The 288358-nt window shown below is 37.8% G+C and overlaps 11 protein-coding genes and 2 long non-coding RNA genes across 28 annotated transcripts; 6 read left to right on the forward strand and 7 right to left on the reverse strand.

Annotated features, from left to right (window-relative positions):
- Positions 1-8591: 8591 nt before the first annotated feature.
- LOC139140947 (uncharacterized) lies at positions 8592-13435 on the reverse strand. Its single transcript, XM_070710453.1, has 3 exons — positions 13289-13435; positions 10335-10497; positions 8592-9927 (listed from the first exon to the last, which is right to left on the reverse strand). The coding sequence occupies exons 2-3, from the start codon at positions 10489-10491 to the stop codon at positions 9698-9700; spliced, it is 387 nt and encodes a 128-aa protein (XP_070566554.1). The 5' UTR covers positions 10492-10497; positions 13289-13435; the 3' UTR covers positions 8592-9697.
- A 2397-nt stretch (positions 13436-15832) lies between these two features.
- LOC139140946 (uncharacterized) lies at positions 15833-20074 on the reverse strand. The gene is made up of 3 exons (XM_070710452.1): positions 19926-20074; positions 17383-17545; positions 15833-16658 (listed from the first exon to the last, which is right to left on the reverse strand). The coding sequence occupies exons 2-3, from the start codon at positions 17537-17539 to the stop codon at positions 16429-16431; spliced, it is 387 nt and encodes a 128-aa protein (XP_070566553.1). The 5' UTR covers positions 17540-17545; positions 19926-20074; the 3' UTR covers positions 15833-16428.
- An 8296-nt stretch (positions 20075-28370) lies between these two features.
- Positions 28371-36263, forward strand: LOC139139682 (galactosylceramide sulfotransferase-like). Of its 2 annotated transcripts, XM_070708545.1 has the most exons (4): positions 28371-28469; positions 28890-28965; positions 33802-33946; positions 34746-36263. In XM_070708545.1, the coding sequence occupies exons 3-4, from the start codon at positions 33807-33809 to the stop codon at positions 35758-35760; spliced, it is 1155 nt and encodes a 384-aa protein (XP_070564646.1). In that variant the 5' UTR covers positions 28371-28469; positions 28890-28965; positions 33802-33806; the 3' UTR covers positions 35761-36263. The 2 variants fall into 2 exon arrangements, with proteins under 2 accessions (XP_070564646.1, XP_070564645.1); XM_070708544.1 differs by lacking the exon at positions 28371-28469 and having other exon boundaries at positions 28786-28965.
- Positions 36264-40170: 3907 nt separating this feature from the next.
- On the reverse strand, positions 40171-197097 carry LOC139140954 (uncharacterized). Of its 3 annotated transcripts, XR_011554106.1 has the most exons (5): positions 196773-197097; positions 51151-53006; positions 47811-47999; positions 47570-47678; positions 40171-42772 (listed from the first exon to the last, which is right to left on the reverse strand). It is a non-coding gene; the product is annotated as an uncharacterized lncRNA (long non-coding RNA). The 3 variants fall into 3 exon arrangements; XR_011554107.1 differs by lacking the exon at positions 196773-197097 and having other exon boundaries at positions 41423-42772; positions 51051-51156; XR_011554108.1 differs by lacking the exons at positions 51151-53006; positions 196773-197097 and adding an exon at positions 49891-49919 and having other exon boundaries at positions 41423-42772.
- LOC139140948 (transcription factor TFIIIB component B'' homolog) lies at positions 53939-75795 on the reverse strand. Of its 2 annotated transcripts, XM_070710455.1 has the most exons (12): positions 75610-75791; positions 71814-71932; positions 68946-69091; positions 68503-68768; positions 64994-65210; positions 64515-64621; positions 63961-64044; positions 59532-59678; positions 59268-59398; positions 58645-58794; positions 57346-57477; positions 53939-56240 (listed from the first exon to the last, which is right to left on the reverse strand). In XM_070710455.1, exons 3-12 carry the CDS (start codon positions 69075-69077, stop codon positions 55180-55182), a joined length of 2427 nt encoding a protein of 808 aa, XP_070566556.1. In that variant the 5' UTR covers positions 69078-69091; positions 71814-71932; positions 75610-75791; the 3' UTR covers positions 53939-55179. The 2 variants fall into 2 exon arrangements, with proteins under 2 accessions (XP_070566556.1, XP_070566555.1); XM_070710454.1 differs by lacking the exon at positions 71814-71932 and having other exon boundaries at positions 75610-75795.
- On the forward strand, positions 75045-104435 carry LOC139140952 (uncharacterized). Of its 2 annotated transcripts, none has more exons than XM_070710468.1 (3): positions 75045-75189; positions 103008-103199; positions 104050-104435. In XM_070710468.1, exons 2-3 carry the CDS (start codon positions 103043-103045, stop codon positions 104262-104264), a joined length of 372 nt encoding a protein of 123 aa, XP_070566569.1. In that variant the 5' UTR covers positions 75045-75189; positions 103008-103042; the 3' UTR covers positions 104265-104435. The 2 variants fall into 2 exon arrangements, with proteins under 2 accessions (XP_070566569.1, XP_070566568.1); XM_070710467.1 differs by lacking the exon at positions 75045-75189 and adding an exon at positions 84724-85028.
- Positions 115204-121723, forward strand: LOC139140955 (uncharacterized). 2 transcript variants are annotated; one of them, XR_011554110.1, is made up of 5 exons: positions 115878-116218; positions 117071-117255; positions 117653-118677; positions 119063-119589; positions 121456-121723. It is a non-coding gene; the product is annotated as an uncharacterized lncRNA (long non-coding RNA). The 2 variants fall into 2 exon arrangements; XR_011554109.1 differs by lacking the exons at positions 119063-119589; positions 121456-121723 and adding an exon at positions 115204-115462 and having other exon boundaries at positions 116179-116218; positions 117653-118303.
- On the forward strand, positions 123885-139888 carry LOC139140951 (2-amino-3-ketobutyrate coenzyme A ligase, mitochondrial-like). The gene is made up of 10 exons (XM_070710466.1): positions 123885-124024; positions 125267-125508; positions 126870-126959; positions 127596-127815; positions 128573-128666; positions 128990-129159; positions 132645-132754; positions 134471-134572; positions 135737-135860; positions 136966-139888. The coding sequence occupies exons 1-10, from the start codon at positions 123961-123963 to the stop codon at positions 137073-137075; spliced, it is 1326 nt and encodes a 441-aa protein (XP_070566567.1). The 5' UTR covers positions 123885-123960; the 3' UTR covers positions 137076-139888.
- Positions 139400-219444, reverse strand: LOC139140950 (EF-hand calcium-binding domain-containing protein 4B-like). Of its 9 annotated transcripts, XM_070710457.1 has the most exons (23): positions 209328-209425; positions 208682-208837; positions 194617-194839; positions 192932-193067; positions 182449-182931; positions 180962-181115; positions 179852-179890; positions 168682-168828; positions 163490-163580; positions 161900-161995; positions 159260-159331; positions 157961-158076; positions 157462-157533; positions 156444-156498; positions 155626-155643; positions 153361-153393; positions 151771-151865; positions 149248-149565; positions 148257-148380; positions 146599-146737; positions 145590-145786; positions 144969-145070; positions 139400-144120 (listed from the first exon to the last, which is right to left on the reverse strand). In XM_070710457.1, the coding sequence occupies exons 5-23, from the start codon at positions 182696-182698 to the stop codon at positions 143947-143949; spliced, it is 2292 nt and encodes a 763-aa protein (XP_070566558.1). In that variant the 5' UTR covers positions 182699-182931; positions 192932-193067; positions 194617-194839; positions 208682-208837; positions 209328-209425; the 3' UTR covers positions 139400-143946. The 9 variants fall into 9 exon arrangements, with proteins under 9 accessions (XP_070566558.1, XP_070566561.1, XP_070566563.1 ...); XM_070710460.1 differs by lacking the exons at positions 208682-208837; positions 209328-209425 and adding an exon at positions 219335-219444; XM_070710462.1 differs by lacking the exon at positions 209328-209425 and having other exon boundaries at positions 148290-148380; positions 208682-208981.
- Positions 219445-219655: 211 nt separating this feature from the next.
- Positions 219656-224385, forward strand: LOC139140956 (protein EOLA1-like). 2 transcript variants are annotated; one of them, XM_070710469.1, is made up of 3 exons: positions 219656-219806; positions 221150-221562; positions 222068-224385. In XM_070710469.1, the coding sequence occupies exons 2-3, from the start codon at positions 221214-221216 to the stop codon at positions 222280-222282; spliced, it is 564 nt and encodes a 187-aa protein (XP_070566570.1). In that variant the 5' UTR covers positions 219656-219806; positions 221150-221213; the 3' UTR covers positions 222283-224385. The 2 variants fall into 2 exon arrangements, with proteins under 2 accessions (XP_070566570.1, XP_070566573.1); XM_070710472.1 differs by lacking the exon at positions 219656-219806 and adding an exon at positions 220638-220680.
- Positions 224386-230292: 5907 nt separating this feature from the next.
- Positions 230293-244186, forward strand: LOC139140957 (zinc transporter ZIP12-like). Its single transcript, XM_070710473.1, has 12 exons — positions 230293-231092; positions 231473-231763; positions 232774-232987; positions 234075-234286; positions 236987-237146; positions 237450-237619; positions 237885-238043; positions 238267-238386; positions 239350-239401; positions 239702-239854; positions 241567-241754; positions 242291-244186. The coding sequence occupies exons 1-12, from the start codon at positions 230814-230816 to the stop codon at positions 242429-242431; spliced, it is 2139 nt and encodes a 712-aa protein (XP_070566574.1). The 5' UTR covers positions 230293-230813; the 3' UTR covers positions 242432-244186.
- Positions 244187-246023: 1837 nt separating this feature from the next.
- On the reverse strand, positions 246024-249544 carry LOC139140958 (progestin and adipoQ receptor family member 4-like). The gene is made up of 3 exons (XM_070710474.1): positions 249260-249544; positions 247480-247704; positions 246024-246599 (listed from the first exon to the last, which is right to left on the reverse strand). The coding sequence occupies exons 1-3, from the start codon at positions 249417-249419 to the stop codon at positions 246175-246177; spliced, it is 810 nt and encodes a 269-aa protein (XP_070566575.1). The 5' UTR covers positions 249420-249544; the 3' UTR covers positions 246024-246174.
- Positions 249545-262808: 13264 nt separating this feature from the next.
- Positions 262809-266987, reverse strand: LOC139140959 (5-hydroxytryptamine receptor 1A-like). Its single transcript, XM_070710475.1, has one exon. It carries the CDS (start codon positions 265091-265093, stop codon positions 263972-263974), a length of 1122 nt encoding a protein of 373 aa, XP_070566576.1. The 5' UTR covers positions 265094-266987; the 3' UTR covers positions 262809-263971.
- Positions 266988-288358: the final 21371 nt, after the last annotated feature.

Here is a 288358-nt window from a genome sequence, read left to right on the forward strand (position 1 = left end):
CGGCCGATTTTGGAAACTTTTGACCGCTCCAGCGGACCGTTCGTTTGGGGGTCGGGGTGCCTCAAAACGCCCTCACACGGCCGTGTACTCGACTCTGCTTCCTTGAGGGGACAGCATTTTCTGAAGCTTACATATCCCTTTGAGTAAAAAATCTGTTTTAATCACGTGACGTATCTTTCACATCTTAATGTAAAGTTCAACGGCTGCATGTAGGAAATATTTAATTCGGGGACTACTTTCCTTACGGACTATCTTCGCGGCTAACCAAGTTATTCAGCCTTACAGTGAACTAATCTTCTAATTTTAAAGCTCTTGGTGTATGAAAACTTTCTACAGTCTTTTGTGTTCCAAAATAAAAAAATAATATATTTTTCTTCATAGAGTTCAGACAGAGTTGGCGGCTAGTTTGAATTAAAACAATCGGTAAACTTACAGTGGTCAGAAATTCAGTCTTTTCTGGTTTTTGAATTTAGAGAGAATCGGATGGTGGCCTAGTTTGAAGAGTTGAACGTATGGGAAACATTGTTTATCTGAACCCAGTAATAGGGATTCTACTACAGCAACTGCGACCACACAGTACAGCCTGCACCACAGCATTAATTTCTCCACTTGTATTATTGGACTCCAAATTCTTGTAGGAGATTGTTCCTTAATTAATCTACAGACCCTTGGGCATCTGATCAAATCTATCCGTCATATGTACGTCACCACGACATGAACTGATGGTACAATTTTGAGGTGTGACTCCAGTACGTAGAAGTCAAAAGTGACCCGGTGTGACAGTGAGGTAAGTCCGCATGATGTGACTCAGAAAGGCGCTAAATGACAGGAGATAGTCTTGAAAAAACTATATATTTTCTGCCGTTAAGATTGGTTTTGATGTGATTTGCATCTTAGCAATTTTGCAATACATTGAGGAACAGTAAGTGAATGGAAAGCCCGAGGTCACGTGACCACTGCAATTTATCCCTGTTCTTCATAACTTAGTTTAGGAATTTGCCGCACGTAGATGCTGTCTTCCACTTTGGCTTAGAATGTTCAAATTGGAGCATTCACGTTCGCTAAAACACACACATGGATTGCTCTATTTAGAAAAGACGTTCGGTATTATCATTTTGCATTCTCAATTTTAGGGTATTAAATCCTTCCAAAGCTATGCTTCTAACTACTTATTCACTCGCATTTTACTATAACGGTGCTACTATCATGGTCGACAGTCGCAGCTGAAGTTCTCCATTTACACGCGTCTGGATGTAACGGATGGATATTGGCACTTTTTGCAGGTGTTCGATTATTAAAATTGGGGTCGATATAGGCAAGGGTTATCTGGTTGAACTCTGTGACGTAACACGGTCTGCTGCCCTCAAATACAAAGCTCTGAGTAAACCATGAATTCGATACAAATATAACGGTAATAGAAATCATTATGACATCTTTTATTGATTCGCATACTACTTTCAACTTTACTTGCCTCTGGAGCTGCACTTTGAAGTAAAAATATCGGCAAATCTTGGGCCATTTGTAATTTCTCTAGCATAAAAATTTGCACGGTGACCCCAAATTTTATCCTTGATTTTCAAAGAGTATGGTTGAAATATTGCTCGAGAAAAGCTTGAACGAAAGTCTAAGCCTTTCATTGAGGCGCATACAACCTCAAAATTTACCTGTCTCTAGAGCTGTACTTTGAATTGAAAATAAAGCATTACGTAGTATTTGTAATATTTACAGTAAAATAAATTGCACGGTGACTCCCAATCTTTATTCTTGATTTTCAAAGAGTATGGTTGAAATATTACTGACGTAAAGTTGGATCAACATTTTAAGCCTTTCATTGAGGCACATGCTACCTTAAAGTTTACCTGCCTCTGGTAACGGATGGTTGCTCTCATATTTCTCAACTGGGCGATCACTAAATTTATGGTCGTCATGGCAATGGTAAGCTCGTAAACTCCATGACGGAACACTGTCTACGGCCATCAAACGCCAACCCTCACCCTCTCAGGATGCCATGAACTCATTAAAAAATTAATCGTAAAAAAATTGTCATTTCTTTTTGATCAGGCGGACCGTTGATTGTTGTTTTCCTTCCAAAGACAACAAAGTTGCAGTCGTCAAACTAATAAATTGACATGTGACAAGTAACGTCCGCAATTTACTGCCATCAATCTCATCAGGTTAGTGTTCTATGACTAAGGAGATTTGAGATTGGCTGGTGACTTAGTTTGAACAGATGAAAGTTTTCATATCCGATAACTCAGTTTGAAGAGTTGAAAGCGTCGGAAAACTTTGTGACCTCAACAAAGAATCACGGACGCTTCCCTCGAATACGGCCACACTACCTTGGGTCACCCCGGGTCATTAAACCTAGACTGTGCCAAACGTATATTGCTTGGCATAGCGAAAGGCGGACCCCACATAATTTGAATTATTTCAAATGTTAGTAGACAAGACGATCATCTTTTCATTTACTTAAATGTTGATACTAATCGAATGCCTCCATAAATTATAGCAAGGGTCACCTTAAATGTTTTGTATATCGTCTACCGTATGCTTATGACTATCTTCGTGGGCAACCAAAGCACTCCGTTTTACAGTGAAATTATCAGCATAAAGGTTCCAAGGATATTGGGAGAATATCAGACAAGCTACACAAACAAAACAACAAAACAAACCACTGTTGCCATTTTGGATTGACCTTGGGTCACTCAGGGTCATCAACCTCTCAACTTCACAGGCGTAAAAAGTTTTACGCATGCCGTGCTTTACTGTTTCTGGTTCCGATTAATTCGGGAATACATTGAGCCGATGACCACCCATAGTGTTTTGATTGGATTACAGTTTGCCTCCGTGTGGAGGCTTTTGATCCCAAAATTGATCTATTAGACGGCTGTATGAATCTATTAGAAGGCGGTAAGACGAAATTAATTAATTAAATATAAGCTAAATCTGTAATTTATGGTTATTCATTTGAATTTTTAGAGAAAAAATCGCACATTTTGGCTAATTCGGGCACTTTGTGCGCTCCAGCGGAGATCTTTTTCGTTAGACGTGTCCAGAAACGCCCTCTCACGGCCCAGTACTCGACTGAGCTTCTTTAATATGTACGACATCACTTTTCTGGCCGCAACTCCTCAGCTATCCATAGACGAAAATCTCTAAGGCGGCAGAGTTGGCCTCTGTTCTCAGACGCAATATCGATGGAAGGAGACCGGGATTTTTTTCCTGTTGGAAATGTTTAAATTTGGGCTTAAACTACGCAAGCAGTGCGGCTGTTGGTCTCTGGTAGCGCTACATTTCTTTAGCATTTTCTTTGTCAATATCAAGTTATTTTCAGCTTTCAAAGGTTGCTACTAGTGATACAAATGTGACTAAAGCCGCTGCCTTAAATTCCGAATATTATGGTGATATTGCCTTACGTCGGCGGGAGGGGGTGTGGGCTGGAAACCAGGAGGTTTCCCCAGACTTGAGGTCCCACCGTAACACTGTAAAATCAAAGTTTATAAGGAGCATGAGAGAGGGGGATACCAATGGGATTTTAAATTCAAAATAGCCGCCGACTCTATATTAACTCTATGGAGAAAAAAGAAATTTTCGATTTTCGAAAAACAAATTGGGTGAAAATTTTTTATCCACCAAAAGCTTTAGATTGAACCCCCTCAAATGGTAGATCAGAAAAGAATTGAAAAAGTTTGGCAGTCCGAATTACTATCCCAGAGGCGCATTCTACCTTAATCCTATAAAAAACTAAGAGTGTTACATGCTTTCTCGAAGATATTTAGTTGCGAAAGTGTCGGGCATCGGCACAGTATTAGAGAGATTAAGATTCCTTACGAGAACGGAACGTATACGGATACGTCATCACATTCTGCGCGCCGTTTCATGTTTAGATGACGTCATCCGTTAGCCTGTCGTCTGCCAGTCGTTTGTGTACGTGAAACAGGTAAGTTTCTCGTAATCGATTTCCGAGAACAATTTGCGAGTTTGTTTTTACACCAATGACAATTAGAATGTTTATGCGTGAACCCTTTTATATCACTGCACGCGTCTATTTATATCCAGACGATTTTGTTACATTTTAGGGGTAAAAATAGACTAAAAAGTTGGGGCTGGCGGGGTCAACGCCCGGGGGGTTAACTCCCATAGATGGCTATACGGGGAGGGTCCGCGCGAAAGGGGTCGTTTTTTTGCACTGTTTGGTATCAGAAAGGGTATACTTTTCACGAGGTGTTGGTATGAGAAAGGGTCCGGTTTTAAACACAAACTGACATTTGTTAAAAAATCATGCTATCAACACTGGAAACCCATGTATCTACATCCCAGATCTACCATCAAAATTTCCGATCTGTCGGTTTGACTGTTGGTACATGTACCCCTGGTACGCAAGGCGAGTGAGTCACGTATGGTATTGTATGGTATCAGATAGCTGTGGAAACGCAGCTATCTGTTGGCGGGGCGGGTAGCGTGAGTTGTTATGCGGGTCAAAGGTCAACCCGGCAACGGATATCCGTGGCGGGGTTGACCTTTGACCCGCATCGCAACTCACGCTACCCTGCCAACAGATAGCTGCGTTTCCACAACTAGGTATCACAAAGGGTAGGGTTTTTTGCTCAAAACTGGTATCACAACAGTTTGGGTTTCCATGTTCGTGAGGAGCCCCCCCGTACTATTATCCATGGAGTTACCCCCGGGGTCAACGATCCGAGTGTATTGCAATGTGCATACAATGTAGCAACAGCAGACGACCTTTCGGCGCTACCTTCTGTTAGTTGGCGCTGCGACCGGTTTTATAAAAACATAAGACACAGGACAGATAATGTTATAAATTCAGAGTGAAAACGTGTTGAATTGCAGCTGTATCCGCCGATTTAGTCAAATTTAGGTTCACCTTTCGAATTTCTTTTGGACCCGCGGCCCCGTGTGCTTGAATATGATTTTGCTTACTTTCAAGCAATCTCTACACTTTCCACACCAGTGAGCTTACTGGTACAAAAATAAACGAAAATAACTTAGCTCTTATGTGTGTGTTTTTTGGTGAAGCTAATGTTGTTATAATTATGAAGTCAAGTAAATGTTTTTCAAAACTGTGTGGCATGTGCTATATGTGTGCATATAAATTTTGTTTTTGATCCGTCATGAATTTTACCACCGTCCGTGACCGTGATTATACAATGCTCACCCAAGTTTATCATTTGTGTCCATTTATACACTGATCATGAAATGAAGCCTGATTCTATTGTTCATTTCCAGATAATCTATCTCAAGATGAATGGAAAAAGGACAGTGTTCCGCTGGACAGTTCAGCAGGGTGTCGATTTGCTAAGGGAGGTCGTAGCTAACAGGCCAGAGACAGCAGCTGAGTGGTTGGCAATCGCCAACCACTTGATGGCTCACTGGGAGTTGACCAGTGAAAAACATATAGGGCCTAACAGCCAGAGCGGTTAGAGAACACACAGAACTTGTGCTACAGAAATACAAAGAAAATGAAAGAAAAGCATAAAAGAGGTAAGTGAATCAGTGGAATGAAAAAAATGTTTGACAATTGTATTAGTGGTGGACCATTTTATACCCTTGGAGGGGGCCTGGTACATTTGTGGAAAAAAAATTCCAGTAGACATCAATTTTAAAAAATCAGCTGCATATGGCTTGACGTAAAGGCAATGACAAGTTGGAAAAAAACATTGGAGCTCATGTGGAAAAATTATGCCACCTCCTCCATCTTCAAGAACCCTCCACCCCCGTCCTAAAATATCAAATGGTCCAAGCCTTACTGGTATACTTTCATTGAAACCAAAATTTGTCACACTCTGTCTTTAGGTTCTGTCTAACCTGTGTGGTGGAGGTCAACAATGTTAAAGCAAACAGGGCAAATAAAATTGTCTGTTTTTTTATTTTTCATTGGCAGTTTATTTTTTATGTTGACAGTTAGTATGGTTTTTATTGAAATTTAATGATTCAATTCAAAACTCATTTGCCAATAGCCTAATAAAAATTGGCATTACATATGTTGAGAAATAAAATGCTGGTTGCTTATAGATGTTGTATATGTAGTTGGAATTAGATCAGTAAACTGTCTTTAATAAAGAAAAGAATACTGGAAATAATCAGAAGTTATGAGTGTCCTTTAACCTAACACTGATATGATAGATGCAGCCATGTTTAGAATGTTGTGTGCATATTTCTCCATGTATTCATAGGTCTGGTACAGAAGAACAGTATGATGAAATTCATCAGTTGTGTCAGGAGGTGACATCATACATAGAAAGTAATTCTGCTCTAAAAACTAATGATGCCGTGGCTTCAAAGAAGAAGTTTGAGCAGAGAAAACAGGCCACAGCTGTGAGAGAAGCTGCCATGAAAAGGATGACACTAGACAATGATGATGAAAATGAAGGTACATGTACTAATAACCACATGCACTGTTGCATTTTTGTACATCAAAGACTGAGCAGCAATTAACATTGCAAATAGACAAATGCAAATCTGATGAGTCTTTGAATTTTCAGTTTACACTGTTTATTACTGTTTCATAATAAATGGTGTCAAATTTTTTGAAAATTTCAGAAATTTTGAAACTTTCATTTATTTTGGTTAATTGAAAAGTTAGGCCAAAGTAAGTTAGCTCTTTGTTTTGTGTAAACATACATGTAGGATTTGGATGATTTCATAAAAAAAAATTAAAATAAAATGGTGCTCCCCTTACATCAACATTCTAATATGAATATCTAAAAAACATATTTTTTGTCGATTACTTGCAGGGTCAACATCTCATGCTGACAAGAAGCGTCGTCAATCACGTACATCAAAGGTAGATTTGATCAGTTACCTGAAGACAAAACATGAGACAGAACTGAAATATAAGCAGGACGCCTTGGAGGTCGAGAAACGTCGACTTGCACTACAAGAAAAAACAACTGGAACTTCAAATGAAAATGCTTGAAAGTTGGCTAAAGGAAATTAGCCCTTTGAGTGTTGTATTTTTTCCCACCAAAATTTTAGTGCAACTTTTTACAAAGTTTGATGAACTTCTCTGTAATTTTCATGATAATTTTGGAGCAAATGAACTCAACATTACGTTGGCAACAGTTTTTTATCAAAATTTTGACAAAAAATGTAACAAATATTGACGTAGGTATATTTTATAAGGGTGACAAAAATTGACTTTGGCGCTCAAAGGGTTAAATTTTTATGTGATTTGAAATTTTACTACAAATCCTGATAATTATATTGAAATTAAAAGATACCGTACCTATTTAATATTAATAATTATTGGAATATCCATGCTTTGTGTTTGCTTTCAATTAAAAACAAAATTTTAAAGTTATTGGATGCACATCTGTCTTTTAAGTGATTTGTTCTTGTTTAACTAGTTTAAGGCCTAGTAACTGATTTTCTATTATTTTTTTTGTATTTTTATCAAACTGTCCCATCCCCAAAAGCATAATGAAATGCCCAGTCTTTAGAATCTCAACACAGCCCATATACTAGTATCAAGCATATGTGAATTTACATGCAAATATCAGTAAGGTCATATAAAGGTCATGATCTGGCCATTCAAAGCTACTGTAACTCTTAATTTTGGCCAATTTCTCAGTGCTTTTGTTTTGGGTCTCAACTGTGATTGTGTTGAGAAACTAAGTGGAATATGAGTTTTATCACAGATGTGTTTTATGATTACACCTAGCTATCTACCTTCCCTACATCTTCACCTTCGTTCCCTTAGCCAATCAGCTCTTCTACCCATGACTGTTATCAATCCTCCTTCCCAGCCAATCAGCAAAGTCTGCACACGACACTACATCATCAAGCCTTTGTCTCATCGCTCCCATTCATTCATTCTTTCATTCATTCATTCATTCAGCCGCTGGGTTCATGTCTGGGCTCACACAGTTTACCTGTCCCCCAGGACCACCTCCCCCCAAGCCGTATCACCACCGCGGTGATCTCTTGGGCACGAGACACCCCGTCTTCGTTCCATTCATGTTTCCATCCGGGCTCGCACAGTTTACCTGTCCCTTAGAACACCCCCCCCCAAACTGTATCACCACCGCGGTGATCCCTTGGGTGCAAGAACCCCTCTGCGAACATCATTTTAAATTCCTTCCTTCCTTTTGGGGGTCACTTCAGTCATGCATCCTTCGTTCGGGCTTTGGATTCCATCCTGACCTCCATTTCTCGGCAATTCCTCTCCTTTCCCACATTTTGGCCTCTCAGGATGGATTCATCATCAAGGTCATTCAGACCTTGACCCCATAACCAAAACACATATTTAGGGAGTGGTCAGTTTTTTTTGTTGTGGGTGGGTGTTGGGTGGGGGATATTTGTTGGGTTCATGGGGTCACAGTGTTTCCAATACTGGTGGTGGTGGTGGTGGTGGTGGTGGAGGGGGGTCACTGTGTGTTGGAAATGCTCGGGGGGGGGGGGGGGGGGTTGTCAGTGTGTTTTTGATTGCTAGGAATCGGGGTAGGTCAATTTTTAATAAATACCCCCACCCATCAACCCCAGTCAAAAACTGAGCTTTCCCTTAGACAGACAGACAGAAAGACAGACAAACTTACCAGCAGTCTTCACGAAAAAAGATCACAAATTAATAATTTGTTTTAAATTCAATTTTATTACAATGTATCAACTATGGTCGATCTAAACCATCACAATTTTCTATAAAGTATAAATTCTGACAAACTTTCTAAAAATTCTTAAGACCAAAATGAATTTACTTGTTCTTTATTAATTTATTTAATAGACAGAAAATTTTCCCCCCGATTAACACTGCAGTGAACTTGTCAGGTCAACGACCCCGAGTGACCGAATGTCAAAACCAAGTGCAGACAATTGTTTGTTTGTTGGTTGTTTTGACTTGTTTAGTATTTTCTGATTTTTTTTGCGATGCCTAAACTTGTTTGTCAGTGAAACTTTGTGGAGATTAGTTCACTTTCAGTCGGAATGCTTTGGTTAACCACGAAGACAGTCTGTAAGGAAAGTAGCAAACGAGTTTGATTTTTCGTACATGTAGCCATGCTTGTTGAGCTTTAGATTATAAAAACAGTTCCTTTACTCCTAGGGATGTGTAAACCGAGGTGAGGAGTTCGCTCCAGAAAATGCTGCCCCCCTAGAGGAAGTAAGGAAGTGGAGCCGAGTAGTCGGCCGTGTGGGGGCGTTTTCGGGCACCATCGACCAAAAAATAGGCCAGCCGGAGAGCCCAGAGTTTCCAAAATTGGCCAAATTTTCTTGAAATTCAAATAAATTTACTTGGACTGGATTTGTTTCAGTTTGTTTCATAACTCCTTATTTGGGGTTTACTGCTAAAATGGGGCGTAACCACAAACAAATAATTGAATGAGAAAAATGTATTTTTATTAGAGACAAATTGCAAAAGGTTTTTGTTCTTCTCACGAGTACATTCATATACTGTGTCATTCACGTTCCATTGATGTTATTTTGTACACACATGTACATAAATGTCCAAGTTTAGTTCGTTTGAGGAAGTGTTATACTTTTTCTTGTGATTATTGTTATCGATTGAATGTTTCCTGCCCTTAGGCTAGAACAATGGACTATTTGTCCTCAATTTGAATCGTTTTTCTCTCCTAAAATCATCAGCCTTTGATTTGAAAGATGTTGCGCTTTAACAACTGCGAACTCTGACCGACCACTCTCGAAGTGTGTTACAGGGACAATGGAACTGGTGTATGCTGAAAGATCATTCATCCATATTCGAAATGTCGACGTGTGCCAGATACACGCCATCCATGAATTTCCACACAACGACATTTTTGCCCGTGATCGTCTTCGCTCCATCTTTGCTCACTAACTTAAAGGATGCTCTAGAGGTTACAAACTCGTCTCCATGCTTCCCAAACACATCTTCAAGAGTAAATTCCATGCTATCGTCATCTGCCGATAAATCGTCTTCAAATGCCTTAGCAATCTCTGAAATCAACCATGTTTTCAGATAGATTAACGTCCAATACATTGAAAACAGGATTTCTTTCTATGGGCCAACGATAGAAAGTGTCCACTTTTCATTGCACAGGTTTATGCTGGCATGTGAATCACGTCTCCATAGATAACCTAAGTTCTTTGTTTCTCAAAGAGAAATTGAGGACACTACACAGCAATTGAACATCGGTATGATTTGTGAATACAATTATATATATCTATATATATGTGGGGGTATGTGTGTGTGTCTAATTTTATCGTAAGGGGATTGGCTTTTTACTCCATCGTAGTTCTTCAAGTAAAGTGTTTCTCATTGGTGTCAACCATACATATCGATCCTTACATTACATGACATCCCCTTTGAAAATCGAGTCTAGTTCTTTTATAAGCTTACTCACCCTCTTTGCCGTTCAGCGTTTTTTGTCCCGGATTTAAAACTTTTGCATCAGTGGTATACATCTGCGCCAGACCTTTCTTGTCTCCTGCATTCACCAAGTCTACGTACTTCTGCCCTCTCTCTTTCATGATTGCCCACAAATCCGGAGTTGTCGCCATTGTCGTCTGTATGATTAACGGATAGCAAAGAATGAAATGCTTGATTCACACCCAAATACTGATATATCCATTACGTTGTACATCTGTCCATTCTGTAACAAGTTTCGCCTTGTACTATGTTTGATCTAACTCTATACGATTGTACACAATTGATGAAATAACCCGTTAGAAGCTCATTTAACTTCTGAATTGCTATTGCGACGAGCCTCCAGTGTTGGTTATCTGTAGAACATATTAATGACGGGAATTAGGGAGGGCAGTTACCAGATATCGACTATTTTCTTTGGAATATTATACAGAGATGGCGAGGATATAGAAATAAGCACACGCGACACTGATATGGCTTTTATAAAACAAGAATATTTAATACATGACATCTAATGATCATATCATTGATCATATTGCTTGCAATCTGTGCTAAGTCTTGTCTATTGTTTGCTGAGGAAAAAATCAACAACACACACCCAACGTGATCAAAGTGCCATTAATTTTCTCCAATTTGTCGGTGGTGTAATCTCGTTTAGTAGTTTCAGTTCAGAGAAGAAATCCATAGATATCATAGTTTGTGATAAGCAGTAAAAATTTGAGGAAGGGGGATACGTCAGGGGTTTTTAACTGTGTATTATGGGGACACTTGTCTTTTGCCCGTTTTTTCGGTTTCGTGTATAGCCTCTACACGTGGATACTAAAATCTATAGCTTGGTGCTGACTATGCCGAGCTGGTAGCCATATTTTCAATACATTGTCTCTGATTTCCGCTGAACGTGTTAAAACTAGACGTAAAACTCTGAACAGTAAACAAAGACCGTAATTTATTCCGGATATTTTTGTAGTCAGTATCAATTATTAAACAATGGCGGGTAGCAAAGTTGTTGAGCCATAGTGTTGAATGCTCGTTTGCTTTTGATTGCCATTACACTTAAAACTCCAAACCTTTTTGAGCAAAAGCTAGAAATGGAAATTTTATCAGAAGGTATGTATAAACCGAAACGTTGCATAAGGCGGAATAACACGGAATACTCAAAATGAAAACGGTTCTGCTTCAGAATCTATAGCTTGGTGCTAACTATGCCAAGCTGGTAGCCATATCTTCAAAACCTTGTCTCTGATTTCCGCTGAACAAGTTCAAACTGGACGAAATGGTCTCAATAGTAAAAAAAACCCTATTTTATTCCTGAAATTTTTTTAATCGTCAGTTTCAAAGCCCAATTCATGAAAACAAAGGCGGATAACAAAGTTCCCGGCCAATTGTTGAGGTATTGTATTGAACGCTGGTTTGTTGTTAGCAACTTTTGATCGCTAGTTTACTTTAAAACTTCAAATATTTTTGAGCAAAAGCTGGAAATTTATTAGAAGGGATGTATAAAGATATGAGGGGAACTTCGACCGTCACTAACCAAGAGTGTAAATTTTGTTTTGCCGATGAAAGTTTAAACATAGTCTGATATAAGTATCGCGCCTCTGTGAAAACCAGCAAACTAAGTCGAGAAAATCAGTATGAAACCCCATCCAAATAGCATTGCTGGAGTAAATTGTGAGAACTTTGTTCATATTTTCGGTTTTTTTTGTTACATACTGTTATGGCATGGAAGTCTGCACATATAGTTAAAAACAATTTGTCTGGAATTAAATTTATTTAATTGATAAAAATGACAGTAATATTGACAAGATTATCAGCAGAAAGAGTGTTTTTACTAAAACCTTGCTCTTCTTCCAGATGTAACGTGCACAGTGCACTGTATCATGTAAGGTTCAAAATAAATATTTGTTACTTGTGCCGCTTTCGATTGCGTTGATTACGGTATCGTCATCACTGTCATTGTCTGTACATCTTCAAATAATTTAACGTCACAAGTATTTGCTTGTTCCCTTTCTAAGCAGATTCTCACCACATTCACTCAGTTGAATGTACCGGATTTCTATTGCGATTCACATTCCCACAGAAGTTTAGATTTTCACATGGATACAGTTTCCTGCAGAAAAACTGCATTGTTGAATATACAGTCCTTCCCGCCAAAATAAAAGCCAGAATGTACATAATACGATTAGAACTAAGCCGGAGAATTGGATCTACATATTGTTCAACTTTCTCATATTAAGTGTTCGGTGCCCTATTGCTGAATGTTGCAATATTACACAGGACTCATAGAAAGTGTATAACTTAAAAGGAAAAGCAGATCAGCTTATATTGCAGACTAAACACACACTACTTTACTGTATCCGATTGTGCCTAATTAGTTCCAATTGTGTTCTATGAAGAAGAGGTTATTATGAAAACGGCCGATGACCCGTGCCTAGGTTCCCGCTGCTCGTTGCTAAGGCAAAGGGAGAAGCATAGAGAACTACAAATGCCGTGCGCCAGGACACAATATTGCAGCTAAGTCCAGTATTAAGCTCCGTGATAGTGAGGAGGTGGCCTAGCTTTGTGATAGTATAAAGGAGGTAACAACTAGGCAGTGTCACCGTCTGAGTACATTGTCCAATATATTTGTATATTTGATGTATTTTTCGATCTATCAACAGTATTGCTATCGAACAGAACAAAGTTACCTTTAAAAAAATACCTAGTTTTTACATCACATGCAGAAGCTTGCCTCGCCCAGGCCAACGTGTCACAGGAACTAGTTTTGTCCACTCCGCTGGCACAAGTTATGAGTAAAATCCCTGACGGATATGCCAACGCAAAGTGCGGATAAACCAGATTGCTCTTGCATTCATACAGGAGTGAAATGACTTAAAAGAACAAGGACATGCGCAGAATCCTCTCTGCTATTTCCCGGGATCATAATGTACTCACCGTGTGTATTCAGCAATTGCCCTGAGCAGACTGACAGACAAGTTTCATTCACAGTCCCATGCACCGCAATCGATTGAGTGAAGGGCGCCATCGTAGTCAGCTATAACAATTACAATGCTTCAAACTCTGTCCATTCTTACAGGAACAATCGGAGTAAGCTACAGGGACAATGGAACTAATTGTATGCCAAAGGACAACGTTACAGTTGTACTAAGGGATTATTTATCTCAATTTCAATTGTTGACTTCCGGTAGATATTCGGCATCCAAATATTTTAAGAAAACAACATCTTTGCTTTGTATCATCGCATCATATTTGATTTGCCACTTTGAAGGAGGTCGAGTGGTTACGAACGCGTTTCCATTCGTCGCAAACACCTCTTCGATATCAGTTCCACTAGTAGGATTATCTACCAATAAAACGTTTTCAAGGGCATCAATTATCTCTGCAAGAAACCACGTTTTCGATTAGATAAACGTTCAATATTTTATCCAAAAAAAAAACACAAAAAAACCAAACCAAACAAAACATGCATGTTTTCATACACAAACTTTATAGAAAGTGCCAACTATTCATTTCAAGGGTCTTGGCTTGCATCCGAAAAATGTCTTAAAAGTGTACAAATACCTTACATTCATACTTTGTCTGGATTTTGTCTGGATTTGCTGAAATCGTGTCTACACAGAACAGTTTTCAACCGACCTGGCAGTTTTATGTTATCCTTTGCTTGAGGGTACTTATTACAGACAGACACAAGCTGCTGGGTTTCCCCAATCACCTAACACAAACATGCAAAAGGTTATCCTCTGTGTATAAACGTCTCGGTTGATGACTTAAGATAGAACGCACCTCGGGGACGGACATTCGGACTCTCAAACTTTTACAATTCTCTTCTGATATACCACTTGTGGGGGTTCATTTTAAAGCTCTTGGTGAAAGAAAACTTTTCACCGGATTAGTTTTTCGAATTTCGAAAATTTTTATTTTTCTCCATAGAGTTAACACAGGGATGGCGGCCATTTTGAATTTCGAATATCGGTAAATCTTGGGTAATTTGTTTCTCTAGTACCAAAATTTGCACGATGACCCCCCTATTTTTATTCTTGATTTTGAAAGCGATTGAAAGATTCCTTGAGGAAAAGTTGAGCAAAAGTTTAAGTCTTTCACTTTCGAGGTGCATATTACCTTAAGCAAATACCATTAGGGTGTAAATCTTCCACTGCCAAGTAAAGAAGACTAATATACTCATGATGGGAAAAAAACAAGAAAAGCAAGATCATTGAAGATACTGAAACTACAAAATACAACGATAGAATCGTAAATTCTGCTCATGGTATGGTAATGCTGCCTCTGAAAACGTACCTGATACATTTTATGGAAAGGCACAGTCAAATAAGTAAATGTTTGATTTACTTTTTCATATTACATGTGTAAACCAGGTAGATTTCTTTTCATTGATTTAACTGTGTGTCTTGGTCTTGTGTGTGTGTGGATTTGTTCATTAGTTTTCTGGCTATTCAAAATATCTCTTTTATAAATCTATGACTTTCGGGTAATGGGTTTTTATAACTGATAATAATTCTTTCGCATTAATAGAGAGTCACGGTAAGGTGGTAAAGATCTAGACAAGAAGACGCTGCAGTGATTCTGGACTTCGAGTTTTTATAGCCAATGTGCTGCTAACTTTCGATGGTTTTTTCAAATTTTTTATTGTATAAATCAATTGCAACTTCTTATTCTACTTCCCAAAGAATGTTGAAACACCCACTATTTAGCTTGTCAACTTAGCGCCTATATGTGTAAAATGCATGAATATTGTTTACATTTGAATTCTAGTCCGGACCAGAAGTCAGTTTTCAACAATAACAATGCACTTTACAACCATAGGGGCTGAGTTGACAAGCTGGATATTGTGTATATCAACATTATTTGGGGAGAACAAGGAATTATGGTTCACATTCAAAATAAAAATGGTGAAATTATCATCAAAAGTTAGCAGCACTGGGGCTTTAATTATTATACTCTATGTGAGCAAGAATTTGTAGGAAAAGTAAATGAATCAATCTAATGCATTTTATCTCCAAGGATTCAGTTAAAGCCCCAATAGCTGCGAATTATATGAATTTGTTTTCATGAATTTATTTTCAAACCAACGTGGATTCGTGTTAATGTGCTGACTGAAGGACGTGTATATACGTATCACTGCTGCCCGTTTGGACCACGACTACATTTTAACACGCCCGTTAAATGGCGCCCTCATCGAAAAGTACAAAAAATGCAGTATTTCGTGCACATACACATTGTTATCATCAAAGAGACAAGCATGATGCCATTTGCTTGAATGCATCCACACAATGGCCGACAGTATGTTGTCGTAATCTTTATTTTCTCTGTCCCATGATTGGCTTTTAAAAATGGCGGGCAATCTGAAATGATGGTAAAACGTTTGAATTTACATGCCACTTTCGACACTTATGGCAGTTTTATACACCTTTTTAGTCTTTAACTGGTCTTATTCAAAGAAAACTCTCGGAAAACTGAGGATATTTTGAGATCGGTTTATTACACATTCGCAGCTATTGGGGCCGCTTTTTAAGAGGTATGGATGAGCTACTCCCCGAAATGTTGTACAGTGCTAACTATGGAGGTTGCTTAATGAGGATAATACTTGGCTTGAATTGGTTTCAGTTTGTTCAATAACTCCTTATTTTGGGTCAACTGCCAAAATTGGGATTCACCACAAACAGACAAGTTGAATAAGAAAAATGTGTTTTTTATTCGAGACAAATTGAAAAAAGAAGTTTTTACTCTTCTTACGAGTACATTCATTAATATGTCATTCACTTTCCCGATAATGTTTTCTTGTACACACATGTACATAAATGTTCAAATTTCCAAGTTTAGTTTCTTTTAGGAAGTGTAATACTTTTCTCTTGGGTATTGTTATCGACTGAAAGTTTCGTGTCCTATTACAGATCTACAACAATGGACTATTTGTCTTCAATTTGAATCGTTTTTCTCTTCCAATTATCAACCTATGAATGAAAGATGTTGCCGGTGAACAACTGCGAACTCTGGCCGACCAATTTTGTAGTGTTTTACAGGGACAGTGAAACTGGTCACAGGTGTATGCTGAAAGATCATTCATCCATATTCGAAATGTCGACGTGTATCAGATACTCGCCATCCACGTTTTTCCACACGACGACATCTTTGCCCGTGACCGTAATCGATCCATCTTTGCTCACCGACTTAATGGTTGCCCAAATGGTTACGAACTCATCTCCAGGCTTTCCAAACACATCTTGAAGAGTAGAGTCCGAAGTATAGTCCTCTGGCAATAAACCTTCTTCAAATGCCTTAGCAATCTCTGAAATCAACCATGTTTTCAGTTAGATTAACGTCCAATACATTGAAAATAGAAGATTTTTTTCCATAGGTCAACGATAGAAAGTGTTCACTTTTTATTGCTAAGGTTTAGCATGGAGTCTCTACTACCTCCATGGGTTTAGGCTGGCTGGAATGTGAATCACACACACAGACACACAGACACACACACACACACACACACACACACACACACATATATATATATATATATATATATATATATATATATATATATATATAACGTAACGAATATATATACTAACGAATATATTATATATATATATATATATATATATATATATATATATATATACAGTGATCTCCCGGGGATTTACTGATAGAGTGGCGGCTAATTTGCATAACAATAAATGTAATTGTTATGTAATGAGTTTCTATTGTTTACCAAAAATTATAGAGGGGCGGCCACCACTCTATAATAGCTCTGGGGAGAACACTAAATATATATATATATATATATATATATATATATATATATATATATATATATATATATATATATATATATATATATATATATATATATATATATATATTCGTTATGTTTGCCTTAGTATATTGTGTCGAGATTGGGTTTTTACTCCATTGTGTTTCTTCAAGTATAATGTTTCTCATAGGTGTCAAACGTGTTGATCCTTACAATTAATCACTCTTTCAAAAATCGAGTCTAGTTGTTTTTTACTGACCTTCTCTACCGATCAGCGGTTTTTGTCCCGGATTCAACATTTTCGCATCAGTGGTATACATCTGCGCCAGACCTTTTTTGTCTCCTGCATTCATCAAGTCGACGTATTTCTGCCCTCTCTCTTTCATGATTGCCCGCAAATCAGGAGTTGTCGCCATAGTTACCTGTATGATTAACGGATAGCAAAGAATGAAATGCTTGATTCACACCCAAATATTTATATATCCGCTATATTAAGCATTTGTCCATTCTGTAGCAAGTTTCGCCTTAAAGTCTGACCTTACTGTACGACTGTACCCAATTGAATAAATAACTCGTGAGAAGCTCATTATAAGTTATGAGCTGCTAATGAGGTATTTTGTCAGGGTGATAAGCCTCTGTCGTTGGTGATTGGTAGAGCATATTAATGAAAGGGGATTGGGGAGGGTACTTAACAGATATGGACTGTTTCCTTTGGAATACTATACAGAAGAGATAGTGAGGGTAAAGAAAGAGACACTCACACGACACAGGTAAGGCTTGTATAAGACAAAAATATTAAAAGAGGACATTTCATTTATTGATTATATCATTGATCATACTGCTTTCAAAACCCTGTGCTAAATCCATGTCTATTGTTTTCTGAGGAAACGATAAGCAACACACAAGCAACGTGATCCAGATGTCTCCAATTTGTCGATGGCGTAATCTTCCTTTGTATTTTCAGTTCAGAGAAGAAATCCATATAGATGTTATAGTTTATAATAAGTGATAAAAATTGGAGGGTGGGGGATGTGTCAGGAGTGGTTTATGGGTACCCGTGTCTTTTGGTTTTTTCGGCTTCATGACAGTCTCTACACGGAACACTCAAAATGTATGAAACGGTTCTGCTTCAGAATCTACACAGCTTGGTGCTAACTATGCCACGCCGATTCTGTTATGAATATTCATAGGTACAAAACATTGTCTCCGATTTCCGTTGAACAAGTTCAAACTGGACGAAATACTCTTACTAGTTAACAAAGACCTTAATATATTCCGGAAATTTTTTTAGTTGTATGAAAACAATGGCGGATAGTAAAGTTCCCGGTCTATTGTTGAGCCATTGTATCGAACGCTTGTTTGCTGTTAACAAACTTTTGATTGCCATTTTACTGTTAAACTTCAAACAATTTTGAGCAAAAGTAACAAATGAACATTTCAGTTTAAGCGATGTATAAACCGAAACTTTGATTAAGACGAAATTACAGATGACTGGAACTTCGACCATCACTAACCGAGTGAATGAGTTTGATTTTGCTGATGAACGTTTAAACAAGGGTCGGACCTAATTCTTGCACTCCTGTCAAAACCGGTAAACAAAGTCAAGAGATTCAGTGTTGGAAACATTGATGACCCCCGTAGCATGATGATGAAACCCCATCCAAATGACATTGCTGGTGTAAATTGTGAGCACTGTTTTCATATTTTCTTTCTTTTTTGTTACTCACTGTTATGGCATGGTAGTTTTGTCCGGAATTAAATGTATTAAATGTATTTAAATGATAAAAATGACAGAAATATTGACAAGATTATTTGAGTGGGTTTTTTTACTGACACGCCGCTCTTCTTCCAGATGTAACGTGCACAGTGCACTGTATCTTGTAAGGTTCAAAATAAATATTTGTTACTTGTGCCGCTTTCGATTGCGTTGATTACGGTATCGTCATCACTGTCATTGTCTGTACATTTTCAAATAATGTATCGCCACACGTATTTGGTTGTTCCTTTCGTAAACAGATATTCACTCCATGTATTGGATTTGTATCGCGACTCAAATTCACACAGAAGTTTAGATTTTCACATGGATGCAGTTTCCTGCAGAAATACTGCATTTTTGGAAGTACTGTCCTTCTCGCCAAAATAAAATTAGAATGTACCTAACACGATTAGAACTAAGCCGGGAAAATTTGATCTTCATATAGTTCAACTTTCTCAAAAGTGTTAGGTGCCCTATAGCTGAATGTTGCAATATTGCAAAGGACCCATTAAAATAAGTGTATAACTTAAAAAGAAAAACAGATGAGATTACATTTGCAGATTAAACAGACATTACTTCACTATCCAATCATCCCAATTAGTTCCAATCGTGTTCAATGCAGAAGAGGTTATGAAAATGGCCGATGACACGGGCCTAGGTTCCCCCTGCTCGTAGCTAAGGCAATGAGGGGAGAAGTAAATTAACAAGAACTAATAATGCCGTGCTCCAGGACACAATATCACAGCTAAGTCCAGTATCAAGCTCCGTGATAGTGGGCAGGTTGGCTAGCTCTGTGATTGTAAGGAGGTACTCTAACAACTACGCAGTGACACCGTCTGAAAAACAGTGTTCAATATATTCGTATATTTGATCGTAATGTACACTTAAAGGGCTTTTTACAGATGGATATGAAAATCAGGTAACCCACAAAGTCTGTCTTGTGTGAAAAAATCAGGCCCCTTTGCAACTTTTACTGGCCCACCCAAGTCATTATAACTAATAGTTCCATAACTTTCAAATATATGAGATGTTGACGCTGTACTCACCGTGTGTATTCAGCAATTGCCCTGAGTAGACTGACAGACAAGTCTCATTCACAGTCCTATGCACCGCAATCGATTGAGTGAAGGGCGCCATCGTAGTCAGCTATAACAATTACAATACTGCAAACTCTGTCTATTCTTACAGGAACAATCGAATTGTTGCATGCTACAGGGACAATGGAACTATTGTATCCTAAAGAACAACGTTACAGCTGAACTAAAAGATTATTTATCTCAATTTCAATTGTCGACTTCCGGTAGATATTCACCATCCCAATATTTCTAAACAACACCTTCGCTTATAGAACACGATTGGAACTAATTTTGCATAATTGGATGGCGAAGTAATGTCGATTTCATCTGCAAATGTAAGCTCATCTGCTTTTCTTTTTGAGTTACTCACTTGTTTTTATGAGTCATTTGTAAAACTGCAACATTAAACTATAGGACACCTAACAATTTGAGAAATTTTAAAGATATGAAGACCCAATTATCCCAAATTAATTCCAATCGTGTTTTAGTATCATCGCGTCATCTTTGATTGTCACTAACAAGGATCTCTAGTGGTGACCAACTCGTTTCCATTCGTCCCAAACACCTCTTCGATATCAGTTCCACTAGAACTGTCAATAAACAGTTTTCAAAGGCATCAATTATCTCGGCAACACACCATGTTTTCGATTAGTGCAATATTTTATCAAAATACAAAAAAAACCAAACAAAACATGTATGTTTTCATACACAAGTAGAAAGTGCCAACTATTCATTTCAAGGGTCTTGGTTTGCATCCGAATCATGTCTTAAAAGTTTACATATACCTTACATTCATACAAGTTACAGAGAGGATTAATGGAGTACAATGACTTGTGTATACATTGCATCTATTTTGTTATTATTTGTGGAGATTTGATACCCCGGGATTTTTACTGATCCTCATTTTAGGAAAACGTTTACTCCTTCCGGAAATAAAACATGTACAGTCCCGTCGAAATAGAGAACCCCTCTATTGTAAGTCCCTCATTTATGTAAGCTGTAGATTCTTTCAATCAACATTTTTTTTCAACCGATAACTCTTTTAAAAAATCAAGTTTCTTTGTTTGATATTGACTCTGACTGCCGTTCAGTCTATTTTCTTTAAAGAACCACTTTCCATTGGGGTGAACAGCAGAGCGAGACTTTAAGAGTCTCCTGCATTGGCGAAATTTCTTAAATTCCGCACACTCTCGGTGAAGACTGTCAGAATATTCTCAGTTGTTGCTATGGCAATTTGGTAAATATTTGGTCATTTGCTTCACTAGCACAAAATTTGCACTTAAATTGACACCATTCTGAAGCAATGACGGTCGCGTGATCAACTACTTTAATTACATTCGTAAATAACTTACTGGGAACAGCCTACCTTAATCTAACCCATCTTCAGATTGACTACATCATTAGGGTTTGGTCAATAGCCTAACTGTATTATTTCTTCAAGTATACTGAACAAGAAAAAAACTTTTGAATACTTATATGCGGGGCTATAGCACACTAAAGCTTCGTTCGAGTGAATCAAGGAGTTCATTGGTTATGTTGTGTACCTGGCGCGATAGTAGCCAAATTTCGCGACAAACGGCTCCTTTCCAGGTTTATATTTAAGAGTGATAGTAATTGGAAGATTTTCCAAAGTTCTGCAAGGTATCGAAATTTTGTTGAAAAACCTTTGGAAATGGTAAAGTTATAGGATATTTTCCAATGGAAACATTACAAAATTACACCCATGTCGCCGATGCAAGAAAGAGTATGGGTTTAGGTTCAAGTTCATATTTTCTAAATTTTGCGTTTTTATATGTTCAAATTCAAGAAACAATACTGACACCTATTTATTTCAGTTATTGGTCATTAATATTAGTCTTACAGGCTAGTATTATTTATTGAATTTGAACAGATACAAACGCGAAATCTAAAAAATATGTACCTGAAACTTAACCCATACTCCTTCTTGCGTCGGCGACATAGGTTTACTTGGCGATGTTCCGAGTGGAAAATATCCTATACCTTTAACCATTTCCAAAGATTTTCCTACAAAATTTCATTACATTGCAGAACTTTTGAAAATGTTCCAATCATTCCAATCAAGAAATGCAAGAATTTCGGACTCTCAAACTTTTTCAATTCTTTTCTGATCTACCACTTTTGGGGGTTCGTTTGAAAGCTCTTGGCGTAAGAAAACTTTTCACCGGCTTAGTTTTTTGAAAATTGAAAATTTTATTTTTTCTTTATAGAGTTAACACAGGGATGGCGGCCATTTTTAATTTCAAATATCGGTAATCTCGAGGAATTTGTTTCTCTAGTTCAAAAATTTGCATGGTGACCCCCGATTTTTATTCTTGACTTGGAAAGAGAATGGTTGAAATATTCTTTGAGCAAAGTTTGAGCAAAAGTTTAAGTCTTTCACTTTCGAGGTGCATACTACCTTAAGCTATTCAAAAGTTTCGGTTCTCAGGGAAGGAGGGCAGTGCGCCCCCTACCGTGGATAGATAGATAGAAGGCCGTCTGTTACTTGAAAATCCATCTATGCCTTTTACATGTTAAAACTTTGCTAAAACATGATTAAAAGAAAACATGTTTGATCGAAATAAAAGGATATGTAATCAGCGTCTGCTCACTGACTAGTACCACCATTCAAATTAGAGATTGTTCAGCAAAAACACCTAATTACAATTTACTCCAAATTTTATTACAAATCACTGCAGTGATTGTTATTACAAATTACTCCAAATTTTATTACAAATTGCGCTAGTTCAATTATTACAAATTACTCCAAAGTTTATTACAATTTACTGCAGTATTACAAATTACGACAGTATTACAAATTACTGCTCTAAAGGGCGTTTACAGGTACCCCAGCCAAAAAGTAAGGCTCCGCCGGAGCGGCTAAACAGTCCCAAAATGGCCGAATTTTCCCGTTTTTATCTCTCGAAGTTCAAAAAAGTAAACTTTCTTTGCATGCGAAGCTTATATTCAAGCATATATTTGACCTTTTTTCCGACATAAATCCTAGCCGAGTAGACCTCCAGAGTGTTGCATTGCTTTCAAAAGACACTTAGCTACAAAACCATCAGGCATCTCACTTAATTAATTGGGACAAAAAGGGCAAAGAATTGCAGGCCGAAAACCCCTTTATTCCAAAGCACTTGTAGGGTCAATGACCCTGAGTGACCCCATGTCAATCCAAAGTGCAGAGAATTCTCTGCTTTGTTGCTTGTTTTTGTGCCCTGTCTTAACTGTTTCCAGTATGGGTGGAACCTGTGTATAGATGAGTGAGTTCACTGGCATGCTGAGTGCTTTGGTTAGCCACGAAGATAGTCCGTAAAAAGTAGTGCCTGATTTTAAGTTGTCTTTAAATACTCTTGCCTAACTTAACCAACTTGGGCTTCAAATTTGAAAGGTTGGTGATAAATAAGTTTGAGCTCCCAATATCATATTCAATGTCGGTGGAAACTTTGTGAAGATAAGTTATTTCACTGTCAAGCGGAGTTCTTTAGTTATCTATAGTCTGCAGGGTAAGTTGTATCTGAGTTCTAGTTTTCGACATGCAGAAATTCTCAAAGTTTTCGATTTATGAAAAACAGAGACGGTGAAAAGTTTTCATACACCAACAGCTTTAAAACGTATGCTCAGAAGTGGTAGATTTTAAAAAATTGAAAAGGTTTGAGAGTCTCAAAAACTGTCGACGGCGCATTCTACCTTAATCCTATAAACAGAAACTAAGAGTGTTACATGCTTTCTAGAAGACATTGAGCTGCGAAACCGTCGGGTATCGGCTTAATATCTCCCCCCACCCCCCGCGATTAATGGAGACCAATAACAAAATTTTGGCCCGCGTTGAACTTTCACTTCAATGAACGTTTCTACTCAATGACACTAAGTGATCCCGTGTCAATCCAATTGTAAACAATTGTTTGTTTGTTTGTTGGTTGTTTGGATTTGTTTTGTTCTTGCCATGTCTAAACTTGTTTTTAATGTCAGTTGAAACTTTGTGGTAATTATGAGTTCACTGTCAGGCAGAATGCTTTGTTTACCCACGAAGATAAGTCCGTAAGGAAAGTATTACCCGAATTTGATTTTTTTCCTACATGGAGCCGTGCTTTTTAAACTTAATAAGATGTGAAAGATACTATTTATTTTTTTTATTATTAATTCTTTATTTCGGACAATGAGCATGTCCATATATATAAATGGTTACAGGATTGGCAAAAAGAATGATACAAAAAAGGTTACATCAAGAAATATTCATTTATGGGTTAGACCATGAAGACATGTTTCTGAACATAGATTAGAAGACTAAATTTATCCATCTTTTCCTAAAGTCAGAAGTGAAGTAGGTTCTCACTCATAGAAACCCTTTTCATCAAACTATTGATTTGCTTTCTAAGCAAAGCATCAAAAGTGTCAATCCTATTATATACAAACATAGCACTGCTGCGTCTGTCATATCGTAGAAGTATGCGACCAGCATTGTTGTAAGCAACTTTCAATTGTTTCAGGGCGCTTTTATTATAGCTGACCCATAAGTTACCACCATACAATTGATAGCAATATGCTTTAAATAGTTTACATTTAACACTCTGAGAACACATAGAAAATTTTCTCAAAAGCATGTTAGCAGAGATATAAAAAGATCTCCTCTGACGCTCGATATCAGAATTGTCACTGAAGGTATTTGTCAACATATAGCCGAGGTGTTTTTTCTTTTCAACAAATCGCAGTTTAACTCCATTGAGATAAACAGCCGGAATATGTTCAATCATACATCGCTTGAGAGTTATACACATGTATACAGTTTTTTCTGTATTGATTACAATTTCATGAATATTGCCATAATTGCTACGAATATTTAAAAATTTCTGAGTTCCTTTCACTGACGGGCTTACCTGACATATATCATCTACATACATCAGATGGTTAACAAAAATACCACCGATGTTGCAACCAACTTAGAATTAATCAATCTATGGCTAAGATGATCCATATACACATTGAAAAATTTTGGGGACAATACACCACCTTGCTTCACACCGTTTTTAACAGTAAAATGTGTTGAAATACAGGAGCCCCATCGAACAGAGATTTCCTGCGTTCTGTACCAGGTTAAAAGGTATCTCACATAGCAAATAGGAACATTGCGGTTGATCAGCTTCTTGAATAATGACCAGTGATTCACACGATCGAAAGCTTTAGAAGCATCCATAAAAGTAACGATAACATTGCTACCATGACTTCTATAATAGCTAATGACCTCTTTCAGGACAAACATACACATATCAGTAGAATGACAAGTTTTAAAACCAAATTGGTAAGGTGAAGATCCAAGAAACGACTCAATCTTATTCAAAATAACTAATTCAAAAACTTTCGAGGTAATAGTAGACAGAGCAATCGGGCGATAGTTGTTCTTATCGCTTACATTTTTGTTCTTATCCTTAACAATGGGCACTAACAAAACTTCAGATAATCTAGGAGGACATACATTATGAATAAGCATTGAAGTGAGACACATGCTCAAAAGTACAATTAACTTATTACTAGCATATAAAAAATGCTCAGATGAGAGAGAATCTGGACCAGCAGATTTCCCTTGTTGTAACTTGTCAATGGCTTTACGAACATCACTAGGTGATACAAAACTCATTTGATCAAGGTTGCAATCGTCAACCTTATTCAACACGAATTCTTTGTCTCTAACCGACGTGATAAAACCAGTTTTTTTAACTCATTGAATATGATTCAAATACTAGTATTTATTTTTACTCCTCGGGATGTGTAAAGTCAGGTGAGCAGATAGCTTCAGAAAATGCTGTCCCTTCAAGGAAGTAGAATCGAGTACTCGGCCGTGTGGGGGCGTATTGGGCACCCCGAAACCTCCCCCCCACAACACACACAAAAGGTTCCGCCGGAGAGGACAAAGTCTACAAAGACGGTCAAATCTTCCAGTTTTTTCACTTGAAATTCAAATAAATAAACTGGATTCGAAGTTCAAGCTTTAATTCAAGCACGTAATTGAGCTTTTCTAAACATACGGCCGCCCAGTAAGTCAATTATTGAGTAAAATCCTCCATAGGCAGGTAAGCTTTAAGGTAGTATGCGCCTCTTGCTCAATTTTTCCTCAAGGTATATTTCATCCACTTTCTTCCAAAATCATGAATAAAAATTCGGGGTCACCGTGCAAATTTGGTTCTAAATAAACAAATTACCCAAGATTTACAGATATTTTAAATTCAAACTGGCCACCAACTCTGGGTTAACTCTATGAAGAAAAATAAATTTCGGTTTTCCAAAAACAAAGACGGTGAAAAGTTTTTTTTTTATACACCAAGAGCTTTGATATGAACCCCCACAAGTGGTAGATCAGAAAAGAATTGAAAAGGTTTGAGAATCCGAATATCTGTCGCCGCCGAGGCGCATTCTACTGTATCATATAAAAAGAAACTAAGAGTGTTTCATGCTTTATAGACGACATTTAGTTGCGAAAGTGTTGTGCATCGGCACAATATTTCCTCCGATTAATGAGGACCAATTGAAGAACAGCAAAGGTTGGCCTGCGTTGAACTCTGTCACTCCGATGAACTTGTCAGGTCAATGACCCTAAGTGGCTGATTTCAATTCCAAGTGCAGGCAATTGTTTGTATGTTGGTTGTTTTGATTTGTTTTGTTCTTGTGACGTCTAAACTTGCTTTTAATGTGGTGATTATGAGTTCACTGTCAGGCAGAATGCTTTTGGTTACCCACGAAGATAGTCCGCAAGGAAAGTATTACCCGAGTTTGATTTTTCCTACATGCAGCCATTTTTGTTCAACTTTAGATTAAGATCTGAAAGATATTTGAAAGAAACTTTTTTTGCTCCTAGGGATGTGTAAAATCAGATGAGCAAATAGTTTCAGAAAATGCTGTCCCCTGGCTCAAGAAAGCAGAGTGAGGGCGTTTTGTTCACCCGGACAACGGTTCCACCGGAGCGGACAAAGTCTGCCAAAACGGTCGAATTTTCCCTTTTTTTTCTCTTTAAATTCAAATAAAGAAATTGGATTTGAAGTTCAAGCTTTAATTCAAGCATGTAACTGACCTTTTCTCAACAAGCAGCCGCCAAACAGGTCAAGGCAGGTAGTACTTCACCAATATTTTCCTTCGTTGAACGAAGAAAAATGTGAGGGAATAATATGTCAATATTCGCAACAATCCAAAAATCGAATATTGTGTCAAGGTTCTTGTAAGGAGGACAAAGACGTCAAATCACAAATTCGACTAAGTTTCAAGTTTAACTTATATTGAATGTTTAGAGCCACCTTAAAAAGAAGAGATATACTTTTTCGTCTTCAGATTTTAAAATTTGTGGTTCAAAAATTATTATTTTGTCTATAAGTAAAGCACAAAAATCCTCGATACTCAATATTGTGTCCTACGTCCATAAGGCCAAGAAAATTAAAAGTTTATTATTTCATCCTCGCGTGCGTCAATCAAACCCGCTGCGTCAACCTTTTTCCTGCTCATGAGGAAAGAAAATGAAAAAAAAAAAACAAATGCAAAAAGACGCGACGATATTGTATAACACAGTGCTGTATAAAACAGAGCTGTAAACTAAATAACTAACACCGCCATTCATTCAGAACTGTACACATATGTCACTGTTATGTTAAAGCTGTCAAAAATGTGCAACTCACCGAACTGTCGTCATACAAAAACACAAAATCTACCCTGCTGTGCATTTATCTCTGCTTACATTCGATATTCTATGTTGTTTTCATGTTTTTGCGCGTTCTTGTTGGTTGAAGAATAAAAAAATCGAGAAGTAAAAAACTCGCGTCACCGCATCATTTTTGCAATATGTCTGGGATGAGAAACAAACTTTTTATTTCTCTTGGCCTAACAAGGATTTCTTTACGGCAATCGGTAACTCAACAAGTATGTAAAGTCTGGTTGCCATGGCTCTCTATATATGTTAGGCAATACAGCTTGCGAATATGTGACTGTACATGTAGTTTTAAGCTTAGTAATAAAAAGAGACGCTCCACACATCTCTCATGCATGGTGATGATGTGTGCATAATTGTTTAATACAATTTCTAGTTTGCAAGTAAAAGTGCTGGTGCGATATCACAAAGATAGGCCACTTCCTCTAGAGCTGGTACTGCTATTGTCATACCTTTAAACTAAAGTTTTTTTTCTGACATTCATATATGGTATATTAATCATTCTTTGTGCTAGTTCCTAAGTAATATCGAGATAGGTATCCAGCTTAAAGTCATATGATAAAAATGTACTGAGCTATTTTTTTGCAAATCAGATGTCATAAACCTGTTTGAAAAAAAAATCGGTAACAGCCGTTCATATGACTGACAGCCGATCACATGAAACTTTAAGCTGGATTAAATTGTTTTCTGGTGACGCTGGAGCAATAATTTTATAGTAAAGAGTTATACAATCATCTAAAAAGTATTTGAAGACTGACATTCGTTTGTTAATCCTCAAAAGTTTCCCTATAGCCCGTGGCTGAAGGCAACTCTGCTCGTTAACGGTAAGTGGTAATCACAGGAAAAGAAACCATTTATCGTCGACTCAAAATGTATAAGTTGTGACGAAATATGAATACAATCTATAAAAATATGTTTGGATCAGGCTTGAGCTTGAATACTCACTGAACGGATTCATTAGGGTAAACTTTCCTTTCGGATCTGCACTACACTGAAAAGTCATTGAACGAACGCCTATGAATCTCACTGTACACAGCTGTTTATGGCAGATCCAATATACTGAGTATATATGTATATCGAGAAGCAGCAGTGAAGAGAAAACGTGAGTTACTTACACGCCAGTGGACTGCTGCGACGCTGACAGTTGGCCCCCTTCCTATATCATTTACTGTTCAGAAAGACCGAGGCAGTCGTGTGACAGTGCATTACTGTTCAATGCTACAACTATAGACCCTATTTTCCAGGTTCTGTACTACAACCGAGTGAATTTCGCATAAAATCTGAACGTCATTGAGGATTCCAACTCATTTTGGTACTTATGTAAGTATACAATAATAAGAGAAATATTATATCTTTCATAATCATGAATTTATTAATAACATAAACATTTTTTTACAGATTTGTTATGACTAATAATGCCCTTTGGCCCTGTGGTTATGTCTGCATTTGTGTGTCAAAGTTGGAGAGAGCAATCCTCACCATCAGACTTGCTAGACAAAAATTTACACTTGTAAATGCTAAAGGACACTGCAAGAGGTTCACTGAATGGCTTATGGGCTTTCTAATCGGGAACATATATCAAGAAATACTACCGTAACCCAAAATCAAATGTTTTCTCTACTTTTCTTGATGCTCTGTTCAGTGTAGTTACCCTACGAAGTTCATTAAATTTTGAAATGTTGTTAGGCAGTGTTAATTTGGCTTTTTTTTTTGTACACACTGATTTGATAATTTGGAAAGTAGCCATGAATCTGTAAAACCACTGACAAGGACAGGTAAGACGTTTGGTTTTAATTGGGATATCAGCGTTTGATTGATCGAATTGCGATCATTAGGCATGTGTAATCTTAAAACTAATGCAATGTTATAATTATAAGTGAAATGTAACCATTGTAAAGATTGTGATTTTGGTACGTCATCAGAATTGAACTTCTTTTTCACACTGATTGAAGATATCAGAAAAACACTTGAGCGAGACAAACTTGTCTTCAAATTGTCGTCTACAGCGTGTCCAACATGGCAAACACATTTATAAAGACCCTTAAAAATTCACAAACTATCGGACACGCTGTTGATTACTGCGTTCAGCCTAGTCTGACTAATTCAGTGATTTTTTTCTTTCATTACTTGAGTGCAGAAATAAATCTAAGCCTAATGATATACTGAAATGATGTTAATAAAAGTAGTCGTATAAATTTAACACCTTCTGGTCAAATTCATTTTGTTGCCATTTCCTTGTACTTAGAGACAAATGATCAAAATTTTAATCATGTCTGTGAGTTCAGTTTTAGCATTTAAAAAAAGGTGATTCCGTCAAACGTATTTTCCAAACACAAAACAATTTTGTTAATTTGCACGGACGTATATTCTTTTACTATTTTAGGACACTGATAATGAACAATGCAGATATGAAGCAGATACTTTACAGTACTATATTATAAATTACCTTTTCATTCAATCTACCTCTTCTATTTATCATTATTTTGGTGTAGGAAAAATCGTTTAGGTAAGATGGTAAAAACTGCGCTCTTGCAGCATAGCATTTCTTACTTTCATGTTTTCATAATAATGTTATTGAAATAATTTTCTCATTATTATTCATGCCTAATGAATCTGTGGGAAATACTGGAGGAAAACGAATGCTGAGGGTTAGCTTTGAATGTCAGTTTTTAGATATTAAATACTTTTCTTCGTTCAGCTCGGAAAATAGTCTTGACGTAATAACCGTGAGTCGGAAGACGAGTCTATGATATTTCTACCGCATTAAAGTACATTGTGCGTCGAAAGTGCGGGCGGCGAATGGGTCTATACGAATTTAAAACCCCTATGTTGGCGACAAAACTAAAACACATGCAGGGACACAAAATTTGCCATTACGATATTTTCATGTCAGACACATTTTGATCGCGGGAGAAATACCGGCCGTCATGTTGTTTGTTTACATTGACGTGCACACCGAAGATCGACGCAAAAACAAAGGTGCGACGCAGCAAAATTGATGACACAAACGCGGGTTAAAGGTATACTGTCACCTGCTCCAATTTTGCCACAGTTACCATGGAAAAAGAAAATCTAACCAATCACAGATTTTACGCGGGTGGCCGCTTTTTAAAAAATAGCGCTCTCACATGGGCATTTTGAATACCAAGGAACGCCGCTTTGACCATATATGGCCATATTTAGATTACAGGTGACTGTATACCTTTAACGTGACGTAGAACGACCAGAGAATAAATTCCGTATTTTAGTTCAAAGACGACAAACTTGCTTTGTGCATGTGATAACTTCTGTTATCGTTGTTTATTTTTACTCACTGGCCTTACCGATGACGAATTCAATTATTACAGCCCCGTCCCCTGATGATGGATTATTACGAGATAATGCAGTCTAAAGGAAATTTGAACTTTCAGACAGTTCATGTAAATACAGTCACAGTAAGCGTGGCCTCTTCATACTGTGACACGATAAGACAGACACAGTTACTGACGTTTTCATCAGTAAAGACACAAGACACACGAGGAAAATCCCAGTAAAACGCATACTGTATTTAATCACTTCGCTCAAAGCGAACAACAGTTTCAGTTTCAGCCAATTTTGTGACGAAAGTGACTGAGACACAGATTTTTTCGCAACATGGAACGATGATTTTCACAATATTATGCTGAAAACATTCAAAATCTCAGCAATGTACGAGATGCCAAAATAAACAGTCGAAAAAGTAATGAAATATTGTTTGTTCCAGCAAAACAGAATTTACAAAAAACTAAATTCCTATTGTTTTTGCGATTTTACTTATCGTTTTCGATACGTAGGGTCTATAGGAATAATTTATGAAAGGATCGATCAGGATTCAGTTATCCAAGAGTTTATAACAGCATATACATTTTAGCTATCAGTACAGCCTGATTCGAAATACAGTGGTTCACTAAACGACCAAATTATTATTTACTCTCAGACTGCATATTAGGGCACAGCGGGATTTAACAGACCCTGTTGCTGATGGCTGGGAACATTGTTGTTATCGACAATAGCCTAATCAAACACTAGACTAGAGGACGTCAGCTGTCAGCAAAATTCTGCGACCATGTTGGAATCACGTACGTCTAGAACACCATGATGGCAATCACCTGATTTCGAAGCAGCTTGGAAAGTTTTTGGAAGGATTACTTTTACATCAGGAAAAAATATGCAATTATATGATCTGTAATGGAAATTACCTCCAATTGATTGTCACGCTATTTTTCCTGCGGTAGCGGTATCATATGCATCTGACAACAGTTGTTTAACTGATACAAAATGTAGTTTCGTTAAAAAAACACATACAGCTAACTTAAAAATCACGGATAATGAAAAATTATATGACACAAGGCCAGGAAATAAGCCTGTGAGTTTAATACTACCTTAAAGGTATACTGTCACCTGCTCAAATTTTTACCACAGTTACCATGGAAAAAGAAAATCTAACCAATCACAGATTTTATGCGGATGGCCGCTTTTTAAAAACAGCGCCCCCACATGGGCATTTTGAATACCAAGGAACGCCCCTTTGACTTTATATGGGCATATTTAGATTACAGGTGACTGTATACTTTTATATGACATACGAAACTATGTAAAGATGCACGGTAATATGGCACCATCCTGTAAACTGTAATATGAAAACAAGTGCACTTTTCTGTTATGTTCCTTGCTCCGTTGTCAACCTATAGATTTCATTATTACCATTATTGCCCCTGTTTTCAAACTTTTTAAGGTAGTATGCACCTCGAAAGTGAAAGACTTAAAGTTTTGTTCAAACTTTCCTCAATAAAACTTTCTCTCTTACCAAATCAACAAAAAAATTCAGGGGTCACCGTGGAAAGTTTGGTACTAGAGCAACAAATTACCTGGCATTTACTGATATTTGAAATTCAAAATGGCCTCCATCCTTGTGCTAACTCTATTGCGAAAAAAAAAATTTCGATTTCGCAAAACTTTGACGGCGGAAATATTTCTTATTTAAAGAGCTTTAAAATGAGCCCCCACAACTGGTAGATCAGAAAAGAACTGTAAATATTTCAGAGACCAAATATCTGTGCCGGAGGCACGTTCTACCATAATGACGTATTTACATCTACTCCTTTATACTATAAAATCTCAATTAATTGTATCACAACTTCATCGCGCGTATTTATCATCTGAGGCAGAGTGGGCTAATCATTGATTTCTCTAGTAATTTCATAGATTGACGGCTTTTAATCATTCCAGTCTCTTTGACCTTTGTGGCTCCCTTGAAGAAACGTAATTAAATATTATAGACACAGTTATGCTTCCTCTAATTTTGTTGAGGAACTAACTGAGGAAATACAAAATAGGTGATCATTGCAGAACAATTTAGTGAGCTAAGATATGCGAAGACAAGCGATCTGAATTACACCTGGTAATAATATGCATTCTGTTTCTGTAGAAACAACACTCAAATCAGCAATGTATCAGCTCACTTACGACGCCGATGCTCCATTATTGCTCATATTGAATATTGGATATAAAATCGTCTCTGCGACATGAAGTTTTTATCCGCAACCTCCTTCTAATAGTGGCACCTTCACTCACCATGACCATGCAAAATTCTCTCGAAACCTGCTTCAACTCTTAAATACTCGGCATTTTAATTAAAAAACTCGAAGACACTATTCTGTCAATCATGTATTGTTAAATAGGCAGAGCATCTGTCAGCAAAGTTTGAGTGATTGAAACAGAGTCAAGTTTAGTTTCTATGGCGATATCGCACAGTTATGCCATTTTAGATTGTGCATTCCACACTGCAAACGAGATAGTCAGTGGTGGTTGTTGACGAAGGTCGCACCGAAGACTCTACCCAAACGATACAATGCACGGCTAGCATGATGCATTTGTTGCAGTTTTGATTTGGATGATATGAAAGCTATGCTTTCTTACAATTAAAAACCGCACTGAACCCCTCCCCCCCCAAATATCAAAAAAGCTTTTCAAAAAAGGTAACCCTGGTCCAATCTACCGACCCTAGGTCAGTAAACACTGGTCATTCCCTTCGTCCTCTTGTTTTTCAATATTTGGTGCACTGCACCACATAACTAAAACTATGCGATGACGTATCATGTGACATTTTCTCAGTTTGCATCTGTTAAACAATTACAGGAAAGATGATGCTTCGGAAAATTAAAACACATTCCACTGTGACTGTACTGTGCGCTCTGACTGTCTGCCTCTCTGTTTGGTGGTTTGCATTGCCTCATGATAAACAAGAGCAGTCAATCGGTGAAGACGACAAAATAACCTTATCGTGAGTATAAATTAATCGCTATTGCTTTATCATCAAGTCAGGTTCGCATTAAAATAGTCTTCAGTTATAAAACTTTAGGATGTTTTCGTTGGATCAATGTGATAGATAGATAGATAGATAGATAGATAGATAGATAGATAGATAGATAGATAGATAGATAGATCATACATACATACATACATACATACATACATACATACATACATACATACACACATACACATACATACATACACACACACACATACATACATACATACATACATACATACATACATACATACATACATACATACATACATACATACATACATACATACATACATACATACATACATACATACATACATACATACATACATACATACATACATACATACATACATACATACAGGTGACGATAAATGATAACGCCGTTGGAATTAGTTGAGACAATTATTAGAATTATTTAAATGACTCTGTGAGATGTCATTTCATTTTTAAGTCATAGCGATAAAAGCGATAGGAGTAAATATAACAAAACAATGATTACAGCAATGATGATACTCTAATGGTGGTGACAGTGTTTTTGACCTTAGTTTTGGATAATTTGGAATAAAGTTAATTTCAAAAGTCATGGTAATCTTTCTGTAATTAAGTTTTCTGCACTGATTTTCCTCTAGGATTTGCAAGGGAAAAAGGGGAGGGTATTTATCAACATATTTCGCGAAAGGGGGGGGGGTGAATTTACGCATATTATAGTCATTTTTGGCATATTACAATACTCCACCATTAATCTCTTGATCTAATCATATTTCAGAGAGGAGCGTCAAATCGCACGTAAAGCAAGTCCGAAAGTGAACGTTTATCACAGCGACCAACAAGAAAAGGAGATTAGAGGTTCGTCGTCGAGGGAAAGATGTCAGCCGATCAATAGGTTCATTTTCATTAAAACCGAAAAGACAGGAAGTAGCACGATGACAAGTCTCCTATTCAGATATGGACTGAAAAATGACCTCGTCGCGGCGTTGGTACCAGATGAAACTTATCTGATACGGTATGATAAACTAGCTGAAAACTACGAAATCTTGCGCTATAACTGTACTGATTTTCCCGGTTACGATTTCATTGCTAATCACATTAATTACAAACGTGAGGCGATGGAAAACATCATTCAAGGTGCAAAGTACATTACGATAATCAGGTCGCCATACACACACGTCCGATCAAGATTTTTCTTTTTTGGCCCCCACAAATCTTTTAGCAACGCATCCACAGACTCGGAGGCTTTCTTGGCCTACCTAAAATGGAAGAATGACAGTTATGAGCAACTTGGTCGAGCTACCTGGGGCGAAAATTCGCTGTCGATGAGATTCGGTATATACAGTCAGAATCCGAAAGTACTGAGTGAAAACTTTCAAAAGCTTGATGAGGAGTTAGATCTCGTCATGTTGACCGAGTACTTCGACGAGTCCCTGATTTTGTTGAGAAAACTTATGTGTTGGAGTTTTGAGGATATTGTTTACTACCCTCAAAAGGTTGATAGAACTCCACATCCGCCAATAACCAGCGAGATGAGGGACTTCATTGACAAATTATCGATGGCTGACATTCAGATGTACGATTATTTCAACAAGACGTTCTGGGAGAAAGTGAAGAGTTACGGTGATGGATTCGATGAAGACCTCCTAAAATTTCGCAGCATCAAGCGAGATGTTACCGAAAACTGCGAAATGGAACCTGAGTCCGACTATTGCAGATTGTTGCACATGGATGATCTCCCCATCACTAAAGTGGCGTACCGGAGACAAATGCGATGGATGTGCACTGACTAATATACAATATGTTAACTAATTCAGCATGACTTTTCCTGTCGTGGCATAGGTTTTCTGGAACTCTCCACTTCAATTTCTTTACGATTAATTTCTTAGGGCACTCAATGTATCAACCATCCAACAACTGAAGAACATCAGTGAAAGTTTAAAAGATAACAGATCTTCATGCTGTAAAAATTGCATCGTTCTAAATTTGTGACTATATTCCTTAAGTTAATCACAATGGAGCCTTGAAAATTTGATGACAAAGTTGTTGAAAAAATAAAAACAAATTGGCACCTGAGGTGAACTGAATATAATTCCGTTACATTTTATTAGATATTTAGCAAGCGCCCTCCTCGACGAGTATAACTGCTACTTGGTCCACTGCATTTTGTAATCATGACAGATATCTGGAACTTATTTTGAAGGGATGGTTTTTTTATCATCTTTATCTCGGAGCAATTGACTAACTGTCCACAACTTTCAAAGGAGAACAAAGGACTAAAATCGCATTAACAGTCAATGTCAACAACCACTAGGCCTAATGCGAGTACCAGGGATTGAGGACTGCCCCTCTAAGATTTGCGTTGAATGCCTTCAAGATGAATTAGCACTTGTTGACAACAACTACTTGTACAACTCTAGGTCTTAGATGACGGGAGGAATCAATTTATGCAAAGATAACCACATTAGAATATTTTTTCCATATCTGTTGTTGTTGTGCGCATGTCTTCATGTAGCTTGCTCCCGGCTGTCAGGCTGTACGTGCGTGGTTTTCTGACCTGCGACTAAGCGTGTGTGTTACATTCCGACGCTATCACAAAACCTAAGCCTGGTCTGACATTTGGATAAAATCCAATATTATTAGAACACAGTAGTATGACCATAGACCCTCCAGGTTTTCTCCGAAGGTCTGCGGTATGACTGAGCATGGAGGTAGTGTCTCTTCCTACCTCCATGGACTGAGGTAACGACGTTCGCCAGTGGCGACTTCATGAACTATCAGGACATATTATACACATAAGCAAAATGCAAAATTAACATAAAAATTCCTGGTGAAGATGAAACGAAATGGTGACGGTGTTTTACGAGGCCTGGAATTGATGTCACCGTAATAGTCGCGCCAGCGGCTTACTGACTACGCATGCGCATATTCACTATGCGAGTAACCGGAAGTGTACCCTTCTCTCATGAACGCCGCCATGTTTTCTTTATGAGTACTCGTAAATAAACAAACACGAAACAAATTATTAATTTACAACATGCCATTTATAAAATATACCTCTTTTATTAGCCAGTAAATGTTAATATGTAACAGGTCTGACCTGAGAGTGAGCGCAGCGTAGGGTATATCGTCATTGATGTTTTCAGGCAATAGCATGCTAATTTCTGTGTTTGATGCATGATGCATATCTTGGCCATTGAGGTTGAATTGTTGTCAACTGTTTTCTAGAATAACATTTATAGTAATTTAACTCGGAAATCCAAGTTCACTTGCGAAAATTATTTAAAACTGGTAAATTATATGATTCCGAGCATGTTTATTATATTAAACAGGGGCGGGAACATCTAACAGAGGCAGTCTAATGTAAAATACGTACTTGATATTCTCGTCGGCAACTCTCAGCACACGATTTCGCGTGAGTTGACCGTTCGTTCTCGCGAGAGTAGGCTTGTTTCAAAATGGCGGCGCCTAGTGATGACCGAACCGGGCCTTCAAAAGTGATCGAAAATATTCATTTTGAACCAAATTTCACACTTTCTTTGAAACAGAGAGATTCTTTTGTCGGAAATACACATTGTCGAGTAGGATTTGTGGTAGATGATATCTTTAATTTCGCGCAATCCGTGTAAAAGTATTCAAAATGGCCGCCGCCATGGAAGTGCTCTCTTTTCAAACTCGTAGGTATATAGAGATTCCATTCTAATTTTCTTGTACACGCGTTAGTCTTAATGCTCGCTTCGCGAGCGGCCTTAGGCCGCTCTCGCTGCGCTCGCTATTATGCACCTTGTCGCTGATACAAAATATCGTTAATATCACGCATAAAAAGTAGAAAATGGGAGAAAACTGTCGTGCATATGAACCGGAGCATACACAAAGAATGCTAGGATTGAATTTTTGAAAAGCGCCCCCTGTGTCAATAACTAGATTCAAGAATTGCCAGTTTTTAGATGGAACGCTCTAGTTTTCAGCTTGCAAGTGGAAGGTGGGCAGTGCAGTTACCATTGCAATGGTAACCATGGCATAATACGTCTTTTGTTTAACACAATAGGCTGTTATCATGGTAAAAATTGCCAGTTTTTGTTCAACATTTTTACACATCACAGAAAATCTATTCCTGCACTGCTGCAGGGTTTGACGTCGTGTACGTCAGCGTACGTACGTGAACTGTTTTCATCTGAGGGAAAGTGGGCATAGTCGTCATATAAACGTATATGAAGTAACAATAAATTATATTTTATCATGAATCAACATTGCCAATCTTAACCCCTGGCGCGACACCAAGGGCTGAGCCCTATATAACTTTATTCAATATTTAATATCAACAGAATTCGTGCCCAGTGACCAGTCTGTTGTATTTACGCACACAGCCGATTACGCGCTTACATCGAATTAAATATCACAGCTGTACGATACGTTTCTTACGTTCTACTATTCAATTGACATATTCTTAAAAACATATGCATTTAATTTTACAGCGTGGACCTGGCTCAAGTCGATGTGGCGTGTTACACTAATACATATTTCAATAACAAAACAAAACAAACAAAACAAAATGTGGCACATGTCGCATGGATGGTTACCACGATGCTAAGTAAACACCTATTACCGGGTCATGAGGGCTATAGCGCCCATTTATTTACTATAGGCTACAGAAGAGAACGTCGGAACGCAGCATAAACTACACTTATAGAAACTACCCAGAAAACATCACGCCTGTGATGGTGACCCCTGGCCAGCTGTCAATATCTTTTGGGGCTTTTGTCTTTTAGCCTGCTTTGCATATGCGTCGTTGGACACGACCTGCCAATCACCCAGGTAGTCAATTAAACTATTAATTGACAGTTTACTGACCCAATTAACACTATCCAGCAGTATCAGTCATATTTTAATCGCGTGGCCCGGGTGGGCACAACGTAGGAACGCGTGTACTATATGTGTACGTTTCACTTGCGGTGTTGTTTGTACCATCGTGCGTTTGAAGTCCTTGTTTCACCTACAGCATTGCCTTTAAGGTGATAGGCTCACTATTAATGTTCAGTATCATTGCACCGAGTTCTACCCACGGTGAAAACCACCTGTTTTGCCTACTAATTACTGCCCGTAGCTGCCCGTCCTGAATGTAGCCCATCATAGCTACAGTAATCAGTCAATATATAATACCCTGCGCCTTATACTTTTTATATAAACCTGTAAAATCATAGTCCGAGCCGTAAAATTGTTGACTTTCGATCCGATATACAGGTTGATCGTTGAATCGCACAGTCGCATCCATGTTTACTTGCCCCATAAGCTTACTACTCTGCAAAGGGTGGGTAGATGGAATTCCAGGGCCAAAAATGAACACCGGGGCGAAACTTTTTGTGAATCCATGTGAAAACATAAATCATTTATCAGTTTTGATATATACTCCTCGATTGTAAGTTTGATCAAAACCGAGACCACATTCAAGGGCTATGCAGACTGTCCATGTACACACACACAGGCAACCACCGGTGAATATCAGCGTCAGCGGCATAACTATCGGGTCGTAAATTGATCGGCGGTTTGGGGGCCCCTGGACTATGATTTTATAAGTTTAAGATATCGACCTATTACTGTATTGAAAATGCCAATTCGTGACGGGCAGTGCTAAAAGAATGACGGGCAGGGACGGCAGTAATTAGTAGAACCCGGACCGTTTCTTTGAATACTGTTCGATATTAAGTGACAGTCAAACTTTTGGGTGGTGCGCGTGACCGGCGGCACTGACACAAACTGGGTTGACAAGCAGATAATTTAGGTTTTTGTTCAGTGTTGTTACCATTTGTCCATCATGGTGGAAAACATTGACGGAAAACAAGAGAAAACGGTCCCGCTCCGAGAACAGCCCCGAGACGGGGACGATGTCTTTTGGCACGCGTATATGCCAGTCACCTAGGCGACGGTAATCCGTTCCACCTATCACAATCGGGAAGGTACTCCTCCCCCTATACCACTGGCGATCCCGCCCTCAAGGCACTACGTCATTCGACCAAGCATTGTTATTGTAATTTCCTGCATAAAATTAACAGCGAGGTCAACCGGTCAAATCCTCTTGGCATTTCCTGGCATGGCTCTATCGAGCAATCGCTTACGAGAAATAGAAATCAATAGCAACACTGTTACAAATCGGAGGACAAACAACAAACAAACAAACAGTATGGAATAATAAGACACAGCTATGCTTGTTTGTCGAAAGGTGTTATATTTTTGATTGAAATTAAAATACAGGGCACTGTTATTGCGTATAAGACGGTATTTATGTTTTACTCGTCATCGGCGTCTGTGATCACAAAGTATCTGCCTATCTTCCACGCCTTTCATCAGTGTTTACAGAACATCTCCAGACAACAAGTTATAACCTTAAATACAGGTTTTAAGGTGATATGACGAAGCGCGTTTCACTCGAAAAGGGCTTTTATTATGGAGTTTGTGGGAAATAATTTGTTACGAAATTCAAGAAGGGAATACAAGCATACGAAACCGTCGAAAGAAAAGAACCACAAAATTTGCTGACACTAGAAATATTTCAATAAATTGACTGACAACACTAGACAACACACGAAGAAACCTCTGCTAAAACTTTGTCAGTTGCAACGTTTGGTGTACATGGTGTCGTTTTTTGTTATTTACATAAAATACAGTGTCCCATCCTACATCCTATAATCATGTCGAGATGACGTGATCGACTTGTCGACGCGAGACAGCCTATACTCGTGTACTGGCCCGATGTCATTATCGACGACTGGATTGTAGTCAACACTGGGATTCATTTGTCCGCTGTTACACTGTGATTGAGCACGATGCTGTGTCTTTGGAAGGCGGACACTTTGTGTATTTCAAGAGACCTTACGGAGACGAATAATAAGCTTTTGTTCAACAAAAACGATGTAAATATTATGAAAACTTGTATGTTGTCCCTGTACAGGACCTGTAGATGTAACTTTTGATGATTTTTTTTCGTTATTTTTTGTTTTGTATGTCACTGCAAGTTCTTATTTTACTATAGGTGAGTGGACGAGTAGGAGGCGGTTTACAGAATTTAACGTTACAGTTTGCAAGTAAAACTCCGAGGCCCGCAGAACTGTCCGATTTACCAGTAAATCGGACACTTTTAAACAAAAGAACTTGTAAATCGGACACTTTTTAAACAAAAGAAAGCCAGGTGGTAATTATAAAATATTCGGTTATGGAAATTAGAAAGCATGGTTAGAACAATGGGCACGAGGCGGAGAGTGGTATAACTTCCCAAAGCATGTTGAAAACCTGACTATTTAGCCTGTCAACACAGGGTCTATGCGTGTAAAATGCACTTTTATTGTTTGCATTTGCATTCTAGTCCGGACCATAGTTCATTTATAAACAATAACAGTTTAGTTTACTCATGTACAGGTTTAGACGACAAGCTGAATGCTAGTATAGGTCATACTTTGGAGCTTACAACAAGAAAATAGTTTACTTTAATGACAAAAAGTGAAAAAAAACTATGAAAAGTTACAGCCACTGGCCCACCAAGGTAATATTTCGCTTTCCTTCGTGAGCTAGTAATACAAAGTGGGTCAACAGTATGTAATATTTGCAAGTCTGCAATACACTAGACATTATATTGTATATGTTGTCGAATTCATGCCCTGTAAGTGCACAGCAGGTTAGGTCACGTGTCTTACAAATCTAGCGATAGACCAATGAAATCAGTCGCTTGCATTGGTTAGTATAAGTGTATTTTCATACATTCTATCTATCTAACAAATATCCGGGTCACACGTAACATAAAGTTAAATCTACGGTAAGTTGTTGCTTGTTAATGTAATTTTAGAATCGCCTTTATTGCTCAGAAAAATGATAAAATATAGTTTCTGTTTCGCGTTGGAAAAATCGAAAGGATTCAAAGTCTTGTACAATTGTCTTCAACGGTCATAAATAAGTTTGCACAGTTATCAGAGATCCCCTAACAGACCAGATGACGTCGACCCTTGGATCCTAATTCATAAAGTTCTGTACATTTTAGTGACTTAAAAGTCAATTTATGATTTCGGGGACATTGTAACTTTTAACAAAAAGTTATACTATTTACACAAATATATATATATATATATATATATATATATATATATATATATATATATATATATATATATATATATATATATATATATATATATATATATATATATATATATATATATATATATATATATATATATATATTAAATCATTGTGTCCGTTTGACAATTATAACTCCAGAATGATTAAGATGGAACTTGTTCAGCCTTTACAACATTAAAACGCGCCAATTTTTGTTTCATTTTAACCATCGACGCGGATGTATACCTGTTTACCTATATCAATATAATTCCGAACAAGTATTATCAATCAGCTAGTGGTCAAAATAAACTCAGGACTGGTTGAAATAAATGTACAGATAATTGAATGCACCAAGAGTTTTCTGGTTGAAAATGTTCAGATTTCAGAATAAGGCGCTACATCTGTCGACTGCTTCGTCGTTGGAGAGATAAGCGATTGAGCCCCTCAACAGCAGTCGCATCCTTCGCCCTTCACCATTTTCTCGGCCGTCCACTCGGGGAACTGCACCGCCTTGAGCAGGAGCTCGCACAGCTGTTTGCAGAAGTCTATACAGACGCCGAAGGGGAGGCAGATGATGTAGAACCAGGCAACGAAGAAAGCGACGGGCCAGGAGACGAAGACAAGACAAAGAAACCAGAGGATGGTGAAGCAGACCTCCTTGGCGCCCATGGTGAGTTCAAAAGGTGAGGTATCCGGTCAGACCTTCGTGAAATAAGAAAAGAAAGAACTCGTATCAAGTTGTGCTTTTTTAAAGCTAGAACGCACCTAGGGGACAGACACTCGGAGTCTCAAACTTTTACAATTCCTTTCTGATATAGCACTTGTGGGGGTTCATTTTAAAGCTCTTGGTGAAAGAAAACTTAATTTTTCGAAATTCGAAAATTTTATTTTTTTCCATGGAGTTAACATAGGAATGGCGGCCATTTTGAATGAATGTCTGTAAATCTTGGGTTATTTATTTCTCTAGTACTACAATTTGCACGGTGATCCCAAATTTTTATTCTTGATTTTGAAAGCGAAAGGTTGAAAGATTGAGGAAAGTTTGAGTAAAAGTTTAAGTCTTTCACTTTCGAGGCGCATACTACCTTAAAATGGTCGTTGCAACTTTATGACAGTGACCGCTAAACGTAAAATCGTGCATGTCCGATGTTGTCAATGACACATAGGAGTATCTGGGGCATAATTAAACTTAATCAATATTTTAACCTTGCGTCAACGTTGACGAGTTAATGCACGTTAGTACCCATTAAATGCTATATGATATCCATAATTAAACCGCAGTGAATAGTGATATCGTTTACCAAAACTTTACTAAAATTTGCAGACCTGACGGATAGGAAGGCCATGTGTCATCATGTCAGACAATGACTATTTCCTGGCTCCTGAGGCTATGCTGGTGTCGAAACGTTTTCTTATTATCCCAACGAATGATATTTAATATATTCATAACCATTACAGTAGTTCCCGGTCGATCTATGGTGTCACGTTATTCATTTGAGGTATAGGGTTCATTCGACAACCAGGACAGCCGCAGTACAGCACGAACAGAGCAAGGACAGACTGTATCGATTTCCTGTTATCGGAGCTTTGATTGGCATGACTGACAAATCAAACGCCCTAATGTCAAAATCCATTGACCTCACTTCAGTGCTGGCTGTTAAAGTAATGAGTATTACCCAAATTGTTATGGTCCAAAATTTATTGATGTGGGAAAACTTTTCTTGTCTTTGATGTGTCGATCTTCGATCCTATTCGACTGTTATATGTTTCACTTACTCATCACCCGAGACAGCTATTTGTACTGCTAATCAATAAAAAACAAGGCCTTCCGATTGTATCAAGGAACGCGCCCTCACTCGCGTCTGCGCTACACCACGGTCCCTCCACAAATTTGTGGAGGGACAGTGGCTACACTGGTCAGTTCTATGACGAAATAAGGCATGCAATGATGCATGTAGTGTTCTTTTAATTTTAATTTTTGTGAACATGTAGTTTGCAACCACTTTAGCAGAAAGGAATATCTAACATCATCACTAATATTTCAATATGCTATGTTGCCCGTAGACTGAAAGATCCGTCGCTCGAGGCGTAAGACGGGAGCGAAGAGAGCGCCCTCGAGCGACGGATCTTTCAATCTATGTTGCCCGGTGTGCTTTGGAATTTTCAATCCAAAAGAGCAGTGTCTGGTACAGAACAACGTCCGTTAGGTTTCCTTCTGGAACAAAAAATAACTTTCGGCAAGGAAACATTTTTAAAAAATTGTCCAACGCTTTTCACCCTTTAAATTTAGTGATGTAAAAACATTTCATTGCGTTTTATCATTCCTTGTTGGTAATTTCCCGCCATCCTGAATTGACGGCACGTTTTACTCCATAAAAACGGACATCGTCCAAACGCAGCACAAACACGTCTATATGCTACAATACATAGACTGAAAGGCTGGATTTAATCGCATTTAGTCCGTTCATTGTGAACACAAGTTTGAAGTCGTAAAATAAAAGAGAGACCATAACCAAAATAACCACATATACGGGAAATCTTTGTAAGGGATCTGCTGCTCAATATTGTGGGGTAAATTTGGACATGGTTTGGATAGGCATATTTGTCTTCCTGTCATTTTTCTTAGTCCCTTTCTGACTGTAGAATGCACCTCGGGGACAGATACACGGAATATCTTTTTGCCCCAATTCTTTTATGATCTACCACTTGTGAGGGCTCATTTTAAAGGTCCTGAAGTAAGAAAAAAAATTCACCGTCTTAGTTTTTCCAAAATCGAAAATTTTATTTTTCCTCGTAGAGTTAACACAGGGATGGCGGCCATTATGAATTCCAAATATCGGTAGTGTCATATTAATACCAAACTTTGTACGGTGACCCCGAGTTTTATTCTTGATTTGGTGATAGTATGGTTGACAGTTTCATTGAGGAAAGTTTGCAAGGGTAAAATTTTAAGTCTCTTACTTTCAAGACGCGCACTACTTTAAGGAACAGCTGGCCCATCCCAAATAAAACTATAAATCTCATTTTGATATTTATATAGAAGTCAATTGCTAAGCTAACGAGTAGATTTATGTAGTTCCCCTGGAAGGCTCTCACAGAATCGCAATTTCTACATAATAAATCAGATTACCCTTTTTTAAATGGATAAAAATTCTGAATAAAATTAACTAATCGAAAAACATACGATCCGATTGTCACAGTGATGGATTTCTTATGTGCATACACAATACAAACGTCTTCAAAATATCGAATGCTTAATTCGAATTCAATCGAAAACCACTTGTTGTACGAGGTAATGTTTCATTGTTTATTAAAAAATAATGTCGTGTTTCTTTTCCAGGATGATATCAACATAGTACATGTAATAACACTATAAGGTGGTTGCAATTATGATATAATGACAAAAAATGAAACACAAGGCCCATTCAAATTAACATAAAATGTTTATGAAAAGAGTGTTTCTTCAAAGTGAGGAGGACCGCCTTGTTCAAAGATGTGAGTATATACGGCTGACAGTGACTTTGCCTCTTGTAGTTGGCTAAGGTAGTCTGTCTTTGAGGTCTACCTTTATCATTACAGAGAGAAAGACATCATCATTGACTTTAGGAGAACAGGATGCAGTCGCAAGGAAACAATTATTAACAATCAAGGTGTGAAAATTGATTCAACCTATTAATACCTTAGTATTCAAACACTGACGTCGTGAAAGAGGGCCATCAAAGTTGTATACATTTTGGCAAGATCCATCGAGTATTGATGGTACGATCCTATTTACTCTACTGAACTTTCATGTATAACTTTTTATGTGGTTTTTATACAACGCCTGTATCATGAAAACATGAATTCTGCAGATAAAGTTGTTTCAACAAGGCCCAAAGTAATGGGTACACCACAGAGAAGCTTTTATTGCATTTTATTACCAACAGTTGCCTATAAATGTTCGTGAAATTTTATGGTGTAATAATCACGCGGTATTCTCTGCAGGGTTTCATTTGTTTCCGTCTAATCGGCGCGTTAAGTCTCCGGCTTGCGGGTAAAACAGACGCAAAATATCGTTACTCAAGCCACATTTCGGCTTTCGTGCCGCTCGGGTATTAAATATGCTGTTTTGTGTTATGTTGAATTTTAGGTGTAAAGGTTAACGTTGTGTGTTTTTTTTTCCAAGTCGCCACTCTAATTACGCAGTTTTGGGATCAAGGTAACATTGAAATGGATTGGACTGAATCGAATTTTGGGTGATTTATGATTTGATCTGATAACACAGCGTACGAAGTTTAAGGTTGCTCGCACCTAGAAACTGAAAGAGTTACAATTTTTGCTTGAAGTTTTCGTACAGAAATAAAGAAATAAAAATCAGGAGTCACCGTGCAAAATCTGGTACTAAAAAAAACAACCAAATATTCACGACCACTTGAAATTTAAAATGGCTACCAACCCTGTGCTAACTTTATGGAGAAAACTTAACTTTTCGATTTTCACAAAACGATAAAATCTTTGTTTATTACATGAACTTCAAAATGAACCCTAATAAGTGGTAGACCAAAAATACTGTCCAAGTTTAAGACTCCATTGTCTGTTGTTGGTACGTGCATCCGTACCTTAACGCCGGTCAACCGGGGACGGAATACTGGTGTTAGTTCTTGGAACAATGGTCGAAATTCAACATGTTAGAACGTTGCAGTTAATCGTGATGCTTTTACAAAAACATTCTTCTAATCAATCGAAATGGAATTTTGGAGAAAATATACATGTTGCTCTGAGTCCCCCTACTACTAAAATGCCAACACTGGGAATGCGAAAAAGAATTACATGCCCTCGCAGTGATCACCTCTCCTTCCATGTAATGAATGGTCTGTCTCTGTCTCTAAGGGAGTGGCGCTTAAGCAAACAATAATGATACAGAGTCCTCCATAAGAGTCCATCATCTCTCATTTGTTATCCTGTTACCACGGCGATTGCTGTCATAACACTGAAGACGCTACGGTTGTCAAGGTTTATATCCGTTGTAGCACGCCCGTGTTTGAGTGACCTTTTTCTTAGTATTTATGAAATATTAAGATGCTGTATTTTGTCATTATAACTGACATATTGATATTTATATTTAAATCATTATTTTGAGCTTGATACCGTCGACATATCAAATCGCCAGATTGCAGTCACAATAAGTCGGAATGGAGCCCACAAGCATCTAAAACGCATGTCTGAAGGAGCACTTCAAGTTCCATGGCAACATCCTTGCATTTTTTTTTCAAAATGAGTTAACTGTAGTTAAAATTCTCGAGATATCACAGTCATATTACGGAAGATAAAAATACGAATACGTTCCATAGAGGTCGGTTATCAGAATGGCCTTGGCACGAGAAAAGGTTATCAGATATATACAGGCAAATATATGCATGTAACGTAAGAAAGCAATGTAAAATGGATTGGGGATTTTTTTGAAAACTACATGGGTGAAGACTAACTTACGAGCTCCTACATGTATAATTGTTATCTTACCTTTTCTTTGTAAGTACTGGAAGCAGACAGGGTGACAGTTTAGCCTCTTGGAGTTGACCCGCTGTTTTGGAGTCCTCTCTACATATGTAGCTTAACCCAAACTTATTTTCTAACGGGTTAAACATAAATCATAAAGAACAAGATCAAATGATGTAAATGTACATTTACACAAAATATGATATATCAAAATGTCAGAAACAGGGCTATGGAAAGAAACCCAATATTATTTTTGAATAAATACCTTTACCGCATGCACAGTTAAACCGTCTCACGGTGGGTCGTCTCGTAGTTGACTCTGTGACTCGGGACTCTTAAAGTGGCGGTTCGACAACAACACCGGGGCTAATATAGTGACCGGGGCATAAAACCTAACACTGCATTGGTTGGCCTGACAACAAATTACCCATGGCGGCTGGCAACAAACTTTGATCTGGGAGTTAAATAATAACAGCGTAAAGGATAACGTCGTTAATATTCGATCGATGCAATGCTACAGAATTGTTAGGAGCTCGGTCAACGAGGACTAACACGTCTGCTTAAAATTCCACACAATTTTGGCGGTGAGAATTTTGTTTATTGCAGCACCAAACAGGCATACCTACAAGCAACTGTCCTTGTGGTAGCACAACATGGCACCACGTTAACCTTTTGGTATTGCGAATGCTTTCTCTGGGCATTGTTTTTAATGTAAATATTGTAAATGTTGTTATACTCGACTCTGTGTGAGAAGAGCCTCAGGCTCAACAGTTTATCGAGTTTAAATAAAGTCTAATAATAATAATAATAACAAGGCAGTATTGCTGAAGGCAATGAGTACTTGGGCCGTGATAGAGTAATTTTGAGGACAATATATACAACTATTCAAATATGGTCTTGAATTTCCTCCTGTCAATTAGGCATTTGATTAACTGGTTATTAAACGAAGCAATGACATGACAACGGCAAAATATGTCTAGCAACTTTTGTGGAGTTTGAGGCAGGGGTTCTTTATTTATAGTGGAAATTGCTTAAACTCCTTAAATATTCAAATTACAGCAAATTTCTTTTGTTCTCGATGGTAGATGTCTAATATTTAGATGGGCATATTTAGATTTTTACCCTATAGTTATCCCTATATACCAAAAGTCGGACATCCAGCTCAGAATTAGATATGTGCATAATTGATGAGGTACAATATGTGGTGTCATAAGGTGTCCCATCATACCATATATGAAGGGTGTAGCACTTGTGGTTACTGAGTTGTGGACAAATATATATATATATTTGAGGTCAAAGGTCATTGAGGTCACGTGACATTTTGTCAAAATAATTGTATTGCTAAGTTATTCCTATATACCAAAAATCAGACCTCTAGCTCTATTGGCTCGCTCAAAATTAGATATGCGCATAATTAATGAGGTACAATATGTGGTGTCATAAGGTGTCTTATCATACCAAATATGAAGAATGTAGCACTTGTGGTTACTGAGTTGTGGACAAATATATGTATTTGAGGTCAAAGGTCATTGAGGTCACGTCACATTTTGTCATAATTGTATTGCTAAGTTATTCCTATATACCAAAAATCAGACCTCTAGCTCTATTTTGTCGATCAATTTCAGTAAATTTACCTTACCTAGATGAAATTTTGTCTATAGGCTGAAATTTCGCCGAAGTTTGACAAAATTGCATCGATTTTTCAGGTTCATATGCGACATTTTTGAGTTTTGAGTGCAGACAGAAATAAGTTTTGAGGCAACATGGCTGCGACCCATGTTGACCCCTACCTGCGTACGATGCTATGTGCTACAGCTAACACACAGCATCGCACGCAGGGCTAGCGATAGCCCTGCGTACGATGCTGTGTGTTCCGCTACAGCTAATAGCCCCGCTCACCACAGCCCTGCAAAGACCCGTACGTAGAGTTGGTGACTTCAAATCCATTTTGGACTTGACGTAAAAAGCCAAATTACTGCCGAAATTCAGCGTTCTTGGGCCCAAGTCGTATCCCTGCCTACCTCAGCTACTCGATCGCTTCCAAAAATGCCAGTCTTTTATTCTTTTTTCGTAAATAACCGTCGATGTCGGCAACTCTCTCGCTAGCCCTGCGTACGTACGCAGTGTACGCTGTGCATTCCCTGTGTGCGTTCCTAACACACAGCGTACACTGCGTACGTACGCAGGGCTAGCGAGAGAGTTGCCGACATCGACGGTTTATTTACGAAAAAAGAATAAAAGACTGGAACGTAGAGTTCAGCTCGCTTAGAGTATCATAACATTCTTCGGCCTTCATTTAGATCGACCCTAATCTCTCCCATTTAGGAAATAAATACACAAGCTACCTTGACAAAACTTCGTGCACCATCGATCCAGGACCAAACGCACTACAAATCTGTCACGGTCTTGACGTCATCATTTCCTTACATGGTAATCGGCATGCCGTATTTTTAGCAAAGGAGACACAGAATACGTCGGAGTATTCAGTTTCAAAACGTATTACATTGTGTGATGTTGTCAAAAAAGGTAATGTTACTGCAGTAGTATAAATTACAAAACACAAAAGTTCAAATCAGTTTATTTTGGACTGGCTTTACCCAACATTTCATATTGTTTCTTATGCCAGATTTGACCACGTGCTTACTGGCGACCCCTTTACATGCAAATTTTGTGTCAAATGGTGTGCTCTCCTGGAAAAACAAACGTACGATTTCTATATGAAGGAGGCGAAATTTGCCCTCAAAACTCGAAACCACCCCTTTATGGGGTGTACCTAGCTATTTTGAACGAGCTTCTCGAATCTGCAGCTCTATTTCGAAATGACGGTCTGGTTTTCTCAGCTCAAGGATAAGTGTTCTCCATCGCTGTGGGCATTACTATTCTCAACTGGGGGTGCAGTTTCCAGTCGTAATGTTTTCATTGTATCCGGGATATAAAACCTTTCGTTTTCACAATTTTAGTTTGATTAAAACTAGTCCACATCTTGTCAGTGATTAAACATGTTTCAAGTTTAAATGTTAAATTCTGGTCTCGAGCCCTCTTGTTCGACCAAACTGAAATTACCCCTCCCACTTTGGCTCGTCCAGTGGGTGTAGCAAGGGTCGTGCCATCGCCTAGGAAACGGAGGGTGCATTAATTGTTGCATTTCGATGCACATTTGATTATATTCAGAAGATTTTGTGGCAAATACTCAGATAGAGAAGCATTAATATTCACATCTCATTTATTCAAGACTGGCTGAGAGCAGCACTTCCATTCAGTTAACATCATTACGCCATTTATTATGCCAAGAAAGATGAAGCCAAGGCATTTTGCCCTCCTGGTCTCAGCCAGAAATGGTTATACCTTACAGAGTTTTTTCCCACGGAATGAAAACAAATGTACTTGGGCTGAGGCCCAAGTACAATAACGTTAGACCGGACAACCGCCTTCTACGTGTCGCTACAGAACCACAAAAGTGATCAGTGTACAAATCCAGGGCTTTTTCAGGCATTTTGCTATGTACCTTAGAATTAGCTGAGGGTAACCGCACACCACCTTCTGTTGCACAGACTTAGAGAATTCATCCATCGAAACTTCCTCGCTAAACAAGATATTTCACACACCTGATGCCGCCGTACTTCTCTAGCATTGATCACAAGCGAGTACCGAGACACAGCGCTGAGTCGCTTTGGTTTGCTGTTTCACCTGAGCTTTTTTCACAGCGTACGTGTTGAACACACACAATAAGAAATCATAAAAGTGGCTCTTTACATTTGATTTATCAATTTTGGAATTCTTCCAAGTTATTTTGGGTGAAAGCAACAATCGAAAATGAAATATGGGAGGTGAAGAGTGCGGGTCACATTTCAGAGTAATTTTCACTGTGTAAGAGTGCCGAGGATTAGAGATAAAGCCGAGAAAATCTACAAGGGTCTGGGCTAAGAATAAACAAAATTATCACGTACATCCATATCACATAGCTGTAATACCAAACACCGTTCGGTACAAATATCCGTATAAGCCTATTATACTTCTAATAAACAAACAAAAAAAGGCAGCAGCTAGGCGGGATCAATGTAGTATGTATGCACTGAGCAATATTCAAACCGTAACTATGGTTAAATTTTGGATAATTTCGTTTTTCTGAAATAATTTAAATATTTCTTTTTATTTTTCTCCTAAAGGAAGTCTGGCTGCAAATTATTACTCTTCAAAGACAACGCGTCGTGTACAATATGACATCCGACTCGAGGCCAAAATTCAGTTGTCAACGGTGAAAAACGCATATCACACATGTACAGGCTGTATTGGCCAGTTGAACATCAGCCACATGGACATAATTTGCGAGTGAGACCGTGCACAAGAAACTGAACCGTATAAACAGAACAAAGAAATACTGGAATCCAGATCAAAAGTTCTAGCTTATGGAGCTTTTCAGTTCAATACTGTCCAGAACTTGCAGGAAATAAAGAAATAGATGAATGAAGATAGGAAAAACAGTTCAACAAACTTGTCTAACGACATAAATCTTATTGATAGAAATCTTGTATTGACGGCAAAATGAATCCTCCCGATGGTTGAAAGGATGACCTGTTACCATGACAGAAGGGTGCGTCCAAAATAAAGATATTTTTTTATACAAACATTTCGGGAATAAAGGTTATCTCTATCCTACATTTCCAAACAAAGAACTACACAATACATTTGATTAGTAATGGTTGTCAATCTTTATGAGAATAGGCGCCATGACAGATGTGTGACTTTGGCACTTGAATCTTAAAACAAAAGGGCAGAAATATTGTTGATCTCTCGAATATCACAGAACTGTGGGGAAATAAAAACATCGGGCCAAAGTCCCTGAAGCTACTATAGATATGGATACAAAATTAAGTATTTTCTGACTGTATGAAATTATCTCACTAAGGTCATCCTAGGGACCTGTAAACCAAATATTAAAGCTGTCTGACCAGCGGTTTTGAAAAAACAAGTGACCCAACAGTCTACAGAGCTCTGCTGTGTTATGTAGAGATTAACTTTTTGTGACACATGTATTGATGAAGAAGGTGGATATCTTTGATAGCTCATTTCAGGATGGCCTGACCAAAAATGGCACAATTAGCTGCAAATAAACAAAATTGATGATTTCATCATAATTTCAATATATTACATTGAGATAAAGCCTAGGAACCTGTATACCAAATATCAAAGGCATCAGACAAGCAGTTTTGAGAAACACATTTTTTGACCAAAAATGGCAAAAATTGCACCAAAAATACAAAATTGTAGATTTCATCATATATTCAATATATTATATGAAGTTCATCTGTAGGAACCTGTATACCAAATATCAAAGCTGTCAGACGAGTGGTTTTGATAAAATAAATTTTTGACCAAAAATGACAAAAAAATTCCTTAAAAATACAGATTTGCATATTTCATCACAATTTGAACAAATCTAAGTTGGGTTATCCCTAGGGACCTAGTACCTGTATACCAAATAACAAAGCTGTCTGACCAGTGGTTATGAAGAAGAGGATTTTTTACCAAAAACGCCTTTTTTGTGCTAATTTGCATATTTTCGACAATATCAAAAAATTAAAAAAAGCTGTTTCTCAAAATCATATTTTTCATCTACACAACAAATATCAAATCAGTAAGTACTGCGGTTCGCAGCTCCTATGTCATGATTAAAATTAGAACAAAACAAAAAAACAAACAAAACTAAACATAATATTACAGATTGCAAGAGACCAAAACGAGTAACAAGGGTGTGATTTTTAATGGAAGAAAAGGTTCAGGAGAAAAGTATTACAAACTCAGATGTGTGGTTTGAAGGCCAGGGCAGTATTGTTGTCCATGTTAATCATGGTGGCTTGCTCTGTTGCAAATGAACAGTAGTATGGCACACTGATTTATTGGGTGGTGTTGTTTTGAACAGAAGTCCTTTAATTGTATCACATTACCCACAGTGGCATGACACTGTACCTCCATCAGTGTTAAAGGTATACAATAACCTTTAATCTAAATATGCCCATATATGGTCAAAGGGGCATTCCTTGGTATTCAAAATGCCCACATGATGGCGCTGATGTTAAAAAGCGGCCATCCGCTTAAAATCTGTGATTGGTTAGATTTTCTCTTTCCGTGGTAACTGTGGCAAAATTGGAACAGGTGACAGTCAACTGGTATGTGTCGTAAGTTACATGGGTTCTTGAGTGTTTTTTTTAATTCAAGATTTTCTTCCTATATCAGAGCGGCAATAGGACTGAAAGAGGTGTTACTTTTGTTCAGAGATCCATTCAACAGTTATTGCCAACCACTGCAAAACCACTGCTCATGCATTACAAAGGTTTGCTCATTTAAACATTTGATATTTTCTCCTTCCCAAGATGTAGAAGACAAAGAGAAATGTTAGAAATTGACATGAGGGATTTAATTCACATTGTCTTCACGAGAACCCAAATGTTCCAAACTTTTCTACGAATTGAAATACAGAGTGAAAGCTTCATCAGTGTGTAAAATGAAAAAAATAAACTATTCTTTTTTTTTCTTTCAAATAACTCTGCATAAACTTTCATGATGAAAAAGAATATTAAGGATTTGAGGTTCTTAATTTTTCTAAGTTTGACAATCTGTCCCTTAAGGTAGTGTGCGCCTCGAAAGTTAAAGACTTAAGCTTTTGCTTAAACTTTCGGTAAGGAATCTTTCAACTATTCTCTTTCAAAATCAAGAATAGAAATCCAGGGTCACCATGCAAATTTTGGTACTAGAGACAAATAAACCAAGATTTACCGATATTTGAAATTCAAAATGGCTGCCATCCCTGTGTTGACTCCAAGGAGAAAAATAAAATTTTCAAATTTCAAAAAAACTAAGCCAGTGAAATGGTTTTTTTTAACACCAAGAGCTTTAAAATTAAGGGCCCTGTCACACCTTGACGATTTAACCAGCATATGTCGATGTATCAAAATTTCTCTAAAATGCTGGCTAAAGATGAATTTTTCAATTTTGAGCATATACATACTGTATTCATAATGTACTTATAGGTTAAAAATATGCTACACAATTATCTTGATGCCTGATGTTAACCAAAGATAGCCTGTGATAACCAAAGATAGCCTGATGATAACCATTGATAGCCTGATGATAACAAGTGATAACCTGATGATAACCAGATATAACCTATTGATTGATGACATCAGCAATGGCCTCAAATTGAAAATAGAAAAAAGGATTCATAAACTCTTTCAGATCATTACTCCTATGAAAATAATCTGTGTAGGAAAAAGAAAGCCTTTTGGTATTTCCAGCAATTTTGACTGGCGGACTGTCATGGAGATAAATAGTACCCAATATCTGGATCAAGGTGACACTGATGATGAGGTTGATGCTCAAGATTGAAGTTTAAGATTCTAATTCTGATGTCTGGATTTTTGCTCTATGAAAACAGAAGAAATATTATAGATTGTGAACCCTGTATGTCTGACAGATATTCCAAATCCTTGAAGACATCATACTGTGTGTATTACCAGCAAACTTATGCGTGATCTACTGGCTATAGAAAGCTATCCAGTATTTCATAAGAAAATATAACAGTTGGTCACAGCAAGTAGGTGTAAATGTGTGTGAAATTATTCAAACGTGTTGTTGCACTAGTCACTGTCCGAGTCTGCCCTGGCCACATTGATCACATTGGTGACAGCAGATCCCACTGTTTGTTTGAAGTGACTTGGTGGTATGAACACGCTGCCATTGTCAGGGTAGGTTTCTGCCTGTATGTGGTATTCTGGGCTTGTAATTACTGTCTCTGCTAAGAGACAGTGGGGTTTTTCCTGCTCGGATTCAAACTCACAGCTGGCAGGAATCTCATCTGATGTGATTATCTGACATTCAATTTGTTCTGAGTCCGATATCATTTTACCATCCATTGCTTCTTCTTCTTCTTCATTTTCATTTCCACAGACAGAGGTGTTAAGTTTACCGGCCGGAATGATGTATGTGATTGTTGTCCCCGGACACGAATTTTCAGCTGATGGGACACTTACAAATGTCACTTTGCCTTCCTGTATGTAGCTTTGAAGAGTGACTGAACGCGGTTCTGTTGCTGCCACAGTTAAATCTTTCTCAGCTTCCTGATCCGTCACAGTCTTTCCAACTTTTGAAGTTGTCTCAGCTGAGTGCTTTTCAACAGACTGCTCTCTATTGCTTGTCTCAGCATGTTGATTGACAGACGCAGTTGAACCTGCTGTCTGTGCAGTCTGTTGGTTACCCTGCCCTCTTGTGGCAGCTCTCGGTGAGTAGCCACTGAAATCACTGCTCTCTTTCCTTACTGTCCCCAATAGATTTCCTTTTTTGCCAGAACCTTTTTTCTCTTCCGCAAGTTTCTCCCTCACCTGCCGCTTTTTCCGTGGTGGGGGCTCCTTAATTGTGAAAGACTTCACAAGTTTCGGCTGTCTGCCAGATCTTGTAGGCTTACGGAGGATGTCCATAATTTGAATTTCATCATCACTACCCTCATCTGAGTGACCTCCCCTTGTGGGGGAACCGACCACCTTTTCAATGTCACTTTCATCCACATTCTTTGTTTCACCGTTTTCCACAACATCACTCTTTTCCTCTGCTAAATTTTCTGAGACATCAGCCCGACTTTGTTCACATTTCTCGCCAACATCAGCATCAGAGACCTCCGGCTGGGATCCATCATCCGTTTTGCCTGAAATGGACAAATATGTCTAGTTACTGTAGGTGGACTTCTATAAAGACACCACACATCAAAGTCTGGAAAATTCAAACAGCAAACTACATTTAAATGATAGTTTTAACCCTTTTCCTGCCAGACAGTATCACTTCTCCATCAGCCAAGTCAGTAAAAAGGGGTATTGAGCCAAAACATGACGTATTTTCACCCACTTGGCTTTGTATGTTATAGCATTTTTAGTCCAGAAAAATCAACTTTACAGCATTTATGTTTCCAACAGCCTTCAAATGTACAGTATTATGTTAAAATACATCATATGGAATATGTTGTGTTTCATTGATTTTAACCACCTTGACCTGATGTTGAAATATGGAAATGGCAGGAAAAGGGTTAAAGATCTTTCCAGTATTCCCACATTTTTTGAAAATGAATGTATATGTTGTGACAAGAAGAAATTGCCATTACTTTCGGCAGGGCCCTAAGTTCAACAATTTGTCAAAATCATAATGATTTCATGCAATGTGTTTTCTAAAACCCATTCTCAAAACCAAATAATTCTTTTTGCCGAGCAATGATGTTGACTAGAAATTGTGGCTGAGTGTGAGCAAAGCATCACATCATAAAAATGATTTAGTGATAAACACATTTGGGTTGGATGGTCTTACACTTGGAATTATAAATGTTCTTGAGAAAAATAAATGACTTCAGACTAATTACAGGCTGACAGCATTCAAGCCAATGTTTGCCATTGAACAGGCTCTATATTGAGGGTGTTTGAACTGGCACCAGTGACAAGTCGGGTTTTGGTTAAATTGTTATGCGAAGAACTGACATTCTGGACAAAATGGCTCGGCACAAGTTGCTTTTGGATGAGATACTTTTTGACAAGATGGCTTGGGATGAATTAAGAAGTTGTTCAGGAATGTGCCTGGGTATAACTGTGCCTTGAGAAATAGAGGTTTGACATTAAGGTGCCCTGCACTTCAATATTATCCTTTGGGTTATGTTTTTCCCTTTACATAATTCATAGTGCCTAAAGACTGAAGTACTTGGCTTTACTATTCAGGTGTAACCCTATGATTTGTCTCCTATGTAGAACTACTGTACTGTAATGACTCACTCTTTGTGGCTTTCCTCCTCTGCGTGGTTTTCTTCACCTCCTTGGATTTCTTTTTCCTTTCTTTTTCCTTCTCAGCCTCAATGTCAGACTCGGACTGTTCAAAGACAGACATATCAAAGTGCTGCCTTTCCCCTGAAAAGATGTACAGAAACATCACATTGATCTGGAATCTGTGTGCTTAAAATGTTGCATGCCGTTGTCACAATGTACTGAACTATTTTGGAGTTGCGCACAGAGGTTGAATGGGTAATGCACAATGTCTTGAACCCGTTCAGTCTGACTCCCTGTAAACAGGTCACCATTGGTATCACCAGGTTTAGGTGAACCCATGATGGTGAAAGGGTTAAACTGTTTTCTTTTCTTTTCTTTTGTTTTTTGAAAAATAGTAAAAGCTCAGTAGAATGCACCTTGGAGACAGATATTTGGACTAAAATTTTTATAACTCTTTTCTGATCTACCACTTATGAGGCCAATTATAAAGATCTTGGAGTAATAAAAATTTTCATCATCTCAGTTTTTCCAAATCAAAATGAAAATTACAATTTTCCAAAATCAAAATTTGTAATTTTCATTTCAAATTTAAAATACTGGTAAATGTTAGGTAATGTTTCTATAGTGCTTTTTATTTTCTATATAGTGCCAAACTTTGCATGGTGACCCCATGGTTTTTATTCTTGATTTGGAAAGAGAATGATCGAAAGTTTCATTAAGGAAAGTTTGGGCAAAAGTTTAGGTCTTTCACTTTTGAGGTGCAGACTACCTTCAGCTTCAAATCACCATGTTACATACAGTAGACCTGACCCTTTTCATCCCTATGTCACTGTGTATTGGTCCACCATTCACAATATTGAAAGCAATGGAAATGTACCAAAAGTCTGATGGGTCAAAGTTCACCAACAATATGGTTGAAAGTATTGATTTGTGGCTAGGGCAATGAAGTGTCTCTCACAAAGGAGAACTGTTAGTGCGTGAACCAACATTCCATGTTGGAAAATGGCCAAAAAGACCAGAGCATGCTAAATACCAAGGGAAAATTTACCTTGATGAAAGTAATAATCTCTATTGACTACTGCTGCATGTATCTACATGTATAATTTGTAAACAAATATTTGTACCATACATGTGCATGTAGTTTTATACTTCAATAAGTTGCAAAAGTATAGATAGCAAGAAAACGCTTCATTTCGTACTGGTGTACATACAGAGTGCCTATTGTGTGACTAGATAAAGTTTTGAATCTAAATGCATCTGACAACAGAGATAAATTTCTGATAGGTAACCACCATGACGCAAACTTACTAATGGCCTTGTCTACAAGGACTCTGTTGATCTTCTCCTCACGCTTGAACTTGTTTTTGATTTCAGTCCGTGTCCTGGTTGGGAACATGGCATTAATCAGGGTGAAATCAGTGCCAACTGTGCTCAGTGCTCTGTAGAACTTGGCAGTCTCTGGAAGAAACATTTAAATCATACACGTAAATTATGGTTGCAGTTTTGGGTACTGTCACACTTTGATATTATCTCCTCATTTTTTCTTAGTCTGTGTATGCACCTCCTACCACAGCATTGAAAACAATGACTCAGTAAGCAGAATGACAGTATGGTGCTTTGTAAGAAAATATTGATTCGGAATGGATCTGAAGTCTTGGAGATTACAGTTGCAGTAACATAAGAAAGAGGAAATGATGTTAATGTTGATCATCTTGACTGGAATGTTGACAGACAGGATAAAATCTGTCCTGCAATGCAATTAATTACTTTTTTGTTTCTTGCTGTCATCTGCAATTTTTTTATAAAATTGACTGTACTGATAAGATATCCATGTGCACATTGACGACTGAAAATAGTGCAAAATTTTTAAGACAAATGTTTGTTGAATTACAACAGTCTGGCAAGAAGAGCAGATAACATGTCCCACAGACCTCTCTCAGTCCATGTGGCAGTGTGGGTCCTTTTCTTAAAGCTGGCAGATGTTGTGTAGGATGATCTCTCATAGATAATCTCAGAGTCTGAAGGTTTTGCAGTCTTCTTGGGTGATGCATCAACCAACAAACTGGAAATAAACACAAAAAATATTGGCTCTACAATTGACATTGAAGAGTCAGTCTCACAGAAAGTTTGACATAGTCTCGGAGTTTTTCCTATGTGTTTCTTTTGTTAACTATGCAACCAATACCTTTTCCTACCTGGCTTCATTGATGACGATGGTTCCATCCTCACCAATTCTGACCTGTGGGACCGGCATTTCTGTGTCACCATCCTCATCTTCCTCCTGGTCCTCATCTATGGCATCTGCAGAGTTTTTGCTTTGATTGGGCTCGGAGTCTTCACGCCTGAAATGAAACTCATTGGCAATAACTGGTACACTTAACACAAATAACTACAACACACAGAATATAGACATAACAGAGTTGTGCGGCGACCTAGTATGTAGACATTCACAACATACACATACACATACATGTTAACTTTTCTAAGGCCAAAAAAAATAAATTGTGCTGTTCCGATAACATGCTTTTCAAAAATAGGGTAGGTAGGTCGGCAGGGATTTTTTTTTCCAAAATATTTTTATTTTTAAATATGCACTTTTCAGGGGTTCAGGGCAATCAAACACTGGCCACAACATTTTCAGAAAAACGTATCATACATATAAGAGGAATAAAAACATAAAAGACGTCCCTGTTCAAGCAAAAATCAAATGCTAGGTAACGAACACGTGATTTTATGGGTTCCGTGTTTACGTAGCTCTAAAAAGTTCAGGGTCGGCAGGCAAAATATAGGGTAGGTTGGGTTATCGGAACAGCACAATTTTTTTTCTTTGGCCTAATGACTGAGTCTAGACTCAAAATACAGTTGAATACATGCACCATAGTTCAATGACACAGTCCTGAGATTCAACAAATGCTCTGTGTCATGATTCAATGGCCCAGTGAAAACAACACAAAGTGTAATGTTAAGTGATCAAATGAAGAGGTTCAAAGCCCCATTGTTGTTCAATGACATGACCAGATATGAACTGAAAATGCTCACGTGTTTCATTATATATTGCATTTATGTGCAAGTTTGAACCTTTGCTACATGCTTTGCTACATTTAAAGTGTTATGATCAACACAATGAATTTCACCACATCAATTCTAAAGGTCATTAAGTATTCAAATATGTAATTAGCTGAAATAAAAATAATTAATTTCTTTGAGTACTGTCATTGTATCACAATATAGCATGTGTAATTACCTTTGGTCAAGTCCTTCAAGCTCTATATGCCAAACCGTGAAAGCTTGTTAGCTATTTATGCAAATTATGAATTAGCTGACATGAAAATGCAAAATGACTTTCAATACTGTTATAACCTGGTATAATGATCAATGTACACAGCATGTTTCGCCAAATTTTATCAAGTAAATGCCAGTATATATCCCTAATTTGGAAGGTTCATTAAATATGCATATTGGGAATTGGCTGAAAAAAATGTCAAATGACTTTCAATAATCTTGTATCATAGTATCTTTAATGTACATAGCAAGTTTTGCCAACTTTGGTCAAGTCAAAACAGATAAATATCGCTAATAAATGCGGGATATCGGACCGCAGGCGGGCGAAGATTGCATTATAAGCGCGCCAACCCAAACTCACTGCATGGACATCACATTTACGAAATCGAAGTCCAAAGTCAACTACGTCATTGTTAGAATAAGAGAGGTTTTCCATAACACGGGAGCATACCACCACAAATTTTGCACAGATGGCGTTGCACTTGCATTGAAAAAGGGTGCATGGGAGCATGGGAACGCGGGCAGTTTCCCTCGCTATGGGTAGGAAATGCATTGAGCAAGACACACTTCCGGGTTCGCAAAAAAAACGAGGATCCCATTTACGGGGCGCTCAAATATAACTATTTGCTGTGATACATAGCAGAGGCGTATATGTTTGTGATGCTGAGAATAACATCAGTAAATAAATGACGGGTTTTAAAAGTTGACGTTTTTTGCGATGAAACAGACTTCTGAAGGTAGCTCGCTTGGGGAACACGTCATCCGGCCGCTGTCCGCTTTGACCCCAGTAATTCACACTGGTTTTGGTCGGCCCCAGGTACCCTAGTCACTTCGACCCCGTCACACTTTTGCCTACATGTCCACGGAGACGATTCAACATGTTCCACAACAAAGCCAAGACAAAAATTGAAAATATCAATAAATGGTTTCACAAAGGCTGAAATACACGATACTCGATGAAGTATGAAGTTTATGAAATGAAATCAAAATTGACAACACAAGTGTTTGTCTCGGGTAATACCACTTGAACTATTCTACAGACTGTTTTTTCCATACAGTGCAGTATTTGTCAGTGACAAATTAATCTTTGCAATACATTTTTTTGCGATGAGCTGGAAATTTGATTAATATCGAGTTAATGTACATAAATATTCCGTTATTTACTGGGACACGTTTATTTTCTCGATCCGCTATCTGCGGACTACGTGCTGAAGTACATTGACTGTTCATGTCAACGATCGTTTCTCCCTCTGCAGAGTTTCTGTATCCCGTTCAACAACGCTGTACCTCGATCACACGATAGTGACGCTATGTAGCTGTGCAGTATTGAAACTTATCATAAAATGGCCACCTCGTCTAACAGTAACACGTATTGTCGGGATTATCGTACGGAAAAAAGACTGCAAAAGTAAGACATGAATCTTCATCAGAATTGAACACATCATGATTGTACACGAGTATCAACCGTGAATGCACGTTGAGCTCGGCAGTTACACAAGCATGGTACGCTACATGCATAGCCCTACGAGTATGGCGACAGTGTCCGGTTTGGCTACGCCGGGGGCTACGCCGCCTACCGGAGGTGGGAGGCGGCGTAGCCAAAGCCGGACACTCTCGCCATACTCGTAGGGCTAGCTACATGCACTGCCGCGATGCCGATCGTATGCATTCCAAGGCCTATCCCGGAATTTGTTTCACAAACAACCTCAAAGGAGAGCAAACATACTTCTATGGACAATGACGAATACGTTTCATGGCGAAGCAAAATCAAAACAGTGCAGAAGTACATGAAGTAGGTCATGGCCTTGGACTCTGTGCACGAACCTGATTGGACACTTCAATACCTTTGACCCAAAGTTATTATTCATCAGCACTTCCATGCCATGAGGCTAGGTAGAGAACGTATTAGCCCTGCGTACGATGCTGTGTGTTCCGCTACAGCTAATAGCCCCGCTCACCACAGCCCTGCAAAGACCCGTACGTAGAGTTGGTGACTTCAAATCCATTTTTGGACTTGACATAAAAAGCCAAATTACTGCCGAAATTCAGCGTTCTTGGGCCCAAGTCGTATCCCTGCCTACCTCAGCTACTCGATCGCTTCCAAAAATGCCAGTCTTTTATTCTTTTTTCGTAAATAACCGTCGATGTCGGCAACTCTCTTGCTAGCCCTGCGTACGTACGCAGTGTACGCTGTGTGTTAGGAACGCACACAGGGAATGCACAGCGTACACTGCGTACGTACGCAGGGCTAGCGAGAACGTATGTACTCATTTCTGGCGATCGAGCAGCGAGGGAAACAATCAATTACCAAGGATAAAGCTAATTTGCTAAACGATATTTTATCTTGAATAGTGAGTTGAATGAGTAATAAAATATCATATTTTTAATGTTCAATACGAGGTTGAAACACGGAGGGACCGTGGTTGAAACCAGAGCTATCCAGCTGTAGCCAACCTGGACAAGCACTTTTCACAGCGCCCTCAAACAGTCGATTGTTTTCACTTGTCATACGCGGCGTAACAGAAAAATTAAAACTTTCATAACTTCATTAATATCCAAGCCACGCCCACCAAAACCTTTTCAGTTCTAGCCATTTGAATTCTGAAGATGTCTACCAAATTTGACTGAAATACGTTCAGCCGTTTTGAGAAAATGGACCCACAGACAGACAGACAGACACACAGACAGACAGACAGACAGACAGACAGACATCGCTGCGACATATGCTCACGTGTTCACACGTGAGCAAATAAAAGGACTGAAAACATACATTAACCAGTGTTCTTCAATGACCAAATGAAGAAACTAAAACATGTGATGTGTTATTTAATGACCAAATGACTAATGATCAACAATACCCAGGGGTTCAATGACCAAATGAAGTGATTCAAACATACATGAGCCCCTTGTTATTCAATTACCAAATGAAAGGATTCAAACATGTGCTGTGTTATTCAATGACCAAATGACTGATGATCAGCCATACCCAGAGGTCCAAATGATGAGATTCAAACCTGTGTTGTTCACTGACCAAAATGAAGATATTTAAGCACACCCCATGTTGTTCAATGATTAAATGAAGAGATTCAAGCATACCCTGTGTTGTTCAATGACCAAATGAAGAGATTCAAACATACTCCATGTTGTTCAATGATTAAATGAAGATATTCAAATGTACCCCATGTTATTCAATGATTAAATGAAGAGATTCAAGCATACCCTGTGTTGTTCAATGACCAAATGAAGAGATTCAAACATACTCCATGTTGTTCAATGATTAAATGAAGATATTCAAATGTACCCCATGTTGTTCAATGATTAAATGAAGAGATTCAAGCATACCCTGTGTTGTTCAATGATCCAATGACATGTTCATCTTCACTGCCACTTTGACCTTTCCTCTTCTCTCTGCTGTCAAGACTTGACCTGATGTGAGAGAGAGAGGAAGAAACACGTTGCTATTATTTGGTGTTTTAACTGTCTTAAGTACATTCACATGTCACCTTTTATCATGTCACTTTCAATGGAAGAAAAATGTTGAACTGAGCACTGAAACTTCAGCTTGGAAATGAGCCCAAGCCAAATCTCTTAAAACAACTATAACAGTGTACAAAAATCTTGTGTATTGTTTAGAGTATGGATCAGGAAAAACTAATTCAAGTAAAACAATCATTCTGACAATGATTCGTTTGGGGATTATTTTGTTGAAAATATATTAACATCGAGAATATGACAAATAATGTTCATGTTGAAAAGTAACATAAACCTTCACCTTTCAAACTTGCTATGAACTTTTGACACAGGGATTTGGAAGCAAAAACAGTTTGTGTCAGAGGTTCAACTTGATCTTTCTAGACTTAGAATATCCTTTTCAAAATAAAACAAAGCCATCTTACTTCATGGGATTGTTCTTAGGATTGTAATAAATCAGGTCAGACATTGTCATCTTGCTTCTGTCTGGTGGCTGGGTTTTGATGTAACGTTTTCGCCTCTTTGCAGGTGTCTGTGAAAAAGATGACAAAAACGCTAAATATACCTGTACGGTGTACACGTTGGACTCAACCAAGACACTCATGAACTTCAACTCCTTGAACCCAGTAAAAGACAATAGGTTGAGCAACACTATCAAGGAACAATGAGACAAAAACAACTTGAAGAGGCTGGATAGTCAATACTAGAAATTTCACTGATGCCTACGTGAGACAAAGTGCATTATGGGCCTACTATATGACATTTAGCAACTTGATTCAAATGTATTTTCCCATAGACTCTCCCATTTAAGTGCAGCAAACTTCCTACCATAATAGTTCCCCCCCTATTGAAGTGGAGAAAGTTTTAGAATGTCTTAAAATACAGTCTTTTAAACATAACCTGCCTCCTGGTCCCTTTCAATGTCTTTCAGATCTCGCCTTCTGTCATGAATGATAGGTGTTACAATTCTCTTCTCTGTAAATCTGTCCCTCAGTGGTGTCGACGGTGGCCTGCCGACAGCCGCTGTGGTGCTGGCAGTACTGGTACTCGGTATGGTAAGTTTCTCAAGTGACTTGGGCTGAGCTTTTTCACTTGGAGATTTCCCGGTGGACTTGCCAGGCCTAATGAACAAAAGGGTTAACATACATGTATGAAACAGCCATGGTACGGAGAGAAATGTTCAATATTCTGTGGAAAGTGGATGCATGCTGACGATGTATACAATTCAAACGCCAAAATTTTTACTATAGTGAACAATGACATTAGAAAAAACATTAAAACATATCTGCTTATTTTATTTATGTAATATTCTGTGGCAATAGGTGTAGATTTATCTAGGTTCATACATGTACATGTACAAGTACAGGTGTACATGTAGGGCAGTCTTGTGATTACAATGTAACTCCATAATTTTACGAAAGCCAGATGCAGTAAAATAGTAAATTGAGTAAAAAATCACCTGGTGATCTGCAAACTTGCTAATGTGAAAAAAAAGGTTGCAGTTTCTCTAGAACTAAATGGAACAATAGACACACTGATCACCCCACTAAGAAAATGAAAGCTGTTACAACAGGACCCAACCACTGTCATCAATATTTCATCAATGAATCTAAAATCTGTGCAACTGAAGATACGGTCAAAGGGTCTGGGCTTCTGTCCTAAACCAAAAAAGGTCAGCAAGCTAGAACTAAAAACAGATATACAAGAATTCAAGCGAAGATGCCGACTTCAATATAAATTCAGAGTGAAGAACAGTGATCCTGCTAACAACTCGGACTATAACGTTGAACGGGACCATTTCCAATAGAAAAATCCCACTACAATCCGCCACCTAATGAAAATCTCATCCTCAAAGCTTTCCTCTCTGCTGTTGAGCAAGACATCATAAATGAAGACAGCTGGCGCCAAACGTTTGATAACATCGATCATGACGAACGTTTAGCTATCAAACAACTGAGGAATAACAATGCAATAACTATAAAAGAGCGGACAGAGCTAACAGTATTGTTGTCATGGACATGCAGGACTTGAAAAAAAATAAATGCTTAGAACATCTTAATGACATTGACTACTATCAAACCCTGGACAAAGACCCCAATGAGGTATACATAAAAGAACTAGAATCCAAGCTAAGAAGATGGCAACAAAAACTGGATCACCAAACCAACAATGATGTGGCTAAGAAACTGTTTCCCAAAGAACCATCACGGGGACATTTTTATGGGCTCTCTAAAGTTCACAAAGAAAACATTCCTCTCAGACCTATCATCCCACAATGCAACTCGATCACTACTCTAATGACCAGCTTTGTCGACTTTCACCTACAACCCATAGTAAGATCGCTACCGTCCTTCATTAAAGACACCATCCACCACCTAGGAGATCTGCAACAGATATCACCACCAGAGGGCGCCATTCTAGTTCCCATGGATGTGTGTCACCAATATCTGGGACCAATATCCCACACAGCTACAGCTTTCAAGCAGTCAAAGAAATGATTGAAGAACACAACACCGTAACAGTCAACCCAAACTTATTTGTGAGATGTTGCAATTCATTCTCAAAAAAAACTACTTCGAATTCAATGGTCAGTATTTTTTCCAGATATGGGATACTGCTATGAGTAGTAAAGTCGCCCTGTCGTATGCTAATACAGCAACATACTAATGTGGCAACATGGTCTAGATCAACTTAAACAATCCCATCAATATTGAAATGCTTTCCATCCCACTCTACAGTTTACCCTCGAATACAGCGACAAAGAGATCTCATTCCTGGACACACTGATGATACTCACCGAGGACACTATTGAAACAACAGTATACAACAAAACCACAGACAAACATTCATACTTATGGACAACCCCATGTCATCCAGCCACACATTCCAAGCCATTCCATGGAGCCAGTCCCTCCGATACAGATGCATCTGTTCGAATGATGATTTATTTCGGACAGAGGCTACTAAACTCAAGAACCACCTCATCAAACAAAGTTACAAAGCCTGTACCATTTCCGACGCCATACATGTAGATAAAAGTCGAAAATACCAACCGGAATAATCTCATCCAGCCCACTTCTTCAATCAAACCCACAACCAACAAAAGAATACCATTCGTCATTGAATATAACCCCATTCTACAACATATATCATCAATTATGCATAAACACTGGAACAAACTTCAGTCAGACCAGGCCACCAGCAGAGTCTTCAAAGGTAAACCAGATGCAGCATATCGACAGTCAGCTTATCTCACGAAACTCTTAGTCAAAGCCAAAGTCAATTGTACTAAAGTTTCCACACAGAATACCACCGGACAATGCAAACCCTACAATCAATGCAACCAGTGTACAGTCATGAAATCCTAAGATAACCGCCATATTCACAACATAGTTACCAATACATCAATCTCAATCAGCGGCAACATGAATTGTTCAACCAGGAATCTCATCTATGTAATCACCTGCAAGAAATGTAATCTACTGTACATCAGAGAAATCATATGTGAGCTTCATAAACGTGTCTACGAGCATCCTTATAACATAAGAACAAAAACGCTCCTGTAGCAGAACTTTTTAGTAGCCCTGGTCATAATATTAACCATCTCCTTTTCACCGCACTTTGTAAAATATTCTCGAAAAAAGACACTATCAGGAAACAAAGAGAACCAAAAATTTTTAATGAAATCGACACTCTTTGTCCCAATGTGATTAATAGAAAGGATTGGTAGATCACACTAGATTTGCAGGCCATCATTTCTTTTCACTCACCTAGGGAGCTCTCTTATTTGTCAAACCATTTACCTTACTCTGAGGAGTACGTTAAGTTTTTGTCATTCGCCTCTGTTCACCATCATAGTGCAATCGGTTTTCAAAGCTCTCAATTATTGTAAGTTCATCTCTTTGTTTACGCTGCTTTCCATGCACCAGTTTTCTGTCAAAATCTTATTTTGTCTTTATTCTTTTGAACGTATATGTATCCCGTTTCTGATTTCATCAATATTTTACGCATGTTTCACTATTTTTGTACATTTTGGCATCGTCCTTCTTTTCATTTTATAGTGATGTATCAAGTTTGGCTTATATTTTTAAAATCTTTTTATCCGCTCATGTTATTTTTTAGACCCTGAAGAAGACCTCCTGTTTGTGGTCGAAACGTTGGTATTTTAATAAAGGCTTAACCGTAGACTACCGGATTTTTCTCTTTTACCATACCCAAGATATTTTATTTCAAGTCCATGTCTCCAAACTGGTGCATCCCTTTTGTGGTAGGAGTGATTGCAGTTTTCTTCCTGACAAACTAATGTGAATGTTCACATAAACAGGCAGAGTTTTGTACACCAGTTGTGTCTAATGTGGTGGAAGAATTTGATGAACACTGCCACAAGACAGGATGAGTTGGAAATATTATTACCTGACAAAGTTATCTGCCAACCTTGTCACAGGTGGCGGATCACTCAAACCAGGGCCGTCCACAACAACTACATCATTTTGTTTGGCTGTTTCGGCTTCATTGCTGGTCTGGGGCTTGGGTGTCGACTTGGCTCTTGGTCTCCCAAGATTAGGTATGGCTGCAGATCTCCTCCTCCTTGCAGATGTGGCCACTGGCTTTGACTCTGGCTTCGGTGTTTCATTGTTGACAGGGGCAGGGGGTTCAGCATCCGCAGACTTCTTAGGTGACTAAAGAGTACGGATAAATGTTTAATTACCATATTATATCAGCATCAATTGCTGATATAATATGGTAATTATATCTGGTATAATTATCCAAAAACCTCCAATCAAGTTTCAAACCAATCAGATGAGACATAACAGTAGTATCATGGATGAGACATAACAATAGGACTGTAAACAAACCTCTTGTTGTTGTTGTTGTTTATTTATTGGAGTAGCTTCAGGTGTAGGCTTTGTCTCGGTCTTAGCGGCTGACACACTTGTTCTCCTTGCAGCACTAGCGTTAACACTTGGACGAAACTTTGCTCTTCTCATACTTTAAAAGGAGGCTGCAGGGAGTACACACATAGTAAGAAGATCACAGTACTGTCAAAACGGTGTTTGGTAGAATGGTGCACAGTGTATGTAATATTGCAATATTGCAATGCATGTTTTGTAAATGAGCAAAGTTTGTACATTTCAGACAGAGCAGAGTTAGCTTGCAAGATAATGCATAGAGATACAGGCGACCTTGTGGCCATAAAACTCTGCTGTGATATTTAAGATAACTTAGATAATACATGTAGGAGTAGGCTGGTTTGTCAAGTAAGGGAATACTAATGAACATGGAACATACTTGAATATCAGCAGCAAAGTTCTTAATATGCTGTAGAGTATTTTTTTACGATGGGAATGAGTTCAACCGGTGATCATTTGTACACATCAGTGTTGGCTGCGACTGCTTTCAGCGTACATAGTTGGTGGTGCACTTTGCCTGATTACTTATATTTAAATATAGCTTAATTGTCTGGACATCTGATTTGTTTGACCAAAACTGGTAAAAATTGCCTAAAAAATATAAGTATGCAAGTTTTATCATAATCAACAAATCTGAGTCAGGTCACCTTAGGAACCTGCATACAAAAGCAATATGAATATGGGATTCTTAGAAGATTGTTGGAATTTTTTACTAAAACAGCAAAAGTTGCTCCAAAAGTGCAGTATTTCAGGTTTCATCATAATTTGTGCACAACTTGTACAGATCATCAAGAGGGATCTTCACATCAAATTTCAAAGCAACCTCATTAGCAGTTGCAGAGAAGATTGTTTTCACAAAAAATGGAAAACTTCCCCCAAAATACAAATATGCATATTCCACCACAAGTTGAATAAACCTGACTGAGGTCAATCCAAAAAACCTCCAACCAAGTTTCAAACCAATCAGACAAACTGTTGAACAGAATTTTTACCAAAAATGGGAAAGATTGCCCTAAAATACAAATATACAACTCATTGCATAATTTGAATAATCTAAGATAACACTAACTAACGTGCATGCCAAATTTCAAGGCAATCAGACATGTGGTTTTAGAGAAGAAAATACTTTGACCAACTCTCAGAAACATGCCTATTTCTTTCAAATCAATCAGCCCAGCTGTTTTTGGAGAAGAAGCTTGGAATGTGAAAAGTTCACCGAAGCTTGTCGCCGCCAGACGATAGCAGATAATCACCTATATGATAAGCTCTGTGTTGCAGACAGTAGAGCTAATAAAAAGATAAATAATGATCGGCAGGGAAATACAGTTCAAAATGGTTCACAGTGGCAAGACAAGTTTTCTTGAGAGCTCTAAGGTTAATATGGCAACTCATCAGAACTCCTCTGCCAAATACAAAACAACAGTCTTCAAGGGTAAATGTGATTCCTTATTTCCGGGAGTTAACAGTAACCTTGCATTGGCAGATGGGGGTGCATAGAAAAGCCTGAGAGTTATTTGAACTTTATGACTGCAGCATGACCTAGTGATGCTATACTCAACATATCACAGTGTTTTTTGTTAAGGGCAGTAAGCAGGTAAATGTTACAGGAGTTCCCCAGTCATTTTACCAGACTTCCCCTTGGTATATCAATGCAATCATATAGAGGGACAGCAGAAATGTTACCAAATGATTTACCGATATTCCCCAACCTTAGCAAAAATACTGTATCACATTTGAAAGAAGCAGTGCTGTGATTTGCTATGTACACTGTCAGTCTGCAATGAATTGAAACATTTAAATTGAAGTATGTAGGTACAGGTTGATTTATTCAACAAATAACCTATTTCATTATTTTGTGAGCTAAATCAGCGACACTGATCTGTGTTGTAGTAAACTACCAAAAAGTCTATGGGGTGGCTTGCAGCAGTTCTGTGGCAATGACCCTTGACCCAAGCTCGATCAATACGGCACAGCAACGTTGCAATATCACAGCTAAGACAATGAGTACATGGCACAGTTGTGAGAAAGAGGTGGTTTAATGTTCAGAGTGTGGGTTCCCTCAGAAATTGCACCCTAAAAATGCACAGAAGAATCTATTATGACCAAAAGAGGATGAATTTAGAGATGTTTTGTATGTAAACCATCGATGCTGCTTTATTGAATAAATTGTGCCTTTTTATGAGGGAAATCAGAAAGCTGCTAAAACATCACCAACAAATCATGTCCTGTACTTTGACAATCTTTACAACTCAATCTAAAATGTGCAAAAATAATGACTTGGCAACTTGACAGCTACCTCACCTGTCAAAAAGTAATATCATTGTAATGGTCTGGTACTGAAGCCAAGCATTTAAGGTAGAACGTGCCAAGAAGGACTCTAAAACTTTTACAATTCTATTCTGATCTTCCACTTGTGGTGGTTCATTTTAAAAGCTCTTGGTGCAAGAAAACTTTTCACCAGCTTAGCTTTTTGAAATTCGAAAATTTTATTTTTCTAATATAAAGTTAAAGGCATCATCCAAGAACCCAGGGTCACGGAGTGGTAATGATTAAAGAATGCAAATCAAAATTGACATCATGTTGATGCCAGTATCAGCTAAGATAAGAACCCACTTTTGCAGGAAATCCTAATCCAGACAGTTTTATTTGAATACAAATATATAAATCATAAGCTAACATAACAGACGATACTACAAAAAGATAAGGTAGTTTTTACTGCCATGTTTGTTACGCTCAGAATTTGGTGTGTACAGTACCGAGCTGTCCAAGGCCAACTGGGTACACCTCTGGTGTCCCTTGATGATGTCAACTCACCAATGGCATGTGTTTCGGTTTCAGTCCCAGCAGTACTTCAAATTTCGTTAGCCGCAAATGGACTCGAAAGTAATGTTGTAAGACACTGTTAGAGCCTGTGGATCACAGTCATGACAATGCTGTGGACGAGATGAACAGTGCGGTCAGTTTCGTTCCGCCAGTCACTATCGATCATGCCGTGGTTCATGTATGTATTATATTAAAGGCGATTACAGGTGGGAATCGTTCATCGGGCCTGAAATAAGCCATCATAGCATTAACCATAAAGAGCCACATTACTTGGGTCAAAAAGAATTAGTATACCGTCAAAGTTAGCATTCCTCTCTTTTTTTTTTGGACGTCAGTGTTTCACAGATGTAATGGGCGATATTGTTGAGTTCCAGTGATCGTACACTACCGGGTTGAAGCAAGCTCATGGTGTAGGTATGCAGGTGAAACTTACGCATAGGCTAGTACCTTCATGGGTAAGGTTACGGCAGAATGTAAAATGGTGATATGGTCTAATTAAACATGATGTTATAATAAATAAGAGCGTTCTAGGAAACCCGGATAGATTATGTTCGGGCCATCGATAAAACATGAAATATATTGGTTCACAGAAATTTGAACCTGGTATACGCTGTGACAGCGGCAAGACAAGGCAGCAATATTCAAGAGATAGTCACAGTTGACTCAAGTAGGGCTCCCCTTGCAAGGATTTGACTAATTTATTAGTGATCAAATATTGGAGATGTTGTGTTGCCAATTTTCGCGAAAAATAGAAGATGGAGGTAGAATTTGCACAAAGTGTGTTCAGCATGTGGCAAAGTTCTGTCACAGCAATGACTGTAGTCGCTTGTGACTGTTTTACCTCAGGAAGGCTACTGGGTTGTATCAACCAGGATTCCTGGGGTCAGAGTGACCAGGGTCAGCAAAGATGCTTGGATAAACCTCTAGGGACAGTACATTCATTCTCCACAGCTTGGAAAATAAAAGGTTTGGTCAATTTACAAAACAATGTATACTTTGCATATTCTTTTGTAGAATTATTAACATATGAATAGATTGCTCAAAAAAGGGGAGGCCAACCACAAATGCTGGACAACAGTCGAAAGTGTCAGGAGTCGAAACAACCAGTTAGCTACCACTACCAGTTGTACCGATCTGTTTGTGCATTTAAGCAAAGACCCACGTTTTTTGGAGGGTCTATGATTAAAGACGATAATCAAACAGAACAAACGAAGACACGATGCATGCTTAGGTGGTTCATCTTCTTTTACATCCATGGGTGGTTGCTGCAGATCCATAGCCCTGCCACTCCCTGACTGTTTGTATTGGGGAGTCAGGGAGTGGCATAGCTGCAAATTTGTAGCTCTACAGTGAGGTGGTCGGAAAGTTTTGGTTTTTGCGACCTCACTCACCGGTAGAGCTACAATGCCGAAGGCCCTGTAGGAGTTCAAAATAAGCGCAACACACATGTTGCGGCATTTGGGTGTGATATCCAACATATTTACTGCATTTGGTTGTACTGACTGACGACTAAACACTACACTACACAAACCTTGTCATTTATGGGGTTTGGTATTTGTTCAGACACGTTGATCGCATTCCAAAAACACTGATCCAAATATACTGAGCCTAATTCTGGGAGCCACCATTACTGGAAGTCAGTAATGGCTGCTCCAAGAAATGTTTTTGGAACACGATCGACGTGTTTGAACAAACACCAAACCCCATAAATTAATTTACAATCCCAGACAGAGCTAGTTTTGCCTTTGTACAAGCAGAATTTCTGTCTGTATCAAGTGGCCTTGATCAACACTAAAGTGGCCACAGGTGTAGTATTTCACTCAAATGACAAACTTGACAAACTTGTGGGACGTACAAAAAAGTAAACGTAATGTATATGAGACTGTCCAACCATCTAGCTGCAAAATTGTAGCGCTACGGTGAGGCGGTCGGTGATTTTTGGTTTTTGCGACTTCGCTCACCAGTAGCGCTACAAGGCCGATGGCCCTGGGGAGTATCATATAAGTGCACCCCACTCGACCAGGCGTGTTGATGTGGAATGCAACATATTTACTGCATTTGGTCGTACCGATTTATCACTACTGAAGACTAAACAGTATACTGCACTAACTTTGTCGTTTATGGGGTTTGAAATTTGTTCAAACACGACGATCGCGTTCCGAAACATTTCTGGGAGCCGTCATTACCAACTTCCGGTAATGGCGGCTCCCACAAACACCGACGCCCCACGCTCAATGTTTTCAGAACGCGATCGTCGTGTTTGAACAAATTCCAAACCCCATAAACGACAAAGTTAGTGCAGTATACTGTTTAGTCTTCAGTAGTGATAAATCGGTACGACCAAATGCAGTAAATATGTTGCATTCCACATCAACACGCCTGGTCGAGTGGGGTGCGCTTATATGATACTCCCCAGGGCCATCGGCCTTGTAGCGCTACTGGTGAGCGAAGTCGCAAAAACCAAAAATCACCGACCGCCTCACCGTAGCGCTACAATTTTGCAGCTATCCAACCATCCTGTTTTTTGTAGTATGTCAGATTTCACACCCAAATGCCGCAACATTAGGCTGTAGCTCTGCTGGTGAGCGAGATCACAAAAACCAAAACTCACGGACCGCCTCACTGTAGGGGTCCTACTAATTACTGCCCGTGACTGCCCGTAGCTGCCCGAGAACTGCCCGAGGACTGCCCGAGGAGCAAGTAGGCCAAATTTCGCCAATTTTAACACTAAGCCAATAGCTTGAACTTATATTATGCCTGGCTAACCAAAAATATCATTGATTTAGTGTTTTCTTTAGCGGCTTTAGAACCCGAAAGACGCCGGGCTTTCGACGAGAAAGACCTCCCCGGCTTGATTGTGAGATCATACCATTAAGTGCAAGGGGTGGTAGGCTATCAAGCTGTACGCACTCGGCGAGGTTATTTTACCACCTCTCGGACTAAATGGTATGATCTTACTATCAAGCTGGCGGATTTCCTTCGAGCGGGGCCGTCTTCAGAGTTCCAAAACCGCCGGAGAAAACATCAGGTTAACGCCAAATCAATGATATTTTTGGTTGGCTGGGCATGATATAAACTGAACCTATTGGCCTAGTGTTTAAAATTGGCGAAATTTGGCTCACTTTTTCCTCGGGCAGTGCTCGGGCAGTTCTCGGGCAGTCCTCAGGCAGCTATGGGCAGTCACGGGCAGTAATTAGTAGGACCGCACTGTAGAGCGACTATTTCGCAGCTAGGAGTGGCATTGCTGAGGATCCGTAGCCCTTTGCTGGTTGTGTTGGGGGAGTGCCAACACAACCAGAAAAGGGAGTGGTAGGGCTACGGATCCGCAGCAAGGAGTGGCAGTGCTACAGATCCGCAGCAAGCTCAGGTGAAGGATTTATAATATCCATATTTTTTAGCAGTACACGAACATGCATGAGAATTTAGCGATAGCCATTATGGCTGCTGATGATAAGAATCCTTTGTTACTTTGACACAACATGGAGGTACTTTGGTACCTCAATTGACACAGGTTCATTAAAAGACTCAATAAAAGTCACATGACGCGCTGTGCGATGTTTAAGCCAGGTGCTCGACTCACTTTATTGTTGGCCCTTTGAGCCATGCCATGCACATGGTGAGCCGAGCGCCTGCGATGTTTTCCGTCTTTCAATCATGGCAAACGGCATATGATTGTTCCGAACGACAACTAAAATCCTTGTTGTCATTTCACCAAACCTGTGTGAGTCGTCACGTCGCGTCGTTTATTCAGACAATCGATTTGGTGAATCTGTCAATAAACACTTACTTGAAAAACAGACGGTGGACTCCACTTATTACATCATTAATATCACGTTGACAACACTTACAACGCGAAAGAGTTCGTAGAGTTCTTTCTGTCTCGTTTGTTTTGCCGACTCGAAAGTACGCTTATGTTCGACATGGCATTTGTGGAGGATATCCGTTCGACGTTCGTTTCGCAAAAGCGATTGTGTTTGCTATTTGGAATCGAATCTGAATCCAAAATTGATGAAGCTCCCATTCTTGGTTAGTTCGCATTTCTTTCCTCTAAAACAATATGCTTCGCATAACCATCCCTACAGAACCACAGGCGTGATAGTCCTTGGGCTGGAGGGGCCCAGCGTGTACCCCCATAAACCTACTACATGGGTATTTTTTTGTTCTTTGGGATCTGCTGAACTAGAAAAAAGATGTTAACATTGGATATTTTGGGATGCACTACCTGTCTGCACTGGTTTTTGATTTGTATGTACCGCAAAAAATGGGTAGGGGTAGGGGGTACTATATCCTCCCCTAAATTGAATAAACCAGCATGAAATAGCACAAACCTTACATTTTTGGAAAGCTCAGATACTGCTCTTTCTGAGAAATACCAACTTTAGCAAAATTGATTTGTGTACATAGAATAGGACGACTTTAGGCCTAAAGGTGAATTTTTTTGACAATTTTGAAATTTTTACCCAAAATACCATGTAACAATTGTGATTTACTTTTTATTAAGCAAAATTTTACAAACTTTTGTGTTTAAATTATTTATTCAAACATATTAAACAAGAAAAAAAGTGTTAACATCAGATATTTAACTCTACACTACTTCTCTGGAGTCAATTTTGAATTGCGTGTATCTGTATGGGATGTACAAAAGCTAGGGTAGGAGTACAACATTCTTTCCTTGATGAAGTAAACTGGCTTGAAATGCCATATACCTTATAGTTTTAGAAAGCTGAGATACTGGTCTTTCAAAAATGCATAAGTTTTTAGTAAAAAAATATGACGTCATAGGATTGGATTACTTTAAATCGATTTTTTCTGGTAATTCAGTAGGCCTAATTTTAACCGGGAGAACATACGATAACGATTGTTTCCTCCCAATGAAGCAAATCAAACAGATTTATTGATGTTATAAATAAAATAATTTTGATAAGACGTATTTGGAAAATTGTCTGTGCCTCCTTGTCTTACTTATACAGCAAGCATTACTAACAATCTATTAGGCTGTGGGCTAGAGGGGGCGTCTACGTGCACCTCCCCCCCCCCCCACAGGATAACAAACCTGTATTTTTCAGAAGCCTTGGGATCCCTAGAATAAGAAATAGGATTTTAACAGACAACATATACCGGTAGGGACTGAATAGCTGTCACGGTCATGTTTTGAAGGGTTCCACAAAATCACGATTTTGTGACCCACATGGATTTTTGTCAAACCTGTCTTCATGTACGTCATCTGCTGAGCTTACTGTTTAACATGACCTGGCTTATAGGGTATCTTCAGAAAGGTGATTTATTGTTCTTGAAAATGGTATATAGTAATATGCAATATCTTACCTATACATAATAGAAAGGGCAATACTGTGTATTAACTTTGTTTTATTTGCTACATGTACATGTTAGAAACCTGAAATGAACTTTTCACAGAAAAAATATTGTGATCCTGTAGCTGTAACAGTCATATTTTGAAGGGTCCCGCAAAATCACAGTATTACTGAATCACATTCGTTTTTGTTAAACCTGTCTTCTTGTAAGTCTTCTGCTGAGCTTATTTTGAACATAACGAGGCATATGCGGTATCATTAGAAAGTTAATTTACTTTTCTTTAAAATGATATATTGCAATATGCAATATCTTCTATAGTTTTCATGAAATGAGACCAAAACTTACCCCATACCCCAAAGTTTTATGTCGCAAGTTACAGTCAAAACTAATCTCAAATTCTACCAATTATTTTCCTAGACACTTTACAAAAGGGATGCTTTGTATAAAATATATTTGATTTGGTACAGGGACATGTCAAAAATATGAGTTAGACTTTTAACAGACAAAATATTGGGATTGAATGACTGTTACTTGCATGTTTTGAAGGGTACCGTGTAGTCAGAGTATTACCGACCCACATATGTTTTTGTTAAATGAGTCATCTTGTAAGTCATCTGCTGACCTTACTTTTTACCATAGCCTAGCTTATGGGCTGTCATTGGAAAGACAATTAATTTGGCTTTAAAATGACATATTGTAATATACAATATCTTCTATAGTTTTGATGAAAGGGGACCAAACCTTACCCCATACCCCAAAGTTTTATGTTTCGTAAATTACTGTCAAAACTAATCTTAAATTATACAAATTATTTACCTAGACATTATACAAAAGGCAATGCTTTGTATCAAATTTATTTCATTTGACACAGGTACATGTTAGAATCTTGAAATAAACTTTTAACACAAAAATATCCGGATGCTGTAGCTGTAACAGTCATATTTTGAATAGTACTGCAAAATCACAGTATTGCCAACTCGCATACATTTTCGTTAGAGCTGTCTTCTTGTAAGTCGCCTACTGAGCTTACTTTTTAACATAACGTGGCAAGTTGGGCATCATTATAAAGTTAATTTACTCTTCTTGAAAATGGTATATTGCAATATGCAATATCTTCTATAGTTTTCATGAAATAGGACCAAAACTTACCCCATACCCAAAGTTTTTCTTTAATATAAGGGACTGGTCAGTTTCTTCGGCCTGGGGGGGGGGCGGTGGATTATTTTTTGCCGACGTCAAAAAGTGGCTGACCCCCCCCCTATTCCAAATTTTGAAAACAGGGTGACCCCCCCTATTCCAAATTTCTAAAACAGGGTGACCCCCCCCCCCGGGCGCGACAAAGGTAAAACAAAAGATGGACATAAATTATATATATATATATATATATATATATATATATATATATATATATATATATATATATATATATATATATTATATTTTACATTTTACATATATTTATATTTTAAATAGTCATTCTATGTTTTAGTGAAATTGTTGACATGTCAGTTGTAAGATAGGAATTTCAAAGTGTCAATCTTAAAGTTTAAATACAGTACATTTTGAATGAGCTGTATTTTGAATGAGCTGTGAATGTATTTCACACTTTCTCTGCTTAACCAGATGTCCTGAACTGTTGTACAGAAATGGATGTCAATCATTAATATCAAAGAGGAAAAAGCAGTGAATCAAAAACTTTGATGGGTGTTAAGACTTGCCAACCATCCAATTAAATCTACTGAGGAGCCATAGAGATTTTTTTTAGCCAAATCTGATGTGTACAGTGTCTGAGAGGACCTTTTCTTGTGTAACATTGAAACCATAAAAGCACAGCTAATAATGACAAAAACTGCCTTTTTTAACTGTTATTTTGTTCATAAAAAAGCATCTTTCTACAGAAAACCTATGAAACAAAGGAAAATAATTGCATCAATGAGAAGGAAAGATATCTTGTCATTTTTCTATCTCTAAAATAAGTCACTGTATCAAATATATATTGTGAAATATTTGTGCATGTTGCTTTCTCATACTGAATTCTCACAGAGAGAACAGAAAAGTATCAGGAATTTGTCATTCTTTTCATATGAAATGCAGATTTCATAATGGTACACTTTCACTTAGCAAACATCAAGATATCTCTGAAAGTATGGCGCCCGAAGGGCGCGCCAAAAAATATGAAACATCCTGATATCTCTGATATATATGCCTTGTATATTAAAGTCATGCACCTGAAGGGCATGCTGAAAGATGTATGATATATTAAAGTAATGAGCTTGAAGAGCATGCTGAAAACTATTGAACATACAGATATCTCTGATGTATGTATGCTTGATATATTAAAGTTGGGCGTGCTGAAAAATATGACTGATTATTAAAGTTACGCGCCCGAAGGGCGCGCCGAAAAATACAACTGAATGATGAATTTTGTGGCTGACACTAGCATTTTAGGCAATGATGAGCCTGTGTCAAAATTCAAAAACACACTGACCCCCCCATTGGGCATTTCAAAAACATGGTGACCCCCCCTATCACCAAAGTCAAAAACAGGGTGACCCCCCCATGAATCCACCGGCCCCCCAGGCTGAAGAAACTGACCAGTCCCTAACGTATTGTAATATACAAGATCTTCTTTAGTGTTCAGGAAATAAGACCAAAACTTACCCAATACCCCTGAGTTTATATTGCAAATTACTGTCACTACTGATTTCAAATTCTACCAAACTTTTACCTAGACATATAACAAAAGACAATGATTTGTATGAATTCTGTATTATTTGCTACAGAGACATGTCACAAATATGAGATAGACTTTTAACAGACAAAATATTGGGATTGAATGGTTGTTGCTGTCATGTTTTGAAGGGTACCGTAAAGTCACAGTCTTGCCCACTCGTATATATGTGTTTTTGTTAAATGTGTCATCTTGTAAGTCATCTGCTGAGCTTACTGTTTACTCTAACCTATCTTATGGGCTATCATTGGAAAGACAATTCTGCCTAAAAGCGACCGACATATTGTAATATGCAATATCTTCAATAGTTTACATGAAATAGGACCAAAACTTACCCCATATCCCAAATTCGCAAACTGCAAAGTTTTAGAACAGATGTAGTTTGCAAATCAAACTAAGGGCTGGGGTGATGAGTTTTTTGCTATTTCATGACAACTTAGCACTTTATGATATGCTAAAAATAAGAGTGATAAAATCTTTGTAATGATACCCTACAATCTGGGTTACGGATAAAATAAAGGTTGGCAGATAAATTTCATGGAAACCTAACATTTCACAGGTTTCAGCAACATATCCTGCTATCCTTCAAACCATGATGCTAACAGCTATTAAATCCCAATAATTATCCTGTTAATGGTATCTTTCATAGTTGGAAATGTCTCTGTAACAAATAAAATAGGTTTCATACAAAGTTTGTCTTTTTTATAGAATTTATCGAAATTAAATGCTAGTTTTGACAGTAATTTACGACATAAAACTTTGGGGTATGGGGTAAGGTTTGGTCCCATTTCATGAAAACTATAGAAGATATTGTATATTACAATATGTCATTTTAAAGCCAAATAAATTGTCTTTCCAATGGCAGCCCATAAGCTAGGCTATGGTAAAAAGTAAGGTCAGCAGATGACTTACAAGATGACACATTTAACAAAAACATATGCGAGTCGGTAATACTCTGACTTCACGGTACCCTTCAAACATGCAAGTAACAGTAATTCAATCCCAATATTTTGTCTGTTAAAAGTCTAACTCATATTTTGACACGTCCCTGTACCCAAATCAAATATATTTTATACAAAGCATCCCTTTTGTAAAGTGTCTAGGAAAATAATTGGTGGTAGAATTTGAGATTAGTTTTGACTGTAACTTGCGACATAAAACTTAGGGGTATGGGGTAAGTTTTGGTCTCATTTCATGAAAACTATAGAAGATATTGCATATTGCAATACATCATTTTAAAGAAAAGTAAATTAACTTTGTAATGATACCGCATATGCCTCGTTATGTTCAAAATAAGCTCAGCAGAAGACTTACAAGAAGACAGGTTTAACAAAAACGAATGTGATTCAGTAATACTGTGATTTTGCGGGACCCTTCAAAATATGACTGTTACAGCTACAGGATCCCAATATTTGTCTGTCAAAAGATTATTTCTGGTTTCTAACATGTACCTGTAGCAAATAAAACAAAGTTAATACACAGCATTGCCCTTTGTATTATGTATAGGTAAATAATTGGTAGAATTTAGATTAGTTTTGACAGTAATTTGCGACATAAACTTTGGGGTATGGGGTAAATTATGGCCCTATTTCATGAAAACTGTAGAAGATATTGCATATTACTATATACCATTTTCAAGAAGAATAAATCACCTTTCTAATGATACCCCATAAGCCAGGTCATGTTAAACAGTAAGCTCAGCAGATGACGTACATGAAGACAGGTTGGACAAAAATCCATGTGGGTCACAAAATCGTGATTTTGTGGAACCCTTCAAAACATGACCGTGACAGCTATTCAGTCCCTACCGGTATATGTTGTCTGTTAAAATCCTATTTCTTATTCTAGGGATCCCAAGGCTTCTGAAAAATACAGGTTTGTTATCCTGTGGGGTAGGGGGGGGGGGGATGGGGAAGGTGCACGTAGACGCCCCTCTAGCCCACTGCCTAATAGATTGTTAGTAATGCTTGCTGTATAAGTAAGACAAGGAGGCACAGACAATTTTCCAAATACGTCTTATCAAAATTATTTTATAAAAAAAACATTTAAAAAGTAAATTATAAAAATAGACAGTCATCAACAATCTATTTACTTTAAGGAGAAAATGGCATAATGACTAAGTGTGCGCGTTTTAAAGTCTTCTTTTTAAGGCTGTGCATTAGTTCATTGCATAACAATAAAATGCCCATTCACGATATACCAATGTAGCAAAATTGCAATTTCAGTGAGAAGAGACAATTATGTATTGTAAATACCCAATTTTGACATTTATTTTCTTCTTCAGCACATTGTAATTAGTAAATAACATCCATAAATCTGTTTGATTTGCTTCATTGGGAGAAAACAATTGTTATCGTATTTTCTTCCGGTTAAAATTACTGAATTACCAGAACAAATCGATTGAAAGTTATCCAATTCTATGACGTCATATTTTTTTACTAAAAACTTATGCATTTTTGAAAGACCAGTATCTCAGCTTTCTAAAACTATAAGGTATATGGCATTTCAAGCCAGTTTACTTCATCAAGGAAAGAATGTTGTACCCCTACCCCTAGCTTTTGTACATCCCATACAGATACACGCAATTCAAAATTGACTCCAGAGAAGTAGTGTAGAGTTAAATATCTGATGTTAACACTTTTTTTCTTGTTTAATATGTTGGAATAAATAATTTAAACACAAAAAGTTTGTAAAATTTTGCTTAATAAAAAGTAAATCACAATTGTTACATGGTATTTTGGGTAAATAATTTCAAAATTGTCAAAAAAAATCATTTTAAAGTCGTCCCATTCTATGTACACAAATCAATTTTGCTAAAGTTGGTATTCCTCAGAAAGAGCAGTATCTGAGCTTTCCAAAAATGTAAGGTTTGTGCTATTTCATGCTGGTTTATTCAATTTAGGGGAGGATATAGTACCCCCTACCCCTACCCGTTTTTCGCTATTTTTTGCGGTACATACAAATCAAAAACCATCGAGACAGGTAGTGCATCCCAAAATATCCAATGTTAACATCTTTTTTCTAGTTCAGCAGATCCCAAAGAACAAAAAAATACCCATGTAGTAGGTTTATGGGGGGGGGGGGTGCACGGTGGGCCCCTCCAGCCCACGGACTATGATGTTTTCTGGGTAGTTTCTAAAAGTGTAGTTTATGCTACGTTCCGACGTTCTCTTCCGTAGCCTACGATTAGGCTGCGGAAGAGAACGTCGGAACGTAGCATAAACTACACTTATAGAAACTACCCGGAAAACATCACGCCTGTGTGCAGAACCCTCATGCCTCAACCTGTGCTGAATAAAAGAAGCTTAGTTCCCGATTATATTGTGTTAGAGATTTTGCGCTTTTTTTCCGCAACCAAAATGATTGAGAAACGTCAGATACTGCCGTCGCATATTGAATATGTTGCATAAGCTGTTCAGTCGGGGTCCAGACACTTCGCACCAAAACCAGTTCGCCCCACACAACTTCGTCCCAAAACCATTTCGCACCAAAACCACCTCGTCCCAAGTACTACCTCGTCCAACGCCACTTCGCCCCAAGAACCACCTCGTACAAAAACCACGTCACTAAAGTATACTTCCGTCAACTCGTCCTAAAGCAGGCTAAAACGTCGATGCCACGAATCATAACGTTGTTTTTACCTACAACTTGGCTACCACGAACCATTTATTCTTCCATGAAACCATACGGTATATTAGAAAAAAAAGAAACACGCAAACTACTAAATGGTACATTTCAGCACAGGCGCTCCTTAGCTGGGTAGTCTGCTAAGTAGATCGATTTTAAGATCGATCCCGTAGTCGATATGCCCGCCACTGCAACCTAAATACTCACAACCAGAGTATTTAGGTTGCAGTGGCGGGCATATCGACTACGGGATCAATAGATCGATCTTAAAATCGATCTACTTAGCAGACTACCCAGCTAAGGAGCGCCTGTGCATTTCAGGTACCGTGCGCGGTATTGCACGATGCGATGTCATTTTCTCGAAATGTGTGCAATTTCAAGATTTCAGTCCTGGGATGATAGAAAGGTGATTATAACTTCACTGGCAGTGGTTGGTTATTTTCAGCTTTTAACGGTTAGCGATAAATTGGGGAGTGAAGTGGCATTGTTTTTTGGGCGCAATGGTTTTGGGCGACGTGATTTTTGGGGCGAAGAGGTTTTAGTACGAGGTTGTTTTGGTGCGAAGTGGTTTTGGTGCGAAATGGTATGGGACGAGATGGTATGGTGCGAAGTGGTTTTGGTGCGAAGTGTCTGGGAACCGTTCAGTCAATCATTTCAATCTTTTTTCAATATAACCGTACTCTCTGTGCCCGAGTTTAGAGATTGCCATAAAGCCATTATGGTGATAACCGGGAGGACACATTGTATACATTTTGTGTGTATATATATATATATATATATATATATATATATATATATATATATATATATATATATATATATATATATATATATATATATATATACATTTGTTTTTTTATTTATTTGTTTTTATTCAATGTTCTATATTGTGTGTTTGTTTATCTATTTGTTTATGTTTGTCTGTGTGTTTATTATTTATTTATGTATTAAATTTGCATGCTTGTTTGTATGTTTATTTTGTTTGTTGTTTATTTGTTTGTTTGTATTTTCCTGGCCCCCTGTGATTTTTATCCGCAAGATTTCTCACAAAAATGGTTATCCCGCCTGAAAGTTCCCGATTATAAAGATTTTTACGCTACCAAAATCATTGAGAAGCGTCAGTTTCAAAATTACTGAAGTGCCTTGACATGATGGGTTCCGGGCGTGCGCATGCGCGTGCGTGAATCCTTCGTAGTATTTTCGTAATAACCTCATATAATTTTTTTAAACTCTTACTATGATCACTATTGCCTTATGACCCCATTGCGACACCGAGGCAAGGTGTATGGAGGCGGATTTGAAGGAAAACCTTGCTGAGAATCGTTTACAAGTCTGCGTAGTACATTCACCATTGATAACAATGGGATTTGGGTCAAACGGTTCTGGCCGTTGCGACCCCCGACCCAAGTTGGGCCAAGTCACTGTGGCGAAAGGGTTAATGTTATTTAAATATGCCATAAGAGGTCAAGAGGTCTGATAAATAACATCAACACGCTCATAGGCAATTTACAAAGCAAGGACAATATTCGACACTGGTGAGTTTTTATCATTTCTACTAGCTGTAATATGGAAATCCGGTCACGACATGCGACATGCGACCTGCGACTTCAAAACTGCGACCTGCGTCCTGCGAGTTTGAAACATGCGACCTGCGACTTCAGCATTTAGACCTTGGTGTAACCTGCGACTTCACAACAGCGACCTGCGTCCTGCGTGTATGGTGTCCAATCCATGCCAAAATTACTACTTTGATTTTACAACACAACATGCCATTCCGAATTCTATTTTACAATTCAACATGCTATTTCACAACTCAACATGCTATTTGACAACACATCATGGACTTCCAAATCCTATTTTACAACTCAACATGCTCTTCCCAATTTCATTTGACAATTCAACATGCTATTTCACAACTCAACATGCTATTTGACAACACATCATGGACTTCCAAATCCTATTTTACAACTCAACATGCTCTTCCCAATTTCATTTGACAACACATCATGGACTTCCAAATCCTATTTTACAACTCAACATGCTCTTCATTTGACAATTCAACATGCTATTTCACAACTCAACATGCTATTTGACAACACATCATGGACTTCCAAATCCTATTTTACAACTCAACATGCTCTTCCCAATTTCATTTGACAACACATCATGGACTTCCAAATCCTATTTTACAACTCAACATGCTCTTCATTTGACAATTCAACATGCTATTTCACAACTCAACATGCTATTTGACAACACATCATGGACTTCCAAATCCTATTTTACAACTCAACATGCTCTTCCCAATTTCATTTGACAACACATCATGGACTTCCAAATCCTATTTTACAACTCAACATGCTCTTCATTTGACAATTCAACATGCTATTTCACAACTCAACATGCTATTTGACAACACATCATGGACTTCCAAATCCTATTTTACAACTCAACATCCCATTCTAAAGCTAGCTCTGCGGAGCAGGGCAGTGTTACTGGCTATCGAACAAGATTCAAATGGCGGACGCGAAATGGTCCCCTCGCACAGAGAGAGAAATGCGAACTTTGCACAAGTCTAAAAACGCAGCTTAGTACATTGTGTATCTAAACAAAATGAGCGTGCTCGAAAACTAGGATCGATCACGATTATAAATTAAAAATTGCCTGTTTTTGGAAAAGAAACTGCGCGCTGCAATCAGCAGTTTTGTCTATTGTGCACCGTGCGTGGGAGGCTTATCGTGAAAGACCGAGATTTACTATATGGCGCATCTGATATGGTCCATCGCATAGAGAGATGAAAATAGGCTTTGTCTAAGTTCAAAAGCACAGCTTAGCTCATCGTGCATCTAGACAAGTTGAGCGTGCTCAAAATAGGAGATCGATCACGATTTTGGGTGAAAAAAACCGATTGTTTTCGGTGGAGAAACTGCGTGTTGCAACCAGTGGTTGGTTTTGCCTATGGCGGTCAGCAGGGCTGTGGTGGGAGGCCTTTAGCCGGCAAGGGGTGGACCATTGGGGAGTGGAAAATTTTCGAAAAAAAAATTCCCCACAAATTTCAATAAAAATAATCAGCCAAAGAAACTTAAGAAAAACAGATGACGCACTTAGGTAAAAGGAAAAAAAAATCCGTCAAATTCTGAAACATTTTTATTTAGTCTGCATCAGATATACTATGATTCTTTGGCCAAGAAAGGGGGGGGGGGAGGGGAGATCTGAAGGGTATAATCGTGGCCAGTAAATGAAGTAACTTTTTTATTTTATAACTTTTTGTTTTGTTCATCATATGTTTTTCTTTCACTGAAGTTTGGCATCGTAAAGTAATTCGAGATATAAGATAATATAAAAATCATATCTGTGATATCGATTGTTAACAACTGTATTGTGGGTCTTTACACTATGATTAATTAACAAGAATTCAACAATTCAGGCAGCTTGCATCGGTACATAAAATGGGAAATATTCACCAACCATATGACAAACAATCACTTTCTTTGTATTTCACTATTCAACGAAACTGATTTCCATTGTAATGTTTAAACTTTATTTTACAATTACAGTTAAGGCCATTATTCTTCGGTGGGGCAAGTTGGTAATTACCTACCAATTTAGCTTGTCATTTTAGTGTGGAGTTTCAGGGTTTGGCACACACGGGTTTCTTGACTGTAACGTATAAGTTGTTGTACTCCGACACACAACATCAAAGGATATGTCGATTGCCGCACTTTCTCTTATCATGCAGAATGTTACGGAGCTATAACACTGTAGCAGAACTTTTACCTAAGAGTGACATGACAGTAATCTTTCCCGATACAGGCGTATGATTGGTTCAAAGCTTAGCAGTCTCGGTCAAACACACCGGAAGACTATTCCATTAACATCAAGGGATGTGATTTGCACTAAAGGGCGTGATTTTTTACCGGGATTATTAAAATAAATGCAAAAATTGAAGCTATTGGTTATGAAAATGACTAAACATTTATTTGTATGGTACCCTGAAGGGTAGCTTCAAGATAATGAGAAATAAATGAACACTCACCCAGTGTAGCCCGTTTGACTTCCATTACGGAAACCACCTGTGTATTCAGTGTTCATCAAAACTTGAACATGTAAACTTGTTCCCGCCAACTTTGCTCTCTGAGAGCAGCGGCGCAGATAGGCAGGCACAGATTTAACTCATTGCCATAAACAAGCATGAGTCTTTTATACCAAGTCCAAGTCCAATACAGGGGAAAACGCAGACAATTTTACACAACCCTTTTGGACTCGTACCACGACCTCGACAGCCAAGTTCGGTCAAATATTCCGTCACTCAGTTCGTGTGAGTATCAAATTCAGTATGAGAACGAAGAGGGTGTTGCAATCACTCTGTCAAAAACAAGTGAGATGGACATAGTTGATCTAAAACGCTGTGCCAGTTTCATCGCAGATGTAGAGTATCGTAGGATCAAGATAACAGTGGTCGAGGGTTATTCGCCGGCAAGTGGTGCAATCGAGATCATTGGTCAACCTCAGACGGACAAATCTTTGTCTGACTTTAATACACCCCAGCGTACGTTGCGATCTAACAATGCAAAACGCTTGAAGTTTGGCGAGTCTTCAGACTCAGTCACGGACCGTGAAGATGAGTATATGTATGCAGATAATTTACGATTCACCGACTATGAATTCAAAACACCTTTGCAGAGTGAAATAGACGAAATGAAGGAGGAGGTTTTGGATCTGGAAGAAGAAATGAAATTGATAGATACAAGTCTTCTTCGCATGAATAAAAAGTACGCGCCAGCCACCGACTTCGGAAGCGGAAACAAGTGCAGCAAGTGTCATCTAAGGGAAGGCCATATCCGGAGTAATTGCCCAAATGGTCAGTGTATATCAGCTGCAGTTTGTGGAGATCTATCGAAACATAAGGATGAAAAGGATACGGTTGCTGAGATCAGTAGAAAACGCGATATTACAAAGAAAGAATTACAAAAGAAGCAGAATGAACTAAAGATAAAATTCAACTGCAGGATAAACTTCATATACATTTGAGCGTCGAGTTGAGGCAGCTCTCATCAACAGCAACAAAGAAAAATACCTGTGTGAGACATCCATCGGCCCCCGACCAAGAAAACAAGTTCTCAACTGTGATATCTGCATCCTGAAGAATCACTATCGCGGGAAAGTGCCGGAAAATTTATCTGAGGAAGCCGAGCACTTCCAGCGCATTTTGAGTCGCTTTGACAGAAGCACTGGGCGAGCCCAGAGAAAAGATACTGTGAAGGAAACACTAAAAAGCAAGGGCATAAGATTTCCCAATACTACAACCGACAGGGATGACTGTCAAACCGTAGCACTAGAACCCAAAGGCCATGAGGCAGTCACAGCAACAGATGAGTTGTCACCAAACATGCCGACAGTTGTAACAAGTGCCTCGGCCAGTGTTTGTGTGACCGATTCGCAAACATGGAATCAAGCCGCTGATCGACTAATAACTTATAGTAGTATGACACCTTACCAATATACACCGTCATATTCCTTCCCCACGGCTACATCAGTTCCATGTACCAGTCAGTCACAACTGCAGTACTTACCCCAAGATTCATTTTATTATCCTTATGTGCCCCACCAATTTCCATATATTTTCAGCCAACCAAATAACATATACAACCAACCTTTACTGCAAGAGATACCGTGGACGATCAACCCGTTACGACCACTTCATAACTTCAAATACGAAAACTTGCAGTTTCCCATGCATCACATAAGTTTATACATGAGAAACACATTTTGTAAACAGTTGCGATATAAGTGAACGTTTTTTACTGTTATCATATGGCTCAATTTTATGTTGCGGAATTCGCGTGAGCTGCAAGTGCAAGTATATTTTCGACGTATTTTGAAGTGTTATTATTACTAGTCAATCCTCGCTTTTCCACGTTTCACACAGTGTCAGAGGATATAGCAGTATGTTCCTTTATTCGTGAAGACTGAAACAGGGCCCATCAGCTTAGTTGCCCTACAGTCAGTAAAAGGAAAAATTGTATGATGAATGTTATTCAGAATGTTTTAGTATTCCCTTGCTTCAACTAAGGTTCATGCCGAGTTGTTTTCTTTCTCAAATTTGCAGAAGTTTGGTCTCATTACGTATAAACTTCGGATGCAGTGACAGTATGTTACATAAAAGTTTTCATTGTTAAGAGTTTGCTTTTGAAGTTTAAATAAATCTGGCAGTTATCTGTGATAGATGTGTGTACTTTTCGTTAACAGAGAATAATACGCAATTTTCGCCATCGAATGTGTCATTTTATTTGTCCCAACAAAACATCTTGAACATGTGGCACAATAATCACATATATCTCTTCGGAAAGAGAAATTGAAAGTTTCATGTTTGGGGTAGTAGAGACGTTATCACGGATAGAAAACTGGTAAAATATAAAGTAGAGTACTGCTACTGAATCAGATGTTTTTGTTCAAAATATCCGTGTTACGGTTGGCTATACGTAACGGTAAAGGCGAAAGTTTTACGCTGATTTCTACATTGTCGAAAACAGGAAATCACAAAAAAAGCTGTATTCCATAAAAGGATATTCCTGTAGGAAAATAATTAGAAGTTGAATGCATCGAATCAGAAAAAACCACGCAACAAATTCAGAAAATGTACAGTGGCGACTTGCTCACTGTCCGGTTTTTGCCGCTAAAAGTGTCAGCCCTCGAGTCTATTCCATGTTTAGATAACCGAGTTGTCTGAAATATCCACGAGTATCACCCCCTGTTATCTCGGCTACAGCATCGTGAATAGCAACATGTAGGTTTCGGTGGATCAAGTTTGTGTAGTATGGCTGAGGTAAAAGTTTTTTAATTTTACTGAAACAGTTCTCAGCGGGGTTCATATCAGGTGAATACTTCGGTGTAAAGACGCAATCGATGTCCTGAGCAGCTAGCCATCGAGCTAAAAATTGGGCGTCTTGACTGTGGTGGATCGGTGCATTGTCGATTACCAGTATGTCACCAGCTTGGAGGGCGGACTCGCCGTGACGGGTTACTGTGTCAACACATTCACCAATGAACTCAAGGAAAGTGGTCGAGTTTGATGCGCCGTCTATAGTAGACGCGTGCATAACACCGTTGATACCCATCAGTAAATTCAACGTAACATTTGGCGTCTGATGATACCTAATAATTTCCACACATCGCTCTCCAATGAGAGCATGGCCACGGGTGCGATTTGCTACGTCTCTTGACTTAAACCCAGACTCATCCATAAATTTTAGGCGATGGGGGTCACACTGATGCAGCATATCGATGAACGTCTGGGTGTAAACCATGTTTTCGGGGGAAAATCTCTCTACGGCTAGACGATTCATTACTTTCAATGTCCAGCTACCACCGGTGAGTCGCTTTCGCACTGTACGGTTGATCGTTGACAAACTTACTCTGGATAATGAGTGCTGCTCAAGGCGTGCTTTCAATTCCTTCGTTGTAACCGAGGGCTTCTCAGATTTGATGGCTTCTATGAACTCAACTTCAACGTCCAGTAACACTCTTTGTCGACCACGGCGATAGTTTCTAGGGGGAATTACTGAACTGGTCTTGCAAAAAGTTACCCAAATCTTCTTTACGGTCGTTGCTGCCAAACGAAATTTCTTCGCTGTTTGTACATATGATCCACGAGGTACAAAGCCAGTCGCCTTATCACCACCTATCTCCTCTATTTCGTGAACTACCAATTGCCGGAGATCACTGCTGGTTGCCTTTCCACGGGTGTAGGTTCTTCCCCGTGTATTTTGCATTATTTCGATAGATTACTCCAAGGCGATAGCTATACGAAGATACAACGATCAAACGTGGGTCTTTTTCTGTTCAGACCGACAGTTGTGACCGTTAATACAGCTCGCTTAAATTTGCATGCAACAACACTGCACTGTGCGGCATTCTCTGAAAAGACAGAAACGAAAACATGTCGTCTGTCTTGGATAAAATGTTGCATTTCCGTCTGGTATTTCTTTGTGTCGAACTGTAAACCTTGGCTGTGCAAACAAAAAATCCGTGTGTGCCAAACCCTGAAACTCCACACTAAAATGACAAGCGCTGTACCTACCAATTTAGCTAGGGATATTGCAATATACCAAGGGAACTTCCTAAGCCAAACTCTGTTTTCCTCTCTGGAGCGGCACCATGAAATCTAAACAAAAACAGCGGGTAACAAATTTTACAGCCACCAATGGTGATCTGATACTAGGATGAACCATTAATGTACTCCACTGTCCGCTTTATGTTTCAGTAATTTAGCTGGTCAGAGGGAACTTTGGTAGTGATTTTGTATGTGTGGCTCAGTTCATCGTGTAGTATGTTGAACACTGTTCTGGTTTCCGGCTGGTTTTTTACAGTACAAGTATTCTAAAAAAAGTATTTTGTCAATATTTTACTGGCTGCTATCAAAGGTTTTTTCACCCACAAAAAATTAAGCAACTAGTTGTGCAGGTCATGTCAAACATTTTGATTGTGGCCTTCCAGAATGTTTTGGGCAATGGTACTGAGAATGAGATGGGCGATGACATGCTGAAGTGCCGTCTGTGGTGCATTTATTCTCTGAGCGATATTTACCGTAGTTTCAGCTTCATGTAGCTTTGTACAATTTTGTCATCTTGTCGCGAATTTCGATGGAGCTTTCAAAACAGACAGACTGTAAAGTTGACTTTTTATGAGTCGCTGATTGCTTTTTGAATTAGAATCCTGTGAACCACACAGTAAAGACCGGCTTTTGAAAGATCAATGTACATGGGGTGATCTCAAACTTTTGTACAAAATACCATGTTTTGTAATGATGTTACTTCATGCAGCTTTTTTAAACCTAGTTATGTGTAATATTTATCAAAAAGAAGACAAGGCACGATACGATCTCTTAAGATCGTGTTTTATTCCTTTTAGTTTTCATTCCCCTTTGAACGAACCTTCATGAAAATGGTTCATCCCAGTCATCAGATCACCATTGCTGGCTGTAAAATCTCATTACCCGCTGTGTTTGTTTAGATCTCATCTTGCCGCTCCAGATAGGAAAACAGAGTTTGGCTTAGGAAGTTCCCTTGGTATATTGCAATATCCCTAGCTAAATTGGTAGGTAATTACCAACTTGCCCCACCGAAGAATAATGGCACTGACTGTAAACATTACAAATCCGTATTTTTCTTTTCAAAATTTCATTTGTACACTTGTCTTGACGGTTGAATACCGTGCGTGTGAAATGCAATAGTGCAGAAGAATACGGATAGCGACATTACAGCGACCTCTATCGGTTGTTATCCACACAGTCTTTCTCGCGAAGTCCGTTCCAACAGAGCTTTGACCCTTGTCTGGCCCCATATCAGGTGCAGCCAACAAACAATACACTTTAAAAGGGGTCTTTACTATGATAAGATATATTGTACATGACAAGTAATGTGAACTGACTAATTTTAAGTCAAGAGGGTGATTAATTAGCTGTTCATAATTTGCCCTCCCACTGAAAATTTTTCGACTTACCCTCCCGCACTCAAACTTCATTTTTTACCCTCCCGCACTCAAACTTCATTTTTACCCACTCCCCACTTATTTTTGCCTATTTCCCCTCCCCACTGTGAATTTTTGAAGCTCCCCTGCCCTGTGGCAAAAAAAACTTGCCGATTTCCCCTGCCCTGGAAAAAATTCCCCTCAAAATTTTGTTATTCCATTTCCCCTGCAGACAACATGAGAAGTTATAAGTACTTGCCCTGTGTCCCAATTCCCGGAAACACCATGGCTCAACTTCCCCTGTCCCCGTTTTGAAACTAGCTTTCCCTCTCCTCGTTTTTTGCCAAGCCCTGTCCCGAGGACAATCAACCGATATCTGCCCTGCCCTACAAAAAAAACCCTAAAATTTGCTCCCCTGCCACTTAAAAACATGTCCCCTGCCCTAGCAAAATTAAAATTTCCCCTGCCCTCAAAAATTGCTCCTGGAACAGCTTTTTCGATGAATAGCTCCGTTGGCTGCACCTGCCATATTCGTATTTTACATCTCCGCTTGCTGAGGCTTAGTTGTCAGTTGTCATGGCTGCTCGCTACTTATGATAATCATTGAAATGAATCGTTCACGTAACACAGCCTTCATCAGGCAGACCATCACAGAGAAAATACAGCTATTGGAAAGAGAGTTAGAAAGTACCGATCATGAGTATGATGGGCTACACCGAAGAATGGTAACACTGCTCCGGCTTGTTGTTGTTCTGAACGGCACTGGTCATGGTATCATAAATGATGATGTAGTGACCAATCTCCAGCAAACTGAGTATGAAATATCTCAATTGCAAGCCTGTGTATATGACGAGGGATATTATGTGGAATTAGAAAGAAAAGCGAAACCGTCAAGACAAGTGTACAAATGAAATTTGAAAAGAAAAATACGGATTTGTAATGTTTAATTGTAAAATAAAGTTTAAACATTACAATGGAAATCAGTTTCGTTGAATAGTGAAATACAAAGAAAGTGATTGTTTGTCATATGGTTGGTGAATATTTCCCATTTTATGTACCGATGCAAGCTGCCTGAATTGTTGAATTCTTGTTAATTAATCATAGTGTAAAGACCCACAATACAGTTGTTAACAATCGATATCACAGATATGATTTTTATATTATCTTATATCTCGAATTACTTTACGATGCCAAACTTCAGTGAAAGAAAAACATATGATGAACAAAACAAAAAGTTATAAAATAAAAAAGTTACTTCATTTACTGGCCACGATTATACCCTTCAGATCTCCCCTTCCCCCCCTTTCTTGGCCAAAGAATCATAGTATATCTGATGCAGACTAAAATAAAATGTTTCAGAATTTTGACGGATTTTTTTTTCCTTTTACCTAAGTGCGTCATCTGTTTTTCTCAAGTTTCTTTGGCTGATTATTTTTATTGAAATTGTGGGGAATTTTTTTTCGAAAATTTTCCACTCCCAATGGTCCACCCTTTGCCGGCTAAAGGCCTCCCACCACAGCCCTGCTGACCGCCATAGGCAAAACCAACCACTGGTTGCAACACGCAGTTTCTCCACCGAAAACAATCGGTTTTTTTCACCCAAAATCGTGATCGATCTCCTATTTTGAGCACGCTCAACTTGTCTAGATGCACGATGAGCTAAGCTGTGCTTTTGAACTTAGACAAAGCCTATTTTCATCTCTCTATGCGATGGGACCATATCAGATGCGCCATATAGTAAATCTCGGTCTTTCACGATAAGCCTCCCACGCACGGTGCACAATAGACAAAACTGCTGATTGCAGCGCGCAGTTTCTTTTCCAAAAACAGGCAATTTTTAATTTATAATCGTGATCGATCCTAGTTTTCGAGCACGCTCATTTTGTTTAGATACACAATGTACTAAGCTGCGTTTTTAGACTTGTGCAAAGTTCGCATTTCTCTCTCTGTGCGAGGGGACCATTTCGCGTCCGCCATTTTGAATCTTGTTCGATAGCCAGTAACACTGCCCTGCTCCGCAGAGCTAGCTTTAGAATGGGATGTTGAGTTGTAAAATAGGATTTGGAAGTCCATGATGTGTTGTCAAATAGCATGTTGAGTTGTGAAATAGCATGTTGAATTGTCAAATGAAGAGCATGTTGAGTTGTAAAATAGGATTTGGAAGTCCATGATGTGTTGTCAAATAGCATGTTGAGTTGTGAAATAGCATGTTGAATTGTCAAATGAAGAGCATGTTGAGTTGTAAAATAGGATTTGGAAGTCCATGATGTGTTGTCAAATGAAATTGGGAAGAGCATGTTGAGTTGTAAAATAGGATTTGGAAGTCCATGATGTGTTGTCAAATAGCATGTTGAGTTGTGAAATAGCATGTTGAATTGTCAAATGAAGAGCATGTTGAGTTGTAAAATAGGATTTGGAAGTCCATGATGTGTTGTCAAATGAAATTGGGAAGAGCATGTTGAGTTGTAAAATAGGATTTGGAAGTCCATGATGTGTTGTCAAATAGCATGTTGAGTTGTGAAATAGCATGTTGAATTGTAAAATAGAATTCGGAATGGCATGTTGTGTTGCAAAATCAAAGTAGTATTTTGGCATGGATTGGACACCATACTGCGTGTTTGTCAAACTGCGACTTCACAACTGCGATGTAGGCCTAAATAGTAATGAAGGGAAAGTGCTTCACACATCAGCCATCTCGTCTTGTATGTGCTTTAGTGTCTGATTTGTGTTTTGGCTGTTAGTGTGTTGATCTCTTGTTTTTCTAGCAAGGAAACTAGAATGTTATGTTTGGATCGTTTGTATATATTTGTTTCTTGCCTTGTTCTTGCTGCGAAAACGAGCCCTGCCACTCCTTGACGTGTTCAAGCTACCAGAGTGGCAGAGGCTACGGATTCGCAGCAAGCCTTGTTCCAAATGCCGTGGAATTTGGCCAGTATCAGTATATCGCTAATGTTTGGATTTCTTTTGTATGCGATGATCGGTTGTTGTGGAAATATTTCATTCAGGCTATAGTGTTTCGTCCTTGTCTATGTGTTCCTAGCTCTGCATGGCAGGGCTGTGTGTTACCGGCGTTATAACGCCGGTAACACACAGCCCTGCCATGCAGAGCTGATGTGTTCCCAGTTTTCGTACATTGCTGCTTTTTATAGCTTGTGTTCTTATATATATTGTTGCTATAGTTTTCGTTGTGAAGACTAGTGTTTTCTTTGTTTCTTCGTTTGTTCGCTTGTGTTCTAGTTGCGTAATTCGTGCGGCGAATTGTGCTTGCGATGTGACTGGACATTTCCTGTTGTTTTAGCCACGTTCGATTAATCTTGCATTAAGGCTGGGTGGGGTGCATGGTCACCGAATCGAAGTACAACAACCACAGAATACTTCTTTAGGCCTAAACTAGGTCATTTCGATCTGTGAAATAGCCACCACTTTAGGTTAGGAAACAACATATATTAAACGACATGCTTGTTGAAGTAGGCCTATCAAAACAAATTTTATTCATGAAAATCGGTGATCAGTTGAGCATTGTCCATATGAACCCTACGGTGGCCCCTACACGCCACGGAACTCTACTACTTTTGAATATAAACTCTAATTTTTCTTGACAATATCTTTAATATTTGTAAGAGATTTTATTTATCCACCGCAAACTTTTAATTTGTACGGGCAACTTTATCTTAACATTATCTTAACTTTAACTTCTCGAAAGTAGTTTTAGTTTTAATAATAAAGAAATTATGTTTCTCAAAAGTATTTTTTATTTTGTAAAACAAACGTAAAATTTTTTCAAGATAACAGACTCCCCTACACGTCATGGAAAGGTATTACTTTTGAACATAAATTCATATTTCTGGGCAATATATTTAATATTTGTAAGAAATTTTATTTCTCCACAGCAAACTTTTATTTCTGAACGTGGAAACTTTATTTTTGGGGTAAACTGTTTTTACAAACTTTTAACGAAAACACTTTAACTTTTAAAAAATAACTTAAACTTTGAACAAAATATTTGTTTCTCAAAAATGTTTTTTATTTCGAAAAGAAGTAAAAATTGTTCACAGCAAGAGTTGAAGATTTTTGCTGAGCGCGAACTGAGTAACTTAAATGACATAACCTTATATTTTAGAGCAGAAAACTTAAATTCTTAAAGAAAAGTTTTATTTTTCAAGAGTAAAATTAATTTCTTTATGGAAAAAAGATTTTCTCAGAGCAGCAAATTGAAATATAGTGAATAAAACTTTTTTCTCAATGGAGAGAAATTATTTTCTGAAGACAACAAAACTAATTCCTTCAAGATATATTTTCTACATATGAGTGTGGTTTAAGAATTTGGTAAAACTGAACTGAGAAAGAACGAAAAAGGGATGAAAAAGTCAAACTTACTTTTCTTCAGAGCGAAATTTATTTCTGAGAGGAGAAATAGTTCATGTGAGGGCGCAATTACCTATAATGCATAGCAAACTCTTTCTAGCGAGAGTAAACATATTTTTGGGAAGAGTAAAACATTTTTCCGACGAGCAAAACTATTTTAACGGCGGCGGAAGTTAAAGTATCCCACCCTGCAACACCCAAGTTTAATTTGATGACCCAGAGTCTCCGAGTTGGTAGCCGGTATCAGACAGTTCGTGTTCGTGTCGGCTACATGGACGATCTGCTCTCCGAGACAACCATGACTGACTTCATCGGCGATAGGGGCACGCCAGCCCGGCCCTACCCTGCCTGCGTACGATGCTGTGTGTTGGGGCCGTATAACGCCGGGAGCTCACAACATCGTACACAGGGCTACGGGCACGCGGGTCAGTTGCCACTTGTCTGAGTTCCCGAAGAACGGTTTTATGTTTGAGAGATTCGTCCCGACGGCAGACGGTGTGCGACGGGACCGCATTGGGGTTCTTCATTAGCTCTGCATGGCATAGCCCTGCGTACAGGTCTGTGTGTTCCCGGCGTTATACGCCGGGAACACACAGACCTGTACGCATGGCTATGCATGGCAGGGCTGTGTGTTACCGGCGTTATACAGTCTCCCACCACATAACACTGGTAACACACAGCCAATGTGTGTGATATTCATCTTTTCTAAGAGGAGAAGCCAGATTCGTAATTTATAGAAACTGAAACTGAACCGAGCCCGCCAGATTTGACCACAGTCGCGGACTGGTTTTGACTTTCACGTGTTTTGGTTTTTGACTTTCAGGTGTGTTTGCGGGTCAAAAACGTGAAAGTCAACCAGCCCGTAAAAGGCATGATATCCCGTTCGAAAACACCACAGCTGTGGACCCACAACTACTGTATTGAACCACGCTCGACTGTGGTCAAATCTGGCGAGCCAGGTTCAGTTTCAGTCGAAGACTCTATCAATTACGAATCTGGCTTATAGAAAGGATGACTATCACACAACATAACATTAACAACACAGCAACTGATGAAGGAATAGCTCTGCATGGCAGGGCTGTGTGTTACCGGCGTTATGTGGTGGGAGGCCGTATAACGCCGGTAACACACAGCCCATGCAGAGCTAATGAAGGAACCCAATGCGGTCCATCCCGTCGCACAACGTCTGCAGTCAGGACGAATCACTCAAACACAAAACCATTCTTCGGGGACTCAGACAAGTGGCAACTGTTGAACTGACTCGTTTGCGTGCCCGTGCCCATAGCCCTGCGTACGATGCTGTGTGTTCCCGGCGTTATACGTCCCCAACACACAGCATCGTACGCAGGCAGGGTAGGGCCGGGCTAGCTGCAGTACAGTACGGCAAACCGTCCGACCCAATACCCAGGTAAAACCTCGAGGTACTGTACTGCAGCTAGGGCCGGGCTAGCGTGCCTGTATCGCCGATGAAGTCAGTCATGGTTGTCTCGGAGACTCTGGGTCATCAAACTTGGGTGTTGCATGGTGGGATACTTTAACTTCCGCCGCCGTTAAAATAAAGTTTTGCTCGTCGGAAAAATGTTTTACTCTTCCCCAAAATATGTTTACTCTCGCTAGAAAGAGTTTGCTATGCATTATAGGTAATTGCGCCCTCACATGAAATATTTCTCCTCTCAGAAATAAATTTCGCTCTGAAGAAAAGTAAGTTTGACTTTTTCATCCTTCCTTTTTCGTTCTTTCTCAGTTCAGTTTTACCAAATTCTTAAACCACACTCATATGTAGAAAATATATATTGAAAGAATTAGTTTTGTTGTCTTCAGAAAATAATTTCTCGCCATTGAAAAAAAAGTTTTATTCTCTGTATTTCAATTTGCTGCTCTGAGAAAATCTTTTTTCCATAAAGAAATTAATTTTACTCTTGGAAAAATAAAACTTTTCTTTAAGAATTTAAGTTTTCTGCTCTAAAGACATAAGGTTATGTCATTTAAGTAACTCAGTTCACGCTTAGCAAAAATCTTCAACTCTTGCTGTGAACATTTTTACTTCTTTTCGAATAAAAAACGCTTTTGAGAAACAAATATTTTGTTCAAAGTTTAAGTTATTTTTTAAAAGTTAAAGTGTTTTCGTTAAAAGTTTGTAAAAACAGTTTACCCCAAAAATAAAGTTTCCACGTTCAGAAATAAAAGTTTGCTGTGGAGAAATAAAATTTCTTACAAATATTAAATATATTGTCAAGAAATATGAGTTTATGTTCAAAAGTAATAAAGTTCCATGACGTGTAGGGGAGTTTGTTATCTTGAATAATTTTTACTTTTGTTTTACAAAATAAAAAATACTTTTGAGAAACATATTTCCTTTATGGTTAAAACTAAAAATACTTTCGAGAAGTTAAAGTTAAGATAATGTTAAGATAAAGTTGCCCGTACAAAATTAAAAGTTTGCGGTGGAGAAATAAAATCTCTCACAAATATTAAAGATATTGTCAAGAAAAATTAGAGTTTATATTCAAAAGTAATAGAGTTCCGTGGCGTGTAGGGGCCACCGTAGAAACCGGACTTTGAAAGCAACCGAACAACTCGGTACGTAGGCCAACCACGGTCCCTCCACCCTGTGGGCCAACACAGCTGTGTCATCGAAGCTCATCTCTTTCCTAAATGACACCACCTATCACTGATATTACTTGTGACTGCTTTTCATACTTTCAATAAACACCAAATACCTAAAATCATGGATCAGGTCGTGATCTTGAAGGTCGCAGTTTCAAACTCGCAGGTGGCAGCTAGGCCAGATCACCCGGAAGTCGCAGGTTGCAGTTTGACAAACACGCAGGACGCAGGTCGCAATTTTGAAGTCGCAGGCCGCATGTCGCATGTCGTGACCGGATTTCCATAGTGATATCGCAGCGGTACTTTTGGCACCAACGTAAAGTTGGCGTCATCCTCATCCTCATCCTCAGCCTCAGGGGTCACGCGAAAATGAGGATGAGGATGACGCTACAGCGTCAGCTGCACCGGCGTCAGATCCGATTATTCCCGAATGCGTCTGATGGAATGATAAGTGTAAAAACGACTTTAAAAATGTGCTCCAAGTTTTATATCACTGTAAATATTAATCAAAACACAGTGTGGTATGTATTTCATAATATTTAGTAACCTCTCCTCTTAATATCCGTTTCTCACGATGTAGTTATAACGCAACATTCTTAGCCCTTAATTTCCTTAAAGTTCAAAGGTTGTATGTTTAATACTTTGACTTTTCAGGCCTCAAGTCATAGTTATACCAGTTAATTGTTTTATATGTCCTCTTAATAATTAGGGCTTTCATATTGCCTCTCATGGTGGCGATTTTTACACATTTCGGGCCACGTATACTTTTTTGCACCAATTTTTGGAAAATTTTAACGCAAGAGTTGAGAGGATACCAACCAACACACCCACGGATCCATGGACTGAAAATTACGAACATTTCCACTGAAACTAGTCTGTATGAGATATTCTAACGATAAAATGTAACCTGCGAACCAGTTTTACGATTCAAAAGAAAGTTGAGAAAGAATGGAGTGGTTATTTTCTTAAGTTTTGGGCGAATTTTATCATTTATCCGTCATCAGGTAGCGCAACTTCGGCAATCTTCGGATACGACGCTGAAGCTGACGCTGAGTAGCGTCATTTTCAGCGTCAGCTAGAAAGGTCACCTGAGGCTGAGGATGAGAATGAGGATGACGCCAACTTTACGTTGGTACTTTAGGCGTATATCGAACGCGCTCGATCGGGTCATTGGGGTCATCGCCACAGTCACTGTGGCGATGACCCCAATGACCCGAGCGCGTTCGATATACGCCACAAGTACCGCTGCGATATCACAGCTACATATCTACATGATGAAAAAATAGCACAGACAATGGCACCAGCAAAGCGCCACACTGGACTGCGTGCACCATTTCTTTGAATTTTTTAGATGTCAGTGCTACTGTACTGGGTTCCTACAATGCTGTCTTCTCAACAAGCCATTAATGAGGAACTCTCCTCTCAGGTTAGGGATTAAGATAGAAAAACTAATACATGCGAGTATTGAATCTTGAAAGTGAACGTTATAGAAATCAGAAAACTCCGTGGAAAAGGAAGATAGGTATGAAAATGTGAACCAAAGTTTCGAAGTGACAAACCCTGCTGATGCCATTTCATGAGAGTAAATGGTTAACTCTGAGTCACAGCAGGTCATATTAAAGTACACTGTGATATCTGACACACTGTGCAGAGAGTGGACTTAAGGAGTGATAAGGTACAAGATGGATTGCTCTAATATTGTCAATCACCTTGATATCACCAGAAAATTAAATATTTCTTATCTCCAGAAACGGCAACACTATAAACTTTGAGTGGTATAAATACTTATCATCTAGACAGGAGGGAATATTTTTCATATATCCTAAAAAGTTAGGAAGTCATCTGACAAACTGTAACAAACATATCATATCTTCTCGATCTCTCAAGGGGTACACTTTTCTAGTGTCCAAAGCTTAAGTAACCTTGTGGTTGTCAGATGTCATGGCTGACGAAATGCATAGTTAAATATGGTCGTGTCTGACAACGTGTGTGGATGTGATTTTATTGTCCATTGTCCACTGACCTCAAAAGAATAATGTGCATGATTACAAGAGGGGTTAGACTTGATATGTTAGGTAGTTTGTAAAATTTACTATATCATGCTTCGCGAACTGGACGTGTGGAGGGGTCGCAGTCAGAAAAATTGTAACAACTTAGCTCGGTTGTTGAACCAATCTCTTTTGAGATTGGGGATTTGGCCGAGCGGTTTTGTCTGTGGCTTCTACGCTAGGTGACTGGTAACGCTTCGAATCCAATTGAAACCGCCGTATATTCACAGATAAACCATCATCCGAAGAAACATGGCTGTCAACATTTTCTTTTCCACTTGCCTCAAACACTAGATTCCGAGGCACATATTCTTTAGATGTTTCAGATACACCATGGGTTTTTTTATCAATTTCTGGTTTTGGAATCTCGTTGTCCATCAAAACATAAGGACAAGACATTATTTGAGTAACCATATTTTGAGAGCACCATAACCCCATGTAGCAAACCTAAGGACATACATCGAACGAATTTGGAACTTTACATGTTTTCACTCATTTTTGCTGGTCCTAAGAGGACACCTGTTTCTTTAAGAATACTTGTTATTTTCCATTATATTTTTTTGTTATTTATGTTATGAAAACAAGTACACAATTCTTATTCGTCTCCCAAAATTATGTTAAAACAAAGCATTAACAGCCAACATAACTCATTGTGCGCAATGCCAATGTACACTAGAAGAGAACGCTATATGTAATATAGGGCTATCATCAATGGGACAGTTTAGTTGCAACTGTCGTCCCTTTACGCATGATCAGCCTTAAATTTGCCGCAGTATGTTTAAGTTTACAGATATTACAGCTCAAATGTGACTGACACAAAGCCTGTCAGATTTCAGTCGTGTTTGGGTCTCCGCCAACTCCAAAGCCTTGGTGGAGTTGACGGAGACGTAGACCCATACATAATTGAGTCTTTAAGTCTAGACAGATGTCATACTCATCGGAAATGTCACTCATCCACACGAGAAGAAACTAAATCAAATAAGAAATAATCACGTTTTAGTCTCACAAATCAATCTTTTTACACAGAATCCTTCAGGGTTTTGGAAGTCAACCCTTTGACCATGGCAAAGAATAAAGATTTGAGGGAAATTTTGGAAATGAAAGTACAAGAATGGAGATCCTTGCTTAAGAAGCAAGACTTTAGTGGTCTTGAAAAGATGTACACCACCGACGCAAAAATAATGGGTCCTGGACAGAGAACAATCATGGGACATAAAGGTAATTGTCTAATAGGCTGAGAGTTAATATTTATAAACAGTTAATGTCAATTTTTTGCATTCTTGAATATCGCGCCATCACTCAGTAAAGAGTAGTTTATTTTTCTTTTATAGAGTGATAAAATGAGTATCCACGTACAAGGGTGCGTTTTGGTCATGTCGTTGTCGTTGACGGGTTGTGGCATATGGTCAGTGAGCGTGTTCAATTTTTTTCTTGATTTGAAATGTACCCTGTGATTTGAAATGTACCCTACACAATATGTACACAGGATGATGTCATAATATGCCAGGTGTAGATATATTAGTTGTGATATTTCAATAGTAGCCTGCATGTTGACTTCAAAGAGTTTTCAAGATATTCATGATGAGATAAATTCAAGTTTATGTCATTCATCTCATCTATTGTGAGATTTGAGTCATGCTTATTGTCAACATACTGAAGATCCAAGCACTGATGCCGGCCTGGCATTGATAATAGTAAAACAGCAGACTCAACGCCAAGATTCACACGGAGGCAATGGCGAGCCTTTGATGTGGTACCTAATGGCTTCATATAATTGAAAAAATCTGTGTAGTCAAAATGGACTGGAATTCATGAACTTCAACTTTGTGAGATCATAAGGGTACCAAACATCACAGCAAAGCCAATTTTCCAGTGACAGAGACCAGATCAATTTTTTAATGTAACAGCCCTCAGTCAGGAAAAAGTCTATTTTCATCTAGAGCCTATCAAATGAAATTCTGCAGACAAATAAATACATCCCGACACGATTTGGCTTCAGATGCTTAAAAAGTTATTGTTTTCAAGTTGCCACATTGGCTGCACGCTTTATTTTGCTTCACAATTTCAGAGATAGTTAAGTTACTGGAAGGTGGTTCAAGAGAGGAAGAATATCCCAGTGAGTATACTGTAGAAGACACATTCGGAAAGTATGGTGATCAGTACGTAACCAGCTTAGGATGTTTCAGCATGCCAAAGGGAGGCTCCGGCAAAGATATTATGGTATGGAAATATGTGGATGGTGATTATCTGATCCAAGCTGATGCCTGGAATAAAGACCAGTGAATTTCCCGTCATGCATGCAGCCAATTCAAGGTCGTCTTCACGCAACCCTGTGATTGATTTTTCTGTGTCTCTGGAATCGCCTGAAAGGCAAATCTGTATTTATTTAAATCATGCTTGTATCGACAATACTGATTTTAAAAATTGTCAATAAAGAGAAATTATTAAGAATGATCTTGATGACGTACCATACCTGGGGCATTGGGTAACAACTAGGTTTTCACAGTGTCTGTAAAAATGATTTCATGCACATTATATATCACTTTTTCAGCGCCTGTATTATAAGGCAATGTTGTTCTCAGTTACTGTACCGCCTTGAAGGGTCAGTGGCTGTAACTTCTGATGATTTTTAACAATTTTTGTGTCATAAATCAACTGCCGTGCGATTGCAAGTTCTTGTTCACTCCCCAAGTATTTGAAACACTTACTATTTAGCATGTTAACTTATCGTCTAAAGCTGTAGAATGTTTTCTTACTATTTTTGTTTGAATTCTCAGTGACCTAAATACGCCTAATGACGCCTAAGTGAGTCTTTAAAGTCTCTGGCGGACCTTGACCATGACATTTTCAATATGGCGTATTTCTAAAGGTAAAACATATATGATTACAGAAGCAAAAGTAGCGTTTTAGGTAATAGGGATTTAATGCCAGATATTACTTTTAGGTCTAGGACTCGTCTTTTACCTTATTAGCTGCTATCGATTATTTGGTCAGGGCGGATAGCCCCCCGCCGCGTTGGTGATTGGTAGAAAAAATTAACAGATAAGGACTGTTTTCTTTGAAATATTATACAGAGATAGCGAGGGTAAAGTAGAAGGCACATCAACGACACAGGTAAGGCTTGTAAAATAACAAAGTTTAAAACTTGACAATTTCATTTATTGATCATAACTCCTAGACGAACATATTGCCATCAAAACCAATGGGCGGCCTTATGGGGACCGAATGAGTAGTTGTAGACCCATAGCTGTGGTGGTTTCAGACATGATAACCCCTGTGATGGAGGGGTTAAAGGGACAAGTCGGCCATTTTTATGAATTTTGTTTGATACGAGACGCTAATATTGTTTGACATGTTGAAAGATGCTGAATGGGTTACCATGCATATATTCAACCCCGGTTTTAGTCACGATAAATGAATCAAACCATCGCGAAAATGAATAAGTGGTCATGACCATATGCCTACTGCGTTCAACTTTCCGACAAAGCCTGTATATGAGCAGTTTCTACTGATATAATTGTTGTCTTGACTTGCTTTATGTTTGCCAACAGTAATATCACATATCGTACACAATCCATTTGTTGACAAGGCTTATCATATTTCAAAATGCTCCACGTCGACGAATGACATACTTTCTTTATTGAACAGAAATAATGAATTGTTAACAGCAGTTAAGTGGTATTCTCGCGAGTCAGAACTTTATTGCCACTCCTTGACACTCCTGAAAAATTGTTGCAACGCCCCCACTCCTACCCCGTTATCGCAAAAACGACTGTACGGGGTTACAGCTCATTATAGGTGTGGCGAGGCATTGCTGTGTTGTTGGCTCCCTAACTTCGTAGGGGTTCATTGTACTGAATGACTGGCACATGGATATTTTGAGGTCTAGTTCATATGTAACATCTCACTTAATCTATCTCAAATTATATTACCATGCCCTGTTCATCGCGTTTTGATGGGTCGAGCTGAACCACGTGACTGCCCACAAATACACAGTAATGGTTTGTTTTCATGCCCGTGAATATGAATAATATCGTAAACATACAAACTTTACAGCTGAAACGAAAATTGCGATTTGTACAAAATTCATAATCAACCATAAAATAAAATGGAGCATTTGTCGACCAAGTTTAGACGCTTTTTTTCAAAAAGATTCTCCGGATTTGCAAATTTTGGCAGCGCGCGCACTACTCACTGTCAGGTTCTGGGGCCCCGTTGTCGTTCGCTCGGGAAATTTTCGTAAATTTTGACGGTTTTTCGGTGTTCGTTGAAAATATAATGAGAATGACAGACTCCACGCTGACCATTAACGTTTATTTATGGGCGTAGGCGAGAGGAAAGCCAAATTAAAGGGCTCAGCAAGCCTCGCCCATTAATTTTTGGCTTTCCTCTCGCCCTTGCCCATAAATAAACGTTAATTGTCAGCGCGTCGTTCTTTATTTCTATAGTAATTAGAGCCACATATCACGTTTTTCCTCCACATTATTCAGGTTTAAGAAGTCTTTATTTCCTCTGAACATGGCGAAGAATCAGGATTTGAAAGAAGTTTTTAAAATAAAAGTGCAAAAATGGACATCTCTGTTGGACACAGAAGATTTTATTGGCCTTGCAAAGATGTACAGCACTGATGCAAAATTTATGTGCCCTGGACAGAAAACAATTACAGGGAGAAAGGGTAATCGTCTTGCAAAAAATTCATGTAAATCCTCCAAGTTTTTGATCTCATTGATGATCATAATATTCCCCAGTCAAGAAAAAGCTTACTTTCCTCTAGATTCCATTAAGGTAGAATGCACATCGGGGACAGATATTCAAACTCTCAAACTTTTACAATTCTTTTCTGATCTATCATTTGTTGGGGCTCATTTTAAAACTCATGACGTAAGAAGAATTTTTATCCTCTTGGATTTTCAAAAATCGTAAAATTGTATTTCTCTCTATAGCGTTATCACAGGGAGGGTGGCCAGTTTGAATTTTAAATATCGGTAAATTTAAGGTAATTTGTTTCTCTAGTACTGAACTTTGCACTATGACCCGTGATTTTTATTCTTGATTTGGTAAGAGTCTGATCAGAATGGTTGAAGGTTTCACTGAGGAAAGTCTCAGCAGATGTTTCAGTCTTACACTTTCGAGGCGCATACTATCTTAAATAAGTATTTGACGGTAATTAGACCGAACAAAAAAAAAAACTGCTGTTCCGATAACCCGACCTACCCCGGGCCTATTTTCACCTGCCGACCCTAAACTTTTTTAAAGCTACGTAAACACGGAAGTAAAGAAAGAAAAAAACACGTCAAAACACGCGTTCGTTACTGGCATTTTTAACCGAGGATGTCTTTTATGTTTATATTCCATTTATATGTATGATACATTTCTATGGAAATTAGGCCAGTGTTTGACCGCCCGAACCCCTGAAAAATGCGTATATAAAAATAAAAATATTTTTGAAAAAATCAATTCCTGCCGACCTACCTACCCTATTTTTGAAAACCATGTTATCGGAACAAGACAAATTTATTTTTTTTTGCCTAAATAGCGCTTCCCAACCCACATTTATGTTAAACCCATCATCCAACAGGCGAATGCCTTTTACAATATGAGGAACCAGACACTGTTGCTCTTTACCGTATAAAGCAATTGGGAGTAAAGCGCCTTGCTCATAGGCACAACATCATGATGCTAGAGTCTCATACTCGCCATCCCCGACAGGCGAGTTGGTACTCTAACTACAGCTTCACAGTGCCTCCAAAAGTTAGTCTTCAGAACTCAGAAGCTGATAATTTTACACATGCATTCTCCACGTGACATGTGATATATCACTTTACATTTTCAGATATAATCAACTTACTGGAAAGTGGCTCACGAAACTTGTCTACCACCGAGTATCACATTGAGGAGATACGTGGAAAGTACGGCGACGAGTATGTTACCGTCGCAGGAAGTTTCACCCTGCTGAATGGTGAAACGGGCAAAGATGTGGTGTTGCATAGATTTATAGATGGTGATTATGTGATCCAAATCGATATTTGGAATAAAGACTAATGTCTTTTCCGTAGTCCATCACTTCAAATTCGAAGCGGTGCACTCAATCCTACAAGTTGTTCCACAAGTTGTTTCCAGCTCATTCTGGATTTGAAGCGCCAGTAAAATTTTAAAAATAAAATTTTATTAGTTGAAATCTTTGTCAACGATACAATGTTTTTGGCTCGACATGAGAGTTAAATTATAAATAATTTTATTATATTAACAGGGCTAGGAACATCGAGCAACATTAAGTTTGAACATGACCATGAAATAATGTAACGCAGTTTCGAGGGATCATTTTCATCAACATTGGCCACTGTTATTTCTACCCTAACCGTGCATTGGCAGTATTGAAACACGGCTCGAAAATCTTCGGTTAGATCTTCAACCAGTGAAAGTCACCCCACGTGTTTTACCAAAAGATCGTTGACAATTTACCTCCCTGCAAATAAAAGCCCATCACAAAATACAATGTTATGTTGAAGTAGTCTATTGAATTACTTCCGGATAGCCAAAGTCATTATTAGATTTTCACACCTTTTTCGATTTAAAATCCTCTACAATCAATTGAATTAGGTACCTACACACATGAACTTTACAAATAGCATGTCTTCACGTACAGATATACACTTTGTCGGCAGAACGAAACAGCAGCCCATTTATTTGTCCTCTGTTGAAAGGACAAATAAATGGGCTGTTACGATCTAGTTACCATCTAGAGCCACCTACATGGTCATTATAGAGAGTCGATCATGAAAGAAAAAAAATCACAACAGACATGGTTGAGCAAAACAACCATTCAGTAAGTCAACACTTTATTTAAACCCCATGTTCATAATTCTGTAAATTCAAAGTAAGAGGCACTTTCTTTCATGGCTTGAAGTCTTACTGTCGGCAATATGATTAGATTGAAAGATCCGTCGTTCGAGGGCGCTCTCTACGCTCCCCCCTCTTACGTGGAGCGTAGAGAGCGTCCTGGAGCGACGCGGATCTTCCAGTCTACAATATGAATAAATAGAAATTGAAAATATTGTTTTTGTGCCACAATTGTAATGTTAAAGCTTAACAAGGTTAATTCTCACTCAATGTAAAGAGTGGCCTCCACTGTGATAAAAAAGTTATTAGACGAATTATTTGCGCTTTCTCTTTTCTCTTGTTTTCTGTACCTTTGTTTTTCTAAGTATGTGTTGCAATAAATCGGCGGAAAAAACATACCTTGTAATAAGGAACCGATTGAGTGTTTCCGACGAACGGAAGACGCTTCGCCTGATCCTGATGAACGTGTTGAATCTGTAAATGCTCTGTCATGTTTCCATCAAAGTGTAACAAAGCATTCTACGAATTATATGATTCAACGTGAAAGAAAATTTAAATAACGCGGTTTGTTGGTCTGAACTCACAGAGTGCATGGTCTTGTTTGAAAGAAAGTGAAATACGAGAGAAAGTGTTCTGTAATGAAATACAATTTGCTCTTTGTTGTTATTTTACTATAATCAGGGGTATCTTGGTCTCGGCATGTTTCTTGTTGCTATTGTTTTTTGGCTTTTAACACGTTGGACTATGATATTGGCAACTACTTGGGTGTCTTTGTCGTTTTTTAGCACTGGTTTTGTGAATTCTTCTTCTTCTCGGTAACTGTGTCATTGTCCCGCGATAATTTTACTCTAGGTTTTATATTGAAAAACTCTATATAACAAATACAAACAGCACAGCACAGGCCATGTAGACAACAAACAAACAAACTGTCGCACTTAAATGTTGTGATCACGAGTTCTCTTTACATTGTGCGTAAAAATAAACAAAAACAGCACACTTGTACCAACAAATTTTGCTGTAACTCTTTCCAACTCGTTCGTGTCATGCTGTGGTCGATCATATTACTTGACGATGTAATGTGGTTAGGGGATATATATTCCTCAGTAGCTATAGCAAAATGCCACATTTTACTCTCAAAAAGACATCAACATTTCGCACTTTTGAACTTTCGTTTACGTGGAGGGGGTCTTGATCTAAAGGAAGGAATTTCGTTTCTTGAACTTATGTGACAATCTGAGACGGTCCCTTAGAAGAACAATATATGGACTGCTGGTTTACTCGCTCCAGGGTCTAAGTTTTAATCACTAAGGAGGCAATGGCGGGCCTTTGATGTGGTACCTAATGGCTTCATATAATTGAAAAAATCTGTGTAGTCAAAATGGACTGGAATTCATGAACTTCAACTTTGTGAGATCATAGGGTACCATACATCACAGCAAAGCCAATTCTCCAGTGACAGAGACCAGACCAATTTTTTAATGTACCAGCACTCGGTCAGGAAAAATTTATTTTCATCTAGAGCCTATCAAATTATTGCAGACAAAACACACACACATCCATGTGTGGGCAAGAGTGGGCAACTTGTTTAATGAAATACTCAGTGTTGGCAAAGTGAAGGACTTGCTGCCCTTCAAATACAAGTCTAAACAATAAAATTACAATGCTGTATGTAAAGTTACAAGGAAACAAGTTACCAAAACAGAGGGAAAGGGTGGGTGGGTCGTGAGGAAAACGTGCGACATTGAAGAGATCGCTCAAAATGAGGCTGGCGATCGAGCATGCGCAAACGTCACAGCCGACGATAGCTAGTAAACTGTCCCGAGACTTCTAGTCTGGATGTACAAACACTAAATAACTTTAAAATAAATTCTAAGAGACATTAGTGAAACAACACACACACACATCCATGTGTGGGCAAGAGTGGGCAACTTGTTTAATGAAATACTCAGTGTTGGCAAAGTGAAGGACTTGCTGCCCAAGACACCCAACACATGGAATATGTAAGAAACAAGTTGCTCTGGAGAAACTTGAGTAAATGAACTATCTAAAAATTACTTTAAAGTGAAAACCTTTACAACTAAGTAACAGAACAAACGCTATGCACCAACGTGTTGAAACAATACTATTTCAGTAATCTTTTGCTGGGAAGGGTCGAAATGGAGTGAAAAAATGAATGTTGGTACTGACAATCATACGTCTTGCAAATGTTGACAAAAGTTGACGTGGGGTTCTGATGTAGCGTTTATAGCAATCGCTCGACCAACGGCCCATAACCTTTATCTCCCAGTCTGGAACACCTGCAGCTGCAGCTGATGTGGCACCGCCACTGCGGAGACTATGTCCGCTATATGAATTAGGGTCCAGTCCTATCTGGCTAAGGAGCTTTTTCGGGTGTGTTACTAGGATGTTGCGTGTTAGAGGGGTACCGCTTGGAAGGAGGAAGAGAGGTGCATCCCTGGGTGCATGAGCGTTGGTACGTGAAGTGTATAGGCGTGAAAGCAAATTGACAGCACATATTTTATGGCCTGAACAGCCTACGACTACATCAACGCCCTTCCTAAAAGGGTCGCACTTAGATTGTTTTAAATGTATCACTGCAATTGAGGTAGGATTTTCAAGGCTTGGAAAGGTAACATCTGAAATGGTTAGGTGCATTGTGGGATCAAAGGGTAATTGACGCACGACAAGTTCGCCCAAACGGAATAACCATAAAATGCCGTAGCCAGTGCAGTCCACATTACTAGGTCATGCATGTTTTGTAGGTCAAGGAAATGTTCTAGTTTGAGTAGAATGTCAAAGGTCAGTGCAAGTTTTTGAGCAGATCCTGGTCCTTGCTGACGCTGAACTGACCGTAGTGCCAGTTTGATGCGTGGACGGTCTTCCAGTGGGTCGGGCACACCCTCCTGAATATGTAAGGAACGAACGGAGTACAAGTAGGTGACAATAGTGCTGTGTTTGAGCCGTTTCTCTTCAAGCAGATATGCAACAAACATGAGTAGCGTTTCTTCTGTTGCTGGCAGTGGGGAAAGGCCAAGCCTTTCACAAAACTCGATGTACGATTTCTGGCCAGTGCTGTATGTCCGATTGGTGTTCTTAGAGTACGCCTGACCAACCAAATGGCAAGCTCGGCTCCACCAGTGATCGGCTCCTGCAAGAGGTAGCAGTACCATTAATGTTAGTTATTTATATCGTGACAATGCGTCTGCACGAATGTTTTTTGCTCCTTCAACATGGATAGCATTCATGATAAAGTTGTATTCAGCGCATACATAGAAGAGAGTTCGTAGCAGTGCCGCACAACATTCACTGCGTGATGTGCCAGCTTGTATCATGGACACAACTGATGAGTTGTCACAGTGAAATAATATGCAACGCCCTGAGAGGTGCTGGCCCAGGTCTCTGCTGCTCGTACGATAGCATACAGTTCCCTCCAGTTAATAGAGTACAGTTTTGGACTGTAATCAACAATTTTGTCCACAAAGCGGCCCTGGAGTGTATTGTCATAATATACAGCCCCGTATCCAATGTCTGACGCATCTGTATATAGATGTATGTCAACATTACTGGTCCAGAAGCTATCGTAGAACATGCTAACCCCATTCCACGTGGGCAAATAATCGAGCCACCATTGAATGTCAAGTTTAAAGCTGCGAGTCAGCCTAACTCTATGGTGAAGTTGTCGAAGTCGTTTTGAGGTATCAATGAGCCGTCTGAGAAATACACGGCCTGGGCGGCACACACGAGTGATAAATGTCAGTTTTCCTATGAGAGAAAGTATTTGTCTTTTAGTAGCATATTTGTAGTTCTGCCATAGGTGCAGTTCGTTCAGTGTTTCATTAACTCTGTGTGCAGAGATGCGGGCTTCCATTCGAATAGTGTCTAATGTTATTCCTAGGAATTCCATGCATGTTGAAGGTTTCGTCACTTTTTGTGGATTCACAGGGAAGCCTAAGTCACTACACGCTGATAGCATTCCCTGCAGATTTTGTTCACATTTGTTGGTGTTTGCCGGTCCTGCTGTAAAATAGTCATCAAGGTAATGGTCAGCGGGGTTAACATTGTATTGTGTCGTCATGATGAACTGAAGGCAATCTGCAAATTCGGTAAATATCGCGGGGCTGCTCCGGAGACCAAAGGGCAATACTTTACTATAGAAATAACATGTCTTGAGTTCACCGTTGATCTCAATGTCCCATGAGCAACCGAGAAGTTCCCAGTCTTCTGGCCTGACAGGGATTTGATAGAAAGCGTCCTCGAGGTCAACCTTTGCAATGAGGGACCCCTTGCCATTACGTTTAATGTGCTCGATAGCCGTGTCTATTGACATATATGTACATGAATAGTCCTCTTTTGAAATGTGGTCATTTACTGAGAGATGCGGTGGCCAGGAAAGATCATGAATTATGCGATATTTTTCTGAGTTTTTCTTTGGACGAGCGCCAAGGGGTGAACTGATAAACGAATTCGTCGGTGGTGTTGTAAATGGTCCAGCCTTATATCCTTTCTTAACTTCATCGAGTAGTTTCTGTGTTACAATGGGTTTTATGTCCAGGGCACTCTTCCAATTGTAAGACAGCAAGGGGGTTTGCGGCCTCTGTCCGTTGTATCCGATAGGCACCCCTTGCTGAATCCACGTCATGATCTTCCTGGCATGTTCTTGATTTGGGTGTTTACTGAGAGCCTGTTGCCAGGCTTGATGGTTGAACCTGCATGCAAGTTTTACAGTGGATGAGTGGAGAGGGTCCGCCACAGCGTTTACACTTATGTTCACGTTTGCATCTGGGGAATTTGCACTCGTCAGTTTGGTATAACAAACATACCGAAGTCTTCTTCTTTTCTCTCGGCGTCTCTTTCTCCGAAGTCTGGGATAGGTCCTCACGAAAAGGGCACTCCTTTGCCAAATGGTCAGTAGCCTTACAGCGGTAACACTCTTTACGAGTACCCTTAACAGCAGAGGGGTCCATGAAGGTAGTCAGATACAGATCATGGTCGATCATATGATAGCTGAACGTTTTTTGCTCGGCTAATTTGTGCCTAAATTTTACGTCGTAGGCGTAGACAGCTGACCAGGCAAACTTTGCATCACAGTTATGTATCAAGTTCCTGTATCGTAGCAATTGTGGTGCCAGGTTTGTATCTCTCCCGAGAAGAATACTCTCCATTACTGTGAAGGCGCTTAACCATTGGCTGTGAGAAGTTATATGAATTTTCTTTCGTTTTGGCTGAAAAGTTATTTCCGTTCCATCAAGAGTAGCCTCCATTTTATCCATGGTAGCGAGGTGATAGCTGTTTATAGGGTGGAGCTCGCTAAGGTCAACGTACTCACCTGCCAAGACTTTCTTTCTAGTGGCGGCAGGAACGCCATCGTGTAGCAGTTTGGGTTGGGCGCTGGTGTGACCGAATTCTGTTTGACTTGATCGTAGAGTTTCTTGGGGGCGTCGTACTGCATCATGTCCGCCAGTGTTTTGGCGCGCATTTCCAGAATCACTGGTGTTGCAATTAGAGTGGAACGAAAGAGTTGTCTCCACTTGCCTGGACAATCTTCCAATAACCTCCTCCAGTCTGTCAAGTCGATTTTCTATGGAACGTTCACTGGTTCGATCATTGCCACTGCTTTTTAGTGTCGGTGAAGCGTAGGAGTCGATAACCGTAGTTGGACCAGATAACTTTGATGGGCTGCTTTCAGCGTCACAGCTTTCCGAGAAAACTACGTTCCTATTTGCCAGTGGGGACGTCACACCAAGGTTAACTTGCCTGCCGTGTGTGCTGGAATCCTGTTCATCACAACCGGAACAGGTATGAGCGGATAGTTCGTCTCTGGGTCGGAGATTATAGGCCATTTTCACAGCCTCGTGAGGAAAACGTGCGACATTGAAGAGATCGCTCAAAATGAGGCTGGCGATCGAGCATGCGCAAACGTCACAGCCGACGATAGCTAGTAAACTGTCCCGAGACTTCTAGTCTGGATGTACAAACACTAAATAACTTTAAAATAAATTCTAAAGAGACATTATGCAGACAAAACAATACATCCCGACACGATTTGGCTTCAGATGCTCAAAAAGTAATTGTTTTCAAGTTGCCACATTGGCTGCATGCTTTATTTTGCTTCACAATTTCAGAGATAGTTAAGTTACTGGAAGGTGGCTCACGAGAGGAAGAATATCCCAGTGAGTATACTGTAGAAGACACATTCGGAAAGTATGGTGATCAGTACGTAACCAGCTTAGGATGTTTCAACATGCCAAAGGGAGGCTCCGGCAAAGATATTATAGTATGGAAATATGTGGATGGTGATTATCTGATCCAAGCTGATGCCTGGAATAAAGACCAGTGAATTTCCCGTCATGCACACAGCCAATTCAAGGTCGTCTTCGTGTCTCTAGAATTACTTGAAAGGCACATATATGATTACAGAAGCAAAAGTAGCGTTTTAGGTAATAGGAATTTCATGCCAGAAATTACTTTTAGGTCTAGGACTCGTCTTTTACCTTATTAGCTGCTATCGATTATTTGGTCAGGGCGGATAGCCCCCCGCCGCGTTGGTGATTGGTAGAAAAAATTAACAGATAAGGACTGTTTTCTTTGAAATATTATACAGAGATAGCGAGGGTAAAGTAGAAGGCACATCAACGACACAGGTAAGGCTTATAAAATAACAAAGTTTAAAACTTGACAATTTATTTATTGATCATAACTCCTAGACGAACATATTGCCATCAAAACCAATGGGCGGCCTTGTAGGGACCGAATGGGTAGCTGTAGACCCATAGCTGTGGTGGTTTCAGACAGGATAACCCCTGTGATGGAGGGGTTAAAGGGACAAGTCGGCCATTTTTATGAATTTTGTTTGATACGAGACGCTAATATTGTTTGACATGTTGAAAGATACTGAATGAATGGGTGACCATGCATATATTCGACTCCGGTTTTAGTCACGATAAATGAAACCATCGCGAGGATGAATAAATGGCCATGACCTTATGCCTAGTGCATTAAACTCATCTACAAAGCCTGTACATGCGCAGTGTCTACTGTTATTGTTGAAATTAAGTCTTGACTTGCTTTATATTTGCCAACAGTAACATCACATATTGTACTCCATCCATTTGTTGACAAGGCTTTAGGTCTAGGACTCGTCTTTTACCTTATTAGCTGCTATCGATTATAGGTGCTTTATATTTGCCAACAGTAACATCACATATTGTACTCCATCCATTTGTTGACAAGGCTTTAGGTCTAGGACTCGTCTTTTACCTTATTAGCTGCTATCGATTATAGCCCCCCCCCCCGCCGCGTTGGTGATTGGTAGAAAAAATTAACAGATAAGGACTGTTTTCTTTGAAATATTATACAGAGATAGCGAGGGTAAAGTAGAAGGCACATCAACGACACAGGTAAGGCTTGTAAAATAACAAAGTTTAAAACTTGACAATTTCATTTATTGATCATAACTCCTAGACGAACATATTGCCATCAAAACCGATGGGCGGCCTTGTAGGGGCCGAATGGGTAGCTGTAGACCCATAGCTGTGGTGGTTTCAGACAGGATAACCCCTGTGATGGAGGGGTTAAAGGGACAAGTCGGCCATTTTTATGAATTTTGTTTGATACGAGACGCTATATTGTTTGACATGTTGATACTGAATGAATGGGTGACCATGCAAATATTCGACCTCGGTTTTAGTCACGATAAATGAAACCATCGCGAGGATGAATAAATGGCCATGACCGTATGCCTAGTGCATTCAACTTATCTACAAAGCCTGTACATGCGCAGTGTCTACTGTTATTGTTGAATTTAAGTCTTGACTTGCTTTATATTTGCCAACAGTAATATTATATATTGTACTCCATCCATTTGTTGACAGGGCTTATCATATTTCAAAATGCTCCACGGAGACGAATGACATACTTTCTTTATTGAACAGAAATAATGAATTGTTAACAGAAGTTAAGTGGTATTCTCGCGAGTCAGAACTTTATTGCCACTCCTTGACACTCCTGAAAAAATTGTTGCAACGCCCCCACCCCCACCCCGTTATCGCAAAAACGACTGTACGGGGTTACAGCTCATTATAGGTGTGGTGAGACATTGCTGTGTTGGCGCCCGAACTTCGTGGGCGTTCATGGTACTGAATGACTAGCACATGGATATTTTGAGGTCTGTATAGTTCATACATCACATCTCACTAAATCTATCTCAAAGTAATTAGAGTCATATCACGTTTTTTCTCCAAATTATTCAGGTTTAAGAAGTCTTTATTTCCTCTGACCATGGCGAAGAATCAGGATTTGAAAGAAGTTTTGAAAATAAAAGGGCAAGAATGGACAACTCTGTTAGACACAGAAGATTTTATTGGCCTTGCAAAGATGTACAGCACTGATGCAAAATTTATGTGCCCTGGACAGAAAACGATTACAGGGAGAAAGGGTAATCGTCTTGCAAAAAATTCATGTAAATCCTCCGAGTTTTTGATCTCATTGATGATCATAACATTCCTCAGTCAAGAAAAAGTTTACTTTCCTCTAGAGTCTGTTACGGTAGAATGCACATCGGGGACATATATTCAAACTCTCAAACTTTTGCAATTCTTTTCTGATCTATCATTTGTTGGGGCTCATTTTAAAACTCATGATGTAAGAAGAATTTTTATCGTCTTAGCATCACGATGCTAGATTCTCATACTCGCCATCCCCAAAGGGCGAGTTGGTACTCTCCAACTACAGCTACACGGTATCTCCAAAAGTTAGTCTTCAGAACTCATAAGCTGATAATTTTACACATGCATTCAGCACGTGACATGTGACATGTTACTTTACATTTTCAGATATAATCAACTTACTGGAAAGTGGCTCACGAAAGGAAGACTATGCCACCGAGTATCACATTGAAGAGATACTTGGGAAGTACGGCGACGAGTATGTTACCGTCTCAGGACGTTTCACTTTGCTTAATGGTGAAACGGGCAAAGATGTGGTGTTGTATAGATTTATAGATGGTGATTATGTGATCCAAATCGATATTTGGAATAAAGACTAATGTCTTTTCCGTAGTCCATCACTTCAAATTCGAGGTGGTGCACTCAATCCTACAAGTTGTTCCACAAGTTGTTTCCAGCTCATTCTCGATTTGAAGCGCCAGTAAAATTTTATTAGTTGAAATCTTTGTCAACGATAAAATGTTTTTGGCTCGACATGAAAGTGAAATTATAAATAATTTTATTATATTAACAGGGCTAGGAACATCGAGCAACATTAAGTTTGAACATGACCATGAAATAATGTAACGCAGTTTCGAGGGATCATTTCATCAACATTATTGGCCACTGTTATTTCTACCCTAACCGTGCATTGGCAGTATTGAAACACGGCTCGAAAATCTTCGGTTAGATCTTCAACCAGTGAAAGTCATCTCACGTGTTTTACCAAAAGATCGTTGACAATTTACCTCCCAGCAAATAAAAGCCAATCACAAATTACGATGTTATGTTGAAGTAGTCTATTGAATTGCTTCCGGATATTCAAAAGTCATTATTAGATTTTAACGCCTTTTTCGATTTAAAATCCTCCACGATCAATTGAATTACGTACGTACATAAACTTTACAAGTAGCATGTCTTCACGTACAGATATACGCTGTGTCGGCAGTACGAAACAGCAGCCCATTTATTTGTCCTCCGTTGAAAGGACAAATAAATGGGCTGTTACGATCTAGTTACGATCTAGAGCCGCCTACATGGTCATTAGAGAGTCGATCATGAAAGAAAAAAAAATCACAACAGACATGGTTGAGTAGAACAAACTTTCTTTCATGCTTTAAAGCCGCACTTTTCAATCCCAGGTTCTCGCATTAGTGGAGTTCTCCTCCCAGTCAAACACATGGCCAGTACAATGTTTGATTTCTATTACATTAATTACACAAACTGATTTCAATCTTTTGTCACCTTTTGCTAATCCTGCAAATAGAGCTTATATAACCGTTTGATTGACGAACGGTTCAAATTGCCAAAGGTCATTTATTCCCAAGCACCACACTCGAATTTCCTTAAAAAACGTCTTTCCGTCACGTTAGAATTTGAATATAACCACAGGGTTCAATCGGCAGCAGCTTCGTGCTGACCGCTTGGCAGTCTGTCAGCCTTTTTGCGGTCCGAAAAAACTAAACAGTGGCATTTTCTGGAGCGTGTGCCCTCATGTTGCCTGTTTGGTGTCCACTTACACGATGAACGCCGCCATAGGTTGGCGCCCTTTTAAAGGGAAGGTCCGCCTTTAAGTCTTACTGTCGGCAATATGATTAGACTGAAAGATCCGTTGTTCGAGGGCGCCCTCTACGCCCCCCTCTTACGGGGAGCGTAGAGAGCGTCCTTGAACGACGGATCTTTTAGTCTACAATACGAATAAATTGAAATTGAAAATACTGTTTTTGTGCAACAATTGTAATGTTAAAGCTTAACAAGGTTAATTCTCACTCAATGTAAAGAGTGGCCTCCACTGTGATAAAATAAGTTATTTGACGAATTATTTGCGCTTTCTCTTTTCTCTTGTTTTCTGTACCTTTGTTCGTAATACAATAAAATCGACGAAAAAACATACCTTGTAATAAGGAACCGATTGAGTGTTTCGACGAACTGAAGACGCTTCGCCTGATCCTGATGAACGTGTTGAATCTGTAAATGCTCTGTCATGTTTCCATCAAAGTGTGACAAAGCATTCTACAAACGATATGAAATATCTAAAGTGGCAGCTATGAGTTACACGTCTGATAGTTTCTTACTCTAATCACGGGCATTCTGTTGTTCTTAAATGATGGTGTATAAGCGTGTAAACATGATTTCGTATTTTAGTTTCCGTTTGCCGATGGAGAACTTACATCGTGATTTAAAAAAAAATAAAAGCCTAAAAAAATGAGGTATTATTAATACAAAAGAAACAGTCGCATTCTGCTTGTTCACCTAACTGATTATTCTTTCTCACGCCCGGTCTCTCTGCACCGCGGCATGCACGGCAGAGTTCTTACCAGCGCGTATTTACCGCAATCATGAAGCGCGTAGAATGACGATGGTACGTTGCTATGACTGCCGTGTACATGAGCGCGGTGGCTGGAATGGAACGTGCACGCGACGACAGCTATGCACGCGAGCGCCTTTGAACTGTCGTCTGCTGTCCTGGCCTCAGAAATGTATATATACACAAGGGTATGCTCATATGAACATGGAACCTGACGATGTGCGTTACAAAAAAGGGGGGACAGGGGGGACAGATATTATTACCCTCTGAAAAGTCCGCAAAAGGTAAACGAATTTTTTATTTTTGAAATGTAACTCATTGACGATAGAATGTAAAATATAGAATGAAAACAAAGAAAAAAATGTGAAAATGTAACCCTTGACCTGCCAGGCTTGTTCACGTTCCGTTCGACCAAAACAGACTTAGTAAAAAGAAATGCACATTTGAAATAATCTTTCGGGTTCTATCGAAAGGCTTTCACTAAAACAGAAAAAAATTAAATGTTCTTCTTTAGAATATTATATTGGAAGGTTTTTACTACGAAGAGAAATAAAAAATATGTCCTTTCTTCTGCGCATGACGAAACCACAGAACGGCATTTGCTATATTAGCGTATTTTGCGACGTTCGAACATCCAAAGTCGCTACCGGATAACGGCAATTTGTAACGCACATAGTCAGGATTAGCGATGCATTTATTCTCGGTCATATTTCGAATATCTACTACATGCCTATCATTTTCATAACTTGATGTGTGCTACGATGCCATTTCAAATTTCATACGTCGTTTTCGCGACGGAATTCGACTCGTTTCATCGGTAAATAATATCGTCGAGAAATGATTTGCATACCCTTGTATATCTATATCATTGTGTGAAACGACACAGTGCAGGTTGCACTCTAGTCTGGCAGAGACCCTGCGATTCGCGTTCTTCCTTGTTGGAACACGCGCGCACCCTTCAGAGACGCGACGCGAATCCCAGGGTCTGGACGTTCTTGCAAGCGACCGGTCGGATTTCTGCCTGATCCGGGTACTTTATAGAACTCCACAAATCCGTTAATCAAACAAAAAATGACAAGTACCATAGCCAAATAAAATTAAAAATGAAAAATAAAAACATACAGCATATATAGGTCTACTAGCTGCCAGTATATATTCTCTCCGCCCAGTTAGATAGGTTTTTCTTTTGATTGCACTGCCTTATGAATATTCATATACTTGCAAGAACGGACAGTCGCTGTGTCTGGCAGCGCGTGCTCACAGCTGCACAGCGTAGCCTGCGAATGCAGGCCCATCGTCAGCATCGTGGGCGCGCACAAAACAAGGCACAGCGACTGTGGAGAGTCTATGTCAACTTGTCGCGCGCGTATACCTATAGTACGCGTATAGATATGCGTGCGTCGTTCCGCCGCGACGTTTAGCATCGAAAGAATACGGTCGATGTGGTCGGTCGCCTGTGACGTTCCCGTAGACACGTCCGACCTTGATCTGGTTTTGTAGCTAAGTAGGCATTTCAATCTGAACGGCATTCTGTTATAAATTTCTTACACAGTTATCATCAAAGTTCGTATTTACATATAAGCAGCTTTAATAGTTTATTCAGACTATCAATTCAGAACAACAGAGTGCCCGTGCTCTAATCGCATTAATTCAACATGAAAGAAACGATTTAAATCACGCGGTTTGTTGGTCTGAACTCACAGAGTGCATGGCCTTGTTTGAAAAAAGTGAAATACGAGAGAAAGTGTTCTGTAATGAAATACAATTTGCTCTTTGTTGTTATCTTACTATAATCAGGGGTATCTTGGTCTCGGCATGTTTCTTGTTGCTATTGTTTTTTGTATTTTAACACGTTGGACTATGATATTGGCAACAAAATTTTATACTACCAACCTTGGGTGTCTTTGTCGTTTCTTAGCACTGGTTTTGTAAATTCTTCTTCTTCTCGTTCACTGTGCCATTGTCCCGCGATAATTTCACTCCAGGTTTTATATTGAACATCTCGATATAACAAACACAAACAGCACAGCACAGGCCATGTAGACAACAAAAAAAGTACCGGTAAACAAATCAGTCAAATCCTTAGGGACCGTCTCAGATTGTCGCATAAGTTCAAAAAGCGAAATTCGCTCGTTTATGGGGGGAGGGGTTTTTACCTCCATTTAATTAGTGAACTTCACTTTCGCACTTATATGTTGTGATCACGAGTTCTCTTTACATTGTGCGTAAAAATAAACAAAAACAGCACACTTGTACCAACAAATTTTTCTGTAACTCTTTCCAACTCGTTCGTGTCATGCTATGGTCGATTATATTACTTGACGATGCAATTTGGTTAGGGGATATAATATTCTTCAGTAGCTATAGCAAAATGCTACATTGTATTCTCAGGTAGATACCAACATTTCGCACTTTTGTATTTTCGTTTATTGGGAGGGGGAGGGGGTTTTGATATAAACGAAGGAATTTCATTTCTTGGACTTATGCGACAATCTGAGACGGTCCCTCAGAAGAAAAATAGATGGACTGCTGGGTTTAATCACTAACAGTTGTAGTGCTTTTGTTACAGATTGAGACCTTGATGATTTTCATTTGTCTTCATAAGTAATTCGGCTGTTGAAAAGGATGCTTCTGCTTTCCTTCCAACTTTCTTGCATTTTGAAGCAGATGCTGTTTGCCGATAGTTCCATGTAAATTTTGGGTTGCTGTACATTTCTTTCCTAATTCAGTTTGTTCATGTCATGTGAAGAAAAGAATGTTAAAAGAGGATGGCAAAGATCGGCATTTCAGCGCGCTTATGTGTGTGAACAAAGGGAAGTGAAGAAGTGAGAAGCGAAGTGAAAAAAGATGCCAGAATTCACACAGTTGAAAAAAAATAATTCAAGGAGGTGAAGCAGGGAGGAAAAAATTATGCTCCATTGTCAATCTTCAAAGTCCCCCCTCCTAATGTCAAATGGTCCATCCGTAAGTTCAATATTTGATGTTATAGATCATGTTCCCTGACATATTCCTACCGCTGGCTTCGCGTTCACTAGATATGAGGCAGTGCGCCATAGCAATGAGCTCACTTTCTTTTTATGAAAACAAGAGAACACCCACAGCAGTTTGGCCAGTGAGGGCGCACTGTATTATTACTCCTGTATAGTAAAATCTTTTTGACTTGGACGATTTTGATCTCGTTATCATGGGTGAGTAATCTGTTGAGACATGAGTCTATTCTTTATTTCGTCATAGACCCTCAAGGGTCTATGATTTAATTAAGGTGTTTAGTGAATGCGAGTATTTTTCACCTAGAAATGAAAGAATGAAATTGTAAACATAATGAAATAAAAGTAAGAGAACGAAATAAAACTGCCATCATGATTATAAAATGAAATAAAATATGAACACAATGAAATAAAATCGCAAACAAAATAAGAAAACGAAATAAACACGTTCACTTAATGAAATAACAATAAAAGAAGGAAAATGAAATAAAAATGTGAACATAGTTAGTCCGTCTACTACCTGGTCAGGGCGATAAGCCCCTACGTTGGTGATCGGTAGAACAAACTGATGAAGGGGATTAGGGAGGGCAATTAACAGATTAGTCTGTCTACTACCTTATGAGCTGCTAACGAGTTATTTGGTCAGGGCGAAGCCCCTCCGTTGGTGATCGGTAGAACAAATTAATGAAGGGGATTTGGAGGGCAATTAACAGATTAACAGATACGGACTGTTTTCTTTGAAATATCATGCGGAGATAGCTAGGGTAAAGTAATAGGCACACACTAGATCTAGACAACGGTAAGGTTTGCATAATAAAATAGTTAACTTGAATACATTACATTTATTGATCATATTCACAACTTCTAGACGAATATTGCTCGCGATATCCTGTGACCATTCTGACCCCTTACACACCTACCTATGCGAGAAATTCGATCGGTGGTTAGAAGGAATCATTCCATTTGAAGACTTGTACCACTGCCCGCAGTTGTTTTATGTCGATCGAAAGGATAAATAAAATTAAAAATAATTGGAGCATTTGATAAAATGTACGGTTAAAATATACCGTTATACAAATAAAGCCAGATTATTTGTGTAGGTTCGAATATTCCGTGAAAATTGACCGACGTCGTGTTACCATATGGTGCATGGGCACCCACCCCTTGAACATAATGGTACATTCAAAATGGCGAGTATCGTAACAAGTAAGTACTTACGAAGCAAGGAGTACGTAAGTTACGTACTCCTTGCTTATCATACAACACAAATCAAGTAAGAATAGTCAGCCTACATACCGTGCTGTTCGATATTTGGTTCCTTTTCAGCTCATAGCTTGAACTTATCACTTTTACCAGCTGTTTCAATAAGAGATAGACGGTCAGACTGTCAAAGCAGCTGTTATGCCTGCGCAGTTAGGCCTAAGTAAGGGCAGATCGTCCATGTAGCCGACACGAACACGAAGTGTGTGTTACCGGCTACCAAAAACTATGAAAAATAGTAAAGAATGAGCTACAAAATCACTATCAGTTTTAAGTTGCAGGTAGAATAAGTCTGTGCCTTTGTAAAAAATACTTATAAGTAAGCACCCATGTGCCGACATGCAACCTGCAAGCCTCGTACTAATGTAGCACAATTATCATGTAGCTACATTTAATTTTCGTATATAACAATGACAACACCACCTGTCGATTTGCATTTTCGATAACAGAGGAACTGTATTAGCTACAGATTTAGGGTTTGCCATTAGTCATATGTTCACATGATGTTCGCTTCTGCCTCCAGGTTCCAGTGTATTTTCCCATGGATGTAACTATTTTTTACATCCATGATTTTCCTCACTATGATGGGGCACGATAGAGAAGTAGCAAGCTATCTGCGCTATACTTTAACACTTTGTCACTCTTTTGTTCTCCAAGGAAATTTTTATCAACTAAATAAATTTGCAGTTGGATAAACCGCTGAATCATACAATAATGAACTTGGACTATTAAAAACTGTTGTTCATGATCATTTCGTGAAAGACAGACACAAACACACACACACACTCACACACACACACATAAGAATATACAGATAGATTTCTTTGCAGGAAATCGAAGTGCATGATGCAGAAGCACAGTGTTATGATGTATATAACTTAAGTTTCCTGCATCTTGCAATTGTCAGACAGTATGAAACTTATGTAACTTATTGATTGCTTTGTACTTGAAGTGATTTACGTTTATAATACTTAGCTTTTTCATCAAGGACTTAAGTATACATAACAAACTAAGTACCATGCTTGTACATGTTGCCAAAAACTACGATGCTTGCTAGTTGATCTTGTTGCTGCAACTCTGGCTAGGTAGTTTTGTTGCTGCCATGATTTTTGTGCATTAAATGACAAAACCATATCAATTAAACCAGTCATTGAAAATAACGTGAGTCATCCATCTGGTATTCTGCAGGAAGGATAACCTGGTCTGTTGTAACCAAGCCAGGTTTGGCAGCATTTTCCAGGGGTTATGCGGCCAAGCCAGCTCTGGATTCCATGAATGACATTCTTGGCGATACTCTGTCAGGAATCAAAGAAGCAGGAACATGGAAAGCCGAAAGAGTCATTACCACCAAACAAGCTGCATCAATTCAAGTTGCAGGAACACAGAACAAAATTCTCAACTTTTGTGCCAATAATTATCTTGGGCTATCTGTAAGTCTTTATTCTGTTTTAGTCTGTTTATTTTATTATGATTTAGCTCACACTTACACAGCAGTTGTAGTCACCACCTTCCAGCCTGCACATCAGCTGTTTGTCTGTATATGTTTCAATAACTGTGTGTGGATATGTATATCACAGTAGGTGAGGCTACCCATAATTCCCCTTGATTTGTGCACTCAGATAGTTTTTGCCAAAGGCTCATTCAATTTTATCAGATTTCCAAACAATTTGAAACGTAGAATTTAATTTCAAGATTATTTGATGAAAATATACTCCAAAATTATAGATTAATATGTTTAAAATTCAAGAGTAAATTGAATAAGAAGTCGATGTTTGAAGATGCTAAAAACTGTACAGTTGTCAAGGTAAAGTTATCAGTGACTGTGATGGTCTCATCATACCACCTGTCAGATATGCAAATTTCCTTTGTCATCAACCCACTAAAAAATCAATACCCTTTCTTTTGCAAACACAGATACAACTTATTCCCTTAGTTTCCTTGAAAATATTGTGTATGGCTGTCAAAAATATATGTTGACAAAATTACAAAATTGCTATCTCCTCCGTGGAAAAGTGGTTGATCTCATTATTCACAGAGGGAAATAATAAAATTATGATTATCAAAGAAATGTCAGAAATATTGACCGAGCTGTTCTGTGTACAGAAGAAATTTGCTTCAGTTCAATGAGTGATCTCTGTGTGCATTTTTATCATGGAGAATTGTGGGTAGCCTCACTTACTGTGATACAAGTGTCTGTTTGCTGGAGACTTGAGAAAGATTTATCACATTATTTGGTGTGCAGATACATCATTTCTTGATAGTGGGATTTTGTTCATATGAAAATGTGCATCTACTAAACATTCAATGAGCTAAGATATCTATATGAATTTTCAATTATTTATGAATTTAAATTTTCAAGTCAACAGTGTTTTTTAACTATGTATTATCAAATATACTAGCCAGTGTAGACTTGCCTTAACCTCTTACCAGTAATTTCATGGCAGAGTAAATTGGAGGAATAACTTCAGCAGACTATAAAGTTGCTGGTAGGGGTTGTGAATATGTTGCCAATAACTACCATGCATACATGAGCAAAGCTATAAATAAATACCAAGCGATAAGTGGTGTAGCCAATAACTGCTGCGTACTCCTGAGCAAAGTTAAAGACAAAGGCCACACAACAAGAGGGCAAGTCAAAGGCCAGTGCATTTGTTAAAAAAATTATTCCATTCGTTATATTGGATGGAATTATTCTTCAGTCGAAAAGGTGTCAGGTACATCATGCACAATGGCTTGGTTTAGGAAATCGCACCTGTAACTGATGACTATGCAATGGATTTCTTTTTTTCAGAGTCATCCAGAAGTGATAGAGGCAGCAAAGTCTGCGTTGGACAAGTATGGCGCTGGTCTAAGTTCTGTCAGATTTATTTGTGGAACTCAGGTATGTAAACTGCTGATGCTTATTTTGTGGCCTTGTCTGATGTCTTCTCCTTCAGTGTAGTGGACACTCAACAGTTTGAGTGAGACACATAATGATTTGAATGGGACGGTTTATATGTGAATGATATCCACATGTTCGTATATGTCTTGAAAACAGACTCAATGGAATGGTATGACACCTGAAAGACATGAATGGTGGCTCACATGTTAGATAAAACCACAAAACAAAGTATTCAAGAAACATTTCTGTCCCATCTTTATGGAGGTATCTGTATCACAAATCAGTTTTGGTCACATGTGCCAGCATAATCAGCTGCCCTTCCTCCCATCACATGGACAAAGACTTCACGTAATGCTTTCATTTTCATGTACAACAGACTGGATAATTTGTAAAATTTCTCAACAATTTTGAAGGCATTTGTTTCTTTCATGGTACTCAAATGTTTTTACCGTTAACAATGGCCTTGGTTACAGCATATTTGCTGACTGATTGAAAAATACATGTCGGGCTCAATCCGTAATGGTACAGCATACTCTGAACTGTCAACAATACCCTGAGGTCATGATGACAGACTGGTTGGCCTCACTGCCCGGCCACACACTGCAACTTGACCATTTCTATTGTTTTGACCTGTAGGACATTCACAAGGAACTCGAGGAGAAAATTTCTAAATTTCACAATCGTGATGACACCATCTTGTACGCTAGCTGTTTTGATGCCAATGCAGGCATCTTTGAGGCTTTGATGACACCGGAGGATGGTATATTTTCTGATGAACTGAACCACGCTTCCATCATCGACGGCATCCGTCTCTGCAAAGCACAGAAGAACAGATACAAGCATAGAGATATGGCAGGTATGTATACTTTACAGTTCATAGCCTAGAACTTTGCCATTGATAATCAAATCTTTATAGAGCTCTGTCCTGGTATCAAGTTATTGGTATATAATGCTTGCATCTTAAACCCTAAGGTTTCCTTTGACAATGGACAATCAATGTTAACTGTGTTTTCTCCAGGTTTCTCCCACAAAGAGGGTAATGTCACCCTCTGCCTTAAAATCAAGGGGACGGGGGCTGGGTTTGGTTCTGATTGAGGGGGATAATAATAATTTATGCAAATTTAAGTTATGCAAATAAAGTTTTTTCCCAGTATAAGCAAATTAAGATTGAAGCGTTGGTCAAATATTGAATTAAAAAGAGTCCCCTGTTTTTTGTTCTTATCTATGTAGGAAATGTTTAATGTATTACAAATTTATTCTAATCATTCACTGTTTATTGATATAAGTTCAGACACAGGTTTGTTATCTGGAGGCAATCTCTGTGATAATACATTATTGGCACTGATCATAATGAGGAATACCGCTATCAACAGTCTGGACTCGGCTCCTATTTGTTGGGGTGACATGGCATGCTAGTTTGTGATTATTTTACGGAGGATTTTGATCAGATTAAGGGGAATTGGCACAATCAGGTGTTCTGGAGAAAATACCGTCTTTCCTTTTATGACAAGAACTTAAATTATAAGTTATAAAGTTCTCATTTAATATTATCATGTCCAAATCACAGATAATAGTAGAATTCATATTTATCTTCTTTTTATTCCCAACATCAGATCTTGAAAATCAATTATCTAACTCTAACACCAGAATGAAGCTTATTGTGACAGACGGTGTGTTCAGTATGGATGGAAACTATGCTCCCCTCAAGTAAGTTTATTTAGGGCAGAAAAGTGACCATTTTATGGCTTTTTTTTTATCTCTTTTGTTGTTGCTACCATGTGAATTTGTTTGTTGTATACCCATAGAAACCATATATCAGTATACATATATCAGTTAACAAAATTTATTGTCCATGCAGTGCTTTAATGAGTCAGACATCTTCCACTAAATCAACTGTATTTTCATGGAAATATAAAGACAAGGGTGTTATTTGAAGTTGAGAAGACTGCTAGTTCTGTATATTGTGATCATCAGATCTGTTCTTATTTGTGTATTTACATTGTTATGAATTATTCTTCCACCTTATAAAGGGAGATTGGTGCCTTGGCAGACAAGTATGGAGCTCTGATTTTCATCGATGAATGCCATGCAACGGGATTTCTTGGAAAAACTGGTCGTGGTACCGAAGAGTTTCTGGGTGTGGAAGGCTCTGTGCACATCATCAACTCTACACTTGGCAAAGCATTGGGTGGAGCAGCTGGTATGGATGATGATGATATTCTTTAATTGAAAACCATGCCAGGAAATCCCAAGAGATTTTGACCGGTTGACCTCGCTGTTAATTTTATGCAGGAAATTACAATAACAATGCTTGGTCGAATGACGCAGTGCCTTGAGGGTGGGATCGCCAGTGTTATATGGGGAGGAGTACCTTCCCGATGGTGATAAGTGGTGCAGATTACCGTCGCCTAGGTGACTGGCGTATACGCGTGCCAAAAGACACCTATGGTTGATTTCCTGTTGACCAGTCGGATGGCAGAGTTGCAAATACCTGGACTGAACCATTTGGTTTTTTTGTGGGTGTCGGTGGTACTTTGACAATATAAGTAAAGATGCACATATATTGAGTTTATTGTCTTGTTTATGAGCGGCCAGTATTTCCAACAGCATAAATTATGTGCATTTGCCCTTGAAGAAATAAATAATTTTCGAATAAAACATCGCGAATGTAACTACATTCCTTAAGCTCGACGTACACTTAAGTGCCCCAAAGAACCATGAAATCGCCCGACTTTCGATTGAAGAGATGAGTTTTGCCAAACCGCGTATACAGAAAAAGTGGCAGATGACTTTTATTTTTAGAATCATAGACAGTATAGCGAGATGTAAAAAATTGTGAAACAGGCTCCCCACCTAACTATCCTAAATGTTTTTGTGTCGGGTTTGTGTTTGATTCGTTTCGAAAATGTGTTCCTACATTCTTATCCGATTGTTTGTGTTAATGAAATGTTTGTTTCGCTTTGGATATTTGTAGAGAAGATTGGATTAGTGTGTACGGTAATGTTTTGTTTGTGTGGGGAAAGCTTATGGCGAGACGCAGCCGGACCTATGTTGTTACAAAAGTTGATAGAGTCGCCCTTTGACGCTTGCGTTTCGAAACCCGAGTGTGGTTTCTCATCAGTCGCAGTGTAGATTCTTTCCTTAGTTTGTGTTTGTGAAAATTTATTTTAATGCATTTTAGTGGTCTTGCTTTCCGATTAGCGAGGCAAGTATATTAATTTTGGTCACGTTGTGAGTCCGTTTGGTGGTTCGGTTTGTTTGTTCTGTATTTCTTTACTTCGGTAAATTTTGTTTTGACTGGTGTGTCTTTTAGATTTTTGGGGGTTTGTGAATTTTTAGGCAATAAGTACCACTGCGGGGTACAGATTTTATGTTTATTGGATCAAGATACTTACAAGTATCCTGGTTGATGTGCTTGTTCTCGTACATTTTAATTAATAGGTCGTTTACTTTGTTTACTGTTTGTTCTGGCTTGTTGTGTATAATACTGAGTGTTACGTAATTGCCTTTCGCATTCGAGTACGTAATCGTTTGTGTTGACAATAACGAAAAACCGACCCCTGTCGAAGGGTTATTTTCCCAAAATTTGTCCATTGTTTGCAAGCTGGTTTATCGCGATTCTTTTGGCACGCGACATGTTTTGTTTCCTTGTTTGAAAGGGTATCTCTAGAAGTGCGAGTTTAGAAGCTTCAGATAGCTTTTAAGTTTTTGTTTTTATGTTGTTCGTGGAGTCCAATTTGACTTTTCTTTGAATTGGTGTTGCGATTGTTTGTGTCTCACGATGTAGCGTAGTCACATTATACGACTTTATTTGTTGAAATCCTGAGGTGGTTTTATTCTGTTTGGTTTTGTTGGTGTCCGAATGAATTTTAAGGCTTTTGCCAAGTACTATTTTTCGGAGTTTCATAGTTTGATCGATGATAGGTTGTTGTTGAATTTCATGTTGTTGTCGGCTTTTCTTTGGAAATAGCTGATTTATTTCCACGGCCATGTTTTCTGTTACGTTACTGTGATTGTTTATTTTGTATTTAATGTCATGTTTCAGTTTTTTTGTTATGTGTACGATTTTTGTTATTTCTTTTAAGTGTTTGTGTTTTCTATGTCATTTTATCGTATTTTTTGGTAGTTCTCTTTTTGGAGTATTTGGTGGCCCTGAAAAGGGCCGCTTGGTATGGGTTTTTGTTAGCGCTTGGCGCGTTTGTTTTGGCGATGAGCCTAGCTTTTTTATGCTTCTTTTCGCGGATTCGATGTGCTTGGTGAGTAGGTGTTTGCCGCCTTCTTGTCACTGTGTGTGCGTACATGGACAGTCTGCATAGCCCTTGAATGTGGTCTCGATTTTGATCAAACTTACAATTTACGAGTATATATCAAAACTGATAAATGATTTATGTGATTACTGTAGCTATAGATAGGCTACATTCAGGACGGGCAGCGACGGGCAGTAATTAGTAGGCAAAACAGGTGGTTTTCACCGTGGGCAGAACTCTGTGCAATGATACTGAACATCAATAGTAAGCCTGTCACCTTGAAGGTAATGCTGTAGGTGAAACAAGGACTTCAAACGCACGATGGTACAAACAACACCACAAGTGAAACGTACACATAGAAATACACGCGTTCCTACGTTGTGCCCACCCGGGCCACGCGATTAAAATATGACTGATACTGCTGGATAGTGTTAATTGGGTCGGTAAACAGTCAATTAATAGTTTAATTGACTACCTGGTTGATTGGCAGGTCGTGTCCAACGACGCATATGCAAAGCAGCCCAAAAGACAAAAGCCCCCAAAGATATTGACAGCTGGCCAGGGGTCACCATGAATACGTAATGACGCTTCACTACGCAGAAACTGCGTAGCCAAGCCCTTCTTAACCGGTCAAACCCTCTTGGCATTTTCCCTCATGTGTTCTATTGTGAATTTAGGAAGTATTAGATTTTTGTTGCTACAGCCCGGTGCATTCTGACATGCTCGGCAAATTTCAAAATATTTGATGAGGTAAATGGTGTTTTAATCAGGGATGCAGCATATGGCACTATTCTCCGTATTAAAGGTATACTGTCACCTGTTCCAATTTTGCCACAGTTACCATGGAAAGAGAAAATCTAACCAATCACAGATTATGAGCGGGTGGCCGCTTTTTAAAAACAGCGCCCTCACATGAACATTTTGAATACCAAGGAACACCCCTTTGACCATATATGGGTATATTTAGATTAGAGGTGACTGTATACCTTTAATGTTAATGTGCAGGGGAATTATTTTATAGTGGACGCTGTTCCTTTTTCGATCTTGTTCTGAATACTGGTACAATGTTCACATTGTATTAGAATTTACACATTTTGCTCAGCTTGGGAACTTTTTTGTTATAGAGCAAGTATAAATGTGATTGTTGATGTTTCAGCACAGCACAAGTAAAATAAATCTGACCATCTTAATTTTACAAAGTTGAAAGTAATTCTGCTATAGGTGTCACTTGGACAGAGCTGACCTGAGTCACATGCATGTAGTGTTTACTTTAAAGTACATGTCAAAAAATATTATCTTCCTGAAACACATGTACTCAAAACCCCCACAGTACATACAAAGTTCCTTGTTTCCTCAACAATAATATTTCATGGTTCTTTAAAATATTGTTATCCTGTTTCATTTATGCTTGTTCCATCATATTTTATTTCATCCTAAGGTGGTTACACGACCGGTCCAAAAGCACTGATTGATCTGCTCAGACAGAAGTCCAGACCGTATTTGTTTTCCAACACATTGCCTCCACCTGTTGTTGCAAGTGCCTCAAAAGTAAGTGTCACAGTGTGTACAGGAATTACTATTACATGCCTGGTACATGTATATCGAGTTTTGGTGCTCCATAGGATTCAATGGTAACTCATCCATGATGTTGAAGACTGCATAGTCATCACTTGACTGAAAGTGAACCAAAACTTTTTCAATTTGACAACTCAAGGATTTAAAAATGTTCAAAATCATTTTTCACACAGGAAATCCATTTTTTTTTGTGCATGAAAAATTGAGAAACCACATGACAGTAATTCAAATGTATTGATGATCAAAGATGTTCTATTTTTCAACAGACTTTCGTCCAAGCATATGATTGTCATGTGCAAATAATCCCAAACATTTGGAGTGAAAACTATGCATGTGATAAAAACATAGCCTTAACTAGGGACTATGTACCGTTGAGACAGGAGACCATCTGCCCTCATGACATCGGGCAAATGGTCACCTACACTTAGGCACGTAGTCCCTTGTTTGAGCTGTAATATACACGATACTGTCGACTACACACGTTCATATGGTCATCCTGCCTTGAGGAATTTTACACTTGTGAATAAGAGCAGAGTAAGTCAGTGTAGCAGACCCAGGATGATTTTAGAATTTCTGACAAACCATGGAATGTAGATATGATACATCTCCTCAGATGACAGTGTCATGAGTGAAAAGAAAACAATAGTTTAAAACGTATCACTAGGTATCACCAGTCATGTGACTCAAAGATAGTAAATCAAAGGTTATAGTGTCAGGTTTGACCTTTGACTCTGGCAAAGTAGGTATCACCACCACTCATGTGACTCAGACATCCCAAGGGTCATAGGTCATTGGCTAAGATAAGTTAATCCACCGTGAGCAAAGTTTAAAAATTCTCAAATCATATTTTGCTCTTTTCCTGAAGAAACTTTTCTGTAGATTGTTCTGCTTTGTATCATAATCTGCTGGTAATAATCTTAAAATTTGTTATAAATTTTCCTGATATGGGATTTGCTGTATTTGCTGGAGTAAAACAAAGAAAAGCATGATTTACAGGCTGAAAACTTTTATTTATGTTAGCTTTTCAAATGTACTATTGTTGGTATCTGTCTTTAAGTTTTTTAAATAATTCTGTTCTATACGTTGTCCAAGTTGCACTTAATTGCAAATAATATCAGTATTGTGTCAGTAAAACCTATGATAGTTCAGTGCATTTGAAATGTTTGCCTCAACAACTCATACTGCCTGAAAATCAACCCGTTTCATTTGATCAGAGTTTCTTTGAAAATGAAACAAATACATTCAAATGAAGCTTTCTTACTGGCATTGATGGTAGGTTTTTACAAGTAATTTTGAAAGTAACTATAAAATTGTTGAACCCGTTACCAACATACCTAGAATCTTCAACATTTTGTAAGAATTTTTGGATGTCGTGCGTAAAGTTCCTGTATACTAACCCTAGTATGTAAATGTTTATAATACACTACCTTTGCTTTTTAAACCATCAATCATGATCCAGCCACATCAAAATGCTTGAATGAAATATTGATCAAATTTTGACCTGTCAATAGTCGCTAGGAAACAAATAAACGAACCTTTTGATAGTTTGCCATCTTTCAGTCCTTCCAAAAAACCATACAATCACATGCAGCAGGTCTTATAATTGCGCGTCTTTCTTTCAGCTGTGATGGAAGTTTCACACCATATAATTAGAATAATATGATATTTGTTGTACTGTATTCCTAACAGGTTTTTGATCTGCTCATGAAAGACAGTTCTCTGGTTGACAAGGTATCGGCCAATACAAAGAGATTCCGAGACAAGATGCAAGATGCAGGATTCAGTTTAGGGGTGGGTACATGTGTATATCCTGGGTTAAATTTGGGATAGGTACTGTACATCCAGTGAACACAGATTGCAATAAATGTGTAGAAATGTGTAATGGTTAGATAAAGGAAAGATGAGATTGAAAGTATGGTACATTTTTGCACCATTGGCCAACACTTATCAAATGACGTGTCAGTCAAAATGGTTGGTTGAGAAGTGAATGAAGTGGGATAAATGTGTTGGCAAGGCCAATATTTAACCCTTTTAGCGCCAAAGTCAATTTTCGTTGCCTTTATAAAATATATCCTTGCAATTTTTTTCAGATTTTAGCTAAAATTTGATTAAAAAGTGCAGCAAATGAAATGTAATATACATTTGGTCAAAAGTTATCAAAAAAAAATTGGAAAAATTCATAAAAGTTACTAAAATGTTGCACTAAAATTTTGTTGGGAAAAATTACAGTACTCAAAGGGTTAATATCCCTCGCTGCCTGAAGAAACAGAAGAGTTCCCTGAAGACAAGGAAAACATGCATGTATCAAAACAATAACAAATGTTGAATTGATTGTCAAGTTACATGATGAGACTTTGTTATCATTGGTTAGGAGTTCCGATTCAAGTGCTTTCCATGGCAAAAACAGTGACTCTTAACCCTTTAACCACCATGGTTTGAACCAATTCACTTGTTTTCTGTGGTAAAATTGGACTTCTAGACATTGAAATGGGATGAAAGGGTTAAAGGTACACTGTCACCTGTTCCAATTTTTCCACAGTTACCATGGAAAAAGAAAATCTAACCAATCACAGATTTTAAGCGGGTGGCCACTTTTTAAAAACAGCGCCCTCGCATGGACATTTTGAATACCAAGGAACGCCCCTTTGACCATATATGGCAATATTTAGATTACGGGTGACTGTATACCTTCAACAGGGAGATGACAAGTGGCATACAAATGAACACTACAGTTGACCTCCACTTCAGAAACCCATCATGATGAGACATTTCATATCTTTATGTGATCATTTAGTATGAAATTGTAATCTACACTGCATCAGATACAATACAGTACGTACTGCCACCATTTCCTGCAAAAGCACTAGGGTCATGAAATGTTTGTCACTATAGAAATTGGCATAATTATGAATTCAGCCCAATTATTACATTGCTCTGTGTTGTTACTGTGTGCAGGGTGAGGGTCATCCCATATGTCCCATCATGCTTGGAGAAGCAGCATTAGCAGTCAAGTATGCTGATTTGATGTTACAAGAAGGTATTTACGTCATTGGATTCAGTTTCCCAGTCGTGCCCAAAGGTAAGCAAAACTTCTTGTGTCAAAATGTTAACCCTACAGTGAAATCCCGTTGTTTCAAAGAGGGGCAGGGGGAGTATTTGCTCAATAGGCAGACACATAGGAATTGGGGGATTGATGGATGGGTAAGTCCATATACAGAAAAGCAAATACCAGTAATGAAAACGTTGAATGTCTGTACTGGCAAGATAATGTCGGGAGACAAATATTTTGACCCTTCCATGTATATCATCTTTCAGCATTTCCATCCACACACAGACATTTTGTCATGCATGTCTATACTCCTTCTCCTGGGAAAAATTTGTTTGTATCCAATAGGACCAATTTTCCATGACATTATTGTTCTATGATTGATATGCAAACGTAAACAATTGCCCAAATGTACACAATTTGGAAATTACAAGTATAAAAATGATGAAAAGAGTTGTTTGTTGTTGTCAGTGTTTTGACAGAGGCTAAAAGTCATATCAATTTCTCTGATCTTAGGGTACGCTGTAGTTCATGCCATGAAATGGAAAAACTTAAACTTTTGCTCAAATTTTCCTCAAGGAAACTTCAAACCATTCCCTTTTGAAGTCACCGTGCAAAATTGGGTACAAGAGAAATAAATTACCCAATATTTACAAAACTTGAAATTCAAAATGGCCGCCGTCCCTGTTTTACTTCCATGAGGGAAAACAATGCTTTCGATTTTCAAAAATTAAGCTTGTGAAAACATGAATCACTCAGTAAGTGTCAAAATGAGCCCCCACAAGTGGTAGACCAAATATATATTGTAAAGTTTTAGTCTTAATATCTGTCCCTTAGGCATACTTTATGTAGCTACCGGTAATAAGCTGCAGTCTGACTGACATTGGTACAAAGCAATCAAAGATTGTCTGAATTTCTGTCAGCATCAGCTAATGTCACAGACGTGATGCTATATTCTGTAGAAAATATACAATTACGATAAAGCAGAATGGTGTCTTGCCGTCATCCAGCACCATTGTTGTCATCGTATTTCATAGGTATATATATCTAGACTCAGTAGGACATGGTGATTGAGGCAAATGATAAATATATATTGTTGTCTGATTGCTGAGAAGTACTTTTTGCATTTTATTGACAGGGAAAGCCAGAATTCGTGTGCAGATTTCAGCGGCCCATTCAGAGGAAGAAATAGATCATGCAGTGGATGCATTCATCAAAGTTGGAAGGCAGCTTGGTGTTGTCAACTAATCTCAATAACCAAGTCTACATGTATGTCACTTGTGTAGGCCCTGCACAGGTACACACAGACTCTGTGTATGATAGTTCGAGTAAGACAGAACACATGGAGTCTAGAGTAAATTATTGTGGAGTTTCAGGATCTTCAAAGTTGAAGGGAATTTTCAGATTAACTTTGTATTATTATACATAACCTCATGCATAACGTTTGTGTTGTCCACAAAAACACAGTTTAGACAAAATGTGTTATTGACTGACGGGCTTTCTTCCTGATAACCACATGTGTCCTTTTTTTTGCTTCAGAAACACGCTTTTGGAAAATTTGGGTTTTTTTAAAGAGATTTTGTGCGGGATTGCTCTTTCAGAAAGTTCCAGAAAGGTGGTAGTTTGCAGATTTTCATGAAATCATGACAGCATTGTGGTCGATGATCACCGATAGCATGCAGTTTGTACTACTTTATAAGGAATTGTAAAAGTTCACTTGTTTTCTGACCAACTAATGACTGAAATTTATGACCCATCCATGACAGTCAAATTAAAATTATCTTTTGATCGGTTTACACCATAGGTATAACATTTCCTCAAATTTTAATTATTGTATTGGTTGTAGCTATTAAGTATTACAGGAATCATAAACCTTTACTTGTTTTTCAGTTTTAAAAATTTGGTTTTTGACAATGCCACAAAATCAACAACAGGGATCCTGCATCTGAATTTTCTCATGGCTCTGTCGATCACCGCATATTTAACAATTATGTTGCCACTGTTGTTACATAATTTATCATTTAGATGACGAGCCTGTCGGTATCATAACTTATTGGGGAACATAATGGAATCAAAGTACCGGTAGGACTTGGCTGGACACAGTGTGCCAAGAAGAAATGCATATGCAACATGGAATGTAAGCGAACTTAACAAAAAATGTCGGTGTTTATATGTATTTGTGTATGCTACACAAAAACTTGAAGTTTCTTATCATGCTTATAATGTTAAAGGGAAACAGTCATTGGAACTGCGCCTGTGCGAGTTTTTTGTTCTCAAACAGTGCATTTCATGCACGATATCTAGCTGCACCTCATCATCATAGCATCATAGCTGCAACATTTAAATTATACGATGTAGATTATGACAAACATGTTTTGACTTTCATCAATCACCATCGTACCTTGGATACAGTGTTTACATTAGTCATATGGGTCCCATACAACCTTTGAGCGCAGTTCAGACGACTGTATCCCTTTAAAGGCAAACACAGGTCATTCATCAATGTTGTACTTGCGTAAGTTCAAGAGTATTCAGCTTTGTTGATTGGTCCACATACAGTAGATCATTTACATATATGCAAATGAACTAATTATGATTTCTCAGACTCATCAAACTTTGAGAATGAATCATTCAAAGTATAACCAATTTAGCTCAAAAGTTCAACGAAATGCAGTACATTCAGTTTTGATATATGGCCTAATTATGGAATTTCATTAAAGCTGCAAAGGAGCTATTAATTTTAGAATGTCATGTTCATCAGACTATAACTGAAACTAGGTATGATCAATTAATAGCAGGTCCAGTCAAAATCAGTCCACTTAGTATTGATACATAGCCTAATTACACAAATTCATTAAATATGCATATAAGCCAATAATTAGAATGCCGTGCTCGTAAAGCTTACAACATAATCAGACCTAAGTATTATCAATATCAGTATTCATATACAGAATACTTACAGAAATTCATTAAGTATGCAAATGAGCTTATAATTTGTAAGTCATGGTAACCAAGCTGTAAGCTTGTATGAGAACAGAACAAATTTGGTTGAGTATTCTTGAGATACAGCCTAATGCATAAATTATTATGCAAATGGCTATCAGATCTAGATCTTCCCATGATGATGCTATTTCCCAAATTCTATGATTCTGACAGTTTTTAAGTTATCACTGGAACAACATACGTCTACAGATGGACAGATGGTTACACACACTCAAACGCAGACATTGTGGTGGTATAGGACATGGTGTCCAAAAATCTGATTGTCAAATATTTTTTCTCAAGTATTACCCTCTGTACAGCAAGGACCTTCAAAGGTTCAAAAGTTTATCATTTCTGTTTCTATGATATTAGGTGCACTTTCTAATAAATTTGCTGTTTACAAATAATGTTATGATTTGTCTGTGCATGATTTATGTGAAATTCAGTCATCTGAAATCAAATCTTGACGTCAGCTACCCCTTTCAAAGTCAATAAAATCAGATCTGTATTTTTATATACTGCCCTCGTAGTCAGCAGGAAATGTGAACCTAATCCACAAAATGATGACTGAACACAACACAACACGACACTTCGGGAACAATGCTTTATTGTAGTATGCACGTTTCAGATTCATGGACAAATAAATAAAGTCTAACAAAGAAATACAATGTACATATTCTATGTGAAACGCTTTGACAAAACCATTTCCAGTACAGACATGGATTCAAACAAAAAAAAATCTACATGTGATATGCATACATCATACACAAAACACTTGAATTCACCAAACTGGAAATACAATTAATGGACACATTCCTTCATATTTAAAAGTACAGTCTAAGCACCTACTTAATAAAATAAATACATAATTGAAGATATAATTTATTGTCCCAAACAGAGAAATTCCATATTCTGCTCAAAAGAAATGTATACCTAGTATAATAAGATCTATTGCACAGCTTGCTGTACTTTGAATTCTCTAATACTGAAAAACCAAGCTGGCATATCTGCTCAGACTATGTCAAACTTGCATAAAGAAAAATATGAAAACATCTGTGTATCCTGCAATTATATTTTTTTTAATAAAAGCAGTGTGATGTAAGATAAAGCCACAGCGATTCAGTTTGCAGTTCATACGATACCATACATCTGTACATACATCAGTGTGGCAAGTGATCTGATATGCAAAACGGCTTTCAAAATAATTTCCAAATTAATCATTCTTTATGGAATGTCAAAATTCTAAACCCTCAAAAAAAAAACCCGACTGGAATGATCTTTTAATAATTAAGTCATTGTGCATTGTGGACCTCTTTGGGCATAGGAGTCACCTCTTAAGTGAACCTCCCAAAAGTTAGCAACTATTTTTTTACTTTTTCTTTCATTTATTTATTTGCAAAAGACCTAGAGTAACATAAATAATAGTTATTTTAAAATTTCTTCTGTACACGATTTGTAAATACAATTTTACACAACTGGTCATTAAATATTAAACACCAATAAATTAAGAGTGAAGTTGGTCAGTCAAAAGGTAGCTAGGTGGTTATCCCTAGATGTACATCGCTTTGGTCAGTTCCTATATTGCTACAGCATTGGCTGTGGTAGCTAGCAAAACCATGAGGTACGGTATAATCTAAACCAGGGGTCAAGACTTCAAACTGTGACAAGGTAGAATGTATTTGGACTATATACGGTCACAAACATGAACTACAACTGCACTATCACACTGTAGCAATCATAACTTCATACTTTGGATTTATCTATTTTTCCTTGATTATTTTGGTCATACTTGAGACTCTCGTGATGATGTATAGTTTTGTATTATTATCATGAATACAATCCTGCAGTATTGGAGATGCTTGCTCACTGACAAATGTCAAAACAGTCTCCAGAATCAAATGACAATTATGTAAGGACATTGGCTCCTTCAAAATCGTTAACCAAAGCTGACATGTATGTGTAACTATTAAAACCATATTGCTTTACAAAATATTGTACATGTTACAGAACTTTGTTTACATGATTAATACACACAAATGAGACACTTTGCACACAACCAACAGACAGGAATGTGTTCAATTGTTCATCTCTGATTCCTAGCTATACGTAATTTCATACCTCTATATCGTTATATACCTAAGGAACACTCATTTCACTCAACAACCTGTACAGATCCACCTAACGGGTAATGGACTTCCTAAACATCGAAATGACTTTCAAGATAATTGCTGAAATGGTGACATAATTCAATACCTGGAGCAGTAAAAGATCTGTTTTTCTCTCTCTCTGATTCTATCGCTTCTTTGAGATCGTAAATAGCTTGACCAGATGATAGTTTGTGGCAGCTTGCAATGTGTAATCAGTCCATTGTACGAACATCAGACCTGAACACACTCAAAAAGCGCTGACAAACACATCCTCTTATTGGATAATGTGACAAGCAAATGGATGTAACCTTTCTCCTGATTGGCTGATTGATTGTTGGTCACAGTTCTTAAAATGTTTGCTAACTATTGCCTGTCACTTCCTGTCAGATAATTGACACATTAACTTCTAGCAGACGTCTGAAAAGAAACTGTCACAACAAAATTTGGAAGACTCTGACACACTCATAGACTGTACTATCCGATCAGAGTACTGAAGTTGTATTGCAAGGGTTTCACTGTTGGATAGCATACAAGGCACTGTCGATATCAGTCTCTATCAGCTCATCAAGGCACACTCACGGTATTAACACATGACCCCTGATGTAAATGAAAGCAACTCCACACTTGGACAAGAATGAAATACAACAAGAATGTAAATACACTTCAGAGTGGCAAGGCACTGCTAGGCACTGTGTCCATCATTAGAAATTCTAGATATCACAGTACTTCTGTGACAAACGTTCAGGCAACAGAGAGGCACATGAATGCCAACATACATTGACTTTTAATTTTAATGTATACCTGTGTATACACCTGTATATATTCTGTTCAGTGATAATGGCAATTTAACGTCTTTACATGTATGTACTTTTTGTGTTCTGTATTTTAAGGCACTTCTGTTTATATACAGTTGATGTTCTAAGCTTTGAAGGCACTTTTGGTTTTCCATTATTCCTTTTCCGTCACAATTTGAGCGTTGTCATGTCAAACTGAGGGAAAAGGTAGATAAAGCAATGCCGGCTGTGAAACACAATACTAACGTACAGCAATATTGCACAGTGATCAGAACTCTTGTAAAGAACGAGATTTCAAAATCTGCTGAAATCTCCTTTTTGACATTGCGATGCATCATTCTGTCAAGTTCAAATTCAGGCGATGCTGTCTGTACCCTTTGAAAAATGAACAAATTACATGTACTCTAACAATAAAGCAATCAATGTCAAGGACACAATTGTAAATAGAGAAATCTATCATAACAGTACTCTTTAAAGAAACAAAAAACTAAAATAAAAGAAATTTAGAGCTACTTTAAATTCAAAACATAAATATTAATACAGTTGATAAATTATTCGTGAGACTAGAAAATGTTATACCACTACCCATGTTGACAATTTTACATTCACAACTTGTATATACAGAGGGAAGACATTTGGTTTCAAGGCACTTACAGTTGTGTTTTTTTTCTACTACCGAATCTCATTAATATTTAACACCATTTCCAATTTTCATCAGAATTTGTCACAGTTCACAATCTGAATTAGATTCAAAGACAGTATTTCAGTTTATGTGTCAGTCAGATTGGATAAACAAGTGACATTTGGACCTTTCTATTGCACCTAGCATACTGAATTAAACTCTTCAAAAATTGTTGGTACTTTGTAACAATACATTTCCGTAATTTGTGTAGTCAAATAAACTCCTCAAAATTGATGGTAGTTTGGGACAATACATATCCATGATTTGTTTACTGAAATAAACTCCTTCAAATTTTTGCAAGTTTGTAACGATACATAGCCATGATTTGTTTACTGAAATAAACTCCTCAAAATTGTTGCTACTTTTTAACAATACATATCCTAGTTTATAACACTGCTGTGCATCAAAACTGTCCATTCAAGACAATACAAGACACTTTTAATAATTGCACTGTCCTCAGAGGTGATCTCTTTTTTCATGAGGTATAAATATTGATGCAAACACTCTGGAAATACTCTTGTATTAGTTGTAGTAAGTTTGTTTCCCTTTACATATTTACTGTCAGTCACTGACTGTCAGTTTTTTAAAGCTACATTAGCTTAAGCAAACAAACAAACAAACATAAACAAGAAAACAAACAAAAACTGTTAGTATAAACCAGTGGATCCCACGGTATCGTCTGCTCTTTACACATGGTAAAATGAGTCACATGTTTTCAGTTTCTGTAACTGCATACACTTTTTTATCTACACTTACAACATGCATTTGATATGGTAAAAGTCATGATCTTAATTCCACCCTCTCTGGTCTTATTTTTCATTAACTTTTTCAAGTCTGACTCCAAGCAGTTGTGAAATAATTTGTGAGTGAGATCAACTAAGGCACAGTAAATGGATATGACTGTTCATGAAAATATGGACTGCATGATACTAGGAGAAATCTTTTAACATCCATGGATTTACTGGCTACCTAGAGAGGAGAATTTGTCATTTCATTGTACATAGGATTTTAACAGTCTGTTGCAAACAGATAAGATATACATGTACCATACATGTATATCAGTTCTAACATGTCAGCTTATGAAAAATTGTTGTGTTTGAAAGAAAAAATACTGGATGAAAACATTTGTAACAGCATGCACTTGATTTTTTGTTTTGTGCAAATGTCAATTGGTGCTAAAGAGAAAAATATAAGGAAAACAAAAAAGGTGGAAAAAAATGACAAAAATGTAACTAGCAGTGAAACACTTGAATGACTAGATTTAAAATAAAAATCCCTTGACTATAAACCTTTGTCTGTAATGCCTAGTGTACGATATGTTCCTGGTTGGTCTCTGAATGAGGTTTTTCAGAAAAAAAAAGCCTGACTTGTCCGGTCACAAGATCTGGAACAACAATGAAAATGATAGAATCTATATCTACATATATCAAGCTGTAGTTAAGTATCGCAATTACATTTTGGCAAGTCAATACAAGTGCTATTTTAGTCAATATTACAATTTCTCTACGTTGTGTTCAGTCACCGATAGGACAACATCCTTTCTTCTTTTCAATGTCTGCTCCTAGAGTGAGTACTTTTTCAATCTCTCGGTCTTCTCTCTCTTGTAGTTTTCTTGCCAATGCCTGAATGCATTCATCCACACTGTAGCCTGACTTGGCACTGGCTTCGTAGAACAAACTCTCATATTCCTACAATATGAAAAGAAAACAATCATTTACAAAATGTTGTCAGACTTTGATATCAACAGTGACATAGTCAAGTTTTAGTTGATATCTAGAAAGTGATGTCATCTCAAAAATGACATCACACATATGTTTCTCATCCCAGATTTCTTGCAAAACTGATGTGGAAAGAAGTTTTTTTACATTTTTTATTTTCAATTTTTTTGAGCTGACAAGATCCCTCTCCCATATACAAACAACAAAGCAAGAATGTTTTCATGCATCAGTAACAAGACACAACAAGATGATGTACTGGATAACTTCACTTCTCAGAATTGTAATGTTGCATTTTGTACTATTCATAGCACATTGTCATTTCTTATTATGTATTTTCTTTGACTGAATGCAGAAACAAGGCTGTTGCAGTGGGCCTAGGTCAACTCACAAGGATGAGAAACTACACCGTTGATTTTTTGGCCTATCTGTGATATCAACAGTGTGATATTGATCATCAAGCCGTAGATAATACCTTGAGTGTGACATCATTTCCTAATTGATATTTAAAGCATCTTATCATTTATTGCACATGCTCAGTGATGTCATTCAGCTTAGAAATCCCAAGCACAAACCATAAATGTTAATTTAAAATGTTTTGACAATTTTATCGACACAATTCTGTTTTGACAGAAAAGTGTAAATCAGGTGCTGCACATCAGATTACCAATGGAGAGCAAACGTTTGATTGAAGGATTGATAAAAGTGAAATGATCGTTCATGAGTTTAGACAATGCAGAAGCAGTTTTGCATTGGAAAAATGAAAGTGGTTAAAGTGCTTTGTGGTTAAAGTAAGTATAAATTTTTCTGGAATTCCATACCTCGGCAAGTTTGTGTCCATCTTTTTGTTTGACCTGTCTCTGTTCTTCGATGTCAACTTTGTTTCCAAGAATCATCGTGACAGTGCCTTCTTCAACCCCCTCCTGTCAGAGAAAGAAAGAAAGAAAGAATGTTCTATGAATGATGGAGTGTGGTAATGGGGAACTTATGATGTAAGGCATAGTTGGTCTTGTGCATCCTGTACACAGTTGTGACATTTGAAACGTTCAATACCAGGCATGATACGATTAGGAAAAGGAATGTACAATCAAATAAGCTGTTACCCACCTTTCAAAATTTGGAATTCGCCATCAAGACAATGAAGAAAGGAGCAAAATAACTGTCTTATGTAAATGTATAGTCCACTTACGCTGGAGAGTGATTTTTACTATTTTTTTCACTATCCTTTTACATTTGCAGTTGGAATGCACTCTACGTGACAAAGTGTGCAGAGACACGTGGATTAACAGAATCAGGCTACTTTGCTACTTGAACTTGAATACTTGTACGCAATATGTTTCTATCTTGCAATGATCTATTTGTTTGTGAAACGTAACATGGACTGAGTCAATTTCTCAAAGTGGCATTTGTACATGGCCTGCAAGAAGATTACTGAAACTTACGCTGACACTAGTCATCCAGTTCCGAACATTTGTAAAGCTACTCTCAGATGAAATGTCATACACAACTAAGACGCCGTCAGCTTTGCGGAAATACTGCTTTGTGATGCTGCGAAATCTCTCCTGTCCAGCTGTGTCCCACAACTGCAATGCTATCATCTTACGGTCCACTATTACATTCTTTACTTGAAAATCAACACCTGTAAAGGTTATAAAAATAAAAGAAAATAAATTAGAATTTCATTTTTTTATTTAAATGTACGGACCCACAAAGAACGGAATGTGGTGTATATAACAGTCGTTTTTTTGCCTGTTTTTAAGTCTACAATAGATCAAGTGTAGTACAAAACTGTCAACTGAGGAACTTCCTATAAGTGAACAAAAGCTTGTGATGCTAGAATTCTCGAAAAGTAGATTAGTTCTATCATTTAAGAAGTTCTATGATAGATATGTGGAGATGTTGCATTGAAATATGACACGCCCCTTTCTGATATGATGAGTGACAGCATTTCTGGTTTGACTCACAACAGGAATTTGGTGGCTTTCCTGGAGTACATGAAATTTGTCTCTATGGGTCAATCTTGACGAGCGTAGCATGCTTGCACGGTACGCTTACTCATTCTGGACACCTGGTACCAACCACTGAGCAGTGGTTAAAGATGACCCAATTTTTATTGTCATTTCCTATTTGTTCCTGGGACCTGGTGAATTTTTTTATTTAGCGTGAATGATACTGATTATTGACCAACTTTGATGGCTGCCTTCATCAAAACACAAGCTAATGATAGTGGCCAATTTTGATAAAATCAATTGCTGGTTTTGATTGATATCAACTTAAGTTATGATGAAACACTGATTTGGATGCACGCTTGAGAAAATGTTAGGGTACACTCATCATAATGTGTGAAGTTATAGGACACACATATGTAGGAGAATGTTATAAAAAGGAAAGGATTTATCCCGGAATAAAATGTTTTGATGGAAAGCTTTGAAACATAGGACTACCACTCACCTATTGTTGCACTGAAGTTTGACTTGAATGAATCTTTACAAAACCTATAGATAAAACTGCTTTTTCCAACTCCACTGTCTCCAACGAATACAACCTTGTACACCCTTTCTGGGGTCTTTGGAAGTGGCCCTAGTACTTCCTATAGAGACAGAACATCACAGGAATGGGCAAGTCAACAGGCCCGCAAATATAACATTTTGTTCCTATTAATTTTTTGTGTTTAAAATATTTTATTTATTTTCATTTATTAAAATTTATCCAAAGTAAGCCGCAAAAAAGGGTCTACATTTGGTCTACCAAAACAAGTCAGTCCCCCACAACACACTACATGACGAGCAACAGAAAAAGCTGACATAAAATATACAACAATTTAGAGTAAAAATATAGCGATGAAAAATATGAAAACCATGTTTTATTCTGCAGATATGAACAAGCTGGTATGCTTTTTTGATATTTGTAAACAAATTTGCATTACTGTTCATGATTTACTGGAATGAAATACAATTGCTCAAAAGCCTTCGAGTGACAAATTCAAAGGGTTTGTCAGTCAAAATATTAAATTGGCCATCTCTAGATAGGTACCGGTACTAAAAAACATGATAAAGGACAGGTTATTTGTGGCAAACAAAATTCACTTTCTGGTGCTTTAAACATTTGTATTTCATCCAAATGACAAATTAGCAGTCTGCCTGCAAGTGAGAATCTTGCACGATTTATCACCTCTGACAGTGAAAATAACCATGAAAATTAACAGAAAGAGAATTAAAAGTTTGAAATAGACATAGTCAGAAATAATGCCATGAGAGATTTACCAGAATGAAATATTTAGAAGTGAAAGGGCTTTTTACTGCATGCATTAAATTTTATACCCAGAAGGAATAATTTATAGATTTTGTAAACTTTGAGATCAACTACCAACATCTGCACTGCAATTTTGATATTTTTCTTCATAAACACAAGTGATAAATCTGACTGATTTCATGTGCTTAGTATTGGACACCAGGTTAAATAGCTAAAAAATTTGAGATCATCTAAAACGTATTGATTCGCCATTCGACCAGTGAAACTTCTATTTTGAAACTTTTATTTGAAACCTATTTTGATTGAGAGTTGTATCCCTTCTTGCTGTTGACATACAACTTAATGTTCAGAGCATGCATTTATATTTCAGTCAATGGATTAATGGAGGATTCTATGAGCTAGGCTATGAAAGAAATATGCCTGTTTTCTCCTCATCAACGACACATTCCCTCTTGTAATTGTTGGAGTCGTATCTTCCGGGTTTTTCTGGAATCCTTTTTTCCCAGTAAATACAGAAAATTTACCCGGGTGATGCAGTGTAGAATAACTAACAGAGTTTTCAAAAGAAATATTTTCTATCGCAAGTTTTAGAATGTACTGGAAGACACCACATTTTTCTTTTTTCTTTTGTTTTTTGTTGTCGTTATTGGCAACTGTTATCAGAGCAAAAATATATTTATAAATCATGTTCGGTCTTCTCAATTTCACAGTTGTGATGCCAACCATCACTTTTCTCTTGAGCATCACCCCACCCACCGGATACAAATTACAGCTCATCCTCTCCCCCTGAAATTGTATGAGGAGATTGAGGGATGTGGCAGATAGAGATTTGCTAGCCTGTTAGTAGTTAAACTCACATGTGAGATTGAGGAAGTATCTTGACATCCTACCGGTTCAGCTCTTGGAGATGCCGGTGATGTACTGCTACTGGACAATGTACTGTCTTCAGAGTCCCCTGATACTACTGTGGCTGAGCCATTCCTGTGATGTCACAAATAAGATGACAAGTCTGTCAGTTGGAGTATTGGAGCAGCTTGTATGAAAGTATTCTTTATTATCAAGATTGTAAAATCATTTTCTAGACGACCGTGTTACTTTATTTTGAATTGGCTCATCTGAATCCAGCTTTCTGATTGGCAAAAGACTCAGCAATCTGATTGGCTAAACACTCAGCCATCTGATTGGCTAAAGACACAGCCCTAGACAATGTTTAGGATAATCAAAACTAAAAGTAAAAAAAATCAAGGCATTTGGTTGGCTGTGGAAGGAAAAAATGTCATCTGCCAAGCGTCTGTAAACAGTTGCTGATTTTGACATTGCGAAAAAATTCAACAGTGAGACTTGCAGCCACTAGTAAAATTTGATCTCTTTACATTTCAATAGCTCAATGAAGCCACCGATGAAAAGCTTTTATGACCATTGATATAGTGATAGAACGCGCTCACTCAATGGATAGAACGAAGTTGCCTGTGATCTTGTTTTTGCCATTATATACTGGAGAAGACACCAATGTCTTAAGTTGTGGTGAGGAAGGATTTGGATTTAAATGGAGATGTTATGAAATGCAATTGTAAAAGGATGAGAGACTGAGACAACTGTTCAGCACAAGGGAAGATTAGAGAGATAAGGAACAAAAATTAATGACTAGATAAATAATATGCAAGAGTGATGTGTAAACACAATAGCAAGCTTTACTCAATCATAAGAAAGTACCTAATAGTTGTTAGTTGTTTGTGTGTGTGTGTGTGAGAGAGAGAGAGAGAGAGAGAGAGAGAGAGAGAGAGAGAGAGAGAGAGAGAGAGAGAGAGAGAGAGAGAGAGAGAGAGAGAGAGAGACTGTAAAGCTTACCGAAGAAATTGTTTCTTTTTGACAGATTCTGACCGTCCTAAACTAGCCATTGATCCACTACTGGCACCCCTTGCTCCCTCTGACTGACCAACATGTAATTCATCTATTCTAGAGGAATAAAGTTCAGGTTCCAAAACTCCATTCAGTCCATTTTCTTTCATTTTCTGAATGTAGTAATCATCGTCGTCTACTTCTATATCATCTTCAGCTGCTAATTCACCATTGTCATAGTCTTTGTCACCCTCCCCCTCCCCCTCCCCATCAACCTCTTCCTCCTCTACATCCTCTTCCCCTTGTGCTGACTTCTGTAGTGCTTTTCTGTGGGAGAAATCAGACAGCATAGTATAACTGACTTCAGTAACTGCTCTTTGATTGGTCTAGCTGCACAAGATATGGTGGCAGAATTTAGAAATGGATGCATAATAAAAATGTTGGGTAACGTTTTCCCTTTTGCCATTTCATGATGGCCTTCAGTCAGAGAGAGCAGAGAGCTGTTGAAGCAAATGTTAAGAATAATGCATTGGAAAATAACAGTGCACAAGACAATCGAAAGTATGGTAGTATTAGTACAAATTTGAAAAAAAACATTCAACCATTGCATCAAATTCTGTACATGCATCATCAGTGTTAACAGTGTATGCAAAACCACACCACAAACGTCTCATTAGATGTACTAATGATCACAATGACACACTGCACTGCACGCACCAAAAATGTAAACTCAGAGGAAAGATAATATCAGAATATCAGACAATAATGTTGCAATTCAAGCATATTGCAAATTGTGAATACACCATTCCTGTAAGTGACAACACTCATCTCTGTTTGTGACTATTAGCAGTGTCTTCTAAAGTTCTGTAAAACACAATATTTATTGTTTCATCAATTAATTGGAGTTATTTATGATCAGTTTTGCCATGACCTGTAAATCCTCTAGTTTTGGCCCTAATTACATGGTTTTCAATCATCCTAGCAGTCAGACTAAGTACAAGTCCAAGTGCATCAATGGCAGAACTAGTTGATAAAGGCAAAGAGGAATTCATTCAAGGAAATTTTAATTTACATTTTTCAAATATAAACCATGTACATGCATTCTGGGAATGTTGTTTTAATTTAAAAATGTCACAATTTGTTTAGATTAAAATATATATCTGAAAGGATTTTTTTCCTTTTCCTTCAACTGACTGACCTACCGTACGTTGTCTTGGATAAAAGATAAAAAGAAATTATTGTATTGAATACTGTATCTGTACATAGCAGTATGCAGTAAATAGCTGATCACTTATTAAATTATTGCTAATATTTCTGGTTCACATTAGAAATTACAGTTTGTCTTTTTTTTTTTATGTGATGTGGGGTTGAAGGTGTATGTCAGTATGTTTCAAGATTCCAAAAGATCACAAAAAGAGTATCTAAAGACAGCATGTTTACCCCTTCTATTGAAGTTTCATGTGATTGATAATCCATACTGTTTACCACTGTGACTGTTGGGCATCTAAGAGAATCTAATGTCAACCTTTTTATGTAAAAACACTCGTTCAGTGGCATTATGAGTCAATTCTTTTTTTATGCTGAAATATAAAATTTAATGCAAACTCGTATGTGTACACTCAACCACAGACTAACACTCAACCATAGATTGTAACACTCAAATTGTATTCTCTTGCAAATATCATCTCATATTGAGTACAGACAGATTTTAATGTTTCTCTTTGGTTTAATTCAGTAAACATCTAACAGATGTACCGGGGGGTATGTACATATCCTCCAATAAACCACAAGGTATTGGTGGAAGAGTTGGAGTCGGTCATGTTGTTCATTTGTAAGGCAATGCAGGTCAATGACCTCTACGATCATCACAGCCTGACTGGATGTGGATAGATACAAAGTATTCCAAGCATACAATGAATAGTTAAGTCTCAAATTTACTATGAACAGTTTATACAACAGTACATTAGAGAATATGCCACAAAGATGCATTAGTTGCTCTAAATTAGACTCTCACAGCCCATCGTTCACTACGCAGCTCTTTGCTCAACCATATGGTGATGCGCCCTCAACAGTCTTTCTAGCACGCAAGGCTCACTGCGGAGCTTCACTTGGCTCAACTGCTGAGGGCAGTATTATGGTCTGAGGTGTAGCTGGCAAGGGGCTGTTAGAGAGTCTAGTCTCAATTTGCTATGCTCAGCATGAATTTTCTACTGGAATAGATGATGTTACAATCTAAAACAGCATGGTCTAATGATTTCAAGATTGTCATTTGGTTGGTAAATGTTAAATGTATTTGTAGAATGAATGATCATTAAATATGGATTGCATATAAGAGTCTAAAAAGCATGCTAGTTGAAGCATTTTGTCCTGTTTATGACAGCACTACCTGTAGTCTTTCTAGCATTAATTTACATTTTTTGCACATATTTGCCTGCATTACTACATCTAGGCCAATAGAAAATTCACACATAGAAGCGTTAGTATTTTATTTTTATAGAAACAAATAAAAAGGAGTAAAATGTGATACTTCACCTTTTTGGAGGGCTAGGACTGAAATAGTTGGACATGATAGAGCCCTGCCTGTTCATTCTACCTTTTCTGGGAGATTCTGACTCACCTTTGGTTGCCTGGAAACAGGATGAAATGGAAAGACAGGGTTAATGGATGATGAATACAAAAGACGGCCATTGCCCAGGGACAAGGGTGGACTACTGCATCACAGCTGTTGGATTGGGAGGGAAGTGAGTTAGCTCATGCAAGTGGTAAGTGTATGGGTTAGCGAAATAACTCCATCTATGGGAATGAAGATTGTCAGTAAATGTGGTGATTCACGTGTCATGCAGAAATCATTGTTAATTTGTTATAACCTTGGTTACCTGTTTCAAAAACAAACAAATAAGAACTGTTGGTGATGTTTTCATTGCACAATATTGAAGTAATATTTCGACAGCAATCTACCATAGGTGTAGTTTTCAAACACAAAAGAGTGCTGTGATGGAAATTTTCCATCCTATCAAAATTCTCATTTCATTTGGTGTGCTATTGTTAAAGATCAAGTTCAGATGAAGTGAGTCGCACCATGTTTTAGCCCTGATGAAATCAATTGAGTGGAATGCCAGTGGCAATGAATGCATTCCTGATACTATCCTACACGAAACATTTGTCTTGAGTTTCAATAGCAAAGATATCGTCAAGGTTACTGAAAAAAATATTTCTGAACATTTTGGATCATCTTCTGCTGTGACAAATATAACCCTTGCAGTTGACATTATTTTTGTTTTAACTTTCATTCTAGAGTTAGATTAGCATTAGCAAACAGGTATATTTTCAACTTTTACAAAATGAAACATCCGTTTGAAATCAAACTGGGATTCAAGATTGTTTCATCCATGAGAGACTTGACAGTTTTAACACTGTCTTGTTCACTTTTCTGTTGGCTGTATGTGAATATCTCCTACTGCAATAGATTCATATGGTATGTATGGCTGCCAAAACACTTTCCTAGATGGGCACAGAACAACAATTTAATATTGACTGCTTTAATCCATGTGGCTAAAACCTGACTGAAGGGACTGAATTAGCATTTCATTTGCATAAGGGATGCTTTGTTTGATGGCTTGACTACAAGGGATGTGCAACGATATTAAAACAAGAGAAGAGGAAAGCTATGTGCTTTGGTATGGGATGTGACATGTACAGCTGAATTAAATCTTTACAGTTTCATATCTAAGACTTTTATTGAGAAGTCTAACATCGTACCAATGGTTGACCAACTTTAACACCAAACTATACTACAGAAGAGCTAAACTACAGTGTACATATCTACAGTTATGCTATATCAGTTTAAGGGTCTGTTCAAAGGTTTATATACTTTCATATTTGTATATTTGACCGTCTTGCAACATTTTGTACAAGATTATATTATCACTAGTGTGATGCATGGAGATAGGTATGAAATCATAGGATGATACAGAAGATACTCGACCCTTTGAACCCTGTTTGAGGTCAATGCCTGCATGGTGTCATAGGTCACTACAGGGTCATGGTGCAAAGGACACTAGAGGATGAGGGTTCAGAAGGGTCATGGCAGAGGAAGGAAAGAATCAGAGAGTGAGTCACTACCTCAGTTAACTCATCTTGCAGGCTTGAAATTTTCTATAAGCGGTACAGTGTTAGTAGATAGCCAGCATGTGTTCATGTACCAAGTCAACATTCAGATACGGCATACGGAGAAAAAATGAAATGACATTGTTAGTTGCATGATGGAATTTGAAGTCACAGCAGAGACAGGGATTGGGATAGATTATAGAGATGACATGTGAGAATTGAAATATGAAGAAAAGTATCACTGTATGCCTGGTCCATCTGTAAGCGTTAGTTTCTGATTTTCTCAAACATATAGTCTTGGTTTCCAGCAATCATTGTCAAGAAGTTATGCAAAACTTTCTGTATCCAATAATCATTGCTGGAAAGTTCAGCAAAACTTTTGTTATGAATAATGCATTGTTTCCTGATAATCAAGGCCTATCACAATGCCCTGATAACGAAGGCCAATCTGTTGTTTTTTAAGAATTGTTACAGTGTTCTGTAAATAACTTTGCAAAATATTTATTTAAAACAAAACAATTATGGAAACACTAATATAGAAAATTATGGCCATAAACTGCCACAAATGTTCCTTGTTGTTAATGGGTAGTGTAGTCTAAATAGCTGATTTTATAGTAAACAATCTGACACCAATATGAAATCTCTGAAACAAACATTTTCAGAGAATGGAATAACTGTTGACAATACAATATGCACTTTCACATTTACACAACTACAGTACTGACCAAAATTTGTTACAGGACAATCTCTCTTTGCAGACAGACACAAAATATGCAGATAACAAAATTAGTTTTAACCTTAATTCTAAACACATGAAACAAATTTCTGAGTGAATTGACAATGAATTCCATTTATAGACCACTCTCATCATTATTGAAATGACCACAAATTTAGTTCAACAGTCCGGAATCTGTTGTCTGAAGGATTTTAAAATTGTTTTAGTCAAGTACACATAAAGCGAACAATATGCTGAAACACAAATATAGATATTTTCACTTTGACAGAGTGACATTCTAATATTTGATAAACTGAATATTCCAGATTAAATTGAAGTAATGTCAAATGAGATAACATAACAGGACAGACATATTGGCATTCCAGCAAAACTGTACAATGCATGCATTTTGCTGCACACATAAAAATTACGCGTGCCACATTTTAACATCCTAATGCCATGCCCACGCCCATCATTTTTTTTACATGATTATTTAAAATCAGCATACAGACAGTTTTTATATCTACAACATGGTCTCACATTATCTCCTCATTCAGGTACATGTAAATTTTTAAAATTTGCACTTATTTGTTAGTAACCAGTGAAAAATTCTGAGTTGAACAACATTTAAACATGAAGTCATAGTTTTGTTGACATGCACTGCAGACTAAAATTGCTAATAAATACTTGCTTGTTAGCTGAAATAATTGCTTCAACCAATTGATAGTACTGGGATGAATGCCCTAGGTGTGTTTACTTGCCTCTGTATATGTGTATATGCAGTTATGAATTTATGACAATCTAAGATTGCTAGATCGCTACAGAACTAAATTAAAGTCCTTTAACATATCTCAAGAATGTCTTATTTAATTAACTATGGTCTGCAGATAACAACACAGACATTATGCTGTCTTGTTGTTTGCTGCTGAGAGCTACATAATTCTGACAGAGCAACTTAATCCCATTAATACAGGACAAGATATCTTTGCTGCACTCCCCCTTTTTATCCTCAAGTATACAACATGTAAGTACCTGTGTGTTGTTTTAGGTTTCTGAAACAAATACTCTATGAAAATATCTATTCCCTGTTACAGATTTTTAAAACTTTTTTGTATCAAAATGTACAAAATTTACAAAATGTCAGTTTTCACTTTCGGATCACTTTCAAACAATCAATGCACTATTTATGCTGTGTATCAAAACCGAACAGCTGGGCAATTAGAAAATGTAATTTTAACCATACATACACATGAAAATTGACACTGACACGTAATAGACTTATCATGCTAACAGGTGACACGACAATGTAAGATTTCATGAACAACACAAACTGCGACAGCACGTCCAAGTTTGTTTACAAATACATATCACAATTATGATGCATGGCAACTAATGATATGGTCGTTTTATAGTTAACATTGATATATCTGCCCATGCAACATTGAATTGTCCCATAAGCATGAGAAACTTTGCCATGCAATAAGCACTAGGGCAGAATGCACATGCTCACTATAACACACATATAATACAGTAATATATACAGCCATGAAAAAGTGTCAGATCACCTGTGAAGCCTGTACAGGCTGAAGTCAAAATGAAATATAAAAAATAGAAATGACATGAAACGAGGTATGAAAGTAAGCAGGAGAAATCTCATTCGCATAACGGTTCTATAGGATTGTTACAGAATAATCAGCTTAAATGAATTCTGAAACACATGAAGGTAGTGAACATGTTGATAGGGGCAAAATTTTGTGGTTCTTCCAGAATTAATGATTAATGTGAAATTTATACACTTTTCATTTACTTTTTCCCGTTGAAATCACATATGTTCTTTACATTTGCATTGATATGGTTAATATGAACATTTCATAGCATTTTCAACACACTTCCAATTGGACTTGTACTTATGTAGGGATGTAACTGTGTGCACAGAAATCATGCAAAGTTAAATATGGCATTAATTGCCATCATAATGTTAGCTTGAGTATAAACTGAACTGATGATGCAAACCGTGAAAGCAACGAGCGAGAGAGATTGTCAACAGATAGTTAATGTTAATGAGCAAGGCAATGTAATGTCATGATTTCGGAAACTTGAGAATTTAATTTTTAATCAATGTTACACTAGTCAAATCATATCTTTGCACATATAATCAGTATTAACTGAAGACCAAAGAAATTGAACAGTGTATTTGCAGTCAAGGGATTCAGGCCCCTTTGAGGTTTTATAATGGAGCAGGACGATTCATGATTAATTCATAATTTACTAAAAACCTCAGCTGGAGGTTGGATGGAGTAAAATCCTAAGTATTGGTGAAAACAAAACATTACTGAAAGACATTTCACTGTAAAAAGTACAAAGAGGATTTGTTAAAACTTACTTGTCTTGCGGCTTCATGCATATCTTTTTCATCTCGTAGTTTCTTGTTCATCTCTCTGGATAATGGTAAATGTGTACATGATGTGTACATGATGTGTACATGATGTGTACATATGATCTACATAGTATAGACATTATTGGTAAAGACTTTACAAAGTTACATGTTCTTTACTCAAACACACCTTTTAAGATGATCACATTAACTATTAATTTCCTTGTTGGAGTTTGTGATATTCTGGGCAAGAATGAAAGCTATTTCCCAAACTGAGTCAAATGACGATGAAACAGTTTCCTAATAAAGGGATGTGTTCCTATTCACCAATTACAAAAGACACTAAGATGATACAATAAGGTTTCTATGGACAAATATCAAAAGCAACCATGAATTTGTTGCTAAAAAAAAGAAAACTTTGATTCTCGCAGCATGAAATGCCCAATGACTTTAATGCTGCAGTGTTTACATCATGAAAATACATTTGTTCTTGCTACAATACAAAATGGTGAAAAGATATCAGACACTATAATATTACCTACTACAGTGACTGCTGGGCTATCAGTGAATAAAGCATTGTGTAAGCCAATTGGCGTTTGCTGACAGAAATTTGAGAAGATTTTGTCTTTGTTCACAGCTGTGTTTATTGCTACAGATTGTATTCTGATTCCTACACATGTGATTTTTATACTTTCAATCACAACAACAGTGACAACTGAGTAACAATTTCACCATCCCTATTGGGGTGATTTCTGAAAGTCTAGTCAAAAGCTTTGATGAAAATATTAATTTTTGCATGCATGTACTAACTGTAATGTCTTTAAGAATCACCACTTTTTTGATGTCTTGAAGAAGACAAGCAGACATGGTTGGCAAACATGAACAAGCACTACATACATGTAGTTGTACATTCCCTGCATATGAAATCTAAGATAAAATAAACACAAATATAAAGTAACCATCAAAACGGAATGGAATGGCAACCTGTAAATTTCAACATGTTGTGTGTAGCACATGACCAACTAACCTGAGTATATCTAACTGTCTGACAAGACTTTCTCGCTCTCGCGATATTCCTTCAGTGACTCTCAGAGATGCACTGGAAAAGAGAAAATGAAAGAAGACTTCTGGTTGAGTCTCATGGTGAAATACAAAACACATACGCATCAAAAGTTGTATGTTCACAATACAAACTCTGCCCCTGAGGATTCTGAATATTTGAAAAAGGTAAAAACATTTACAGAAAAATGGAGTTTATTTTGAGAAGTACATACTCCTACAAATGATAAAATTTTTTTGGCACTATGAAAAACTTTCCAATGTGTGTTAAAATTGTAATATTTCTTGGCACACAGTGAATACAAATTTGGAAAGCTAACTACACATATTTTCATATTAATTTGTCTGCTTTTTATCTTTATTTATCTAATGACTGACAATAAAGGCAACAGTTGATGAGAAACCATTTCAGACGATGTTTCTGAAAAGAATTCAAGTTGAGAAAAATTGTTGATGGTCAAACTTACTGCGCCCTTTCCCGTTTCTCTCTCATTGATTTTTCTTGCAATTCTTTCAAATATTGCTTGGACTCTTGCAAACTGAGGTCAGTATCTTTCAGTTTATCTTCCAGCTCAAAATTGACCTGTAAAAACAATGAACATGAGACTTGACGAGATTGAAGAGAGCTGTAGGGTTTACAATGGCAATGTTGCTGGCTACATTACTGTTAAACTTGAAATTTGTCACTTTACGGTAGGATGCGCCTCAAAAATGAAAGACTTCAACTCTTTCTCAATGAAAGTTTCAATCATTCTCTCACCAAATCAAGAATAGAAATCAGGGATCGCCATGCAGAGTTTGACACTACAGAAACAATATTTACCAACATTTTCTGAAATTGCAAATGACCACTATCCCTGTGTCAGCTCTAAGTGGAAACAAAAGATTTTATTATTGGAAAATTAAGACAGTGAAGTTATCTTGCTCCAAGAGCTATAAAATGGGCTCCCACAAGTGGTGGGTCAGAAAAGAATTGTTAAAGTTTTAAGAGTCTAAATATCTGTCCCTGAGGCGCATTCTGCCTTAAGCAACAAAGGGATTTCAAAACTGATCAATTACAATTGAAGGAGAAAGAAATCATTAAGTGCATATTAATTCCAAAGGCTTTAATATTAAAAGGCCATAAAGATTGAAATTTTGATATATCTGATATTATCATTGTCATTAGCATATTCATAGTAATACTAATATATTTGAAATTATTTCATACACATATTCATGGTTATATATCTCATATCATGTCATATACATATCAGACATGATTTGAAATATATTATCATGAATATGCTAATAAACAAAGTGGTCAAGTGGTGGTTGTTCTTCCAAACTAATGACGTCGATGTTCAATAAAGTGAAGTTACAGCTGTGTACCCAACAGGGCACTTAACACTAACAAATTTGTACAACCACAAACCTGAGACGTTAAATTTTAGTGAAGCAAAGAGTGTCCCCAGTGCAGGACAGTACCAATTCTTGGGTATTGCCTTTTCATTGTATCACACACCGAGTATCCTTTGATTTGATTTGATTTCATGATTGACCTGGAGGTATCTCACTATTACAAAACCTGGTGATGTTGCAAACCACTCTAAAAGGGTGACTTTGTCCCATGAAATACTCACGCACACTCACACAAACACACACACAGAGCCTCGACAGACAGAATCACAACACTGTGATGTTCAAACAAACTAACATGTACAGTGACCACTGTCTTCAAACACATCCAATCTTATCATGAATGTTGTAAACGATAAAGTACTGACCTTGGCTAACATGTCATTCTCTGTTGTGATCTCTTGCTGGTTCACTGTCATGTGTTCAATTTTCTTTTCCAGCTGTAAGAGATGAAAACCCGCACAGAAACTGACTGAGTGATCCGTCAAATGACAGAACAACTTATCAACACTTGACAAATCTGAAAGTTCTGTTTTATCATTTGCATAATCTGTGCTTTGAACATCTGTTCTCCACCTTTTTAACACCTGGCTAGTTTAACTCTTTGTCTACTGGCATTTTTACACCTTCTGGTGTTAAATTTGCCAGTCATCATCATTATTTTGCAACTTTGTGTACAGTTCTCACACCATTTGACAATGGATGGTATTCTGGTTCATACTGAATGCCTACTATTTAATTTGATCTGTAAAACGCCTAATTTTGGAATTTTTCTTACGACAGTACAAAGATTTCTTCTATTTAACAGTTTTAAAAGGCTGCCAAAAACAATCAAATACACTGAAATTTAGCAATATGCTAAGATTGAAAGCTGTTGTCAAAGACTGTACAGAATCAACAGGTGGTTTCCAGCTTGTACTGATTTTGTAAGTTCCAGGATGTGTGACCCAAAGGTCATCATGGCCATAATGTGACGAGATATTCAAGAATGAAAAGTGATGTAAAATACATATTGAACATTAATGCACATCCTCAATTCATTTTACAGTGAATTGATAAATAATTCAATCACTTAATAATGCATGAAAACATCAGGATGTATTAGGTTAAGGTCATCATGCTGTGCAAGATCAAACAGTGCCTACATGCATCAACCATGACAGAGTGACAAATTTCAAAGGCTCTCACATTTAAATTAATAATTTCAAAGCTTTGCAGCTACCGGTAATATCACACACAAACCTTGCATGAATTTACCATAAATCAACAGGTAATGGGATCATGGTATTGGGTTAGTTTTACGTTAACACTAGATTGGTCTATAGTATTCATGATTATAAACCATGAATTTCAGCCTAAGGTAAAGTTGGAAACTAAGTTTTTCCAATGACACTGATATGCCCATCAAGCCCTATTGCTACAGTATTATACCTCTAGTTTTTTGCTCACGTGTTGACACACGTGAGCATATGTCGCAGCGATGTCTGTCTGTCTGTGTCGTCTGACTGTGTACTCATTATCTCAAAAACGGCTAATCAGATCAGAATCAAATCTGGTAGATAGATTTAGTTTGCAAATGGCAAGAACTGATTAGTTTTTGGTGGGTGTGGCTTGCTTACTTTTTGCTTATTTGCAGAATTAATGATTTTAGAAGAAACAGATATATATTGACAACAGCTGCAAACAATTTGATGAAATTCACAACAAATTTTGATCACACCAAGATATATCAGCTGCGAAAGGTACGAAGGGGTGACATAAAAGATAATGGATAATTTGCATATTTAATGAACTTTCCTTATTAGGGATATGTATCTGATTTGACTTGATCAAAATTGACAAAACTTGGTATGTATATTGAAGATACTATGATTTAACATTATTGAAAGTCATTAAGCATTTTTACTTCATCAAACTCTTAATTTGCATATTTAATGAACTTTTGAAATTAGGGATATTTATTTGAATTGACTTGACCAAAATTCATGAAACTTGCTATGTACATTAAAGATACTATGATATAATATTTTTGAAAGTCATCAAGCATTTTACTTCAGCCAAATACTTATTTGCATATTTAATAAACTTTTGTAATTAGATATATATATCTGAATTGACTTGACCAAAGTTGATGAAACTTGCTATGTACATTGAAGATACTATGATATAACATTATTGAAAATCATTAAGCAGTTTTATTTCAGCCAATTCCTTATTTACATATTTAATGAACTTCACTAATTAGGGATACATATCTGAATTGACTCGACTGATGTTGATGAATCTTGCTACATATATTGAAGATACTATAAAACAACATTATTGAAAGTCACTAAACTTGTTTACTTCAGCCAATTCCTAATTTGCATATTTAATGAACTTTCCTAATTAGGGATATTTATCTGTATTGACTAGACCAAATTTGACGAAACTTGCTATGTACATTAAAGATACTATGATACAACATTGAAAGTCATTAAGAATTTTTACTTAGCCAATTCCTTATTTGCAAATTTTATGAACTTTCCTAATTAAGGATATTTGTCTGTCTTGACTAGACCAAAGTTGACGAATTGCTTTGTACATTAAAGATATTATGATACGAGATTATTGAAAGTCATTTAACTTTTTTACTTCAGCCAATTCCTAATTTGCGTTTTAATGAGAATATTTCAGTCAATTCCTAATTTGCATAATTTAATGAACTTTCCTGATTGGGGATATATACTTGGATTTAGAATCAATCTGTGGTGAATATTATTCATTATGTTGATCATAACACTTTCAATGAAGTTGCAAACACGTGGTGAAGGTTCAAATTTACACATAACTGCAATATAATGAAACACGTGAGCATTTACAGTTCATATCTGGTTCACCATGAAATCACCAACTACTGTACATTGTACCTCACGATCAAAGCTGTCATAACTGATCAATAGCACAAGATCACATTCCCAGAGTATATAAGCATAAATTTTGATAGGAAACAAAAAGCAAAGACTTACGTCAGCTTGTTTTTGTAATAGTTCATGAAGTTTTTGATCTTTCTGCAAGATTTCTTGTGCCATTTCTTCTCTGACTTTCCTTTCTTTCTCTTTCTCCTGAAATTTAAAAATTTAATTGCATTGTTGGTTATCAGTTGGAAGGACGGCTAAGTTATTTTAGGCACCAACTTCTTTGATGCTGTGGGTGAGTTTCTACTCTGGGTGCTGGGGTCCAGTTCGGCGGAAACATTCTGCTGTTTTCCTACACATAAATCTTATCTTCTGCACATGCACACTGAAGCCTCTCAGGTCTGAATTTCTGGTAGCCTACCTGAATTACACCTACATATAAGTGGGTGTTCAGGTCTGAGAGGGTTCAGGAAAGATGTCTTCTGTAGGTATGTGATCAGCATTTGTGAAGAAAGGCATTAAAAATGATCACATTTGCAAATAAAATGGAGAACAAATCGTTGAAAAAATGTGAAAATACAAATACAAAATTAAGAGTAAAAATTACGATTCAGCTATATTGTATTAAAGCCCCAATAGCTGCGAATTATATGAATTTTTTTCATGATTTTATTTTCAAACTAATGTTGGTTCATGTAAATGTGCTGACTGAAGGACATGTATAGACGTATCACTGCTGCCTGATTTGGACCACGGCTACATATTTTAACAAGTTAAATAATAAACGGGTGCCGCACACGTAAAATGGCGCCCCCATAGAAAAGTATAAAAAGTGCAGTATTTCGTGCACATACACATTGTAATCATCCAAGAAACAAGCATGATGCCATTTGCTTGAATGCACCCACACGATGGCCGACAGTATGTTGTCATAATCTTAATTTTCTCTTTGATATGATTGGTTTTTGTAAATGACAGGAAATCTAAAATGATGATAAAACATTTGATTTTACATGCCACTTTCGACACTTATGACAGTGTTATACACCTGTTCAGTCTTTAATGTTCTTATTCAGAGAAAACTCTTGGAAAACTCAGGATATTCTGAGATCGGTTTAGTACACATTTGCGTAGCTACTGGGGCTTTAAGATGTTTGCAATTCATGCATGACTGAACTTTTCCTCCTTGATTTTCAAATTTATTAATTCTGTATCATTTTCAATGATGCTATACCCCTGACATACAGGGAAACTTTATGTGTATTTGATTAATACATTTATACTTTTCATTGTGAGAAATAAACAACAATGAAAGAAATTTTGCATAAGACATTGTAAAACTCCATGTACTGCGTTGCACAAAGAGGAAACTCCATTTGATGTTGTCCATCCATAATGTGAAATGCACGTCATATGGTACATTATTACATTTATGCAAATTATCCAGTCATACTTTTAACACACTGATGGATACAGATTTCATAAAGTTCATAAACAAACGACTTTCAAATATTTATTCTGCAACAAAACTACACATACAGTGTACAGGCAACTGTCCAAATTTATCTTGGAATGCAGACTACACACTAAACAAAGATACTCGTGTACATGATAGATTATCAAATCCCAAACAGAAATGCACCTTTGAATGTAAATTTTGTAAATGAAATGTCGTTTAAACCGTATAAAAAGCACAAATACCTCATTTAGAATTCTTTCTCTTTCAGCTTTGATTTGGTTTTCCATTTCTTCATACAATTTGCGAACTTCTTCGTCATGTGTGTATGATTTGCTGGCAACAAAACAGGAATACTGTTATTTCAGGATGATTTGCAGTGAAACTTACAGCGTGTGATGGAGGCACTGTGGTTATAGCTACTGGAGAAATTGCCAAACTTTGACCCAGTGTTGTTTGAAGTACACAATACCAGTTAACAATAAGTTTAAACTATAATAAATTATTCCTATCATTTTGGTCACATTGCTTGAGTTCAACATCATACACACCAAAACAGTCAGACCATGTTCATACTCATATATTAGGCATAAATCACGTACACAGAGAGATACTGGAAATTTTGAAAGTGAGATACCGATACTTATAGCAACAACCTTGTATGCAGATTGTAAAGAGTTCACAGGGTCCATTATACGCATATACTGATAATTTGGTAGTTATTGTGGGTCAAAGTCCACAGTCAGAAGAGTACTTTGGTCAAAAACACCATTTCAATACATGTATGTCATACACAGAATGATACTTGCCTCTGAATCGACATGATCAATCTACATGATACCTTGGGTGTATGTTTATCCTGATCTTAGTTCTAGTGGTTACACAACATGGCTACACTGTGTACATCCGGCAACAAATAATCTACTTTTTTATATCTAGTGATCTACAGATACCATGCATGCATAGCTCAGTTGCTTTGGAAATGTGGAAATGAATCAACCAATGTACATTTTACAGGATTTTACTTTAACATTATGGTACATTCCCAAGCAAATTTTACAATCTATTTGTGCCTTCTTCAGTTCCCTTTTCTTTGATATTAAAGTGCGCAAGACAAAGCACTATATTTTTCTTGTATAGATGGACTTAGATACCATGTTTAAATAAGTTACCCAGGACCTATGAAAACACACTGCTTGATTGTTCATGTCAAAGGTCAAAGGCCATGACCTGAGACCTATGACGTCTGAACATCTGTGGACTCCCTCTTGAAGTGTGAACCAACAGCAAAAAGAATTTCAAATCACAGTATCAAGTTATAGATATATATCAGAGAGAGTAAATGAGAATGCAAACAATATGAAACACTGCTTCACACTAGTTTTTTTGGTCTTTGCATAAGAAAAATTCTTGCAAACATCTTCAAACTCACAGGACAGTTACACATCTGGTATGGCGACTTGAATGGTGAACCGAATAGAATATTTAAATAAATTTTAAACTGCCATACATTCTTATCATAAAACGGAGTAAATTCAACTGTTTTACGACAAATGCATCTGTTTTGTGTTTGATTTGATGTATCAAAACTTTGAAAATGAATAAGCTGAGATTGGTTCATCCTGAGAGAAAAATGTAACATGTTCTGATCTTCTGTTCAATCTGAAAAAATTTGAACATTTAATTATCACTTCAGTTTTTAGGGTGTTAAGGGTGTATCCCAATAGCTAAAGTTCACAGTAAAATATACCTGAATAGCAATAACACTTCATGACAGAGATGGACGCTCATAAGTGAGCTATAAAACGGTACAGATTTCCTTTATTGGAAAAGTGATAGGAAATTCATTGTCTGGAGGCATTTATGAGAAAACTTTGAATTATACACATCCCTCTCTCTAATCGTTTTACTAAATTGCCCTCATTGTTGTTTTCATTTAATTCAAACTTGATACCTATTGAGATCATAAACGATCCTCTCTAAACACAATAATCAATGGTTTTTAAGTTTCAAAATTAGGCAATATGCCGAAATTCTTGACTTTCTACCAATCATTCCATTTCATTCAGATTTTGACTCACATCAGAAGATCACACTTACTTAAAAGGTTAATTTGTCTGATGTCGTGAAATTTGAACTTTTCTTGTGAAACCATTCCACTGGACAAAGCCCCTGGTCTCTAAACTGTTTGCTCTTGTCTGTCTGATGGTTTGTGCAAATATTTCATCACAGCCTGATCACACAGCTATGTTTGCAACGCTCACAAGATCTGACAGCAAACACAGTGAGTGTACATTTTCCCACAAAGTCATAAAATTCGTCTTAAGACTGATATCTGTTAATCTCTGAATGGGTTGAAACTATTAAACACTGCTGCACCTTGGGCGGTTTCCTCATTTGCGAAGACGTAAAAATTAACTGCTCTACTTACAACTTCTGTTAAAAGAGCATGCACATTGCTGTTAAACTTCTGAGCTTTGTTGGGAAAGTAGCTGGTCTGACAGAATGACTAGACTGCCTCCAGCAAACTTGGCAGTTACTATGAGTATATTGCCTCTGAAACAGTACCTTGCCTTGAAGTCTTTCAAAATTTGAATGTAATTGAAGCAAAGTTTTCTTTGCCTTGCCTGTTGTGTCTGTCTCGTAAAGTCGAAGGTTGAGTTCAAAGGCCTCTGTTTGTCCTTCACTAGTTATCTGTTCTGGCGTTTGATTTGAAATAAGATCTTAATACAATAATAAGTTGTCACTTTCGTTTCACATCTGACCATGCTGTATCAAACATGGCAGATTTCATGTTAAACATTGACAAAACACACGACAAATACATTTTAGTGTTTATACCTTTTCTGAAATATTTAACAAAGCATTAAACTTGAAAATGCATTAACTCCAGGAGTGTAGCGGGCAAGAGATACAAATAAAATCTTAAAAAATACAGATAGAAACATGTTGTAGACCAGGCAAAAGAGAATATTCATGACGTTGCATCCTGAATAAGTTCTACATGACCTAGACAGAGCGATCAAGCAAGTGTTGTCTCAGAGAAATGTAGGGAAGATGGACACAACATGATGTGTTTCTTTCATTGATATCTGGTATGCAGCCTTGACAGGTAAAAATGTGCCAGCTGAAGCAAACTAAATCCTGACAATACTGCAGTGTTGCATCAGAGAAGAACTAAATTACCACACAGTAGAGTTGTCAACGGCAAAAACTCTTGACAACATGGTAGCTACACAGTTATTTCAATGAGTGAATTGCAATCGCAAATAGCATGGGGATTAACATTGATATGCACAATCCTAGAATTCAATGGGGGCTGATTCATTAACATACTGTAACAATCAACAACAGAGCCTGGATGGAATGGACACAAGGATAATTAATGAAAACCTCCACAACGTAAGTCCCTGAACAAAACATTATTCAACTGCTTCAACTCAACCTGAAAGAAAGGAAAACATGGAGACAGCTCATGTTACATAAACCACCTGATTTTTTTCCGCAAAAGGCGAGTTCAGAATCCCCCAGAAAAGGTCTTCAATGGTAGACTAGGCAGGTCTCATTAATCTCTGCAGACTTCAACTTGATGGTGCCCTACAGTCCATCTTGGCTGAGTTGACACAACCACAAACCAACTGAGAAGTCTTGATTCAACTGTTACCAGTTAAGATGAGCAGTGGGACTGGAGAATACAGAGTCTCTGTGACCTCTGACCTGCTACTTTGGAACCAATCAGGAAGGAACTGATTGTCCAATCACAGCAAGGCATTCAAGTTGGCAGGGCACTTGGATATCATATCAAACAAAGAGGCTGAATTCAAAACACACCATTAATCGTCTTGCAGTAATGTAATGTTGGGTAAGTGGCTAGACACTATTGAGAATGCCAGGGGCCAAAGACTCAAAAGTTTTATCTGCACGTTGCTCAGAAGTTACTGTCTAAATATCACTGACAAGCAAACGATGAACTAACTTTAAAATGTGAAAAGAAAATTTCAAATTCAGACAACAAAATTACATGATTCAAAATTCTTGCATTCTGCAATGGAAATAAACATCGCATGTTGCTGAACCTTTTAATTTCGAGTGAAACATTTGAAACTGGAAAAACCTAAGCACCATGCATTGATTTCTTACAGACATACAAACAAACAAATGGCATTGGAGATGCCTTGGTGCTGTTTAAAATAACCTGTTCCATGCAACAAAACTAGCAAATGACAGCAGTCCGTTCAAACTACTGTCCTATAAACTGCACAATCAACTTAGGACGAAACAGATGCCCACTTATCAGACTTTAACCCGATAACCTGAGAGTGCCAAAGTCAATTGTTGTTACATTTATAAAATACAACACAGACAATTTTTTTCAAAATCTGGACAATTTGTTCAGATTTTCCCCAAATTTTTGATAAAATGCTGTAATCAATGAAAAGTTACGTCCATTTTGTCCAAAATTATCAAAACACTGCAGAAAAATTCATAAAAATTGGCAAAATGTTGCACTAAGATTTTGGTGGGAATGACAGCACTTAAAGTGTTTACATATTCCAAAGACTCTCTTCTTCAACTCTCTACACTTACATTACCTCTTTCAATGATCATTGACCATACATTCCTTTGTAAGAAGGAAGCAAAGTTAATTTCCATGTAGGAAACAGAATTTTTGTCATTTTATCACATGAAATGACTGGAGCCTTCCAAGTACTGGTTGCTGTCATGGTGTTACATACACTTGCAAGTGATTATTGTCAATTGGAAATATCAAAAGACTAGTATAAAAAGCTGTCAAACTTTTTGTATTTTTAACTAGTTGCTATGGTGAGTAAATGAAAACCTATCAGGAATGGAGAGAAAAAGACAGCCAATCAGGAAACATAACAGAATGATTCTGGAGACTATCATTATATAAAATGATAAAATTTTTAGAAGATGTGTTTCAATTGTTTATATGTCAACAACAAATTTCAAATTCATGAATTATGTACAACTGCAGTATTTATGCAGATACAAACTAGTCAAGTTCTCTGATTTCATCAAAAGCTTTCTGTTAGACCTTTTGTTGATGATCATAACAAATGTTAGGCTTCCTGCGAGAGTTGTGAGGTTTCATGAGAAAAGGTACAGAAAAATTTGCTTTATTGCATCAGATATATCAGTCATAAAATGATTGTTACCGAGTATATCACTGCCTATGTGTTCACTACATTTCCTTGTTTTGCCAACAAAAATCAGTTTAGAATTTTGTTGTTCATAGTTACTGTAGCGATGAGTTTGTTTTATTGTTTCCGGAATTTCTACGAAGTAAGCTGAACCTAGAATTCAATATCCGGAGATACATTATCCTTACATGTAAAGGGATAGGTGCTATCATGCAATCTTACATTGGTGAAATATGGCATGCTAAGAAAGACAACAGATTTCCATTACTTACTGTTTGAGGGCGTTTTCCAGTTCATCGCTGTCGATTCTGGCTTTGCGGATATCACTGGAAACCTTTTGGATGAAATCCTCAAAGTCACCAAGCAGGTCTGGTTCATCTTTCTTCAACTTCTTCCAGAGATCTTTGATATGCTGTTGACTGTAGAATTCAGTGCAAATGTTTAATAGTCAAGACTAGATCAGGTGATGATGGCAATGGGGCACAACATCAGGAAAATTTTAATTTAAATTTAATTGTTACACAAAATAATCAACAACCCATGCATTAAAACTATTAGAGAACTGAAAAAAAAAAAAACCACTTCATATTTTTTTTTCAGTCTCTACGCTGGTAAAAAAATGTCAAGGCTCTTTATGAATACACTTGCAACATTTTGAGTTTATTAGTACAAAGCATTTATATTAGTATTCATAAAGATAAGCTGGACTGTTGAGATCACAATTGCTATGACGACAAGCATATCATATTGAATGCCTACCATGCTGATAGGTGATAAACACCTACTGACGGCTATTGGTTTGTGTTTTGACAGCACAGTGTATTTTCCAATTTCCTCCATTAACAATTACAAAATGTGAAAGTTCTTTCCTCATTTTTTTAAATTCAATGCGTGAAAATTTGAGATTGAAATCACCATCTGATGTCTCTACACGTTGATTTCTAAAACATGATAGGGGGTAAATGTAACGTTACTGTTAAGTTTGACTTTTTCAGCACTGTAAATTCTCATAGGGACAGAAAATGCTACAGGTTTGGCAATATTAGAACAAAGACAAAATGATTACTGTTGAAATTATCCATGGAAATTCTCCCATAAGCACATCCTTGTTTTTTCACAAAACATGACTGATTTTACTTGTTAGAAGACCATTCCATTTTCAATTCAGGTGAGATGCATAAACATGACAAAATATGGACACAAGATAACATCTATTGAAAATGATACACTGCAGCACTTCACTGAAACCAAGCCTCTGTTGCCATGACTACCTTTTGCTATCCACCTGGTCCCAGTGTTCCGAAATCCTGGGAAATATCTCCATCCATCGCTCACAAAGGTAGCATCTATACTCTACCACACATTTCTGGTAGAGGATATCCTTACAGAGGTGGCCACAGGCAACTACCAACCAGACCAGCACTAGAGTGAGTAGAACATGCGTAATGGTAGGACCAGACGAGGCGATACCGCTATCGATATCACTGCTACTACTAGTATTTCTGAAGAAGAACATTTGTAGCCGTGTACATCTATTCCTACATCCCTAACGCACATACTGCTCTCACTCGATGAAACCTCAGTCGCATACTTAAGGGATTTTAATGAAATTTTAATATAAGCTTTTTTTTTTTCTACAGGAACGTGGCCCCATATGGTGAATATCCCACAATGCAATCTGAACACTAGACATAATGCACTCAACTGAAAATATTCAACAATGATGTGCAGCGATCATAAAAAAGTGGTGTCCATCACAACAGCAACCTAGATAATACTTTCATACTGAAATATGTGTTGGGTTGTGTTTTTAGTGGAATTTCTATTCCTGACAATCTTAACGTGATGATCATTACGGAATTATTTCCACTTTTGGGCATTCAATTCAACAAAGAACTGAGTAAACATGTTCTAATTACACCTGTCTACATAACCTTTTAAAACGTTTTTCATATTCTGATTATTATTATCCCCTGTAAATTTCTCAGCTGGTATCGTGAAAGCCCAACACTTATTCAAGCTTCAACAAAATCTAAATGAGCGCTGGCTTACACTTTTTCCAAACCTGACTGCCTGTACCTGAAAGAGAAACATTTTTGATGAAATCGAAAGTTATCTTACATGCAGTAAAATTTTCTGATTTCAGAGTTATGATATTCAGTTTTTTTTTACTCTGTCATCTAAATTCAGTTGCAAAATGTTGTAATTTAGCATGATTACGTTTGGTCACTTTCTGTAAATCACGCAGACTGTGGAATCCATCTTCCAATATAATAGCATAGCCAAAATGGCGTTTTCTTTTTTCCATTTAATATTTAATTTCTCAAGCATCAGCTTTATCAATAGATATAAAATTTCATTTATTCTACCTTAGTCTTCTTTATTCTTTTAGAACTTACAAATTTTATAATAAGATATTTTGGACAGATTAGTAAAGTTATTCATCAATTTTTCCCTCTTGCAAATCAAGTTATCGCAACTCAGACACATCATCAGCTGCCATTTCATTTTTCCTGATTACTTTTGTTGTACAAGCTGATATGGTTGTAAATTGAAATTTGATGTTTGCTTTATGACAATTCTGTAAACATTATTCCGCTAATCTAGTCGTTGATGAAGTCGATGGCTTTTGTGAACTCTCAGCATGTTACAGACATTTGTCAATTTATTGACAAACATGAATTTAAAACCCTTTTCAAAAATATGGTAATTCGTATCTGATTTTTTTCAACAGCCTGGATGTATTGTTTGGTTTGAATTCAAATTGTACAAAGGAATACAATGTTGCTGGAAATTCAAAATGAAAATAGTAACCAATTAACAAACAAACAAACTGCTGGAACACCCCCCCCCCCCCCCCCCCCCCCCCCCCCCCCTCTCCCAGTACAATGAATTCAACACAGCATTAGGGGCGACGTCAAAAGTTCAATGTAGGATAAAAAACTTAATTCCCTTAGTTTCTCCCAAACCCCCCCACCCCCCTAGAAACTTAATTGACTTATATTGAACCTGTTGCCAGTCTCTTTCTATGTAAAGCAAAGCTAAGGATCAGTCAATTTACGGGTGAAACAAAGTAATGCATCGTTAAAGCCGCACTAGCTGTAACTCTTGAAATTTATTTACCTCGAAATATCTACCTATTCTCTCCTTTCTGAAATCTACCCTCTGAAGAGATATGAACTTTTACTGCATTAGGAAACCATTCCTTTCAGAAACATTTCACATGTAAATTAAAATTTTAACGGTCATTTTGATTTCCTGGCATTTTCAAAAATTGGTAATATTAAAAGGAATCAGAACATACAATGTCATAGTTGAAAACATTCACCCTTGTGCATTACAATTTGGACTACTCTGTGCAGTTTATATGAAGATTTAAATGCAGATATGCATAGTATCAAGGGTTTTAGCTTTTCTGCATGGGGCTGTAATTTAATGTTTGGGCGAACATTTAATCGCAGTGTAATCTTATCTTGTTCAAAATTGCATATATAGCCCGGCAGGTAGTTAAAGTGTGTACACAGACCTAAATGACTACATTGTCACCAACTTATTTTAGTTTGAAAGTAAAATCATAAAATAATGTTAAAAGATAAAGCTAGTGGGGCTTAAGATTGGGAACACACTTTGTGTTTCATTAAATGTAAATACAACATACTAACAACAAACTTGAAGTTTATCAATGAATGAACAAGAACAACAACAATAAAGTCCAGGTTTCTCCTTCCAGCGGTATAAAAACTATCTCAACTGTCCTGGTGGTTGTAACAACTCAGTTCTTTACTCCATTCAGGCGGACTACACGTGCACCAGAAATTTAGCAAAATACAATTATAAATTCCGAGTGCAACCATATAGACAGTAGAGAAACTACCGTCTATGGTGCAACAGAGGCCAACAGCCTGCATTGTTTACACTAACTAGGCCAGGTGCAGCTCTGCACCGTGTTAAAACAACTCCCTCCGCTGGCTTCAACACGAAAGTGTGCATTTCTGCTCTATTTTTTCAAAATATTCATTCCCCTGGCAATTTTTACCTTAAATCGATTTGTAGGATAGAAACTTTTTGAGGTCAAAACCCCCCCACCCCCAAACTAAAAGAATTAAGTTTTTATCCTTCATTGAACTTTTGACGTCGCCCCTTACTCTTAAGAAAAATTAATATGTAGAACATGAAATACTTCCTAAACATAAAATTTAATTCATGTACAGCTAATTAAACAAAGGCAACACTCAAATCAAGAATTTAATTGAATATAACAAGTATGGTTGAATAACAATTATAAATGAACAATTTTTCATCATGCGAGTATGTCTGTATTTCAGCATAGATCTGGACAGAAAAAGTTCAAACTCTGATTTTTGGCATGCTCAGTAAAAAATGGTTTATTTGCTTGTTTATCTTTATGTTTCTCCTTCAATAATTAATTCAATCATAATGATAATGACGATACATATGAATATACACATCCATGATCATAATTTTTGAATTTTTAAAATTCGATATCTATTCAGGCTGTTTTTATGATGCACAGAATACTAAATTTGTGAAATAATTTCTCAGCTTTCATGACATTCATATCAAGGTGGGATCAGTACTGTTTGATAATTTGCATGGACACTGCCGTACTATGAAATGAGGTCATTTTAATTACCATGGTTACCACAATAGAGAGATTGCAACAGATGGTTGAGATGGTTTCATATTTTTATTCATTGCTCTGAGGAAAACTACATGCATGTTTTTTTGTTCAGGTATAACATATCCGAAGGTCCAGAAGTGATGACTTTTCTAAATGTTGTATTCTGTCGTTTTCTGAATGACTGTAAAAATGGCATTCTGAAGATTATGCTCTAACAGCCAGATTTTAATTTAAAAACATGGAAACTCAGTCAAAGGGAAAATAATCTCATTCAATTTTTTGTTGGTTGTGTCAGTCTGTTTCTTGTCATGCACGACAGAAATCAAGGCAAAATTCAGTATTTTCGCATTGTTCACGACAAACCTTTACACAGATGCTGTGTTAAAACCCTGACAGTATGACGTCATACCACCATCATCTGACGACCAAACCAGACAAAGCCATGATAACATCAAATGAAGCATTCAATCATAAAACTGAACGACCAATAATAAATCCCTTTAATAGCACCAAGGCCACAGACCCTCCTCTTTGTTTTCTATCATTATTTATTTGATCCCTTTCTCCAGTTTACAAGCATAACACACAAAGGTTAGCTGTATATTGTCAGCTGTGGACAACACAGTTTCTGACCACTGTATATAATTTATCTTTTTTTAATTCAAGTGTTGGATATTGTTATTGTACACATCAAAACCATGTTCCATCTTCAAATTAAACTAAGAAACATATTTCAGCATCTGACAGTTTATTTTGTTTTTACTTTCCAGAATTTGATCAGAATTTCACAACAGGTGTTTTGAGAAAGTGTTATGCAGGATCTGTGATCTGAAATAGTCAGCATATTTTAATCAAATGAAAATTGTGATATTTTTGACACTGATTGATGAGACACATGTTCTACTTTGATTCACCACACTACACTCAACCTAAGCAATACAGTTGAAGCACCAATATCTATCTTTTCACAATAGATTCATGCTGTCTATTTCAAAGCAAATGTTATGTCATGTTGTTGTACTCATTAGGAGCATCGTCGTAAACCACGCGCCCCTTTGCCGCAACAGCTTGGTGCTACCCACAAAGAGGTATAGGTCAGCAGAGCAAAAATTATGCTCTGGCTCGCGAGAATAATAAGATGTACATGTATGTCTGCTCGGTATTATGCGTGGAAATGTAATGTACAACTAAATTTGAAGGCACAAATCATGCTGAAACTAAGCAGCTTCATACAAAATTGGAACATTATACGCCCATTCTATGAAATAGCATAAAAACTATGTGATAAAGCAACACTATCTATACTCACTGACCAACACTTCAATAAAGTCTACTGTTTTGGGCAGCTACTGTATTACACAATTTAATCACAGCTCTGATGGGATCACTATCAAAATTGCTGTCAGAATCTGAATTTGCCTTGTCTTTTCGTGTTACTCTTAGGTCAGCGTGGCATTTGCTATGTCAATGTGATTCAGAGCTGATGAATTTAAAATTGGATGACATCCTGTGAAAGAAAATGTGTACAGATTGAGACATACACTGGCCTTTAACCAACTGCAACCAAACAGCAAAACTTGCCAAAACTGCTGTGCCTGAATGTAAACAAAAATCCTCAGTGAACTAACAGTACTTAATGTCAACAGAAAGCGTACTGTAACAGGTGCTGGTGATTATTCGTAGTTTATTACTGAAGCATAAACAGGCCCAGATTAATTTGATTCTTAAAGGTAAGGAACTCAATTCCAGGGATCAAGTTTGTTCTAGTCTGAAAGAGGATTATGGAGGTGTCATAACGTTTTGTTTTCAACTGAAATTGTAATCTTGTATTAAGTAAATTTCCTGCCAAGACAATCTGACGCCTCTGACTCAGGCCTTTAATATTTTGAAGCTGGTGTCAGATTTATTAATCGTGGTGTAATTTTGACTAAGTAGTTATTAATTTGGTATTTTCCTGAATAGCCACCAATTTTCTCATTTAGTACACCTGTACCTGTATCATAATGACATGAACAATGGCTGCAATCTGTTTGGAGTATTTTCTTCTGTACATATCAAAGTAATTTAGAACTGTCTTTCTGTTAAACTTTTACAATCTACCATACTAATGGTACTACATCACATAATTAGTATTCTTACAAGTGCTTAATATGGAGGCACTCCCATTTAGTAACATTTTTGAAACACATTTTTTTAATGCCAACGGTCGATATTTGACGTGGCGACTGCGCGTGGATCGCGAGATATCGATAAAAACATGTCATTTCCCGAGCGTATTTTTCACATTCCGAAGTTTTACGATCGTTTCTGATTATGACGCGAAATCCACCGAAGGTTTGTTGTTGTGCTGATTGACGATATTCTAGGGAGTCCATAATAAGTTCGAACGACGCAATTTTACCTCCCACTGCGAAGACTTTATATACTTTATATACACCATTATGCCTTTACCACAGGTCAGTTTTTGAAAACTTCTTCTTAGCTTTGTCGTTGTCATTATTCTAAATCAGTTGTATTATATTTTTAACCAATACCACATAAACATAAGTTTTTACGTGTTAAATATTAGCCGCCTCCGATGACTACATTTTGTCGTCTGCCACACAGTACGTGTGGTTCGCCGCGCGCGTGGTATGCGTCTATGCATACCACGCAGTGGCCGCTATGTATCAACCGCACGTTACTGGGCTAGTCACATATGCGAATTCTGGTGGAATCAGCAAAAATTGTTTTTCGTTTTATCACCAAGTCAGTAAGACTCAGCTTTCTCCCACGGGGCATGACCGATCACCGAGGCAAGTGGTACTGTGGCGTACAGCAGCGTCAGTGTAGACTCGTACTCCATAGCTTAGTTGACAATGGCCCCAGTGCCGAACGTTCGATGTTCGGAAGCTGAATTTAGGTGGGCCACCGGAATTCAAACTTTTACTTTTTTGAAGACATGTTTTTATCAATATCTCGCGATCCGCGCACAGTCACCACGTCAAATATCGACCGTTGGCACTAAAAAATGTGTTTTAAAAATGTTACCAAATGGGAGTGCCACTTTAATATGAAGGCAAAAATGTAAAAAATTCAAATTTCAAGGGGTTTGAGTTTTTTGATTGACAACTTCACAGATCTTGTACAAGAAGCAAGAAAAAAATAAAACTACCAAATATTTTTGTTGTGAAGTTGCCAAAGCTGTAAATGGTATATAAATGAGACTGAACTAGTTCCTTTGTGATTGGTCACCAGACAGAATGTTGCAGTTGCATGTTTAATCATGTGATCTGGTTGGACCAATTAGCATACTGCAACCAATATAGTGCCACCATTCTAAACCAATCATATTGTCTATCATTATGTACCTTTCACTTTGTGGTTATTTGTTTTTTGTATTGCAGATTTTGGAACCAGGTGTTTCTATGATTCTTCATGTCTAATGTCAAGTCTCTTCACAGTATTGAGGACAAGATCAAATCCAAAACTTTGGCATGTTAACGTTGATAAAATTGTCACTTGCTCCTGAATAACACAAACTTTAGTTACTCACACAAAGGTCATTTCTGATCTGTGAAAGAGAGTTGTTGACAATATGTGATACGTCAACTCAACCTATTTAATACATCACAGGTACCAAATGCCCAAACTCCAGACATCAATTCTTCGCTTCTGACACTAAATCCTGACTAACCACATCATTCAAGGAACAAATATCAGTCATGTTTTGGTGTTTTCCATACAATCATGAAATATGTACTTATTAAAATCAACCATGACCTGAAATAATGGAACTAAGGCATCACATCTGTGTCAAATGAAGGCTTGCTGTCACCAGGTACTTAGATTTGAAGTACATGGAGCAAGCATCAGCTCATTAGCATAATTTCTGATAAATATCAGAAAACGTATCATTTCTACATGTTATGTTGTGAACAGAGTTGATGAAATTTTGTACACTACTCTTCACATATTAAGATTGTGATCAACATACAAGACTTCTACAATGAAACAAATTGACAAAATTTATACACACAATAGTACCTTTGACCACTACCAACCTTTCCCAATAAAAAAAATTGCATTAGGCAGGAGACAGATTTTTATCTTGTCAGAACTAAAAATAGCTGCCATGGTAATATGATATATTAGCTCTAGGATTAACATTGTAACATGTGTAGCTCATGTGAAGCCCCTCCAATTTTAGTGAACAATGATAAAAATGTATTTTGAACAAATATCCAGGATTGATCAGTCCAGGGAACAATTTTGAAGGTTAATTTTGCTGAAGAAAGTTGCCTTTCAAAAACAGACAAGCATTTGTCATCCCACATGGACAGTGGGCTATTCTGTATCCTGGATGCAACCACAAAGTTGAACAATGACAAGATTATCAACTGAGGCAATGAAAGAGATGCGTTAAACACAGGCATTAAAACGTAAAACTACACTGTACATCTAAAATTCTGTGACACCATATCTTTTTTACTTGGGAGACAGAACTCACACACACCAGATTATTGGTGGAATGACTCGGAGAAATAGTGTAACAACTAATTTCTTAGGGGGTAAGGTTGTAACAAATGTCTCTTTTTCACTAGCTTAGAATTCCTTTATTTGTGAAAATCTCACCTATCAAGAGCCAAAAGCCACGTACAATGAAACAGAGCTATTTCTATCAGTACATGTCAAAACTTTGGTTTTCAAAGCCACTGTCTTTTCTCTTTCCAAATATAGAAAGCCAGAACTATGTTCCTCTTTCAAAGAGGCTCACATCAATGATCATGGTTTCAGAGAGCAAAGAAAGAGAAGGCAGAAGTGGATTAAGATATTACAACATCAAGCCAGCTTCTAAATTCAAATACAGGACAAAGTGACTTCATTGCAAAGTACCTGTATTGGGTGGCTCACTTCCTAAAATTATGCCCTAGTTTTTTTTGAAAGACTCTAAAAACATCGCTCTGCTTAAATGTGATGGGTGAGCAAGAAAAATAGGTCTGGACTAAAATGGTATTTACAGTATACATACATCATGACGGTATGTATAGTGTATACTGCGTCAACTGCTGGTAACTCAAGGCAATATACGCCTCAGGAACTGATATTTGGATGCCTCAGCATTTTTACAATTCTTTCTGTTCTAGCACTTTAGGGGGCTCGATTTAAAGCTGTTGCAGAGAGAGAAATTTTACCGTCTTACTTTTTCACAAATCAAGAGTTTTATTTTTTCCAATGAAGTTAACACATGGATGGCAGCCATATTGAATTCCAAATATTGGTAAATGTTCAGTGATTTTTCCTCTAGAACCAAACTTTGCACAGTTACCCCTGATTTTTATTCTTGATTCGATAAGAGAATGGTTGAAAGTTTCATTGAGGAAATTATAAGCAACAGTATAAGCTTTCAATTTCAAGGCACTTACTACCTTAACAAAATAATACAGTGCAATATTGGGACCACACTAAGAAATATGTGTATCATAATTTGATATTACAATGAGATATACTGTATTCCTTTAAAAGGCATCACAAACACATGTCGATTAGTTCATGAACACTCTACATTTCACACACTCTGGTACCTGCCAGATTGTGTATTTTACGGTATTTTGCTGTTCAAGTAATTCTGGTCTGCGTGTTTATTTGAGTTGAGGACTTATTTTGAAATGAATGTACGCGATGAGAATGAGCTGCCAATATTTCAAAACTGCAAAGGCAATCAACAGGTGGTTTTTTATACAGCCTCTCAGTTTTCATCATAGGAATTTTTCAGGTTTTTATAACCATGAGTATTACAGAATTTGTCTACCTATGGTATCCATAGATGGATGATGTACGTATTTCAAAAGTGTCCTGACTATGATACGACATGGCCAGAATGTATGTGAGCAAAAACACCCTGATTTCAACCGCATGACATCTGAGTTCAAAACCAAATGTACAACTAGCTTATAGACATATATACCGGTACAGCATGGTGAACCAAAGACCCTGGAGAAGGGTATATGGATGGCAAAGGTGATGTGGCTGTTGTTTCATCAATCTTGTTTGTTGTCCACTTTACTAAGCTGGAGCGTCAGCGTACGTAAGGCATACGCTTTCAACAGTCTTAAAGTTCACAATACGCAAGCAACTAACTGACATTTGTAAGTTCTTTCTGATCAAAGTAGTCTTGTCCTGGAGTGTGAGATAGAGTTTCAAGAATCACACACAGACACAAAAAGCACTGACTAAACGTGAAATATAGTAACTGTGTCACACAACGAAACTTTCATAGCACAATACAAAGACACAGAGTGACACATCTTCATCGTTACAGATAGTGTAAGGTGCATCATGTCTTTTTTTCATGAACATTTATAGCTTTGTAAAAACCTTGTGAAATGTTCATCAGTAAGATCTCCATGAAATAGCTTCTGTGTCCACTGACAGTTTAAAAGGTGTTTTTGAAATTTCATGCAAGAACTGTCAGGTATATGTAAACTTATAAGTGGGTTAGTTGTATTACACATGCAAACGGAACATTTTAATCTTTTTCAGTAAAGTTGTGTTTGTCAACATGGAAGGAAAGTTAGAAGCATCTTCAAACTTTTCTTCCAAAATCATTGCTTTCTAAGACCAGTAAAACATAAACACCTACTAATGACTAGGGTGAAACCATTTGAAAAATCAGTAGAACACATTTTATGAAGAAGTTATGTTAGATTTTCAGATTTTCAGTAAAGTGGTATTGGTTTTTGGTGGGAAATGATACAGTGATTTCAGTGGTTCTGATGCTTCTAACTTTACAACATTCTCCGCACATCTAAAGTACTTACTCAAAGTGTTGCAACCGGCCTCGTTTACCACGACCCGAACTAATATAAAATTTTTGAAATGAAAAAAGAGAAACAGATATAGATGGCCCAAAAGAAGAGACAGGGAGAAAGAAAATGGAAAAAATGGCAAAGTGCAGTGTTTGAAATTGGCTCTAAAAAGCCTAAACACGTCTACATACAAATTCAAAAGAGGCAAAAGGTAAACATAGTTTATAAAGGGCTCATGGTGGTGTTTTTGTGGTGCATCATGGGATGAAAGAAAACACCAAATTACGGAACTTTAACAACAACACGGAGAATGAAAATACTACTGGAAGACTGACGGAATACTGACACCCTAGAGGTGCATCACTATAGTATTGATTTTACAAAAAAGTATATTCATAAATATTTTTTAAAGACTCGTGATGAACACTCATAGATCATGCATCATGCTGTCCACGTTGGTCTCTGAGGGTGCTGACATGGACAATATGGACATTTCTGTGCACGAGAGGACAAAAAGCAAACTGGTTTATCATTTTGGCTGCCACAGCTCAGTGTCACAGCACAAACTACTGGCCAATTTCAAACACTGCTGAGCAACAAGATGATTCCATAACCAGTTGTAAACATGCAACCACAACAAAAAACAGTGACAATTTACACACAAAAAATGAGACACTGGCATCATTAAAGATAATTTCTGTCAGCGGAATCTTCATGTTCATCATTTGCTCTTTTGTTGGATTGCATAGATTTGATACTGCCGTCTTAGATGTTACATTAGCAGATATCACTGCCAGTATCAGGATGGACACCTCAGAACATTTGCTACGCGAACTTTTCAAACTCACCCAGGGCTGGGGTTAGAGATAGGGTTATGGTTAGTGTTCAGTGCACAGGCAAATGTCGAGTATAATTGTCCATAAAACGCTTTGACTTTAATCTGAATGTCATTAAAAATCACCAATATCATAATCTTGATGCCAATGTCCTGAGTCTGGTCATAAGTGCACAGTTTATTACAGGTGAATATACTACAGATGAAAAGACAAAACACAACATGAGAGATGAACTGAAACTTCTGTCAAGATGAAGATTGGACCTTTTAGAGCTTTGAAAACATACTCATCAAACAGGTCATTTGCTCCGAGACTTTCCATGGCAACCTGGAATGCTGGATCGTCTTCCTGCGTCTCTTCCTCTCCTTGTTCCACTTCATACACATCTTTGTCTCCATCTGTTGCCGTAGGCTCCTGTGATCCAAATCCGAGGAATCCACCTGGAAATATGCATGATATTATGGAGGGCAAAAGTTTTGCTAAGAAGAATTCAACCTGAACTTGGAGGCATAAGACAAGTTAAACAAATAACTTTGACTGCAATATTATTATACTTTCGGCAGCATAAGGAGTGTATGGGTTGATTAACCCTTTCACCACCATGGTTTGTCCCAAATCCATTGTTTTCTATGGTAAAGTTGGACCTGTATACAGGGAACTGGGGGGTGAAAGGGTTAAAAGTCTCTACAGAGCCAGGCAATCCAATGTCTCCACAACAACAAAATCCTGATAGTCACACATGATTCTAATATGCCAAACTATTTACTCGTCAAACTTCTTTTTTCAATGACTCAGATAAATATAAATTAAAAAATACCGCAATGATACGGTGTCGCTCACATTTGATCAGAATTGGTACATACCAGTATGGGTACCAAAGATCAACAATAAATGTTGTATCTATCTGTTTAGTGCAGGAAGATTCCATGTTATGACTCTAGGTCAGTGGAGTAGCCTGTTTCAGTCATTGGCATGCCACCACTCCTGCACATTTGCAGGATTTCCCTTTTTCTTACCTCATTTGCACATTTTTGACACTGACGTGTTTATTAGAACAACATCACATCTCAACCCCTGCATCTACCTGTACACCAAATACTGAGACGGTAATTTTGGCAGTATGGGAGCGTTTGCGTGTGACGGACATACATCCGCACATACATACCCACATACATATATACATACAGATGCCACCGACTCACCATATAAGCTCTTTTTGGTATTTATATACATACCAATATGAGCTAAAAATGGCTTTACTGAGAAAAATACAAACTCCAACAGAAAAAAATGTACCAATTGACAGACATAAAATACACTACATCCTTAAAATAGAGTTTTTGACTGCCATAAAATTAAAAGCAAACAAAGGCAAACAAAGTTATACTTAATATGTATTTCAAAGAATTGCCAAGTGTGTCATGAACTACCACGTGTGTCATGAACTACCACGTGTGTCATGAACTACCACGTATGTCATGAACTACCACGTGTGTCATGAACTACCATAATTAAAAAAAGGAAGTTTCTATTTAAAGCAGTGAAATAAGTATTGTAGTCATGGTTTAGATAATTATAGTATTTTAACAAATCCATTGCAAGTTTAAATTTCACTGTGAGTTTTAGGTATTGACACACTTGTTAGTTCATGACACACTTGTTAGTTCATGACACACTTGGTAGTTCATGACACACTTGGTAGTTCATGACACACTTGGTAGTTCATGACACACTTGGTAGTTCATGACACACATACAGTGCTGTAACACTTACCAAATCCATCAGTAAACTCTTCCAATGTGAGGTAACCATTTCCATCGTCATCCAGGGAATCAAAGACGGCTTCCAGTTGATCCGGCGTCAATGGAAGCTCCCCTCCCAGTCTCTGCATGTCTCTCTTGGTGATGAAGCCTTTCTCTTCTTTGTCACAAAGCATAAACAACTCTGTTGCTTTCTCTGCAAGCATGTCCTTCATCTCACCGACAGACGGTGTCTGACCTACCCCCTCATATTCTGTCGTCATTTTTTGCGGTTTAATTGTTTCCTTTCAATGAATAATTGGTAAGTTCGGATTATAACAGTAGGTGCAATGATGTCATACATGTAGGAATATCTCATTCCATTATTTGACTCAACCAATATGTTTCATCCCTTGTCCATATTCCAATATTGTCTCCATGTTGACACGTATTCATGACAACCAGCTTACAGTAAGATAGAGATTACAGGAATGTAGTGGTGACGAAAGCTGCTCACCTGAGTGAAAGAAAAAATGAAAATGTTCACAGTTGAACAAGTTTAGACAGTGTCCAGTGTATAGAACAAACAACTCTACCGGCACATTGATTACAAGATGAACGTGGCTGTAGAATACTGGGCTCATTCTAAGCCATATTACAAATCAAAACTAACCTAGGGGGTATGTTTCTATGTATTCCTACGATGAAGGGCACTCCAAGACTCCCAGACTGCTGAGTTTTTTAGGGATAGATTTTTTGTTAAAAACATGGTGTCCCCGTCACCAAAACATGGTTCCCCAGTTGCCAAATTTAAAATTTCCGTATGCACCACAAAACACACAAAAATCAACTCTTGCATTATTTTCAAAAATGTCATTTCTCCACCAATGAAAAACAAATAGTATGAAAACACTTTTTTCATCAATACTGAACAATTTTGGGTCGATGAATTATTGGATGGAAGATTGAAAAAATAATTCAACCAGGCTATTCACTACAATGCCCCTTGCCTTGTCTACTTTGGCTGTGTGTACAAATCCCCTCAGGCTTGTCAATTTTTAACGACAATGATGGGATAATGATGCATAATTTTCATAATTGTAAATGTGAAGCACATACTCACACAATTCAATGACTGACACTCATGTCTAAGCTGACACTGACATAATTGCAGATATGAACTTAAAAGCTGAATACAAAACTATAGGCAATATGCTGACCTTGTACACTGAACAGAGTACACTATTAACGCTGAAAAGCCTTTTGTTGTATTTCCCTCTTTTCACAATCTCATCAATATCCTGAAACATTTCCTGAAGTTGATACAATACTCAAAAGACCCTCTTTCTTTTATCATAACTACATTCAAGGAATTCCAATAGAGGCTATTGATTGACGACAATCTCGTTTTCTGGAACAAATTTATCCTCATTTGCTGAATTTTCTTGATGTACACCCTACATTTATGGCTTGCATTGCAAATGGATATTTTTATACACAACCATGCAAGACAAAAACTTTCATTTTGAAACAATTGACGAACAAATTTAGATTTCAATGTAAACAGCAACCGTCACATGCCAACCTTTTCTGCCAAGTATATTTAATTAAAAGTATTTGATGAAATGTATGTCTTATTATAAATGAAAATCTACCACCATTGTAATTCAATAAACTAAATGTATCAGTTTGAATTTGTTTTTGAAATAACAAATCTTTGTGATATTTTAGCAAGGATATTACGGTTCCAAATAAATTTTTCTTACACGTGTAGATATGCATTGTCAAAACACAACTGGCACCTCCAAACACTTTTTCTCATTTTCTGTACATTTGACACTGTTTTGGATAATCTAAAAAGTACAGAGCAAAGTGGTTTTTGATGATATCAAGCTACTGCACACATACATAAGTTTACACAAGCATATCAACAGGAATGACTGCTAAACTCATTTAATTAATAAAAATGTAAATACACTGTTGCCAATTATTAATTTGGAGTCACAGACAAGTGAAAACTATTATGCAAAAACATGTGGTGAAGGTCCACTGAAGGGAAAAGGTTGAAATAGTACAAGGTTCAAAGTCATGACTTTGAGGGAAAATTGATACTGAGGAAATAAATGGTGATCATTGGAAAACAATAAACCAGGCAGCTGGAGCTTTAATATAATTTACAGAATGAAAGCTAGCAAGCAAAAGTTTTGTTTTCTTTCAAATTTAAACAAATCAACAATAATTTCAATAAGGTTTAAGATACAGGTTAAAGTGTACCAATACTATACTGTTGAAGATTATGGATGTTTGAGGTTATTATAGCAACTCTTGTTACTTCCAAAATAGCATTCTCGAAGACACTATAAGGTCAGTCTGCTGTCAATCAGCATAACTCTGCACCATGATGACATGATTTTAATATTCACATGAGCATATTCAATAAATGCCGTGTTTATCTTATGATCATCCTTAACATTTTGACATGATTGAATAATGAAATCTTGCAAGTATCTCAGGACAGATTTCGTTTTCCATAAATATCTTAAGGTAGAACGCACCTTGGGGATACGACAGATATTCAGACTCTCAAACTTTTTCAATCTTTTTCTGATCTACCACTTGTGGGGGTTCATTTTAAAGCTCTTGGTGTAAGACAACTTGTCAATGGCTTAGTTTATCAAAAATCGAAAATTTTATTTTTTCTCCACAGAGTTAAAACAGGGATGACGGCCATTTTGAATTTTAAATATCGGTAAATCTTGAGTAATTTGTTTCCCTAGTTCCAAAATTTGCACGGTGACCCCGATTTTTATTCTTGATTTTGAAAAAGAATGATTGAAATATTCTTTGAGGAAAGATTGAGCAAAAGTTTAAGTCTTTTACTTTTGAGGCGCGAACTACCATAAAACGCACACTTTGTATAGATACACATACATACATGTACACACCTACTGAGCACTGCATTAAATTAACATTAGTATGTACAACCAGCTGAATATCAAGGTATTCTGCACCGTCAAGCACAGAATATTACAATCTGCAGTTTTACCGTACTACAGGTGAAAAAAATATGCTGAAATATTAGTTAAAGTTAAAACTGCTGTCCTCTTGAAAGACACATTGCACAATGAAATATCTTATTAACTATGATGTACGAATATGTCAACAAAAATAACTCCCAGGTAATTTTTTAAAAATGGCATAAATCTGTTGCCATAAAAGAAACTTTGCAAATGTGGTCGGTCTGATAATTATTACAAGTAAAATTTACTAAAAAACACTTTGGGATTTGCCTGGCGATCATAATCTGGATAAATCTACACATCAATCACATTGCCGACGAGTTAATGAAGTAAAAATTGCAACATTTATGAACACAATGCCTTTGTGTAACAGACAGTAAATGCCAAAGTGTATCTGTCTGGGTCATCTGCAGTTGATTGACAGCTTTTCCTTGGTGTATATTGTAAACTGTATACAGCATAGAAATTAAACTGTGAATTACCTGGCATATGTAAAAATCATGCATGTATGTATCCATGGTAACAAGAAATTGGCAATGATAATTATCAAGAATCTCAGGTAAAAAAACATGTTGCAGTGTTATACTGCAAGTTATCTTCCGATAGTCATTTCACTTGTCTTGTAACTTATCTAGAATATGTCCACTGTACGGTAGCTTGCTTTACCCTGGTTGAAGGTTCTCACGTGCTGACTAAAGCGTCAGTCGCTCACTTGTCCGGAACGACATCTCTTGCCCTCCATGGCTGCCACTTACAATATGGGAATGAAGTATGCTTCACCCTACAGTGCAAATATGGCACTCAGGTGCACGGCTTTATACACCCACAGATTTGAATAATAGGATGATAATTGTGCCGTACGTCCAATAAATATGCTGGTGCATAATCAGAAATTTGGAATATCGAAATATTGTTTGTTAATAAATATACATCATTCTGATTATTCATTTTACCTTCCTGTTATTGTTGCTCCGTAGCAAAAGTAAACCAGAGTGCACTCGGCCCCTTGTAGCATTTGTGAGAAATTTATGACTAGCTGTAATCGAATAAGACCACTCCAATAGAAATCTGTCATAATTTGTCATTAAAGGTCCATAGGATCAGATATTTATAACTTTGGTTGTCAATGACATACGGACACAGCTGTCACAATGTGTTCTGATGTTTTGTTTAGTTTTTTATTTTGCTTTCCAGTGGTCATATGGCATTCTTTGTTGTGGAGTTTGTTTTCCGTGTTTGGTTTACATCCTTTTTCAAATCTGTAAGGGCAACATGGAATATTTTACATTTCAAACCCAAAATAAAACATCAAAATCCTAAAATCTGATTGTTGTCATGGTTACAGTTATTGCACCTAACTATGCCCATATGTGCGTGCATCCACACTATATCCATCATGTTCACGTTTGAATAGGATAGCATGACGTCACTGGTATATTCTCAGTATTACAACTTATGCATTCATGTGAAGACACACGGACACTACAGTATGTATATATTGATGTTCAAACATACACAGAGACAAACAGTGTGATACAGGTGAATGTGTAAGCTGGTGCCCAGTTAGAGATTTTTCTGGCCAATTGGCTTCATAACATGTGGTGAAATTTAGTGTTAAATACAGAGAACAAGACAGGAACACTGTTGTATATAGTTTTCCTGTGGAAAGTAAAAATATTGACCTAACTGTGTGGTTTTGATTGTGAGCTTATCCAAAGATGGTACTTTTTTGTTCTGTTATTTATGAGGCATTTAAACAATCATTTCAAAGACACAGTCAGTCCTTCCAGAAAGCAAAGACCAAAAACAGACACAAGTGAAATTAACCCGGCAACTAGAAGACTTTCTAGAGTATCTGTTGAAGACAGACAATTGTCAGGATGACCGCTATGATGGTTACACTGTCATTTTATTGCACTGAGATATGTTGATGTAAGTATTTATTTAGTTGAGATTTGACCCTTGCTTTCTGTTAATCATAAAGACATCCATGAACAGGAATCGAATACACTCAAATCATCACAAGAAACAGTTTGTTTCAAGTTATTGGTAGAGAGATAGGAAAGGCTGGTTGAAACACATCTGTGTATACTTGGAATACTTCTTTTAATATTTTCATGCCTGCCGGAACTTAAAACTCTCATGCCCCTGACTATAACATTGGAACATGAAATATTTTCAAGGTTGCAATCACAGTCTTTTATGTTATACTTGTGGATATCAAATGTATGAAACAAGACTGAATATCATTTTAATTCTAATTTACTGGAAGGAGATCAAAGATCATGTGTGGTCTACTCTGAGAGTTGTTTTTGATTTATAGATATTGTAGATTTATGTGTTCAGAATTTTCAAAATTTGTTGTGTCCAGAAGTATCATCTATATGGGATGGAACAAAGACAAAACTGTACATAATATTTTAAACTGTATTGTAAAAAGAAAAACCATAAGCTCAGGTAAATAGCGAAATAAAAACATTTCAAAAATAAAGTGCAGGCCAGTGAGCAGTACATGTATGAACCAAGTTACCTTGCAGTTGAGTTCATCTTGGACTTTGTGTACATTGCACATCTCATTCCTGCATACACTTTAAGCTAACACACTTCATGGTACAACACGCTTAAACAATAGTAAAGATTTTTTGATGAAATGTCTTAAAAAAACACAAGCTATAGCCCATAGAGCAGCAGACACAAGTACAGAGCAGATTTGCACATTTTTAACTGCACAATGAAAATGTTAAAAAAAGTATCATATTGAATTACATCTGATGATATGATTATACATATACTTAATATTTTAACACAGTAATTATTAGTAAAGAGAGAATAATGGTTTTATGTTGATACATAATACCAGTAATATAGAAACTTTACTTAAAATATACAGAATGAGAGGGACAACTGAAGATCAGTGGATACACCTTTGGTTGCAAACTAAAAGGGATTTCTTAGGGGGCTCTAGATAAAAGTGATGATATGTAAGGACTCCCTAGGTTATTCACAATTCAAACAAAATTTACTTGGGTCCACTGAGCTTCAGTCTTGCCCTCAAGGAAAGTACAATCGTTGTATACTGTTCATGTAGAGATTGCGGATAATTGAATAAAAATGGAAGTTCAAAAAATGAGATAATTTCGCTGAATAAAAAACTTGACTTTTTACAGTCACTAAAACATGGATACTGCATTGTGTTGTATAAGACCAGAGCGGATTACATTCATCAAGTCACAGAGAACAGGCCAAGGGGCAAACAGAGCTTAAATAATGTGAATTCAACTACAAAGATTTCAGTTTACCCTCCCGTGTCAGAAACACAACAATTGAGACAGAAATTACAACTGGTGAAAATTATTGCAATGCAAAGTACAGTACACGTTGCAGTATCTATAATTAATGATAGAGTTTCTCCTCGTTTAAAAGTGTTTGTTCATTTTGTGTCACACACCACTTACCACTATATTGAAAATATCAACACTATTATCACTTTCAACAATGCTTGGAGAATTAATTAATTTCACAGCTGGTTATTCTCTTTCAATTGAAAGGGAATTTTTACAGGATATGTCATTAAACTCTATTTCCGTACAATGGAGCAGAGGTCATGACATTGCATTTAACTGAAAAGTAATTTTTAATCTGCAGAAAAAGGACAACAACACAATGAAAATCCTGAACGGTATGCCGCCATGATTTGACCCTCACCCCACTACAACATATTTTTGAAAAGATCAGGCAGAGGAATCAAAATGACGAGTGAATGAAAGCAGTGGATTATTTTAAGCATATTCTGCTAAAGGATGGATGATTTACAACACTAATCCAATTTCATGATGAGATAGGTTACGATATAGATTTTTTGGCTTGTAATTTTTCGGGACGAAAAAGTATCGAAATAATCACAATTTTAACACAGTTTTTGTGTCAGGATATTTGCACTCATCCAACACATCAAGTTTGAGTACAAAAAAATAACAAAAATTTTTGAAAAGTTATGTGGTTATGACTCATGGCATTGATGAAGCAACGAACGGTAATTCTGATATGCAAAAAATCCATCATCAACTTCTACAGGTACAGTTCTATTTCCACTGTAGTGTAATTCTGTTTAAAATTTCTCATGAGAATTTATTTCAAATTATGGATTCAAAAATTGTATGTATTTCCTGTGATTTCATTTAAATAGCACAATAATTAATCCTTGAAATGCAAAATGATGGACAAAAAAGCCAATTGTATCGATACCTGCAACAATATTGTAAACTTTGATATTTACAGGTCAGCCTCAGTTCCATTGGACACCAGCAGATTTTCACACTCACATCACAATGTTTTGGAATCAAAATAAACTATCCAATATGCAAATTACCGTCAATGATTGACACAAGTAAACATGCTATACGCATGCTGTTTTTAGAGGATCATTGGATTTTTGTAAAAGGAATTATTGCACTGTTTCATTCCAGAAATTGCTGCTTTTGTTGGGAAACGGTATAATACGATTATAAAATTCCATCACAGATATATTACATTTTAGAGAGATCTTCTGATCAACACTTTGTCAGTTATTTACTTCATTGGTTCCACTTTGTGTTGAATCGAAGGTAAAGCGGACAAGATGCTCAGTTCTCTGTTTCTGAAAGTTATTTTGCACAGAAAACACAATGAGCTGCTAGAGGCAGCAAAATGTGACAAATTGTGATAGCCAACTTGTGCAACACAATAGGGTACAGACAAAGCCATTGTCACAATATCTACACTTGGGTAGAAGAAACTTATCAAGGCGCTTTCTATAGAAAAATACTATTTCTTTCATAGATAGATTAACTGTGTTATGTGGATGGTGCCTTTGCCTCAATGTAGCTTCTATGGACGGTTCTTTTCTTTTATAACAGATGGGCTCGCATGATATAAAATATCTGGACTCGGCCTGCTCAAAATATTTTTTTTGGGTCAAGCATATGCCAGCTTGAGACTACAGTAGCTTGTCATGAAAAAGTAATTTTGAATTGCATTTTTGGGATTAGAATAGAAATATGAATATTCAATTTGTATGAAAGTTAACAAAAAATCTAAAATTTTAAATTTCATAATAGGAAAGCTATAAATTTACCAATGTACAATAATACCATTATTTCCAATCAAAGAGTTAGTTCATTTTAAACATTTTACAAAGATTGGTCATGTAAAACTGATGATTAACCCTTTGAGCACCAAAGTCAATTTTTGTCACCTTTTTTAATATACCTAGTAAATTTTTTTCAGATTTTTACCAAAATTTTGATAAAACACTGTAGCCAATGAAATGTGATGTGCATTTGGTCCAAAATTATAAAAACAATTCAGAAAAATTCATAAAATTGGTAAAATGTTGCAATTAAATTTTGGTGGGAAAAATGACAGCACTCAAAGGGTTAAGAACCTAGCCATGCATCAACATAGAAGTATATGATATTTGGCTCTAACTATTAGTTTACATTAATATTGGTTGATGTTTTCCGTTCTCAAAGTTAACACTATACATGAAATTGTGCTGCTTCTCTCAATTTAACACAAATCAGTCGGTCAAAGTTTTAAATAGCTAACACTAAATATATGTTGTATGTACCATACTTCTTTGTAAGTTGTAGTGATGGAATAAGTAAACAGAGCAATTCACCTTGTAGTGTAAATAATAATGGTTTGCAAAAAACCCTAGAGTGGTGTACTCCAAATCAACATTCAGCCATAGCAATGCTACATCCTTTTTCTCCTTCATCAACTGTTTCCATCTGAAATTACGCAGTGTGAACTGCCAACTGGCGTACATACGTCAGTGTCTTGTGCTAGAGTGTGTATGATAATTTAAAATGCACACACTCCACTCATGTCACAATTGCTGCTCCAAATAACTATCAAAAAACTGAAAATGGGCATACATCACCATGGTAATTACAGTTAATTCAATACATCTGTTGCTATTCAGATGTAATAATGTAATGTAATAATTAATGATCATAATTTGGCAAAATCTGGCTTGAATGTTCAGAGTTGAAATGTATTTTTCTGCCTTACAGCTTAAATGCATGGAACAATAGTTTAAAAAAATGACAAAATTGTCATTGCAGATTTGTAATTTCTGCTATGTGGGGAAATATGGAGACAGAAAAAAAACAAGAATATTAAAAATATTGCTTTCTTTTAAGTTTTTGAAAAAATGAACATATTCATATTTTGTTACTACTGTAATACCTTTTTCATTTGTACTACGGTTTTAATACTTATCATTAAGAAATGCATGCAGTATAAATGCCACTTATTTTAAAATCTGGCAGAAATATTTATTTACCTGGTAGTGGTATTGTGTTCTTTTTATTTGACATATGTAAGTCATACACATACACAAAAAGAAACCTGTAAAGCAATATGATTTTAAACTCATTTGGCAAAACTGATCATTTGAATCATTCTATGTGAAGGGTTCTGATTAATTCTATGAAAGCCGACAGTATGTTGCCTCAAACAGCATAAATACAATTTTAATGGATTTAGGCTAAATCTGTGAATCAAAATATTCCCCAACCATTTGTCAGACCTGTAGAGTCTACCGGCATGTATGGAAATACGGGTATTGATAACACGTCTGTTGTAGAACAATCCCTTTGACAATAAAGCTTTCTGTAAACCACACTGCTGTCAATGATAAAGTTCACAGTGAATAGAACATTAAAGGTGACCAGATAAAAAGGACACAAAGACCTCTCATTTACGACAACACTTTGTAAAATTTCCGTGTGACCACACTTTGTAAAATGTTGGTGCAGTCTACCAGGTTTAATGATTAGGTATCTAAATTACTATTTCAAATGATAGTACTTCAGTGTACGACACAATTTACAACAGCAGGCGCTGAACTTGAAGTTTTACACAGTAAAAGTTTGCAGTGATTACTGGGTTAATCATACTACCATTGGATGCCAAACACAAATTGTCATTTGAAGTGCTAGGTTTCATTTTGTAACCACGTCCTGGTTAAATATTTTATTTTGTCAATGATATTTCTATCTCTCCAACAGATTAATGAAATTTCATATTGGGCTTAAATGATCACATTATAATATTGTAGCTTTAGCAGTGGAACATCTGATAATGTAGAAAAAATAGGCTGACGAGAAACAGAAAGAGTATTGAAATGAGAAGCAGTGTACACGATCCATTCATCTATAGTGTATAAACTCCTGTGGAAGAATGTGGTCTGTCTGACAATGGTGGGAAAATAATCAGCATCATCCCCTAATACATAAAATCCATTTTTACATCACTGCAATTCTACAACAATAGAGACTGCATGGAACTGTCAATCACAGTGACCTCAACTCTCCTTCTGGTAATGGTGGCATTTTGTTTTACTTTTGACGACTACCAGACTGTCACCCTCGCTGGTTCCACTCCGCTCAACTCATCATACCAAAATTAATAAAATACAGACTTATATCTAACAATAGAGAGAGTACCTACCAGTTTACACAAGCTCTGCTGATGGTAGTCTATTGGGCGTAAAACCAAAATTATTTTCAGGAAATTTCAGATGTTTTTGGAACATCAAAATTTATACCACAGCCTTCCAGTACGGTACTATCTGCCTAACAGTGCACTGTGTACAAAAAGGGAGGAAGACATTATTTCTTTGCAGGGGTGGCAAGGACTGATTTGAGGGGATAATAATGATAGCCAGGGACAGTGAAAGAAGTGAACAAAATATCTGAATATTCATGATGATTCCCAAGAATAACGACTGAAACACATTAAAGTGGTGTATTTCATTTATAAGACAGAAGGATATTTATAATTACTCATGTTAATTGTACATCCCTTCGTGACAATGGTTGGATCCACATCAAGCTCTCTACAGGTGATCACAGCGACAGAATTGAATCAATTATTTTATATATTGTAAAACTGATCTCACAAAAAAATTCAATAAATGATTCATTTTTTTGCATGTCTGGATCAGAGTGTCAGCTGTGCTGAAATACACTGTCTCCCTGTAGACAGTGTTGTTGTGCCCTGTTTTTCCATTTACATGTACTTATCTATTGGCCGTTGTATATTTTGTTTCGCATGATTTGTTGTTAGTGTGCTTGTTGCTCAACTGCTGCAGAGGATTTTGAATCATGGATGAATAAAACGTGTGCAGACAAGTGATGAAGCAAATTATACAAAATTCCATCAAATCAGACCATGATTCTCTGTAATTACGTTACCTGTATTATGCATTGCTTATACTGAAGTGGTTTTATACAAACATTCAGTGACTGAAAAAAAAACCATTTTACCTAGTCTAGTCCGGGACCCGTATTTTTAGAAAACCTCACATGTAAAGAAACGTATGCAAACACAATTTTTGCTAAGGCCTACACTTCAAGCCTACAGTTTACTTTTACTTGTCTGAACAAGTTTAATTCAGGCATAATTCCAAATCATGTGATGCAATCCATATTAAAGGTATACTGTTACCTGTTCCAATTTTGCCACAGTTACCATGGAAAGAGAAAATCTAACCAATCACGGATTTTAAGCCGGTGGCCGCTTTTTAAAAACAGCGCCCTCAGATGGCATTTTGAATACCAAGGAACGCCCATTTGACCATATATGGGCATATTTAGATTACAGGTGACTGTATACCTTTAATGCTCACGTCTGGATATGATTTCAACGATTTATAACAAACATTTGTAAAGTTCCACTCAGATATTTGCAAAATCTGCAAGTCCCCTACAGCATTAAATTCAAAACACTTGATGGTTTTTTACAATCAATCTGTGATTTCCCCCAAGAATTTTTGATGAAATTTGTCAAACATTTTTAAGGTCCATCCATTACCAGGGTAGTTTTTGCTTCTCTATCTTAGTTTAAACATTTAATTAATGCAACAAATGGAAGAGAAATTCACTCAAAAAACTTTCTGTTTTCCCTTGAGAGAGTGGTCATGGAACTGATATGCTGAATCTTTTCAATGAAGTTTGTGGCATAGGTTGGTTTGCGGAAATATGCTCTGTTGGCAAGTGCGTGAAAAATTATTGAGTCATCATTGATATAAACTTTTTTGAATGATCCAAACTTCACTTTTTACAAAGGAGTCAAATCTTCAAGCCTTTCAGTTCCGGTCAACATTGTTCGATAATTTACTCTATCAGACCTACCTTGCGGCAGATTGGAATTAATACTGCCCTATGCTTACACTGCTTCACAGGTACAGGGGTCCCTCTATAGTCTATTCATAGAACGGAAGACGCTGACGACATCATATCACGGCTTCAGTCATTGGTTACCATAGTAACTGCTCCAGTTGTCGTGGGGACAGTACAGGCATCTGAGAAATGTTTTTCCCAGAGGTTGGCTGTGTCAGCAGAGTTGAGGGTGTTCCTGTTAATTAAAGAGGAATAGAACTACTGTGGAGTCTGTCACTATTTCCCTAGCATTGAATTGCCTGGAGCGCTTTATGCTTTAAAAATGTAAAAAACTACACTTCAATTCTGTGTGGAAACACAATGACCAATAATCCAACTAAATTATTGGTATTACCGCAATAGAGCTACTAATTCGATGATAATTCAAAAGGAAAAAAGGCCAAAATCGATAGAAAACCTGCTAACACAAATACCTATCAGAGCCCTGCACGATGGAATATTCCATTGTGATATGCAGGTGAGGGTGGCAAGGCCACTGGTGAAGGCGGGAAATGTTGAATTCTCTCCAAAAACTGTAAAACTTCTGACATTGTCAGTTTGACCTTTGACTCTGATAAGTCTCCTCAAATACACAATCTGTTAATTTGCATTATCTGCTCAACCAGATGACTGTCATGGAAAATCCTTGTCATCAAGGGTCTCAGATGAGCCTTTGAGATTTGAATTTAAAAGAGGAATATGCAATTTTACAACATATGCGCCAAAACTTATTTCAAGGACGTTGTCACAGGTGCGGCAAATTACCAGTATGCATGGACACTCTTCTATTTTAGTTTTTTCTATCATGGTCGACTTTCAAGGTATGACAAGGTTAACCCTTTGAGTGCCAAAATCAAGTTTTGTTGCCTTTATAGAATATAATACCAAAAACTTTTATCTACACATTTTTTCAAGATTTTTCCCAAAACTTTTGTAAAACATAGGGCCAAAGTCCCTGAAGCTACTATAGACATGGATACAAAATTAAGTATTTCCTGACTGTATGAAATTATCTCACTAAGGTCATCCTAGGGACATGTAAACCAAATATTAAAGTTGTCTGACCAGCGGTTTTGAAAAAACAAGCGACTCAACAGTTGACAGAGCTCTGCTGTGTTATGTAGAGAATAACTTTTTGTGACACATGTATTGATGGAGAAGGTGGATATCTGAGATAGCTCATTTCAGGATGGCCTGACCAAAAATGGAAAAAAATTCCGTAAAAATACAGATTTGCATATTTCATCAGACTATATTAGTCTATAATAGCAAATAAACAAGAGTTAATTACATTCTAATTAAAGTAAACAAGACTTGCTTAAATCAAGATTTACGTCATAAAATAACAGCATATCTGTCAGGTTATAAAGAATCTTGAGCTGGTTATCTTTTAATATCAGTATTTTCATCCTATTAACCAAGCACAATTTAACTTTCAAATTAACATTGTAAGTAAGTTCTGTTGAATAAGTTGAGACTGTACGTACTCAGAGAAAGCACACTGGAAGTCACAAATGTTTGAAACTTAAGAAGTTCAAGGTCATCAAAAGCATTATAAGGAATCATGTTACACTTTCATTGCACTGTTTACACAGATTGCATAATTGCTATAAATAGCACATGAGGAATCTTACAGCCCAGCTTTACCATAAAACCCTATCACTTTGACCACTCTTTTATTGACCACTCTATTTTTTTTCCTCAAAAAGTAATCTTATTTGAACTTTCTCTATCTCTATTTATTTGACCATCCTATCATGACAAACTATTATGAGCAATTCTTTTCGATAACATAAATGGTGGTTCATAATATATCAAAGTTGGGATTCAAGAAAGTTGCCTTTACATGTTTTAATCCTCAATTCACTATGAACTGTCAAAAAAAGTTGAACTTTCTGATAATTCCACACTAAAATTATTTTGGCTTTGATGATTTCCTAATTAATTCAATAATTAAAATCATATTAATTATTTTTTTCTGGGTGAATTGATAGGGTTTATACAGTACAAGAATTACATACAATGTAAGTCAAACTTTGACCAAAAATGACCAAAAAAATCCTTAAAAATACACATTTGCATATTTCATCACAATTTGAACAAATCTAAGTTGGGTTATCCCTAGCGACCTGTATACCAAATAACAAAGCTGTCTGACCAGCGGTTATGAAGAAGAAGATTTTTACCAAAAACACCTTTTTTGGCATTAATTTGCCTATTTTCAACAATATCAAAAAATAAAAAAAAATTGTTTCTCAAAATCATATTTTTCATCTACACAACAAATATCAAATCAGTAAGTACTGCAGTTCTCAAGATATTTGAGTGGACGGACGCCTCACAACGGACATACATACATACATACATACATACATACATACAGACTGACGCCGGACGCCGGACGGATACCCATCCCAATAGCTTCTATAGACTATAGTCTATAGTAGCTAAAAATTGTAGCCAATGAAAAGTTTTGTCCATTTGGTCAAAAACTATGAAAAATATTACAGAAAAATCCATAAAAATTGGTAAAATGTCACGGCGCTTAAATTTTGGTGGAAAAAAATAACAGCATTCAAAAGGTTGGTGAAATGTACTGTCTTGACCGAACTATTAAAATATGTATGACATGTGTGGTCTGGATTATTAGTTTTAAGGTAAAACAAATGCAAAAGTTATGTCTAGTATTGAAACATATAGACACATCCCAGAGAACTGCTAATGTGGCAGTACATGAAATTAACCACCATGTGGAGACCATGCATCCATCACTTGGCAGAGGCAAAAATAAAAATAAAAAACTGTACGATTTTTATATGACTGGTCTGTTTACTATACTCAATCACATATGCTACAGTATTTTTTTTTAATGAATACAAGAGCTAGGTATTAGTAGGAAAGTCTGTTTACTGAGAGAGGTACACTGTAATGTCTGTTTATTAAACCAATGATAACTCACAAGCTCAAATCACTATTTCTATTAAAAAACACTTTTGCCTATGATCTTTGAGTTTAGTGTAAAGTTTCCTTGAGTACAGTATGATCAGAAGATTTCAGCCCCCCTACTGAGTGTGTCTAATCATGAAAGTTTCTGTCAGATGTTTCTGACAGTGTCAAAATCAAACAATGCAGAGAATTCTTGATTTATCTGTTCTTTTTTACAGGTATTAGCACAGGCGACCCAAGTATTACTGAGTTTTCCACACTGTTTTCTCTATCATTTTCTCTTCTTTCTTCATGCTCTGAATGATCGGAATAAATAAAATAAATGGTTTATATCACCTAACCTAACCTAACCTGTGACTCTTTATTTATTTATTTTACACTCCATTACAAGGACGTATATCTCTCATACACACATGCTGTAATTAATTAGTCAACACAACTACGGTAATTATGCTAATCCGTGGACTTATCAGAGGTTGGTCAACATTGGAAAGATAGTGATGTTATACTGTGTTCCCACTAGCTAAACCAACGCCGCCGGTAACTAACGGTTTTGATTGGTAAACACCTGTGGATTAACCCTTAATCTCTACTTATGTCCATACACGGAATTTCCTCCGGTGTTTTGAGGAAAACACCGGTGTTTTGCGCCCTCTACGTTCATATATGTCTATAATACAGGTTGGATATAAACAACAATGGCGGATGTCCAGGACGCAACTGTAGCGGCGTGTCTCCTGTATTTTCACCTTCATATGCGATCCAGACGGATTCAACAGCCTCGCTATTCAATGAGCAAGATCACTAAAACCCATTAAAATAATTTTTCACAAACCAAACAAAGGAAAGAATCTACACTGCGACTGATGAGAAACCACACTCGGGTTCGAAACGCTAGCGTCAAAGGGCCACTCTATCAACTTTGTAACACCATAGGTCCGGCTGCGTCTCGCCATAAGCTTTCCCCACACAAACAAAAGATTACCGTACACACTAATCCAAACTTCCCTACAAATATCCGAGGCGAAACAAACATTTTTTTAACACAAACAATCGGATAAGAATGTAGGAACACATTTTTGAAACGAACCAAACACAAACTCGACACAAAAACATTTTGGATAGTTAGGTGGGCAGCCTCTTTCACACTTTATACATGGGAGCGAGAGATCTGTTGTCTTCCATGGTTCGTGTCGAGTCCAGCTATGCGTACTGTGCACTCGAGCTGATAGGTCAGAGGTAATGTTTTGGACAAAAGTCGTCGCGAGAGGGCGTTTACACCGTCGTTAACCGTTCTGACACACAATTTGCGTCGGCGCGCCGTTGCAGGTCTGACGAAATTCGACGCCGTAGATCGACGCCGTCGCAGCACCATCGTTAACTGTTCTCACACGTGGTTTTCGTCGTTGTTTACCATAACAACGGCGTTCACAACGTTGTTAAATGCTGTGTCAGAATGGCCTTTAATGAAAAGGAGGTTAGTAACCATTCCTATCTTTCGCGATGTTGACCAACCGTAAAATCCCTGGTAAGTCCACGGATTAGCATAATTAGTTGTGTTGACTAATTAATTACAGCATGTGTGTATGAGAGATATACGTCCTTGTAATGGAGTGTAAAATAAATAAAGAGTCACAGGTTAGGTTAGGTTAGGTTAGGTTATATAAACCATTTATTTTATTTGTTCCGATCATTCAGAGCATAAAGAAAGAAGAGAAAATGATAGAGAAAACAGTGTGAAAACTCAGTAATACTTGGGTCGTCTGTTCTTAGTTCCAGGTGTTATAAGCCTGTCTGTCTATGTTGTACTGGATTTGTGTTTGAATATCACAAAAAATGCAACCAAGTTGGACAAACACGGTTTACATGTATGCTTATCATCACTCACAAGTAAATTGCTGACACAAATCGACAACACCTAACATGATAACGATGACAGTCATGTGGATGATCCTCTCCATGGCCTTCAAAAAAATCAAGCTAATCACCTGGTTACAGTCACAGGATATCTTCTAAGGTTTCTCATTCTACTTTGACATTAACATTATCCTTCCATGACTTCCTCTCATCCTATCATCATAATTATAAACATATTTTATCCTTGTATGATGGAAAGGTTTTCCAAATTTAATAAAGTGCATATAAATCATTTTCTATTGCCATTTTGAAAATCATTTATCATTAAAAAGAGTCATTTTGAAATAGAGTGTGCAAAAGATAGTCAATTCATGCTGAATGTTGTGTGAACCGGTTTTTCATGAAACCAGGGTATGTTTCACGTGTAATCTGGATAATATGCCGGTGTATTACATCTGGTTAAGCTGCCAGTGTATTACATCGGAGAGGAGAATGTCACAGATCACTTCTGATGGCAGGAGTTGATGATGGATGTGACTCTGGGGTTTGTAGTTTCTTGAAATGAAATTTCTCTTGCCGGACGCGTTCCACATGAAATCTCACAAATCATGTACAGCAAAGTGGTTGGTGCTTTACTTACATACTAATTAACCACACTCTTTGTGGACTAACGTGGCAAAAATGTTTAACAGAACAAATAGAGAAAAGGGAAGGCCTTGCAATTTTGTTGGTGTAACTGTTCCTATGCAATTGACATTTTAGATTTGTAAATGGCAAATAAACAAAATCATGACACAAGCAGAGAGAAAGAATTCTGACCTATAAAAAAAAGATAAATTGGCAATTACACTGGTATTACGATAGTTTTACAAAAGGAAGATTTTTAAGTAATATATCACATATAGGGGTACTTTAAAACATGTCTTTTTTATATAGCAAATTTAGCTAAGTCTGCCATTTTGCTAAGTTGAGATGCCGCAATTTGTAACTTTTACTGACTATATTGACTATGATTAAAGATCTTTCTTGATAAATTGAAAACCTGCTTATTGCAAGGAAAATCTGAAAAATAGCGTATTCAGAGTGTTTTACAGAACTCAAGTGACCCAGTACTACTCTCCTGTAGATTGAACTTACATCAACCTACAACTATTGAAACCAAAGCATACAACATCTCTACAATCACATTCATTACTTTTACAACAGATAATAATGCAATGCTGAAAAAACAACAGGTAACATGCTAAACAAATTAATACTTTGAGTGCTGTAATTTTTCCCTCCAAAATTTTAGTGCAACATTTCACAAATTTTTATGGATTTTTCCTGTAATTTTTTTGATAATTTTAAATCAAATAGACATCACATTTCATCCTTCCAGTTTTTCATCAAAATTTTGGCAAAAATCTAAAAATTGACGGCTGCATTTTATAACGGCAACAAAAATTGACTTTGGCGCTCAAAGGGTTAAGAGTTAGATTCTGTATATTATGGTAGGCTGTAAAAATAATTACCCTTTGTGATAATCATCTTCACAAAACTGAAACTAAATAAGCTTTTTTGTTGAAATCAGGTTTGTATGAATGTACCCTTCAAGATCAACTAAAACTATTTATCAGAAAACTGATTAATTTCAAAACAAAAATGACTGAGTATGTGTTATCTACAATAATAGACAATTCCAGAAATTTGTTGTGAGATGCAAACAGAAATTATGAAGTGTAGTTGAAGTGATCAAAATTATAGTTGTTTATTTTTTTTACTTTAAAAACCTATCATAACCCAGTGAATATTTCCATTACTGACTTAAAAGGGTACCGGTAACATAAATATGAACGAAGCAACGAGCAACCAAAAAAGTACCCTCAGAAATCATGAAAGCCATTTTGCCTTAAAGGCACTGTGACCTAAATTCACCTTCTTTCAGTGTCAACATCTCATGCAGATTGACCCAATTGACTGGGTTTGCACCAAATGCTTGGGGGTGTAAAAGAGTTAAACTAACATGTCAAAAAGCACTACAAATCTTCGAAAAGTTGTCACCCGTGTATTTGTCACTATACAAAGAGTGCCATTACCTGCACACCGCCACAGTGGTTGCTTGGAGACAATATGTAAATCACCCAAAAAGTACCTCATATCTCATTGCACTACATCCGTTATATGAAGTTGGATTTCACTCACAACTGGGTGGAATACTAAATCATGGTTTGACTGCTAACACACTGTGCATGTGTACCAGTACATGTATATTACCCATTTTAATCATTATGGTCGTCTGCCCATGAAATATTTCTAACTTTATTTATTTTTCTTTTTTCAATTATATGCTTGATCACATGCATGTCCATGGCTATTAAGTTACCACGACAATGAAAGTCTAGGTGTATATAATAATAATATGAAGTCGTTTCTACACAGTGCATGATTGCAGGAATCCACACCTATTTAATCTAACTCCCCCTTAACCCTTTCACCACCATGGTTTGTCCCAAATATATTGTTTTCTATGGTAAAGTGGACCTGTATACAGGGAACTGGGGGTGAAAGGGTTAAAACAAACACAAATGTCCAACATGTCGCCATATCTCCAGAAGCTGAAGGACTATCATCCAGACTTTGCCTCAAGATTACAAAACTGTGTTTGAACTCTTTGAATGAAGTTTGAATGATTTGAATAAATATATTAAACATTTGATACACGAATAACCTTAATTCGCACAACTTAAATTTGCATAATTTATTATGGTCCTCCTCAGTCAGAACCAAACACCCCTCCCCAAACAACCAAAACAAAATGCAAGGCAGAGGGGCACTCCCCCCTGTGAGAGAAGTCTGGAAAAACAAACAGAACACTGTTCAGTACCCCGTATTAACTAGTAAGTATATTCTAACGATGTATGAATTGATCATGTAATTAGTTAGAGTATGCAAGAGTGAACAGTACACTGGCCTGGACCATTGAAAGTGTCATGTAATGGTACAATGACTCCAGAGAGGTTAAATGTTAGATCTTGTACATGTCACTACATGTTTAGGTGAAAATATTTTCAAAAGTATCAAATTACGGTGTACTTTTCCCCTTTGGTCAACTCAGCATTGAAAGTTTGTAAAATGTACAAACACTTTTACCTGTAACGGAGGCACGGTGATTATCCTGCCTGTGACTTGTCTTGATTTATGAGGAGATGATGAGAAAAATGTGCTACTCTGATGTATCTATGTTTGTGAAGAAGTTCACCTTTGTCAATGCACAATGCAACAAAATGGAAAAAAGTCACATGGGACGCCATACAATATCAAAGGCGTTGAAAAATTCAAATGTTAGCAAATTTGGTCTGATATTTCAGCATGATTTTAGGTACATGGTCAATAAATAGTCACCTTGCACATACACACTACAATCACTCCAAGTCATAGGAGCCTGAACCCTTCTTCTTCTCTTTCACAGATGTCTATCTAAAGTATTTCTGATCAGAAGAAAGACCAACTACCTGTGATGGGGTGTTTTTTGATAAAATCTCACACAAACCCACCTGAACTTTATACTGGCTCTGATGTGACTGAACTCAACCGGCCAACACCAATCCTACAGTGAACTGTCACAGTGATCTTAATCCAGAAACAAAATGGTTATAACCAAAGTTTTGATGACAGCACGGCCACATACCACATACTTTACAGAACTCAGTGAGGCAGCTGGCACAGTGGCAGGTATGAACATCAGTATTACACTGAGTCGTGTAGACAAGTAGTCGCCACGTATACACAAGAGAGCCACGTCGATTCATTCAAAACTAGAACCACCTGTGAGTGTTTATTTACATGTCACAGCGCTTTAAAAACAATCCCTGTGACCTTCAAAGTGGGCGTGCAGACAACCCCATTATGTGATCCCCATCACCGATGAAATTCAGTATTTTTTAGTTTTATTGGCAGTAACTTTTGATAATATTTTTCATTGGTTTTCTCTCTTCATTTCATTTTTCTACTCCTCAAAGCATTTCCAAATTCCAGTCTTCAATTTCTCAGTATTGCCTGTACATGTTTAATTTCCAAAATGATTTTGTTGAAAACTAAATTCATATTTCCATTTGTCAATTATCAAATTACACGTTGAAACAGTGCATCGTCTTTCCAAGGTTCAAACTTTGCACGTCAACATACACGTAAGGGCCTGAGAAGAAAACAAAACAAATCATTTTCTAAGACCAAAATAATGAAAATATTATCTGCTATTGTAACTCTACATTCCAACTTGGTGGATCAACTCCGTGGCATACATGTAGAGAACATGATGACAGTTTGCGCAAACATTGTAAACAAACAGTAAAGTCATCCTAAGTACACAATGCATTGGACTCAAACAGAACACATGTTTTTTTTTTATCTACCAGCAAATTATTAAATTACTTTGACTTACTTGACATCTAGCTGGGGAATCAGAAAAGTGTGTTTTACAGAAAGGGTATATGTTTAATATGACACCAATAAACCATATTTTATGAAAGTGACATTTACATAACAAGTTAAATTCTTACAAAACAGCTTGTTTTAAATTACACATGTAATTTACCAAACACTTGTACCACTTAATAATATGCTGGTATATCTTGAAAAAAAGAGAGGACTGCATGCATTGATCACAATAGTGGAGGTACATATATGTAGAACACCATCAAAAGAAAGCAGTTTACAACCAAGATAAATTTTCACATGAAACCTGTCTGCTGTCAAATCAAGTGATATTTAATTCAGGCCAGATCTCTTTCTATAAACTTTCATAGTCTACGTCAAGCTATTGGAAATTCAAGCAATGCGAAGAGATTTAAAAATTGATTATTTCACAAGTCAAGTCACAGAGTTAACAATCAGTGTAGGCAGTGCACGGTTCACCTTTGGTTTGATTTTTTTCCCTCAACTTTTAATCCTTCACCAACGATTTCAATGTGTATTTCAACGATCCCTCTGTGTGTATCTGTTGAAAACAAACATGGTTGTAAATAAAAGCTTTGTGAAAGAGGCCCGAGGTCAGTGGCTTTTTGCTTGGCCAATTCTAAAATGGACAAAAAACACCAATACATCAACAGAACATTTCATAGACAGTAGCAACAGACTGTGTAAAGACCCATTTAAGCTTTAATACCTGGTCCTAAATCACTTTTAGCAATTGACGTATCGGATGCGATGTTGGAGGAAATGCTTACTGAAGTGAAAGGATTGTTATTTCAGTTTTTAAAACTGGAGTTGGTCATCACAGCTATAATGGTGTCATAGCTGTTAAGTCATCAAATATCACAGTGGGACCACTTGAATACATACCTTACTGGTAATATCTCTGTTCAGAAGGTCTCTTAACTTTGAGTGCTGTAATTTTTCCCACCAAAATTTTAGTGCAACATTTTACAAATTCTTATAAATTTTTCTGTAATTAGTTGGATAATTTTGGACCAAAAGTACCTTACATTTCATCTGCTACAGTTTTTTATCAAAATTTTGGCAGTCAGCTGAAAAAAAATTTACTGATGTTTATTTTATAAGGGGTGACAACAAAAATTGACTTTGGCGCTCAAAGGATTAATCACCCATAATGCAATCAACTTAACTTAACAAAAGTGTAGCATTGTTGAAATGGTTGCACAAATTAGGGTTTGTCACTAAATCCAGAATGCAAACTCCAAATTCATAATTGCCATACAAGGAGGAAATTCTATACGTTCATCCTATGAGTTCTGTAACATGGTTGAAAAATTAACCTGGTTGCCATCAATACAAGATATAAGGCAAACTTGCCCATTGAAATATTGCAGTATCCAAGCCATAATACATGCATGACACCTGTTGATTTCAATAGGTGACAGGAGCTATTAATTTTAAATGAATTTATGCTGGGGTTCATAAATTTGAAACTTGATCCATTATTGCAAATCCTGTTCCAATGAAAAACCTCTTTTACTTTGCAATTTTAGTGTAAATATGCTTAAGTTTTTTGTGATAAAGCTGAACCGTGCCAGATCAAATGGAAATCGACAGGTTCAGTAAATTTTAGTTGTGGTATGATTGATGTCTACAAAAAGATTAATGTATATGTGGTTCTGTAGTTGGAGGAATGGGCAACACGAAAACGACTTGAACAATAGAAGATACCGTTGTATTCAAAGGGGAAAATTGCAATGGTATTTGAATACATACTGGTTTTAAAATTCCATTGGTTGTCACCTCCGAACAATCCAAAAGAGTAGCCAACAAATTGTACTTGCCTGCAGACAGACAAAAACTGACAAACAAAACCAGGAGACATAACTTGTATGTCTGCTAGAATAAAAAACTTCATCTGCAACTTGACTAGGAACCCCAAGTACACCTGTTGGGCTTTAATTCATGACTTCACATTTCAATCATTAACATGCAAAACCAAATATTTGTCCAATAATTCTGACAAGACTTTCAAGAAATTACTCTTTCAGAAACTGTTACCTTGCCAGCAGCGTCTTGCTTGAAACTGCAAAAACCAAATATCAGAGAATTCAACTACAAGCTGCAATAGCAGATCTGAGATAATGAAATTCAAGATATCACCAAGCTGAGGTAAACAGACAATCTACACAATGCAAACAAAATGGTGATAACATGAGATAAATTTGACAAAATAAGAGATTTAAACACTCTAACCTTTTCACATCCAGACCATGGCCAGGATACTGAAATGTTGAGCCTCACACGCAATTGTACCAAATTGCAACTTAAATAAACATTGAACAGGGCAATGTGGTAGTTAAGGTAAATTTGCAGAGTTTATGTACACACACGTAGCTGTCACATTGACTTGATAACTCCAGGGAAGGAAAGTACACCGCAAACATTCCATTTCACTGACTTGCCTGCCTCAGAATTTGAGATAGTGGCACAAGCGTCACCTCAGCACCTTTTTGCCTGAAGGGATCAGACAACCTACGCCATTGTTCCAAGTACACACAAGGCCAGACCAGAGGAAGTACAGAACAGAGTTGAGCTCTGTGCTTATATGGGATGATTTATTCAACACATTCAGTTTATAATGTGATATCAGAGAGTAAATCATCTCTGAAATGTACAAAAGACATCAACTGAATGAGTTTTGAGAGGACTGGAAAGCAAATTTCCCACGGAAAAAGAGATAAACTTCCTGTTTATCTCTTTTACTCTTTTACATAAATGTTGGCATAATTAACCGAAGATTACAGTCATAACACTCCTGTTGCTATGTTTTGGTCTGTTCTGCAATGACTGTTTTCTGATTACATGTAATTGGGTACATGAACACATTCAACACACAGAGCAATTGAACTATGGAATACATCTACCTCAAGTTCACCTCCATCTATAATGTCCTGGTCAATGCTGCTTATCAATTAACAAATACTTTCTAGCATCCTGATGTCTTTTGGCCTTTAATTCATCTCACACTCCTTTAACAGGAAACGTCACCTTCCCAGATCAGAGATAGTTCTATTTTCAAAACTCTTCATGTCACTGGATCCGGACTCAATGCCGATATTGCACTGTCTCTCATCAAAGTTCTTCGCTGTATGTACTTTACTGTCTATTATTAGTTTACTAAAATAGTCTTCTGGTATTAGATAACTTCCACTCTCTACTGCTTTCTCAGACCTGGTCATATTCCTCACATAATTTCCGAGGTCAGATTATAAATCCATAGGTGCAAGCAAACAATTCACAACCGGTGAAGACTTGTGCTTTTAGGAATTTCACACACACTTAACCTTTCAGGAAAATTTGTCAGTAAATGATAAAGCATGCAAACTGACCATAAAGTTACATGTACCTGAGGGAGTAGGCTATTATCTCATCTTGGTTTGGGTATACGCTACGCAGGGCAGAGGTCTTTAAACTTAAAATAGGGGAAGATATTAAGTCTGAATAAATGCCTGGTTTATGCAAAGACTCTCCAAAAAATAGGAGGGTCTATGGTTTATGGGTGATTTCAAACTTCAGTACCATAGTGGCAACTCAAATACACACGCAAATCATTTGCTTTGGATTTAATTCTGCATGTGGCTTTTCACAACTTGTCTCATTTGGGTCATCATTTCTGTCACATACGCATAACACATACAGATACAGATGTATTCAGAAAATCAATAAATTGAAAAGCGACACAGGCTTTAAGTTCTCAGAAGTTATGCCCATGGCCAATACCAAATGTTCAATGTAACTTGATCAAATTAATTAATTCTGTTAATATGAGAGTGTTGACGAAACAAAAACTTATTAAGTAAAAAGTTATTAAGTAATCTTGTCAGATGGTTATGTGTACTGTACAGGTCTAGATTCTTTCATTCCATTTATTTAAAGAACTATCAAACTTCTGATACCACACTGGCTCGCAACTACCATTGCATTTGATAAAATTTCATAAAATATCTTCTGAATTTACCTAAAGTTTTGCTCTAAAGTGAAGAAGTTTAATTTCTCTACTATCTTTTGTTTGCTTGTTAACTTTTTCATGAGCTGTTCTTCTCTGTGGCTGAGAAAGGCAACAGAATTTCCTGTTCTTTGAGATTCAAATTTCATTTTGTTATCTTGCTCTGCTGAAAAACACAGGTTCAAATTCACTCTTGAAAAGAACCGGTCACACGACCATGGTCTGTCAAGTACTGCTTTGCCAACATTAGCTTACTTGTATGTTGCCTCTGCCTGCTTACGAATATATGCATGAGTGGACCCTGTGGAAGCATGGCGGTAAACCTCCATGGTAGAAGTAAGATCAGTGAGTCTATACACTTGGTACACTGGGCATCAAAATATGTCCACAAGATCTGCACTGGTCGGGCAACCAAAGTACATTCACAGAGGATAAAAAGAGCTTACCTTGGTGACCAGACAATAATCTTACGTAGTTTAAACTTCCCTGACAATAGCTGTTATCCGATGTTAATACCCACACTGACATTCTCGGCACAATTAGGAATTCCTTCAGAATGTCCCCATGCCATAAAAATCCTTTACCAAGACTAATTGACTACCATAAAAATATTTCTCCGCAGGATGAAAAATACAAGAAAAGAAAACTAAAAATAAATGTTTACAAAGACAATGGTCTATGATCATTACTCTGAAAAAACCAAAACACTGTTAAAAAAGTTACTGCCTGTGTATATGTACCATGCTCGTTATGTTTATGTGTGATTTCAGTGAGAAGACCCCATGAATAGAAATTACTGCACAAACTCACCTTAATACTACAGATGTCAACAGCTGACAGAAGATCGCTGAATTTTCAGACAAGTTCTACGACATGGTGACAATGGCATTTCACAAGTTTGACCGAGACTCTAGGTGCTGGCTGACGTTTGTACCTTGGGTGAGATCCAATCCACATGCACTGGTGCTGCAAATGAAGATTACCAGTTGAAAGGCAAATACACAATGGTCAATATACTGCAGACGTGAAGACCCGATCGACATTCAGAAAACAGGGCCAGTCATTTAAATAACAGTGGGGCAAAACAAATGAAACCAACTGGAAGAAATGAAACCAACTGGAAGAATTGATTCCCATGTCTATTTTTATGGTTGTCACAAGATAAGTCAGGGAAATACTTGACAGCATATCTACTTTATCACTAAGGGACCAATTCAAATCAAGTGTGTAATGGTGGCAGGATTGTACTCTAAAACAAGTAGACCATATCAGAATACGTCACATTGTTTGCACTGTCCAACGTCTGTCAGTAAACAAGAACTTTACCTGGCCCTATTTGAATACAAATTGCTAAGGATCACCCGTCAAAGAACTGTGACGTAATATAAAATCAGCCCACAGGCACTCTATGGAGAGTATGTACCCGGGACATTTGACTCTGTTCTTCTATACATACCTGATTGTGTATGAGTTAGTCACCAAAGAAACATGGCATATAAAGTTTGACAGGTTGAATCTTGCGAAGTACTTGACAAGTGACTGAGCGGCATAGTGCGGTAACAATAGTGAATTCAGCGAACCCAGACAATGGCTTGTTTGTCAGTGCGTATCACAATTTTAATAACCCTAGCTTGCATCAACACTGGATATGTGCATTGTAATTCCTTAACACTTTCCACTAATTTATTTAGGACAGCAATTTCATATAACTGTTTTTCTACAAAACATTGTGTGATCATCATTGAGTTCAGACACGGTCACTGTGGTTCAGACAACCACTCTCACATGGTTTGTGTATGTCTTACTTCCCAAAATATCAGTGTTTTTATTTATTATTTCATTTTATTTCGGACTAAATATGTCCACAGAATTCTCAGGACAATAATAACAGGCTGCCAGTGTGTATATGCCAGCAAATTTTACTGATCCAATGATAGCACTGAAGCTCTTCTCAGGATATCAACATAATCAGATTAGTCTGCAGCAGAAATGTTTTGGTTTTTTTACGTGTGTGTTTTTTTTTATCAGAGTTGAGTCAAACAAAGAACAACATGTACAGCAGAAGTGTAACTCAAGAGCAACATCATTAGTTTTCTAAAATTGTAAAAAATACTTTATATCTTCATAAATGTACTCTTTACATATTGGCGTCACCATCTCAGAGCTGGGGGCTTTTATTGGAAACCATGAATACTGAGATTTAAATACTGGATTTATATTTACCAGTCAACAATAAGATAATGAATGCACACTATAGTGCCGGTGTATAGTGTATACATACAAAGGCCTTGTTGACAAATTGAATACAGGGCGTTTTCAAAGTGAAAAAAATCAGGGAAAGAGGCTTGATGAACAGAAAAATTATCTTACAAAAATGATCATCCTGTTCTTTCTACAAAGTGTGAATTCATAATGTCAACGGATTTCAAATTATGAATTATTTGTGACTCATTTATATACTACAATAGGTTGTTGACCATTGCACTTTTTTACAACAGTGTTAGAATGAAGAGAGCAGCTGACAGGCTTACAGCAAATAAAGAGTTCAACACAGGTTACCTACTGGTACAAATGAAATGAAAACAGCAGATGAAAAACAAAATATTATGGTATAGCATGATTTGTACCCCTTGTTCAGAATATTTTTGTGCTAGACATACAAGAGACAATGCTTTGGAATTTTTAGCATTTTTTCCCTTTTCCATTATTCCATGTCCAACTAATTCTCTTTTTTTGCCCAATCTGATAATTTACTATCATCATGATCAAATTGTGATATTTACTGAACAGGTTGCGTCCTTGAAAGTTATCCAGAGGCATGGTGATTTTGTTTTGTGATGTGTTGTTTGCCAGCACCAACAGAGGAAAGTAGGCATGGACCCACCATATGGTTCTGTCTTTCAAAATCAAACTAAACGTAAAAACTAACTGTCTATGATCAGAGAAGATTAAAGGGACAAAGTCGGCCCTTTTTCATGAATTTTGTATGATGCAAGATACTACTTATTTTGTTTGACATGTTGAAAGATACTGAATGAATGGGTGACCATGCATATATTCGACCCTGGTTTCAGACACGATAAATGAATGGTCATAACCATAAATTCATTTTCATGATGGTTTCATTTGTCTAAAACCGGGGTCGAATATATGCATTGTTAAATTTAAATTTACAAATTTGAAATTTCTTAACACTGTATTACTGGTATTTAATTTACACCACAATTCCCACTTAAGATGCCTTCATAACATCTTTCACATTTGCTTTCAACTAGCTTACACTGAGAGATTTAAAAACCAGAGTGGGCACAGGCTTCTCAGGAAATTTCAGAGAATAAATTCAAAATTAAGAATTATAAACTACGATACTGCACACAGCGATCAAAGTGTTTGCGTTCCAAATGAAACAGCGCCATATGTTCCTGCTTTGACATTTGAAATGAAAATATCCCATTGATCTGCGAATAATGGCTGGCAGCGGGTAGGCTGAAATATGTGCTGGTACCAGTCTTGCGTACACAGTATGACATCAAAATAATGAATAAATAGGACAAAATTGTCTTTTTAATACTAATCTATATTGTTTCACCACAATTTTGCAAAATTTGTAATGGAACCGATTTGTTCACTATTTTCTGTTTAACGTCATTTCATTAAAATGATTGCTAAAAAGCTACGCATATTATTTTGACGTTTATTTCAACATGTGCTTTGCATACATGCATGTCACATTGTGGTGTCATGCATATGAAATGAATGATTATCACTTTATGATGGGTGTAACTACCCAAGTCCTCGCTGGCAACATCAAACAACATTTTCAAAGAATTAATTTTTTACAATATAATCAAGTGACAAATTATCCACTGATTCTATGTGGCCAAAATATTCTCTTTGTTGATTGACAGAACATGATTTGAACATCAGCTGTACACATAATACTAATAACAGATTGCAATATTTTTGTCCATGAATACATACTAGTTTACATGATGAAGTGGATAAAACCTTGTTTCCACTGTCAGAAAATTTCGACTTGAACCACCACATGTTCATGTTAGAATTCAGTCTGATCATGCTACAGTACAAGTGCAGTCATTGCAAACTTGAAACTGGTAAAAATGAACAGTTGGTAACTATGGCGTTCATGCTTACCAGTATATCAGAAAATTATCATGTACTTTTAAGTTCAAACACAATGCTACGGGAAATAACGTGCATTATCTATATGGAAGATTTTATGGCTGTCATAAATATCAGAGTGGGTCAAACACCTTTCTGCAATGAAGGGCAAGAACTGAATAATATAGTTTTAAATGTATGTATATACATGTATGTATGACCTGTAAAATGCTATTGTAAAGAAAATATCAGCAATACCAGTATACAAGGAGATGCTGGCTTCATAATAATGTCTTCTTGTACATAGAAAATGAAATTCTACCGCAAGTCTTGCAATGATCCTAGAACTAGTGGGTCGTACATTGTTTTGTATTACCTACATGGTACGTGTATATGATAAAACCTTTACAACCCTAATTACCTATAATGGCGCCCTCAGCAGGGGAATTTAGCCCTCAAAAGGTCAGACCATTCTGCCATACAACCTTGTACACCAAATTATATCTTTGTATCAGGGGTGTGCAAGATTAATGGTCACTTTGTTCAAAAAACCATGAGAGGTTATATTAACTTCTCAACTTTTTTATTTGGTGCTCTGAGTCTAATGTATGTAAGATACGACTTTTGCCCACACATCTGTCCGAAAATACAGGAACACACAGTCATTTTGCAAAAAAATGACAAATATTCCAAAAGCTGATGGTAATTTGAATCAGCAAATGATTGAAATGTGTCAAAATTTAAGTGTGCATCAAAATAAAAAAGACACAAACAGTTATAGCAAGTGGCTGGTAAAATGTCAAAAATTGATTAACTCTCTACTAAAAATTATCTAATATGCACTGCTCGGTGATGAAGGACACTTGTCTGCCGAGATCTGTAACTGTATGTTCAAGTACCCAATACTAACATGATTCATCTACTATAACCCTTTGAAGTGCCGTAATTTTTCCCACCAAAATTTTAGTGCAACATTTTCCCACTTTTTGTGAATTTTTCCAAAATTGTTTTGATAATATTACCAAATCGACATAACATTTCATGGGCTACAGGTTTTTATCAAAATTTTGGTGAAAATTTGAAAAAACTGACTAGCGTATATTTTATAACGGTGACAAAAATCAACTTTGGTGCTCAAAGGGTTATTAAAAGGAACTGCAGAGCACAGCAATACCTTTGCTAAGTTTTGTACATCATATAAAAATACTTTTTGACTTTTTATATTCCAACTATAATAAGCACTATAAATCAGTCATGCTTGAATATACCATTGTTGTCAGTGATTCCATGATTTTCTTCATTGACCTATGCAGTTGCTGAATTTCTTACATGTTCTTGATAGAAGAAAAGTAGAATCAGGTGGGTGGTCATTCTCCAAACTGTGGAGCGCTGTGAGGAATAACAACTTCGACGTCCCAGAAAACAGAATGTGTGTGCTATTCATTTTCAGTAGGCACAAATGAACAGCCAATCCATCAGACAATACAACTAGTATTTCCTATACCGATGGTCAATGTTATATATTCAGTAAGAAAAAGTAACTTTTTTGAATCCACTACTGTGAAAAGAAATTTCTCGCGATTCGATAGTACAGAGAGAAATTGATGTCTTCGCATTACATGAATTTGATACTTGGCATTGATAAATGGTGTGTAGGCGGGGCTACGGAGCTATTTGTGGAAAGTTTGGAATTAGATATTCAGTCTGGCCAGACACTTCAGCAGCCTACAGACGGGTACGTCCAAGTTATCATCAAAATCGGATTCATTTTTCGCACTCATAACTATCCTCAGTGATGGCAACTCGCAATACCCAGAATAATAACACACCAGGTGGCAATACATCAACGCCATCGACATCGCAATCAAGCGCAAAGGACAGCTACGTGGATGATTCACTGCAATCCCGACTGACGGTTTCCAAAAACTTGGGACTGTAGGGTATCACCTTGTTTCCCTTTCTTTAATGAAGTCTAAAGCTGCCACCTCTGGCTGATCCATCATTAATGAATGAATGGAGTGGAATGTAATTCATTTATTAGAATGAGAGTATAGAGAAGACATATAATTTCTCGCAGTTCGATAGTATAGAGGGAAATTGATACCTTCGCGATACGTGAATTTGATACTTGGCATTGATAAATGGCGAGTAGGTGGGGCTACGGAGCTATTAGTGGAAAGTTGGAGTTAGATATTCAGTCTAGCCAGACACTTCAGCAGCCTACAGACGGGTTCGTCCAAGTTATCATCAACAAGTCATCGTTGATGACACAGTCCCCACTTGTTAATGGGTACTTTGATTACATGTCCTCAGAGAGGATAGAGTCCTCTTCATTAATTAGGTCTGTGATAAAAATACTTTGATACAGATGGCGCTCAATGGCCAAGAATGAGTTCCACGGTGATGAAAACATAAAACCATGTAGGCCACCATCCTAAAGTTCATAAATGAGTCAACTAGGAATTAATCAACAGGATGTTGCAAAACATTTTTGCATACAATTCTAACACTTAACAGATTATCACTGGTACCATATTTCATAAAGTTTGATGCAGTATTTACAGCACTATGAGATCAACATCTGTATCAAGTTTCATCGCATTTGACGTTGTATTAATTTGTGGCTATATCACCCTAATTAGGAAAGTTCATTACTTATGCAATTACAAATTATTAAATGACACTGATAAATGTCTTTTTCAATGTTAAAGCAATGTGAGCTTAACATCGGTTAACATCTGTATAAAATTTCATGAATTTTATGCAGTACATATTTCTTGACATATCAGCCTACTTACGAAACTTCAATAATTGACATGTTACTGCTACATGACGTGAAACAAATTGACGAGCATATGTATGAAATAGGTCAATGTCAACTTTGAATGATACTGGTGGAAATATGTCTGAGTTATGGCTCTGTACATGAAAACATCGTAATAAAATGGCTTCCTAGCAACCATATTGGATCGTATCACATAAAAAATCGACGTACATATGTATGACATAGGTCAATGTCCTTGTACCAACTTTGAATAAAATCAGTTGAGATATGCCTGAGTTATGCCTCTGCATATGAAAAAATCGTAACAAAATGACCACACAGCAGCCATATTGGATCGTATCACAAAACAAATTGACGTGCATATCTATGACATTGGTCAATGTCCTTGTACCAACTTTGAATAAAATCTGTTGAGATATGCCTGAGTTATGCCTCTGTATATGAAAAAATTGTAATAAAATGGCCGCCTAGTGGCCATATTGGATTGTATCACAAAACAAATCGACGTGCATATCTATGAAATTGGTCAATGTCCTTGTAGCAATGTTGAATAAAATCGGTTGAAACATGTCTGAGTTGTGGCTCTGTACATGAAAAATCATAATGGCCGCCTGGTGGCCATATTGGATTGTATCACAAAAAAAATTGACGTGCATATCTATGACATTGGTCAATGTCTTTGTACCAACTTTGAATAAAATCAGTTGAAACATGTCTGAGTTATGGCTCTGTACATGAAAAAATCGTAATAAAATGGCCGCCTGGCGGCCATATTGGATCGTATCCCAAAACAAATCGACGTGCATATCTATGAAATTGGTCAATGTCCTTGTAGCAATGTTGAATAAAATCGGTTGAAACATGTCTGAGTTGTGGCTCTGTACATGAAAAAATCATAATAAAATGGCCGCCTGGCGGCCATATTGGATCGTATCACAAAAAAAATTGACGTGCATATCTATGACATTGGTCAATGTCTTTGTACCAACTTTGAATAAAATCAGTTGAAACATGTCTGAGTTATGGCTCTGTACATGAAAAAATCGTAATAAAATGGCCGCCTGGCGGCCATATTGGATCGTATCACAAAGAAAATTGACGTGCATATCTATGACATTGGTCAATGTCCTTGTACCAACTTTGAATAAATTGGTTGAACATGTCTGAGTTATGGCTCTGTACATGAAAAAATCGTAATAAAATGGCCGCCTGGCGGCCAAATTGGATCGTATCCCAAAACAAATCGACGTGCATCTGTATGACATATGAAGTAATCCTTGTACCAAGTTTGAATGAAATCGCTTCTTGCATCTCTGAGATATCTGTGTGAACGGACGGACGGACGCACGCACGCACGGACGGACGGACGCACGGACGCACGCACGGACATGACCAAACCTATAAGTCCCCCCGGACGGTGTCCGTGGGGACTAAAAAGCAAAGATGTGTTTTTGTTTGCGTATTGAGGAATGAACGAGAATGGTGAAGTCCGACACCACTCTGTGGTCCTGTGTTATGCATTTTTCAGACAATTTCCCTTATCTTAGGATTTTTACTTCTGGTTTTTCCTGGACGACATGCACAGGTGACGTGGATATTTCATTTCATTTGCTTCTGCCATTTGATTCTGCACCCTGATATAATGTGTACTGTATACTTTCCTCTACTTGTCTGTAATAAAGCTGCCACCTCTGGCTGATATATCATTATGAATGAATGGAGTGGAACGTAATTCATTTATTAGAGTGAGAGTATAGAGAAGACCAGCAGTAGACGAAACATCAAGATGTTGATTGGCATCCACCTGGTCGAGTGAGGGCGCTCTAACAAGGACAGTTGTACATGTGGAAGTATTGTTCCTCAGTGCAGCTGTCACAATAAACTTTGAAATTTCAATTTCGTGTCATTGCACTTCTTTAAAAAAACACTAAAGCGACTTCTATTGAAAAATAAAATTTGCTAGATTTATCCTTTGCTCTGTGCAGGGAAAAGAGACGATGGTTTAGATCAATAACGACAACAAAACCTGAATAATGATAAAAGCATTCAGCTGAAGGCATTTCTATTCATGTACCACAATAATGATGTGTAATGCGTTAAAGTGATGACCCTAGATGAAGTACATGGCTGGAAATTCACTATGGTTCCTATAGATGCTAATATTCAGATTCTTAAAGTTGTACGTTCTGACAAAGTTAGCTGTGTTGATTTTAGGATAGCTTTTTAGATATCAAAAAAATATTCTGCAGAAAATGCTTCTCTGATTTATTCTCTTAAAACGTAACATTTGCTAGATTTATCCTTTGCTCTGTGCGGGTAAAAAGACAATGGTTTTGATCAATAACAACAACAAAACCTGAGTAAAAGCATTCAGCTGAAGGCATTTCTATTCATGTACTACAGCCATTAACTTTGTCACAAGGTACAACTTTAAGAATCTGAATGATAGCATCTTCATCTAGGGTCATCACTTTAACATGTACTTTTCAATCCCAGGTTCTTGCATTAGTGGAGTTCTCCTCCCAGTAAGACACTTGGCCAGTACGATGTTTGATTTCTATAACATTAATTACACAAACTGATCTAAACCTTTTGTCACCTTTTGCTAATCCTGCAAACAGAGTTTATACAAGCGTTTGATTGATGGTCGGTTCAAATCACCAGCGGTCATTGACTCCCCACAACAAACGTTCGAATTTCCAAAAAAATTGTCTTCCAGTCGCGTTAGACTTTGAATATAACCACAGAGTTCGATCGGCAGCAACTTCGCGCTGACCGCTTGGCAGTCTGTCTGCTTTTTTGCGGCCGGGGAAAACTAAAAAGTGGCATTTTCCGGAGCGTTTGCCCGCGTGTTGCCTGTTTAATGAACGCCGCCATTGCTTCGCGTCCTTTTAAAGGGAGGCTCCGCCTTTAAAGTTTGATCTTTGGTTTTCAGATACCATGCATTCCAAGAAATTTGCTGTTCTATGAAACCTTTAGAGAAAATGGTTAAAGTTTTTATAGGCACAAAGTTGCCTTTTTTAACCCTTTTCCTCGAGTACAGTAAGCTTTTTAGGTTTAAGAAAGCTTGTACAGTTGTTTTGAGTTCAACAAAATTTTATAAGGTGTGTATTTACTTTTCAAATAATTATTCCCAAAATTTTGTAAAATATTTTTGGGTTCAGTAAAGATTTGCTTTCATATAAAGTTCTACTTTATGGTTATTGATAAGGATTTCTGCATGTCATTGTTCTTTCATTGCCTTAAAAGTTTTCACCGGTGTTTAATGATGCTTTATTAAGATGTGTTTCAAGAATTCAGAGTAATATATGCTGTTTATTTTTAACCTGTCAGGGTATTGAGTTTACAGGTCATATCTTTTACAATTTCCACCATTGTTTAAAATTCAAGTCAATGTCAACATGTGTGACAGAAGACTGGAGTTAATGCAATTACATGTGCAATGAATATCACAAAACAAAATTATTTACTGAGATTTGAGTTGCAGCTGAAAAGTTTTGTTTTCTTCATTAAATATTTTATGAAATGACATACAATATATATATTTCATTGGCATTCCCAGTACTTTCTTTGGAATAAGAATATGTTCAAGAGAAAATGTTTAACTTCGTGCATATAGGTATTAAACTGATATTTGACAAACATTGACAATGCATTATCAGACGCCTTAGTATTTGTAAACGACTTGAAAATAAACAGAATACATGTACACATCCATGCATACGCAGGTTTTCTATGCGGCAGATTAGATAATATCAAACAATCTATGAAAGCTGGACCATAATTAACCGTTGTAGGCACCCTCATGGCCCTAGAGACCAGTGAAGACACAACCTGCTGTCTCTGGGTACATGAGAGCTAATCAGGTTTTCTTGCAGCCTCCCTGGAAGCAAATTTTTCCCTGGGCAAACAATTTTCTCCCTGTAAGTGGCCAGAAACTATTTTTTTAAATCCTCCAGCTCCCTCCCATAAATCAAATGGGCCACCCCTTCGATCGAGCAATTACTGGTACGTGTAGAACCTACCCTACCGAAGACATGAGCCTGTGTCTCAGACCATGGAGGTAGAAATTTCTATCTCCATGCTCAGACCATGCTCAGACCGAGAATAATAGAATCTCACACCCCCAAGGACCTGGGATCAGATTTCTCACACGAGTTGGGGATATTTTTTCCCACACTGTCGATCCCGCACTCCCAGCGGCCAGGAATGTGAGAATGTGTAATCAATGGTGTAATACACGGGAAGTTACTTACACTTGGAAAGTCACGTACTTTAAATCTACAAAGCCTTGAAAAACGGAAGCAGAATAATATGCGGGCGCAGTGTGCAAATTTTGACATTCGTTGACCTGACCATCAGGCTTGCCTGATAGCTTGTACAGTAAAAATGCTAGCTGCAGAGAAATAACTAACGGCATTCTTTATTCCTCGACGTATTTTATATACGTGGAGAATGGCTAAATAAATTTCAGTTTCGGGCTTCCCAATGATGACAGTTGGGCTCTGTTCACATGCAAGGTAGATAAATGTGTAAAAACAAAACAAAGCACAAACCTGTTCCAACTCATGATTCAAACGCGTTAATGGATCATTATCGCATGTGTTCTACACTTTAAAGTAAAGTGCGAGACCGACCGTCTGACAACAACTTGGCACTTGACAAGGTGACGTGAACTGCAAAAGCCACCCGGTTAACACAACTTGTCACAAGTCCTCTTGCAGTCTTGGTATTTTTTAAATGCAGTGTCTTCTCGTCTGTGGTTAGTGTCAAGTTAAAACAATCGGCACATACTTATTCTCGTATGGTTAGTGACATTTAGAATAATACAAGGTATGTGTCCAAATTCACACGTCAAGATAATCACCATGCATGGAAACAATGTGTAATATCTGGGATTCAACTGCCCGCGCTTCAATACGAAATACGAAATGCAAATTTTGACCTGGGTGATGAACTTTGAACTTAGGTCAAAGGAGCACAAGTGCAAATCAGCGCTATATCCTATCCTCCTGCACTGACGTGAAGGTATGTGTCATCATTTGTTATGTTTTTCGATGATCCTAGAGCTGAATCGTGTACATGAAGGTTTTGCCTGTGGTTGTTGGTATCTGGGCTTGCCGTGACAGGCGCTCCAAAGTAAAATCTTGGCGCTTCTGTGGCGGGCAGATCGAGTAAATAAAGAAATAATGGGCGACGCTCTGACCCTTTACATTTATTTACTGGCGCAAGCGAGAGGAAAGCCAAAATTAACAGACTCGGCAAGTCTTGTCCGTTAATTTTAGGCTTTCCTCTCACCCTTGCCTTGCTGCGGATCCGTAGCCCTACCACTCCCTTTGCTGGTTGTGTTGGACTCCCCTAGTCTCGTTTACCAGACCTCGTCTCTTCGCCACTGCAAAGTGCGCCGCTAGCCAGTGGAAAAATTACTTCATGTTCCTACCGCCAGCGGCGCACTTTGCACTGGCGAAGCGACGAGGTCTGGAAGCGAGACTAGGACTCCCCCAACACAACCAGCAAAGGGAGTGGTAGGGCTATGGATCCGCAGCAAACCCTTGCCCTTAAATAAACGTTAGTATGGTCAGAGCGTCGCTCGTTATTTCTGTATGTATAGAAATTTGTAGAACTCAGAGTGACCTTATTAAGTATCACAGACTTGAGATAACATTTTGTAGATATCTTGAATGTAGGATGTACATATAGTTGTAAACTTCATTCACAAAAATTGGTAATCAAGGGAAAAGAATTACATTGTTTCTGCATATGGAAAAATAATTTGATGCGGGAGTGGCAACAGAAAAAAAATTGCTGTCAAAAAGATGGCGTGGGATAGGGGGTGTGAAATGCTGCTATACCCACTCCCTCCATCCCCAAAAAGGCAAATAGTTCTTCCTTGATGAAGTGTGTAAGTATGAGTGTGTAGTACCCATACTAATGAGACGTGTAGAACTCAGAGTCCTTATTCAGTATCACAGACTTGAGATAACATTTTGTACTCAGAGTGTCCATATTCAGTATCACAGACTTGAGATAACATTTTGTAGATATCTTGAATATCACAATATTTCATCTAAGCACCAACTTTGGTTCCTTATGTCACCGACAGGGTACTGACCATGTGATTTTTACAGCAGAGAACCAATGTCATCAGGTGCCATTGGAGAATCATATGATTTAATTTTATCTGATTAAGAATGATGTCAGATCCTCATACTCTAGTATACTTGTGGAGAATTGTTCATGGTAAAATCAAAAAAGGTTCATCAGAATGATTGCTTTCAGGTGCCAACTTCAACTAAGCACAGTCCCTCGGCTCACTGAGTGGAGGAACTGTGAACTAAGTAACATTATTTATTTTTCTGTCATTACAATAGAAAAAGAAGGCGTGTATCTCTGAGGTGCATCAGATCCATACCTGACGAGACATATTCTAGCACAATGCCAAAATCAAAGAGGAGAAAGCACTTAGGCAGGAACCATGCTAAAGAAACTGTAGCCAACAGTGAAAACCAGAGCCATGAAGATGGACAGCCAACAAAAACATTCGTTTGTATTTCAGCCAGGCAACCGTATGCCGGGTTTATACTCAATGGCCTCAAAACCATTGAAACGAGGTGGACACAGGTGTTTAAAAACCTTGAAAACAAAACTGTGGCAGTGCACGTTGCTTGGAATGAGTGGGAAGGGCAGGAATGGAAGGACATTCTCAAGGAAAGGGGTCTTGAAGAGATGGAAATTGAGGATTTGTTGGAAAGTGGCAAAAAACATGGAAGAGGAGTCATTGCAGGTATTGTGTTTCAGATCATGGTCGATAGAAGCTCCTTGTTTCAGATGGACACTTTGACTGTGGTGTGAATTTGGTCAGCTACGATTACTTTATTTTTCATAAATTTATTTACTATAACCATCATATACAGTTTCTCGACTGTCTATGCTATAACATATCATCAAATTTGCCTTTACATTACAATTCTATTTACCGGGTTATCCTGGCTGTTGTTGTCAGAATTGATACAACTTCTTACGTACCATTAGCAATGATGACCGTCGCCCTAAACAATTGCCCATCAATGTAAACCTGCATATTCACAGTTACAACGTCATGTGTCCTCTTTGATTATACATGTGTAATGTAGACATGGTCAACACACAGTCTGTCAATGTGATAATGATATACCACTGCCCACATGCAACATTTTGACAACAAGAAAGCTATTAAGTCTCTTTACTTTCCCTAGAAGTACATATATATGTACAGACTAATGAATGTACAATATCTCCTTTATGTCTAGGAGTGTTCACAGTTGGAGAATCGTGGAAATGTGAGGCAGAAACCTTGTCTGAAGGTGAAAGACAGGACCTTGAGAAACAAGCTATTCTCAGACCATTGGATGGAAAGTACCTGACCAGAATCTACAATCCTGTGTGGCTTATAGAACCAATGAAATGTAGAGGACAGCCGGGTGTCTGGCATGTTGAAATCCCGGAGAGTAGTTTGCCAGTCTGACCATAGGATGCCCTGAAGTACTGGCAACAGCAGGGTACTCTTCAAGGAGTGAGATTTCACTATTGAATAGCATGTCCATGGTCATCCGTGTCAAAGGTCATGAGTTACCGGATACAGCAGTGCTGTCAGATGCCAACAGACTGAACAAAGCAGACATGATGAACTTGACCGTCAACGGCAGGAGTTGCTGTTTAACTACAAGCTGCTCAGATCACACTGTACTGTATTGACACAGGGTGTCACAAATTTGATGTCACAAAGATACCATTAGGTCACAGAAAAATGAAATATTGTTCCTTGGATTTTCTGGCAAAGCTACAGAGGCAGTGAGTGAAATTTCTTTTGATATTTTTAATAAACCAGCAAAGTCTGTCACTAGTTACTGAAGACTTGGAGTCTAGATTTTACAAACTGTCCAAAACAAGAAGCATTACACATACAGGCAGTCTTGGCAGTATAAATTCTGAGTATTTCTACTTGTTTCAAGAAGAAAACAAAAAAAGATATGCACAATAAAAATGCCTTAAAAGTTGCAATAAAGAAGTACATATTGGCTAAAGTAGACGCGGTGATTCCGAGAAACAATTTGACATTCTTCCTAGCCTTACATGTTATAGTTTAGTGCTGCTTCATAGATTATTTCCCCACATTCCTAAATTGATTCAAAGAGTCCATAAGTTCAAGACACTCCTCTGGTGGTCGATGAAACTAAGACGAAGGACATCAGATTTTGAGCTGACTACAAACTTGTGCTGAATGTAGAGAATTTGCTTGTGATGAAAGAAACACCACCATAGGAGAAGCTTTTGGTCAGTTGTATGATACTACTCATAAAATGCTATATTTTCACAAGCAAATCTCCAACAGATTTTCATCAGCAGTGTTTTACATTGGTCAAAACCATCAAGTTTAGTACAATATTTCTAAAAAGCTATAATAGAAGCTTTTGAAACCTTTTACGTAATGTTTAAGAAAGTGATAAAGCTTTGTTGGTTTGATTGTGATGTACCATGGTAACATAGATTATGGTGTATTCTTCTCCCTTATTCCTGTTTGTAAAATAAAAAAATTCAAAAACATACCTTCAGTTCAAAAGATAAGGAAAGGATGACATAAATAGCGTTGATCGCGATTTCAGATTTGTTACTAAATATAGCTGCACGCGCGCGACTTTTGGACAAATATGCTGAAATTCGGACAAATTTTGTTGTTGCATGCGCGGCTGCTGTTGCAGCTTGTAGTCTCAGTCATCAATTCATACGAATAAGTGTGACGCTAAATATCCATTCCAACACTCGCAGGTTTTATTTTCGTCGTTTATGCGGAAAATGCGGAGAAATGTTTACTTATGCATATTAATGAGATAGAACAGTGACGTCATTTGCGATCAGCACTATTCTGGTGACAAACATACATTTTTAGGCATTTAGATATTGGGGGGGGGGGCGGCAGGGAAGAGCAAAGAATAGCACAAAGGACAGATGTATCTGTGACAGTGTCTGAGCTCTTCATTTTTTCTCAACATTGAAAACTCAAAAAAACCAATGTTATTCCCTTCCTTTTGAAAACTCTTTTTGGCTTTATCCTGGTTTCTAAATACTTTTAATAGCCTAAGCTAAGTGTATAATCACTCTCCATAAGCCAGCCCAAAACCCTTCAGAGCCTTTGAAAAATATTCTTCAGAGGCTGGTAGATTTGTAAACACTCTCCAAAGCCTGGCTCAGCTTCTATACGGATTCTCTTTATCATGCAACATCCAAACATTTTTTGTTCAATTCCCAAACAAAACTGTGTCACTCCAACTTCCCTCTACAAAGGCTTGTCTTTCTCATAGAAAACATTAGGATTTTGCCAGAGTTTTGGCAATGATAGGGTTAAACTAAGTCTTCCATAGAGGAAATTTTTTTCAAGATTTTCACCCAGTCAGAAGTGCAGTCAATGTCTTCAAATGACCATTATGTGTTCCAGGCCCAATGTGCAGAAAGAAATGATGGTAGAATTTCTTTCACAGTAACACTGCTGATAAAGTGGGCAACTTGACAAGTTTTTTTCATTATCGTTCTCAGCTCAAGTGTTAATAAACATGGGCTAATGTTGCAGCAATGTCTGTCTGTCTGTCTGTCTGTCTGTCTCTTAGAATCTCAAGAACGGCTTATCAGATCAGAATCAAATTTAGTACATAGATTCCATTTGAAAATGGCAAGAACTGATTAGTTTTTGGTGTGTGTGGTTTGCATATATTATGCTCATTTGCATAATTAATGATTTTAGAAAAAACAGACATACATTGAGAATGGCTGTACAGAATTGGATGAGATTTTCTGCAAATTATGATCACACAAGGATTTATCAGCTATGAAAGACATAAGGGTGTGACATAAAAGTTGATTACCAATTTGCATATTTTATGAACTTTCCTAATTAGGGATATATATCTGAATTGACTGAATCAAAATTGACGAAATTTTCTATGTATATTGCAGATACTATGATTTAAAATTACTGAAAGTCATTAAGCATTTTAACTCTTAGCCAATTTGCATATTATTAAACTTTCTTAATTAGGGTTATATGTCTTGATTGCCTTGACCAAACTTGCTATGTACATTGCAGATACTATGATACAACATTATTGAAAGTCATTTGGATTTTTACTGCAGCGATCTAATTTGCATAATTAATGAAATTTTCTAATTAGGGTTATATATCTTGATTGACGGGACCAAAATTGATGAAACTTGCTATGTACATTTTTACTTCAGCCAATATCTAATTTGCATATTTAATGAACTTTCCTAAATAGGGTTATATATTTTGATTGACTTGACAAAGGTTGACGAAACTTGCTATATACATTGAAGATACTATGATACAGCATTATTGAAATTGCAGTTTTACTTCAGCCAATATCTTATTTGAATATTTAATAACTTTCCTATCGGGATATACCTGATTTGACCCAAAGTTGGCGAAACATGGCAAAAATTTTAATTGACAGACAACTGCAATATATAGTGAAGCGATACACTGAAACACGTGAACATTTTCAGTTCATATCAGGTATTTACTTGTGTGTGGTTATGAAGGTGAAAAATTCACCCTTATATGACCATGCCCATAACATGTAAATAACCAACATTTCTACTGCATGCTTTGAAGATGAACTTCCTCCGAACTCTATACGGCCATCGGTTTGTTTTCCAAGAAATCAACACGTTGAGATGTACATAATTTAAAGATGAAACTTCAACAACCTTCTGCAAAGCATCGAGCACGTGACCACAAGTGGTAAAGACATCGAACTAGGGATATTTTGCACACTGTTTGTGGTAGGGAACTTGGAAATTTAAACTGGAAAGGAGCTCCAAAGATGGTGACATCTACGAGGTATTGCGTCTCAGAAAAGTTTGTTTTGTAATATTTGCACATTTAGGACAATTTTTGTGTATTTTGGGCAAGATGGCTGCTTTGGGTTTACCTTTCTTGAACATGCAAGTGCTATAATATCGGGAACAGACTGATGGAAGATGTAGGAGATTTGTAGAGAGGGATTAGTAAGTAAGGTGCATCAATTAAACTTGAATAAAATATATAATGCAACCATCGAATTGAGCTTGAACTCACTGTTAGACTAAACTGTTAGAGTTTCAGCAATGACAACACGAGATAGTGAAAGGTTTTAAACGTTAAGAATGGTGTCTCCATGAAGAACAGTAAGTGTCAAGGAAATATATGGATCCCGGTACTGATCGTTCTGAACGGTCAGATTCGGCAAAAGCCCGGCGTGTGAGCACGTTTGAGCCGGATTGATTGTTTGCAGCTATGGTATTCTTGGGGTGGGATGGCTGTGGGTCAATAGCTGTAGTGGTGTTTTCCGACGGTATTCCTGCTTTTTAAGGGCTGAAAACACTTTTACGACTTGTAACCCCTCCGCCACCGTATGTTTGAGGGGTTAAAAGTACTCGTGTCTGTATTCCACAGTTGCTTGAAGATTTAAGTCGTACATAATAATTACCTCCATACAGTCATAAATGTTCAGGTGTGAACAAGCGATCTGGATGAGGATTTCGGTAGAGTATAGTAGGGACTATAGGGAGGTGGTAAGTCTACGTGAAATGTGACTTGTTGCCTTTCAGCCCTTGCATAACAACATGGGGAGCTACATGTTGACCAGTGCGTGATCGTAAACAAGTTAAGATCTGTGACAATACTAGATCTGTGCATAGACCCTCGAGGGTCTATGATCTGTGGAAATACGACCGTCGATCATAAAAGCTGACGTACAAGAAACGTAATTCCTTTAATAGTCGGGAAGAAAGTCAAGCCCTGATTCGTTCTGCTTGCGTCAAAATTGCAATTAAAGGATTCTTCTGTGAAAAAAAATATTCAGATCGTGAAACCATAACAAATACGATATTCTAAGTGCAACCCAGGAAAGCAGAACTGAAGAGAGAAACAAGACTAGACAGGGGAGAAAGAATGACAATACAGAATTCGTGTGTGGTTTTAAACGTGTGGACTCAAATGTGATTTTATAGATCCGATGCAGTGGTATCTCCGCGTGCATTGAGAAAAATGGGACACACATTACGAAAACCTAAATAACAAAATGAAAACATTAATTTGAACTCCAACAGAAGCATATAGACTACTTGGAACGTTGGCAAAATGTAAATGTAAAGTTTGATTATCTATATCCATGTAGCATATTTTGCACAACGTGTGCGTTTGAGGTTGATTGATTTTCTCCATACATTACAAATAGCACAGTTTTCCTGAAATTAATTAAGGAGTTTCGTTTTGAGGGTGGAGGGGAGGGGTTGACACCAAAATTAAGGAATTACGTTTCTATTGCATCAGTTTTTATAAACGACGACTCCTTACACAATTTTTGCTCTCCGTCCCTGATCCGTTGTAACCGCATCGAACGTGGTCCATTTCTCAACAAATATTTCTCAGCATATTGGTAAAGGAGTGTGTATACTTTTTGTTATAATTTTAGCCTCGTTCTCACTGTGAGTTTTTCATGACGTATAACAAGTGTGTAACTAGTTCAGGGGTATCGATAAACGTGGCGGATTACTCATACTACACATGTTTATTACGCAAAGAATAATACGGTAAGGGCGGTGGTCGTCGGAACGGCACTCAAAGGTTGCCAGGGACCCCTACGACCGATATAAACACTGTACCCAAGCTACGTTGGCGATTGATGAAAGTTAAAACATGTTTGTCTTAATGTACATCGTAAAATTTAAATGTTGCAGCTATTTTGACATGATGCATCTATATATAGTGCATGAAATACATTGTTTGTAAACAAGAAAGTTGCACCTGCGCAGTTCCGACGACCACTTCCCTGTAATTCGTGTTGTTTTATTACGTAGAATCGACTACTCGCGGGGTCACTTTTTGTTTGGTTTATCTGCCAAGTCAGTATAACAATCGAGCCATTGCGAAATGTGCATTGATAATCACAACACGTATGAGTCGGTTCGGTTTCTGTAGTATTGATCGCAGCCATTCACACCCACGAGATAATGTCGGTCTGTAAACGTGATTTCTCAATACGTACCGATCAGATTCTTCGTTGTACAGGTAGGCCTACAGTTACCGAGTTTGAAGAAATAGAAAGATTTTAGTTGAAGGAGGCTGACTTTGCATAGCAGTTTTACTGATTTCTGACATTCGCCAATAATCGGACAATGAGTTTCATGACTTTGATGGAAGGAAGTTGGTGAAAATAGTTGCCACACATGCGATATCACAACTTTATCGCCATTTGTGTAATTTTTTATCGGAAAAGCGATGGCCGCATCCCGTCGCGGATTAATATACATGACCTCATTTGTTTACCTGTACAACTCGCAAAACAATGTATCCGAACCTCAGAACAAAGAATAAGGTGCAAATCAAGATTTACGAAGAACAACCGTGTGATGAAAATTATCGTTGTACATAACATCGAACAGGCAGCGAGATCCAATTACTAGAAAAAAGTTCGTTTGAAACGAATATTATGCATGATGAGTTTGTGTATTTGAAGCTGAGCGACGGGTGACAGGTTGACTCATGTGACATCGCGTGATCGCATTCGAATTGACTGCATTCTTCCAGTTCACTTTCTTATCTTTAAAAAAACCAAGACACGTTTATTTTTTACTCAGTGGATTTCAATAGTAAGTCAAAATATCGATATTAACCGATGTCGTTGGCTTCACTGTCGCCACTACAATCATCGGAACTAGTGCTTTGTTTGCGAAAGGAACGTTTGCGCATAGCAACGTGCGCGTGCGTATAGTAACTAGAATGAAGGTCGTTCAGAAAGGCTCAGATCCGGATTTGTTTAAATGATAGTGACATTTACATGTGAACATTTTTAGTGTTATATTCTCCTTTTTCGATAGAAAATAGCTTTCTCCGTTCCTGCTAGTTCGCGATAACTTTCAAATACGTGTTGTGGTTTTCCAGGGATGATTTTAATTTGACAAATTTGCACATGTTAATTTTTGAGCTACGTTATTAATTGTCGAAACATCTTTTTCCCTGAAACTTATAATCCGATGGCTTTAAGATTTGGTTTGTTTGCCACTTAGGCTTACCGCATTCAAAGATTTCGCCATGAGGACAAAATTATGATCATTTTGGACCAATTTTTCCGATTCATATTAAGATAACACGTGTCGTACCACGATACAGTGCCATAAACTTGGGCCAGTGATTACACCGCCATTTCGACAATCCCAATTTATCATTGAAAACAGTGAACATGTTAAAACGATGCCGCGAAAGCTATAATTGCAAATTTAAACCGATTCTACTATAATCCGTGAGAACGCTCAGTATGAGAAATAACGGGCGACGCGCTGACCATTAACGTTTATTTATGGACAAGGGCGAGAGGAAAACCAAAAATTAACGGGCGAGGCTTTCTGCGCCCATAAATAAACGTTAATGGTCAGGGCGGAGTCTGTTATTTCCATTATATTATCAACGAACCCAAGAAAACCGTCAAAATTTGCGAAAATTTCCCAAGCGAACGACAACTGGTCCCCAGAACTGAGCAATACGTGACGCACTGTCACGCGCGCTGTAAAAAATTGGCAAATCCGGAGATGTTTTCAGAAAAAAGTATCTCAACTTGACCTACAAGTGCTCCATTTTATTTTGTGATTGATTATGATTTACGTTTCAGCTGTAAAGTTACGCTACTCTGAGTTGTTAATCATATTATTCATATTCACGGGCATGTAAACAAACCATTACTGTGTATTTGTGGTCAGTCACGCGGTTCAGCTCGACCAATCAAAATACGACGGGCAGGGCATGGTAATATAATATAGTGTTATACCAATACGGAAGACTTCAAGCAGAGAAAAACCTACTGTACTGTAACAGATCCGCTTCTAATTAATCTTTGTCTGGAACGTGAAAGACGAAACGTTTTTTTTTACCCTACTGATTATAAACTCTGTAAACACCGTCTCGCTTTCATTTAACAATGATTTTGGAGACGTTTCGTTTTCATTTGTTACTGATATCAAGGCTCCTAGAAGGTGACATCCGTCCGAGTCGCGCTCTCTCTCTCTCTCTCTCTCTCTCTCTCTCTCTCTCTCTCTCTGCACGGCGTTGCCTGTTTGGGCAACCCTCATAAATAACCACCTGTTGATTCATCCGTTGATATATATCTGGAGACTGGTGCACGTAAAGATGATATTAAAATGAGCAAGACTGTCGGCAAATATAATTACAAGTAGACCAAGCTCCATCAGATAACAGCTGCATTTTTAAGTACGTACGTAAATACCTAGGGTGATCGCTGAATGTACTCTGAACAAAACATATTCTTATAACTATTGCAATTGAAACTTAATACCGTGAATGGATGGGAATCCTTCAATACTGTACATGATGAAACTTGCATTGTTCGAGAAAACACGAATCTCACACGAGAAAATGTGAAATTTTCTCAAACTATTTCATGTGCTCATTGATATTTCTGCAATTTAGGTATCCATAGCGTAGGTACTTGGTCTACCAGCGCACCAGCCTCGTTCATGAAGTCGATTGCAAAATGCTTGCAAAAAGAAAAGAATCCGGCTGCGTTCGCCGTTGGTCTGGGGTGCACAAGATGTCGTTTCAAGAGAGATTCTCAAAATTGACAATCTACGCTGATGCATAGCTACGGTTGATGGTTGATAAAATGATAAGAAGAACAGATCAGCGTTACATAAGATTCGAAGGAGGGGCGTCACGTTGCAAGTTACCTGATACCGTTGAAGTTTTCCTTACAGGACCCACCATGCAACGTGATGCGAAGTGCCATAGTTACTTCCTGCACTCAATTAAGTGTGTGTGATTTACTGACCCCTTTACTGTGGTTTCACCGACCTTGTGATCGCATTCCGTCACTTCACTGACGCCATTGGACCCACAGCAAGCTGCGCAGATCCGCCGTATTGCAAAGCAAAGCACTCTTTCCGAACTAAAGTCCCAGACGGTGAAAAAAGAAAGGAGAAATTTCCAACACGATGAGGCGTTTGAATCTTATCACAATCTCGTGCCTGGTGCTGTTTCTCATGACTTTCACAGGACTTCAATGTGCAGAAGATCCGCACGATCACGACCACGATCACGATCATGTCGACCCTTTTCACCAAGTTGTCGACTACATGGACGCACTTGCAGCCGACGAAGACGGAGAGAGAAATATCACTTTGTCTGAAGTGGAAGAAATCGTTGACATCCTCTTTGAGAGAGTAAAGTGCAGTGAAATAGACTTTACTGGTGGTAATACAAATTGTTCGCAGGTAAATCTTAGCTTGCGTCAAAACTTTCTTTAGTTATTTTCAATAGAGTTAGCAGCCGTACCCCGATTTGTGCTAGTGAATTAATTGCAGTCTTGACGATCAAACTCAAAGAATCAACAGTTCTCGCCTTAAGTTCAACTTAATATTCGTCAAATTTTACAACAGTGACGAAACTGGTATTTTTTTTTACTAAAAAAGCTGATTTGTACCTAAGCAATTCAAACCAGTCGCTTTGACTGAAGGCAGCAATGTGCAGAAGATGGCCGCAATGGCCATTAAGATCTTATTTCTTTGTTTACATAAGCAAGTCGTCGGTTGTCTTGCGACAGAAACTCTCCCAAGTCAATTCTGACTTTTCCCCGCTTTTTTTTCAACTTCAGTGCATGTCCGCTGAAAGTTTGTTCGAGGTTGTCGGAGCCGACACGCTATTGGGCCTAAGTGAGGAGCAATTTGGACGAGCAGGCGTCGTACTGCTCTTCTACCTTAGCGACCTGGAGACCGTGTGCAAAGACATCTCCGAGCCGAGTGCAAAAACTTACAGCTACTACACCGACCAGTTGTTCAACTACGGAGACCCAGACAGCAGCACGGGCTCAGTGCTAACATTAGATGAGTTTGAAAGTGTCCTCGAAGATGTCAACAAAACCTATGAGGCTGTTAACTTTGCAAAGGTGTCTCAAATTCTTGTTTTACACTTATTAAACGTTTCCTTATATCAGTTCAGTTCGCCATTTTGGAACGGACTTTGTAACGACAACCAGCAGAATTACAGTATGTTTGTCCTTCCCAGGTAGACAAGGCAACGACCTTTGACATGAATTCATTATCAGAGAGTCACGACGTGATTTACTTCCGTCTTTTGTTTGATGTCTCTTAAGTATTGCAATACAAAAACGATGTCAGGCATAGAAAGAATACTAAGGCCATTGTAACCATGTTATATGAGGCATTGAAAACTCGATTTATATTAAACAGTCTAGAAATACATAATGATATGAGTACCAAAGTGATAAACTGATGCCTCAAAACCTTACTGTGTCGGGGCTAAATGTTTGGTAAATCAAATTGCAATAAACGTCAAACCAGCCGTAGGTTCACTCATGCAAGTCACTCTTTCCACAGTCACCTGTGGTCTATCCCGCTATGCGTCTATGCGCCCCATAGACGTGTGTACATATGCCTGAGAAGAACCTCTGGCATATGTACACAAGTCTATGGGGCGCATAGACGCAGAGCGGCATAGACAGGTGACTGTGCTCTATGACTCTCAATTGAGGCACTACACACCAAGGTGTAATTTGGATACGTGACCTATAGCGTTTTATTCGTTTTGATTTTGCATTTTAACTACAGCGTCTTATAGCATAGAAATACAGCTATATGGGGGTAAGAGGTTTTTTCCGTTGACGTCGATTTTGTTGAGAGAGAGGGGGAGAGGGGAGGAGGGGAAAGAGAGAAATACGATCAATGCACAAGTCACGGTTGAAGGGTATGGAAACACTCATCCACAATTTTTTATTTAATAGCTTAAAGCAAGTTTCCAAATTGCATTGTGTATTGTATATGTATTTCGTTTGAGCTCAGAAGTTTGTCCTGATTTGCATGTATCGCGCCATCGTGAAATGATGGCAACTGAAGTAGTCATATTGTAGAGTCATTAACTGATAGCGTTAATTTTCAGTGTTTCACGGACCATAGCATCTTCGAGGAAGACGTACACATGGAGAACTCCACCATTGGAGCAGATCTTGACGAAATGGAGAGCGTAGCAGCTGTGACGGTGTCGTACTTGTTATTTGGATATTGTATCGGAACTCCCACCGAGGTTGATCCGGAAAGTTTTATCCACAACATATTTGAACTCTACGGTGAAGACGACGTGATATCTGTGGAAAGTAAGTACCTATATATGAGAGAGAGAGAGAGAGAGAGAGAGAGAGAGAGAGAGAGAGAGAGAGAGAGAGAGAGACAGACAGACAGACAGACAGACAGACAGACGAAGTACCTCACAAATATTGAGAATTATGGATCCTTTAGCGAGTGAATGTCATTGAAGGTTATTTCAAGATAAGCTGAGGGCTTACAGATGAGTTCGCAATTGTAATGGTAATGACATAATGGACACAATCAGTAAATGAGATTTAAAACAACTCCTGCTGCTACGGCCATTGCTCTGAAAATGCGCCGGAATGTTTTGCTGACAAGCGAGTCAAACGAGATAGACGATAGACTGGTAGATAAACAGAGAAATGAATCTAGGAAGACAGACGGACGCAAGGGCAGAAAGGGACAGACTAGTGTTGGTATGGGTAGATTCGGAAGCTTTGGTTGAACGACAAATATTGACAAACATAGCAAACTAGAACTGCAGGAGATAACAATCTTTATTTCAAGTACTTGCTCAAATGAAGAAAAAACATGATAGCAAACAACAAATGCCCGCATCACAAAACAATACAAAACAAAATATTCCTACATTCCTTGTTGTTGTTAGTGTAGAAAGATTTTATGCATCATTCTGGATAATATGAGTTGGGAGTAAAAACAGATGCAGTCACAAACATGGATAGAAAAGATGGTATGGACCACAGAAAATTATTGTCACGGTGAATTATGACACTCTCTTTTTGAATAATTTACATCAAATTAAAAAATCATAACTACAAACACAGAACCCCATCATCTTAGGCCAAATAAAAAAATGTGTGTTTCTAGTAACATAAGGGTAGGTTGGTCGGTGGAATTTTTTCCTTGTTGTTGCTTAGACGCATAAACAACGGTAAATTTATAGAATTTACTTGATTTTCTTTTGAAAATGCAAAAAAGTCTGGGGCAGGCAGGGTTTTTTTTCTAAGATAGGTCGTACCGGGAGTACATTTATTATTTGGCCATGCAAATTCAAGTAATCGCAAATAGTGTTACGGCACAAACGGTAGCACATCACTGGAATTTTTTACAACAACCGTACACTTTTCTGTGTAGATTTTGAAGCTATGTTAGAGAAGATGGGCATAGGACATGGCGATGACAGCCACGACGGTCACGTGCACAAGAGAAGTGTTGCCATGGATACCGTTAGGTCACTACCCGATATTGGCCAACGGGTCAGACGAGATGCTCAGCGTCAGAGGTCGAAGAGGGCGACAGAGGACGACCACGACGATCATGACCATGGTGAACTCACTGTGGAGGAGGTAAGTGTTGTGATCTGTACGAGTAGCTTTATTAGTCCCCACGGACACCGTCCGGGGGGACTTATAGGTTTGGTCGTGTCCGTGCGTGTGTGCGTCCGTGCGTGCGTGCGTGCGTGCGTGTGTGCGTCCGTCCGTTCACGCAGATATCTCAGAGATGCAAAGAGCGATTTCATTCAAACTTGGTACAAGAATTACTTCATATGTCATACAGATGCACATCGATTTGTTTTGTGATACAATCCAATATGGCCGCCAGGCGGCCATTTTATTACGATTTTTTCATGTACAGAGCCATAACTCAGACATGTTTCAACCGATTTTATTCAAAGTTGGTACAAGGACATTGACCAATGTCATAGATATGCACGTCAATTTGTTTTGTGATACGATCCAATATGGCCGCCAGGCGGCCATTTTATTACGATTTTTTCATGTACAGAGCCATAACTCAGACACGTTTCAACTGATTTTATTCAAAAATGGTACAAGGACATTGACCAATGTCATAGATATGCACGTCAATTTGTTTTGTGATACGATCCAATATGGCCGCCAGGCGGCCATTTTCTAACGATTTTTTCATGTACAGAGCCATAACTCAGACATGTTTCAACCGATTTTATTCAAAGTTGGTACAAGGACATTGACCAATGTCATAGATATGCACGTCAATTTGTTTTGTGATACAATCCAATATGGCCGCCAGGCGGCCATTTTCTAACGATTTTTTCATGTACAGAGCCATAACTCAGACATGTTTCAACCGATTTTATTCAAAGTTGGTACAAGGACATTAAACAATGTCATAGATATGCACGTCAATTTGTTTTGTGATACGATCCAAAATGGCCGCCAGGCGGCCATTTTATTACTATTATTAATGTACAGAGCCATAACTCAGACACGTTTCAACCGATTTTATTCAAAGTTGGTACAAGGACATTGACCAATGTCATAGATATGCACATCAATTCGTTTTATGATACGATCCAATATGGCCGCCAGGCGGCCATTTTCTAACGATTTTTTCATGTACAGAGCCATAACTCAGACATGTTTCAACCGATTTTATTCAATGTTGGTAAAAGGACATTGACCAATGTCATAGAGATGCACGTCAATTTGTTTTGTGATACGATCTAATATGGCCGCCGTGTGGCCATTTTCCAATGATTTTTTCATGTACAGAGCCATAAGTCAGGCATATCTCAACCGATTTTATTCAAAGTTGGTATAAGGACATTGACTTATGTCATACATATGTACGTCAATTTGTTTCATGATATGATCCAATATGGCTGCATGGCAGCCATATTGGTTACAATTTTTTCGTGTCCTTAGCCAAAACTTGGGCACGTCTCAACTGATTTTATTCACCGATTTTATTCAAACTTAGTACAAGGACATTGACCTATGTCATACATATGCACATTGATTTGTTTTGTGACACAATCCAATATGGCTGCCGTGTGGCCATTTTTTCCGATTTTTTCATGTCCAGAACCAATAACTCAGACATGCATCAAGCATATTATTCAAAGTTGGTACAAGGACATTGACTTATTATACATATGTATGTTGATTGGTTTCACAAGATGGTCCAATATGGCCGCATGGTAGCAATTTTGTTATGGTTGTTTCATGTCGAGAGCCATAACTCTGGCAAGTCTCAACTGATCTTATTCAAAGTTGGTACATGTACATTGACTTATGTCGTACATATACGTGTTGATTTTTTAAACAGTAAGATCAAATATCGCTGCATGGCGGTGATTTTGTTACAATTTTCTAATGTACAGAGCCATAACTCAGACATATTGCCACCAGTATCATTCAAAGTTGGTACAAGGACATTGACCTATTTCATACATATGCTCGTCAATTTGTTTCACGTCATGTAGCAGTAACATGTCAATTATTGAAGTTTCGTAAATAGGCTGATATGTCAAGAAATACTGCATCAAATTCATGAAACTTTGTACAGATGTTAAGCTCACATTGCTTTAACATTGGAAAAGACATTTATCAGTGTCATTTTAATTAATTTGTAATTACATAAGTAATGAACTTTCCTAATTAGGGTGATATAGCCACAAATTAATACAACGTCAAATGTGATGAAACTTGATACAGATGTTGATCTCATAGTGTTGTAAATACTGCATCAAACTTTATGAAATATGGTACAAGTGATAATCTGTTAAGTGTTAGGATTGTATGCAAAAATGTTTTGCAACATCCTGTTGATTAATTCCTAGTTGACTCATTTTATGAACTTTAGGATGGTGGCCTACTTTGGTTTTATGTTTTCATCACCATGGAACTCATTCTTGGCCATTGAGCGCCATCTGTATCAAAGTATTTTTATCACAGACCTAATTAATGAAGAGGACTCTATCCTCTCTGAGGACATGTAATCAAAGTACCCATTAACAAGTGGGGACTGTGTCATCAACGATGACTTGTTGTAGTGTGTGGTTGACAATTTATTTATGACAGTTGGGTGATGCATATATCGCTAGAGCTCGCGGTGCATGAGCTGCATCCGAGATTTTGAGGTTCCGAGCAGCAGGTCCGAGAAAAAAGGAGTGCATAGTATAATCTGATTGTGGTTTCGCATGTTGCCAATTTTGGCTTGGATGGAGTGACGTATTTGATGATGAATAACATATCATCTTTGGTTCTCTTTAAATAATGTAGTGTTTCGATGCGGATGAATTTCTACATATCTATGACGTGGACGAGACAGTAGGTGTTGATGAGAAGAAATTCCTGGAAATGTGCCCTTCATTTGTGCAGCAGATCGTCTCTGACGCATGCGTCGCCGATGAGGTCGTCATTTCACCAGCTACTTGGCAAAGTAAGCAATCATTGCAAATTGTTTCGTTCAAAGACTATCACAGAATCCATGCGCAGCTGTTCCTATGAAGCAATTCAGTGTGAGATTTAACAAACCGCAGTTGTCGAGAAATTTCATAATTTAGATAATAACATGGTAAACATAACGTCCTCCGCCCCATCTTCATATACATGTAACCTACAAATTACTACTTGAAAGTTTCTGTTAATAACGAAAATTTGAGTCATTGTAATGCCGATGTCACCGATATTTTCTTCATGTCCCCCACACTCAATTGAATTGATTTCTTTGACTTGTCCATAGTGTATCTGTGGGGTACACTGACGGTTCTGTTGATCAGTCTGTTGGCGTTGCTGGGAGTTCTGTTCATTCCGTTGGCAAGTAAGAAAGCCTACCACGCAGTGATGCAAACTCTAACGGCTTTGGCAGTGGGAACCATGACAACGGATGCGCTCCTTCATCTTATACCCCACGTGAGTATCATCTTGACGACTTTGATTTCATCCCATATCCTGCAAATCATGAATATGTTAGCTTTGTATACCACGCCCATTTTTCTCACTGTATCTATCAAACCCTCTTTGCCACGTCACGCTCGTATCCCCTGCCACGCTCGTATCTTTCTGAGTGCCTGTCCTTGATGTCAGTTTGTCTCCGTCCACCTATCCCTGATTGTCTCGATCTCTTCTCCTAGAAAATTGCTCAAATAGAAATTCTTGTTTCTCGTAATTCCATCAGGCCTTGGAACTACACGGCCACTCCGATGCCTCGGCCGGCCACGGCGACGAAGACAAGTCGTACATATGGAAAATGACCGTTGTGATGTCTGCTCTCTATGGATTCTTTCTACTGGAAAGGTCTTTGAGTATGGTTTCCACGCGATTCAATAAAAACAAGGTAACTAAATCAACAATGTCCCCCTTCTTGCGAATTTCGAAGCAAAGTCTAGTTTTCAATAAAAATGAAAGTTATCTGGTCATTACCCTGTATCTCCGACCTTTTAGGAGGCATTAAGGATAATTTGGTATGTCTTGTGTCTTGTACCTCCCACTTTTAATTTCCAAATGGAAAGAGAACTTAAAACCAGTGACCCATTTAATTTATTCATGGTTTCTTATAGATAATGGACAGTGAGGGCGGAACACACACGCACGGCCACTCTCATTCTCACAGCCATACCATGAAACCGGAGGAAAGTATGAACGGCGCCGTTAGTCCTGCAACTTCCAAATCACCCCTAGTAAGTTCAGCTGTGTTTCGCACCTCAAAATGACCCTAAACAGCGCCAGACACTGATATTTAGATTCTTAGTGAAGACTGACATTCCAAGTTAATTTTTCATTCAAAAAATTATGATGTATATATTATTCGTTTCCGACAAACATAGAGGGACCGGCATACATTTTATCAAGCCGAGAAATGCGGATCTCTCTTTAAAAGTCAAGTTTCCGAGTTTGCAGCGGTTCCCCAGCATTTTTTCTGTGAAATGACTGAAATTCAGAAAAGCTCTGGTTTTTGAAAAGTTATGTGCACAGGACTAAAATAGTCAAGTTTTACGGGGCTTCGCAATATAAATAAGTATAGAGACTAGGAGATATGCCACAAATCGTGTCTCCATTTTGTCTCATGGGGTGAATATAACATATTTGATGAGATGCCATTCCAAATGTAGGCCTATTACACCATAAGGTAGTATGCACCTCGAATGTGAAAGACCTAAACTGTTTCTCAAACCTTCCTCGATGAGACTTTCAACCATTCTCTCAGTAAATCAAGAAAAAAATCAGGGGTTGTCCAAACTTTGATACTAGAGAAAGAAATTACCTAATAACGTTTAGCGATATTTGAAATTCAAAATGTCCGCCATCCTTGCGTTAACTATAAGGGGAAAAGTAAATTTTTGATTTCTGAAAAATTATGCCGGTGAAATTTTTACTCCTAGAGCTTTAAAATGAGCACCCACAAGTGGTAGATCAGAATAGTACTGAAAAAAAATGAGACCCCGGATATCTATCCCCGACGCGAATTTTACCTTAAGGTAATAAAGCCACAAGGCGGACTGCAGAGATAATATCGAAGTCTCACCTCAGTGAAGCTGACGCAATAAGTGCACAATATAGTTGAACGACTTGGATCACTTGGTGTAAATAACATCTTGATCTGAAATTATAATGTGTTTTCCAACCCTATTTTTAATTTGCAGACTGAGGAGGACTCCTCTGACAAAGAGAAGACGAAATTTAACTGCTTCAGTGGTAAGTTTATTGCTTTGTTAAATTTGAATATTTCATTCCAGATATAACACGGCCAGCCATATGACTTACGGACAAAGCTTTCACAAACAAATAAATGGCATGTAATTTCCATTCTTACGGACAGATGGCAACGACTTTTAAAGTTTTGTGAGGACCAGTCGAAATTAACAAACCGTTCAAACCGCATTTGTATCACAGCAACTCGCATTTTTCAACGTCATATGATATCGACTTTACGGGTGCAATAAATTTTATCGCTGATGTGGTTGACTGATTTATTTAAACTGGTGTGATTTTTAGGTCTGAACAGTGTGGCTATCATGATTATCGTTGGCGACGCATTCCACAATCTCGCTGACGGTATGGCAATAGGCGCAGCGTACTGCATAGATGCTGCATCCGGGGTCTCCACCGCTATAGCAGTGCTGTGCCATGAATTGCCACACGAAATGGGTGAGTACTATGTAACTGGGAGGAAATGTACACGAAAAAGTCATGCATTCTGGCCGGAAAAAATCTTTTTGCAATGCCCTGAACTTCTAAATTCTGGAAGAAAACTCGTGGAAACCTTGAATTTTTATGCCCGGTGAACTATTAAAGTGTTATAGGGAGATAGGTAAAACAGATTCGGGATTTATTCTACGGTACCTTAAAATCGTGAGTAAGGTGTGAAACGATGGCGGTACAGTGCTGCTGGTCGGAGTTATGTATTCGGAATGGAGGTGGAGGTCCTTTAAGTACATAGACCCAAGTGAAACATGTTTCAGGTATGGATAAGGCAACAGTTATTGGATGGAGAGCATCAGACTCTTCATTGAGAATGTGCTGGCCTTGTGTCGATCTTCGGTTTTGTTAAAAATATATCTTTAGAGCGAAGCTGCCATTGGGATGCATGTCAATTACAAAGGGAAGAAAGTCGCAGTCTTTGTTAGACCTCAATATTATCATCATTTGTGCCATTCAAAAAGCTCAGTTAGGCCGATTAAATGTTGATCGCCATCATGAAACACTCTGAGAGAGTAGTGGCCAAAATAACCTCCAGGTCCGCATATATACCGGATTTTTGGCAAAGTAATGAAGTATGTGACAGATTTACGTGCGATTGAACAAATGCTTCTTCAAGTTGCAAACAAAAAAGCCCTGGCTTACGATACCACTTTTTAGATCATTTTATTCCTAGACGCTTTTTAAAATTTTACCTCTTTGCATTTTATTGGTGTTTTCTCGTAATTTTTATTTATAATTTACCTCAGCTCTTTTTTAGTGTTGTGTAAAGCGCATTGAGATTTTTAAAATGTAATGCGCTCTATAAGAAATAAATATTATTATTATTATTATTACCACAAGGCTGTGCTTCACAATATTTCAGTTCAATTGTCTTGACATATAAAACATTCAAAACGGCTACTTTCTTAACGGCATTTTGTTACGTGCAGAGAAAACGAACAAAAGGGTGAACTCAGCAGTTAACGTTTAAACAAAATTTATTACGAAAATAAAACTAATTGCTAAGTCAGGGATAGAGTACAAGCTTTAAAAGTGTACAGACTACTTATCTCAGCTGGGACGGCGAAGCTCCAGTCTCAGAGTTGTAACAGTCAGTTGGATGAATGAACAGTCCTTGCAGGCTTGAAGATGCATAAAGTCCACAGTATAAATCCAGCGTTGGCAGTGAAGGTCTTGAAAAGTCTTGAGAATGACTACTGCTGGAGTTTAGTAACACACAAGAGACACGATCCCAAAAGTCTGACTGGAAGCTGAGCACGTCCCTTTTATAAAGGCATATAAGAACAATCTAGAACTTTTATTGACATGCTAATTACTGTTCTCTCTTACACAACTAATCAACTTTCCAGAACATTCCAAACATGACTAATTGAATTCAAGGTTGTGAGGTCATTAAGGGCAGTGACCTTGAGAATGTTCTAGACTAATTGAACTCAGGTCATGATGAGTGTGGGGGGAAATGACCTACATAACACACCCCCTCTTCAAAAAAAAGAAAATTTTTCAAAGAAAAATCTTTCTTTTGCAAATGTAATCTTGAAAAAGATTTAAGTACTCAAATTTTTTTTTTTTTTTTTTTTTTTTTACTCTAAAGTTAGGTCATGATGAGTGTGGGGGAAATGACCTACTTAACAGCATTTATTGTCTTACCCAACCAGGAGACTTTGCTATTCTGGTGTCTTCCGGTTTGACCTACAAGATGGCACTAGGCTGGAACTTTTTCTGTGCGTGTTGCGGGTTTATTGGTTTGTACATCGGCCTGGCCGTTGGCAGTGTAGCCGGTGCCTCAACCTGGATCCTGGCGCTGACTGCTGGCATGTTTCTGTATGTAGCTCTGGTTGACATGGTAAGTACGACGAGTTTATATCACTTGAACTTTTGACTTGTCGATAAATGAGATTACCCCTATTTCATGAAGTGTATCGTTCTTCAGATGGAGACATTCCGAATTCAATACATTTTAGTATGGCCATCAACTAGTTAATCAATCAATCAATCAATCAATCAATCAATCAATCAACCAACTAATCAATCAACAATCAATCAACTTGGCAACCTAATCAGCCGACGCATAGCCGCTTGATCTGATCAAAGGTTAATTTCATACATGGTGCCACAGCGAGCCACCCAATCAGATCTCCATGATCTCCATTATTATTATTATTACCTTAAATGATGAAGTAGCCATGGTTCGGATACATGTTAAAGTGCAGCAATGACGTAAACTCTTTTATTTCTGGAATAAAGTATGGATATTTAATCCGGAAAATTGTTATTTATTTCCACAAATTTCGATGAAAAGAATCGTATATACTCTGAAAAATTCGACGGAAGTAGCAAGACATCCATTCATCTGTGAGCAATACACATTCATATTGACAGGTTCCGGAACTGATGCTGTCAGATCCGCAGAGGCCATGGACAATCTTCATCTGTCAAAACGTGGGATTCCTGATTGGTTTTGTCATCATCCTTCTACTGGCAATCTTTGAGGAGGACATAAGCATCAGCACCGGCATGTAGCTTGAAGACTGGAACATTGCGGATAAATACGGGCACATCGACGTTCCGTGATTCATAAATATTGCGGACATAGGATTTTATATCATTGTGATTCTTCAATTAAAAGTCTTCCGACTTTGATCCCTATTAGACAATCAAGCTTGGGTGGTATAGAAAGGCTGAAAGATCTGCATTTTGTTTTCCTCTGATGTAACAGTAGTGTACAGTACTTGTACTTTGATGTATATATACTAGTATATAGACATGTTACCGTTTTCTAGCGCGTATTGTCCCACTGTCAAATAAGAATCACGGATCAACAGCGATCTACATGTAACATATTGCTACATAAATTTCGCCCGTTGCAGTAACTCCATTAATTTGTGCGTAAGGTAAAATGCGCCCAGGGACAGATATGCGCACAATCAACTTTTTTATAATTCTTTTCTGATTTACAACATTTGGGGACTCATTTTTAAAGCTCTTGGATTAAGAAAAATTTTCACTGTCTTATTTTTTTTTTTTTTTTTTTAACGTTTTTATTGGAGTTATCAAAAATTTTCAAATACATGTCTCATTAAATCTGAGAAAAAAAAGACATTACAGAAATCAAAGTAGTGATCATACATCATTATTGTGTATGTCTGTTGTGCTAGGGTCTTGGTGGATATTAGTACTGTAAATTCTCCACTTTTTATTATGGGCAAAAATTTTATCTTTTCTCAAGGCAATGTGATACTCAGTTTTTTGTATAGAGTTCACAAATCTTTTGTATGCTGTAAAGTTAGGCAAGGTCTTTTTACAACGACAAATATAAATGTACCTTTTACCAATAAGCAGTAGGAAATTCACAATACTAGAAAGTTTGGGATCACCTAGTATGATCTGCCATATTTTTGGTCTTACTCTCAATTTTAATTTTTGTCCCCATAACATGAAAAATGCTTCCCAAAATAGTTGCACATGTTGACAATCATGTAAAATATGGAGTAAAGTTTCTTCTTTGTTCTTGCAGAAAGAACAAAGAGCATTATCAACTGTGGGTATGTTCATTTTACTCAGTCTAGCATTCGTATACAGGATATTGTGTAAAATTTTAAACTGAAATTCTCTCAACTTACAGTCGATAGTTACCTTAAATGGAAGATGGTAAATTTCGTTCCAGTTAGTAACATTGATTTTAAGTTCATGTTCAAAATACAGTTCTGATTTTGGTGGTATAAAATTAATGTCATTAATCAGCTGTGTGATTACTTTTATATTACACAGTTCCACACTGATTGACCTGTGTTTCGATACAATTTTTACTTCATCTTCATCATCAGCTGTACTTTGCTGATTCACTTGTATGTTGGCTGGGATAACACTTTTTAGTCCAAACCATTTCAAAATGGATGATTGAGGGATACCATTATTGTGTACAGAATCCCAGTCCCGCTTTTGGCCATTTTCGTTGTACAATTGTTCTAAATATAGGAATCCTGCATCTACAAAATCCTGGTAAAAATAGAACGTTTTCCAATCAAAATGTCCTTATTGTTCCATAAAATAGTTTTTCTTGGATTCAAATTATTTTCACAGTGTGGTTTTTTCAAATTTACCTCTTCCCATGTTTTCAACATACTGTAAAAGAAACCACTGATTTTCAATGGCAGTAATTCTACTTTAAAATTACATTTCAGTAATAACTTTAAACCTCCAACTGGTTTTAGTAAACTAGTAAAAAATAGTTTCCATGGGTGGTTATTTTGTTCATTAAAATACCTTCTGATCCAATCTATTCTTGTGGCATTATACATTGCAAAAATATTTGGCATTCTTAGTCCTCCATTTTCTACATTTCCTACCATTGTGTACCTGGCAACCTTATCTGGACCTTTCCATAGAAATTGAAATAACATTTTGTTAATTTCTTTTAGTTTGTTTTTAGGCACCATAGTCATACTCATAATATATTGAATTTGGGACAGGGCTAATGATTTAATTATCTGAATTTTACCCAGTAAGGTGAGATCTCTAGTTTTCCACATGTTTAAGGTAGTTTGTAGTTAAATTTTCACCGTCTTAGTTTTTTCGAAAATCGAAAATGGCATTTTTTCCATAGAGTTAACGCAGGAATGACGGCCATTTTGAATTCCAAATAACGGTTGAATGTTTGGTAATTTGCTTCTCTAGTGCCAAACTTTGCACTTTGACCCCTGAATTTTTATTCTTGATTTGGTAAGAGAATGGTTGACATTTACATTTATGAAAGTTGGGCAAAACATTCAGTCTTTCACTTTCGAGGCGCACACTATCGTACAGGGGGTTCTGGTAACATAACAAGACATCGCCCTGTCTGATCAGATCTTTTCAGAGCTGCCAGTAATTTTATCAAATAAAAACACCCGCGTTCACATCATTGATATGTCAATTTGAAAGAAAAAGTTGATAACGGGAAAGAAGGCAAACACGTGAAAAAGAAAAAACAATACCCCTAATGGAGGTTTGGATTTCCGTGCGAAATCTACAATAATTAAAAACGAGAACATGTTGTACGGCTTATTCCCATCTCACAGAAATATGGATGGAACGGCGATTAATCAGAGTAAATCAATTTATTGTGTGCACACAGCCATAGAGTCATGTAATAGAAGAACAGTACACGATATAGGACAGTTTTCGAGCCATGTTACACCTCTATGTACACGATGCCGACAATGTCTTTCAACATAGCCGATATTTACTAGTATCACAGTTCTCTATATACAACTCTGTATTGTCTTTGCAGACACGTACGTACAAGCACTAATGCCACGCGTATTCCTGCAAGGGGCAGCATAGGCCGTGCGAAAAGGGCCACTTTTTGGTGTGATATAAAAATTTACTGTTAAATTGTGCCAGTGTTTTTCCTTCGAAAAGTCCAGCTGAAGCTATTCTAATACAGCCCGCAGACAACAGAGTGTCGTATGATTTGATTTTAACGAAGAAGCTACTGAATCAGATAAATTGATCTCCCAAAGAGAGAAGAGGGTCTAAAAGATGAGAAAACCTAAACAAGAGGCTGACGCTATTACACCTAAGGCTATACGTTTTTTTGATGTTGCCTCCAAGTGTTTGTCTTCAATGTTTCCATAGCTTTATGTTTTCAGTTTCTCGTCGTAGAAGTGAGATTCAACCCCGGCCATATCAAGATGTTGCCTTAATTCTTGTGATTGACCGTAGATAAATTTTCATACGACCCTTTCACAGCAACGCTAATCAGATGTGTTATAGTGGTATACGCTTACGTTTTATGGTGATTTGAATATGTTCTGATTGCTGTAAATTTGTAACATATCCATGACCAGGTTTACATGTTTTTACAGTAATTATGCAAACTGAAAAATCTGCTGAACTACATTTACATTTTGTTGTACGAGTTGTTATGCGGATTTCCTAGGTAAGGCGAAGGTGGTGCTATGTCTAACGTTAGATATCCCCAAGGTTTTTACAGTAGTCACTAGTTACGTCAGAAACAGAAATTTGATATTGTTCCAACAAATTCGTCAATGGTGTATTGTAATGAAAACAGGAGCACCTTGCATGCACTGCTGAAGTATGTTGCGACTTACTCGAGCTCTGAGACACTTTCAAAATAGCAAATCAATAGCCGCCAGCAGTGCAAGCTGAGTGGCTGAATTTTTCAATTCTGTCAGCTTGGATCATTGTTTTTATATGTAAGGTTGAATAAGAATATTGTGTTGTGTATTTTCTTTTAAATTAATCAGATAATAAATGTTCAATCAAAGACTGGTACGGCTTAGCCACATGATGTCTTCTATGGTACCCCAGTGTAAGTGTAGAATACCGAGTATTGCTAGTGTGTGAAGTATCTGGTGGCTGTTGAACAAGTAGTCAAATCTCCCAGGAAACCAGCGTTCGGGGATTCGAGTCACGTTGAAGAAACCCCCTGATATTGAAAAAATCTCCATCCATACAATATGGCGGACGGCTTGTGGACTGCCGCCTGCACTGCCCGCGATCCTTAAACATGTCACGACCCATCGGAAGAGCGATGGTTTCAGAAAGGAGGTCACACGAGTTCGTACCGTTTCTGCTGTCATGGCCTCATGCAGTGCACAAAATGACACTAGCGTGTACAAGCCTGGAACGAGCCAACACAAGACGGACATGTTACTGAAGGCAGCGCTGACGTTGCTAAGAACACCTGGAAGAAATAAATGTTTGATGTTATGTAATATTCGTGCAAAACCAACCAGTCAATAAACCAATGTAACCCGAACGACAGGTCAGATCTTAAAATAGACGTGAGGCTTTGGATACCATCAGTTTTCTTTACGTGGATTCGAACCTGCAGAAATCGTCACCTATCCCGATCGAAAAAAAAATAAACACACACACAAAATAAAGCATCCTAATTAAGGACGCCCATTTCATCAGAACTCGATTAATTTTGTACAATTGGTATGATTATATAATTGTTAACAGGACATTCCATTAAATTTCTCGTAGTCGTTAGCAGGTGTCTATCAAGAAATATCTCGCATGAATCTTTATGACCATAGCTCGTCATCAAATCGGGTACTGCAGATACTGAAATCAGCACCAGAATTATGGAAGAAATCAGATTTCAGACTACAAACTATACGTATACACGGAAATATGTTCGTGAACGTTCACTCAGTCGAAAGAGTGGGGCAATTGATTCAGTGATTAAATCATATTTCATTGACATTTTCGAAATATAGTTGCCCATCGTTCTGGAAACTCTTTGAAAGTTTGGGTAACTGAATCTAATTATTTGGCTGAAATATAATCTGTAGCAGTATTGTCGATAACAGTGCATTCGCCTGTGTGTCAGTACATCTCTGACATTAGGTCTCCCATCTGCATGTAATTATACTGAGTAATAATATTATAATCAAAATTAAGTATGAATTAGATGCTGACCTTTTACATACGTAGAAACGCAACTTGGTATTACAATCATATGCGAATTCTGCCATTAAACCAGTGATGAAATAAAATAGCGTTATATTAGGGCGCTTTCGGGCAAAATATCTTTCCGAAGGACGCTTGCTACCCACCAAAAGTGTTTAATGTCCAAATACCGCACATGTCAAACTGCAGTAACTTTTTGTAAACCACCGGTCCTCCATGATGGTTCATGAACAAATGATAGATAACACTTCCTAGTAGGACAGAAATCGTTGCTAAGTAGTGAAGTATGACGAGCCATGTGACCGAGTCCGATATGGATTGCCATGGAACTTGAGCTGGTGCGCAGAACACAAAGTACAACAACGGAAGACCTGTAATTTACAAATTAAGACGAAGCAGTGCGTCAACTTTGGAGTTTGTCAGTGCCTCACAGCTACAAAACATACCATTTTTAGCTCTCCCAGTGACAGTTTTTGCCGTCAGAAGTTATTGATGCAGTCCAATTTTGGAATAGTTGTATGACCGCATAGTGTTGTATAATCAATGTAAACGATCTCATCAACGAGCGGGCAGAGGTCAAGAAACCCCCAATATTTTGTACTGTCTACTAAAAATAGCCAACAAATATATTGCAACCATAAATACGACAACTCGTATGCAGAATGTGAAATCATAAAACGCACTTTTTAAATCCCATTTTCTCTACTGCAAGAGACGAAACCACGGAAACAATTATTGCAAACCTTTACGTCATGGACCTTCAGCTCTATATGAAAATATTTCTGTCGCTAAGTTAAAACGAGAAGATTTTTTTTATTCCCATCCCGATAATTTAATGCAAATTAGTTCCATAACCTAATGACGACCCAAAGTTTCAGTTCGTAATTCTACTCTGTATCCATGGAGACAGCGGGACGTAATGATGTGTAGTGTAACTGTGATACATATTTGTGTTGAAAATCCCGACATGGGTGTTTGCATACCCCTTCTCTCTCTCTCTCTCTCTCTCTCTCTCTCTCTCTCTCTCTCTCTCTCTCTCTCTCTCTCTCTCTCTCTCTCTCTCTCTCTCTCTCTCTGACGAGGTACCCTTAACACGCTTCCCAAAGGAGCAGAGATGTAAATGCTGAAGCCATGAACTCGCCATCCTCTGATAGTGAGACCAAACCACTGCCCTACGGTCTATCTATCTATCTATCTATCTATCTATCTATCTATCTATCTATCTATCTATCTATCTATCTATCTATCTATCTATCTAACTGCATGTCTATCCGTCCATCTATCTGTCTATCAGAATGTCTGTCTCCAAATATTTTCGTATCAATCCATGTCCAGATTGTTTGTCGATACTCTAGTCTAACATATTCCTATTCCGAAAATATCACCCATTTCAAATCTATCTTTGTTTGCTCTCTCTCTCTCTCTCTCTCTCTCTCTCTCTCTCTCTCTCTCTCTCTCTCTCTCTCTCTCTCTCTCTCTCTCTCTCTCTCTCTCTCTCTCTCATACACATAATTCATGCATTCCATTCCTCACCCAACTCTTTATCAGTATCATCGGTCCATAACTCCATTATTCAAATCACTAACTCTGATTACTCCGAGCAAACATGTATGTCGTAAAATCCCGATCTTCGACGATTGCATTTTGCAAATAGATAACCTATTGATAAGCTTACGTTGCTGGGAAGTGATACTGTGGTCGACTGGTACATATTTGATAAATCAACATGAACTTTCGACGGGCGTAACATGTGATGGCAACAACAGGATGTTCCCAATATGTCAACATCACTATAACTCCCGAGAAGTTCTGCGGACCCTGTGCGATTCCTTAGCCACCTGAAGGTAAAACTCGTCTATGATTATAACTCCAAAATAGCCTGACTGAAGTTGTATGCACGTCAATAATGTACATATATCAACTCACCGTGTGAGTGAATATTAAGGAATTCATTGTGGACGTAAAATAAACTGTACATGCAATCCTTCGCGGACATGGTCGGTCTGTAGCCAGACAGGATAAATCTGTTAAACTGCAGGTGTGGAGGCGAGCTGGCCCATGATAGGAGACGTTCTGGCTGCAGCATATTGGTAGCTTGTCCGGATGACAACAGCGGCCCGAGTTCCCGATCCTGTACCGGTTACAGCAATTTTGACGGCCCGTGCAACTGCACCGGTGCCTCAAATGGATGACCCCAACTGGTACGGAAAACTATGACGTCATTATAAGCGGGTCGGGAATATACCAGTGTGTACATTTCAGATAAAATGAACACAGTACCAGCGCAATTATCTCATTTAATAGCTAACTAAACAATTGCAATTTGTCTTAGGACAAACACTTCTGGGACAGTCTGAATAATTATTTATAGATTTTGTTTATTCAGACAGAATACTAGTGAAATATCAATAATTTCAGCCATCTCTCCTTGAATTTCAAGTTTGTCCTGTTATGCAAATTAAGGTGGAGCTACATGTTGCCATCACATTTTTTTTTCAAAGCAATATTTCTCGTCAAAGATGACAAGGAAACCCCCTCATAATATATATTTTCAAAACCCAGAGACTCTAAAGTTTAGTATGGTAGCAGTAGTTTACTAAAAGCATAAAGTGGATGTATATTTGGGGTAAAAACCTCAATTTTGGTATAAATGATAAAATTAACTTAAGTAAAAAACTTGACGCTATTTTCTGAAATGCAATATTTCTCTTGAGAGAAGAGTATATGTAGTAAAAAACAACTATTTTATTTGGCATTGTCTATCCTCATTCTAAAGTGGCAAGGGTTTAAAGACTGACACTCAAAAAAATTGATTAAAATCATGATAAGCAAAATTAAAATGCCTCTTATTCAAAATGTAAGAACTTTATTGCCAAACACACTTGTCGTTTTGTTATATAGCATTAAAAGAACATAATGTGAAAATTTCAGAAAATTTGATGCAGCCAAAGTGGAGTTACATTCTTTGGAAATTTCGAAATTGGGAGGAAAAAGAAGCCAGGATATCGGGTGATTTGCATACATTTACATAAATTAACACTTCTTTATTACGCAACTTTCAACTGCTTGACAAGCTACAAGCTGAACCCAATATTTTAATCTTGGGTTAACAAATTAATTAAAATTGAATAAATATTTGCAAAAGAGTGATTTTTGAGCAAAATATGCTGTGTTGGGTGCAGCGCCTCCTTAAGTTTCCGCCTAGCTTCAAGTGAAATTCAAAATAGTAATTTTTTAACTTGAAGAACAGTATACGAGTCCGCACTATAGGAAATGTTGGACTACGGGTGTTCCGCGCGCAAGCTCAGCTGCATGTTTGTAGCCTACAGTGTCACGGCGGGAAAGCGAAACTCGAAATAATTGATTGGTCGACGACAACAGGGGCCCGATAATAATTTAAGAGTTAAAATGTCTTCCTCTACAGGAATTTCTCGATAGTTTCGACAAATGTCTTGCATATTTGTCTTCAAAAACAAAAGTTGCGTTATTCTAGGAGACATCAACATTGACGTCAGTATGAATACTAGCCCTGTTGCTGACTACAACTCTATGTTAAACACATACAACTTTGTTCAGACAATTGACCATCCAACTAGAGATTCTACGAATTCAGCGACCGTAATTGATCATGTGATAACTAACATAACAGACAATTTTATTGACTGTGGCTGTATTCACACTGACATCAGTGACCATTTTCCAATCTTTGCAGCTATTGAAAATTTCAAGCATAGCTTTTCTAATGATGCCTCTTTCTTCAAATCTGACTTTTCTCACTATGATCGGGAAGCTTTTCTCTCCGATTTGAATAGTACTAGTTGGGAACCAGTTTATGAGTGTGCCGATCCCAATGATGCCTATAAGGCATTTTGCGATCTCGTTTGCAGCATTTCGTCAAACCATGCCCCTGTCCGTCAGTACAAAATCAAGCATAAACCACCTTGGTTGACAAAGGGTTTGTCTATTTCAATAAAGACAAAGCACAAGCTATTCACTAAATTGAAAAGATCACCTAAGAATGTTGACATCAACAATAACTACAGAGTTTATCGCAACATGCTTACAAAGTTACTAAAGATAGCAAAAAAGCGTTATTACTGTACCAAATTTCTTATTGATTCCAGTAACACGAACAAAACATGGAAGACTATTAATGAAATTCTTAACAAGAATAGTAATAAACTTTCCTCCCCTAAACATTTAAAGGGTGACGATGACACGCTCCTGACAGGTAAAGCCAATATAGCAGAGAAATTTAACCAGTTTTTCACTGAAATTGGTCCTAGTCTTGCGGCAAATATTCCTTCGGCCGGTAATTTCCACCACTATCTCAGAGCAAATTATCCCCACTCCTTTTTCTTCCGTCCTGTTGTTGAAAATGACATTCTTAAACACATCCAAAATCTCGATCCCTGCAAAGCTATGGGACATGATCACATACACCCTAAGCTAATAAAGGATGCCGCATCCCTTATATCCAGCCCATTGGCCCATATTGTCAACTGCTCTCTCACAAAAGGTTGTTTCCCTAACTCATTTAAGATGGCTAAAATCACCCCAATCTACAAAAAAGGTTCACCCCTTGATGTTAATAATTATAGACCGATTTCAATTTTACCAGTTCTCAGCAAAGTGATAGAATCTGTCGTCAAGGACCAGTTATTGACTTTCCTTGACAAATTCGAGATACTTATAAACACACAGTATGGCTTTCGTAAACACTACAATACTAAACTTGCTCTCGCTGATCTGGTGTCAGATATCACCGATAACATGGATCAGGGTCTCATCACCTTTGGTATTTTTATAGATCTTAAAAAAGCGTTCGATACAATAGACCATGGTATTATGTTACAAAAATTGTCGCATTATGGTGTTCGAGGACTACCCCTGCAGTGGTTCCAAAGCTACCTCAATAACCGTCAACAAGCAGTCAGCATCGATGACATGTCATCAAATCCAAGACGAGTTTTATGTGGTGTTCCTCAGGGATCCATACTCGGACCCATCCTTTTCCTTCTCTATATCAACGACATTACCAATTCTACTGATGTATTTGATTTCCGCCTCTTTGCAGATGATACGAACCTTTTCAAATCCGTTAACACTAATAATATAAACCTTGATAACTTACATGACGACTTTGAAAAAGTATGTCATTGGTGTAATGCTAACAAACTTACAATTAGCGTAGAGAAAACTAATTATATGATAATTAAAACTCCCCAAAGATCTGTTACTGTTGATGGCAGATTGGGTGTCGGTAGCACACCTATAGAGGCAGTGTCTTCTGCTATTTATCTTGGGGTTGCTATTGACCCTTCTTTGACTTGGAAATCGCACATAGATAAAGTATGCAAAAAGATTAGTCCATTGGTTGGCATCATCTCGCGGCTACGACACTATGTGCCAAAATGTGTTCTTCTTTTGCTCTACAATACTTTAATTCTCCCTCATTTGAGCTATTGCATTGAAATTTGGGGCAGCACCTATTACACTATTCTTGAACCCCTTCTTCGTCTACAAAAGAAATTGTCCGACTTATTTCTTTTTCAACTTATAATGCTCCCTCATCCCCTCTCTTCAAGCAATTAAACATCCTAGATGTTCTCAAACTATGTAAATATCAATGTGCATTTTTTTCTATGATCTTAAAAATAACCGTTTTGCTCGTACTTTAAATAATTATATTGAAGATCAGGTACCCCATAGCTATCATACCCGCTCTAAGATTAAGGAAAATCTCCCTATACCCAAAGTGAAGCTTACCATTAGTCAACATAATATCAAGTATGCTGCAGTAAAACATTGGAATTCCCTTCCACATACCATCAAAAACTTAACAAATCGGCATTCCTTCAAGACGCAACTCAAGAAATATCTACTAGACATGAATTGACAATACATAGTCTCACTTATTTTCGACTCTGTACTCCCTTTACCTTGACTTTTATTTCCATGCAATTTTTTTTTCTCCCTGCCACTCGATGTATTTCTGTTGTGTGCTTGTTTCATTTATTTATCTTAAATGCTTCGTCACTTTAAAGTCATGTTGTATTATTCCTCATTATTAGTATATTTGGGCCATGGACTTGACTAGTTTGTAAGAACTATTTCCATGGTCCTCACCAGGGATGTTAAAACATTTTGATGACAAACACTGTTGTAACTTGCTATTACCATTATTTATTTCTATTCTTTCACTGTATGATGTGTCTTGTAACCTGTCCCCTGGTGAAATAAAACAAATCAATATTAATATAAAGAGTTCGCCACAATTGCTGGATCTTGTGGCACCTCTGCTCTTAAAAATAGCTAATTCATTTATTTCTACGCGAAGCTCTTTTCTCTACTAACAACAGTGGGCGACACTGAACCGGTTTGCTCTATCTATCTATCTATCTATCTATCTATCTATCTATCTATCTATCTATCTATCTATCTATCTATCTATCTATCTATCTATCTATCTATCTATCTATCTATCTATCTATCTATCTATCTATCTATCTATCTATCTATCTATCTATCTATCTATCTATCTATCTATCTATCTATCTATCTATCTATCTATCTCTATCTGTCTGTCTTTCTGTGAAGCCGGTGCTTACAAGAGAGACATGTATGTATGTATGTATGTATGTATGTATGTATGTATGTATGTATGTATGTATGTATGTATGTATGTATGTATGTATGTGTATGTGTGTGAGTGTACGTATCTATGTATCTATACATAGAACGGGAACTCGTACTTTCTGTTAATATTACGATAGCTTCACAGGTATCTCGGTGATTCGGCGTATCTGCGAACTTCATACAAATTGAAATCAATTTCACATTTCAAAATTGTCAATTCTACAGGTGAGGGAAAATGTCAGTAAACCGGAAAAACAGTGATTCTGTTCTGAAGTGACCGGCATGTAACGTGCGCGGGGAACAAACTGAGGAAAACAATCTTTGATGAATGGCGCCCTCTACAACTTTCTAAGAAAGTCACAGAACAAGTTTTCTACTTTTGTATATTGAAAAAGTGCAATTAACCCTTTGAGCACTGTAATCCCCCCTCCCCCCAAAAATGTCAGGGCAACATTTTACCAATTTTTGTGAATTTTTGTGCAATTTTTTCCATGATTTTGGACCAAATAGACAAAAATGTTCACGGGCTACACTTTTTGACCAAAATTTTGAGAAAAATCTGAAAATAATTGTCAAGATCTGAAAGAATTTGTTGGCGTTATATTGTATAAAGGCAACAAAAATCGACTTTGGCACTCAAAGGGTTAAATACATGTATACATTTTCAGGGCTGGTTTGTGTCGCCCCACTTTGACTCACTTTGAAAATTAAGTAAGTGGAAAGTGAAATTTATTTCCACTTGGTGTGAACATGGCGAATGATGACCATGCACTTGAATTTCAATTTTAAATATCGGCTATCATCAGGTGATTTGCTTCTGGACTTTAAGTCTTTTATAATAGAATGGTCGAGTGAGATTGCCAAAAACACATTATGAGCAAAAGTTCAACATTTTTATTTTCAAAAGATAGTGTTACCTCTAGAGCAGATAGATGTGGGCATGGTCCGTAGATCTGATCAGTACAAACAAACTGCCATGTACTTATTTTGAAAAATTTAACAAAATCACAGACTGAGTCTGTGATTTTACCGATAAAAGAAGAAGATCGCAAAGTAGTAAATTTCAATTTATTGCTCCAGAGAAGAGATGAGTGCGAATCGACGCTTTTAAATTACTCTAGCGTCCAGAATGATTTCAAGTTCAATAATTTCAGTCAATCCTTAACTTTTCTATGAGAATCATAGAAAGTTCACGAAACATAATCCTCCATTGGGAATAGCTTCATCCCTTTCCATTGATAGCATTCCCCTGTAGTCACGCACATTTGCAATCAAAATACCCTGGCTGCGCACATGGAGGATATCCTATATGCTAACAGTACGCTCTTCGCACATTCATCTAGCGCACCGTCTTTACGTGTTGTTTTTCTCAGGAACTTCTATTTTCAACCAAGACACCATATCATCATGTGCGCGTAGGTGTTACATCATTACTGATGTGAAATTCCATTATTCCTCACGGTGATAAATTTGCTCACAGTATTTCCTGATCAGGCGACTCAATGTCTCTCGGCTTTCCACGTTTCGAGATTGTCTCATCCTGCAGATCAAGAACACAGTATATTTAAGGCTGTCCAGTCTCATTTCAAGCGCGCTGTAGCTGTGTCTAACACCTTTAGTCGAAGTGTAAGACTTGGGAAGCAAGCGAATATTATGTGAGAAATATATACATGTATATTCTTCAGGGAAATACTTTTTGTAGAACGTGTAAATGATGCGATAGCAACTGAAGAGTGCACCACAATATTAAAATTTCATCATCACGTGATGAACTACGCTCATTAGCTCTTACCGTATGCTAATTTGGACAACATCAAAGTATTGACTTTTGAAGTTCAGGGACTTTCATTTAAAGTGAGATTGTTTTGATCACAGTTTAGTGGAGGAACTGTGCTTTGGCACACCTCAGATTACCCCAGATGAAATGAGAGTGTATTTACCGCCTTGCAGTCCCTCCACGAGAAACCCCGATCCCTTCGCACCCCATAGAAAACGTTTATCTCAATATTTAGTCTGCTCGCAAACTCAAATGTGATTTTAACTGGATTTCAGCGACAAAGTTTGACAGAATAAATCACCGTCAAAGACATCTGGAAGAGAAACATGAGACATGGCGGTCACTTCAAGCGCAGAGTTTGAAAACAAAAGTTAATGAACTAAAAAGTCATCATTCAGGAATTGACGTCCAAACAGAGCGATATATAGCGGTGTTTCTGATCAACAATAGCGGTATCTGAGCAGTGTTGCGAGTAAAGGCAAATAAATGTTATGTATGTTTATGGTTTTTATGATCGTTAGACGGGAGCCAAAGCCTTCGTGATGACTTGACAGACACCGAACGGTGAATGGTGGCAGAACGCGCTCCGAGGTTCGGATCGATACTTTGACTCTCGAATTTTCCCGACACTTTTCTGATCAACCGCTTATGAGGGTTCATTTGGAAGCTGTGTAAGTAAGTCTTCGCCGTCTTATTTTTGTGAAAATCAAAAATTTTATTTCCCTCATATAGATAATACGTATACAGGGATGGTGGCCATTTCGTATTTCAAATGTAGGTAATCATGTTACGTAATTTGGTACTCTCATATGGTACCAAAAATTTGCACTGTTACCTCTAATTCGTATTCTTGAATGGTTGTAAGTTTGCTTTGGGAAGGTTTGAGCAAAAGTCAAAGTCTTTCAGTTTCGAGGCTCGTACTACCTTAATGGATGTACCGCATCGATGAAGGATGACATTGAAAGACAAAGGAATCACTTTTACTGCGTTGAGTTGTTTCACATCGTTGCACGGCCCCTCGGGACTGAGATCGGTGTCAGATTGCGGAGTTGACCTCGCGTCGGGGAACTGATATGCAGATAGATACCCGTTAATCATAAGCCTACGCAGTGTCAGAAATTGTTGAATACAGTGAAATTTTAACAAGACGTTAGAGTGAGGGGGAAATGGCATGCAGTGACGATAAAAGTCAACAAAATAAATCATACACACACTGCACTGTTTAGCAGTAAATTCTCGTTAGACCTATTTCCGTACGACGAGACTCGCGACGTGTCGCGTTCTCGCTTTTCCATAAACGTCCCCTTTTTACCTAACTCAAGCAAACCAACGTTTGACCGTCGAACGTAGCGAAGTAGAAAGGACAGAACTGTGACACAGCAGGGTACGCCTCCAAATTTCTTCTATTCTTCAAGCCAACAGCCTGAAAGATATGCCAGATACACAGTACTGTAAATCAGAAGGTGCCTGTTGACTTGATGCCGTGGGACTCAATAAGCACCCGGATGAAAAATATGAAGTGTATATTAGTTTGCTTTACCGGACATGATGACATCACCACCGTGAACACAGTGAACACCTTTCGAATATATAAGGGATGGATCATTAGATGTTGGGATGGGGGTGGTCAAAAACAGGAAAAAATTTTCGAAACAATAAGTTAGGGGAAAAAATCTTCAGACTAGTTTGCAAAATAAAAAATAAAGTCAGAAAGTAAAAAAAATACAAATCTGACAGTTTACTCAGAAAAAAAATAGCATATCACGACTCACTTGGAAAAAAAATTCAAAAATATACAATTGTAAAAAATATTCACAATCTGATTGTGACGACCCCACCTCCCAAGATCTAATGGTCCGTCCCTAAATCACCATTTAGCTTCATTACTCAACAAATGAAACTCTCTTATGACTGTCCAAAACACTCGCACGCTGGGTCATTTTGGCACTTTTTTCAATTCCCGTTCTGGTATATGTCTGCTTATGTCTGTTATGTTGGCACTGTCGCATGACTTATATAGATGTCAAGTTTAAAGTTCATTCAAAAACGTTATGCTTGAAAACATCATCAAGACCATCGGTAACTAACAGGGTATTGATATTCTATGGAATTTTGAAGTTTCCATGATTTGCTGCTAGTTATACTCGCCGTGTTCGAGACACTGTTCTGGTATACGGATACGGGTGACTTAAATTGACAAAGTGGGTAGAAAGGGGTGGTATCAATATTTTTGCCACAAGGGGGCTTTATTTCAATGAAGGTTCGGAATAATTTAAACGAGGATCAAAATAGGCCAGACCGGAAGGCTGCCAATCTAAACAGAATCAGGAAAGCGAAAATGACACGTTCGAACAATCGTGTATACCCTGCCCCATTTTACAGCTGGCTCAGTCAGCAGCTGATGATGACAAGAAAGCATCAGTCAACAACGTCGCTTTCAATTTAACTTCAGTGTCTTACAAGTCAGTCATACAGGCACTGAAGTCACGCGGGTTAAAACCAATGCGGCGTTCGACATCCAGTTTCCTTCAAGTTAAGGTAGTTAGCGTCTCGAAAATGAACGACGTAAACTTTTGCTCAAACTTCCCTCAAGAAAACTTTAAACCATTCTTTTTCAAAAACAAAAATAAAAATCGGGTTCATCCTGCAAATTTTGGTACTAGAGAAACGAATTATCAAATATATACCGATATTTTAAATTCAAAATGGCCGCCATCCCTGTGTTTGCTCTGTGGGAAAATACAATTTCTAATTTTCACAAAACTAAGCCGGTGAATACTTTATTTACTCCATAAGCTTCAAAATGAGCCACCAACAAGTGGTAGCTGAAAAATATTGCAAAAATTTGAGTCTGAATATCTATCCCCGAGGCGCATTCTACCTTAACATAGAGTTGGATAATTAGTAAAAATAGATGGTAGTTGTCATTGTAAATTGTAACAGACCGAAGTGGTATAAATATTGCCAGGGATTATGTATAAACAATGCTCAGACGAACGTCCATTAGAGAAAAGTTCCAGACAGATTTGACTGCAGCGCATGTCCCCATACGTCCCTGCATACTTGACTTTATTCCTTGGATTGTGGAATGTGGAAAATCCTAGCTCATTAAGAATCTATCAAATCTTTCAAGTAGGATAAGAAATCACCAGTGTGACTACGTTGCTTGTCTTGTTCTCTTCATACGGTTAGGCTGGAGCCCCGACTTGTCAATCTATGTAGGGCAAAAGACTGAGACCCGATGAATGCAGAACTCGAGTGCTCAGAGAAAATCACAAACACCACATCACATCGACAGTAGCTTGACCAATACGAATGCAACTGCTCAGACTTTGCGGCCCACAGTCGGTCGCGATCAAATTTCGCCATCTGTCAATACATCATCTACAGAAGCGAATGAGGAGCGTAATCAAAGCGAAGCCAACTATTCTTTGAAATCACCATCAACTACCGCGTAGCTGTACATAGTTAGTTTCCATCTTACCCTGTTACCCCAGCAACCAGCACACGTATTACCCTCATCAGTAGTTGAGAACAATGAAGTAGTTCCTATACTGACATTGATTAAAATTGTTTTTTAATCAAGGAAGGTCTAGTTTTTATTCTAGAAGCCTGTGATAAGTAAAGCGAACAATTTCTTGCCTACGGGAGAGAAAAATGTGTTTTCCCTATAGCATATGTAGCGATGAGCAACTAATGATGGTCAGTTCAGGGGTTAAACACAGGATACAGCTGATGACATCAGTCAGGTCAGAAAAACGAACAAAGATCTCAAGCAACGCGACGGTTACTTGTAGTGTGAAAATAATTTAATACTTCGAGTACTAAGGTGAATTTATGTCATACTCATAAACTCGGCGAAACTTAACATGGAAAAAGCGTTCGTCCGTCGAAGGTTTCAGCCAAGCAACAACAATCCCTTGACAGCAGCAATCGAATGTTTCACAGCGCTGAAAAGGTCTTGAGAGTTTACTTGTCACAGCGACTCATTTATTTATTTATTTATTCATTCTGACATTTCACAGAGATCCCATTTAAAGTGATAGTACCAGAATTATATGGAGTGGTGAGAAGTAGTAAACACAAAAATAACATCGTTTGGTCATAAAACACATTTAAGAGACAAAGTTTTCGCCGTCAAGAACACAGTCCCTCTAACAGCTATCCTCCATAAACCGTATCAATAGTACAGGACTCTTTTCATTCCAGACCCGTCACGTTGCAAAGTCAGTTAAACAGCAAAAACCAACACGTATTTTCACCTATTTGGCATGTATACGCGGGTCAAGTCTGAAACAATAAAACTCATGTTTACAGTATCTGTGTTTTAGAGCCCTTCAAATATTCAAACGCTATGTCCTGATAGGTAGATAGATATCACAGAACAATCACCGTTTTATCTTCTTTTCTCCATAACGGAGGTTCAATGCGTGTTGTGTCGACCACTCTCTCTGCATTAAAAATGTCGAACGATATGGCTGACTTTCCAATAATATAAATGACAAATTTAATACGGTCTCAAAACTTCAAAACTTTGTCCTCATGAAATCTTCCTTGGTTGTACAATAACTGTTGATGTACTTCCACTGTGTATATTTGTTCTGCATGTAAAACACAGTTTGTTGTTCAACTCCCACTAAATGTCCAGTGTTCGACTTTTGATAGAACTTTTACTGTGTGTTAGTTGCAGTGATTGTAGCTTTATAAAGGGATATCATACTTCACGAGTTTACACTCACTTCTTTTCGTGTTAGCGTTTTATGGTGTCCTGGCAATATGAGAAAACCATAAGTCAGTAATATTTGGGAATACTTTACTGGCTGTCAAAAATGAACCATATGTTCGCAATAATTCATCGAGTGAAGAATTCTTCACTGGGATGCAAGGACGACGTTTACTGGCGACTAGTCTTTGTTCCCTGCTGTTTGATATTTGGTATCGTTCATCAGATGTGCTTCTGAGTTGGCATTTTCCCCACTGGGATCTTTAAAAGTTTCCGGTGGATTCAGTCCCCAAATGCTAATAATGAAAAGTCGACGTTGATGTCGACGTAATCGAAGATGTGAAGAGTTCACATAAGGTTAATCAGAGCTGTATGTCACTCTCATCTGCATACTACGGGGCGCTCTGCAGAAACAATACAGAAATCGACACACTGGCACAGAAAAAAGAAAATGAACTATCTATTTAAGCATAGAATTCACCTGTGTCTTTGGAAATGATGCAAAGCAGAAACACTTCAACCTTTTGAAAGCGGGGTACGTGATGGCCAGCCCGTGTTTGGCGGCACCTGTTATGGAAACTTCACTCACATAGTGACACTAAAACCTCAAGTAACATGCACAGCCGATACAATGGAAAAAAACTCGACATTTTCTAGTTTGTCCGCCATTGAAGACGGGCAAAACGTGTTTGAAATCTCCTGCACTCGCGACATGCCTGGCACGTGGTGAACGTATTCAGCGAGAAAGAGTATAGGTCACTGAGATAGCGTGGACGGTACTTAGTAACTAAGTTAAGCCACATTAGTTCTAACTATTGACTTACTTTCCATTATTGTTATTCTGATTGTTAAATAAATTATCTTTTTCTTCTGGATCTCCAGAAATCATGGGCCAGTATTCAGCTTGTCAACACAGCCTGTATATGTATGCAACGTCCAATGACATTGTTGACCACTGAATTTTAATCCGGACTTGAGTACATTTGTCAACAATATCATTTTGCATATTGAATACTATGCGTTTAGTTGACAAGTTGATACTTTATATATTAATATACTTTAGGAAGGAGAACAATAAAAAGTGCTTTGTGGATCAATAATGGATTAAATTATCGAAAGTGACAGCTTTTGTCATTTATAATCGTAACAGTAGTAAATAGGAAGTCAAACTGAGTGGACATTAAAAAATCTCGTTCTAAAAAGACTTCATTTGTCGTATAGCAAATATATTGGATGATTCGTGTGTCGAAATTGCAAAGTCGAGCTCCTTAGAAAAGTTGGAAGTTTAAAAAACAAAAACACAAAGACACTGAATACGATTGGTTATCGGTTTCACTTAATTAATAATGTATCCTCTCCCGGTCGACATAATGTAAGAATCCAAGCCGAGTACATTATAACGTATGGAGCGCAAAGTTTGCTTGAGTCCATTATTGGTCGAGACGGGGTCATGGTACATTAATGCTGTTATTTTATTGTTTATTGTTTATTTATATGCTGTTATTTGGCGATGCCAGTGAATTTGTAGATTTAGAAAACATCTAGGGCCACAATGCTGGATAATCGGATACTTTAGCCGTAATTATCAGAGGGTATGACGTCACAAAATTCGCTGGTGTTGACAAAACTGTGATATAATAACAAGTGAGCTGGTAGTTCTGCACTCACAGCGAACCCATAGGGAATCCCGATATTTCAAGGCGTTATTTGCTTTATAGATTGAACGATCCTCTAAGACAAGTACAGGCTAGCTGATGTGCCCTTTCTCGCCTCCAGCTTACCGCCTGTTGATCACTCGTTTATCATTGAGTTACACAAGACGTGACGCAATGCACAGTGCAGTCGCAGAGAGATTACTTAATACATTTGACCATCTTTCCGGCATGTTCCTTCCATATATTTTATTTCTTCCGGCCAAGTATTCTGTCTTTTAATACGACGTGTACATAAAAGGCATCGTTTATTAATATTGACAATAAGCGGAATTTAAAGTCTGTCCATCTAGGCGACATGTCGATGCGTTATACAGTAACCGGAAAGAAAGTTAATATCTACCATATATTTAAAATGTATATTGAAGGAACTGCAAACATTAACAGAACATGAAGTCATTGTATTTCTCGAAAAAGATAATATATCCAAAAATTGTTCAACAGTAAGTATATGTACTCACTATCTCTCTTCAGAACTTTCGACCCTATTACAGTAAGTATATGTACTCACTATCTCTCTTCAGAACTTTCGACCCTATTACGGCCGTCGCAGCCGACCGGCGATTCTGTCGTCTCCGCGAAACAGAAAAAAATGACGAGTATGTCTGATTTCAAAATGAACTTACAAGTACATGCATTGGTTTCGCACTAAACTTACGAATTAAAACAGCGAATCTGTGAAGGAGAAAAAAGCTGTACATTGTTTGTTTCAATTGCAGTCGAAAGACTACAAAAATCTAAGGAACTTGAACACCCTTTAGATAACTGATATATTTGATGTCGTAAATAAATGTACGAAATGTCGTAAACGATATCACATGTGTCGTAAAATCACAAATCGGACTTAAAGCATAGACACTACAGAAGTTTCTCTACTGTCTATGCTTGAAGACAATTTTGACTTTTTTCTGGACTCACAGGCCAGATGAATTTCCGGTTCATCATAATTCGACTTCACTACTCGTGATGGCGTCATAAGCCTTGCCGGCACAGCCACACACTAACCGGGCAAACGCACTTATCCGAAGGGAATACCCGGCAGCCCATATTTTACATCCTGGATGAAGCTTAATCACCTAAATAACTGGGACATTTTGAAGTTTGATTGAAGATGCCTACAAGTTGTAAAAGCAGATAATAGAAATAATATGAATCATAAAGATACCATCACATGTAACGAAGAGAAAATAGAATTTGTGTTTTAAATCTACCGCAGCGACACTGCGTGTGCGGTTAGTGACTTATTGTACCATCCTACTGTTCAGTAACTCTGTCCCGTAATAACGTCCTATTTCATAAAAATTAATAACGCATCTCCTCGGGAGCTGATAAATTGATTATTCCAGATGTGTACAAATCACGACTTGAGTGTCAGTCGAACCGCAGCGGGTTCTGACGGTGCACTGTAATACGTGATGCATTCTTTGTCCGGGATTGTATTACACGGAACGGATAACTGATTTCTGCCGGCAGAGGTATCATGGTCGTTGCACACGACAAGCTAAGGGGACGTATGGCGACATGGTTTTGGTGTAATGGATGATGCACCAGGTGGAGAGAGATGTTCAGAGCAATGATAGCCGGCTGTGAAGTCTACTGAAAATTCCATTTAACCAAGTATTTTTTATATTTATAAGTCGTACAGTGTGAGCCGCACACACTATTTCCCCAATCCGAATAAAGGCGAACTCAAATACCTCTTGAAACGTCTCGTTCGCGCCTCAGAATCAAGGCGCCGTGGCCAAAATGTACAGCTTCTGTTGATTCAAATAATGACGTTTCTATCGTCACCATCGGTAGTTGTGTTTACATTTCAAAACTCGCGTAAAAGCTTTCTTGAATTCCTTGTTGGAGAAGGTATAAATGATGGGATTAAGCATGGAGTTAACGTACCCCAACCAGGCGAAGAAAGCGAGAGCAACGGGATGTACCTGGCACGTTTTACAAAAGGGCAGAACTAAAGCCAGGATGAAGAACGGCAGCCAGCACAAAACGAACGCCCCAATCACTATGCCCAGTGTCTTGGCTGCCTTTCGCTCTCTGGCGGCGCATATCAGTCGAACGTCGTTATTTCTCGACACAACGCTTAGACTACTCCGTTGCTTCTCGTTGTCGTCATTGTTCGGATCGATGTTGGGGACGTCCAATGCCATGTCACGATGATTCATTGTGACGTTGTCGGGGACCGCGGAAGCAGCAGCAGCAGCCGCGCCGATACGGTTCCTTCTAATCCTAAGTTTAGCTGCTCTGAATATCTTCCAGTAGACGAAGAGTATGATGGCCAGCGGGAGATAAAACGCGGCCACCGTTGAGTAGACAGTGTAGCCGAGATCTTGGCTTATCAGACACTTTTTCGGGTCGGCCTTGTCGTGAGGGCTCCGCCAACCGAACAGAGGAGGGATGGAAACGAGCGCTGATATAATCCACACGCTTACGATCATCGCCGCTGCCCGGTTCGGGGTCCGTTTGGTCACGTACTGGAGAGGTTTCGTGATGGCCCAGAATCGGTCTAGAGCTATGACCGTCAAACTAAGAATACTAGCCGTGCAGCACAAAACGTCTAGGGATATATAGATGTCGCAGAAAATAGCACCGAATATCCAGATTTCAGTCAGGTCGTGGGCGAGTCGTATCGGCATGACAAGGAGCGACACAAGGAGATCTGCCAATGCCAAAGAACCGATCAGATAATTGGCAGCGGTCTTGATGTTCCGGTCAAGGGCCAATGCCAGGATGACCAAGGAGTTACCGAAGATGGACAGCGCGATGATGACGGTAATGCACACCAGGGCTATCACTTTAGACACGTCGAAAGTCACCGAAAACAGTCCGCTCCCATCGTCGCCGTCTGCTGATCCGTTCTGCGGAGCCGCAAACAAACCCGCCGTTGTCCACAAGCTGGCGTTCATTCTTGCGTACTTGAGTAAAGTAAACGCTTGGAATAGGAGAGACGGAACAAAAACGACTTCACTCACTACACATTCCTGACGATTTAGCCACTTGGAGATAGCTCAAGTACTTTTGGTACACTCCGTTTGTAAAGTAAGCGATTGATGACACAATCGGTTATCACACACAGCAACACTCGCTACATAATAACGGATTCTACTCATGATTGGGCAAACCAGTTTCCCTCTCGGGGAGGTAGACCCATCTTTCGAACAAGCTGTGCATGCGCAATTGCTTCCATGTTCGGAGCTCAGGAAACATGCTTTTAAATAGGATTTCCATTTTTCCTCAGAGTGTGGTCGTTTTTAAATATGAAGTAGAAAACAGTTTCAGGTTGATATCTATATATCGAAGTGAGATACGATGCATACCTGAACAGCAGGTTCAGATAAAGCATGAATTGTAGAGATGCCAAATCACTTATTTAATCCCCTGTATAGCTTCTAAAGCTAACACTTTACGTGTGTCATGTCAAATTTTTCATCTATGCTCCGAGTGTGAATACGCATGCCTTGTGAGTAGGTTAGGAACCTGACTTTTTAGCCAGGGGGGCGAAGGGTCTGGTAAAAACGAATTGGATGGGGCTTTTCAAAATATGCTAATTTGCAAAATACAAGAACCGAATAAGGAAGGTGATTGATTTTATCATTAACTCTCGAAAAGATGCAGAAGTGAATAATCAAAAAGGATATGTTGCAAGTATCGTAGAGTAGCGTTACATATTTGTGACTTATGGCAACAGGCGCGCCAAGACCGAGTGTCCAAAAAAAAGTCTTTCACTTTCGAGGACCGTACTACTTTCAACGTCAATATTCGGTCAATCATGATGGATCCTGGTGAATATTTGCAAAGAAGAATTACGGTCCAGTGCTTCAAGAATACACGCAGTATGTATACTATTAAAATGCTGCAAAACTTTACCTTCGTGTAACATACACCGCAGGTCTTTCATATGAAGAGGACTGGGTTTGTTTGCGGTGACGTTAGAAATGAAACACGCCTGGCTGATTTGCAAAAATATGATCAAATGGGTTTATTTGCCAAGATCAATATTGGAAGCAAAAACTTAATGCCACAACACGCGAATAGCGAGTGACATAACACGTTGCATGTCCGCTTAGAGAAATAAATTATATCTTTATTACGCTGTGCGATGGAGAAGTTAGGTCCCACTGAGACTTAGAACAATTTAAGGCTCAGCTTAATTTTGATATTAGTTTATGAAATTGGTACCAGCCTGCCAACGACTTCCCGCAGTCTCGGTCAAAACTATTCGTGTCTCCCTCAAACTGTTTTGGAATGAGAGATTGCTTTTCACTTTTCTCTCCAGATTGACTGTCGATGGGTTTTTACCCTCAGATGAAAACAAGTATGCAAAGGTTTAATGAGTCGGTATACCACGTGACATGACTTGCAAGCGTACGTTCAGTGTAAATGAAGAGACGGGTCAGATAGTTGAACGGACTGTCAAGTTTGACAGTAATAAACCCAAATAGCGGTTGGACCGAGGTCATTGTAATCAATGTCATGAAGAATTATGTTTGCTGGTATAGTATATATGGGGCTTAAAAAGAAATTTCTTCTTTTCAAAGATTCGATGGAAACGTTGAACGTTTTACAAACTCAGCTACCATGAAGCCTCAGGGATGTAGACCAGTATAAGATGGATATTCTTTTATATGCAGCGAAAATTAGAGTCAATATTGTAAGATTGTTAGAGATTCTTCTGTTATAATTCACATAATTATGTTATTACAAAATTATAGTTTTCCTCATGATGGTATTACCATTTGACCATTTGACGATTTTGATTTACACTTTTCAAAAACGATATTAAACATAAACAAAACCTGCATCAACCATCTTCTCAAATACAAAAAATTACTTCATGTTTCTTGTAACACTTCGCTCACAGTTTTTGTTCTCCGATTTCAATTGATGTTGTTTATAAATCGTTGTCATCAGTCACTCGTATTTCTTACTCAGGGAGCTTTCATAGTAACACTTAAACAGCGGTGTTCCATTCTCGTTTCTAACTGTGAGGATCTCCCTACCCTTGTCTATGTTAATCGTTTTGCATCTATCCCCCATTTTGAGTTCATTGATAACTATATTTCTTTCGATATTTCGCTGTCTGTGTGCATAAGAATGGTTTTATCACGCCCCTTCACAACACAGCCCGTATATTATGGCGTGTCGTTCTAGAAAGTAGAAAGCCAACCATATCATTTGTGCAGAATAAGACTCAACTGTTTGGAAAAGTGTCAGACAAGTGATGCGTTTAGGCTTCAAACCGAACGAGAGTTTGTCGCTTAGGAACAGGGTTATCCTGTTTCTTCTCGAGGCAATTCCTCCCGTTGGTCATATGAAATATCTGGGATTTGTTTTCTAAAGACTTGCCTATGTATGGAAACGTGAAGCGCCTGCATGGGTATTTACGATCAGAATATGTTGGTCGACTTCTGTGTTCACTTCATTTCTTTCGATCATTCGGCTTCAAATGCCAGGGATATCCCCATCCCCGGGCCCCACCCCGGGCCCCATCCCCTGATGAAATGTCATGTCATCCAAGACGTAATTTGATAAAAAAAAGAAGCGTGCCATATACGCGTTTATTTTACCGGTCTAAAGGGCAGTTGAGAATTCCGACTTTTTTTCAGAATGCTACTTCGATCTTATTGCTTGAATTCCTCAACAATATTGAACTGTAATGGCACGGCTTCTGTGCACTGTCAAACAAACATGGCGCCGCAGGGTTGGGAGAAATGACCCGTATCCGACGGATGCTAGACCGTTTCATCTATATGTTCAAAACATTTCTCCTTTCATGTATTGAAGCATACATGCGGTATCAAAACCTTCTTGCCGTGGAATTCATGAGTTCATTTGTAAGTGCATGAGGAGATAGCATGAGAAGCTTTCAGTTGATGCACTTGTAAGTGCTGCAAATGCTGTAAGATGTCAATGCGAATATCACATACTAGTAATATGACATTAAACTGGTCCAATAATCATTTTCATTCAAGCTAATACATTACCAGGTCCATGGGACATTTGTGATTTACAAATTTAAGTAGGACCATCCTGAACCACTGATACTGAGTGGTGGTACCAGGTGTCCGGAATGGGTAAGCGTACCCTGCTAGCATGCTGCACCCGTCAGGATGGTCCCAAAATTGTCTAAATATTGTATGAAATGATACAGTATATGAATTACTGTAATAAGTCACAGTCCGGGAATGCTGTCGCTAATCATTTGATTGACCAAGGTGCCGTATTTGGCCACAATGTCGCCATATCGACGATAGAACTTTTTGAAAGTCCTAACGAGTCTTACTAATTTTGATGCCAATGAGCTGTGTCTCATTTGAAAATCAGCGTAGGAACCACAAGCTCTACAATATCTGAGAAGTTGAGACACGTACACACCATAAGCAGGTGCAGACAGAATATTACTTGAAATGTTTGGATAATTTATAATTTCAAAATCGAAATCATCTCCATTTCAGAGGTAAAGATGTTGATAGAAGTAACTTTGAGTTTCATATTGGAAATGCATCTTTAAGTTATTCTAATAATTACAAATATTTGGGAGTTGTACTGAATGAAGTTTTAGATAATACGGTAACTGCGGATGTAATTTCCGAAGCCGCAAGTAGAGCTCTTGGAGCCCTATGTTAAATTTAAGGGGTTGAAAAATATGGGCTTTAGAACGTATACAAAAATGTATGAAGCAAGTGTGGTACCGATTCTCAACTATTGCTCAGGTGTTTGGGGATTTTCAAAACTTGATAAGTTTGATTCGGTTCAAAATAGAGCTCTGAGATTTTATCTAGGAATTCATAGATTTCTCCCCTCCCAACTGTAATGGGTGATACAGGATGGAGTTCATGTAGAGGTCGTAGATTTCTTAATATGTTGAGATTGTGGAAACATTTGACTAATTTAGAATTTCCAAGAGAGTATATCTGTGGGATTATTCTCTGAATTACAAAAACTGGTCCTCAAAAATATATAAAATAATAGATGGTATTGATTTGCATGAAGATGTAATGTAATTAAGGAGAAAATCTTGCGGAAAACCTGTGAAACATGGTTGGAGAATATTCACCATAAACCAAAACTGCGAACTTATCATGTTAAATTTAAGTTCAATTATAAAGTGGAAAAAATGTTCAATGCTTAACTTAAGCCGATTCGGAAGTTAACGGTCTTTAGTTGCGTATGGGTATCCTACCACTTCGCATTGAAACAGGTAGATTTAGACGTGAACCACTAAATGATCGACTTTTTAAATTTTGTAACATGAATGTTATTGAGGATGAAAGTCATTTTCTCTTTGATTGTCACCAATATGATGAAATACGTCAACAACATCTTGGTCAAATATTGGCGACTATTCAGGGGATGCAAAATGAAGAGAAGTTGGAATATCTTTACTCTGGTCAAGCAAGACAGCTTGCAAATTTTGTTGAAAAGGCGTTTTATAGAAGGAAGGAGATTTTACATGTTTAATTTTGATTCACTTGTATAGATTATCTATCAGTTCCTCACTTTCTGTTATTGTACTTGTTAAGATGTAAATGGTGACTTATAAGTCCATAGGGCTGGGTAACTTGAGAGTTGCAGGTCACAAATACTACTACTACTACGACATCACGTTTGTCATAGCCCATTGGTAAACTTCGCTGGCAATTTTGTAAGTATAAATTTGGCTCTTACATTCCGAGTTCCAACAAGCAAGGTCGATTAACCGAATTACGAATAAACAAATTCGTCAGATACGATTGCAGCAAAGTTACTGAAGTGAGAGACAGAGACAGAGGCAGACAGACAGAGAGATAGAGGGGAGAGGGAGAGAAAGAAGGGCAGGAATGAGAGACGTTCTAGAAAACATGTCTTCAGGAGGAGAGAGGAATGAGAGACATAAGGAACACAGATGTGAGTCTACATATGTACAGACACTTAGATAATTTGGCAATGACTTTGGCCATGAAGAGAAGAAAGAGGCAAGAAAAGAAGAGAGAGCGACGGCGAAGGACGAGGAATCGGGAGACAGGATTTATATTAAATTGTAAATAACCTGTTTTCTTTCATTACATTATGAAAGATTCTTACAGCTACAGGAATTTTAAGCGATTTATTATATCCCAACGTTTCATTGCCTTTAGGGTGTTCCGCGTTGTTTTTGCACAAGAACTGGCCAACTCAAGCTTTCACAATCAAAAGTTCAGAGTGTAGTACACTCGGCAAGGCGTCCTTTGAAAGGACAGTGTCATGTTTTCCAAGATGTAAACATTCAATTTAACGTTCGTGAACACATACTAGCACAATAAACAGCCAAAACGGATTTGATTTGAAAACAAGTTATGGTCAACAATAATAGTAAGTTCCCAGGCTGCGGTATAAGTCTTCGTGTTTGGCGTTTCGAAGTTTGGAATGTAACTGATAAACAGAACAAAGTGGGTGTAAGAATGTGGAAGGTTATTGCCCTTGTATGTAAACTCTACTCAGTACACTATAACTGAAAGATTTGACTCTGTGAGTTATCATTTCAGCTTGAGATAGCTCAAACTGGGCTATTCACAATAGTGTATGCACGTGTTGTTTTCTTGCTATGAGTAAAAATCTCTGGAAATAATTCTAACGCTTGATACATCAAAGTGATTAAACAAATCGTGAGGTTTTTCTCCCGGCTATGATTTGTTCTTGAGAAACTGTACGACGCTTCAGGTCCGGTCGAATCTGCTCCATTCCCATTACACAAAGTTCATTTTACGCTCCCTTTTCAAAAGAGGGAAAACAAACTCAACCGGAGTCGGCTGCAATATTCCGGATGACTGCATGACTGATTCAGGTGCCGTGTGTGGATTCCGCCCCGCGGGTTTGTTTGTCTTGTAAACTCCGATGATGAAATTGCCGACATTTCCATAAGCACGTTCCTTGTCGTCAAGTTTCTCTGTTGTCGGACGTGAAGCTTTGCAACGCTCGTAAATAATTAAAAACCAGTGATATAAGAGTATTTGTTAGCTAGGCTGGCGGCATGCAGGTGATTATTAATGAATGCGTTTCGTCTTACCCTGGGGCGAAGTTGATGTTCTTCGAAGTCAGAGGGTCGCTTTTACGAGCTAGCCGCATACACACAAATATTTTTGTGCTGAAGTCAACGGCGCTCTCCCTGTAACATGTCTTAAACTTTTATGAAGGACGTGCAGAAAAGATCGTGAAATTTCACGTTCTGCGAATAAATGTATGAAGATAAAAAGGTTGCGATATTTTACGAGTTGTCCCCAAGCAGACATCATTATTTTTTTCATAGTCGCCAGTACATATACGTGAATAGAGAGACAACTCTAGAATCTTCGTACATAATATTTTATTGAGCAGCTGTATCATCGAATGAATCCCCCATTCCTTGTTTCAATTTATAACATTGATATAAGTTATTACTGTTCTTCACGAAAATTGGCAGACAATTTTCGCTTCAAAATTCTCGCTACATTATTGAGATTTAAGTTGCCAAATATGAATATATTCAGATTCGCCCATTATGTTATGAATCCACAGATAATACGTTTCCATGAGTGACTTATAACACTTTTTGTGTGTAACATGAATGAGTCGACGACATTTTACCCCAAATTTGTTTCACATTATTACACACACCTGGAGAGGAAATGCTCAAAAAGTTGACGTCATATAATTTGTGTTATGATTTGATCGTCGACATTGGAAATTACGAAATTTTCAACAAAAAGTCAAAAAAGACCAAAACGTCACGCACGAACGTCACGCAAAGGATTATTTTAATTTTCGACTCTATGAACTTAATTGCTGAATCCTCATGTTCACAAACAGGAACATAAACATGATTTGATTTGATGTAATGTACAATCTATCCTGTATCAATATTTCCTGTTGACTGGTCAAGATAACTCTTTCTGACGACAATCTGTTGAACTAATCGCATCCCTAGGCCTATTATCCGGCCAGACTGAACAAGACTGGACCCCAGGGACAATTTTACAAATCAACATGAGCCTTGAGGGTCTATAGTTACTTCAAAATTTTTCAGAAGGGCCCCCTAAGATAACAGTTTTAGAAGGACCCCCTAAGAAAACTGATTTTTTCATGACGAAGATGGGCCCAGTGTACCTCAGAGTGCGTTCACGTGACATAGGCTGTGAACTGACGGCGTTCCGTGTTTTCTCTGCACAGGTACTCTTCAGAGAACCTCATTCACGTGAAAACAAGTCCACGAATGAAGAGGATTTCGAGAAAGTCTTTGCATTTTACGGCTCTGTAAATAAACTCGATCAAGGTCTCAAGGTCTGAAAACGATTTTATGGTATTGTTATTTTCAGCGTGTCTTGCTGGGTTAACCTGTTGACCTCTGATTGGCTCGTTTATGATCCTGATTGATGCGCATGTCAAGTCACAAAATCGCTAAAGTTATAACCATTCTACGTAGCGTTAACGTCGATGAATCAAAGTAGAACCAGATGTAGTGGATGGTGAAACCCGTTTTTCCAAATTCCACAGTGCTCAGTGTAATGCCTATACTCGAATTCAACATCAACAGGACTGAGAAAGTGCAATGCGAATTTTATATGGATAAATATATAGGTTCATACAAACCGAGCAGTAGAAGCTACTGCTCGGTTTGTATGAACCTATATATTTATCCATATAAAATTCACTTTTATCAAGCAATCTATTGAAGGTAGTTAACGCCTAGAAACTGGAAGACTTCAATTATTAAAGTACAAGCACGTCTTTGGAGAAATGAATGTGGCACATAGATACATACATATATATATATACATACATACATACATACATACATACATACATACATACATACATACATACATACATACATACATACATACATACATACATACATACATACGGTACAGGTATATGGAGTGAAACACTGACTTAGACAAGAACAGACACTCATGTGATTTGCTACTTTACTGCCTGTACGGTTGATATATTCAAAATCAAATAGTAAAAAGATGTGCCATTTCTAAGTGAAATTCTTCAGTTTCCGAATTCTACGTTTTTAATTCGAAGTTTAAACATGTTACCACACCCACCTATTTTTGCCATTTAAATTTCTGATGAACAAGAGTGCCTGTCTTAATAACTGAAAGCATGATATTTACGAATTATTTTGACTGAAAATTGATACAAGCCTAGTCTGTAATCGGAGAAGACGCCACTTGTTTTTCCTGGCATGTGATATGCCTTGAATGAGCAACAAATTTTGTTTGTCAGACGCTTTCGTTTATTCACAACTTGAGCAGATCAGATCTAGAGGAACTGTGTTGCCAGGCCGAGGTGAGAAATCGTAAGACAGATATACTCGAATAGCGAAGATATCGGTTGATTTTGTGAAGGACTGAAGATGTGCATTACTAGTACCATAACAAATAATATGGATTTTCAGGGAATATCAAAATACGTTACAAAATTATGATAAATTATTGTACATGAAGCCATTGATTTTCATTTTAACATCAATTCCGACAGATTTGATATTCTGAGAACGGCGACTTTTTCATTTTCTTCCAGGGAAAATAACAAAGGACGTGTATTCGTGTAACATCGTGTTTCAGTTAAATTGTTTTATTGGTCTCAACTAACGATGATGGATTTATTGTGTTCAACGAGCATGCAACGTTACTGAGGATAATCGCAAACATTCGGTTTATCCATTGATCATTCCACAGAAAGAATCTCTATTTTTGCAGTATCATTAAAATAGCGAACTCAATTTTGTTTGTTTTGCCTCAAGTGTAAGAAAATTAGAGCCGCAGTCTTGATAATGTCAACAAAACACTTCTTGCAGTTTTCAATAGTGACTAGTCGGTGAAAAAACTAACCACAAGACAGCGTCAGGACAGAACGATAAGGGAGACTTCATTATTTACGGGGAGGGGGCCGGTTGAATTTTAGAAACGTGAGAAATGTAAAAGTTGACCCCCTACTCAAAGTATTAATTTTAAAACATGACACCCCTTCAATTCATGAAATGTAAAATATGACCCCCTCCCGGTCAAAATTATTGATCTAATGATGAAAATTATAATGTAGCCATGATGTGCCATTAAGATGTAGTAGTGCTGGTATTTCTTATAGGATCCTTATTGTAGATAATAGCTCTGTAATTGGATTACACACACTATAATGATGGTGGATTATAGTTATTTTGTACATTTGAATTGAAAGCCGACCATCTTTCTTCGGACGATTTATTTGTGCACCGTAACCGTTCAGGTTAACGCACATCAACAAACGTTCACGTTAAAACCGCATCACATCTCCCACTCGTGTTCAAGCCCTCAACATTGTTGGTTCTTGGCGATGACGCCGTTATATTTCAAGTTGGAGCACTGCACAAGGTCAGTAGAGTTCGTTCCAACCTTAGCACGACTTCATTATCGCCGCTAGGAAAACAAAACCCTTAGTAAACATGCACATACGACAGTTTTTAATGAGGTTGTTATCTGCATGTAATTGGGTGATCACTTTGAAGAATATTGGAAGACACATCAACAATACCCGTAATCAATAGCTCCTCATTGGTCGAACTAACATTCTCGGTACATTAAATATATACAACTAGGTTGATAAACCAGCTGAAAATTCAAGTACTAAGAATTTTTGAATAAAGACACTGATCCATGATAAATTTGAGGATGAAACTGCGCTGCAGAACTCCATCTTTCCTGTCAAACCAAAGTTACAGACATCAGGAAGACTATTCAATGCTTACAATTTCTGGGCCTCACTGCTCAATTTTGAAATGTGAGTCACGTTCGCCACATCGTTTCCGTTGCAACAGCTAAGTATTCCTTGGATTTATGCAACAAGATATTTTAAAGATAGTCGACAAGTTGTGGCCACCCAGATGCTGTACACGTAGGAGGGAGCATAGGTGAAAGCCTTGATGAGTCTTTGACGTCACAAACCTTACAATAGCCAGAACAATGGTCTCAATTAGTCATAACAGGGCGTGTAAAACTTACGTGCATGGGAAAGCCTCCGTCGCCATGTCGCTTGTGCGATAAATTATCTCTTTTCACGAGATTCGGTAAATCTCGATAAATTTTCCTGATTTAATAAGCACCTTAAATATGAACGTCTTAATATTTTACGCACGCTTTTACTGGAGGAAAGTTTAAACTGTTCTCTTTCACAGACGAGACTATTAATGAGTTCCAAGTAATTTTTTGGACTAGAGAAGAAAAATAACCTCAAATCTACGGATCGTTTAAATTCAAGATGGCCTTTACTGTCTCTGACAACTCTATGGGAAATAGGAAATTTTTAATTTTCATCCGAACAAGATGGGGAAAATTCCATATTTTCTTCAAGCTATCAAGTGTGTCATTAAAAGGTGTAGTCAAGGAAAATAATCGTGAGATTTTGAAAGTTCAAAATCTGTCACCAAGGTGCATCATCAGCCTCGCCATGGGAAAGCATTAAGCCTGAGAAATGAGAGTTACCACAAAGCCTATACATCAGTGTCAAAATACTGTAAGTCATCTCACAACTTATCAAAGTTCAAATCTGCGAATCAAAAGCACGCAACAAAGCCCTTGGTAACCTCCAAAACAGACTACTGATGTATTTTTTCCGAAACGCAATGCAAGAGAATGGAACTATTTCCTTCAACCTTTTTATTCGAGTTATAAGTATAGAACACGAGCATTTTTATTGACTTTCGGAAATTTTTATGGCAATTCTAACCATTCAGTCTGAATTTTATTCCAAGGACATTATCATGAGAAGGATAAATCATATTGAGTTCCATATATTTCAACGGATACATTTACAATCTAATCAGGATGGGCCAATCGTTAAATTCATGGAAGCAGTGGTGAAAACAAGGATATTTCTGGCTAAAAATGTTTTCCAGCATTTAGAGCTTTTTACAAAAGGTTCTCGAATACCTTAGCATTGAAAAGTAATGGAATGCTGGAAAAAGGATACACTGTTAGCCTACTCCGAAAAAAGTAAAATCTGAGAACGCGAAATAATTACAATTAGCATATCAGCATTGCCGATCACTTCCTCCCAACTTCGAAGTGTACTAGTCCATTGCCAAATGCGAATTTTCTATCCCGGATTAGTGGAGGTCACCGCTGATTATAAACGTGTCAGTATTCTGGTCTGTTGAATGGATTATAAGTCAAAGCAAGGGAGTTGGGCCTTTCCTTAAAGGGACATAAGCTGTAACTTGTGGCAAGTTTTTCAGCATTCTGCTTCTGTATATCAACTACTGTATCTGACCCTAATCCGTTTGTCATGATGAAATTTCGAGTATTCCAGTTCTGTGAACACAGCTTGTATGTGTGTAGTGATCATTGTTTATTGTTTACAAATGAATTCTAGTCCAGATTTGAATACAATTTTCAACAATAACTATGGAGATTATACTCATATAAGTTGTGTTGATATGCTAAATACTTGGCATTAAATTACAGTTTAGGGACTCAATGCAGAAAGTGTAGGGAAACCACAAAACAAAGTTCTGAAAAATAGCCCAAAGATACAGCTTATGGAGCTTTAAAAAGCTGATATTTAACTCTGTTCTGTGTCTGCCATAAACATCCACAGTTCGCAATGGTAGAAGCAACCTCGCGTATTCGTTTGTTTTAGCACCATAGCAACAGGAGTGGGCACTCCAGTTGTTGCAGGGTTTCAATCAAAACGATATCTATAGTAATAGCACACGCAGAGATAAATCAACTGCTGGTTTTATTTAGTTCACATCCTAACTGTCCGTTCCGGTCGTGGACATGTCACGACGACAGTGAAAGCTGCAGGGATCGATTATTCTTTTCAAAACCATTTGCTACAGTAAATCTTTGCAGTGACGGGTTCTCAATTCTCCACGGCAGATCTTATGCCTTGACCAAAAAGTAGATCCGAGAAAATTTACTAAGATGCCATCGTATGGTAACCATGACCTTATCAGCCCACATTCAAGGTCATCGACAACGACGGGGAGTGGTCGATAATTGAGTTCAGGCTTATCAGGTCATGTCATATGTCTGTCAAAATGATGCCTTACCTAAGTTGACCCCGGCACAGTTGGAAAGCACAGCATGTAGGCAGCTTGCCTAATTATAGACAGAAATGTTTTTTTCTGGGAAAATAGGCCTTGTACTGCAGTTTAGAACATTCAATTAAACGATGAAACACAACCTGTGAACAGACTAAAACATTGGTATTGGATTTTAGGGGATATTAAGTTCGACTATGTGGTACAGTGAGATAGCTGTGGAATACTGCCCCCTCGCGGGATGATCACGAAATGTTCAGATGGATTCCATTTCTTCCTTCATCATTTCTGGCTGTAATTAAGACAGCGTCCTATCCAGATCTCTCTCTCTCTCTCTCTCTCTCTCTCTCTCTCTCTCTCTCTCTCTCTCTCTCTCTCTCTCTCTCTCTCTCTCTCTCTCTCTCCCCCCCCCTCTCTCTCTCTCTCTCTCTCTCTCTCTCCCTCCCCCTCTCTCTCTCTCTCTCTCTCTCTCCTCTCTCTCTCTCTCTCTCTCTCTCTCTCTCTCTCTCTCTCTCTCTCTCTCTCTCTCAGTAGTGTTTTACTATTTCTATTTCAGTCTGCTTTTGTCTCGCATTTGACTCTGAATCTCTCTTTGTATCTCACTTCCTTTTTGTCGGTCCATATTTTTCTCTCTTTGCCAAATTCTGTCACTCTATCTGACTGTCTGTCTGTTCGTCTCTCCCTATCTGTCCCCGTCTGTCAGATCAGTGCCTTCGGTCTCTCGCTAAACATCAGCGTTTCACTGCTATAGCACAATACTAATTGACACATTCTGAATCACAAATCGTTTTGAAAAATTATATTAGGTCACGCAGACTGTTTCTTTACAACAGGATGACATAAAGTTAACATATTAAAGATGGTTTTATTTTGTTTTACTTTATTTTATCATTACTGCCATGCCCGAGTCACCAGTTTGATTTATTGCCAAGAAAGGTGATGCGGTTCGAATTTAATGATGCTGAGCTCTAACGCTTTGCAACATTTAATGTTGGGCTGTCGATTTTTCTGGCGAAGTACGACAGACGTCGGACGTACATCACTTCGCCAGACCTCCTCTTTATTGTCATCAATACAGCAATTTTTTTTTTGCAAATCACCTCTTCAGCTTTGAAGACCAAACCACCCGACTCGAGGTATAAACATTGCTGATGTTTTGCGTGGTTCTTTCATGTTAGATCAATTTAGCAAATGCCGGTTCACCGTGATTAGGAGTAAGTTGAGCTCATGATGTTTTTGCCATGATGCGGCTATCCCACAGAGATTGTTGTGACTGCGCGATGGCACTGACCATCTGTTAAGCACGGCATTAGAAAAGTCTGGAATTTTGATGTGGAGATCTTTTTGACCGCGAAATTCTTACTAATATCACTCCTCGGAAACGAGACAAGCAATGGAGCTGGGTTTTTTTGGGGGGGGACCAGGACCCTGTCACGAGTTACAACCAAAATGTCAAGCTACGATTCGGCGCGACACAGGCAGGCTTCTTTGGGTTCTTTTCCTCGTATTTGAAGTAACTTGAAAGAATCTATCGCTACATGAACACAGTCGAGCAGAGATTATGAGGTGAGCGGCCACAGTAGCTTATTAAACTTTCCGTTCATGGTACTCGTCACGTGACCCATCAAAAGTTTTATAAGACAAGACTAATTGAACATCTTTGTTCTTCACCATGGCAACCTTTGCGTAAAGTTAGAGGCTGGACATTGCAAAAAGCCGTTGAAATGTGAAACGTTCCCACCGGAAAGATTATCTTTCAATGGCGCGTCATTAATGACGATAAGTCTTATTCAAACTTAGGAGAATTTCAACAATTCAGGCCCGGCAAAACCAGTCATGTGTAGATGACAGGAATTTTTGACCTGGACTTTAAATCAGCAGCAAATCTCTACTTCACGGGAGAATAAAATTAATTTATGGCCACCTTTAAAGCAAACTCGTTATTGTTCACAGACTGTTCATAAACTCGCTATTGATTCTCCATATGGAACTTGCATCTCCCTGGCATGTTAAATTTCACCGTAGTTATTGCTTCAAAGTATTCCATTCATTTATTCCTCATTCACTTTCCGACCCACTCATTCACCCATTCACTCACTCATTCATTCATTCATTTATTCGTGTACCTTTATCACATGTCATGTCCATTATAAGCCCTGTTTCACTGTTTTGCGTACTGGTGCAGAGCGGTGGCGCTCTGCAGGTTTCAACCTTTGTTTCAAAACTTCGCGTCGAAGCTACTGCCGAAACTGCAATTTTGCGTGTGTATGCAATTTTGCGTGTGCTCTCATTCAAGGCTTTATATCGCGATTTTTTAAGTGCTTAGCATGGCACCATTGCACACTGATTTTTGGAAAATTGGCGGCCATATTTTATAGCAAGCCCATCACTCGTGATTTCTCTTCTCATTTGCGAAACTAAATTTCACGTGACTTGCGAGTCAAAAACAGCTGATACACACAAGTATTTAAGCAACTGTAAAGAACGATCCTTTCTTGTTAATACCAGGATGATCGAACAACAAGCATTCATCGCGCAAGTTTCCCTAATCCCGCTCTCTTCATTGGATGGAGAGCTTGCAAACTGTTAAACGCGATCTGAGTGGAGATTTATTTAGATAGCTGTCATGGGCATGTTAGTCTAATAATCGTAGAATAACCTGTATGATAAGTAGACGCTACAACAACCAAGAAAATGGAAATTTCTTACTTTTGGCGATATCGGTTGAGAAAGATTTGACAATTGATTGGGCAAACAACAAAATCAGACCAGCACGAAAAAAATTTGAAATTGTCAACCTTGTGAACTTTAGATATGTTGAAAAGCTTATGTTCTCGTCCGACCGACTATTTCACATGTAATTATGAAAGTTATTTCCATAAAGTTGTTTAGAACCTCGGTCTTCAGTATTACGTTATTTGTTTTATGTGAGCGCCAATATACCCGGGTTAACCTTTGAACTCTATTCCTCTAACTCAGCGAGCGTTGGCAATACCATTACGTTGCGCTGCAAAGACGAGACCTGCCGCTCTTTCCCAAGTGTAATTTTTGCAGTTTAATCTAGCCTCCACAAACATTAATTCTATTCATGAAAGCAAGACGGGGGACGTGCAAAACTTCAAGACACTCGGGTAGCAACGCATTCAATCAATTTGAAATTCACGATAACTGGTTTTTACGTAATATAATTCTGATCACTTTTTCTGACTTTACCAGTCGAAGATGTGTTACATGGATATATCGATAAGGTGTGTGAGCAGGGTATTGTCCAAAGTGATGGAGTCACCATTTTTATTTTCGCTGATTCTGAATTCAGTTTTTGAAAATCCTGCAAAAAGCGGCACCAACAATAGAAATTTTACCGTGTGTTTAGTTACTAATAGTGTTTTGTAAGTTCATATCATTGTGTGGATAATTTTATTGAAGACTTATTCTGTTTTCTCCTGGCAATTAATATAAACTTTCAATGGCTATACGTTGATGTCATGATACTCTGGATATTTTACTGGTTCATGAGAAAAATATCGTGTCTATTTTTATTGCCAACGAAATCCGAGAAACGATAGATTTGGTCCAAGTTTTAAGCACATTAAGTATATTTAGATACACAGACACGGGGACAATCTAGGGCCACTGCCTGTGTTCACAGAACATACTGAAAGCGAACGTGTTTGATGTCGCGATAGCAAGATGGTGGCGCTATCGGGCAAATACTGTCCTCTGTATACGTAGACTTGATCCAAGTCTGTGGTTTGTTAGACTCATGTACATTTGTTATGGTTCTTGTGAAAATACGTGAGTCTGGTTACATCAATGCAGGGAATTATCATCGAAATCCGAGCGTCACAAGCTGCGGATCGCCTTCAGTCCTACTGCGCAGATTCAACTCCGATGCGTTCATTATGATCTGACTATGAATAGCTACTGACTTACGCTCGTCAAGGTCAAATAACTGCAATGAAATAATAAAGATACACAATAAGCTGTTTCATGTGACTCTTTCTGACTGACCGACGTGATTTCAGTATACCTATGGAAAAGATCTGTTCTACGATCGGCGTCTCTCGAGGGGTCGTTTTGGTCACTGTCAAAGTTCCGAGTTGCAAAGAGCGCCTAGTAGCATTGCCATTAGCGGCTGTCCAGACACATTCCCGACGTCTCTGTCTGTACATGTGGGTGGAATCTGTACGCTTCTACGTTCAAGCATTGAACACTGAGCAATGTGGACATTTTGCAGTTCATGCATATTCAAACCCATTTTGTGCGAAGGGAGTCCAACCATGTGTGCTTGGGAAAGAACTAACGAAAGACCGTGAAGACAACGGAGTGTTCAGTGCAGCTCACACCCGTTCACCGTTTTGATCTGATACCAACGCGCGTACACAGTTAGGTCGCATATAACAGATATTTCAAAAGATATTGATGATACCCAACTCGATACCAATGATCACTGTCTTCAATAACTTTTTTCTCCAGGAATTCGACAACAGTGATCGGAGCAGCAGGGAAGTCTTTTCTTAGCTAAGATCTGTGGATTCAGGACTTAGATATGTATTAGCGGGACAGCTCTTTCACTGTGAAGCATATACGTTGGGAAAGTACAAAAAACGCATGACAGCATGTATTGATTAGCCTTGATTCACTATGGTAATGACCTTTAGGACATGCAAATACTGCATGAATATGTTCATCTCTGACTAGTGTTTTGTTCGGATAAACATTAGTGGAAATTCGTGAATCTCTAACTCTCGATCCACTATTTGCTGTGACAAGAACTCACAGGCCAAACTGTTAGGATTTCTGCACACAATAAAACAGTACAGAAGAACTCGTAAAGTCGGTGATAAGCTTAAATCTGTGGTACTACTGAGCACGTCGTTATGATTATTCTTTTCTCAACGAAGCTCAACGAATATATTCAAGCAACTTCTAACAAATTCTAACAATTCTTCATGGTAATTTTAATTTTCATAAGAGACCATGGTTTTTTTTTTGACGGTTGTTTCTTACTGCGGTATCACGTATATTGTATCAATCTAGCGGCCTAGAGATAGAGAACTCAAATCGTCATCTAATCAGTTTTTTTGGTTTTTTACAGTAGGCCATGCTGTATTTTCAAAATGTTTTTCTGATTATTAACAGACTGAAAGAGTATCAGTGAGACTTCGAGTAGAAAAACTACCAATCCCACAGAAACTTTATAATCACTCGCCTCTGAAATCTCTATGTAGCGCCAAGTCAGCCGTGACTTGTTCAACGTTCGGCAAACTATCAGACCTGCATTTATTCGCATTCACCAAGACAATAACAATCTGCAGGGGAGTCCTCCCACCGAAGAAAAAGCCGCTAGGTTATTGTGATGTGGCCTCGCGTTTGGACTTGCTTACAGAGTGGTTCCGAATATTGCTTTGATATTTACAAAGAATGGGGAACAGCGATGCGTTTCGTTTCAACCATGATCTGCCCAAGGGGCACACTCACTCACAAAACGATGACAAGTTAAATGGCTTGCTGTGTTTGAGCGGCGCACACGACCGTGGTAGTGTAATGTCAACACTTCATGCATGGACAACCCTTCAATACTAGCAAACGTCATAATACTACTTGTTATTGGCTGGAGTCTACGTCAAGCTAAAACAGATCCATAAAACGTAACTCGCCAATGCTGTCTTTGAACTTTGAACGACGCTATTTTTTGCCCCTATAAATAATCGTTAAAATAATATATAGCGGACGGGACGATGAGTCGGAATAGCATAGACCGAAAACCGGAGGATCTAACAGCGAGTACTCTAAATATAGCCCGGAGGTATACTATCGAAGCCTTCAAGCGCAGGTGCCTCAGAAATAATTGCTTCTCTGTGTTTTGGGGCGAAATACGACTTAATCGGCATTTAATGACATTTCGCTTGAAACCGTAAACCGGAGGAGACGCAATGTCCCCCCTTATTTGCGAAGAGGAAGAGCGATGTGAAAAACCACAAGAAAGACAGCGGCAGTCGAGAAAGAGCGCCCCTTACGATGGGGAAAGCCCGGCCGCGGGGGTGCACTCAGTCGAAACGCGTGCTGCATTCTGCGTTGTACAAACAGTTCGGGGGTTTGTTTGTTTTTTCTTCAGTGCATGACATTCTATTAAGGAGATTTGAAAGTCATTCCTGGAGAGCTGATTAGGAGGGGCGATGAAACAAGGTATCGGGTGACATATACGTTGACATAATCGGTGTCCTCGGCACGTTGTCAACCTGGGAGAAGGGAAAAAATCGTTAACATCTCTTTAACACCGTGGATACCTGATATCAGAAACGGCGGCCCCATCATCATAACGTTAAGCAAAAGTAATGGCATGGTAATAAACCAGTCATCATTGAGAGCTTCAATGACTTTCTAAATATGCAGGCCTTTCGTGGAACAGAGCGACTGGCTCGGCGCACGCGTGGGTGTCATTGGCGGGTAGAATATATTGAAAAGCCTCCACGGCAAGCCTATGAGTGCCCTGTTGTTGCGAACAAAGGCGTCCCTATTAACAAAACATATGTAACACTTGATTGAATATAGAAAAAATGGTAAAGAGATAACACGGCTGAAAGCTAGAAGGGATTTTCCCATAGTTTACATATTAAATCGAGGACGTTGGTAAGAAAGAAACTGATCCTATGAGGACATATTAACAAGTTGGAGGAAAATTATACGACTAGTTTGGTTGCGTTATGTTTTCGTTCGAAGTGGAGCAGAATAATGTCAGCAAAGATAAAAAAGAGGGTTTGGAAAAACAATACGCAAACAGTTTTTCCCCAAAAATAGATGTCCGCTCAGAACAGTGGAGGAAGATTTATGAACTCGACAGCGACAACTCGGAGGGCTGAGAAAAATGCCAGAAACAGAAATCATGTAGCTAATAATCGCTCTTTATTGAGAAAGAATAAAGACAATCCACTTAGAATCTGTAGCAAAAGCCTCTGTGTTCGATTTTGAATCAGAATGCATGGGAAAGGGTGAAATGTAAGCGAGAGACACGAAATTGGGCATTGAACGTTATTGAAATCACATCACGTAAGGAAATAAATTATGTTGTTACTTCTTTTGATTCGAGTGATTTATCTTTGAGTGTGTGTAGATCGATGGAAGATAGCAATGGGGGAGTACGCTTTGGACGTTCTGATTAAAACCGTGTTCTACCCAAGGCCAAAGAGTGTGATTTTACGAGAGCCCAGGCAGGGAATCATCGATGTTGTAAAGGTCAATACAGCGTGCGAAAAGGAATCATTGGTGCTGAAAGTTTACCGATTGCCATGGCTGTGCAGAGGGCGCTCTGCTAAACGGGTTATTGGGCCATAGCGGGACCGAATAACCAGGGCCGCAGAAAGGTGGAATTTGCAAGGATTGATCTGATCAGGTTTGTGATCGATAATACTTCATGCTGTGGATTCTCACCTTGCTGCTAAAGTTGATATTGAGTGTAGCTCAATTATAGTTAAACGACAAAATGGCCAGGCCACTTCTGTGCAATCTGAATGCTTCCAACGAGGATCTCCTATAGGCAGCAAGTCAGTTAATGACATTGGTAACAGTGGAAAAATCATATACTAGTAAACCACCAACTACCCTTTGTGTTTTACACTATACTTCAAGATCACAGGTGAACAAATTTGAAGAAATCTAAAGGCACTTCATTTTTACATTCACCTGAAATATGAGCTTATTGCAAGTACACCGAAATTAGATTTTCACAAATCGTTGTACTAAATATCAATTATTCGACTAAACCGTCAAATTTCAAGGTTGTTTGTAAACGAGTTCCCTTTTTAGTGAAAGAACATAAATTACAGACGACTAACGTCGAAATTGGCGTCTGGTCTTGGCACAAGGATACATCTATTCAGGCCATGTTATAAAGGACTGTGCAGAAACAGAACTAATCTTGCAACTGTGCAGTAAAAAGTTGTTATGCAGAGACGCGAATTGGTGTTCAACAATACCAAAACTCTTCAATTTACGGTTTAAAGGAATTCTGTATATTTTTGAATCTGTGTATTGAGAAAGAACAACGGCTGGCACTGTCTGTTTCGGCCTCTTTTACCTATCATTCTACGCTATCCCATAGTTGACTTTAATGATATGCCAAAAGTGACGTAAATGCTTGTTTCGCAATATGCAACGAAGCCATTATATTTTCTGAGCGCAATACAATATTTCATGAAATAAAGAACAGGAACGATAAAATCGATGCCCTAATCAAAAAGACGATTTTGTTTATTTGTTCTGTTTTTGTTGATTCTATATTCTGTTAAAGGGCCAGTAACTCTGAATAAAATACTTTTGACGATTGTTTTCATTATTTTTCTATTCCTGTTCGACTCAAAAAGCATGTTGAAACATCCACTGGTGGCTAGTCAACATAGCGTCTATATGTGTAAAATGCACTGTCATTGTTTACATTTGAATTTTAGTACGGACCAGGAATCATGCGTCAGCAATAACGATGCAGTCTATACACATGTGAAGGCTGAGATGACAAGCTGTATACTGTGTATCTCAATATGCTTTAGGGTAGAACAAGAATAACATTAAAAGCAAAAGTAGGGCACGATAACAAAAAAATTAAAATTGCTTGCCCACTAAGTGTACAAAATTGAAGAACATAAAGTTAACCACATCAGCTTAAATTGCAAAGTTATTAACATTTTTTCATTATAAGAAACTGAAGGAAAGTGTGACGGAGATAAATTGAATACGCCTTCAGTACAAGCGTTGCGGACGACATGGCCAGACTTCCCATCCTTTCGAATAGATTTTGCGTGCTCATGGATTAATCAAAGGGCAATTTCAAACTTGTTTGTCTGTAAATGCTGATTTGAACGAAATAAAACTGGATCAATTTGGTTTTCATATTTCGACTAACTGCTTCTACAACAATCATGATCCAATGACTGACTACGAAAAATCTACATGTATTTATTTTACGATAAAAATGTTAGAAGGCCCATTTCAGAATTGAACGGTATTCTTTGTAAACTGGATATAATACGAGTTTTGATGTACGCTGAATCACTGTGAGACTTTGGTAGAAAAGGATGTGACCTTGGTACACGATAGAACTTAGCGCGTAGGGAACATTGGTATATCGAGTGTGACTGATCAAACAGTCTTTGACGAGTATCACCATCAGGTCTCAGCGATTCAATCTTCCGAAGGACTCACACAAATGATTTACTCGAAATGTGAAATTGCTGGACACTAGGTCACGTGCTCTAGTCAAATCTCAACTGGAAAGACGAGTTGAGTCGGGAACCAAGAGACAGGGACCAAACTGAACACTCTTCGACATAGATTGGAGAGACAGTGGAGCTAAATAGGACGACCGACGCACCTGTTGTGGTGTGTCACGTGATTACGCGATGAAGAGATATCATATTGGTCTTCCGCTAACGAGGCTGTTAAACGTCTGGGCGTGTACGATCTAAATGGTTTCTATGGAAACTACCTTCGGAAAATGCTGGAGGGTTTCTTTCTTTTAAAAAAAACAGAGATTCGATATAAGCTGATATGCAGATCATTGTAACCTTGTTTTCTTTTTTGTGTGCGATCAGATTTGAATTTTCCAAATACATAGAGGGAAAGGCTTTACCTGAAAGTTGTTCAGAGTTTTCAAGTTGAATAGCCTGAAATGAAACCTGTCATTTAAAAAAAATCGAGACTGATCTCCCCTTCATTGTGTTATTACCTATCCAATCAATTTTGATAGCATTTGCGAAAAAAGTATTGAGTACGTAACTTGAAATCGAAACAGTTTTCACTGCATACGCCGACACACAAAACGGACATGGGAAGTGATAGGATGTCGTGCAGCGACGTGTCCCCAGAATAGGGCCGATGCCAAGCTGACAAGCTGAGCGGATGCACAAATGACGAGGACTAAAATTTGCAACCAGTCAGCGATAACGCATCTAATCGATCGTCAACGCAGAACACTGCTGAGGGCATCGCATCCAGTTTGCTGTTCAGGCTCGATGCACTTCGCTGAGTTTTATTTTTTGGTGGAGAATATCGAACGCTGCTCTTTCGAGCTAGACGCATGCGCGGCTTATTTCTCAAGTGTTATGGAACAAGGATGGGTGGTGTGGCGTATTGATTGTGCCAGGTGCTTTCAAAATAACGATGGTTTAGCGACGTTTTAATAGCTCACTACAGCCGTTGAATATGATTTAAGCAGACTTAATTGCAATTAAGATCTAATTGAATAGATCCGCCATTTTCTTTTATACATGCTATCCAGTTCTTGTCTTAGATATACAAACATGTCCAAATTTTGCACTTACTTAGATTTCAGGTTTGTGTGGGTTTTACATATTTATGCAGTTTAAACTTTGTAATCGGCAAATTCTGAAAGACTTTTTAAAGATTTTGTGTTCCGATATGGACACTTATGCGTACAAAGCAACCCGTGCCGAAATCGTTTGATATGTACATCACGATCTCATTAAGGGGTAGAAAAAACTAACACCCGTTTATTCTTGAAATCAGTTGACTGTATAATCGCTGTTTGAGTAGCGAGCATATGTTGATATGTAAAGAAACCAGTTTAGTATATCGTCAGATCGTACTAAGCAACGATGGTCGGATTTGGTTTCGCTATCTTTTGCACAGCGGAAATCCAAATGTTGCGAGGTGAATACATACTCTTGTACAAGGCGAAAAAACTGTCATCGGTTATTTGATAGATAGTTTCTTGTGTAACCGATTCATATTGAGAAGAAAAATACAGTAAATTGAAAGTTTCACATAACTAGCAGTAGTTATGTCCTCAGGGTCGACTTCACTGAAAATCTATTTACTCGCTTACATAAAATGTGGCAGTCGGAGTGGGGAGAGAGAGATGTGACTTAGGGGCCTATGATGGGGAGAAAGAGGGGAACCTGTATAATACGTGAAATATATAATCCATCCATCTATCCCTCTATCCATCCATCCATCCATCCATCCACCCACCCATCCATCCATCCATCCATCCATCCACCCACCCATCCATCCATCCACCCATCCATCCATCCATCCATACACCCATCCACCCATCCATCCATCCATCCATCCATCCATCCATCCATCCATCCATCCATACAATGCTTACATAGAGACATGCGTAGCATAC

This window comes from Ptychodera flava, chromosome 9 (genome assembly GCF_041260155.1).
Source record: "Ptychodera flava strain L36383 chromosome 9, AS_Pfla_20210202, whole genome shotgun sequence".
Taxonomy (NCBI): domain Eukaryota; kingdom Metazoa; phylum Hemichordata; class Enteropneusta; family Ptychoderidae; genus Ptychodera; species Ptychodera flava.

Excerpts from the sequence above, each read along its gene's own strand:
- LOC139140957 (XM_070710473.1), top strand. The coding sequence starts at position 230,814 with ATGAGGCGTTTGAATCTTATCACAATCTCGTGCCTGGTGCTGTTTCTC. Across the intron at positions 237,620-237,884 it reads TCCTTCATCTTATACCCCAC|GCCTTGGAACTACACGGCCA; the intron begins GTGAGTATCATC and ends TAATTCCATCAG. Across the intron at positions 239,855-241,566 it reads TGAATTGCCACACGAAATGG|GAGACTTTGCTATTCTGGTG; the intron begins GTGAGTACTATG and ends TTACCCAACCAG.
- LOC139140959 (XM_070710475.1), bottom strand. The coding sequence starts at position 265,093 with ATGAACGCCAGCTTGTGGACAACGGCGGGTTTGTTTGCGGCTCCGCAG.
- LOC139140947 (XM_070710453.1), bottom strand. The coding sequence starts at position 10,491 with ATGGCGACAACTCCGGATTTGTGGGCAATCATGAAAGAGAGAGGGCAG. Across the intron at positions 9,928-10,334 it reads AACGCTGAACGGCAAAGAGG|AGATTGCTAAGGCATTTGAA; the intron begins GTGAGTAAGCTT and ends GGTTGATTTCAG.
- LOC139140952 (XM_070710468.1), top strand. The coding sequence starts at position 103,043 with ATGGCAAAGAATAAAGATTTGAGGGAAATTTTGGAAATGAAAGTACAA. Across the intron at positions 103,200-104,049 it reads AACAATCATGGGACATAAAG|AGATAGTTAAGTTACTGGAA; the intron begins GTAATTGTCTAA and ends TCACAATTTCAG.
- LOC139140951 (XM_070710466.1), top strand. The coding sequence starts at position 123,961 with ATGGTGCATGGGCACCCACCCCTTGAACATAATGGTACATTCAAAATG. Across the intron at positions 128,667-128,989 it reads GGAAACTATGCTCCCCTCAA|GGAGATTGGTGCCTTGGCAG; the intron begins GTAAGTTTATTT and ends CACCTTATAAAG. Across the intron at positions 134,573-135,736 it reads ATGCAGGATTCAGTTTAGGG|GGTGAGGGTCATCCCATATG; the intron begins GTGGGTACATGT and ends TACTGTGTGCAG.
- LOC139140946 (XM_070710452.1), bottom strand. The coding sequence starts at position 17,539 with ATGGCGACAACTCCTGATTTGCGGGCAATCATGAAAGAGAGAGGGCAG. Across the intron at positions 16,659-17,382 it reads ACCGCTGATCGGTAGAGAAG|AGATTGCTAAGGCATTTGAA; the intron begins GTCAGTAAAAAA and ends GGTTGATTTCAG.
- LOC139140956 (XM_070710469.1), top strand. The coding sequence starts at position 221,214 with ATGCCAAAATCAAAGAGGAGAAAGCACTTAGGCAGGAACCATGCTAAA. Across the intron at positions 221,563-222,067 it reads TGGAAGAGGAGTCATTGCAG|GAGTGTTCACAGTTGGAGAA; the intron begins GTATTGTGTTTC and ends CTTTATGTCTAG.
- LOC139140948 (XM_070710454.1), bottom strand. The coding sequence starts at position 69,077 with ATGAGAAGAGCAAAGTTTCGTCCAAGTGTTAACGCTAGTGCTGCAAGG. Across the intron at positions 59,679-63,960 it reads GGATCATTGAACAACACAGG|GCGTGAAGACTCCGAGCCCA; the intron begins GTATGCTTGAAT and ends GTTTCATTTCAG. Across the intron at positions 58,795-59,267 it reads TGCCACATGGACTGAGAGAG|AGACTGCCAAGTTCTACAGA; the intron begins GTCTGTGGGACA and ends TGTTTCTTCCAG.
- LOC139140950 (XM_070710460.1), bottom strand. The coding sequence starts at position 182,698 with ATGACGACAGAATATGAGGGGGTAGGTCAGACACCGTCTGTCGGTGAG. Across the intron at positions 181,116-182,448 it reads AGAGTTTACTGATGGATTTG|GTGGATTCCTCGGATTTGGA; the intron begins GTAAGTGTTACA and ends GCATATTTCCAG. Across the intron at positions 151,866-153,360 it reads TGCAAGATGAGTTAACTGAG|GCAACCAAAGGTGAGTCAGA; the intron begins GTAGTGACTCAC and ends TCCTGTTTCCAG.
- LOC139140958 (XM_070710474.1), bottom strand. The coding sequence starts at position 249,419 with ATGCTGCAGCCAGAACGTCTCCTATCATGGGCCAGCTCGCCTCCACAC. Across the intron at positions 247,705-249,259 it reads CCTTAATATTCACTCACACG|GTCTTCCGTTGTTGTACTTT; the intron begins GTGAGTTGATAT and ends TGTAAATTACAG. Across the intron at positions 246,600-247,479 it reads TTGGACATTAAACACTTTTG|GTGTTCTTAGCAACGTCAGC; the intron begins GTGGGTAGCAAG and ends TATTTCTTCCAG.
- LOC139139682 (XM_070708545.1), top strand. The coding sequence starts at position 33,807 with ATGATGCTTCGGAAAATTAAAACACATTCCACTGTGACTGTACTGTGC. Across the intron at positions 33,947-34,745 it reads GACGACAAAATAACCTTATC|AGAGGAGCGTCAAATCGCAC; the intron begins GTGAGTATAAAT and ends ATCATATTTCAG.